The sequence below is a fragment of the Magallana gigas genome, chromosome 2, assembly GCF_963853765.1.
Source record: "Magallana gigas chromosome 2, xbMagGiga1.1, whole genome shotgun sequence".
NCBI classification, from domain to species: Eukaryota; Metazoa; Mollusca; class Bivalvia; order Ostreida; family Ostreidae; genus Magallana; species Magallana gigas.
Genome location: NC_088854.1, coordinates 45,197,108 through 45,483,210, shown reverse-complemented (window position 1 = coordinate 45,483,210; position 286,103 = coordinate 45,197,108). Strand labels below are relative to the sequence as shown.

The window sequence follows — 286,103 nt, the reverse complement described above, 5'->3', positions numbered from 1 at the left end:
TCAAAAATAAAACTCTTCTACATCATTTTGATGTAAAATTAACATAAATTCTCACATTTTGCTAGATTTGACAGTATATTAAAATCATTTTTTAAAAGATAATTGAAATCTTCTTTTGGGATATTATATATCCCAATGCATCAATTGACCAATCTTATTATCCTTGGCCTCAGCGTATCAAAGATTAAAAAAAATGGAAAATGAATAATGATGAAAAGTTAAAAGTAGATTATTGTGATCTACTTTTGAAACAAGATGTGATGATGCTGTAAGATACACAAACTAACAAAGTTTGATGACCATGCATAATTGCCATAATATCAAAGTTAAAGATTTGACTATAAATGATTAATATAAAAAGCACGGTAATTTACTGACCTTGATATGATGATATGAAGATGATGCGTTCATAGTTTGCTTAGATGTTATGATTTGAACAATTCAGAATCAAGGCTATATCTTGATCTAAACACATGGATCTTTGCATTGTAATAACGCAAATTGTAGCATTGCTATTCTTACAAAAACAAGAGGCCCAGGGGCCACATCGCTCACCTGAGCAACATTTGCCTTAATTCTGATCAAATTAGCATTACAGTATCAAAATATCTTGACAACTAAGTACAGTAGATCTTGCTAAAAAAAAATTGAAAATCTGCCAATTTTTATCCACCTCTTTCTTTTGGTAAATACCAAGCCCCTTTTGTTGTTGTACCTGTAAGATGATTTTTCTCTTTTCCTATATACCCCCCCCCCCATTTTGTTGCCCCACTTTTCTTTAGGGTATCATGGTTTCATCAAACTTATATCTGCATAACCTGTGCTTTCACACTAAGTACTGAGTTTTGGACCGAAAAACTTTCCCAGAATATTTTTAAAGATTTTTTCTATACATGTATATGTAAAAATTCAAACCGCCATCACGGCCCCGCCCTACCACTAGGAACTGTGATTTTGAATTAACACTACCCGAGGATGCCTCTACACAAGTTAAAGCTTTTCTGGCCAAAAGGTCTTTAAAAAGAAGATTTTTAAAGATTTTCTCTATATATTCCTATGTAAAACTTTATCCCCCAATTGTGGCCCCACCCTACCCCCAGGGATCATGATTTGAACAAACTTGAATCTACACTACCTGAGGATGCTTACATTTAAATTTGAGCTTTCTGGCCTAATAGTTTTTGATAAGGAGATTTTTAATATATATTCCTATGTAAAAATTGATCCCCCCATTGTGGCCCCGCCCTACCCCCAGGGATCATGATTTGAACAAACTTGAATCTACACTACCTGAGGATGCTTCCATTTTAATTTGATCTTTTCTGGCCTAATTGTTTTTAAGAAGAAGATTTTTAAAGATTTTCTCTATATATTCCTATGTAAAAATTCATCCCCCTATTGTGGCCCCACCCTACCCCCGGGGACCATGATTTGAACGAACTTGAATCTACACTATCTGAGGATGCTTCCACTCAAATTTGAGCTTTCCTGGCCTAATAGTTTTTGAGAAGAAGATTTTTAAAGATTTTCTCTATATATTCCTATGTAAAAATTCATCCCCCTATTGTGGCCCCACTCTACCCCCGGGGACCATGATTTGAACGAACTTGAATCTACACTACCTGTGGATGCTCCCATTTTAATTTGAGCTTTTGTGGCCCAATAGTTTTTGAAAAGAAGATTTTTAAAGATTTTCTCTATATATTCCTATGTAAAACTTTATCCCCCAATTGTGGCCCCACCCTACCCCCAGGGACCATGATTTGAACAAACTTGAATCTACACTACCTGTGGATGCTTCCATTTTAATTTGAGCTTTCCTGGCCCAATAGTTTTTGAGAAGAAGATTTTTAAAGATGTTCTCTATATATTCCTATGTAAAAATTCATCCCCCTATTGTGGCCCCACCCTACCCCAGGGATCATGATTTGAACGAACTTGAATCTACACTACCTGTGGATGCTCCCATTTTAATTTGAGCTTTTGTGGCCCAATAGTTTTTGAAAAGAAGATTTTTAAAGATTTTCTCTATATATTCCTATGTAAAACTTTATCCCCCAATTGTGGCCCCACCCTACCCCCAGGGACCATGATTTGAACAAACTTGAATCTACACTACCTGTGGATGCTTCCATTTTAATTTGAGCTTTCCTGGCCCAATAGTTTTTGAGAAGAAGATTTTTAAAGATTTTCTCTATATATTCCTATGTAAAAATTCATCCCCCTATTGTGGCCCCACCCTACCCCAGGGATCATGATTTGAACGAACTTGAATCTACACTACCTGTGGATGCTCCCATTTTAATTTGAGCTTTTGTGGCCCAATAGTTTTTGAAAAGAAGATTTTTAAAGATTTTCTCTATATATTCCTATGTAAAACTTTATCCCCCAATTGTGGCCCCATCCTACCCCCAGGGACCATGATTTGAACAAACTTGAATCTACACTACCTGAGGATGCCTCCATACAAGTTTTAGCTTTTCAGGCCAAATAGTTTTTGAGAAGAAGATTTTTGAAAAATACCAACAAATTTTCAATAATTCTCAATTATCTCCCCTTTAAAGAGGGCGTGGCCCTTCATTTGAACAAACTTGAATCCCCTTCACCTAGTGGTGCTTTGTGCCAAATTTGGTTGAAATCTGCCCAGTGGTTCTTGAGAAGAAGTTGAGAAGATGTGAAAAGTTAACGACAACGACAACGACAGACAACGGACAAATTGTGATCAGAAAAGCTCACTTGAGCCTTTGGCTCAGGTGAGCTAAAAATGGACAAATTTTAACCTGTTAAAAATAAATGTCTTTGTTTGAACCGCTCCAGTTTAAATAAATATAGGGGGTCACAGTTTTCACAAGTTATAATATACACTATATGATGATGTCTTCATGTTGTTATTATATAAATAGTGCCTGTTTGGGAGAGTAACTGTTGAAATTGACACCCCAAGAAAGCCATTTACAACAGACGCGAAGCGGAGGTTGACAGTGGTTTTCGAGGGGTGTCAATTTCATCTTTTTAATTTCAATTTCATCATTTTAAACAGGCACTATTTATATAATAACAACGTGAAGACATCATCATATAGTGTAGATTATAACTTGTTAAAACTGTGACCCCCTAGATTTATTTAAACTGGAGCGGTTCAAACAAAGAAATTTATTTTTATCAGGTTTAACAAGATTTTAAAGACACAACCTATTTTCACTGCCTCGTGATTATCCCCCCTTTGAAAAGGATTTAACCCTTTATTTTAGTATAAAAATGCCTTCCCCATAAAGATGTTTTTTTTTCAAGTTTCGTAAAATTTGACACAGTGTTTATAGAAAACAAGGTTAAAAATTTGATTCAGGTGATCTAAAATGAAGCAATTTCAATTAACAAAAGCTTGGAACCATCACCCATTTTCCATGGTGACTGGTAAACAGAGACCCTAACCATAAATCAAACGGGAAAGGTCTAATATCTGGTCTGGTGTCCCCTCTTTTTCAAAGTAATACGAGGTGATTATAACTTCATATTATTCAGAGTGATTCCTTATTACTTACTTTATATAACGTGTTCGGGTGTACGAAGTACCTGAATGCAGTGAAGCATGAATAGTGCTCTCTGCCTTTTATAGGGATGTGTAGCAGTAACGCAAGAATAGAAATCGACAAGTAATATGGCGGTAGTCGGAGATAAAAGGGAAATATTTATGTCAGCTTTAACATATACATGTACGTTATTAAAATTGCTGTATCCCTCCCCCACCACTGATAAGTATTTTGACGATTGGCCTTTTCTTTCTCTCTGGCTTGTAGAGATCTAGGGTACTAGCCCCCCTCGCCACCTTCATATCCCGCATTAATCACCAAAGAGAGCATTTTATTGTTTAAATATTACATCTAACGATTATTTTTCCCCCCATTTCTTAAAAAGTCCAGGAAAATGTAATATATTTTCATTTTTGGACTAAATTTGTAAATGACTCTTAAAATATTATTCCTGCCATACTCGTTTGAAATTCATTGCTCAAAGAAAATTTCACCAATTTGACCCTCAAGGCTATCAGTCGGATTTCGAACTATATAATCAATGATCCATACCTTAATGCGATATGTTCTACTATTTTGGAAAATAGCTATTCATTCAAAATACAAAATGTATTTTTAATACACGTAACATAAAACAATGGATAAAAAAAATGAAATGACTTTATTTACATACACTAAAACATATCACAGTACATCCTGTGTGAATTTACACCAACCAAAATACTACATCATAGTTAATGTCTCTTCATAGAAAGAGTTAACGTCTCTTTAGAGAAAAACAAGTTTCCTCAAGGTACAACTTCACAGCATGTTATTTGATACAAAATGAAATAAATGATGTCCCGAAAACGGAGACTAACTCCCACTTATAAAAGACAAGGCCTTTGCAAATTGTTCAAATTTCATGATTCTTCATTTTCCACAGATCAAGTCTCTTAGGTGTTCAACGTCCTTCAACTAAAATAAGGAGAAAAAAAATTAAATTTCATGAATAGAAATTCATCAAATCTTTCTTCATAAATCATGACATTATGTTTAAACAGACATGACTAAACTTACTGTACGAAGATATATCAATCTCATCTGGCAGCTCTGTGATGTTTACTTCAAATCTTTCTTGTACTTCATTTAGTACTTTAGCATCTGTTTCATCTGATACAAATGTTATAGCAAGACCCTTTGTTCCAAATCTACCTGCACGAGCCACCTAAATACAAACGAGAGTCCATAAACACTCAAGCCAACCCATTTATCCACATAAATGCCTAGAACAACAGCAATGAAAAACCACACACAATTTTTGTAAGCAAAAACTGCTACTCACTCTGTGCAAGTAAGTGTCAGAGTCTTCTGGCATGTCATAGTTAAATACGATGTTGACTCTTTCAATGTCCATTCCTCTACCAAACAGGTTTGTGGCCACCAGTATTCTCTTCTGGAAGTCTTTGAATTGCTGATACCGGGACAATCTAGGATTGAAAAAATATATTTATGTTGATATATATTTACCAACCAATAATCAGGAATAGGAACATAATAAATTCACGTAGTATCTAAAACTGAGCAAGAGTGTGTTTAAAGTTAATACAAAATCAAAATACCTTTCTTCCTGTGTCATTGCTCTGTGGATTGCAATTGCTGGGAAATTCTGCTCTACTAGCAGCTGTGCCAGAGCCATACATCTCTGCACTGACTTCACAAAGATAATGACCTATAACATACAATGCAATTTATAAAACCTGAACAAATGCTGTACAGTACATGTACATTATTCAAAGCTAATTTCACAACTTTTGTATATATATATTTTTATAATACCTGGTTGAATTCCAGAACATCCAACAGTTCAAACAGCTTTCTGTTTTTCTCATTGTCCTTCAGTTTGACATAGTGCTGTTGGAGACCATGGAGAGTCAGTTTGGAATCGTCATCCACGTAGACCTCCATTGGCTGAAAATAAAGCAAAGCATACCAACAACTGCAGCAATAGCTGCATAAATTATATCACAACACTTTTCTAAAATAGAGTGATACAGACCTAAACATTTGCACCTGTAAAATTTATGTTCATGTACTTTATACTTCTGCAATTCACATTTATGAAAATCAGACCTGCAATAACATTTTAGCAACTTGTTACATGTATGACTACCTGATCATTTATTTTATCAGCAACTAACCACTTAATTCTATGGCTACAGAGTATCCAACATTTAATCTTCTTTTTTTTTTTGATTAAGCCAAGTTTATATTTATGTTAATATACCTTTTGATATTTCATTTTAAGCATATCATTTAAATATTTTTAGACTCAGGCAGCTTTCTGCAGATACCAAATACATACTTGCTGGATTGGACAACTATAACCAGCTTAGAATGCAATGGTTCCCCTATGACCACACTGTAGGCCCATTCTCCCAATCCAGTGCCCGCTTCCAGATCTCTGGCCAACAGGTACAGGAGAAACACGACTCTTTCTTAATATTCAAAACATTCAGCGGACCAAGATTACATTACTGAATCCATCGATGTTTATCAACAGCACAACAGAGATGCAGCCTGCCCGCCACTTTCAGAGCAGCGAGACTTGTGCACCTCTGACACTGGTTTCAAGTCCATTAACATCCTTCTGGATTTAAATTGCTAATTTCATTTTCTGAATTTCTTTTCCACAAATAGGACCCCCCAATTTTAAATACTTTTAATATATTTTTTTTCCAACGATATTTTACAAATGGAGCTAATTTGAGATCAACTATTGACTTATTTCTGAGCGCGAACCCTTTACGGGTAACAAAGTTCATTCACAAAGTCAGTGCTCTACAACAAAAGGTTGCAAAGCGATCACTCGAAGGAGACACTGAACACGATATCAAACACAAAACACTGCCCATCAACAACTCCAGAAAAAATAACACTTCACGCAGCCATAGCTAGAAGAAAGGGTGTGCTAATTACATCTTGCATGAATCTCTTGCAGACTGCTCGAATTTCCTTGCTAAGTGTAGCACTGAACATCATCACTTGCTTTTCATGGGGGGTGTTGCGGAAGATTTCCTGGACGTCTCTCCTCATGTCTGAAACAAGTTTAAAGGATTATGATGCTTTCATATCACGTTGCCAAAATTAAGAATTTATATTTTTTCCAATGGTATAACAATTTAAGAATATGATTCAAATATCTTACCAAGAGCTGCCAACATTTTGTCACATTCATCAAGAACAAAGTGCTTGACATTCTTCAGGTTGAGGACTTTGGAATGGCAGAGGGCTAGAATTCTACCAGGTGTACCAACAATAATGTGGGGGCAATTCTTCTTCAGAACATCCTCGTCCTTCTTGATGGACATTCCTCCAAAGAAAACAGCAATCTTCACGTTGTTCATGTACTTGCTGAATCTCTCATACTCTTTGCTGATCTGGAAAGCTAATTCTCTGGTGTGTGCTAGAACCAACACTGATACCTGAATAAAACAAAAATTATGATTACTCTTTTTTCTCTCATTTAGCACAATATATAAAACACAATTGAATTAACATGCATATAGGCGGTATCAACATTTAAGACATTACTTCAATGACTAAAGGAATCACATTACTAGGTAAAAGACAAACATGTATTAGTAAATTCTGTTATAGAGTGACTGGCAACAAACATATAACATCTTTGCTGCTAATTATCTCTATTGTTATCTTGCATCAGATCTGCCTCTTTTGTAGCAAATTACTCCAACAGAAATGCAGTTCATGTGCAGACAATTTCACAACTATTATCCTAGAGTATGAAGCTTATAAACAAAACCTGAACTTATTTATCCTTAAATCTGGAGAAAAGGTATTCACATGCTATTTTTTTTTAAATCAAATATCTAGAACTATAGCCTAGACCCTTCATTTTTGCTTTCCTTAAATCTGGAGAAAATGTATTCACAATTTTTTTCAAAATCAAATTCCTAGGACTATAGCCTAAACCCAGGGTACCTCCTAATAAACCATCTCAACAAATCCCATCATGATAACCGCAGTACTGCTCTCTTGCAACTTAAATTGATATACTTTGTCAAAGTTTTAGCAAGTAGATAATATATTAAATGAAGTAAATGAAACAATTGAGGTTACATCATATTTCATCAAACAAAACTGGCATTTCGTCCTGCTAAACAGCAGTACCTCAGCCATCGTAAAGGGGTCTATATGCTATTAGAGAAAGCCTTGTATTTAATTTACAATGACAGACATTTTCTCCTTACCTGACCATCAACAGGTTCCAGTTGCTGCAGTGTTGCCAACACAAACACAGCTGTCTTTCCCATACCAGACTTGGCCTGACAAAGGACATCCATGGACAGAATAGCTTGAGGAATACACTCGTGCTGAACTAAAAACAAATGGAATAGTTTAAATAACCATGTAACAAACCTTAAAATGAAGTATCTAATTTTTTCTAATATCGGTTTTTTCATTGTTTACCTTCAGAAGGATGCTCAAATCCACAGTCTACAATGGCTCTGAGCAACTCTGGTTTCAGAAGAAAATCTCTGAATCCAGAACTGTGAATGGATACATATGTTCCCTTCACATCTTTCTTTACTGGTGCATCACCAGTCCCATCTGCAGTGGTTTCGGTTTCATCATCTTCGTAGTCTAAAAGTTCAGTTTCGTTCTCATTGTCTGCCATGTTGTCCTTAAACGAAAGTAAACAAACCATATCCCAATTTCACATCATTGAAATCATGACAAACATTTATCGTATCGTAAATTAAATAGTCATTCGCTTTTAATTTAGCTGCACACTGTGCTTTCCAAGAAATTTTGTTTACGTTTGCTGTATTTATGACTGCAAATTTCAATGGCGTCACTACAGGATGCCGGTTTGCAATTTTCATGAAAATAATCACATTTATTGGTAAATCATTAAAAAATACAGGTCCAAATTTACTTCATTGATAATTTCCTATAGTTTGAATTGATAATTAACATCAAACTAACGATGATTACAAAGGATTACTTGAGATTTTTTCTTTACCTTTCTTGTTGTCTAGTTCTTGATGGCGGCCACTTGATGACTGTGATTGGTCGAATATTGACCAATTGAATTGCCAGACGGTTCCTAAAAATTTGTCAACTCATTCTCAATTTCAGTCGATTAGTCGGTATTATATGATTTATATTAAAATATCATTACATTTGATCTCTTTTATTTTATTTAGAAAATAATACAACTCCGTTCAGCTTGAAACTTTCATTTTACATGGCACTGTACTTTACAGTGTAGGCTATCTGTAGGCTATATTAAAATTTTGTTTTTTCGTGATTGTAAACACTTGCATAATAATTATTAAAAAAAAGAAAAGAAATAAACCTATCTTAATTTCCCTTTTAATGATACGTGTGTTTTTTGCCAGTTAAGTGTACATGCATTTAAAGAGTTAATTTTTCCTCTCTATTTTCCCGTTCGATCAAAATTCAACAACAAAGAGCTAGGGGATGTAATGTCTACATGTATTTTTCATAACTTAATAACTTAATTAATGAATTTAGTTTAAATTTGATTTCATTTTGATTGTATGCCACATGGTGATATCAATAAACTGAACTGAATTGAATTAAATTTTCCGGATGATAAATTTAGGCCTTTTAGGGACTGCGTGGAGGATTTAATAAACTAAAGTCGGGAACATGTATGAGGGAATTTTAATTTGATTCATTTTCTTCTTTCGTGTGTGTGTTTTTTAAGGAGGGGGCCGAAAATTATCATATACGATGGGGGGGGGGGTCGATCAGGGGGTCCGGAACATATGATACATGTTAACAACATCAGAACCCCTGTATGAAAATCATATCCATCAAAACCCTGTAGCATTAACGGATCTTGTAACCGATGTTCCTTTTTAAGTGTAAAATAACATTATTCCGCCACACACAGCATTGTCCGACACATGAATGAATAATGTATATGTTGAAAATAGGGCACATGTATATTATGTGCGTCATGTGCACTTCTGCATGCATGTCATACATGCCATTAATTTAAGTAATAAAACTGCCACCTAATGCACTGTTTCAACGCTTCTACGTGGCTGTATAGAATTTCAGCGCATTAATTATATCATAATTTCACTTTAAGTACCATCTTCATATTTATCGTTTTTGGGATGATATCGTTTTGGTGCGTATATTAATAGTATATATGATTATTGGTTAATGAATGTGTATTGGCCATAAATAGCGAGATTCAGTATATACAGCTGAATTATATAGTGTGAACGTAGTTACCGAACTATATTTTCTATATTTACTATATATGTGTATTTGATTTTACTAAATAAATATTTTTATCCACCGAGTATTTTACACCAAATTGTTAAAAAATTGATGAAATGCGATTCGTATTAACAGCACATGAAAAAAAGAACCATATAGAGTGCCAGTAATAAATCATCTCATCATCGTGATATTTTTTTCCCTTTTTTGGGGGGTGGGGGGGGGGTGGGGGTGGGGGAGGGGTTGTTTCTTGTTTATTTTTCATACTTTTGAGGTTGTTGTTGACTTTGTGTAGGTGATTTTGTTATGATGAAACTTGAGCTACATTGATAGCACGGACTGCGCGGACTGCGCGGACTGAAGTCAGATTTCAACGCTCTCTGGTAATTAAATTTCACATAATAAGGAAAGAATGGACATTTCCTTTTTATATAAGGTGGCAGGCAATAATACGGATAAATTGTAAGATATCTGTAAATATTAATCATAAAAAAAAAATTTCTTTGGTGTTTTATACTGGCTATATGAAGGTAGCGATTATTGCAGGAAAATAAACATTTTTAGTCCATGCAACCACGCGAGTTCAATGTCCACTGCTCTCATATCGGTTTAAAACCAAAAAAAAGTACTCTTTTAAAACCGACTGTGTGTGACCCAACGTATTATATTTCAAAACTTAACATTCTAATTTGGCTATGGTAACATACATTTTATATCAGTTTTATATATTTACACATTTTATAGCTGTCCATTCGTTTCAAAGCTGTCTTTCATCATTCTATATTTGAGGTTTGATAGTTGTTAACAGAAAACAAAATATAGATCAGCAAGTTTAGCGGTGGAAGCTAAAATAGACAGTACAAAGTGTATATATAAACAGACAGCCGCAGTTATCAATAGAACCTTTGAAGCTGGTTTCAAATAGGAGACCAACTCACACATTCATACATGCGGCACGTGTAATGCCAGAATATTTAAATTCACAACTTGTACCTATTGTAGGTATATGATACAATATCGGACAACGTTCCAGTTCAGCTAGGCCACGTTTTTTTCTTCAGGCAAACTAGGGGACTGTCAGGCGCCTGTCTACTCCCTGATAAACCCATCACAGTGATTGATCTCTTTTGGTCAGTTTCGCTTTGGAGATCCTCGGTGTCAAGGTGTGTGCAAATCTAATATGCATTTTCACCAGGAACAAAGCGTGTCGAATTATCACATTTATGATGAACAGTTCATGACCAATATGTGGAAACAGGCCGACACAGGAGCCGGGGAAAATGTACAGCAGCATGTTTGGAATTATTCCATGTGTATTATTAGTAAGTACATCTTGTAAATGATCTTGTTAAACATGTCTTATTATTGAGAATGAAGAACAAACTAAATCTCGATGTTCGGGTGTTTTTTGTTCCGGTTTCAAAATCAAATTGATTTCCTTTTTAAAGGGTGTTGATTTTACTTTACCTTTTATTAATGTTCATTATCTTTATTTCTTGGTGATTTTCATATTGTATATTAAAATTAGTAATGATTAAATAAACTAAAAAAAAAGATGTAGTACACACTAAACGTTATTTATTCTCTCTAAATAAATAATATTTATTTATTTTATATCTATTAAATATTTAATCAATTCGTTTATTTTAAAAATGTTCCTGATCAGAAATATGTTCCACAAATTGACATACACGTGCGTGAATTGATTAAATTAAAACACTGTATATACAATTCCATCCAAAATGTTTTCAGCCATATTGACAATGAAAACGACAGATGTCGGTTGCGTTTGTAATTTGATTTTGAATTAGGTCAAATTAATATGAAATAACGTAAGATAGTTTATCTCATTATTTTCTCATCCTGATTTTTATTCATCTAGCCTGATTTTGATTTTTTTTGCCTTAAATTTAATTTATTTTAAAAGCAGTCATAGTGTTCAAATGTAATAAAACATACGGTATTTTAACCTAGATCTATATTATATTTTAGACAGTTGCTTATTTGAGTGGTGATTCCTTTTGTGGTCACGGGTCACTAAACACATTGGATAAACAATTATTAAGGATATTACAACATTATCCGAATGGTATTCCTCCGGCGATTAGTGAGCGCTTGCAAAAAGTCATAGAATCTAGAGTTCAACCATCGAACACGAATGCCACGGATATAACAAAATTAGAAACCAAAAGACCCAATCAAGTTATCAGCAACAACACTCGGAACACAAGGACAGCTGCAAAACTTCCAAATGGATCACTTTTAGGAAAGAGAAGGAATAAAGTGTCTGACAATATTACACAGGCGAGTGGCAAAAATAGGGAAGATGCTACCGGCGAAAACAGAAATGTTACAAAGGCCCTTCTTGTTAATATTAGCAGCGCCAAAAATGAGAATAAAATCAATGTCGTTAACAACACATCGAAGAGCAATGCTACACCTTTAAGAAACAAAACTAAAACGCATATCCAAGGAGAAAATAAGGAAATTCGTGATACGAATGCTATTAATGTTAATATCAACACAAGCGAAAACAGGAATGTTACAAAGACCCTTGCTGTTAATATTGGCAGCGCAAAAAATGACAACAAAATCAATGTTGTTAACAACACATCGAAAAACAATGTTACACAGTTAAGAAAAAAATCTAAAACTCATATCCAAGTGGAAAACAACAAGGAAATTCATGATCAGAATGCCATTAATGTGAACATCAACATTACGGAGATTGTCAACAAACTTATTGGCAGCAACTTGAAAATAAAGGCCACACCTACAAGAAACCCAATGACCACTTATACAAACCACAACAGCTTAAAAAAGGTTTCAAGAAAGGATGGCACGAACAAAACTGATCATTTAGTTGAAAGTTCTAAAAGGACCATCATAAACAACATTACAAAAACCACAGACAATTACGCATTGAAAGAAGGACACATAAAAAGCAAGCCTATGATGGCGATTTCTGTTGGCCGTAAACATCATAATCCTGACACAAATGCTACCGCTAATCGTGTTATTCAACAAAAACGTCCAGCCACGCGACAAGAAATCGACGCCAAGAAAATCACAACGGAGACAGGTAAAACCAGATCCATAATACCTAACCACATATCAAAGAAAACCAAGTCCGAAATACCGAACCACAAATCAAAGAAAACAAAATCAGAGATATTTAACCATAAAGCAAAGGCCACAGTACTGCAACCGCATACGAAAATAGGAAAGAACTACGCAAAAACCAAAAGGTCAAATATAGGAGTGCGGCCTGATTTAAGAAAGATTAAAATAAGAAACGGTTTATCATTGAAAGCCCATCATCCAAAGACGAAAAAGCACCAGCAATCGCCTAAAGAGCCAAGAAAGCATATCAACATACACCCTAAAACAACTGGACACGCTTACAAGCCTAATTATAAGACAACAAATCCAGGAAAAGGGACACAAAGTCAACATTTGAAATTTAATCGAAACTCTCACTCAAATCCGTTCTCCAATCTACACTCGTCACTACCGGAAACGAATGTGAGGCACGTAAAGACTATCCAAGAAGAAATGTCAACTAAAATATTTTCTTTTAGTTCACCAAGAACTATTCACCAAAATGTGCCCCAGTTACCACAAAAAATTGTAAATCCCGTCTTAACCCGCAATACCAAGAAAAAGTTTTCCTTAACGCCACCAGAGAACCAGTTAAATCCTTCCCGAAATTCTAGAAACATGAATACACAAAAACACTCTACTACCAAAACTCCATATTCATGGAAAAGGCCTGTTCCTGAAATTCAAATGATGTGGGAAAACAAACCCATTAAAAATGGACAATTTGCACCTCCTACGAACTCTTTAAATGACCAACGGAATCCATCGGGTTTCCCATCCAATCATTATTATTACGACAGCATTAACTTTCAAGACACCTTTCAAATTGATGGACCGTACCCACAATCTAATCCAACACAATCAGGTGGTTCACCTCCGATGTGGAAGCAACAGTCGCAACAAAATAAATGGACGTCTTCTAATAAAAACAATCAAATGCAATTCCAAAACCAACAGAATAACGAGCGATTAAAAATCAGCTTTCAAGGGTCTAACACATTTGATAAATCCAATGCACCAATGGAACCATTTCAGAATTACCCGGGACAATACATCAATAACAATGCAAGATCATTCGGCAACCATAATGCACCCTCGGTTTCGATGACAGATGTCACTCCTGGACCATGGTCGACGAACCAAGAATCCATGAATTTTAAAGCAAAAACACAATCTGCACCATTTTCTCCACAACAAAGCGTCGTATACTCTAATTTTAAGGATAACTCCCCTCAACAAGGCGCAACTAAAAACAACCAACATAGCTCAAATACCATTAATGGGAAGTTATCTAAGTCAGGTCGCCCCAGCGTTGTCTATTCGAAATTTGAAACAAATTCTAAGTCTAACTCTTGGAATACAATGAATCAACATTCTCAGAATAATCAAGGTCCTAATTTTCCTGGAGGATCGGGCAATAATTTATACACAACCACCATTTCTCCATATTTGTATCCTGCGCCCTCGCCATCAATGTTTGCACCACCAAACATACAGGGAAAGGAGTCGCTGTCATATGTACCAACATTTACGCAAGATACATTGAAAGGAAAACAAAACCTACCCGGTTGGAATGCGTTTACTACAACACCAGCGTATAAAAAACAGAACTCGGTTATATATTCTAAAACTCCACAAAATCCACAGATGAATAAAAAGAATTCTTTTACAGACATAACCATTGCTCCCAATTATTTATTTCACCAGGAACAAACATCACAATACCCAATTTTAAAAAGTAATTCCTTTTTTCAAGGAAACCAGATGACAAACAACGTACATAGCAATCAAGGGATCGGAAAGATTTTGCCATGGTCTTCTACAATATCACCTATTTCACCGACGACACCTAGTACCCTGTTTACACAACAAGGAACTTTGTCCACAAAAAGCCCCGACCAGTGGGTTATGGCATATTCAAAAGACCTAAATTCAATGGATAAAAATTCTCACATAATACAAACTACAATACCTCCTATCATTGCACCACTAAACCAAAGACAACAGTATCCACCTCAACAGCACCATCAATCAAATTTCAATGGCTTTGAACAACAACCAAGGAATAATTTCCAACAAAAACAATTTGCAGAGCCATTTCAGGTGCAACTCAATCAAAATTTTCAACAGCAACAGAACACACAAATACAAGTTAGTAAACAGCCACAACAAACGAATTTTTATAAAAACGGTGAAAATAGGCCGATACCACCAATAACAGACCAACAGCAACAACAGCCAGTCTATGGTATGCAAAATAACAAAATCAACAACCCCCAAGCAAGTCAATTTATGTCATCCGGTCAACAGCAAACCCAAAACCAACACTTCACAAGTCAGATGTATCCTTCAGATCAGAACCAGCAGCAGTTAATTATACCACAAAATAACCAACAGGGGTTTCAATTACAAAATGTGAATTATTTAGCACACGACCAAAACCCGAATTTAAATCAACAACAATTTAATCCCCAGCAGCAAAGTGAAAATACACAGATAATTAATCAAAATCAACAACAAAATCAACAGCTACAGCAGAATTTACAACTTAATGTACAAAACAAAGAACAGCAATGGACTAATCAAAATAAAAACAACCATCAATATCAAAATCAACAAAATTCAGCTCAAGGACAGTCTTATCCAAATCAACAAGCAAACGGATATAAACCAAATCAACCGTTCAACGTGCAAAATCAACAAGTAAACGGACAAATCAAATATCAAAATGCAAACGATCAATATTCAAATCAACCAGTAAACGGACCTTACTCCAATCAGCGAGCAAACGGACCCAACACAAATCAACAAGCAAACGGACCTAACTCCAATCAACCAGCAAATAGACAATACTCAAATCAACAAGCAAACGATCCATACTCAAATCAGTATGCAAATGGACCATACCCAAATCAACATGCAAATGGGCCAAACTCAAAACCAGCAAACGGACCACACTCGAGTCAGCAAACAAACGGACCATACCCAAATCAACGTGCAAATGGGAAGTATTTAGATCAACAACCAAATAGACCTAATTCAAATCAACCAGCAAATGGACCATACTCAAATCAACCACCGAACGGCCCATACCAAAATCAGCAAGCAAACGGACCATATCCAAACCAACCCACAAATGGATCAAACTCAAAACAACAAGCATTAGAGCCTAACTATAACCAACCAGCAAGCGGACAATACTCAAATCCACAAGCAAAGGGACCATACCCAAAACAACAAGCAAATGTGCCAAACTCAAACCAACAAGCAAACGGAGCAAACTCTAATCAACCAGCAAACGGGCCATACCCAAATCAACGAGCAAACGGGCCTAACTATAACCAACAAGCAAACGGGCCATACCCAAACCAACAAACAAACGGAGCAAACTCAAATCAACCAGTAAACGGGCCATATTCAAATCAACAAGCAAACGGACCATACCCTAATCAACAAGCAAATGTGCCAAAATCAAACCAACAAGCAAACGGAGCAAACTCAAATCAACCAGCAAACGGGCCATACCCAAATCAACAAGCCATGAAACCAAACCAAAACCAACAAGCCAATGGTCCAACATCAAACCAACAAGTAAATGAACCAAACCAAAATCAACAAATAAACTCACAAAACACAAATCAACAAGGAAACAGATCAATCACAACTCAACAAACCAAAGGGCAAAACTCTGATCAAAAAGCAAACGGGCCAAATCCAAATCAACCAGCAAATGGACCATACTCAAATCAACAAGCAAACGGACCAAACTTAAATCAACAAGCAAACAGACCAAACCTATATCAACCAGCAAATGGACCATACTCAAATCAACAAGCAAACGGACCAAACTTAAATCAACAAGCAAACAGACCAAACCTATATCAACAAGCAAACGGACAAAACTTTAATCAACAGGCCAACGGAATATTACCAAATCAACAAGCCAACGGATCATACCCAAATCAATATGCCAACGGCCCATACCAGAAACAACAAACAAACGGAGCTTACCCAAATCAACCAGGAAACGGACAAAACGCAAATCAACAATTATTTGGACCATACCAAAATCAACAAACAAATGCTCGATATCCAAATCAACAGCCGAACGGACAGAATTCGTTTAAGCAACCAACCGGACCATATCGAAATCAACTACCTAACGGACCATTCGGCCAGCAACCAAACGCGTTTGGCAATCAAAATCAACAACAAAACTCTCCTAACAACCAAATACAGCCAAGACAACCTTTACAGCAGCAACGATTTCCGCCACAGCAAAGACCTCAGTATCAACAGCCACAAAAGAACGGCAACAACAACAGAAACATGAAAATCTTCACGGTTAATCAAAATAAAAGACGCCAACGGCAATTGAGAATCCCTGCACCGGCTTACGTAAGTTGTACCCTGATACTTTATTTCAAATGATAATATCATGATTTATTTATGTGTGATCGCACGGTTGTTCCATAATAATTTCTTGATGTCAAAGAAATATTATTAATATTTTATGTTTCTCCTTTTAAACATATCTTTAACTAACGTATTACGAATTCTTAGTAAATCTGTTTTATGCAAAATGACAAAGTACAATCTTACCTGTTTTCATAAAGTTGACCTTTGGTGTTTATTACCCGGACGGGTCAACAACAGAGGAAGAGCACCAGCTAGCTGGGAAACATGTGCACACCATCACGAGATACAATGCAGACAAAGTGGACCACATTTCAGACTATTTGACCATGGATCACACATGGGTAAACTAGATCATTGTAATCTTTTTGAATCTCCATTATGGTGCTTATTAGAGTATCTTTCCATATTTACATATAAACCATAATGATGTTTTTTATTAATACAACTTATTTTTTAAATATACGTATAAATACAAATCATTCTTTAGAAACTATGGTTAATATTTTTCCTAAAAATACAAATCGTTGCAGAACACCTTAGGCTTGGTGTCACAAGGAAATAACCAAGACACGTGCTATGTTGGAAAGCTACAAAATGACATCATGAAATCTTATGAAATTATCGTGAACAAGACAAGGTTCTCAGATGTAAGTCATTTTGTCTATCTTAATTGTAAAATAGACAAGATTCTTTCATGTATCCGATTATTTTTCCTTTATCTTTAAACAAGACACATTTCTCAGAAGTAAGCCATTTTGTTTATTGCCTGTATCGTGAAAAAGACAATGCACTGTGATGTATCATGCTTGTCTATTTGATGTATGATCTTAACAAAACAATTTTTTACATCCATCTAATGATAACTCATGATTTTTAAGAATATAGCACGAGATAGTAAGTAAGCATTCTTATAATTGTATTTTGATTTCATCTCTATGAAGATTCCGTTTATCGAAGCAAACGACAAAGACATTTTGTACAATAATGTGAGACCAATCGACTACAATCAGGCGGTCAATGAAGTGGGTCAGTTCGTGGCCGACTCCTGTGGACACAGAGCCAACATATTCCTGGTGACAAGATCCCGCCACAGGCGTAAGTGCTTCAGTCAGAAATCAAAATGAAGACAACACATTGCAAGTTTAACAATTAAGATACGTGTATTGTCATCTGTTGGTGTAAATAGCTTGTGTAAATAATTGTAAGTGAAAAGCGCTCAACTTAAAAAATATTTTTACGAAGACATTTACTATCAACAATAAAACAGATTTTTACGATCGCAAACCAACAAACTTTTTTCTACAGAGTTTATGGCCGGAAGAACAGTTATTCCACCCACAGCATGCGCATATGGGCCTCCCCAACACAGCATGAAAAAGACTTTGGTGAAATGTTATAATGGATCTTGTCAAGGAAATTTTAAATGCAACGTCGAGCATGACGTTTGTTGTCCTAAACGTAAGTCCTAATAAAATTTTTACTAAATATGAAATCCATATAATAAATGTACTTATATTACTCACAATTTTTTTTAAATTTCTTATGTCTTTTTTTCAAGGACCTAATGGGATAAAATGTCGGAAGATGTCAATTGGGAACTTTTGTGTGATTCATCCTCAGTATGGTTATTATGCTGGATGAAAAGTTGTTGCTCTTAATGGTGTCCACAACGGCTGTCTCATAACATCCGATGTTCAAGAAAAAAAGTCCCTTATGTCTTCAAGGAGCGGGTTGCCGTGTAAGGCAACGTAGTAATGTTACGTGTGTGCCAAAGTCCGAGCGAACTTGTGAGAATCTGTTACTACTTTGTGTATATAAATCTACAACATGACTTTAATGTTCTGTGAATGTGTTGTGTTGTATAGGAATATTAATAAAAAAGGTTGTCATTTTGTGATGTTAGTGCATTTTTTTTGTGAGGTTTATTTTTTTTACACAATGTACAGAAATCTACTTAGAGAGAACAAGATTAAAGAACACATTTCTTCATATATAACATGTAAATTTAAGGCATCTGGGGCAAAAGACTCTCAACTTTCGGTTAAGAGGTCTTTGAAGCTGTTTGATGGTTACTTCCAGTTAACAGGTCTATACAACATTTTCAAAAACTCCTCGTTGTCAAATTTCGTCACCAATCTCACATTATTGGGTCTCTTTAACATCCTTCCCCAGTCGACGACCATCATCCCGTAAGTATATTCACCTTTGACCTCAACTGTTGCGTAAACTTCTTTGAACTCTGTGACAACTGCTGATTCGTTAATGACGACAGCCATGGCAAATTCGTCACAAGGGACATACTTCTCCCAGCCCATGTCTGTCCTTAATTTTTGGAAAAGTTTTTCTTCTATGCGCCTCAAGAAATCGTTAACCTTTGATTTTGTCTTTCGAAGCTTGTCATATTCTTTCTGATATAAAAAAAAAGAGCAATTATGGAAAACAAATTTTATTTCATACTTTGCGCAATTTCATTTTTCTGTTCTTTTATATACTTTTTGTACATGTATTTTAAAAAATGATCGGGGACAAAATAATTAAAGAAAAACAACTGATTGTCAAAATAATTAACTTGGGAATGATTATTGCATTGTCTACAGTACTTAAATCAAGTGACTGCATTAATTACCCAGGTGAGGGCGTTTTCGTAACAGGGGTCCATCCCAATCACTGTTATAGGACCCTCTAGTTGTGTCAGAACTATTTTTGCGGCCTCGGGATCGGAGAAGAAATTGAACTCACTACACACAGTCATATTTCCTTTCCCTGGAATTCAGATTATTTGAGAACATCTTAGATACTAGTAAATACTCGTAGTAGTAACTTTCTGGCTCAAGTGAGTAAATAAAACGTATTCATATACATAAGTAGTCCATAGGCGTCGGAACCAGGGGGGGGGGCATTTTTGCAAAGTCATACATAACCATGACCAAAAACCTTATTTTTTCTTTTTTTCTTATTTCTTTTTTTTTTTTGCTTGTCAAGATTTCTGATAAGTCTAGCCCTACCCCCCCCCCCCCCCTACACACACACACTTTCAATTTGCTTCCGACGCCAATGTAGGCTGAATATTTTAATTAAACATCCCCATCACCATCCCTCCACACACGCACAATCACAAAGTTCAACAGCAAGCATCAGTATCACTTGCTCTATATCACTATAAATGGTATATACCAGTATAAGGCAAAGCTTATGAAAAACTCAAGTATACATATAGTTCTGCGAATGAAAAAAACATGTCGAAACGAATATTACAAATTCTAAGATAGGTAAAGTTAGCTACTAGTAACTGGCTACTAGTAACTGGCTACGAGAAGTAAAAAAAGCTAGCTACTAGTAACTGGCTACGAGATAAAATAAAAGTTAGCTACTAGTAACATATCTATATATGCCTGACTTGCTAATATCAACATTCTGCCGAGTCATCCACATAATATTACCACACAATTACTCAGATATCGCTCTTTATGTAGTCAGCTACTTGTGCATTTCGTTACAAATATCTTTATTTTTTGGCTGTTTTGTTAATATATCTCAAGTAGCTGTATATATAGATTGAAGATATATGCCAGACATGCTAATATCAACATTCTGTCAAGTCATCCACATAATATTACGACACAATTACTCAGATATCTCTCTTTATGTAGTCAGCTACTTGTGCATTTCGTTATAAATATCTTTTTTTTTGCTTTTTTGTCTGTATATCTCAAATAGCTGTATATATAGATTGTAGATATATGCCAGACATGCTAATATCAACATTCTGTCAAGTCATCCACGTTATATAATCACACAATCACTCAGATATCTCTCTTTATGTAGTCAGCTACTTGTGCATTTTGTTACAAATATCTTTATTTTTTGTTGTTTTGTCTATATCTCTCAAGTAGCTGTATATATAGATTGTAGATATATGCCAGACATGCTAATATAAACATTCTGTCAAGTCATCCACATAATATGATCACACAATCACTCAGATATCTCTCTTTATGTAGTCATTTACTTGTGCATTTCGTTACAAATATCTTTATTTTTTGTTTGTTTTGTAAATATATCTCAAGTAGCTGTATATATAGACTGAAGATATATGCCAGACATGCTAATATCAACATTCTGTCAAGTCATCCATATAATATTACGACACAATTACTCAGATATCTCTCTTTATGTAGTCAGCTACTTGTGCATTTCGTTATAAATATCTTGATTTTTTGTCTGTTTTGTCTATATATCTCAAGTAGCTGTATATTTAAACTGAAGATATATGCCAGACATGCTATTATCAACATTCCTTCAAGTCATCTACATAATATTTCGACACAATTACTCAGATATCTCTCTTTATGTAGTCAGCTACTTGTGCATTTCGTTACAAATATCTTTATTTTTTGTTTGTTTTGTAAATATATCTCAAGTAGCTGTATATATAGACTGAAGATATATGCCAGACATGCTAATATCAACATTCTGTCAAGTCATCCACATAATATTACGACACAATTACTCAGATATCTCTCTTTATGTAGTCAGCTACTTGTGCATTTCGTTATAAATATCTTTTTTTTGCTGTTTTGTCTGTATATCTCAAATAGCTGTATATATAGATTGTAGATATATGCCAGACATGCTAATATCAACATTCTGTCAAGTCATCCACGTTATATAATCACACAATCACTCAGATATCTCTCTTTATGTAGTCAGTTACTTGTGCATTTTGTTTCAAATATCATTCTTTTTTTGGCGGTTTTGTCGATATATTTCAAGTAGCTGAATTAATAGGTTGCAGATATATGCCAGTCTTGCTAATATCAACATTTCTTCAAGTCATCCACATAATATTACAACACAATTACTCAGATATCTCTCTTGATGTAGTCAGCTACTTGTGCATTTCGTTATAAATATCTTTATTTTTGGCAGTTTTGTCAATATATCTCAAGTAGCTGAATATATAGATGTAAGATATATGCCAGTCTTGCTAAAATCAACATTCTGTCAAGTCATCCACATAATATTACGACACAATTACTCAGATATCTCTCTTTATGTAGTCAGCTACTTGTGCGTTCCGTTACAAATATCTTTATGTTTTGGCGGTTTTGTCAATATACCTCAAGTAGCTGAATATATAGATTGAAGATAGATGCCAGACATGCTAATATCAACATTCTGTTAAGTCATCCACATAATATTACGACACAATTACTCAGATATCTCTCTTGATGTAGTCAGCTACTTGTGCATTTTGTTACAAATATCTTTATTTTTTGTTGTTTTGTCTATATCTCTCAAGTAGCTGTATATATAGATTGTAGATATATGCCTGACATGCTAATATAGACATTCTGTCAAGTCATCCACATAATATGATCACACAATCACTCAGATATCTCTCTTTATGTAGTCAGCTACTTGTGCATTTCGTTACAAATATCTTTATTTTTTGTTTGTTTTGTAAATATATCTCAAGTAGCTGTATATATAGACTGAAGATATATGCCAGACATGCTAATATCAACATTCTGTCAAGTCATCCATATAATATTACGACACAATTACTCAGATATCTCTCTTTATGTAGTCAGCTACTTGTGCATTTCGTTATAAATATCTTGATTTTTTGTCTGTTTTGTCTATATATCTCAAGTAGCTGTATATTTAAACTGAAGATATATGCCAGACATGCTATTATCAACATTCCTTCAAGTCATCTACATAATATTTCGACACAATTACTCAGATATCTCTCTTTATGTAGTCAGCTACTTGTGCATTTCGTTACAAATATCTTTATTTTTTGTTTGTTTTGTAAATATATCTCAAGTAGCTGTATATATAGACTGAAGATATATGCCAGACATGCTAATATCAACATTCTGTCAAGTCATCCACATAATATTACGACACAATTACTCAGATATCTCTCTTTATGTAGTCAGCTTCTTGTGCATTTCGTTATAAATATCTTTAGCTTTTGTCTGTTTTGTCTATGTATCTCAAGTAGCTGTACATATGGATTAAAGATATATGCCAGACATGCTGATATCAACATTCTGTTAAGTCATCCACATAATATCACGGCACAATTACTCAGATATCTCTCTTTATGTAGTCAGCTACTTGTGCATTTCGTTACAAATATCTTCATTTTTTGTCTGTTTTGTCTATATATCTCAAGTAGCTGTACATATAGATTAAAGATATATGCCAGACATGCTGATATCAACATTCTGTCAAGTCATCCACATAATATTACGGCACAATTTCTCCGATATCTCTCTTTATGTCGTCAGCTACTTGTGCATTTTGTTACAAATATCTTTATCTGTTTGCTGTTTTGTCTATATATCTCAAGTAGCTGAATATATAGATTGAAGATATATGCCGGAATGCTAATATCAACATTCTGTCAAGTCATCCACATAATATTACAACACAATTACTCAGATATCTCTCTTTATGTAATCAGCTACTTGTGCATTTTGTTCAAAATATCTTTATCTTTTTGCTGTTTTGTCTATATATCTCAAGTAGCTGTACATATATATTGAAGATATATGCCAGACATGCTAATACCAACACTCTGTCAAGTCATCCACATAATATTACGATAGAATTACTCAGATATCTCTCTTTATATAGTAAGCTACTTGTGTATTTTGTTACAAATATCATTATTTTTTGGCGGTTTTATGAATATATCTTTAGTAGCTGAATATATAGATTGAAGATATATGCCAGACATGCTAATATCAACATGCTGTCAAGTCATCCACATAATATTACCACACAATTACTCAGATATCGCTCTTTATGTAGTCAGCTACTTGTGCATTTCGTTGCAAATATCTTTATTTTTTGGCTGTTTTGTTAATATATCTCAAGTAGCTGTATATATAGATTGAAGATATATGCCAGACATGCTAATATCAACATTCTGTCAAGTCATCCACATAATATTACGACACAATTACTCAGATATCTCTCTTTATGTAGTCAGCTACTTGTGCATTTCGTTATAAATATCTTTTTTTTTGCTTTTTTGTCTGTATATCTCAAATAGCTGTATATATAGATTGTAGATATATGCCAGACATGCTAATATCAACATTCTGTCAAGTCATCCACGTTATATAATCACACAATCACTCAGATATCTCTCTTTATGTAGTCAGCTACTTGTGCATTTTGTTACAAATATCTTTATTTTTTGTTGTTTTGTCTATATCTCTCAAGTAGCTGTATATATAGATTGTAGATATATGCCAGACATGCTAATATAAACATTCTGTCAAGTCATCCACATAATATGATCACACAATCACTCAGATATCTCTCTTTATGTAGTCATTTACTTGTGCATTTCGTTACAAATATCTTTATTTTTTGTTTGTTTTGTAAATATATCTCAAGTAGCTGTATATATAGACTGAAGATATATGCCAGACATGCTAATATCAACATTCTGTCAAGTCATCCATATAATATTACGACACAATTACTCAGATATCTCTCTTTATGTAGTCAGCTACTTGTGCATTTCGTTATAAATATCTTGATTTTTTGTCTGTTTTGTCTATATATCTCAAGTAGCTGTATATTTAAACTGAAGATATATGCCAGACATGCTATTATCAACATTCCTTCAAGTCATCTACATAATATTACGACACAATTACTCAGATATCTCTCTTTATGTAGTCAGCTACTTGTGCATTTCGTTACAAATATCTTTATTTTTTGTTTGTTTTGTAAATATATCTCAAGTAGCTGTATATATAGACTGAAGATATATGCCAGACATGCTAATATCAACATTCTGTCAAGTCATCCACATAATATTACGACACAATTACTCAGATATCTCTCTTTATGTAGTCAGCTTCTTGTGCATTTCGTTATAAATATCTTTAGCTTTTGTCTGTTTTGTCTATGTATCTCAAGTAGCTGTACATATAGATTAAAGATATATGCCAGACATGCTGATATCAACATTCTGTTAAGTCATCCACATAATATCACGGCACAATTACTCAGATATCTCTCTTTATGTAGTCAGCTACTTGTGCATTTCGTTACAAATATCTTTATTTTTTGTCTGTTTTGTAAATATATCTCAAGTAGCTGTATAAATGGACGATATATGCCAGACGTGCTATTATCAACATTTCTTTAAGTCATCTACATAATATTCCGACACAATTACTCAGATATCTCTCTTTATGTAGTCAGCTACTTGTGCATTTTGTTACAAATATCATCATTTTTGGCGGTTTTGTCTATATATCTCAAGTAGCTGTATATTTAAATTGAAGATATATGCCATACTTGCTAAATTAACATTCCTTCAAGTCATCCACATAATATTACGACACAGGTACTCAGATATCTCTTTTTATGTAGTCAGCTACTTGTGCATTTTGTTACAAATATCTTTATTTCTCCCCATACGTTTTTCGAGTGCACCTAAAAAGATGAAGTGAATGAAAGAAAATAACCAGTGAAATTTAAATAATAAGTAAATTTTGCCCCCCCCCCCATCCCCTTCCAGATAAGATTTTTACAATCTTTATGATTTTAATTTTTTTTGTTTGTTCTTCAATATTTAAATTAAAAACTAGATATTTTTAATCTTAAATCTTTATGTACAGAAACTTGAGTAACATGGAAAGTGTTAAAAATGAAGATATTTGTAAAGAAATGCAGTAGTAGCTTACGATATTATGAGTGATATCTGAGTAGTTGTGCCGTAATATCATGTGGATGACCTAATAGAATGTTGAAATAAGCAAGACTGGTTAATATGAGCAGTCTATACATAAAGCTACTCGAAAAATGTTGACAAAATCCTAAAAAAAAAAAGAAATATTTTTAACAAAATGTTTTAGAAGCCGATGAGATTTAAAGGGATATCTAAGTAATTGTGTCATAATATCATGTTAGTGACCTTATAGAATGTTTAAATCAACCACACTAGTAGATATCTTCATTTTTTTACACAGCTACTTGAGGTTTATCAACTAAACTGTTGAAAATGGAAGTTTTTATAACAAAATGCACTTGTAGCTGATGAGATTGAGAAAGATATATAAGTAATTATGTCGTAATATCATGTGAATGTCCTAATATAATATTAAAATGAACATGACTTGTATATATCAGCATTCTATATACAGCTACTTGAGATATATTGACAAAACCGCCAAAAAATAAAGATATTTGTAACAAAATGCACAAGTAGCTGACCACATAAAGGGAAATATCTGAGTAATTGTGTCGTAATATTATGTGGATGACTTGAAGCAATGTTGATAATAGCATGTCTGGCATATATCTTCAGTTTAAATATACAGCTACTTGCAATATATTGACAAAACCGTAAAAAAATAACGATATTTGTAACAAAATGCACAAGTAGCTGACTACATAAAGAGAGATATCTGAGTAATTGTGTCGTAATATTATGTAGATGACTTGAAGGAATGTTGATAATAGCATGTCTGGCATATATCTTCAGTTTAACTATACAGCTACTTGCAATATATTGACAAAACCGTCAAAATATAAGGATATTTGTAACAAAATGCACAAGTAGCTGACCACATAAAGAGCGATATCTGAGTAATTATGTCGTAATATTATGTGGATGACTTGAAGGAATGTTGATAATAGCATATCTGGCACATATCTTCAATCTAAATATACAGCTTCTTGCAATATATTGACAAAACCGTAAAAAAATAACGATATTTGTAACAAAATACACAAGTAGCTGACTACATAAAGAGGGATATCTGAGTAATTGTGTCGTAATATTATGAAGATGACTTGAAGGAATGTTGATAATAGCATGTCTGGCATATATCTTCAGTTTAAATATACAGCTACTTGAGATATATTGACAAAACCGTCAAAATATGAAGATATTTGTCACAAAATGCGCAAGTAGCTGACAACATAAAGAGCGATATCTGAGTAATTATGTCGTAATTTTATGTACATGACTTGAAGGAATGTTGATAATAGCATATCTGGCACATATCTTCAATCTAAATATACAGTTACTTGCAATATATTGACAAAACCGTAAAAAAATAACGATATTTGTAACAAAATGCACAAGTAGCTGACTACATAAAGAGAGATATCTGAGTAATTATGTCGTAATATTATGTGGATGACTTGAAGGACTGTTGATAATAGCATATCTGGCACGTATCTTCAATCTAAATACACAGCTACTTGCAATATATTGACAAAACCGTAAAAAAATAACGATAATTGTAACAAAATGCACAAGTAGCTGACTACATATAGAGAGATATCTGAGTAATTATGTCGTAATATTATGTGGATGACTTGAAGGAATGTTGATAATAGCATATATGGCACGTATCTTCAATCTAAATATACAGCTACTTGCAATATATTGACAAAACCGTAAAAAAATAACGATATTTGTAACAAAATGCACAAGTAGCTGACTACATAAAGAGAGATATCTGAGTAATTATGTCGTAATATTATGTGGATGACTTGAAGGAATGTTGATAATAGCATATCTGGCACGTATCTTCACTACATAAAGAGAGATATCTGAGTAATTATGTCGTAATATTATGTGGATGACTTGAAGGACTGTTGATAATAGCATATCTGGCACGTATCTTCAATCTAAATACACAGCTACTTGCAATATATTGACAAAACCGTAAAAAAATAACGATAATTGTAACAAAATGCACAAGTAGCTGACTACATATAGAGAGATATCTGAGTAATTATGTCGTAATATTATGTGGATGACTTGAAGGAATGTTGATAATAGCATATATGGCACGTATCTTCAATCTAAATATACAGCTACTTGCAATATATTGACAAAACCGTAAAAAAATAACGATATTTGTAACAAAATGCACAAGTAGCTGACTACATAAAGAGAGATATCTGAGTAATTATGTCGTAATATTATGTGGATGACTTGAAGGAATGTTGATAATAGCATATCTGGCACGTATCTTCAATCTAAATATACAGCTACTTGCAATATATTGACAAAACCGTAAAAAAATAACGATATTTGTCACAAAATGCACAAGTAGCTGACCACATAAAGAGCGATATCTGAGTAATTATGTCGTAATATTATGTGGATGACTTGAAGGAATGTTGATAATAGCATATCTGGCACATATCTGCAATCTAAATATACAGCTACTTGCAATATATTGACAAAACCGTAAAAAATAACGATATTTGTAACAAAATGCACAAGTAGCTGACTACATAAAGAGAGATATCTGAGTAATAATGTCGTAATATTATGTGGATGACTTGAAGGAATGTTGATAATAGCATATCTGGCACATATCTTCAATCTTAATATACAGCTACTTGCAATATATTGACAAAACCGTCAAAATGTAAGGATATTTGTAACAAAATGCGCAAGTAGCTGACCACATAAAGAGCGATATCTGAGCAATTGTGTTGTAATATTATGTGGATGACTTGAAGGAATGTTGATAATAGCATGTCAGGCATATATCTTCAGTTTAAATATACAGCTACTTGCAATATATTGACAACCCCGCCAAAAAATAAAGATATTTGTAACAAAATACACAAGTAGCTGACTACATAAAGAGAGATATCTGAGTAATTGTGTCGTAATATTAAGTGGGTGACTTGAATAAATGTTGATAATAGCATGTCTGGCATATCTCTATAATTTAAATATACAGCTACTTGAGATATATTGACAACCCCGCCACAAAATAAAGATATTTGTAACAAAATGCACAAATAGCTGACTACATAAAGAGAGATATCTGAGTAATTGTGTCGTAATATTATGTGGATGGCTTGAAGGAATGTTGATAATAGCATATCTGGCATATTTCTTCAATTTAAATATACAGCTACTTAAGATAAATTGACAAAACCGCCAAAATATACGGATATTTGTAACAAAATGCACAAGTAGCTGACTACATAAATAGAGATGTCTGAGTAATTGTGTCGTAATATTATGTGAATGACTTGATAAATGTTGATATTAGCATGTCTGGCATATATCTTCAATTTAAATATACAGCTACTTGAGATATATTGACAAAACCGCTAAAAAAAAGATAAAAAATAAAGATATTTGTAACGAAATTCAGAAGTAGCTGACTACATACAGAGGGATATCTGAGTAATTGTGTCGTAATTTTATGTGGATGACTTGACATAATGTTGATATTAGCAAATCTGGCATATATCTTCAATTTATATATACAGCTACTTGAGATATATTGACAATTGACAGTGATATAGTGCAATGTACATCTTAAGAACACAAATAAAAATCCTAGGTATGTGTTCTCACATGGACAGTAAGAAGTAACTAGAAGCCAAGTTTCTTTCATCTCGTAGCCAGTTACTAGTAGCTAGCTTCTCTTACTTCTCGAAGCCAGTTACTAGTAGCCAGTTACGAGCAGCCAACTTTGATTTTATCTCGTAGCCAGTTACTAGTAGCTAGGTTTTCTTACTTCTCGTAGCCAGTTACTAGTAGCCAGTTACTAGTAGCTAACTTTACCTATCTCAAATTCTACTCGAAGTTTTGAGCATGCACTGTTAAAAAAACAAGTTCGGCTTTAAGTGGAATTTTATCACCCACACTGTTCTGTACTTGTAATTCTATACCCGGAAATAGACAAACATTGGATGTTTGTTGCGTTATTCATGATAAGGGATTTCCCAGGCCACAGTTACTGTTTCGGTTGATTATGGCGTGGCTCGAACTGTTGAAGCCGTGGACACTTTTTCTATTTATTTCTCAACTAACAGGTATATATGTTGATATCTTTATATTTATAACGCTTTGTTTATATTGATAATAGATGATTTCAACAGTGTACTTTTGTTTCATCAAACATAGACCCTGGTATGTTAGGAGAGACATACCGGTATGCAATTATGAAGCAGGAGTGAATTATGATTTAACACATATAAATAATACTTATATATATGTGTCTATTAATTATTAAAATTTATTTTAAATCAACTACTCAGTCATTGATATAGGCCTACCGATAATTGAAAATCGTTAATTAGAAAAAGACAAGCCTGTAATTTATAGTCAAAAAGTATATTTATATCAACACTAGAAAATAATCAACATCATAAAAAAGTAACTAGGATCCTTAGATTATGGAATCTAACATCTGTCTACACATGTGCATGTAGCTAGTGTACTTTCATTTTGAACCAATGCGAATGGAACGATACCGTTATTTAGAATATGCTTCCATGTACAAAGACCCATGCACTAGTTGCAAACTACGGCCAATATGAAGGATTCTCTCCGAAAGAGCCCTGCTGACTCCTGACCGTGGCTTTAGACGATGTCCTCATCCTTACAATGTACGAGAATCCAGGTCCTCTCATGGCCGAGTGGACCCAGGGCCATGGCATTGTAAGGATGAAGGGATAAGTCCTTATACCATTTTCCTTTACAGCTATTTAGATTTTTTATTATAAAAATTTATTGTCATGTACAAAATTTCGTTATCAAGTGTTAGAATCTTTATATTTGTCCGGAAGTAAAATTCGTGTGATTTGATTCATTAATAACTATATTTCATTGTCATATTTCATTGGAGGGAGATACAGGCTACAGTGTCCTCTCAACTTGATCATCCATATACATTGCACATGTGTATTTTATCGTTTCTAGATTCTTGCTCTGATGATTCATGGCGTCTCATCAACAACGACTGTTTCAAAATCATGGACAGTCCAAGGCGTTTTGGTAACGCGTCCGTGCTTTGTTTGGAAACAGGGGGAGTACTCCTGTCCTACAAAAACCGGCAAGTACTAAGTGACCTCGATATCACCTCTCCCACGTGGCTAGAAAACTCCCAGGAAATGGACAATATTACCTATATATACGGATTACACCCTTCCCTGGAGCACAAAAATTTAACAACTGGCCAAAGATGTCCGAGCTTTTCCTCGAATTCCACTTTGATAACCTTCGACTGTGATGCTTTGTCTACCGTAGTTTGTCAGTTAAAACACTCGAACACTGAAAGAGGCAAAGGTCAGTTTGGCTGCTTTAGCTATATTGAAATTAAAATTAGATTTCATTTTTATTAATATAAAGTCATTTTATTGTCTCATTATTTCATTTTCAGGAATCCATCTGAAGTTGTTGGTTGCCATAGTGATATCAGGAGTCATATTTACCATTTTCCTTGCTCTTATAGTATATAGTGCAAAACGTCGTCTTGACGACGTAGATGAACGAGAGCCCAATACGGTAGTTTATGGAAAATACAAACATTTACATCAAACAGAGGTAGAGAAATGTAAAACTTTTACAGACAATGCAATTGTACTGAAAGACATTTCTACACCTGTGAATGGTGAACAGTGCAATGGTGTACCAGTTGAAGAGAGTGTTCAAATAAAACACGGAAAGTATGTTCAGTTTTCAGTGCCATCTACAGAATCTGAGCAAGCTACGTTTAATACGTAGAAATGCCATTCATCAGAAATTTTATATTGTTGTGTGAGTGTGGTACATGTATTTTTGTTAACCTTCCTTCAAGAGTTGCACTTTTATTTATATAAGGAGATTATTTTATACATCAATTCTTTATTGTCATTAAAATCATCTCATTTCACATAATTTTAGCATTTTTGTGTTGTCTTACCATAGTAATTACCGCCCATTATAACACAGTGTTGTAGATTCTTTCCGAGGGAGGGGTCCTGTCTTATTGCTGTGGCCACATTAGTTAACGGTCCCAAACACACAAGCGTCAAACTACCTAACGAGAAAACAACACAATTTCACTCAGGTCTACCTACAGAGGATGGATGTTAAATGTTACATTGTTGGATATCGAAACATATAATTACAAGAGTGAGACCTTTTCTGTAATAACAGGGTTTAAAATACTCCCGTGAGAGAAAATGAGTTATCACAATTTATTGTTTAATTCCGGTATTTCGTTGTTGAATATCTAATTAAGGGTTTTTTTTATAAACATTATACATTAAAAAGTTCTCAAAAAACCTTTATGTTCTCGACAAAGACGGACTATTGCGTTCGATGCCGTTTCTGCTTTGATGAGAGATTCGTCGACTGGTTCCGGATCCGGTGTATCTCCCAGTCCGTCCCTGCCGTGGTAGGGGTTGTCGTCGTGGGGTCGGTCGATGTCCAGTAAACTTTTATCGCTTCCGACATAGATAGGAATCTTTGTTTTCAGAATAAATATATTCGTAAGATATCGTTTCTTCGCTAGCCAAGGGGTTGTGATCCGCATCGCTCGTCACGAACGTGATGAGCGGTGCGGAAGACGTGAATTAGATCAGGTGCATGAATCTTACTAAATTTTTATACCTTAATATATTTGTTTACTTTAGATTTGAAAAAAAAATTAAAGAATAAAAAGAAGATACCAACACATGAAAGAAGTGAACACTACGTCTGTTTGCTGAGTGTTCGAGTATAAAATCTTGCAAAATTTATCGATAAAACTAAGTCCACGAGAAATAATGTTCTAAATTTAACAGTAAGGCATAAATAACCAAAAAAAAAACCCCATTGTCAACCTCCACTTCGCGTCGTTTGACAATGGTTTTCTTGGGGTGTCAATTTCAACAGTTACCCTCCCAAACCGGCACTCTTTATATAAGGAATAAGGAATCATTCTTTGAGTATTATGAGATGATAATTTCGGTCGAGGCGTGATCAAATCCAATAAAGCCCGAAGGGCTTTATGATAGATTTGATCACACCCCGACCGAAATTAACATCTCATAATATTCAAAGAATGATTCCTTATTACTTATATTTATATGATATTAAGCCATCGTACGATTATATATTTCAATATTAATAAGCAAACCCCGCTGGCACCTCGATTTGGAGTCATTTGTATTATGGGTTATATATTACAAAATCGATACGTAGTGTTATCACAGGCAAAGACACTGGAAAATGTAAATATATAATGGCATATCCACATATTGGAGTGCAATAGTAAGTCTATCAATTATACAGTGTTTTTATGATATCCACATACTTAGTTAAAAACTATTGGATTCTACTCACATCTAACCGGTCTGCCACACGGAGTATGCGCAGTACGTTGACTGACACTTGTTTAGGGAGGACATTTCCTTGGACGACGGTGATCGCTATCACATTGACTTCCGGTGAGCAGAGGGCCAAAAACAGTGCCTGGGCATCGTCAATTCCAGCATCGCAGTCAATTAAGATGGACTTGGACATTCTATTCTAAATGTCAAAGGAGTCAAGAGATTCACAAGAATATATAATTCTGTTCCTTTCTGTGGTCAATTCACTGAAAAAATTTGGGCTTTCACCCGTAAACGTACCGTAGTTTTGTGAAATATCTTATGTTATGTTATGCAGAACGTTTAACACTTATGACCCGGCGTCGCTTTCCTTTACGACCTCGTTACACTTTAACAGATGTTTTTAAAAAAATCTGATAACCAATTTTAGGTCACGCATGTTAGCATGAATAAAAAAACTCGAAACTGTATTAAATTTATATTATTCAGACAAATATGTATAAGTTCATATTTGTATTTATAGAGATCTATCGTAAAAAATCAAAATTAATGTTTGTTAAATGAAACACACCTACCCTTGATTCTTTGGGCATGCGCATATGTTCTCACGCAGATGAACTACCTTGAACATAATGTCCAAAAATATCTGAACTTACCTTATAATATATTTTATTATATGATTGATTAATCCTTAGCTCTGTTAATGGGGTCACATGGGCGTCTGAATCCAACTATCTGGGGGGAAAACCCCCAGAACATTATATTCACCTTCTAGTGATATAGGAGGTCAATAGCTTATGACATTTGATTTTCTCGACATTGGACTAAAATTAGATCGTCCCAATAAATGAGGTCTGCCCAGTGGCCCGAATGTTCATTAAATCGAAGTTCCAGTAGTTTGAAGGTTCATTAGTCAGTTCGGTTCATTTATTCGCTCAAAAACATTTCAAACATATTGTACATGAGGACAAAAATAACATTAAAATATACATATAAATTGGTCAGAGGTAAACATATATAAATATAAGGGTTATATATGGGCAGCGGAAAGGGCAAAAAATACATTTTTACAAAATCAACGATAAACTAAATTCAGCAATCTAAAATAATATTATCAATGACCATGAGTGCAAAACCAACAGTCTTCTCTGCAAAATAAATGTGCATAAAATCATTCAAAGATATCTAAATACAAATCAAACAAAACAAGAGGCCCATGGGCCACATCGCTCACCTGAACAGCAGTTCCTTGTAACATTACATTTCGTAGCATATGCTTTTTCTATTTTATAAACATTGAACCCCTTTCTTGGGACCCAGTTGTGGTCCGAGGTTTATGGTTGGCTTGAACAACATAAATAGTAGCATAGGAATGAAAACCGCACGTACACAACCTGAAAAACTGAACGTAGAAGAGTTCCACTTCAAGAGGAATAACTCTCAGACTGTACAGAACATCAAGAAAGATAACTCTTGGTTCCACTACATTAGAGTTTACACAATATGAGGATCCTTGCATAGTAATCTCACAAACTGTAGCATTATAGTTCTCGAGAAAAACTTTTTAAAAACATTTTCAATATATCTTTCTATGTTAAACTTTGAACCCCTCTTGGGGCCACAGTATTAGTCCAGTGCTAAAGTTTTAATTATTTGGAATCTACATTATTTAAGGATGCTTGCATAGTTATCTCACAAGCTGAAGCATTATAGTTCCCTAGAAAAAGATTTTTCAACATTTTCCCTCTATATTTCTATGCTAAACTTTGAACACCTCTTGGGGCCCCAGTATTAGATTGAGGTCACGGCTTTTATAATTTCGAATCTACACTATTTGAGGGTGCTTATGTAGTTATCTGACAAATTGATGCATTGTAGTTCTCGAAAAGAAGATTTTTAAACATTTTCCATATATACCGGTACTTCTACATTTAACTTTAAACCCATCTTGGGTCCCTAGTATTTGTCCAGGGGTCACTATTTTAAAACTGTAGAACCTTCATTATCCAAGGTTGTATGCATGATAGTAATCTCACAAATTGAAGCATTGTAGTTCTCGAGAAGAAGATTTTTTAACATGTTACCTTTATATTTCTATAATAAACTTTGACCCCATCTTGGGGCCCCAGTATTGGTCCCGGGGTCACGATTTTACCAATTAGGAATCTACATAAGCGAAGGATGCATGCATAGATATTCCACAAACTAAAACATTGTAGTTCTTGAGAAGAAAATTTTTTAACTTTTCCTTTATGTTTTTTAAAATGTTTAAATTTTGAACCCCTCTTGGTGCCCATCAATTGTCCGGGAGTTACAATTTTTTGAATCTACATTATTTAAGGATGTACATGTATGCATAGTAATATCCCAAACAGTTGCACTATAGTTCTTGAGACGATGATTTAAAAACATTTTCCTATATATGTTAAAATCTAAACCCCTACTGGGGCCCCACTTTTTGTTCGGGGGTCACGAGTTTTACAATCTTCACTATATATACAACCTTTTGTGTATGTATTGGCATTTTTGGTGAAGTGGTTCTTGAGAAGAACATTTTTTAAACATTTTTCATATGTAGTTCTATGTAAAACTTTGAACCCCGCCTGGGGCTGCAGTTTTGGTCTGAGGGTCACGATTTCTACAATTTAGAATCTTTATTATACATACAAGCTTTTGTGTAAATATTGGCATTTCTGGTGCAGTGGTTCTTGAGAAGAAGACTTTTTAGACCTTTTCCTATGTATTTCTATGTTAAACTTTGAACCCCGCCTGGGGCCCCAGTTTTGGTCCGAGGGTCACAAGTTTTTACAATTTAAAATCTTCACTATATATACAAGCTTTTGTGTAAATATTGGCATTTCTGGTGCAGTGGTTCTTGAGAAGAAGATTTTTTAAACATTTTCCTATGTATTTCTATGTTAAACTTTGAACCCCGCCTGGGGCCCCAGTTTTGGTCCGAGGGTCACGAATTTTACAATTTAGAATCTTCACTATGTATACAAGCTTTTGTGTATGTATTGGCATTTCTGGTGCAGTGGTTCTTGAGAAGAAGATTTTTTAAACATTTTCCTATGTATTTCTATGTTAAACTTTGAACCCCGCCTGGGGCCCCAGTTTTGGTCCGAGGGTCACGATTTTTACAATTTAAAATCTTCACTATATATACAAGCTTTTGTGTAAATATTGGCATTTCTGGTGCAGTGGTTCTTGAGAAGAAGATTTTTTAAACATTTTCCATAATGATTGTATTTCTATGTTAAACTTTGAACCCCGCCTGGGGCCCCAGTTTTGGTTCGATGGTCACGATTTTTACAATTTAGAATCTTCACTATATATACAAGCTTTTGTGTAAATATTGGCATTTCTGGTGCAGTGGTTCTTGAGAAGAAGATTTTTTAAACATTTTCCATTGTATTTCTATGTTAAACTTTGAACCCCGCCTGGGGCCCCAGTTTTAGTCCGAGGGTCACGATTTTTACAATTTAGAATCTTCACTATATATACAAGCTTTTGTGAAAATATTGGCATTTCTGGTGCAGTGGTTCTTGAGAAGAAGATTTTTAAAGACATGCACCCTATACTTACTGTTTTGCAATTATCTCCCTTTTGAAAAGGGCTGTGCCCTTTATTTTAACAATTTATAATTCCCTTTCCATAAGGATGCTTTGTACCAAATTTGGTTAAATTTGGCCCAGTGGTTTTTGAGAAGAAGTTGAAAATGTGAAAAGTTTACAGACGGACGGACAGACAGACGGACGGACGGACGGACGGACGACGGACAACGGGTGATCAGAAAAGCTCACTTGAACCTTCGGTTCAGGTGAGCTAAAAAGTAAAACCAACAGACATAAATGTAAAACGAACATACATCAACATGAAACAAGCGGACGCACAAATAAACGCCAGGTGCGTAAAAAATCGTGTATGTTTAAGAATAAGAATAGCAAAGGTTTTGAATGGATATAACCATGCAAAAAGTTTAACGATGAATATTTTACACGCCATATTTAAAGTACCTAATAAGTGCGAAACAAATTCATATTGAAACAAAACCTAATGGACTTATTCAATGAGTTTTACTTATTGATAACGTTTATATACCTGTATCTCCGGTAGGGGGTTGTAGTGCTTTATCAATCACTTGGAAATAAAAAATAAGTAGGGTTTAGGAATTTTTTTTATCAAAATGTTTGCTGTAAAATTTATAATTTATGATAACCGGAAATGCACAAACAGAATGACATACAGACGAACAAACGGATAGAGCTAAATTTATATTCTCAATTAAGAGTAAAAGCGGGGGATAATATATAACATGGAAACAAAACGAATCCTAAAGAATCTGCATGAACTCAAGTCGAATAAATATATAGAATTTAAAAGAAAGTGAAAAAGAAACGAATAAACAAGAGGCCCATGGGCCACATCGCTCACCTGAGGAACAATAGGTATGATAAAATCAGCTTAATGGAGTCATAATACAAACAATCTGGACAATGTACAATAATACATGTAGATCCTGTATAAATAAAATCCATCCCCCCCCCCTGGATATTCTTATGTTTATAATCATTAGTCCCTTTTCTAACAGGATGATTTCATAGTCATATCACATGTTGAGTATAGCAGTTCTCAAAAAGATCCTTAACAATTGTTTCTATATGTGATATAAAGCTACATCAAACTCTGAACCTTCTTGTGAGGCCGAAGAATTGTCCTGGAGCCAAAGTCTTAACAATTATAAAGAATCATCTGGCTGATTAGTTTCTGAGAAGAAGATTTTTAAAGATTTACTCTATATATTCCTATGTAAAACTTCGACCCTCCATTGTGCCCCACCCTATACCCCCGGGGATCACGATTTTCACAACTTTGAATCTATACTACCTGAGAATGCTTCCACACAAGTTTCAGCTTTCCTGGCTGATTAGTTTCTGAGAAGAAGATTTTTAAAGATTTACTCTATATATTCCTATGTAAAACTTCGACCCCCCCCCCCCCCATTGTGCCCCCACCCTACATCCAGGGGTCATGATTTTCACAACTTTGAATCTACACTACCTGAAGATGCTTCCACACAAGTTTCAGCTTTCCTGACTTTCTTGTTCTTAAGAAGGTTTTTGAAAATTTCTCGAAATTTTTCATTAATTTCTAATTATCTCCCCTTGAAAACGGGTGTGACCCTTAATTTTCACAACTTTGAATCCCCTTTGCCTAAGGATGATTTGTGCCAAGTTTGGTTGAAATTGGCCCAGTAGTTCTTGAGAAGATGTTGAAAATGTGAAAAGTTAACGGACAGACGGACGACACGGACAGACAAAATGTGATCAGAATAGCTCACTTGAGCTTTCAGCTCAGGTGAGCTAAAAACCAAAGGGCCAAATAATTATATACTATGTGAACTGTCAATTTCTTTTTGGATGTATAGTAGTTAGACTGGAATATAGTGAGCTAAAAACAAATAAAAAATGTACGAATATAATATACGTACATCGATTCCAGAGGTAACGTGGTAGTTTGTTTCATTTAAAGTAGAAAATACAGATTTTAAAGGAAGATGCAATTTTAAAAGGGGGGGGGGGGGCAAAACAAAGTGGTATTATTAAACAAATTAATTTAATATTAATTAACGTACTGCATGGTTTAATTTGAATCATTTTGTAAGCTACTTTTTTGAATTTGCTTAATATGACGAATTCTTACTTGAAAAACTGCTGCATGGAATGAATTCCGACCGGCGATGTGAATATTGTACTTCGATCCGAGGGCGATTCGTCGAGAGAAAAACCCCAGAATGATATATATATTCCATCATGACGTTAACGATAAAGTACCTTTACAACCGATAAGCTTATAGTTAGGATAAAAACAATCAACATACAATGATAAATGTATCTAAACTAAACTGTACGTAATATCGACAGAGAAAATAATCAACAACAGTCATATATGGTTCATCATGAATCCGCGCTTGTCCATAAATTATTTTCAGTGTGGTAAAAAAAATTTAGATTTCACAAATATATATAACTACATAACTGCCTGTGATATTAAAAAATTTGACAACAAAGGTACGATTTCATTGTCGTTTATTGTTTGCGCCTTTTTTTCTTCAAAAATAAAATTGAAACAGGTAAAAAAAAAAATGCATTCTTTGGGGTAAAAAGTCATACCAAGAGCAAAACGTAAACATCCGGTGAAATAAGCACGGTGCGAGTTTCCTTCCATGATCTTGACAACCACCTCACATTTATGTTAATTAGGAAAGCATATAATCGTTTATAACTAAATTAGGCACCGATGCAAAAGCTAAAACGATTTATCCAGGGTTAACTCCAATAATCCGAGGTTATCCAACCCTCAATAAACAAGAGGCCACATGTCCGGTACAAAGACCGGCATGTTTGTTGTTGCTCGCCAGATCAGGCGGACTTTGGACTTTGCAAAAGAAAGCATGACAGTGCTGAAGTGTGGTGCGTTTTTCGCCCTTGGGTGTTTTCTGTCGTACTACCTGGGTCTGTCGTGCACCGTGACCACCCTTGTCGTATTCGGGGTGTACCTTGCAACGGGGGGATGGCGATTTACCTGGGTCGTTATAAACACCCTCCCTAGAGACTTGAAGTAAGTGTTATTAAACTGAAAGCTTAACTATAACTTGATTTATGTAGTAGTACATGAATTTTGCAGGCAGATTGATCCCTAGGAGTTAAATTACAGCAAATTTCAACTATGTTTTTAGGATGATAGCAATTTAATTACTGAATAAAAATCCTCTGCTGTTGAAGATGATACATTTATATAATATTATTATATTTGCTGCTTTGCAGTATACTAGAATTTTATTATGCAAAGACAGATATTAGGTTTTAATTAAGTGAACAAACGTAAGCCATACAAAAAAATGAGTATCATGCCATCATATGTTTATATATGTTTCTGATAGTCGATTTCCGTCGCGTGTGTTTAAATACCCCCAATATGTTGTGATTTTTAAATTACTTACAACACTGGACTTATAGAATCTCCTTTTGTCTCTTTACATCAATACCACACAAGTTATATTATGCTGCTTGAAAAATATGGTAAAAATATTTGTGTCTTCTGCTCACTTTTATGGAAAATGCACTTTTGTATGACATCTTTAAATTACCCTTTATAAGTCTAATTATAGGTAACTATTTATAAATTTTTAGATATTCTTGTGTCAAGGATAATAATTGTTACATTTCAGTTTTTTGTGATATTTAAAAATCACTTTAAGGCTACACCAATATAATTTCTTGTTTGTCAAACCCTGCGTGCATCCAGGAAATTCTGCACTTTTGCTATAATTCTATTTCCGCTTTATTTTTTCGTATTTTTAATAGTTTTAATATATAAATCAGATACAAGTAGAAAAATAAAATCGTCTGCACAAATTTTTTTACATTCTGTCGCAAAATTTTGCATATAATACAAACAAAAATAATTTTATTATTTAATCGCGCGCCCGCTCCTTCCTTTTTTCATTGGATGTCCGACGAACAAGAAATTATATTGGTGTGGCCTAAAACAGGGCAAAATATTTATGGTTTTCGAAATCCATTACTGCAGCCGTTGCCCACAATGAAATTCGCATCATAACTTTATTGTGTGATATCACATAAAATTAAGAATATAATTAAATAATTTCCTCTTTAAGAAACTATTGGAAAATGTGTCAGTTTTAATAATTTTCAATGAATCATAATATCAGAGACATAACATGTTCATTTTCATTGGTCAAATGCTGCATCAAGTTTTCCAGTATTTGTACATAGAAACTGCTTTTGATGTCAACAGTTACTTTGCTTTGCTTTAGTATCAGCTTTTTTCAATGCTATGTCAAAGGTTAATCAAAGTACTGAAGTACTGAAAGCTGGGCTCTTTTTGGTGTGTCTTTATGCATATTGTGTAGTAAAGACTGAAAATCTCTCTCTCTCTCTCTCTCTCTCTCTCTCTCTCTCTCTCTCTCTCTCTCTCTCTCATGCTTTTAATGTCGGCAAAGCATCAGAGAGCGACCAAATTTTGTAAGCGGCTATAAACAAAAAATAAGTCTGTCTAGTAGAAGTTAAAAAGTTCAACAGTTGCTGCCTTGAATTTTGCAACAAGCATTATATATTTAATCCCCGTTTCTTCATCATGCAGCAAAGTAGTTCATGGAAATTCATGCGCATTGTATGTGTCCAAAATGCATAGTAATGTTTTAAAAACACGTTATTAATAAGAAAACTAAAAAAGATAGACAATTCATTCGAAATTAAAAAAAAGAAACAAAATGCCGACACTTTTGACAAAACATGGCTCTTTGTGTAACTATTTGGTATAGCGGAAGCTTTACCTTGACGCTGTTTGGTTTTTTGTTTATTTGTGCTATATATAGTAACATTGGCGATTGGCCTGCCTATAGCCAGGACTCTGCTTTCAGCAGAGCCCGGCTAAAAATTATATGGTTTCAACATTTTTGAATAAAGTTTTAGTCATTAGAGCCAGAGTTTAGTGTTAGACTATCAGAAACCCATGACACCAGGATATATGATTACTGACTATCACCATAAATACCCAACAGAGTTCAAAGGTTACAATTAAGGTTGGCAAAACATTTGGTTGGTTTATCTTTTTTAAAATCATTAATTCTTTGTTTTGTTTTGTTAAGTGCCTATGATATGTTCCAATTATTCCTTAATAGTAAATTTTGTTCTCCTTTTACAGGGCTCTGCAAGTTTTGATAAAACTCAAACTTCAAACAAAGAAATACATTGCCAATGAAACCACAATAGCTGATTTGTTCTCAAAGACAGCTGCCAAGTACCCAAATAAAGACTGCATATTGTTCGAGAAGCAAAAATGGACATACAGAGATGTGGAGATTTATGTGAATCGTGTCGCCAACTATTTTCAAGAGGAAGGCTACCAAAAGGGAGATGTGGTGGCATTGCTGATGGAGAATCGACCTGAATACGTATGTTTCTGGCTGGGTCTGTCCAAAATAGGAGCTGTAGCGGCTCTAATCAACTATAACCTCAGGAATCAGCCACTAGCTCACTCTGTCAAAGCGGCCGAGTCCAAAGGCATTGTGTTCGCAGGAGATATGTCACTTGGTAAATAAAATACGACCAAATATTGACAAGAACAGTAAAAGTTTGAATAAAGTAGTTCATGAACTATGAATTATCTTGACTACTTGTTTTAAATTTTTTTAAGCTTTGGAAGAAATAATGCCAAGTTTGTCCAGAGATTTAAAGCTTTATTGTATTGGAAGTATGGCTAGTTCAGGAATTTCACCTATTTATATGGATCCAATTCTACAAAAGAGTCCAGACTTCCCTCCTAGAAAAGTCAGGGTAAAGTTTACAGGTAAGGAAATGCTATAAAAAGCTATTTTACAAATTGGATGATATGTTAATAAAAAGGGGAGGGGGTAACTCTAGATCTGGATCTATAGTTGAAATTTCAACATACTGGGTGCAATAACTTGTTACAAACATTGCATTAAATGAAAAAATACCATTATAGTTTTTAATGATGGTGAAATTTACCCGATGTTTGCCCTTATGTTTCAGGGAATATAAACAAATGAATGTAAAAAATATTTAATACACTAAAAATACATCTGAATGGATTCTGCAGATAATCTATTTCTCAATATCTAAATTGTCATTTGATTTTAAATAAATTTTTTTCAGATAAGCTTTTTTATGTATTTACATCTGGAACAACAGGTCTTCCAAAGGCAGCTATTATAAGCCATTCAAGGTCAGTTAAAAATATATTAAAACGATTTTGCAAACAGTAAATTTTAATAAAAATTCTAGTCCAATTTATGCACATGTGCATCTTAATTTAATTTACATTTTAAAGACAAAAGTTCCCTAAATCATATTTTTGATACCCTTTCAATTACATTTTAAAAACTTTAGATTTTATCACTGTGTATTTCTGACAGTGGTATAGCAGTATTGATTTTCCCCCTTTCTATCTCTGTACAACACTCAGACTAACTAAGAGCCTATGTTTCCTGTTATGTAGTACATGTATCTTGCTTCAAATTGCACGTAAATGCCTGAAAGGTACAGAGTTCTACTTTTGTATAAAAAGATGAAATCACACAAGGAAATAAATGTTAAAAATTTTAAATCTCCTTTTCCACAAAACTTTTTATAGATTATGCATGTATTTGACGTGATTTGAAGATGAGAGAGAGAGAGAGAGAGAGAGAGAGAGAGAGAGAGAGAGAGAGAGAGAGAGCATCAATTTCATAAACTTTTTTTTACTATTGCACAATAATAAATCCTGTTTACTTAGCATATATGGCTGTTCATTTCCATCTTAAGCCTTTGCTCCACTGGCACTTGGTGTCAGATATGGTTAACCCTAACTGTTCTACCCATTTACAGAAGCTTTTCAGAACCATTATAAATTATTATACTTTTATATTAAATATTGAAATCTGATTGGTTAAGACGCAGTTGATAACCCTTTCTATTACCCTCAGCATAAGCAACACACTTAGCAATGGGTAACACAATGAATTGTTACACGCGCGTAAATTATGCGCGTACGGTTCATCATAGAATTCACGTCATTACTATATAAAAGCAGTAAAAAATTCTCAAAAATTTAGACATTCAGTATAATAAAATAAATAGTGCCTGTTAGGAAGGATAGCAGTGGAAATTGACACCCCAAGGAAACCATTGTCAACCAATGCAAAGCGGAGGTTGGCAATGGTTTCCTCGGGGTGTCAATTTCAACTGTTACCCTCCCAAACAGACACTATTTATATAAATAATGATGAGATTGTAGAGTAAAAAAGAACTATCTATATGTAGTAAGCCACCCTCCTTATATGATCTCTTTTATTTAAAGCTGTGTCTCATAGCATGCGCGGATCCAGAAATTTTTTCCTTTTCCAGGGGGGGTCCGAAGGATAATTGTGTTTGCCAGGGGGGGTCCGAGGCATATTTTCGCGATAATTTTACTATGTAAATTTAATAAATTTTCATTTTCCAGGGGGGGTCGGGACCCCCCCCGACCCCCCCTCTAGATCCGCGCATGTATAGTCATATATTCTTAACCAAATTTACAATGTGTTTTACTCTGTAACAGGTTCAACTACATGACAGTGGCTGTGAACCAGTTCATGAACCTCACTGACGAGGATGTACTCTATGATTGTCTGCCCCTGTACCACACAGCTGGGGGAGTGATTGGGGTTGGTCAGATGATCATAGCGGGGACAACCCTGGTAATTAAGAAGAAGTTTTCAGCCAGTCGATTCTGGGATGACTGTGTTGAGTACAAGTGCACTGTAAGTACATGTACATGCTACTTATTTAAAAAATGTTAACCAGTATTCCCCCTTTAAGAAGGTGACATTATTTCTTTGATCATATCAGCTTGTGGAGGTTTAATTGACGTTATGTTGTCCCACTATTAGTCTTAGGTTTTGACAGTAACAGCTGAATGTCATACTATTACCGATAAATTGCACATTGCCATTTTATAACTCATATAGATTGTTAATGTCAAATTTCACCAGTTTTATGAATGTACCCATGTCAAATATTTTCGTTCATATATCTTTGGAAAGGTAACAAACCGATGTGTTTCAAATTCTTGGTACATGTAGTATTACTTGTTAATGGCTGTTATATTGTAGGCTGGTCAGTACATCGGAGAAATCTGTCGATACCTCCTGGCCCAGCCCGTCAAACCAGCTGAGACCCAGCATAAGGTCAGGGTCATGTTTGGGAATGGCCTGAAACCTCAGATATGGGCGGAATTTCAGAAGAGATTCGGAGTGGCACAGATGGGAGAATTCTACGGAGCCACCGAGGGAAACTGTAACACTAGTAAGTCCCCTTAAGTCCCAAATTGTTGGAATATGTTATATTCATATCCATTCATTAACTGTTCATTATGAATTACTGCATATTTCAATTATTCAGTTATCTTTTATTTCATATGTGGCAATAAGGGCTATAAAGAATATTTCACAATATTTTTTTTATTTTAGTTAATCCTGACAACAGGGTTGGAGCAGTGGGTTTCACAACAATGATTGCGCCCGCTTTATACCCTATTACACTGATCAAAATAGATGAGAGAACAGGAGAGCATATAAGAGACCGGAACGGTGTGTGTATCAGGGCCAAACCAGGTGAGGCTAGTAAATTTACTGGTCCATAAATGGATGTAATTATTCCAAACCCGCATTAAATGTTTGTATGTGTAGGAATGGAGCTAATCACATGAAAAGAACTTATTTTCATTAAGTCGGGACCTTTATGAATACTACCGGGTATTAAACTGGACATGCAGAAAGCTACGTAAACAATTCTACTTTTAATATTTTGACCCATGTACATTACTGTCAATATTTTAAATGATATTGAAAATTGTCAAAGCTGATTTTTTTTTCAATCTGGAAGGTGAGCCTGGAGAACTGGTGGGTAAAATTGTAAAAGGCGATGCCCTGCGAGAATTTGACGGCTATGTCAATAAACAGGCAACTGATAAGAAAGTGTGCTCTGATGTTTTCAGAAAGGGAGACCAAGCTTTTCTAACAGGTGAAAATTCATTACAATCTGTGCCAAGTGGACTTTGCTGTTGAAATTTAGCAATACTTTTGAAATTAAGGTTAAAACATGCTTTGCATCTATTTGTACTATCTGTACTTTGATTCTCTTGTAGGTGACATACTGATGATGGACGAATTTGGATACTTTTATTTTCGTGACAGAACAGGGGATACGTTCCGCTGGAAGGGAGAGAATGTCTCGACCAATGAGGTGGAGGCTGTTATAAGCAACATCATCAAACTGAATGACGCTGTGGTGTATGGAGTAGAAATCCCAGGTAACCAAGAACAAGATGTTCTTATTTCTCTCTGTATTTTTTTTATGTATATGAAAAGTTCATTTTGGGGTTATTTTATACTTAATTATTATTAATACTGAATAATTATTAATGATTGAAATTATAGATTCATATATGATAGGACATTGGGGGAAAATAGTGTACTGTCCAAACATTAGTCAGTCATAAACATTATTTTTAATTAATTTCTTTTCAATGATGAAATAGGACTGGAAGGAAGAGCTGGAATGGCAACCATAGTGGATGAAACTAACTCCTTAGATCTGGACCACCTCCACTCGGCTCTACAAAAGTCACTACCTGCCTATGCGAAACCTCTTTTCATTAGAATAAAAAAATCTGTAGATACAACAGGTATGTTTTTCTTCAAACCAAAGTTCATGATTTAGAATCTTCAAGATTTTACTGTTAACCGTTTAGATTGATACCGTAATAGGTATTGCAAATTCAAAAATAAAAAAATGTGTCATATGAAGAAAAAAACAAGGTCTATTTTTTGAATTATTATTCTATACATCTGCAAATAAATGGACTGGTAACTGAACTATATATATTTTTCATTGTTTTCTTGGGTTTTTCAGGCACCTTTAAATTGAAAAAGGTAGATTTGCGGAAAGAAGGCTTCGATCCCAGCATTGTAAAAGACCCTCTATATTGTTTGATCTCTGGAAGATACCAACCAATCACAGAACAAGTGTATAATGATATATGCAGCGGGAAAATTCGACTATAGACTGGTCAAAAGGTTTATTTATTGAGAGACTAGCACAAGTTATGTTTATGAATAAATGATACTCAAAAAGGGCAGATACTATGTAAAGGTTCTTTATTTTCTGTCAATTATGGACGTGACAGTATGTAACATTATATCAGACATCAAAATAATGTGAATTTGAAAGATGATATTCTGACAAATATTTTCTGAAAATCAGAATTTTATCTAGATGTACACACTATCAAGTTTTGAGAAAGACTCGAAATCATTCAAATCTTTGTACAAGATATCTATATCGTGAATATTTATTGTTTTGGGTTGTACTGACTAGGGAATGGAATGTGATACTTAAAGTTCCTCCTCTTTTTACCTGACCATTCCTTGTTTTTATTCCAAATGCTGGTTAAATGTGTCCAAATGGAATTGTACATCCATGTATTTCAAGTTTACATGTATTAAATCATAACTATGAATTGATTTGGCAGCAGGCTAAAGCCTATATGAACTTGTCTATTTAATGTCTGAAATCAAATTACATGTATGACAAAACCATTGGATTTATTGATTGTTGTTGAAAATTCATTGATCTTTTAATTGGTACATCTGTAAATGAAAAATCAAATAAATTATTCAATGCCAGAATTTTTGCTTTAGAATTTTAATTTGAAGTTAAATTAAAGCCAATATCCAATATAAATGACTAATTTTGTCCTGTTATAAATTAATGATTTCATCTGTGTATTATTAGAAACTGTATATAGGGAAATATTTGCCACCGTTTTATTTTCGCCCCTTTTGCCCGTTGTCAGCATGCGAATTTAAGACTTGGCGATTTCCAATGTCTCAAATTATCTCTATTAAACACAGCTGTTTCTGGGTAAATGCAAAACGAGGCGAACCTGTTTGTAAGTGTAGAGGGACGAAAATTGCACGGGCGAAAATAACCCTGTATACAGTATATGAAAGCAGCCTGCAATAAATAACTGCATATATGTAGATATAGAATATTTAACCACAACTGGTCTTTATAAATGAACTTCAGTGCAACCTTCGTCGACAAATCAATCATTTTCTCTGTCGAGTTTAAAAGTATCCAAATCAATTGCACAATGAACATTGTCATAAATGCTCGTCTTAGAAGACGACATTGATATCTTATCAAAGGTTATAGGTCGTCTGGCGGACGGATAAACGAGAGGTGTTGGTTCGAATGTCTCGTCGAAAGAAGGTTTAGATCGAAGAGACCGCTGGTTTTCTATCATCAGTGGCATGGATTCTATTTGATTATCGTAATCTCTTTCTTCAAAGCTAGATCGGAATCCAGATTTGCTTTGCGGGATGTTATTTTGTTGCTGTTGTTGCAGTTGGTGGTGGTGGTGGTGGTGGTGGTGGTGTTGTGGGATTGGTGGTTTCTGGTTTTGCGGCTTCAGCGTGCTATAAGGCGTTGGTTGCGAAAAATCAGTTGAAAACGCAAACAAACGTTGCACAATGGGCGGCCCTTGTTGATAATCTTGATGTCTTGGGTTATATGTTGAATATATAGAATTAAATCTGTTATTTTCCCGAGCCGCAGTTCCATTTCCTGGAGTTGTCCTATCCTTGGCACTGAAATTTGCATTCTGCGATGCATAACCACCAAGGGTCACAAATTTCTTGGGCGCAGTACGACCGTTATGGACGCTTGATGGAGAGGGTGGCGGTTTTCTGTCAATACAAGCGTATGTTGGAATTGAACCGGAGTCTCGTTTGCTGTTTGAAGAGGTGGTGGCATCATTCTAGAATACAACGAAAGGCATTACAACATTAGTAAGCTGTTTATATGTTTACTTGCTTGAATGTTAAAATATTCACTAAAAAAAAGTAATAAATGTATATTAAGTAAAATATAATGTAATGTGCATGGGAATAAATATGTGCTTTAATTTTTGTTTGTCATACTTAAAATAGTTGAATAATCTTCTAGGTTTTGGATACATATAGCAATTGTATGCCTTGCTAAATTGTCAACGGAAAAAGTCAGCGCTTTTATAGTTCGCATTGGTTGAGGAAATTATACCCCAAGAGACGAACGTAAATGTGTACAAGTGTACAATGTATGTGCATGTATCTATGTCAAACCAACAAGTAAAAAATCTGTTGGTAGTACTTAATGCAAAAAAAAACAAAGATATTAAACTTTTGTGTAGTTATGTCATTTAAAAAAATCCTGCAATACTATGAAACTTGTACATTTTTAAGAACAATACATGTACTTGATATGGTCGTCTCCCCTACATTCATAGAACTCTATAACATGTATACTTGTATCTGAAAAAAAAAATCTGCTTTAATTTACCTTTTTTGCATGTGCAAGAATTCTATACCTCATGTAACATCATATTTTTTGAGAGGGGAATTTGAAATTTTCATTGCATGCGTAGATTCAGAAAAATTTTCCAGGGGGGGGGGGGTGTCAAAATTGAAAGTTGGGGGGGGGGGGCTACACTAATCATCAGAAATCTTGACACCAAATCATGAAATTCCTAATCAGTGTGTGTGTGTGGGGGGGGGGGGGGGGTCCGAGGCATATTTGCGATAATTTTACAATGTAAATTTAATAAATTTTCATTTTCGGGGGGGGGGGGGGGGGGTTCAGGACCTCCTCTAGATCCGAGCATGCTTTGGTTGAATATTAAACCTATTCCTCAAGTTGAAACTGACGCTTAATGATATGAATAGGATATCGTTTTTTAAATTAATTCTGTAGTTAATGAAATTGATCCCCAAGAACTTTTGGATCTTCCGAGGGATCACTCCCAAAAACAGACACTATGTTAACATTAATTATATCGACTGTATATATAGCTATTTCGTATTACACAATTGTATCTAAATTCAAATCAGAATCCCAATGCTCTCCCAACAGGCGCGTAGCTTTGGGGTTGGGGGGGGGGGCTGGTGTGTGTGTATGTTTTTTTTAGATCGTATTTTTCCTTTAGAAAAATAAACATACTAGACATGCACTTAGTTTAGTATAAATCGATGCGAACAGACGTGCCTGATATGATTAATGATATATTCCTGATTTAAAATGAACTTATTATTACATATCTTAATCGCAAGTAAGGCTAACTAGTATGTGTTATTTATAAGGGCCTATATCGTAAGTAACTTACATCGTGGGTTTGAGTGGATTCGTCTTTGACGTACATCACAAAACAGGCGTGTAAACATAGCAATAAACAGGACAGAATGAGAAGCAGACCAAAACCGAAAACTATCGCTCCACCTATGGTCAATGCAGGACTGAAAAAAATAAAAGACTGTTGATTACTCTCTCTCTCTCTCTCTCTCTCTCTCTCTCTCTCTTTCTCTCTCTCTCTCTCATAAACATATAAATACCTCCCAATAGCCAAGAGCACGATACCGACGAACACAGACACAGAGGCCAGAGCTAGGATCGCCACCACCGCTCTTGAGGGTATCAGCCATTGGTGGAAGTTCTTGTAAATCCGTGTTCCCCCCATGTCTATTACTACAGCGCAACACTCCGATAATTTCTTCAGGTCAAAGCATGAGCAACCACAAAAATGAATCGAGAAAAAAAAATCTTTGGAAAAAATTGTGATTAAAAACTCAGGTAAACATATACTCCCAATAATTATATAGAATAGTAGTAAGAGGTTGCATAACCCCAGTATTTACATTTTCAATGAGAGCATTCCACAAGGCACCCAACTAGACATTCTGCTAGTGAGCTGTTTTCACTGACACACCAAAAACCAGGCATCGCTCTTCTTTTGAAGATTACATATTGTGATGTGATATCATTGATGCGCTTTATCCCTCCATCCAACTCCAAGAATTTTTCTCTGGCACAAACACACGTGTACCATATAATAAAGTCTCGTGTGCTTGTCTACAAAGCTGATTATGAGGAGTTTTGCGAATGTTACACATTACACCGGTTAAAGGTACATGAGTATGAGTTTTTTGTTCAATATCATGAGTATACACTGATAGAAAATTAAAAAAAATAAAACATTCGCTTGCATGGTGTATTTTTGAGAAATGAGAAGCAAAAGGCAGTTGAAAGTAACATAAAGAAAAAGAAATGAAAGAATTTAGCTTAGACGCCATATCAAGTCGTTTTAACAAAGTGCAGCTGCTGTCTGAAAATAATATCAACGCAAATGACACAATGAGAAAAGAAATGGAATTTCACGTATATTTTGCCTCACAATATTGTTGATTTTTTTTTCTAAAAATGACCATTTTCATATTGAGTCAAACAAACAGAAGTTTTCTGGACCTAATTTAAACATTTGCAACCCTTTACTGGTTTTTCTATCTTTTTATCCAAAGTATAATTGAAGACTATAGCTAGTGGCACTAGTCAAGTGCTTATAACAGGTATAAGACGGAACGAACCTATTTACTTTTGAACATATGGTTTTTATATATTAAATACCTTTGGAAATCGTACAATACATGTAATCAGTTTTTCGAAACCATAATATTTACATTTTCCAGTGTTTTTGCCTGTGACAACACTACGTATCGATTTTGTACTATATAACCCATAACTTCAAATGACTCCAAATCGTAGCGCCAGCGGGGTTTGCTTATAAAATTTATATTTAAATATTTAATCGTACTATGGCTTAAAATTTTATCAATACAAGTAAAAAGGAATCATTCTTTGAATATTATGAGGGGATACTGTAATTTCGGTCGGGGCGTGATCAAATCTATCACAAAGCCCTTCGGGCTTTATTGGATTTGATCACGCTCCGACCGAAATTATCACCTCATAATACTCAAAGAATGATTACTTATTCCTTAATTGTTTATGCCATTGCCACTAAATCATTTATTCTTGCATCGTAAATTTATCAGTTTAATAGAAACTTATTTCTTATATTTATACCTACAATTTACAATACCATTATGTAGAAGTAAACAAACGAAAATAAAGGAAAAGGGACTATGTCAAAATGTTGATTTTAAAACAACCGAATCACTCTCTTTACGCGTAAAATGTTTGAATATACATTGTACTATACGTGCAATGTACATTCACAAGAAGATCAAACACCATAGATATATGTACAAATAATTTTAATCATTTTGAGTTACATCCATAAGAATATAAAAAGTACCTATATTACAATGTTATTTTAGGTGAGTCACCATTAAATGGGAACAACAAAATCAATAACTTCTGTTATATTATGCTGCAAACAGTATGTTTTTTTCATGCTTCTTACAGAGTTGAATTCCAAATTTGTGTGGACTTTTATATCATTGAAATATAACATCGAAAGACGTGTAGCAATACAAAATTCAAAACTGTCAATTTTCATTACCACTTTGGCAACATATTTTTTTTTCAACAAAACTAGTGGTGTAATACTTTATAATTTCTCTAATATCGAAAGCAGTGATCGATCCACTGATTCTTTTTATACCTTCCATTTACCTTTGTAATTACCAGCACATTACTTTATTGAATTTGGTGTGTATACATGTATGAATGGGTGATGAAAGGGGGAAAACAGAACAAAAAATTAACTGTAACAAATTTATATACCTTAAAATTCTTTTGAAATACAATGAATAAATATGAATAAAAAAAAATAAAATATATAGTACAGATAAATTATATCTAGACACTTATAAATCATAGTAAGTATGTGCAATAATACCTGCGAACCAGAAAAAAAACTATTGACGGCATCAAGCGGCTGGGTGGTCAAAAATTACTCATTAGTTTTACCTTATACTTTCAAATATGATCTTTTTAGCTATAAATTTTTATTTAGTAACAAAAAATCCATACATTTTGGCTCTAAAAATTTGAAATTTTTTAGATATCTTTGCACAGTCTAAATATGGCAAAGACCACCCAACCCTCATAATCATTGAAGAAATAAACAAGAAAAATTGCATTAATCTTCTGAAAGTTTGATGGGAGATAGATGTATCTATAGATTTATGAAATAAAGCGACATATTATTTATTTATTTTTTAAATACGACATATGGTGCATGTAAAAAAGATGAATCAGTTAAAACTGTAAATCGGCTTTTATTTGCGACGACTTCATTTTGCGATTTACAAGAGATTTATTAAACTGGTTCGCAGGCGGCGATTTATTTCACGATCAAGATCCGAAAAATAAAATACTGGATTCTAGCGATATACTAGTATATTTACATCTATCAAGTATTATTCCCTCTGTTTCTTAAGAAAACTAAAAGTTAATTCATAGCTCTATATAAACATCCAGACTGATATCTACACGCCCCATTTATCGATTGGTCGAAATCTACAGCGGCTGAAACTGAGAAGAATTGACAGGACTGAAATTGACACGCCCAGTTTATCCATTGGTCGAGACCTACATGTAAAACTACCTAAGAAATATCACGGACTGCACGAAATAATAATGATAATGTCAGACTCAGTCTCACAGGAGACGATTTGACTGTTTCTTTTAGCTAACGTACTTACGTACATTGACAGTAATTTAGTGAATTTTACTTACTTTTCATGATCAATTTACTAATTAGTTAAAAGAAAGATGTTAATATAAACAATAAAATGCTTTTTTGATTATTCATGCGGGTTATGAAGGTAGCGATCACTGCAGAAAAAATTTACATAACCGGCTAACGCGGGTTACGTATTTTTTCTGCAATGTCGCTACCTTCATATCCCGAACGAATCACCAAAGAAAGCATTTTATTGTTTAAATATTCGAAATGACTAAACTCTATAAACAAACTTCGCCAAAACTTCTCGCTAGCGAATAAAAGCTGGTTTACAGTATTAAAAGTATTTAGGAGGCTTAATTTTGGAAATATAGTGATGGGAAAGGCGGGAGAGTATAAATATTTGATTAATTTGTACAATCACTGGATATTATGCCTTGCAATAAGATTTTACAGTTAGCTTTTCATCTTCATTTTTATAAATTTGTAAAAAAAAATGTGTATGTCATCCACATTTTCTACACACAAAATGCAATTTTAAAAAAGTTGTCAGCTGACATTTTTGTGACACACTTCAAGAATTCTTTTGACAAATTGTCAGTTGACAAAGTTTTCTGTGATACAGCTGACACAGAATCAGTTTGTAACAGTATTTATCATTCATGTACTTAAATCACAGAAAAAAAAATTAATTTCACAAATCTTGAGCCATATAAAGTGCATTTGAATCAAGAGAAAACGAGACCAGTCTGCATACAGGTTTGATAGACATGATTATTGCTGATGTTTACATAATCATTATATTTTGTACAATTATTGTCAAACAATACATGTATTCCCACATATTGTTCATCAGGTAAAGAAAATATATACATGCAGTTATTTCTTTTTATCAGCCTTGATACTTTTCCTACAAATAGGACATTCAGCTTTTTTCTGCAAATAAAGAAACAATAGAATCTGATGTTATTAATTATATAATATCTATAATCATAAAATGATAACAGTGGTTTTTTTTTTACCAGCATTAGAAAAATAAGCAAAGACAAATTTGAACATTTAACATTCACAATGGTCATGGATGCTTATTTTCAGAATGACCTTGACTCACCATCAGCCAAGTTTCAATGCATTCTTTGTGATATCTGTGGCCACAGGGCAAAGTGGTGACCTTTTCTCCATCCACATAGTCTGTGATACATATTCGACAGTCAGTATGCTCATCGTCTTCAACACTCTTTGAATCAAATTTTGCTGTTTTTAAGGACTTGAGATCTCGCTTTTTCAATCCACTTCCTTTCGCCTCTCCGATTCTCTCTGCCAAATTCCATAAAGCCTGAAAATTATCAATAAAAATGACCAGAATTTCAAGTGTTTGTAAAATAACCCTTAGTGTGTAAAGCATGAAAATGAGGAAAAAAACTACGTTATTTTTCTATAATGTTCCTTGATATAAACCTATATGATTTGATATACACGTTGACGATTATTCTAAACTTCCTTACCTCATAGTCAGTTAAATCAATATCTCCCTGCATTAAATGGGGTGGCATGAATTGACCTTCCTGAAATATGGAACACTTATTAAGAATATTAAAAACCCATCACATATTTCCTTGAACATTCAAAGAAAACCAATATCTTATTACAGACAGATTCTTCATTTCACAACATCTAATCTTTATAGATGGACATACATAGATCAATAGTGTGGTACCGATATATTGTTAATATTTTTCAAATGTTTTTCTTGTGTTACTAAACATGCTTTACTTTTGTGTCAATAACAAATTATAGGCCAAAACTGATACATGTACAACCTATTAGCTATTACTATAGGTTTTGAGTTTTTAGTTATTGATACTCTGACTGTCCATTTCATTTTACTACAAAGTAATTCAATTTTCTCAGTCTGATACACTATTATGATAATCAATTCACTATATATAATCTTTAATTTTGCTTATACAATTACCATTCCAAGTATTGTCTGAAGCATATGAAGTCCTCCTGGTGCCTCTGCAAGACAAAAGTTTTTTTCAAACTATAAAATACATTGAAATTTAACAAACACACAATATTTTGAGAAACATATATACATGACTACATGTACTTATTACTTATTTTATATAAAGCTGAAGAATTAGATGAAATCTGCATAGCTCATTTATACAAATACAGAAGGAATATGTTTTTCCTGTAGACATTTAAGTACAAATAAAATTCTTATTTTAAAAAAATTAAGTGTCAATGATTGATTGATTAGATGAATTCAAAAGTTGGTAAATTATTGGTAATAACCATGTAAATGGAAAGGAGTCCTGTGTCGAATAACTCTATTAGCAAACGGATCATGCATCTGAAGATTGGGAATGTTTCTCTGAAAAAAAAAAATAGTAAATACCAACCCTTCAAAAGAACATCGAAAAATATCTGTTAGTCATACTGTCGACGCCATGTATAAGTACATGTCGGTATACAGGGTTGGCGAAAAACAAAACAAAACAAAACCCCGAAATATACTCATAGTCCTCAAAAAATTGAGAAATACTAATAAATCAACATATAAAGTATATCAAATAAACATTAATATTCAAAGGACCATATTTCATTTTAATCTTTTCATGATTCATGTTTGCTTTGAAAAAGTATTATTTTACATACCTGAAACTGTGGTCTTGGAGAGGACATTCTTTTAGCCCGTAATAAATTATTCTTTTCTTCATCTTGTAATCTTAACAAAGCATCAACCTAATTAACTTTCTGATCATTAATTAATACAGTATCTTCAAGCACATAATACCGGTACTCTCTAGTTGTGCATTTATTCACTTTATATGAATTATTTAGAAGAGATTCAAAGTTAGGTAGATACACACAGTAGATTAAAATGTAATTCAAAGTACATGTATTGAACCAATATTTTTTGACATTCATTGTATCAAAAGCAGGCTGCTAGAGTATGTAGACTTTCCTACATATGCCAACACGTGTTACTAAATTTGTCAGAACAGGCCATGCTATGATACATTTAATAAACATAAAAAATTTACAGATAGCAACAGTGTACACATGCAGTTATTATCATACAATAAATGTATTTTAATGACAAGAATACCTCTGAGCAAACTCCCTGTCCATCTCACACTGTGACTTGTTTAAATCCTGACCAAGTTGACACGCAATCCGTTCATCATCGCCTGTTGCTGAATCACTTTCATCATCTGTATTTTTAGCTGGGTTGAAATTTGTTTTCCTCTGTTTCGGATTATTATTGGATTTATAGAAACCATAAGAAGGATGTTTCTCCAGTGTTTCTTCATCACTGCTCGCCGAGTTATTTGTATTGTATGGAGAAGTAAACCATTCACTCTCATTTCTTTGTCTCGCTGTGTTGTAGTTTGGATATCTTCTATCTTGTCTTGATCCTTTTCCTCTTGGCTGATGATTAGAAGCTTTAGCATGATTTTGATAACCAAGATAACCACCAAATGGATGGATAGGTGATGAATATGGGCCATTTACATGACTGACTTGTGGTACAGAATTTCCCTCCATATCTTTACTGCAGGAAGAAGAGGAAGAATCTGTCAGTATTCTCCCTTGTCTAGATCCTCTAACTCTTTGTGCACTAGTAAAATCCTCTGGCCGTTTATGACATTGATTATCATTCCTTTGGTGGTCTATGGATGATCTTTTGGCAAACTTTCCTTTCCTTGAGTAGATTTCTGGACCCGTCGGTGAAGTAATAACCTCATCAAAATGAGAGACTTCGGGGACAGAATCTTCCTCCACGTCATCACTGTAGAATGTAAGGGTAAAAGGTGCGCTAGTGTTTCTGTCTTCACTCTGTGGCTGAGATAACACGGCTCCACTCTCTGTAACAGTATTTCTGGAAGATTTAATGGAATCTTGTATGTCTCTGATAATTCTGTTCTGGAATTTCAACTTAGGATTCTCTTCACTTCCTGAGTTGGTCTCTTCTGCTCTTTTGTCTTCCTCTTCAGATTTGCCATGTACAACTGAGGGAGGAGCATCACATTCTGTATCACTATCAATTATTGTAATAGAGCCATGTCCTTCCTCGGCGATTTTTCCCTTCTTTTTCTGATTTCTTTCCCTCCATGCACCTGGTGATGGTTCCGAACACAAACTCTCTAAAGGAATACTATCACTCCCTCTTCTTCCTTTGAATTCTTGATTTTGTAGCTGCCATGCCAAAAATGCGTCTGAATTTTCATTTATGCTCTCGGTTGGAAACTCCGATATCCCTCGTTGAATTTCGCTTTCAATATATCGATTATATAGATGTTTGGCATAATGCTCATCATATCCAGTGGCCATCTAAACTCTACCAAATGAATACATGATATTATTATATTTACATTATCCAGTGTCTTAGTGTGTGATAACACTAGGTATCGATTTTGTACTATATAACCCATAATACAAATGACGCCAAATTGAGGCGCTGGCGGGTTTGCTTATTTACATTTAAAGATTTAATCGTACGATGGCCTAAAATTATATAAATATAAGTAATAAGGAATCATTCTTTGAATATTATGAGATGATAATTTCGGTCGGTGTGTGATCAAATCGATCATAAAGCCCTTCGGGCTTTATTGGATTTGATCACACCCCGACCAAAATTATCACCTCATAATACTCAAAGAATGATTCGTTATTACTTATGTAAATCATATGATTTGGATTATATAATTAAAAAAATATTGCAATTGATAATGAACGTTTAGTATGTATGGTCATCAGTAGTAAGGCTTTGATAACATTACTTAAATCACAATTTTTTAATGGCTGGAGAACTATGGACCTGCAATTGTAAAGCATTTCTTTTCCTTGAAAAAAAAAGACCAAAATCAATAACTTCCATAACATGTACATGTATATATTTATCAGTACTTAAAAGAAGTTCATTTCTTTCCTTTATTCTAAAATGGGCAAAATTCTCAAAGAACTTTCAGAATTAAGCAAAACTCAAAATCTTTTGACCTTCCTTGTGGCTCTTCCTTAAAGGGGCATGGTCACGATTTTGGTCAAAATTATTTTTTCGATTTAAATGTTTATAATGCTTCAATAAGGATTTTTTAATAGCTTATAGGCAACCAAAATTTGAGTGTCATTTATTGAGTTATAAGCGAGTTATAGAGCTTACAATTCCTCGCTATGTAAACAAAGCTTTTGTTTACATTTTGAATTTTGAAGTGAAAATTCCAGTTTTAAACCTAAAATGAATGTGTTAATCATTAATAACTGTTTATTAATGCTTCAAAAGAATAAGAATATGGACAATCATCTTGAAAAAGATATTTTACTGGTATATTGAACCTATGTAAACAAAAACAGGGCACAAGCCTTGTTTACATGACGAAGAATTGTGAGCCCTGTATCTTGCTTAAAACTCATCGACGGGCACCCAAATTTCATTTGCTCACTTGAAATGCATTCATAAAGCATTGTAAATAATTAAAACAGAAAAAAAAAATTGACCAAAATCGTGACCATGTCCCTTTAAAGGGGCATGGTCACGATTTTGATCAAATTTATTTCTTTCGATTTTAATGTTTAAAATGTTTCAGTAAGGCATTTTTAATAGGCAACCAAAATTTGAGTGTCATTTGATGAGTTATAAGTAAGTTACAGAGCTTACAATTCTTCACTATGTAAACAAAGCGTTTGTTTACATTTTGAATGATGGACATTGTTGGAGTGAAAATTCCAGTTTTAGACCTAAAGTGAATGAGTTAATCGTTAGGAACTGTTTATTTATGCTTAAAATGAATAATAAGATAGACAAACCAGCTTTAAAAGATTTTTTTTTTTAATGGTATATTGAACCTTTGTAAACAAAAACAGGACACGAGCCTTGTTTACATGACGAAGAATTGTAAGCCCTGTATCTTGCTTAAAACTCAACGACTGGCACCCAAATTTTATTTGATCATTAGAAATGCATTCCTAAAGCATTGCAAATAATAAAAACAGAAAAATGAAATTTGACCAAAATCGTGACCATGCCCCTTTAAAACCTGTAGCTTGATTTTATATCTGGTTTTTATCATTTTACACTATCTTTATATATCAATATCAACCTCCTTAAAATAGGTCATTTTTACTAAGATACAGCCCCCCTACACACACACACAGTGACAGACACATCCTTCCTCTCTTCCTTAGTCTAACTGATAAAAGTGCTTGATTTCATGAATAGATGTTATTTTTAAAACATAAACATTAGACAAGGGAAAGTTTTGAGCGTAAAAGCTCAACTAATTAAAGTAAATACACAAAATTTGAACAAGCATCATTGGAAAGCATATAGGTATTTATATATATAGTATTTGACAACTCAAAACTAAACAAAGTCAATATACTCTACTGGCACTGTACCAGTTAACGGCTGAAATTTAACGTTTTCTTTTCGTATTTCCTTATTTCTTGATATTTTTGGATGAAACTTGACATACCAAAAATGCATGGTGATTGAACTCCTTGTTTATCCATCTGTTAGATTATATCATTATTTAGAACCAAAAAACATATTGTTTTGTGATTTATAGCATGCCCCGAATTTTCCAAGTTTTCACGATTTACTGTACCAGTTATCAGCTTCGTGATAATAACATAGTAAAATTCCTGTACATGTTGATTTTATACTTTGCAAAATGTAATTTGAATTATGCCCCTTGTGGGGTCAGACTAAAGGTCGTAGGGGTTATGATACATAAACAAACCTCATAAAATTATTCGTTTGTTATCATACAGTAATACACAAAATCGTAGACTATTCAATACATATTTGTGCAATCAAGCATTCAACTGCGCAATGAATCTCTCGGAATTTAGTGAACTCCCTTTGTTTATGCATTTTATATATGTATTGATATAATATGTCAAATCAAAGAAGGGATATAATAACGTATCACAAAGAGGTAATTTTTTTTTTTTAACTTATTACATCACATCCCCCACTGCTGAAAGTGCAAAGATGTAAATCAGCGGTAAACAAATATCGTTTAAGCTCATGTTTAAAACATATTCAAAAAAGTTTTCAAGCAAACTTACTTTTCTTAAGTTGAAACAGATGACTGAATTAAAACAATCTCGGATAGTTGCGTGCTATTAGAGTGAACTCTCAGTTTAGCCGATAACTGGTCCTAGCCGATAACTGGTCCTAGCCGATAACTGGTACAGTACCAGTAGTACATGTGCCAAACATATTTCATACTTTTTTTTTCCTGAACACTTTTTTGGGGCATTTTCCTTTATTCAGTTTTAATTTTTATATGTACCTTATTTTATGTACCATACATGACTGACAAGGATTAATTACGTGTTTTGCCAGATGATGATTATTTTTATAGGTTGTTCAAATATCATGAATGCAAACAGATTCAGAAAATAAACATGGTTTTGAGGATATATGCAGATCGACATATATTGAGATTGATATTTTTTAGAAAATGTTGATTCATGGGTCCTTTTTTTTTTTTTGGTGTTGAGATATACGTAACAAATAAAATTTCATCTTAATATATTTTGTCAAGAAACAAACTGATTCTGTAAAAATTCCATTCCTCTATTGTGTTTTTAGTGAGAGAATTTACTGGTGTAAAATCTTATAACTCGAAAATGTTTGAGACTGAAACAAAAGTATACATATATCAATGAAAACGAACACCGTAGGCATATTGTTGAAAGAAACAAATAAATAAATATAATGTTTACGTCATATCGTATTTAAAGTCACAAAGATACTGAAAACTATACTAATATAGATCAAAGCCTATAAATAATTGAGAAATAGTCTACAATACAAACCTAATTATGCCTCAGAAGATAATTTAATTATTCCATCGGGTTTCTACTCAATTTTTAAATCACCAGGAAAAGGAATTTTATCCATCAATGACTAACAAAATCCTACTTTCGGTTTGACGACTTAGGCTCTCAGCTAGAGAGTCTAATCACCGGAATGTTTAACAAATATCAAAATTAAGAGTTGTTACCCCATTTATTGATTTTAAAAAATCCAATTTTCAGTTAAACATCTATTAGATTGTTTATGAAATTCAGGGGATAAATTCTTTCAATGATACTTCATAACAATAGCTTTGTTTGATAAGATGAACCGGGGCTTAAAATTTTGGTAAACATTAAGTAAAATCATGTCAATTTCTATGTAGTATGCAGGAAATAAGTAACAAATATCGGAGTTTTGTCCATTTTTAACAAATAAAATATACATAGAATGACTAAAGAACCTAAAAAAAAACCGGTATTGAACAAGCTCTTGAACTCCTCCTAAAATTGATTGATTTGATTAATGTTTCCCCGGCCGTTCTTTATGACTTAAAATGAATTATGTAGAAAATGAAACAATTTCCTGACATTCTATAATATTTTTTCTATTTTATTATATTTTTTTCTATATAGAAAACAATCCTGATATTTAAAACACATAATACTTACTAGATATTAACCTCAACAGAATCAATTCAGAAAAAAATGTTTTAAATTAAAATGTATACTTACATGTATAAACTTAAGATAAAATGCATTTTCTTATGAGGGGTTTTCCGATTTTACTGTTATTTGTAGTTTTAGGAAGTTTTACATCGTGTTTAGTAGAGAAAAACACAGTGTAATGGTCTTAAGCTATGACATTAAGACAATGGCTACCATTGAAAAATGACATTTGTTTTAACACACACACACATATATATTTCTCTCTCTCTCTCTCTCTCTCTCTCTCTCTCTCTCTCTCTCTCTCACAGTGTTCTCCCCCTGTTTTCGACCTTCACATTTCAAAACATTACACATATCTTTATCTATAGCCGATGATCTACTTTTCTGTCGGTCTTTGTCGTCTATTTGATTGTGTTAAATTCCCCCACGCAGTATTGACTTTCGTATTCCTTAGTAGAATACCTTGCTTAAGTATGTCGGTCGTATTTCGCTGACTTGTAAAAAATCGATTGAAATAATACTGTCCTTTACTAAAAGTTGATTACTGAAAATCAAAATTTTAACATAACTAAATTTCGATTTTAAAAATCTAAATTTTCGTAAAGAACCCCCCCCCCCCCCATAAGATATCTAATTAAGAACCCCATCGATGATAATCTACATTAAGTGTATATTTTGACAAAACGTAAGTGAAAGGGTCCATGTCAATACTCACTAAAACCTAAATTGCCAGTTATTGTCAATTTTGAAGATAACGAACTCGATAAGTAAGATAAAAAAAAAACACTATTAAATGTAACAGGCAATGCCTTCTCTTCAGGATTATCTTGTATATTTAACTATTGGAGATCATGGTGCCAACTGGGATTTGTGTAATCTAAGAGAACATGTAGTCTATAGAGTTCATATTTCGTTAATCAGAAACAGGTCGCTTACCAGAAACCTTTACGTGCTAACTATGTATAATGTCACAGATTTTTACTTCACAAACACCTAGCAACATTGGGGACCTTGCCCTTTACTTTTTTAAAGTTCACTTTTCTTATATTTACTATGGACAGGCAAACGTATTAGCCAGTGGCCACCTCCATTATTGCCTGGCCCATTCAATTAAAACAAAACGGTTGTGTGCCTATTTCTTTACGTGTTTTATAAGTGGTTAGATGGTTTCAATAAGGAGCGTTTTCTCGATCTGTCCATTTGATAGTATACACTTGTACTTGTGTTTGGTCTGGTCGTATTAATCTCTCTCTCTCTCTCTCTCTCTCTCTCTCTCTCTCTCTCTCTCTCTCTTCATGTCAAAAACCTTTGTTGCTTTGGTCACTTTAAACATTTTTTTTTTTACATTTTAAGTCATAGCCCAAAACTCAAAAAGGTCGAGTTTGATATTCACTTTTTTAAAGGTTCAACCAGTTGTAAAGAAAACTATAATTAATATTAACATTGAATCCATTCTGGTCCAAATTTCTGTATCGTTTTATTCAAATTCTCGTGAAGAGCACTAGCATTTTGTGTCCAAGGCATGAAATAAATTGTCTGCAAGCCACAGCCTTTGTAACATCTCCTCGATTTCAGTTGAATGATCTTTACCCTACATTTTAACCTTTCACTATACAGGATAAGTTATCTAAACAATATAAACAAATGATTGTTTACTCTAGAAAGTCAACAGTTATACTGAATATTAATCCAAAGAGACAATCAAAAGAAATGCAAGTAAACATGATTTAGACAGCTTCAGACCTGTAACGTTCTAGTCAAATATGATACCCCAATCAAATTTTCTTAATTCTGCTGTTTTGACTTTGAAAATGCTTCTATTCTAAGCGGATATCTCATGCAAATCTTTTTTGTTTTGTTTTTTTTAACTTTCCAATTTTGGTAGGGAGGCAAACCGCTTTGATAATTCATTTCTTTTCAGAAAAAGTCAGAAATCACTGATCCAATAATCTGTACGCAAAACGTATTTAAAGTTAAGAGTTTAGTTCTTTTATTCTCTATCATAATGTACATGAATTTACTGTATTTTAAACTCTGCGTCACATCAATGACGCATGAAAGACAGAGAATAGTACATTACACATTGCTTTAAAAGTATACATTAAGCTAGTAACGAAAGAATTAAGGTCCGAACGCATACTGAATATTGACACCCCATTCCATATATATAAGATAACGGGTGTTATCAGTTTCATTTAATTCTGTTCTGGTCGCCACAATGTACCAAATGGAGGGAACACGGTCTTTTAAATTTGTTCTGAAATCGATAGTTTTCTTAACAATTTTCGGGTTTGCTTCTGGAAATAACTTGCGTTACCAGGAGTATATTATCAATCCTCTCGGAAATTTACAGAAGAAACTAGAGGCTCAAAGGGCTATTCAGCCTTTCCTCAATTCAAAGCCGTTTCTGGAATGGACGAATCAGCTGAGTAAACAATCGCTTCTCAAACGAGCTAATCAGGTGGATCTACGAAAATTCAACGATACAGCTCCTGTGACAGATTCCAACCCAATAAACACCTTTCTACAGAACATTTTAGGACAACTTAACAATAATACAACCAGGAACAATACTTCATCGAGTGGTATTGGAGATGCCTTCCAAAATCTGGTCAACGGTTTTCTTGGTTCTTTGTCGGCCGGTGGTGACCAGGCGAAAGCAAGCAACGGATCCCAAAATGGCTCTCCAGCAGGTTCATTTGGAAATTTCTTGCAAAATATCACCAAAAACACGAATGGTATTGGCAACTTGATCACTTCAATGTTAGGTGCAAGTGGTGGAAAAGGAGGTGCAACTTCTGGGATGAACTTGGGGAACATTCTACAGTTACTGAGCGGCGGTAATGTCGATCCGAGTACCATTGGTAACATACTGATGTCTTTCCTAAACGGAGCAGTGCAGGGAACGAACGCATCCACAGCCTGTCAGGGGGACTTCATTAAAGTGATAAAAGGTCTACAAAACATGGAGGCTTGGGCTCTGAAATGTAAGAGAGAGAGAGAGAGAGAGAGAGAGAGAGAGAGAGAGAGAGAGAGAGAGAGAGAGAGAGAGAGAGAGAGAGAGAGACAGACAGACAGACAGACAGACAGACAGACAGAGCAGTTGTTGATAAATTGCTTCAAACAATTATCGTGTATTGTTAAATGTCATGATTCTTTTCCTTTTCGACATTAAGTCCTAGATGCATCCGCTAAGATCCCCACTGATCTTCTGAACTTGAATTTGAACTGGTATGGTTCCTACGACGAGTGTTACAGCGACAGCACATTCCTTGAGTCGTTTGGGATTCTCCATAACACCCAGACCCCCGTTAAAGGACAGTATTGTAACACAAACCTGAATCTACCGCTTCCACCGGAAGTTAAAGGGGTAAATGTCACTGTCCAGTTTTTAACTCACCAAGACGAATTGAATCATGAAATTGTATGCCATGTTACTTTTGATACATGTGTTTCATATCTTATACAATCGTAGGAGTTTTTGCTAGGTGCTTAAAATGGCAATATGCCATGCAATTATGACAAAAGGGTTACTGCAATTAGAAATTAGCATGTATCCTTTTCGGTGCGAATTGCAGATTTTGACGGTGGCATTACAAAACTCTGGTTTCATCAAGGCCGGCATCTGCTTTCCTAAGTCATGTAGCACTGACGATCTGCTTCAAATTGTAAACGCTTGTAAGTATGCTGTAAATGTTTTCATCGAATTACTATAGACTTTAATAATAACTATAAGCCGAATATGACGTGAACATAAATTTACTTTCAATCAATAATAACGCATAATATATGAAACAATGGAACAAATTAAACCTTTCTTAATTTGTGCTTAGTTAAGAATAATTCAAATCAGACTGAAAGATATTCACAGGCGTTTGTTTGTAATTTAACGTTATTCTGGATAGAGTAAGAACAATTCCAACATGAGGAATATTTTTTAAAATCATAGCAACACGGCTCATTAAATTGTAATCGATGACAACACGATAAATTTCTCCTATACAGTTCTCTATAATATACCGTTGGGGGACAACAAGGTGACGGCATGGCCCATCACGTGTCCGGTGCCTGCCGAGGAGGACACACTGGAAACCGACACCATAGTAGTCGTGTGAGTAGCACTGTAGACCACGTGCATCATTCGACAGTTGTGTGAAACCCTAGTCGTTTTCTGGTCGTTTAAGAAAATTTAGGATTGCTTAATTGTGGGTATTTATGATTACTTTTGCAAAGGGACAACGATTTAATCAAACATGACAACATCTATTTTGATTGTAATATATAGTTTATTAAAAATGTGCCCGATAATCCAGTATTTACTGTAATTTCTCAGTTTTTTTCCTTTACCGCAGGATAATCTTAGCTATTTTTCTTGTAATCATCTTGGAGGGAACATTGTATGACGTCATCATCACGATCAAATCAAAAAGAAATAAAGAAAATGGAAAGCCGGTAGAAAATGGAGAAGTGGCAGAAAATGGAAAACCGATAGAGAATGGAAACACTTTTCCAGAAAACAGCTATAAATTGAGAGCTGAGAACGGCAACGTCCAGCATATCGAACCCGAGAAAAAACATGTACAAAGACCGGGTAATGCAAGCTTACGAAATTGTAGATTCTAAATGATATGAAACGTTTTCTGTGGAGCTCACTATTAATCTTAAAACACAATGCATTATATGAAGCAAAAGTGCATCATTTGCAGTTTATAGGTCAAAGATTTAGAGATTGGAACACATAGTAGGTTGTATAGAAACCATAAAGAATTTAAGGACTTAAAATCTATCATAATTAATTATATAATAAATAAAAATTTATATCTCATGTGTATATACATGTGAATAAACGTATAGCATTCTATTTACATACCAAGGTAAGGAAATTTTATTGCAGATGCCATTTGTAACCTGCGCAATTCTAAAGAAGTAGCCATTATCTAAATGGAGATAAAAATGTACCGAGCTTCTTAAGTTCTTGTAATGTTCTAAACATCAGTCTAATGACAAATAAACATAAAACTTGCCATCTTTATGTACAATGTAGTTTTAAATTTTAATGACACAGAGGTATCATGTAATACCGGTATATGTATGAATATGAAACCCAACAAACAAGTTAAAGTAACGCTGACTCGGGACTGATAATTTTGTTGATTTATCTTAAAACTATTACAACCATAAGTTTACCCAAAGCTTGTTGAATTGTCCATTTATTTTTTTTCTTACGCGCATGTTCGTACAATAGTGAAACAATCACTTAAGTAAAACATTAATGAAATGAATAAACCTCATCCCCAAAACAAGAAACTGTAAAGTATAAACATGTATCTAAAGAATGTTCACTAAAGTTCATTTAGCTGTTTTTATAATAACTTTACGCACTCTTGTTTTACATTGCAGGTATCTTTGGTCGACTGGTTCTGTGTTTCAGTGCCTATACCAACGGTAAGAAGATACTGGGTACTTCTCAGCCCAAGGGCAGTCTGACGGCCGTCAACGGGATCCGATTCCTCAGCATGAGCTGGGTCATTTTGGGGCACACCCTCGCTTTCGTCTTGGGATCTACGTGTAAGTTGTTATTATCGTTTTCGTACAATGTTAATTTTGTTGTCATTCCTGATTGTAGCGTTGTTGTCATTGCTTTCGTTTTTGTCGTCGTTATTCTTATTGTTATCGATGCAGTTTGACTGGTCGTTGTTGTTGTTGTTGTATTTTCAAGTTGTCTTGTCGTTGTTGTTATTACTATTTATTTCATAGTCACACCTTTACTTTCATCTGAGGAAATGAGCGTAAGTTGTTGTCGAAGTTGTTCTTTTTGTTGTCATTTCAGATTGTCGTTTCTTGATTACAAAATGTCCGGCGTCCAATTGTCTGTCTGTTTTTAAAATTTTGCAACTTTACTTCTTCTCTAAAACCACTTTATTGGCCAAAGAACTATATATGATATGAGTTGAATTTTGCCCCCATAATTCGCCATTTTTAAAGTGTTTCGGGAATATTAAAATGTTATGTTATTTTTTAGAGGAGTTGATATAAAATATATTTTTCACCTATTTATTTGATTTATTTGCACTCACTTGCAGTATGTAACGTCAGAAGTGACGCTATTTCTATAATTCAATCAAAATCATTCAAAAATTGACATTTTTCTTACCTTTAAACGAATGGGAAATATAGAGCGCATGCTTGAACAAGGAAACATTTTTTGTCAGTTATTAGTCTTGGCTAGTTACATCTCTGATTAAAATATGTTGTTTGTTCAAGCGTGTGCTCTATGTTTTTTGAAAGAAAAACTGCTTGAAAACAAGCTGTTTTATGCTAAAAATGCAAAAATGGCGGGAAAAGACTGTATTCATGATATCATATTTCTAAATTGTGGGCACTTGAATCAAAATGAACATAATGTATAAACATCACATATATATCTGTACAAAGAAAACAAAGATTTACAGTAAAATGATGTTCATTTTAGGGGGCCATTTTAGGCCCTTATCATATATAGTCCTTTTGAATAGAAATTTTACTCCAGCAGAAACTGGGAAAAAAATTGTGCTTTATGTTTAATTATGTATATGCAGCCCTCCCCCCCCCCTTGATCTTATTTCTTGTGCCGAAAAAAGTGTGTACTATTCATAAGACTTTACAGTAGCTTGGTACATAGCATACTTAAAGGAAGGGAATTTAAAACTGTTATCACAAGAGACACACATACATGTACCTTCACGGTCTATTGCGTACCATAGTCTTAGATGAACCTGTATGGTAGTTTCGTGTCTGCCTTTTAAGGGGGTGCACGGCCATCTTGTACACATGTGGACCACAATGTAAACATTTCATGAACTAAAATGTTTGTACCAAAAACATGCCAAAACTGTTTGCAAAATATAACAAAGCAATAAATATGAGGTTTTACATGTTGTTTTTCATGCATATTGCGCGACCAGTACATAATAATGCCTTTTTCATTACTTAGAACCTCTTTTGAACTGCCCAGTTGCAGACTTATCATTAAAATTTTAAAAATCTGAAAAAATGAAAGGGGCTCATTGGTGACCACTCCAGAGTCATTTGGTGAGAATAAAGGTTGAATCTTGCACATTTATGTTGTGGCTTGTCTCAAATTGGTGTACCCTAATTTTATCAGTCGGCATTGGATCTATTTTTTGAACAAGAAAAACTCCGATGTCTATGGAGGGACATTGACGTTACATTTTAATAATAATAATACTGAGGCCCCAAACAGGGTTCAAAGTTTAACATAGGATTATACTAGTATTGGGAAAATGTTTAAAAATCTTCTCAAAAACAACCATGCTACAATTATAAATAAAATTATCATGCAGGTATCCTCAGAATGTAGACCCATGGTTCAATTCTGGGGTCCAAAGATAGTTTCGAAGTTTAATATTTTGGGTAATGTTCAAAATTCTTCTCAAGAACTACATTACTGCAATTTTTGAGTTCAAAAATACTATGCAAGCATCCTTAGAGAGTGTAGATTTTTTTATTGTAAAAACTGTGAATGACCCTTGGACTTAAACTGGGTCCCAAGAGGGGTTCAATGTTTTACATAGGATAATAAAGGTTTGAAAATCTTTTTCTTGGGAACTGCAATGCTACAATTTTAATATAACTTTGTAAGCATCCACAGAGAGTGAAGATTTTAAATTGTACAAACCATGGGCTCATGACCCTGATACTGGGCCCCAAGGTGGGGTTAATGATCAATATAGAAATGCATGTAAATAGGGAAATGTTTAAACATGTTAATAAGAACTAGATTGCTACAATATATTGCTTCAATATATGAGATTAAAATGCAAGCATCGTCAGATTTTGTTGATTTTAAATTGTATCAACCAAGACCCCTGAACAATACATGGACCCGAACTAATAACGGGGCTCCAAAAGAGGTTAAACGTTAGACAAAGTAAAAAATACGAAAATGTTTAGAGCAAATTTTGGAAGAGATACAATACTACATTTTGTGATATTAGTGTGTAAATATTTTCATGTCTTCGTATCCTCATAACATGGGGAGGGTGACCTTCTTTTATTGTATTTATGATAAGTTTTAGTTCTTTTTCAAATTTTGTTATCTTAAATATGGTGATCCTAGGGTATTAAAATTTATCGTTTGATGCATTTTTTAGGTCGCAAGGCTTCGTTTTTGAACTGTATAAACGTATTATCAAATCTTGAAATATATTAGTTTTTTTTTATTTTTACAACATTTAAAAACATTCATAATTCAAAAATTTCGAAAGAGATACAAGAACAGTTGTTCAGGTTAGCGATGTGGCCCATGAGTCTCTCTATTGTCTACGTTGTTGTTCCTGTTGTTTTCGTTTTTATTGTTGCTGTCGTTTTTGTTGAAGTTTGTCTTGTTAATGGTTGTTATAATGTTTATTTATTTAAAATTGTTTGCTATTGTATTTGTATTGTTGTTGTGTCTTTGTTGTTCCTGTGTTTGTTGATGTTGTTATCTTCTTTTTGATGATGTTGTTTTTGTTGTTGATACAGTTGTTTATCAGATATAATAGAACTTCTTTACACACATATTCGAACAAAAGAAAATTAGTTAATGAGGTTAATGTTCAACACGAACCTCACTATGAGTGTAAAGTCTTTAACCAATGAACATTTTGTATACTTTTAGCCAACATGCTCCAATATTACAACAAGTTTGTCAACCGTGCAGCCTCTGAAGCTATCGTCAATGCTCTTTTTTCAGTGGATACTTTCTTCGTTCTGAGGTTGGTAACTTCACATTAATCATGAAATGTCATTGCTATGGATTAAACAATATTTTTGAATTCGTGTTTCCTTGTTCGTACTTTTAAGACATTGGCAACCTTCACACAGTAATGGGTATTTCTGATTCAAAGACACTAAAAACAAAGCTGAATTATTAAATAAAAAATGAAAAAGAGAAATAACGTCATCTGCTCTTTGGCAGCTTAAAAGCATTAACTGGAAAGCTATAATAATTTCTTATTATTTGTTTTTGTTTTGCAGTGGTCTGCTGACGTCGTATCTGCTGTTGAAACAAATGAAAAAAACAAAGGGAAGGATCAACTGGGGTTTATATTATTTCCATCGCTACTGGAGGTAATAAAAACCCTTTTACTGTTAATGAAAAGATCAAAGGTTAAACTCGTTTAACTCTATCTCTCTATTAGAACTACACAGTCATCTTACTATAATTGAGAGTTTTCTCCCTTCTGCAGACTGACCCCAGTGTACATGATTGTCATAGGAATGTACGTTACTATTTACCCCCACTTGATCTTTGGACCCAACAAAGGAAAACCCGACGAGATCTGCAGGGAATCATGGTGGAAAAATCTTCTCTACATTGACAATTTTTTTGGATATAAAGACCTGGTGAATATATATATAAATATATATATATATATATATATATATATATATATATATATATATATATATATATATATATATATATATATATATAAATATATAATGCCAAATGTCTATAAATATATTTTTACTTATGTAATATGTTGTTCATAATGCCACAAGATTATTGTATATTGAACAAATAAAGAATTACTCTTGTATATATAGTCATTGAATTTGAACATGATACTGAACATGAACCTGTATATATGTTAAAGAGTGTTTTATATTTGAAACATTTGCAAAAATTCTTTATTAGCTTTACTTTTTTAAAACAAAGTAATGGTAATGGTAATGCATTACTTAACTCATGTAATGGTAATGTTATGCATTACTTCAAGAAAATCAAGTAATGGTAATGGTAATTTAATGCCCAAATGCATGAAGTAATGGTAATGTAATGCATTACTTTACAATGTAATTCGCCCCAACCCTGATATATATATATATATATATATATATATATATATATATATATATATATATATATATATATATATATATATATGAGACAAGAAGATGAGCTCAATATACGCGCTTGTGTACATATTAAACATAAGTGTTATGCGGTCTTTACTAAATAACTCCCTTGAGCTCATCTTCTTGTGTTATATATATATATATATATATATATATATATATATATATATATATATATATATATATATATATATTTATTTTTGACAAGAAGATGACCTCAATATACGCGCTTGTGTACATATTTAACATAAGTGTTATGCGGTCTTTACTAAATAACTCCCTTCTGTCTTCATTTACAGTGCCTTGGCTGGTCATGGTACCTAAACAATGACATGCAGTTCTACATCTTAAGCCCACTTCTTATTGTACCATTTTTCTTGTTAGTACCATTTCCATTTGATCTACTATTAGAATAATTACAAATTTAGTGAAGTAATACCTGAAAAATATTTCAGTTTTTGTGTATTGAAAACAAGCTCCATACACTTCTTTCAGCAACCAGATCGTTGGAATTATAGTCAGCGTATGTTTCTTGTTGGCTGCGACCATTACTCCAGGAGTGCTTAGTTACGTCAAGAATCTCCCAGTCCACACCATTGGTGGAGGTCCAAAGGACGCTGAGTAAGCCAGAAGTAGTATGCACATGTACTAGAATTTCTGTGTCTCATAGTAATAGCATCACTAAGGTCGGAGACTTCCGAATTACAAGAACTTTATTAACTTTAACAATTCATTAAAAACCGCTGCATGTATAGAAACGGATGGTCAATTACGTTAATGGCGCCAAAACCCTAGTTAGTTTTCGAGTGCCTTAAACGATTTCATAATAGGCATATCAACAAAGAGGTGTGTTATATCATGTAACCATATGAATACTTTAAAATACTTTTCCAGCCGAGCTGCTTATTTTGAGGATTATTACATTGTTCCTTATTGTCGAATGGGACCGTACATCTGTGGAGTGATCACCGGCTACATACTGTACAAGACGAAATGCAAATGCCGTATGAATATTGTGAGTAAACGTTAATCACGTTACTTACTAACCGTAGGCAAGCTCATCAACTGAACTTTTCTCGTTTATTGATATTTTCAGTTTCATTTTTCCGTACATGACATGATTTGATTGCTATTACAGTATCAAATAATTTTCCATATACGAGCCAATTATCTAAGAAAATGCCAAAAACATTACAGTAATTCATATTTAGACTCTATTTAAACCGATGCTGAAGTCTTAATACAATTATCCCCGCCTTGACGTAAAAGGCGAGTTTTTATATATCATGTGAAATAACACGATACTCTTTTTATGTCGTTTGTTTTGTAAAAAACATCAGTTTTTTTCATTAAAATATGGCTTAAGTGACCGGGAAAACTACTGCATTGTCTATTATTATACATATACTTAGCATAATCATCTTTTATATTGACACAAAATTTGATATTAAATCGGACCAAGCAGGTTTAACAAAACTGTAAAGAAACCAATCGGATGAGTAAATGAAATATTCATTAGCAAAATTGGGCTTGTTATCATATGTTTAATTCCCTAATTAGGCTTGGGTAATGAAATGGTAATGCATTTCAATGCATTGTGCAGATGTTTTTTATGCCTGTAATGTGCAATGCCACAGATTTAGCATTACAAGTAATGGTAATGTTTTGTACATAACACATACTTTCCAAAATCGAGTGTAATACTGGCATTTTATGGCATTACTTTGCATTACTATGCTTATTTATGCATGTTCATTTTTTTTTTAAATTGTGACGAATTCAACAACTGAAATCAAAAATTACTTGAAATAATTACATAATAATACTTGGGATAAAAATATTTTATCAAAGAAATATAAAACCCATTTTTAAATTGTCAATATTTTTAGCTATAACAGCACAATTAATAACATTTTTAAAAGTGTTGTTAAAAAGAGTTTGAGATCATTTGAAAAATTTACTCCAAATAACAGCATATTCAATTAATATTTACTCTGATGAATGTGTCAACAGCACTCAATTCAATGCCCTCAGGATAATCTTAATATTAAAACAATCTGTGCTAAACACCTCTACCATCTTCTCTTGCCTGTACCTACTTAGATAGAGAACTGACCTTTAAAAGCTAAAATGAATGTGATGTCCAACCATGATTTCTGGAAGCTTAAAAATCAATTCCATTATTATAACCCATTTGAAAATAATCTCTCTCTCTCTCTCTCTCTCTCTCTCTCTCTCTCTCTCTCTCTCTCTCTCTCTCTCTCTCTCAGGATGCAGTTAAAAGATGAAACCTTTGAAACTTTCATGATCAAAAAGTGCAACAGTTATCTTGTTGAAGTCATTTAATTTGAACCTGATAGTGAACAAGACCTTTAGAGATGTTAAACTATGTTTTATATTTGAAACATTTGCTAATCTCTTAAACTTTACTTTTTTCAAGCTTATTGTCTTTTCACAAAGTAATGGTAATGTATTACTTTACTCAAGTAATTGTAATGTAATGCATTACTTTAAGAAAATTAAGTAATGTAATGGTAAATTAATACCCAAATCCTTGAAGTAATGGTAATGTAATGCATTACATTTTAATGTTATTCGCCCCAAGTCTGTCCCTAACGAATATCTATGTTTTTCTAATAAAATAAATATATAAAGTGAGATAACCTTTGTAGAAAAAGAGTATTGTTAGACTTACATGCATATTTACATTTCAAATAAATCTGCTGGTTTAATAATGTTTAGAATACTTCTCGCCATTTAGTTTGTGAACCTGTTGGGATGGGCTGTTGCCACAGCCATGGCGTGTGGCTGTCTGTATGGTTTACACAATACTTTAAGGCCAGACAACCCTGTCTACCTCTCGAAAGAAGTCACGGCACTATATAATGGAGTCAGTCGCACTGCATGGGGAGCAGCCGTATGCTGGGTCATCTTTGCTTGCTCCACTGGCAATGGCGGTAAACAGCCGCTGTTAATGTTTTCTTCCATATTTTGCTGAATACTATTCACATATATAAATACTGCCTAGATTTTGTAGGGAACAATTAAAATGCTTTTAATGAATGAATCCTGTAATGATTTTAGGGTTCATTAACACTTTGTTGTCGTGGAAGGCGTTTGTACCTCTGTCCAGACTGACATACTGTGCCTATTTGGTACATCCTCTGGTTATGTATGTCTATTATTTCAACTGGAACTTCCCTCTGTACATGACCGATCTGGACTTTGTAAGTATCGAGATATGAATGAGTGTGCATATTCAAGGAATAATAAATCATTCGTTAAGTATGATAAGTTGAGAAAATAGGGTGGGGGTAATTTTTGATCATCACCTTATATTAAAAACTGAATCCTTATCATTTATATTTATATGATTTTCGGCAATTGTACGATTAGATATTAGAATAGTCATTAATGAAGTGTATTTGTCTTCAATACATAATCATAGAGTTATCACAGACATACAAAAACGTAGTGTTATCGCAGACAAAGCCACTGAAAATTGTTAATATGTTTTAAAATCTTCACAATGTTCCGTATGGCCCTGTTGCAAATTTTATGATCCTTTCTTGATGAAGAAGAAGAAAAATATACTGTGAGTCGTGTATTTTGATACAATTGACTGTGTTTAATAATTTTTGATAAATATTGAGATAAAAACTGATTTACAAGTGTGCAATAGATTACATCCTTGGTGTATATATATATATATATATATATATATATATATATATATATATATATATATATATATATTCAATTTGTTCTCTGAGTATGAATTCTGATTTTAATATTACTTTTATTACAGGTATACATCTTCCTTGGCAATCTAATGGTGTCTTATGGAATCGCTTTTATTGTTTCGATCGCGTTTGAATCGCCTTTTATGGGTCTTGAGAAAATCATGTTTGGTGGTCTTGGTAAAAAAAAGAAGTGACGTAGAACATACACTGGTTTATGACGTGTTGTATTGTATTCCGGTGACTGATATGCATTTTTGATAATCTGTTAGTATTCAACAAAAGTGCATCGAAATGGAGACATAAAGTATTTGAACAAAATATTATTAATAAATGTAATCTCTATAGTCTGACCGCATGCAAATAACATAACTTGTAAAAATATGTGATTGTTTTTAATTTCAAAAACAAAACTTGTATAATTGGGCTACGGACGTCAGAACAAGTAGGATAATTATATTTAAGATGGACAAGATTTCTATCATAATCTAAGCTGTATACATCATTGCCTATTCTTGAAAAGATTGTTAAAAATAGAACTATTTTTAAAAGTTCAAGAAAAGATAAATGAAACGAATAACCCATTCTACCCAAATTAAATCATAGCATTGCAATTATCTAAATAAGAAATATTTTCAATTTATAAATATATCATTTAATATTTACATTTCATATAGTTTTGCATGTTAAGTGTGTGGAAAGCTACTGCAGATGTACATGTATCACAATAATGGTCAAGACCTAGTAAATGAAAGGTGCCTACAGGTTCATGAAATTTAAGTTAAAATTCTTTCAATTGATGCTTCATATAAAAAGCTTTGTTCGATAGGGTGTACCGGGGCTAAAAGTTTTAGTAAACACAATGAAAATTCATGTTTTAAATTGTCATTTTCTTTAAAATATGAAGAAATTGAGGAATAAATTTCGAGGTTTTGTCCATTTTGACTTATGAAATATATCTAGAATGGCTACAGTCTCTCCAAAAACAGATTTAAACAAATTCTTGACCTCTTCTTTAAAATGATGCCAAATAGAATATAGGTATCGGAATTACTTTTCCCATGATTTAACAAAGAATGTCAAGAAATTGTTTATGAAATGGTTCTAGCACCAAAAAGACACCCTTGAATCATTTACTAGATCTTTACCATCACACAGAGAGGGTACTAAAATCAAAGTTTTAATCGTGAGATTACAAACGTTGAATGCCGTTAAGTGCAACGTCACAAGGAAAATAAAAGATCACGCTTGGAGCTGTTACGCTGGCTATTGCATTCATCTATAAATATTTGCATTTCCATTGTTCTTTCCCACTGTAAGACCATACGGAGGAGCTGCAATTATTTCTCTATAATCGCAATTGCTCTGTCAGTATACTATGACGTCATAAAGGTGTAACGTTATATATACTTTTCCATGACGTTATAGATTTAAACCACTATACGACACATCATGTGTTTTTCTCCAACTCGATTAAAATTGACGTATTTACATGTAGTATTAAAACATGTTTTTGATAACATTATAAAGGAATTAATGTTATAACATGTCATTGATTCTGTTAACAAATCTATGTGAATTAAAAAGATACATTACAGTCTGAATGTTTACTTTTGATGTAATAGCTAAATGTCAAGGCCTAGGCTAATACGGGGTATTTGCGAGTGGTAAAATGCAAATATAAGTAATAAACAACGATTATTTAGTGAACATGGCGTTATGAATAGCAACTGCTCTGCTGGCATATTTTCCATGATGCGCTAGCGCGCATCATGGAATATGCCAACAGAGCAATTGCTATTCATAACGCCATGTTCACTAAATAACGTTGTTTATTTCTAAATTAACCATACGATAATACAGTAATTTTTAGGTATAATTCACATTTGAAGACAAGGCAAGAAAACAAACAAGTGAAAAGCTGTTAATGTGACAGCAAACCGGGTTTTCATTTATGTGAACTGTATTCATAATCCATGTCAACCCGTATCAAGTGAAGTGGAGTACCCTAAATGCAATATTTTGCCAAAAAAATTCAAAAGCTGGTTTTTTTTCATAAATTATCGGAAATCAAAATCCTACAATTGATTTGCAAAAGAACAACTTCTTATCTTGAAAACTGTAGGAGGAGTTATCCGTACAATGAGGGTATTATTTAGTTTGTTTGCATTCACCGTTGCAGTTATGAGACTAAAATATCAAATTTACATGTGAAGTTTAGATGAAACCTACCAGTGCATGATTCATTCTTAAACTTTTTATAAAATGCAGGCTCCACGATCATGAAAGATCTTAGGCTTAAGTCTAAATTCATTCACCTAAAACTTATTAACCATAGATTTTTACTTGAGGTATGTATATAGCAACACGATAGGAATACAATCCTAAATCATGTTTCGAATTTTGTTTGTATGTTATTATAAAACTTATAGAATGCATACAAATTCTGACTTAAGTCTAAGATAACTTCATGATACTGGGGCCAAGTCGATAGCAGGTCTATAGCTCCCGGTCTGAAAAAAAATTGATGGGCAACTTCTGAGCCATAGTACATGAATAACGCGCATTATGAAAATTTGTTTGCATATACTCAGTACCGTTAAAGGTATCTTACCTAACGTGTTTAAAAAATATTGTAATTTACGGCACACACAAAAATGTGCTAGAATTGCACTGAATAACCTTATTTTCACATAAACTGTGCCATTAAATTCTTCCGAGTTCAGACAAAGTTCTTTACTTATTTCGTTTCTTGAAATGCCACAGTCTTTCTCTGTCAATTTTAATTCAATTCAGTTCATTTATTCTCTGAAAACCATACCAGTATAAATGATACAAGAGGTACAATATATATTTATAAACATATTAACATAAAATCAGTCTGGATGAGCAGAGCTGGACCGTTTTGTTTGTTGAGAACAGATCTTATATTTTTTGGTTATAAAAATACATAATTTTAAACAGATTTTAGATTCTTTCGAGCCGTGTAAATTATTTCAGCGACCAGCCTCTATAGAAAGACGGTGATTACTTTTTCTAGGTTATGCTTTTTAGAGTTCTTCATAAACAAACTTTCTTTTAAAAATTCTTAACCGATTCCTTTTCTAGAGTTGCTGATATCACTGTTCCTTTTTTTTCCTTTTTTTAAAATTGATTTTTAAACTTTTGATTAATTGAAGCACTTATCCACTTGACACTGTATAATTTCATCGCTTTTAATATTACTTATCCCTGCTGTTTTAAAAGTATTATCTTTACATGATAGCCATGGATTGGTGGACTGTTATTTGGGTATTCTGGTATCTATTATACAGGTACAGACAATCCTATATATATACACACAATAAAACTCGGTTATATCGAAGTTACTGGGACCTAAGAAATTACTTCCTTATATCCGTAATTCGTTATAACCGTATAAGAACTTCATTAAATTTACATAGCTGGGGATCCAAGATGACTTCGCTACATCCGTGAATTCGCAATATCTGTGTTCGTACTTAACGAGTTAAAATATATATATATATATATATATATATATATATATATATATATATATATATATATATATATATATATATATATATATATATACACACACACACACACACACACACACACACATTTCCGAATATCTTCCCAAACATGTAAAAATACATTGTCATATAAAAAGGGATAACGTCCAGGTTTTTCTATATACCATAAAAGTGGGAGTACTACATAAAAGATTAAAACATATTTCAAAAAACATAAATGTAAACGTTCAATTAAAGAAACATTTGCGAGACCTCATATTTTACATCCATATAACAGGACATGAGTTACAACTGTGTAGAATAAATCAAGTTGACAGTCAAAAGGTAAATTATCGCATTTTTCTAATAAAATCGTAAACATATATCGCTTTTTGTGCTTGGCCGGTTTTTTTTTGTTTTTTGTTTTGTTTTGTTTTTGCCTTGCAAAACGATTCCGATCTTGAGAGTAAAATACCAGGTATTTATATTCTTTGACAATGTTTATAATTTTGTTATTAAATGAAAATGAAAGCTTTGAAACATTACCTTGTATCTTGAACCCTTCACTGAATTTATGGAGTAAACATCTAAACAATAACAACAAATGGTTGTTTACTCTTGAATGTCATGAGTAATACTGTTTTCTCTGGAGAAAAAGTTATTGCATTTGCTCACGATGGATATAATGGAATAAATATTTTTTTTAAAAACATATGTAATACTGGTGTCGGTGACTCGAAACCTTTAACGTTCAGTGTATATTCAGTAGATCTCCGTAAATCCACTAAGCTAAGCATTTTGTAGGAAAATACTACACATTATATAATACTAACACTAGAAAACTAATTGAATTTTCTATAAAAAATGCAAATTTATGGTACTAATAAAAAAATCCTGATAATTTAGAGTTGGAACATGACTGAAGATCGGAGAATTTAAAATCATTTATAATACTGGTGTCTGAAATGCTCGAACAGAGAGCGGATATTCTATGGAAATCAATCTTTTGAGTTTTGTTTAAAGACAAAATTCTTATCTACTCTAAATTCTTAGTTTGAGGCAAACTATCTTGATAAATTTTTAATGTCAATGATAATACATTAGTGTAACAAACTTATTCTGAGCCTTGAAACATAATCTCTAAAACTTTTTGAAACCGAAATTGCTTAGTTATTTTACCCTCTATTACATGAGAACAAGATATTCACAAAACTTTATTCGCCACGCCAACGACACGTGAAAAGAAAGACAAAGACTGTGAAAGTTAAATCGTGCTTACACACTGATATAAAAATATACACAAAGCTAGCAACGAAAATATTCTCATTATTGAAACCCCATTCCATATAAGATGAAGGGTGTTATTAGTTTCATACAGTTTGTTTGGTTGTTCACTCACATCACAATGTACCAAATAAAAGGGACCCGGTTCTTAAAATTTGCTCTGAAATCGGCCCGGTAGTTTTCTTAACAATTTTCGGGTTTGCTTCTGTAAATAACTTGCGTTACCATGAGTATATGATTAACCTCTCGGAAACTTAATTCTGCTGTTTTGTATTGTTTGTATTCTAAGCGGATATCTTATGCAAATCTTTTTTGCTTTGTTCTTTTCACTTTTCAATCTTCAATTCTTCTTAAAGAGGCAAACCGCTTTGATAATTCATTTATTTTCAAAAAAGGTCAGAAATTACTGATCCAATAATCTTTACGCAAAAGTATTCAAAGTTAAGATGTAAAGTCCTTTTCTTCTGTATTATAATGTACACAAATTTACTGTATTTTTAACTATGCGTCACATCAATGACACATGAAAGGCAGAGATTGCGTTAATTCGAATAGTAAATTACACATTGATATAAAAATATATATTAGGCTAGCAACGAAAGAATTAGTACGAATGCATACTGAATATTGACACCCCATTCCATTAGATAACGGGTGTTATCTGTTTCGTTCAGTTTCGTTCAATTTGTTTTGATCACCACTCATTTGGTATCAAATGGAGGGAACACGGTCCTTTAAATTTGTTCTAAAATCAATAGTTTTCTTAACAGTTTTCGGTTTTACTTCTGGAAATAACTTGCGTTACTATGAGTATATGATTAACCCTCTCGGAAATTTGCAAAGGAAACTAGAAGCTCAAAGGGCTATTCAGCCTTTCCTTAGTTCAAAGCCGTTTCTGGAATGGACGAGTCAGTTGAGTAAACAATCGCTCCTCAAACGAGCTAATCAGGTGGATCTACGGATATTAAACGATACAGCTCCTGTGACAGATTCCAACCCAATCAACACCTTTCTACAGAACTTTTTTGGACAACTTACTAATACCTCTCAGAACAATACTTCATCGAGTGGTGTTGGAGATGCCTTCCAAAATCTTCTTAACGGTGTTCTTGGTTCTTTGTCGGCCGGTGGTGACCAGGCGAAAGCAAGCAACGGATCCCAAAATGGCTCTCCAGCAGGTTCATTTGGAAATTTCTTGCAAAATATCACCAAAAACACGAATGGTATTGGCAACTTGATCACTTCAATGTTAGGTGCAAGTGGTGGAAAAGGAGGCGCAACTTCTGGGATGAACTTGGGGAACATTCTACAGTTACTGAGCGGCGGTAATGTCGATCCGAGTACCATTGGTAACATACTGATGTCTTTCCTAAACGGAGCAGTGCAGGGAACGAACGCATCCACAGCCTGTCAGGGGGACTTCATTAAAGTGATAAAAGGTCTACAAAACATGGAGGCTTGGGCTCTGAAATGTAAGAGAGAGAGAGAGAGAGAGAGAGAGAGACAGACAGACAGACAGACAGACAGAGCAGTTGTTGATAAATTGCTTCAAACAATTTCCGTGTATTGTTAAATGACATGATTCTTTTCTTTTTCGACATTAAGTCCTAGATGCATCTGCTAAGATCCCCACTGATCTCCTGAACTTGAATTTGAACTGGTACGGCTCTTACGACGAGTGTTACAGCGACAGCACATTCTTAGAGTCGTTTGGGATTCTCCATAACACCCAGACCCCCGTTAAAGGACAGTATTGTAACACAAACCTGAATCTACCGCTTCCACCGGAAGTTAAAGGGGTAAATGTCACTGTCAAGTTCTTAACTCACCGAGACAAATTGGATCATGAAATTCTATGCCATGTTACTTTCGATACATGTGTTTCATACCTTATACAATTGAAGGATTTTTTGCTAGGTGCTTAAAATGGCAATATGCCATGCAATTATGACAAAAGGGTTACTGCAATTAGAAATTAGCATATCATTTTCGGTGCGATTTGCAGATTTTGATGGTGGCATTACAAAACTCTGGTTTTATCAAGGCCGGCATCTGCTTTCCTAAGTCATGTAGCACTGACGATCTGCTTCAAATTGTAAACGCTTGTAAGTATGCTGTCAATGTTTTCATCGAATTACTATAGATTTTAATATTATAATAACTATAAGCCGACTCTGACGTGAACATAAATTTACTTTCATACAATCAATAATAACACATAATATATGAAACAATGGAACCAATTAAACCTTTCTTAATTTGTTTTTAGTTAAGAATAATTCAAATCAGACTGAAAGATATTCACAAGCGTAATCTCTCAGTCTGTATGTTTGTCATTAGAGTAAGAACAATTCCAACATGAGGAATATTTTTTACAATCATAGCAACACGGCTCATTAAATTGTAATCGATGACAATACGACAAATTTTTCCTATACAGTTCTCTATAGTATACCGTTGGGGGACAACAAGGTGACGGCATGGCCCATTACGTGTCCGGTGCCTGCCGAGGAGGACACACTGGAAACCGACACCATAGTAGTCGTGTGAGTAGCACTGTAGACCACGTGCATCATTCGATAGTTATGTTAAACCCTCGTTTTTAAGGGATAGGTTTCGTTGTGAATATTTATTATTACAAAAAGAGTACGATTATATCAAAGACGACAGCGACATTCACTGATAGTAAATGTATGCGCGTCTGATAGTTTATTAAATATATCTTCTCGATAGTATTTATTGTATTTTGTAATAATTTGTTCATTTTTTCGTTTACTGCAGGATATTTTTGGCCATTGTTCTTTTAATCATCTTGGAGGGAACTTTGTATGACGTCACTGTTAGGGTTAGGGTTAGGGTTAGGTATCAGTCGACAGTTGTGTGAAATCCTAGTCGTTTTCTGATCGTTTCAAGAAAAGTTAGGATTGCTTAATCATGGGTATTATGTGGTTTCTTTTGCAAATGGCCAACGATTTAATCAAAGATGACAACAACATTATTAAAAATATGCCAGATAATCCAGTATTTACTGCAATTTCTCATTTTTTCCTTTACCGCAGGATAATCTTAGCTATTTTTCTTGTAATCATCTTGGAGGGAACATTGTATGACGTCGTCAACACGATCAGATCAAAAAGAAATAAAGAAAATGAAAAGCCGACAGAAAATGGAGAAGTGGCAGAAAATGGAAAACCGATAGAGAATGGAAACAGTTTTCCAGAAAACAGCTATAAATTGAGAGCTGAGAACGGCAACGTCCAGCATATCGAACCCGAGAAAAAACATGTACAAAAACCGGGTAATGCAAGCTTACGAAATTGTAGATTCTAAATGATATGAAACGTTTTCTGTGGAGCTCACTATTAATCTTAAAACACAATGCATTATATGAAGCAACAGTGCATCATTTGCAGTTTATAGGTCAAAGATTTAGAGATTGGAACACATAGTAGGTTGTATAGAAACCATAAAGAATTTAAGGACTTAAAATCTATCATAATTAATGATATAATAAATAAAAATTTATATCTCATGTGTATATACATGTGAATAAACGTATAGCATTCTATTCACATACCAAGGTAAGGAAATTTTATTGCAGATGCCATTTGTAACCTGCGCAATTCTAAAGAAGTAGCCATTATCTAAATGGAGATAAAAAATGTACCGAGCTTCTTAAGTTCTTGTAATGTTCTAAACATCAGTCTAATGACAAATAAACATAAAACTTGCCATCTTTATATACAATGTAGTTTTAAATTTTAATGACACAGAGATACTATGTAATAACGGTATATGTATGAATATGAAACTCAACAAACAAGTTAAAGTAACGCTGACTCGGGACTGATCATTTTGTTGATTTAATTATCTTAAAACTATTACAACCATAAGTTTACCCAAAGCTTGTTGCATTGTCCATTTATTTTTTTTCTTGCGCCCATGTTCGTACAAAAGTGAAACAATCACTTAAGTAAAACATTAATGAAATGAATAAACCTCATCCCCAAAACAAGAAACTGTAAAGTATAAACATGTATCTAAAGAATGTTCACTAAAGTTCATTTAGCTGTTTTTATAATAGCTTTACACACTCTTGTTTCATCATTACAGGTATCGTTGGCCGACTGGTTCTGTGTTTCAGTGCCTATACCAACGGCAAGAAGATACTGGGTACCTCTCAGCCCAAGGGCAGTCTGACGGCCGTCAACGGGATCCGATTCCTCAGCATGAGCTGGGTCATTTTGGGACACACCCTCGCTTTCGTCTTGGGATCTACGTGTAAGTTGTTATTATTATTTTCGTTCAATGTTAATTTTGTTGTTATTCCTGATTGTCGCGTTGTTGTCATTGCTTTCGTTTTTGTCGTCGTTGTTCTTATTGTTATCGATGCAGTTTGATTGGTTGTTGTTGTTGTATTTTCAAGTTGTCTTGTCGTTGTTGTTATTACTATTTATTTCATAGTCACACCTTTACTTTCATCTTAGGAAATGAGCGTAAGTTGTTGTCGACGTTATTCTTTTTGTTGTCATTTCAGATTGTCGTTTCTTGATTACAAAATGTCCGGCGTCCAATTGTCTGTCTGTTTTTAAAATTTTGCAATTTTACTTCTTCTCTAAAACCACTTTATTGGCCAAAGAACTATATATGATATGAGTTGAATTCGCCATTTTTAAAGTGTTTCGGGAATATTAAAATGTTATGTTATTTTTTAGAGGAGTTGATATAAAATATATTTTTCACCTATTTATTTGATTTATTTGCACTCACTTGCAGTATGTGACGTCAGAAGTGACGCTATTTCTATAATTCAATCAAAATCAGTCAAAAATTGACATTTTTCTTACCTTTAAACGAATAGGAAATATAGAGCGCATGCTTGAACAAGGAAAATTTTTTTGTCAGTTATTAGTCTTGGCTAGTTACATCTCTGATTAAAATATGTTGTTTGTTCAAGCGTGCGCTCTATGTTTTTTGAAAGAAAAACTGCTTGAAAACAAGCTGTTTTATGCTAAAAATGCAAAAATGGCGGGAAAAGACTGTCTTCATGATACCATATTTCTAAATTGTGGGCACTTGAATCAAAATGAACATAATCTATAAACATCACATATATATCTGTACAAAGAAAACAAAGATTTACAGTAAACTGATGTTCATTTTAGGGGGCCATTTTAGGCCCTTATCATATATAGTCCTTTTGAATAGAAATTTTACTCCAGCAGAAACTGGGAAAAAATTTTGTTTTATGTTTAATTATGTATAGGCACCCACCCCCCCCCCCCCTTTGATCTAATTTCTTTGGCCGAAAAAAGTGTGTACTATTTATAAGACTCTACAGTAGCTTGGTACATAGCATACTAAAAGGAAGGGAATTTAAAACTGTTATCACAAGAGACCCACATACATGTACCTTCACGGTCTATTGCGTACCATAGTCTTAGATGAACCTGTTTAATTGGTAGTTTCGTGTCTGCCTTTTAGGGGGGTGTGTCACATATTGTAAATCCAAGAACAATAACTCTTTATAATTACATGTATTAGACTGAATAGAGTTGTCTTTCTTTGAATATGCTGCACGTGTTTACAAATAAACTGGTTCTCATCGCCATCTTGATTGTGATTGTACTACATGGTGTCAGAAGAAACAATTTTTACGAATGGATCGCCTACCACCGCCGCCTGGACTTACCCTGACTGGTAATTTAGCAGAGAATTGGAGGAGATTTGAACAGCAGTACGATGTTTACGCTGTAGCGAGCGGAGTGGCAAGTAAAGGAGATAAAATTCAAGGGATGACCCTACTCCACGTGTTAGGACCGGACGCCATTGATGTTTATAACACTTTCACGTGGACCGAAGATGAAGATAAAACAAAGTTGGCAGATATCAAGAAGAAATTTAAGGAATACTGCAACCCGAGAAAAAACGTGACTTACGAGAGACACGGGTTTAATACGAGAACTCAGAAGGAAGGGGAACCTGTCGACGCTTTTGTCACAGAACTTCGACAAAAGGCAAGTGTATGTGAATTCGGTGAACTGAAAGATTCTTTTATTAGAGATCGAATAGTTTGTGGCATCCAAAGTGATACCGTGCGTGCTAGACTACTAAGAGAGCGTGAACTCACACTACAGAGCGCCATAGACATTTGCAGAGCAGCGGAAGTCTCTGAAACTCAACTCAGAGAAATGGGAGACGAGAAAAACGTACATGCATTGAAAGACAAGAAACAGAACAACAAGCAAAGAGTAGCAAAGCCCGAGCCAGTAATTCGATGTAAGTACTGCGGAAAAGACCACATTAAGGGAGCTGATCATTGTCCAGCTTACGGCCGATTTTGCAGTAAATGTAATCAGAAAAATCATTATGCAACAGTGTGCAAGAATGGGATGCAGCCAGCAAAACATTATTCCAAACATAGGAAACCAAGAAATCGTCAGATTCATCAGATCGAAGAAAGTAAAGAAGACAGTGATGACAACTTTTTCATGTACTCACTTGACTCGGGAAAAGAAGATGACTGGACGGTGCAATTACTAGTCAATGATGCAAAACCCATTAACTTTAAAATTGATACTGGTGCTCAGTGCAACGTTATGAGTTTAAAAGCCTGTCAAGATGCCAACATCAAAATGAAACAATTGACGCGGAGTAATAGCAAACTAGTCTCGTATTCAGGCCATGCAATGAAAGCCTGTGGAAAAGTTCAAACCTTGGTGAGACACAAGGACCAATATTTTCTCATGGAAATTCAGATAGTTGATGACAACGTTCAGCCCATACTCGGATTGAAATCCAGCTTAGATATGAACTTAGTGAATCGTGTGTACACAGTGAACAGAAATCAAAGTACTGAAAGTGTAGAAGGACTACTCAATGAATATGATCATTTGTTCCACGGAATCGGATGTTTACCTGGAAAGTACGACATCAAAGTTGATCACCGTGTTAAACCAGTAGTAGCACCACCCAGAAGAATACCTCACACTTTGAAAGACAAAGTACGTGAAGAACTCCAAAGAATGGAATCCATGAAAATTATCTCAAAAGTGGAAACTCCAACTCGTTGGGTTAGCCCCATAGTAGTAGTGAAGAAACCTAGCGACAAAGTTAGAATTTGTCTGGATCCTAGAGAACTGAATAAAGCTATATTAAGAGAACATTACCCTCTAAAGACTGTCGAAGAAGTTGCTGCAAGCTTGAAACAAGCGAAACACTTCACAACAATGGATGCAGCCTCAGGATTCTACCAAATACAGCTGACCGAGGAGAGTTCTTGGCTCACAACGTTTAATACCCCCTTTGGCAGATACAAGTTTGAAAGACTTCCTTTCGGGATATCTTCAGCACCGGAAGTGTTTCAGAGGGCGATGTCTCAAGTGTTTGAAAATCAGCCATGTGAAGTCATAGTAGATGACATTTTGATATGGGCAGATAGTGAACAAGAGCACTTGGAGAAACTACGGCAAATACTGAAGAGAGCTAATGATGTTGGATTACGCTTCAATAAGGACAAGTGTAAAGTCAACAAGAAAGAAGTTGAATATGTTGGACATATTTTCAGTGCAGAAGGTGTAAAGCCCAGTGACGACAAGATCAAAGCAATTTTGACAATTCCAACACCAGAAAATAAGAAGGAGTTGCAGCGATTCATGGGAATGATAAACTATTTGGGCAAGTTCATTCCAAATCTGTCAGCACGAAATCAACCACTGAGACAGTTGTTGGAAAATGAAGTAGACTGGCACTGGGACGAGGCCCAAGAGAGAGCCTTCAATGACTTAAAGGAAGTAATCACCTCAGCTCCTACACTGAAATACTTTGATGTCAGTGATGACATCACATTATCCGTAGATGCATCATCTTTTGGATTAGGTGCTTGCATCATGCAAAGAGAGCAACCGGTGGCTTACGCATCTAGAGCCTTGAATACAGCGGAGAGAAATTATGCACAAATTGAAAAAGAGATGCTTGGAATTGTGTATGGACTACAGAAGTTCAATGAATATGTGTATGGAAAAACTGTTTTGGTCGAAACCGATCACAAACCACTAGAGAGCCTATTCAAGAAACCCTTATCCAGTGCACCACCTCGACTACAACGGATGATGTTAAAAGTCCAGCAACATGACATAGTAGTGAAATACAAAGCTGGCAAGGAACTTTATATTGCGGACACATTGTCTAGATCTAAAGGATTGGAACAAGTTGGTAACCTTGAGGAGCAATTTGAAATACATGTCATTGACACTATTCCAGTAAGCCATGAAAAAGTGACACTTTTTCAGAGTGAAACTAAAAAAGACCCGCTTCTCATGAAACTAAAGGATACAGTTCTACAGGGATGGCCGACAAACAAGAGAGACTTGGTTAGGGAACTTACTCCCTATTGGAATTTTAGAGATGAAATCAGCATTGTAGATGGCTTATTGTTGAAAGGAGACCGCATTATTACACCAGAGAAGCTTCGACCAGAGATGTTGAAAATCCTACACTGCAGTCACCTGGGACAAGAGAAATGCATACAAAGAGCGAAGTCAACACCGTTTTGGCCAGGGATTACCACACAGCTGAAAGACTTGATAGAACAGTGTAATATCTGCAACCGATACCGAAACTGTCAACAGAAAGAGCCAGTGATATCACATGAGATCCCAGGATATCCATGGCAGAAAGTGGCAGCAGACATTATGTTTTTCGGAAACGCAAGATATCTCATAACAGTTGATTACTTCTCAAAGTTCATTGAAGTGAATCGCTTACCAGATGGGAAAGCTGCTACAATTATTAACATACTGAAACAGCATTTCGCACGACAAGGAATCCCTGAGGAGTTCATCAGCGACAATGGACCTGAGTTTGCAAACCATGAATTCCGACAATTTGCTAAGGAATATGACTTCCAACATACAACATAATCGCCGAGATACCCACAGAGCAATGGTATGGCTGAAAGAGCTGTTCAGACAATCAAAAACATTTTCAGAAAAGCCCAGGATGACAACAAGGATCCTTATCTCGCACTCATGGAGTTAAGGAACTCGAAAATTTCAGGAGTGAAATTTTCCCCTGCACAACTTCTACTTGGACGGAACACGAGAACTCTTATACCAACCGTGAAATCCAGCCTGCGACCAATGGGATATATCACAGAGAAAGTTCTCGAAGAGCTCCAGAACCTCAAAGACACGCAAAAGTCTTTCTATGATCGCAACTCCAAACCACTCAAACCGCTTGAAATTGGAGACACTGTACGCTTAAGAAATCCAGGACAGTCCATCAAAACACCAGGAAAAGTGGTTAGACCTGCAGAAACGCCAAGATCATATTTCGTATCGCATGGAAATTCAACATTGAGGAGAAACCGCAGAGACCTCATCAAAACAAAGGAACGAAACACAGAACAACAGGAAGACGCTGAGGAATCAACCCAAAGTGAAAATTGTTCATTTCCAAATAACCTGCCTAATGATTCTAGCGCTCATTCTGGAAAACTTGACGTGCCAAGTAGTTTTACCACATCTAGTGGTCGCGTGATCAAACCACCTAGCAGACTGGTTACTGAGTGCTAATTTCTATTGCATATTTTAATAGTTTACTAGTTGTGTTTTTTGTAGTTGATAGTTAAAAAAAAAAAAAAAAAAAAAGAAGAAAAAAGACATTATTGAGATCTGTTTATATAGCCTGTACTGTGAATTTATTTCCAAACATATTTTGAGTGCAGAATTTACTTAAAAGGGGAGATGTCACATATTGTAAATCCAAGAACAATAACTCTTTATAATTACATGTATTAGACTGAATAGAGTTGTCTTTCTTTGAATATGCTGCACGTGTTTACAAATAAACTGGTTCTCATCGCCATCTTGATTGTGATTGTACTACAGGGTGCACGGCCATCTTGTATACATGTGGACCACAATGTTAACATTTCTTGAACTATCATATTTGTACCAAAAACATACCCAAACTGTTTGCAAAATATAACAAAGCAATAAATATGAGGTTTTACATGTTGTTTTTCATGCATATTGCGCGACCAGTACATAATAATGCCTTTTTAATTACTTAGAACCTCTTTTGAACTGCCCAGTTGCAGACTTATCATTAAAATTTAAAAAATCTGAAAAAATGAAAGGGGCTCATTGGTGACCACTCCACAGCCATTTGGTGAGAATAAAGGTTGAATCTTGCACATTTATGTTGTGGCTTGTCTCAAATTAGTGTACCCTAATTTTATCAGTCGGCATTGGATCTATTTTTTGAACAAGAAAAACTCCGATGTCTATGGAGGGACATTGACGTTACATTTTAATAATAATAATACTGAGGCCCCAAACAGGGTTCAAAGTTTAACATAGGATTATACTAGTATTGGGAAAATGTTTAAAAATCTTCTCAAAAACAACCATGCTACAATTATAAATAAAATTATCATGCAGGTATCCTCAGAATGTAGACCCATGGTTCAATTCTGGGGTCCAGAGATAGTTTCGAAGTTTAATATTTTGGGTAATGTTCAAAATTCTTCTCAAGAACTACATTACTGCAATTTTTGAGTTCAAAAATACTATGCAAGCATCCTTAGAGAGTGTAGATTTTTTTATTGTAAAAACTGTGAATGATCCTTGGACTTATACTGGGTCCCAAGAGGTGTTCAATGTTTTACATAGGATAATAAAGGTTTGAAAATCTTTTTCTTGGGAACTGCAATGCTACAATTTTAATATAACTTTGCAAGCATCCACAGAGAGTGAAGATTTTAAATTGTACAAACCATGGGCTCATGACCCTGATACTGGGCCCCAAGGAGGGGTTAATGATCAATATAGAAATGCATGTAAATAGGGAAATGTTTAAACATGTTAATAAGAACTAGATTGCTACAATATATTGCTTCAATATATGAGATTAAAATGCAAGCATCGTCAGATTTTGTTGATTTTAAATTGTATCAACCAAGACCCCTGAACAATACTTGGACCCGAACTAATATCGGGGCTCCAAAAGATGTTAAACGTTAAACAAAGTAAAAAATACGAAAATGTTTAGAGCAAATTTTGGAAGAGATACAATGCTACATTTTGTGATATTAGTGTGTAAATATTTTCATGTCTTCGTATCCTCATAACATGGGGAGGGTGACCTTCTTTTATTGTATTTATGATAAGTTTTAGTTCTTTTTCAAATTTTGTTATCTTAAATATGGTGAGGCCTAGGGTAATAAAATTGATCATTTGATGCATTTTTTAGGTCCCAAGGCTTCGTTTTTGAACTGTATAAACGTATTATCAAATCTTGAAATATATTAGTTTTTTTTAATTTTTAGAACATTTAAAAACAATCATAATTCAAAAATTTTGAAAGAGATACAAGAACAGTTGTTCAGGTTAGCGATGTGGCCCATGAGTCTCTCGATTGTCTTCGTTGTTGTTCCTGTTGTTTTCGTTTTTATTGTTGCTATCGTTTTTGTTGAAGTTTGTCTTGTTAATGGTTGTTATAATGTTTATTTATTTAAAATTGTTTTGCTATTGTATTTGTATTGTTGTTCTGTCTTTGTTGTTCCTGTGTTTGTTGATGTTGTTATCTTCTTTTTGTTGAGACAGTTGTTTATCAGATATAATAGAACTTCTTTACACACATATTCGAACAAAAGAAAATTAGTTAATGAGGTTGATGTTCAACACGAACCTCACTATGAGTGTAAAGTCTTTAACCAATGAACATTTTGTATACTTTTAGCCAACATGCTCCAATATTACAACAAGTTTGTCAACCGTGCAGCCTCTGAAGCTATCGTCAATGCTCTTTTTTCAGTGGATACTTTCTTCGTTCTGAGGTTGGTAACTTCACATTAATCATGAAATGTCATTGCTATGGATTAAACAATATTTTTGAATTCGTGTTTCCTTGTTCGTACTTTTAAGACATTGGCAACCTTTACACAGTAATGGGTATTTCTGATTCAAAGACACTAAAAACAAAGCTCAATTAATAAATAAAAAATGAAAAAGAGAATTAACGTCATCTGCTCTTTGGCAGCTTAAAAGCATTAACTGGAAAGCCATAATAATTTCTTATTATTTGTTTTTGTTTTGCAGTGGTCTGCTGACGTCGTATCTGCTATTGAAACAAATGAAAAAATCTAAGGGATGGATCAACTGGGGTTTATTTTATTTCCACCGCTACTGGAGGTAATAAAAACCCTTTTACTGTTAATGAAAAGATCAAAGGTTAAACTCGTTTAACTCCATCTCTCTATTAGAACTACACAGTCATCTTACTATAATTGAGAATTTCCTCCCTTCTGCAGACTGACCCCAGTGTACATGATTGTCATAGGAATGTACGTTACTATTTACCCCCACTTGATCTTTGGACCAAACAAAGGAAAACCCGACGAGGTCTGCAGGGAATCATGGTGGAAAAACCTTCTCTACATTGACAATTTTTTTGGACTTTAAGACCTGGTGAATATATATATATATATATATATATATATATATATATATATATATATATATATATATAACACAAGAAGATGAGCTCAATATAGTGATAACGCGCTTGTGTAACATAAGTGTTATGCAGTCTTTACTAAATAACTCCCTTGAGCTCATTTTCTTGTACACAAGCACGTATATTGAGCTCATCTTCTTGTCATATATATATATATATATATATATATATATATATATATATATATATATATATATATATATATATATGACAAGAAGATGAGCTCAATATACGTGCTTGTGTACATATTTAACATTAGTGTTATGCAGTCTTTACTAAATAACTCCCTTCTGTCTTCATTTACAGTGCCTTGGCTGGTCATGGTACCTAAACAATGACATGCAGTTCTACATCTTAAGCCCACTTCTTATTATACCATTTTTCTTGTTAGTACCATTTCCATTTGATCTACTATTAGAATAATTACAAATTTTGTGAAGTAATACCTGAAAAATATTTCAGTTTTTGTGTATTGAAAACAAGCTCCATACACTTCTTTCAGCAACCAGATCGTTGGGATTATAGTCAGCGTATGTTTCTTGTTGGCTGCGACCATTACTCCAGGAGTGCTTAGTTACGTCAAGAATCTCCCAGCCCACACCATTGGTGGAGGTCCAAAGGACGCTGAGTAAGCCAGAAGTAGTATGCACATGTAGTATTTCTGTGTCTCATAGTAGTACCATCACTAAGGTCGGAGACTTCCGAATTAGAAGAACTTTATTAACTTTAATAATTCATTAAAAACCGATGCATGTATAGAAACGGATGGTCAATTACGTTAATGGCGCCAAAACCCTAGTTAGTTTTCGAGTGCCTTAAACGATTTCATAATAGGCATATCAACAAAGAGGTGTGTTATATCATGTAACCATATCAATACTTTAAAATACTTTTCCAGCCGAGCTGCTTATTTTGAGGATTATTACATTGTTCCTTATTGTCGAATGGGACCGTACATCTGTGGAGTGATCACCGGCTACATACTGTACAAGACGAAATGCAAATGCCGGATGAATATTGTGAGTAAACGTTAATCACGTTACTTACTAACCGTAGGCAAGCTCATCAACTGAACTTTTCTCGTTCATTGATATTTCAGTTTCATTTTTCCGTACATGACATATAATTTGTATGCTATTACAGTATCAAATAATTTTCCATATACGAGTCAATTATCTAAGAAAATGCCAAAACATTACTCATATTTAGACTCTATTTAAACCGATGTTGAAGTCTTAATACAATTATCCCCGCCTCAACGTCAAAGGCGAGTTTTGATATGATCGTGAAATAACACGATACCCTTTTTATGTCGTTTGTTTTGTAAAAAAAAAACACATCATTTTTTCATTAAAATATGGCTCAAGTGACCGGGAAAACTACTGCAATGTCTATTATTATACACATACTTAGCATAATCATCTTTTATATTGACACAAAATTTGATATTAAATCGGACCAAGCAGGTTTAACAAAACTGTAAAGAAACCAATCGGATGAGTAAATGAAATATTCATTAGCAAAATTGGCTTGTTATCATATGTTTAATTCCCTCATTAGGCTTGGGTAATGAAATGGTAATGCATTTCAATGCATTGTGCAGATGTTTTCAAAGTAATGCTTGTAATGTGCAATGCCACAGATTTAGCATTACAAGTAATGGTAATGTAACACATACTTTCCAAAATCGAGTGTAATACTGGCATTTTATGGCATTACTTTGCATTACTATGCATGTTCATTTCTTAAAATTGTGACGAATTTAACAACTAAAATCAAAAATTACTTGAAATAAATACATAATAATACTTGGGATAAAAATATTTTATCAAAGAAATATAAAACCCATATTTAAATTGTCAATATTTTAGCTATAACAGCACAATTAATAACATTTTTTAAAAGTGTTGTTAAAAAGAGTTAGAAATCATTTGAAAAATTTACTCCAAATAATTGCTTATTCAATTAATATTTACTATGATGAATGTGTCAACAGCACTCAATTCAATGCCCTCGGGATAATCTTAATATTAAAACAATCTGTGCTAAACACCTCTACCATCTTCTCTTGCCTGTACCTACTTAGATAGAGGACTGACATGCACCTTTAAAAGCTAAAATGAATGTGATGTCCAACCATGATTTCTGGAAGCATAAAAATCAATTCCTTTATTATAACACATTTGAAAATAATCTCTCTCTCTCTCTCTCTCTCTCTCTCTCTCTCTCTCAGGATGCAGTTAAAAGATGAAACATTTGAAACTTTCATGATCAAAAAGTGCAATGATCAGTTATCTTGTTGAAGTCATGTAATTTGAACCTGATAGTGAACAAGACCTTTAGAGATGTTAAACTATGTTTTATATTTGACACATTTGCTAATCTCTTAAACTTTACTTTTTTCAAGCTTATTGTCTTTTCACAAAGTAATGGTAATGTATTACTCTACTCAAGTAATTGTAATGTAGTGCATTACTTTTAGAAAATTAAGTAATGTAATGGTAATTTAATGCCAAAATCCATGAAGTAATGGTATTGTAATGTATTACATTTTAATGTTATTCGCCCCAAGTCTGTCCCTAACGAATATCTATGTTTTTCTTATAAAAAAAATATATAAAGTGAGATAACTTTTGTAGAAAAAGAAGTATTGTTAGGCTTACATGCATATTTACATTTCAAATAATTCTGCTGGTTAAATAATGTTTAGAATACTTCTCGCCATTTAGTTTGTGAACCTGTTGGGATGGGCTGTTGCCACAGCCATGGCGTGTGGCTGTCTGTATGGTTTACACAATACTATAAGGCCAGACAACCCTGTCTACCTCTCGAAAGAAGTCACGGCACTATATAATGGAGTCAGTCGCACTGCATGGGGAGCAGCCGTATGCTGGGTCATCTTTGCTTGCTCCACTGGCAATGGCGGTAAACAGCCGCTGTTTATGTTTTCTTCCATATTTTGCTGAATACTATTCAAAAATATAAATACTTCTAGATTTTGTAGGGAACAATTAAAATGCTTTAAAAAATGAATCCTGTAATGATTTTAGGGTTCATTAACACTTTGTTGTCCTGGAAGGCGTTTGTACCTCTGTCCAGACTGACATACTGTGCCTATTTGGTACATCCTCTGGTTATGTATGTCTATTATTACAACTGGAACTTCCCTCTGTATATGACCGATTTGGACTTTGTAAGTATCGAGATATGAATGAGTGTGCATATTCAAGGAATAATGAATCATTCGTTAAGTATGATAAGTTGAGAAAATAGGGTGGGGGTAATTTTGATCATCACCTTATATTAAAAACTGATCCCTTTATATCATTTATATTTATATAATTTTCGGCAAATGTACGATTAGATATTAAAATAGTCATTAATGAAGTGTATTTGTCTTCAATACAAAATCATAGAGTTATCACAGACATACAAAAACGTAGTGTTATCGCAGACAAAGACACTGAAAATTTTTAATATGTTTTAAAATCTTCACAATGTTCCGTATGGTCCTGTTGCAAATTTTCTGATACTTTCTTGATGAAGAAAAAATATATACTGTGTGTCGTGTATTTTGATACAATTGACTGTGGTTAATATTTTTTGATAAACATTGAGATAAAAACTGATTTACAAGTGTGCAATAGTTTGCATCCTTGGTGTGTGTGTATATATATATATATATATATATATATATATATATATATATATATATATATATATATATATATATATATATAATCAATTTGTTCCCTGAGTATGAATCTTGATTTTAATATTACTTTTTTTTTACAGGTATACCTCTTCCTCGGCAATCTAATGGTGTCTTATGGAATCGCTTTTATTGTTTCGATCGCGTTTGAATCGCCTTTTATGGGTCTTGAGAAAATCATGTTTGGTGGTCTTGGTAAAAAAAAGAAGTGACGTAGAACATACACTGGTTTATGACGTGTCGTATTTTATTCCGGTGACTGATATGCATTTTTGATAATCTGTTAGTATTCAACAAAGTGCATTGAAACGGAGACATAACGTATTTGAACAAAATATTGTTAATAAAAGTAGTCTCTATAGTCTGACCGCATCCAAATAACATAACTTGTAAAAATATGTGATTGTTTTTAATTTCAAAAACAAAACTTGTATAATAAAATAAAATCACGAAACCTCTGAGTGCAGTATTAATGTATTGATATCTGATATTAATTATGACTGACAACCAAAAAAAAAACCTTCCATTGGGCTACGGACGTCAGAACAAATAGAATAATTATATCTAAGATGGACAAGATTTTTATTATAATCTAAGCTGTATACATCCTTGCCTATTCTTGAAAAGATTGTTAAAAATAGAATTATTTTTTTAAAAGTTCAAGAAAAGATGAATGAAACGAATAACCCATTCTACCCAAATTTAATCATAGCATTGCAATTATCTAAATAAGAAATGTTAATGGATTTGTCTCGAAATATTTTTAATTTAGAAAAGATATCATTTAATATTTACATTTCATATAGTTTTGCATGTTAAGTGTGTGGAAAGCTACTGCAGATGTACATGTATCACAATAATGGTCAAGACCTAGTAAATGAAAGGTGCCTACAGGTTCATGAAATTTAAGTTAAAATTCTTTCAATTGATGCTTCATATAAAAAGCTTTGTTCGATAGGGTGTACCGGGGCTAAAGGTTTTAGTAAACACAATGAAAATTCATGTTTTAAACTGTCATTTTCTTTGAAATATGAAGAAATTGAGGAACAAATTTCGAGGTTTTGTCCATTTTGACTAATGAAATATATCTAGAATGGCTACAGTCTCTCCAAAAACAGATTTAAACAAATTCTTGACCTCTTCTTTAAAATGATGTCAAATAGAATATAGGTATCGGAATTACTTTTCCCATGATTTAACAAAGAATGTCAAGAAATTGTTTATGAAATGGTTCTAGCACCAAAAAGACACCCTGGAATCATTTACTAGATCTTGACCATCACACAGAGATGATACTGAAATCAAAGTTTTAATCGTGAGATTACAAACGTTGAATGCCGTTAAGTGCAACGTCACAAGGAAAATAAAAGATCACGCTTGGAGCTGTTACGCTGGCTATTGCATTCATCTATAAATATTTGCATTTCCATTGTTCTTTCCCACTGCAAGACCATACGGAGGAGCTGCAATTATTTCTCTATAATCGCAATTGCTCTGTCAGTATACTATGACGTCATAAAGGTGTAACGTTATATATACTTTTCCATGACGTTATAGAACCACTATACGATACATCATGTGTTTTTCTCCAACTCGATTAAAATTGACGTATTTACATGTAATATTGAAACATGTTTTTGATAACATTATAAAGGAATTACTGTTATAACATATCATTGATTCTGTTAACAAATCTATGTGAATTAAAAAGATACATTACAGTCTGAATGTTTACTTTTGATGTAATAGCTAAATGTCAAGGCCTAGGCTAATACGGGGTATTTGCGAGTGGTAAAATGCAAATATAAGTAATAAACAACGATTATTTAGTGAACATGGCGTTATGAATAGCAACTGCTCTGCTGGCATATTTTCCATGATGCGCTAGCGCGCATCATGGAATATGCCAACAGAGCAATTGCTTTTCATAACGCCATGCATATATGTTCACTAAATAACGTTGTTTATTTCTAAATTAACCATACAATAATACAGTAATTTTTAGGTATAATTCACATTTGAAGACAAGGCAAGAAAACAAACAAGTGAAAAGCTGTTAATGTGACAGCAAACCGGGTTTTCATTTATGTGAACTGTATTCATAATCCATGTCAACCCGTATCAAGTGAAGTGGAGTACCCTAAATGCAATATTTTGCCAAAAAATTTCAAAAGCTGGTTTTTTTTCATAAATTACCGGAAATCAAAATCCTACAATTGATTTGCAAAAGAACAACTTCTTATCTTGAAAACTGTAGGAGGAGTTATCCGTACAATGAGGGTATTATTTAGTTTGTTTGCACTCACCGTTGCAGTTATGAGACTAAAATATCAAATTTACATGTGAAGTTTAGATGAAACCTACCAGTGCATGATTCATTCTTAAACTTTTTATAAAATGAAGGCTCCACGATCATGAAAGATCTTAGGCTTAAGTCTAAATTCATTCACCTAAAACTTATTAACCATAGATTTTTACTTGAGGTATGTATATAGCAACACGATAAGAATACAATCCTAAATCATGTTTCGAATTTTGTTTGTATGTTATTATTAAACTTATAGAATGCATACAAATTCTGACTTAAGTCTAAGATAACTTCATGATACTGGGGCCAAGTCGATAACAGGTCTATAGCTCCCGGTCTGAAAAAAAATTGATGGGCAACTTGTGAGCCATAGTACATGAATAACGCGCATTATGAAAATTTGTTTGCATATACTCAGTACCGTTAAAGGTATCTTACCTAACGTGTTTAAAAAAAATTGTAATTTACGGCACACAAAAAAAATGTGCTAGAATTACACTGAATAACCTTATTTTCACATAAACTGTGCCATTAAATTCTTCCGAGTTCAGACAATGTACTTTACTTATTTCGTTTCTTGAAATGCCACAGTCTTTCTCTGTCAATTTTAATTCAATTCAGTTCATTTATTCTATGAAAACCATACCAGTTTAAATGATACAAGAGGTACAATATATATTTATAAACATATTAACATAAAATCAGTCTGGATGAGCAGAGCTGGACCATTTTGTTTGTTGAGAACAGATCTTATATTTTTTGGTTATAAAAATACATAATTTTAAACAGATTTTAGATTCTTTCGTGCCGTGTAAATTATTTCAGCGACCAGCCTCTATAGAAAGACGGTGATTACTTTTTCTAGGTTATGCTTTTTAGAATTCTTCATAAACAAACTTTGTTTTAAAAATTCTTAACCGATTCCTTTTCTAGAGTTGCTGATATCACTGTTCCTTTTTTATTCCTTTTTTTAAAATTGATTTTTAAACTTTTGATTAATTGAAGCACTTATCCACTTGACACTGTATAAATTTTCATCGCTTTTAATATTACTTATCCCTGCTGTTTTAAAAGTATTATCTTTACATGATAGCCATGGATTGGTGGACTGTTATTTGGGTATTCTGGTATCTATTATACAGGTACAGACAATCCTATATATATATACACACAATAAAACTCGGTTATATCGAAGTTACTGGGACCTAAGAAATTACTTCCTTATATCCGTAATTCGTTATAACCGTATAAGAACTTCATTAAATTTACATAGCTGGGGATCCAAGATGACTTCGCTACATCCGTGAATTCGCAATATCTGTGTTCGTACTAAACGAGTTTTAATATATATATATATATATATATATATATATATATATATATATATATATATATATATATATATATATATATATATATATATATATATACACACACACACACACACACACACACATATTTCCGAATATCTTCCCAAACATGTAAAAATACATTGTCATATAAAAAGGGATAACGTCCAGTTTTTCTATATACCATAAAAGTGGGAGTACTACATAAAAGATTAAAACATATTTCAAAAAACATAAATGTAAACGTTCAATTAAAGAAACATTTGCGAGACCTCATATTTTACATCCATATAACAGGACATGAGTTACAACTTTGTAGAATAAATCAAGTTGACAGTCAAAAGGTAAATTATCGCATTTTTCTAATAAAATCGTAAACATATATCGCTTTTTGTGCTTGGCCGGTTTTTTTTTTTTTTTTTTTTTTTTGCCTTGCAAAACGATTCCGATCTTGAGAGTAAAATACCAGGTATTTATATTCTTTGACAATGTTTATAATTTTGTTATTAAATGAAAATGAAAGCTTTGAAACATTACCTTGTATCTTGAACCCTTCACTGAATTTATGGAGTAAACATCTAAACAATAACAACAAATGGTTGTTTACTCTTGAATGTCATGAGTAATACTGTTTTCTCTGGAGAAAAAAAGTTATTGCATTTGCTCACGATGGATATAATGGAATAAATTTTTTTTTTAAAAACCTATGTAATACTGGTGTCGATGACTCGAAACCTTTAAAGTTCAGTGTATATTCAGTAGATCTTCGTAAATCCACTAAGCTAAGCATTTTGTAGAAAAATACTACACATTATATAATACTAACACTAGAAAACTAATTGAACTTTCTATAAAAAATGCAAATTTATGGTACTAATAAAAAAATCCTGATAATTTAGAGTTGGAACATGACTGAAGATCGGAGAATTTAAAATCATTTATAATACTGGTGTCTGAAATGCTCGAACAGAGAGCGGATATTCTATGGAAATCAATCTTTTGAGTTTTGTTTAAAGACAAAATTCTTATCTACTCTAAATTCTTAGTTTGGAGGCAAACTATCTTGATAAATTTTTAATATCAATGATAATACATTAGTGTAACAAACTTATTCTGAGCCTTGAAACATAATCTCTAAAACTTTTTGAAACCGAAATTGCTTAGTTATTTTACCCTCTATCATATGAGAACAAGAGTTCACAAAACTTTATTCGCCACGCCAACGACACGTGAAAAGTAAGACAAAGACTGCGAAGGTTAAATCGTGCTTATACACTGATATAAAAAATATACACAAAGCTAGCAACGAAAATATTCTCATTATTGAAACCCCATTCTATATAAGATGAATGGTGTTATTAGTTTCACACAATTTGTTTTGGTTGTTCACTCACATCACACTGTACCAAATAAAAGAAACCCGGTTCTTAAAATTTGCTCTGAAATCGGTAGTTTTCTTAACAATTTTCGGGTTTGCTTCTAGAAATAACTTGCGTTACCATGAGTATAATTATGATTAACCTCTCGGAAACTTAATTCTGCTGTTTTGTATTGTTTCTATTCTAAGCGGATATCTTATGCAAATCTTTTTTGTTTCGTTCTTAAAACTCTCCAACCTTCAATTCTTGGTAGGGGGGCAAACCCCTTTGATAATTCATTTATTTTCAAAAAAGTCAGAAATTACTGATCCAATAATCTGTACGCAAAAGTTTTCAAAGTTAAGATGTTAAATCCTTTTCTTCTCTAACATAATGTACAAAATTTTTCTGTATTTTAAAATCTGCGTCACATCAATGACGCATGAAAGACAGAGATTGCAATAAGTGGAATAGTACATTACACATTGCTATGAAAGTATACATTAAGCTAGCAACGAAAGAATTAAGGTCCGAACGCATACTGAATATTGACACCCCATTCCATATTAGATAACGGGTGTTATCAGTTTCGTTCAGTTTCATTCAATTTGTTTTGATCACCACTCATTTGGTATCAAATGGAGGGAACACGGTCCTTTAAATTTGTTCTAAACTCAATAGTTTTCTTAACAGTTTTCGGTTTTGCTTGTGGAAATAACTTGCGTTACCATGACTATATGATTAACCCTCTCGGAAATTTACAAAGGAAACTAGAGGCTCAAAAGGCAATTCAGCCTTTTCTTAGTTCAAAGCCGTTTCTGGAATGGACGAGTCAGTTGAGTAAACAATCGCTTCTCAAACGAGCTAATCAGGTGGATCTACGAAAATTAAACGATACAGCTCCTGTGACAGATTCCAACCCAATCAACACCTTTCTACAGAACGTTTTAGGACAACTAACCAATACTTTTCAGAACAATACTTCATCGAATGGTGTTGGAGATGCCTTCCAAAATCTTTTTAACGGTGTTCTTGGTTCTTTGTCGGCCGGTGGTGACCAGGCGAAAGCAAGCAACGGGTCCCAAAATGGATCTCCAGCAGGTTCATTTGGAAATTTCTTGCAAAATATCACCCAAAACACGAATGGCATTGGCAACTTGATCACTTCAATGTTAGGAGCAAATGGTGGAAAAGGAGGCGCAACTTCTGGGATGAACTTGGGGAACATTCTACAGTTACTGAGCGGCGGTAATGTCGATCCGAGTACCATTGGTAACATACTGATGTCTTTCCTAAATGGAGCAGTGCAGGGAACGAACGCATCCACAGCCTGTCAGGGGGACTTCATTAAAGTGATCAAAGGTCTACAAAACATGGAGGCTTGGGCTCTGAAATGTAAGAGAGAGAGAGAGAGACAGAGACAGACAGACCAGTTGTTGATAAATTGCTTCAAACAATTATCGTGTATTGTTAAATGTCATGATTCTTTTCCTTTTCGACATTAAGTCCTAGATGCATCCGCTAAGATCCCCACTGATCTCCTGAACTTGAATTTGAACTGGTACGGTTCCTACGACGAGTGTTACAGCGACAGCACATTCCTTGAGTCGTTTGGGATTCTCCATAACACCCAGACCCCCGTTAAAGGACAGTATTGTAACACAAACCTAAATCTACCGCTTCCACCGGAAGTTAAAGGGGTAAGTGCCATACTTCTGGTCATTCATTCACCAAAACTAATTGAATTATGAAATCGTATGCAAAAGTACTTTTCATACATAAATTTTATACTACCAGATGTTAAAAATAGAAATATGCCATGCAATTATGACAAATCGGATATTTCAATGTTGCATCTCTTTTTCTGTGTGTAAATTGCAGATTTTGATGGTTGCATTACAAAACTCCGGTTATATCAAGGCTGGGATTTGTTTTCCTAAGTCATGTAGCACTGATGATCTCCTCCAAATTGTAAACGCTTGTAAGTAAGCTATGGGCACTTGTATCACTATTTTTTAATGTTTTCATTACATTTCTTGTATTTGTTATAACTAATCTATATGCTAGTTATGATGTTATGTTTTTATCTTATTTGCAAACAATATAAATACCTGCGCCAAATAATGAAGACAATTCAGGGTCATCTTATTTTCTTATTAGTTTGATTTTCACTGTCGTGTTAGGTCAATCTGTAATTTTTGTCATACGTTATTATACCTTGTAGAGTAAGAAAAATTCCAACATGTGACATTTCTAAGCTTAGCAACACGGTACATTAAAATTGTAAATGTTGAAAACATGGTAATTTTTTTCATACACAGTTCTAAATAGTATCCCGTTGGGGGACAACAAGGTGACGGCATGGCCCATCACGTGTCCGGTGCCTGCCGATGAGGACACACTGGAAACCGACACCATAGTAGTCGTGTGAGTAACACTCTAGATCACGTGCATCATTCAATAGTTATGGGGAACCCTCGTTTTTAAAGGATAGGTTTCCTCGTGAATATTTATTATTAATACAAAACGACTACGATTTTATCGAAGATGACAGAAGCATTCACTGATAGTAAATGTATATGCATCTTATAGTTTATTAAATATATCTGCCCGATAGTATTTATTGTGATAATTTCTTCATTACTTCGTTTACTGCAGGATATTTTTGGCTATTGTTCTTTTAATCATCTTGGAGGGAACTTTGTATGACGTCATCGTCAACATCAGATCAAAAAGAAATCAAGAAAATGTTGAAGAAAATGGAAAGCCGGCAGAAAATGGAAAACCGACAGAAAATGAAAAACCGATGGAGAATGGGAACAGTTACCCCGAAAATAAGTATAAGCTGAGAGCTGAGAACGGCGACATCCAGCACACCCAACCTACGGACAAACATGCACAAAAACCGGGTAATGCAAGCTTATCAGTATGTAGATTATAAAATAATAGTGTACGTGTTGTGTAGAATTTAAATGCAATAGTTGAATTATATTCTGTTAAATTTTCATGATTATGAGGCGGAGGGAGCGAAGCGACAAAGCACCTCCCTAATTGCTAGAAATGTATGATTTAAATTACTTAAAAAAAATAACTGATCATTTTTATCGGCTGGTCAAACATTTGTGCCCTCAATTATTAATATATATTTTTTTGTTCAGTTAAGCAGTTTTTATGCTGTCAATTGAAAATGTGACGTCGCTAATTTTAAAGGATTAAAAGCATCACTTGCTTAAGTATTTAGCGACCGTTGATTGAATTTTAAAAAAGTGGATTATGTTCTTGATCTTACAAGACAATAGGTCTTAGAAAGCGGAAAAGCGTAATTTGTAATTCAATGGTCTAACCATGATTTACCGATTAACCTGCATACCCTTGATAGGATGTGCTGATACCAACTGCATTAAAAATTTCAGGTCTTAATTAAAATTCTATTATACTGCATTTGTACACATAGTGAATATACAGTCATGTAAATTGATGTATAGCACTCCATTCATATAGATGATACAGGACATTTTCATACAAGATGCTATTCGTAATTTGCCCTATAATGAAGATGTCATTATTTTATTTGAATAAAAGAAAAATATAACTAAAATACTACAGCATTACTTAATGTTTTAAAATGTGCAAAGTATCGGTCAACTTGACATTTGTCTTCTACATTTAATTAATTGTAATGTTACATGGTTCTCATAGATATTATGCATGTATATGATATAAAACAGGTTAAACTAACGCCAATTTAGCCATGGGATAATGATTGATTGATCAATTTAAAGCTATAGCGACTACCTATTTTTAAGAGTTTTCCAAAATTAGTTGAATTTTTATCTTTTCTAACACATATATTCGTGCAATAGTAAAATCAGTTACTTCAAGAAAACATCATCCGAAAGAAGTTTATTTAAGAGGATTTAGCTGTTTTTACAATAGCTTAACACACTCTTGTTTCATCATTACAGGTATCGTTGGCCGACTGGTTCTGTGTTTCAGTGCCTATACTAACGGTAAGAAGATACTTGGTACCTCTCAACCCAAGGGCAGTCTGACGGCCGTCAACGGGATCCGATTCCTCAGCATGAGCTGGGTTATCCTAGGTCACACCCTCGTTTTCGTCTTGGGAAATACATGTAAGTTGGTTTTTGTTAATTGTTGTTACTGCTATTGTCATCATTGTTGATGCTGTTGTCAGTGTTGTCGTTGTTGTCGTCAATTTTGTTGTCATCGTCGTTGTTGTTATTGTCGCCGTTGTTTTGTTGTTGTCGTGATTGTTGGTGTCACAATTTTTGTTGTCGTTGCTGCTGTTGTTTGCCTATTGCAATTTGTCTTGTCTATTTTTGTTGTTGTTGGTTATATAATTGTTTCTCTTAATTTTTCAGACATATTGTAACCTATAAAAAAGTATTTATTCCTTTACTAAGTTTTCAGATGACTGGGTGCTCTCTCTTAGAATTTGCTACACCATATACTGCTATGCAAAAAATCGTCTTTCTAGAGTTGATTTTGAGTCATAGTACTTTTTAAGGATCAATTCGATGTAATGTATTTAGACGCATTGTTTTTCTAATTAATACTGGTATTCTATAACAAAGTCCTATTTTACACATAAATGATACGAACAATTAGCTAATTTAGATATCGTTTAGACGTATAAATTCCTTCGCCAGAGTTCAATATGTTATTTTCAAAAAAGATTTCGTACAGATAACTTTTTTATATGCATTTCTTTTTTTCATATTTTATTTTATTATCTTTAAAGATTCTCCAGCAATGTTTTGTATCTGTTTACTAAGTTATTGATCATTTTTTGGTTAATTGTTTAATCACGTTTATCTGCATACAATTATTGGTGCATTCTAATAATAAAAGTTATTGAAATCTGTGTTTAATCACACTCTCCAATATCAAGTGAAAATCAAAGCAAGGGGGAGGGATGACAGTGTTTAATGTTTCGCAGCCATTTAAGCATTGAATCATTATTTTTTGAAAGATGTGGTCTCATAACTGCAACGGTGTGTGCATACAAATTGAAATAAGCGCGCTAGCGCGTTATGATAATTTGTTTGCACACACCGTTGCAGTTATGAGACCACATCTTTCAAAAAATAATGATTCAATGCTTATATTTACGTTTTTAAACATTTATTTCCTTCCCGAAAATATGCTTTGGTTTTAAAAAGCTCTGACTTATTCAACGAGTAATGCGAAATTAATGGAAGAGCCATTGGAGCAGCCGAATTATGCTGACAAAAATAGTGCGCAGCGTTTTAAATTCTAATAACACAATTTTATTTTTCTTTCTGTGATTTAATGAATTTACTTTTGGTACACTAAGAAACTAATCAATTGAATTCATTTAATCGTCAAAATATATTTACATCAATTAAATATTAATCAGCGTAAGTATTATATCAGGTCGTGATCCGGTTTGAAGTCGATAGAAGAGTCAGTTCATGTTCTTCGAGAAATACTGAAGGAATACTGAATGTATTCCTACGCACCAGATTTGGTGATTGGGTCTTCTGTGTTATGCGTAAATATCACTCAAATCAACCAATGCAATTTAATAGAGGGAAAGAAAGTAAATGTAAATATAATATTTTGAACCCCCTGTCCCATCCGTACAGAAGGGGTCAATATGTTGCAGCCATTTTACATTTTTTTTTTTAACCTTTCTCGCTTAGCTACTAAATATCAGAGGGGAGATCAATATTTCCGGCAATAATATCTTAATTCCGGGATAAATATTTTAAGGAGAAGAGAGGGAGAGGTTGTTGCATTTTTGCAGCGATATTCAGAATATGGGTTTACTTTTTCGCGGGGTTGAAAATACACATGTATTATACTAACTGAATGGTTAAATATTTTTTGTCCATCTTAACTTCCTTTTTTGAAATCGAGGAAATATCTGTATCACTTTACATTGTATGCAGTTCTGAATTGCACTGTGGTATAAAGTACTGTGGAATCATTATATTTCGTGGTGGCTGAAATTTTCGTGGAAGTCGTGGTTACCTCTCATCCACGAATAACCATCCCCCACGAATTATAAATTAAGGCTTTTAAGTCATATTCCTTTTGTATGTATACAAAAATACACGAAATTATGTCCCAACGAATCTGTAAAATTTAAGCAATCCACGAAAATTGGCCCCCACGAGTCTTAATGATTCTACAGTAGTTTAATTTGAAGTTTCCCAAAACAAATGATTTAGCTTTAATGGCTTAAAGAAAGTGTCTCTTAATACAATTTCTTTATATAAGTAAGAAATCCTAGAAAAAATTACTTTATGACATTTAAGTTTTTGTTTCAAATTTAAGAAAATTATTTGGACATACAACTGATATACATGTAACTATATACAATATCACAAACATTCTATAGTTTGTAGGGTATACAGATTTCTTAATTCGATGTTGTGTCCTCATTACCTTGGATACATTTAATCCTTAACTATGAGTCACTTTATCTGAACAATGGGTGTATAGCTGTATCCATTTCTTGGATGAAAAGTAGGTTCGCTGAACAGATACCTGCATTGCTTTCTCTGTGTCATACCTAATGATGTTAGAAGTCTATCATACATTCCTTATTCCGTTAATTCTTTTTAGTTATGACATCATTAATTAATATGTATACATTAATATGTATTTAAACATGAAGCTCGTTGTGTGAATAATTCGCCTTTTCATCTACTGATTATTTAAAACCGGTACTTTTAGCCAACATGCTCCAATATTACAACGAGTTCGGCAGTCGTGCAGCCTCTCAATCTATCTTCAATGCTCCTTTCTCAGTGGATTCTTTCTTTGTTCTAAGGTTGGTGAATAATCGGAGAATCATTTTTTCATTGCGTGAATTTGATACCGATTTTTAACTTCTCGGGGTTTTTGTTTGCTCGGACTTATTTTGACTGGTGATGGTCAACTTGTCAACTGTAACATTAAGGTAGCTAGTCCATCCATAACTATTATATTTCATATCTAATAGATTGCAAGTTTGATCACTAAATTCTTAGAATGATTTTAAGGAGTTTATTAAATCACAAGGATTTATCTCTGAAATCTTTCAAAAAAATTAATATTAATAACTTTATCATATGTTGAAGTTAACATTGAAGTCTATGGGAAAAATGCATTTTAAAATATATTTCTTTTGTTAGTTTTATTTTCTCACATTTCTCTTGGTAAAAAGTTGTGAAAGCTTTCCCTTTCTTCTAATATGCTAAAACATTTCATAGTTTAATTACCATACATAATTTCAGAAAATGATTTTTTTTAAAATTTTCTTAAAGGGCGGACAACTCTTTTAAAAAGTTTTTTAAAAGTGCAAAAAATTCATTTAATTGACTACATGCATACAACCAAGTTTGGTTTATGTCAGCCTCATAATAGCTTTAAAATACGTATTTGATGTAGTATAGATCAATCAAAAGCGTTAAGTTTGCTTTAGTTATGGGTGGACTACCTTAATAGGAATTTCCGGTTCAAGGGTATAAGCAAAAAAGTCCGATAAATGAGTAGACAAATATTGTTTGTTAAAAAGTAATTGAAAAGAGGAATACAACATAAAAAATAATATACATATTGTAACTTAAAATAATAACGTTATGTACTTGAATGCCACAATTTTGCAGTGGTCTTCTGACGTCATATCTGCTGTTGAAACAAATGAAAAAAACAAAGGGAAGCGTCAACTGGGGTTTATATTATTTTCACCGCTACTGGAGGTAACAAAGAATTCGTTATATTTACATTCTTCAGTGTCTTTGCCTGTGATAACGTATCGATTTTGAACTATATAACTCATAAAGCCATACTGAGGCGCCAGCAGGGTTTGCTTATTTATATTTAAATATTTAACTGTACGATGGTTTAAAATTATATAAATATAGGTAATAAGGAATCATTCTTTGAATGTTATGAGGTGATATTTTCGGTCGGGCGTGATCAAATCTATCATAAAGCCCTTTGGGCCTTATTGGATTTGATCACGCCCCGACCAAAATTATCGCCTCATAATACTCAAAGAATGATTCCTTATTCCTTATATAATATTGTATGTTGAACGATAAAAGGCTAAACACTTTAGTTGTATTCAGCTTTACTGTGATCGAGAGTTCTTTCCCTTCTGCAGACTGACCCCAGTGTACATGATTGTCATAGGAATGTACGTTACTATTTACCCCCACTTGATCTATGGACCAAACAAACAAACATCGGACCAGATATGCAAGGATTTTTGGTGGAAAAACCTTCTTTACATAGACAACTTTTTTGGAATCAAAGACCTGGTGAATTTCTCCGCGCTACTATGAACTTAGGATGATATGAGTGTGTTTTTATTCATTAACATAAAAGTGTATTGTCTTTACTAACTAACCCCCTTCTGTCTTCATTTGCAGTGCCTTGGTTGGTCATGGTACCTAAACAATGATATGCAGTTCTACATTTTAAGCCCACTTCTTATTGTACCATTTTTCTTGTTAGTACCATTTTTAGCAGTTAATCTTCTAGTAGAATAAAAACAAATTTTGTGAATTTACAAACCGGAAAATATTTCAGTTTGTTTGTATTGAAAGCAATCTTCACACACTTCTTTCAGTAACCAGATTATTGGGATCACAGTGAGTGTCGTTTTCTTGTTGGCTGCTACTATTACTCCAGGGGTGCTTAGTTACGTCAAGGATTTCCCCGTCCACTTCCTTGGTGGAGGGCCAAAGGACACTGAGTAAGTAACCATTAAAAACCATTACATGCATAGTAAAAACGTGTGGTCAAATGCAACAATACCGCCAAAAGGACACTGAGTAAGTCAAAAGTGGATCGTGTTTGTGATTTTCTTGTTGGCAGGCACGTAACATCAGGGAGGGAGGGGGGGCCTGCCCCCCCCCCCCCCCCCCACTTTTTCTCGCAGCAACAAATTTCTTTAAAATTTACATATAAAAAAGTTGCCCCCCCCCCCCACTTTTTTTGGAGGATGTAAAAAATTGATATGAAAATAAGAAAATTAGGATTGAAAATGAAGTTTTATACTACGCCAGCCCCCCCCCCCCCCTCCCCCCCCCCCCCCCCCCCCCGGATTTTGAAGATTTTTGGAAAGTCTTTTTTCCTTTTTTCCTTTTTTTTTTTGGATGAGTCTGGCCCCCACTTTCAAAAACGATGCTACGTACGTGCCTGGTTGGTAGCTTCACGGACGTTGAAGACTTCCTTTTTAGTTTTGATTAACCATTAAAAACGAATACATGCATAGAAGCGAGTGGTCAAATGCAACAATGACGTCAAAAACCCTTTTAAATGCTCAAGGCCAAATTTATAGGACCTTCCTTGATATTAATAATATAAACTTATTATATATTGAGAGAGAGAGAGAGAGAAAGAGAGAGAAATGTGCTACATTGTAGACATATAAATACATAGTTCTTTTTCAGCCGAGCTGCTTATTTTGAGGATTATTACATTGTTCCTTATTGTCGAATGGGACCGTACATCTGTGGAGTGATCACTGGCTACATACTGTACAAGACAAAATGCAAATGCCGGATGAATATTGTGAGTAAAAGTAAAGCACTATCGTGATTAAACCTATATACACAAACTATTGTAAATGATAACAGTAAAACCATCTCGCCATTTAGTTTGTGAACCTGTTGGGGTGGGCTGTTGCCACAGCCACGGCGTGTGGCTGTCTATATGGTATATACAACACTGTGAGGCCTGACAACCCTGTCTACCTCTCTAGAGAAGTCACGGCACTATATAATGGAGTCAGTCGCACTGCATGGGGAGCAGCCGTATGCTGGGTCATCTTCGCCTGCTCCACTGGCAATGGCGGTAAACAACTGCTGTTTATGTTTTATTCCATATTTTGCCGAATACTATTCAAAAATATAAATACTGCCTATATTTCGTAGGGAAAAATTAAAATACTTTTATTGAATGAATCCTGTAATGATTTTAGGGTTCATTAACACTTTGTTGTCGTGGAAGGCGTTTGTACCTCTGTCCAGACTGACATACTGTGCCTATTTGGTACATCCTCTGGTTATGTATGTCTATTATTTCAACTGGAACTTCCCTCTGTACATGACCGATCTGGACTTAGTAAGTATCGAGATATTATTGAGTGTACATACACATGTATACATTTACATCCTCGTAGTATGATTCCCTCTATTTCATACGGAAATTGACTGTAATTTATAGCTCTCTAGAAACTGACAGGACTGAAATATACGCGCCCCATTTATCGATTGGTTGAAACCTTCATCAACCTAAGAAAAATCACGGAATGCTCGAAATGATCATATCTGATAAAAAACGATTTGGCTGTTTCTTTTAGCTAACGTAGGTTAGCAATAATTTAGTTAATTTTATATATACTCACTTTTTACAATCAATATACTAATTTGTTAAAAGAAAGATATAAATGTAGAAAATAAAATACTTTCTTGTTGATTCATGCGGGTAATAAAAGTAGAGATCATTGCAGAACAAAAATTAGATAATCCACTTATGCGGGTTATATACTTTTTCTGCAATATTGTTTGAATATATACAGTTGATCAAATATCTACGAAAGCCGAATAGGGCCACATAAAGAAATATTTTTATCTCGTAATTACGAGAAAAGATCTCGTTATTACGAGTTATTTATCTCGTTATTACGAGAAAAGATCTCGTAATTACGAGAAAAGATCTCGTTATTACGAGATAATTTTCTCGTTATTACGAGAAAAGATCTCGTTATTACGAGATAATTTTCTCGTTATTACGAGTTAATTTTCTCGTTATTACGAGAAAAGATCTCGTTATTACGAGTAAAGATCTCGTTATTACGAGAAAAGATCTATATAAGATGGTGCGTTTCTGAAAAAGAATTCGACTGGATCACACTTTAAATTAGTTACAGATCACTTTAATGGCTATATAGTTTCAGTCATGGATATGGATACACAGGATTTACCCGAATTTGTTTTTTTATGTTCATACACAACCTACATGTATATTGAAAATAATTGATTTTATATAAACATTTTTGAGTCTGAAAAAAAATAACACGTAACCTTCTTAATTATTGGCATATAGTTCAATGAATTTTTTAATCAATTTGCTTTGCTAATTCTTCTAAAATTTCTTTAAAATTGCTTGGTCCGATTTTATATCAAATTATGCGTTTTAAACGATGATCACATGTGCTAAGTAAGTGTATATTAATAGACATTGCAGTAGTTCATACACTTTATATAAAAAGAATAGAATAATGAAACGCGCCATTTCAAAAATAGATCTTTTCTCGTAATTACGAGATAATTAACTCGTAATAACGAGATCTTTTCTCGTAATAACGAGATCTTTTCTCGTAATAACGAGATCTTTTCTCGTAATAACGAGATCTTTTCTCGTAATTACGAGATAATTAACTCGTATTAACTCATAATAACGAGATCTTTTCTCGTAATTACGAGATCTTTTCTCGTAATTACGAGATAATTAACTCGTATTAACTCGTAATAACGAGATAATTTACTCGTTATAACGAGATCTTTTCTCGTAATTACGAGATCTTTTCTCATAATAACGAGATAATTAACTCGTAATAACGAGATCTTTTCTCGTAATTACGAGATCTTTTCTCGTAATAACGAGATAATTAACTCGTAATAACGAGATCTTTTCTCGTAATTACGAGATAAAAATATTTTTTTAAGTGGCCCTATTCGTCTTTCGTAAATATCCTTTTAAGCGATGGTCAATGTTAATTTGTTTACAGAGTATGACTAGTTATTCTTAATAACAATGTTTAATTTATTTTGCAGGTATACCTCTTCCTCGGCAATCTAGTGGTGTCTTATGGAATCGCTTTTATTGTTTCGATCGCGTTTGAATCGCCTTTTATGGGTCTTGAGAAAATCATGTTTGGTGGTCTTGGTAAAAAAAAGAAGTGACGTAGAACATACGCTGGTTTATGGCGTGTCGTATTTTATAAATGTGGTCTAAAATATTTGATTTTCAGCAAAGTACATAAAAAAACAATTGAACAAAATTAATGTTGATTTTTATCTACGTATTATGACCACATTGAATTAATTTGTTAATATATGTGATTGCTTTATGCCTCAAAAATATTACATGTATGATAGAATCAAAATCATGAAACCACTGAGTAAATTGTTAATTGTGTTGACATCTTTTGATACTATGATTGACATGAAAAACAAGACATTCCTTTGAGTTTCCTTGTCGACGCCATACGAGTATCAAAAACATGACAAGGGTGGTCGAAGAAGCACTCTTATTTAGTTTTTCTGTCATCGTATGATGAATGCACTGCATTATCTACGGTATATTATCTGTGATTGATACATGTATGAACTGTTTGAATGACTTTATGTTCAACAGTTCAACAGTTCTTTAATTTTAAACAGAAACTTTATTAATATTCTTAAATAAAGGCTAGCAGTGCATTGTTAAATGAATTTACTCTTTTTTATAAACCTGTTTCGAGGTTGATTTCAATTTCCTAATTCAACCAGCAATAAAGATAAGATAAAGTACAACTTAAGCAGTTTTTTGCAAGTATTCAGTTATAAACTTTAAAAAAAAACCCACGTCGACTGAATAAACGGTTTACGTAGGGCATAATTTATGACTCCTAAATTATTGCATTTATTCCCTAAAAGAAAAAGAAGAATTACCCGTATCATAGGTAAGTATGTTTGCTATGGGAGGTTATTTGCATAAAGTGTTCTAAAAAAAGGGTTATTAAATAATTTAATTCGTGCTGTAATTTAACCCAGAATTCCAAAATCTGTGTTATCTCTAGACTTCAACATGATGATCAATACCAAGATATTTCAGTCGTTACGTTATGAAATAAATGTGAAATACAATGGTTAGTTGTACTAATCCGCTTCTTCTGCTATCTTTCCAACCTAAACATTTTTTAGAAAAATATTTATTTAAACATGAGTCATTTTCATTTGAGAGATAACTTAAAAATCGCACATTAAACATCGAATTGATAAACAGTCAAACATTGGCTGGCACCGCGTGAGAGCATTCTGGATATTGACACCATGTGATATGCTGCAACAGTTTTAAATGGCCTCGATGAGATTTTTGGACTCTTTCAACTATCTGGAAAGTTAGGGTTCGGTATAATAATATAGAAATCACATTTATTTTCTAAACTAGAACATTTTGATTTTTCCTCACTAAAAAGCATTATATAATTATAACATCATACATTCCGGTGTGTCCTGCCTCTCAATTAAAGAAAAAACAGGAAATTGTGGTGAAAAAAGGGGAACAAAATTCAGTGCCCTGTTATAAAACGTGCGATGTTTATTATGACAATTATTTGTTTTGCAAATGCCGCATTTATTTGGACCCAAGGTGTCATGACGCGTCACATACATGTATGTATATCATGATTTGATCACGCCCCAACGAAATCATCACCTAATGATATTCAAAGAATGATTTCTTATTACTACATGTAGTAACCTATATTTAATTTATTTAATTTTCAGCAACTGTTGAAAATAGGAGAGCCCATAAAAGCCATACTATCTTTAGGGAATAGTTGTCATTTGTAAGTCATGACATTGTAATCTATACACCACAGGTGCTTGTGGACTGGACCGTGCACTACCACCCCCCCCCCCCCCCTTTCTATTTTTTTTCAAATTTTTTTTTTTTTATTTCTTTTATTAATTATCGTTAACAACCCCTTTTATATGTCTCCAGTCGAAAAATAAAAGAAATATCACGACTCGGTAGCATTTTATAATCACACTCGTTTCCCCTATATATATATAAAGAGAGAAGGTAAGCAACTCCCGTTTGTTTACATTGAGGTACCACCTGGGAAATTCAAACGATTACTATATCAAAAATCGCTATACCTTTGGTGTCATCTATTTTTCTCACTTCCACACATATCCTTCTATCTGAAAACTTATATAAATTAGCACGCTGAACCGTAATCTATCCAATTAATAAACATTTGTCACTCGCGACCACGATATTTTGAAACGTTCCAAGTAGAAGCTACGGAAGTTAGCTGCACAGCGACATCTATGCTAAGAACGATAACTCGTTCCGTGTTCCGAATGTCATTGACTTAACGGTAACGCACGAGAGGCCCGAAAAAAAGTTCGGGAAAAGTTTTGGCGCAATATACAAATCGGCAAAAATTCAATTCAGAAGATTTCGGCGAAAAGACATCCGATATGAGCTCCACAGAACACACACCAATAATGATATATTTAATTAACAATTTAGAATATGGAACAGCAGCTGATTTCGTTGATTTGCAGGAAATCAAAGAGAAATATTCCGGTGAGGCCTCAAGTATTTGTATTGGGAATTTTGTAAGTAAATTTTTTAAAAATGTTACGATAAAAAATGGGCGCTGCAAAGACAACTGGACGAAAATGACTAAGCGTTACTATGGCATCAAATGGAAAATTGTGGCAAAAACCGATAGTGACATTCAAAGTTCATTTCCACCGCAAATCCCTGATGATTTTTTTGTATTGTCAAAGTTTCCGAATGCTTTAACATTAGGACATTTCAGTGGTGTGATGATAAATAAAATGAAGTTGCTCACGGAAATTTGTGTGCATTCCAATAATACTTGGGGCTTACAGGTAAAGGAAAAGAAAATTGACCCAGTTATTTTGGGTTTACGTAATACATTTTGTGCTGACACCACATTTAATTTTGTTAGACAATTATGTTATTGTGATGGTGTGAATATGGTTTATAATGACAAAGCTGACTACTTTACAGAACATGTTTTGAATGGAAATTCTGAAAAGCTTAAATACCGATCCAAGCTTTGTGACATGGTCCTTCCTTTTAAAACCTCAAATAAGGCGAGTTCATCTTGTTTAAAATGCAAAAACCTAGAAAAGAAGACAAAGCAACATGAACGAGAGTCTGCAGACAAAGAAAATATTAATGTAGATGTTTTAAAACAACCCCACAATTTCCAAGAAAATGTTCCGAATGATATTACAAATAATCATGGTAATCAAACATTGTTATTATGTCAAGGAGACAATGAAGATATGTCAAAAGTGTTATTATCTGTTTTTCCCAACTGCAGTGAAAAAATAAAAACATTTCTTCTTTCTCAAAAAATGGCTCTCGACAGAAATCCCCATGGTAGACGGTGGGATAGAGATATCATCCGCCTTTGCCTGACACTATGGTGCAGGAGTCCAAGGGGCTACGGTGAATTAAGAAATAGTAAATTTCTAATTCTACCATCCGAAAAACTGCTTCAAAACTTTAAAAATTCAATTAAACAAGAAGCAGGCATCAATAAAGACATTCTTCATTGGATGTCAAATGAAGCAAAAGTTAAAAATGTTTCACCTGAAGGTCTTGAAGGGGGGTTAATAATTGATGAAATGTCAATTCAACCAGATTTGCAATTTAAAAAGAGAGACAAAGAAATTGAACTAATTGGATTTACAGAACTGTTACCAGAATCAGTCATTTTTCAAAAACTAAAATCAAACAAAAATGAAAGAATTCTGGCTACTCATGTCCTTCAGCTTGTGTTCTTAGGCTCAACTGGATTCAGATTCCCATTTGCTCATTTTGCAACTGACACTGCATCTGGTCATGAACTGTATTTATTAATGTGGCAATCTGTTAATATGTTATTAAATTTCGGCTTTAAAATTCAGTACATCAGCACAGATGGAGCACAGACAAACAGAGATCTCTTTAAACTTTTATTGCCAGAGTTTAAGTCTATTAATCCAAAAACTTGCTCATTTAGAAACCTTTATAATCCTGAAGAAGAAGTTGTTTTTATAATGGATTTTTCTCATGTTGTAAAAAAAGTAAGAAACAACATCTCAAAAAGTGGAAAAGAAGCTCATTGCAAACGTCATCTGAAATTAGCAGACCAGTTTATTGAATGGAACCATTTTACAAGCGCATATTTGTGGGACATCTCCTCTCACCCTTTCCCCATTCACCATAAACTGTCTCAAGAACATCTATTCTTAACATCCGAAGCAAAAATGCGCAATCATCTGGCGGAAGAGGTACTGAATGCTGACATGCTTAATTCATCTTATGGGGATGTACCAAAAGAGTCTTGGTGGAGCAGGAGCTGAGTTGACTGCCACTATGGAACTGTTGAAAAACACAAGTGTTTTAATTAAAAATTTCAGAGACAAAAGACCAATTGTTGATTCTAGTGATGATAGACTTAAACAGAATCATGATGCAATGGACTTTTTCATAAACTGGGAGAAGCAAATTAAGGCAGATCAAAGTGTAAAAAAGAAGGAAACATGTTTGATATCACACCAGACAAGACAAGACATAATTTCCAGTATTCTGGGATTTGAGGAGTTATGTATGCATAAACTGAAAAAGCAAAGTGCTTCTATTATTCCATGCAGATTAAACAGTGATGTTATAGAAAACATATTTTGTCAACAAAGAACACTACATAATGGTGCAAATACCAATCCAACATACCTTGGCTATTGCTACTCCATGAATTCTGTTATACTAGGACAAGCAACAATTTCAAGAAAATCAAACACTGGTGGAGAGGCTGCACAGATTGCAGGTGATCATCATCATCAATTTCCACAAAAGGTATATTTTTTTTCTTAAATTTACTGTAATAAGAAAGATGATTATATGTTTCTAAGTGATTTCATTTAGAAAATCATAATATCACAGAAATTGTAATTATATTCAAACTCAAAATATCATCTTATTATAAAATATAGTATCACTAGGTCACTGCATGGTTTATTAGTGATCATATTATTCAATCTAAAGACAAAATTACTGTACCTAAAAAAATTAAATGCACATAGGACAGGAAAAGGGATCTCCTGATTCTGTAAGTCTCAACCACTCCTGTTCATCTTGTAGATGTACACAATCTCTATGATACCATAGGGAACAATAATCACAACATATCCAAAATTCCCCTTCCAAAGCTGATCTATTGCACACTGAACATTTATCATCAGAATCTTCTGAAGTCTTTCTTTTTTTCCCTCTTCCCTTTCCTTTTCCTTTTCTTTTTGATTGCCTTTTTTCAGTTCTTATTTCTTTTTTAGGCTGTCCTGAAGGAACGGACACGGAATACAAAGGCCTTGTAGTCGTCCCACTTGGTCCAGGTTCTTCAGCGTCAAGTGTATTTGATTCCTCAGGTATGTAAGCAATATCACTACTCAAGATTGTTTTTGAAATCAAGCCAGCTATTTCATCTTTTCTCTTCTGTGCAGAAATCTTAATTTTAAAGTCTTTGCATAGCAATAACAGTTCTTTTTTTGTAAAAGACAGTCATTCAAATACTTATCATTCTGCACAAGTTCACTTTTTAATCTTAAAATAGATCCTTGTTTATTAACTGATTTGTCCTCATTGTAGAATTTCATGTTGAAACTTTTCACTACCTTTTTTGATTTTTCCATTACCTTTTTTCGCAAGGCTTTTCCCTTTTCGTTTTTCAAAAATGCAAGATAATCTCTTCTAAATTGACTAAAGCTCACTTTCAGAAACAGATTGACTACTGATTTAAATAAGTCTAAAACATTTTCACTTGCCATCACCAGGAAAAACATTAGTTCTTCAATGCAATCTCTCTGTTCACTCTGTGGTGCAGTTTTGAAAGAGTTTGAAACACACTCCAGCCATGATTGATATAAGTCAGGATCACTGAGAAGTTCCTCTTTAACTACTGTAAACATGGTTTTTCCAACAGTTACTAAGTTTTCATGTGTCAGCTTTTTGCGACAAAGAATTTCAAGTTTTTGGAAGAAATTAAACGCCAAATCAGATATGTTTGTTAGTCCTTCTCTTTGATTTTGTTTCCGTTTTATCTCATGGAGAGTGTCTGGATCACAAGAGGAAATTTGTAACTCATCATATAATGCACATAAGGAATTCAATATATCCATTTGATTCTGATGGTACTTCAACTGTTGCTGTTTTCCTTTCACATATAAAGAGTTCTTTATTTTTCCAGACAGGCTGTGCTTTAATTTAGCTATGACATATCCACTAACATATCTTATTTTACCTTTGCCTGCAGTGTCCAAGGTTTTATCAGTAGCAGGTTTTGTCAGAGGTTCTGGGGAAGTTAACTGAAGATGAGTACACAAAGTCTGGAAGAAGCTTCTTTCAAGGTAAAATAAAACTGATGTCAATAATCGCAAAGCAGGTCCCTTCACATCCTGGTTATATGAGTTCAATAGGTTCATAGTGCCATTTTTAAATTCTTTTGAGTTCATGTACTTATTGAATTTGATAAAAAATTCATTTCTGTGCTTCTGTGAAAATTTTTTCTCTTCTTCAGGAAAACATAGCAGTCCGATGTCATCTATAAGTGAAGACTGCTTTGCAAACCAGTCATCAAAACACTTGTAATTACTGATGATGCTTTGCTTAAAGTCAGTTATTTGTTTTTCAAATGGAGTATCCATAAATTCCAAAGAAACATTTTCCAATGCAGTAAGTGATTGCAACTGAAACACTCTGCAGCCTGAATTGTCAACAATGTTTTCCAAATATTCAAGTTTATCAATTTCAGAATCTGAAAAATCAGAATCCTCATCAATAAATTTAACATCATGAGCAGAATTATCTGTATTCTCAATTTCAGACCCTGTGTCAGTATCTGAATTTTCTTGAATTCTGTTGTCAATTTCATTTTTATTTCTGCAGCATGATAAATCAAACTTTAATTCACCAGGTGTGAAATCTGTATAAAATTGGTTTACACTGTTTGAATGTTTTCTGCAAAGACTTTTCTTGAAATTCACAATTTTTAATCCAGCAACAGAAACAGCTCGCCCTACTGCAACACCTAGTTGTCCTGGTTGAAAGCAAGACTGACAGTTAACAATGACATTTTTCAATGTCATGCCCTGTGACTTGTGTATTGTGAAAGCATAAGCCACCTTTATTGGAAGCTGTATTCGTGTAGCAAGCACAATCTTATCAACAGGATCATAAGTGGTAAATGTTGCAGGTACAATATTGACAGTATGCATCATGTCTTTTATTTCGAATTTTACATCGACAGAGTCCTCATTCAAGTTAGTTATAGTTCCACGGATCCCATTGACTAAGTGTTCATTTAAATTCTTAGTTATCATTACTGGACAGCCAATCTTAAGTCCCAAATTTTTGGAGACAGGAAACCGGTTCAAATAGTATTCAGAGCCTTCATCTTTTGATTTATAGATCTTTAATTCACCTGGAATTTGTTGCAGTTTTGTATAATTAAACATGTCCACATCAAAATTTCTTGCAAATTAATGTACACAGTCATCTTCATTTTCCAAAGGTCTGTCTAAAGAGTTCAAAAACGCCACTGTTTCATCTGATGGAGTACCAATTTCTAATTCATTTACACATTTTATAAGATTTGGTTCGTCTTGGCGATGGATGATATTTAAATTAATTTTATGGGTAAAAAATTCATCAAACCATGGCAGCATAAAACAATGTTTGCCTGGATCGCCATATAATTCATTTGAAACAGGTGAAAGTTGATAAAAATCGCCTACTAAAATTATTTGTATGCCGCCAAAAATTTTGTTTGATTTTCGCACATTTTTACATAAGTATTGGACCTGTTGTAAAATTTTGGAACTGATCATGGAAACTTCATCTATAATAAGTGTTTCTACTGATTGAATGTTTTTCTTAGCTGTTTGAAATCTTTCATCATGATTAATTAAATGCAAAATTTCAGCATTTGAATATCTGCCGTCTTCAATGCCAGCCCACCTATGAAGTGTCTGGGCTTTCAAATCCTGGTAATGTGTTGCTGCAATGCCTGCATGTAGAGCATACTATTGATACTTCTTTTTTTTTGAGTATACCTAATGTGTTTTGCAATTTCTTTTGTTATGTGTGTTTTTCCTGTCCCAGCTTGGCCAGTGATGACCAAGTTATGGCCATTAATTGCTGCTTGAAAAGTAAACAATTGATCTACATCCATTTTTCTTAAATATTGCGCTAAAACTTTTCCCGAACTTTTTTTTCGGGCCTCTCGTGCGTTACCGTTAAGTCAATGACATTCGGAACACGGAACGAGTTATCGTTCTTAGCATAGATGTCGCTGTGCAGCTAACTTCCGTAGCTTCTACTTGGAACGTTTCAAAATATCGTGGTCGCGAGTGACAAATGTTTATTAATTGGATAGATTACGGTTCAGCGTGCTAATTTATATAAGTTTTCAGATAGAAGGATATGTGTGGAAGTGAGAAAAATAGATGACACCAAAGGTATAGCGATTTTTGATATAGTAATCGTTTGAATTTCCCAGGTGGTACCTCAATGTAAACAAACGGGAGTTGCTTACCTTCTCTCTTTATATATATATAGGGGAAACGAGTGTGATTATAAAATGCTACCGAGTCGTGATATTTCTTTTATTTTTCGACTGGAGACATATAAAAGGGGTTGTTAACGATAATTAATAAAAGAAATAAAAAAAAAAAATTTGAAAAAAAATAGAAAGGGGGGGGGGGTGGTAGTGCACGGTCCAGTCCACAAGCACCTGTGCTATACACCTATAATAACAATATTGAACATATTGATTTTTTATGAAGTTGCATAGTGCTGTGATAATGTCTGTTTTTGATTTGATATATTTTTTATGTGTAATCACCGCATTCTGTGATATATTTACTATATACCCGGTATTTAAATACGGTTAGGGTGATCAAACCCCGTAATTGATCACCTCATATTATTCAAAGAATGATTCTTTATTACTTATTATATTATTAATAATATAATTTTCTGTAATTGTACGATCAAATATTAAATAGTCAATTATGAAAGGTATTGGACTAAATATTTCAAATCGATTTCCAGTGTTATCATAATCATAGAAACTTAAAATTGTAAATATGAGAGTATAAATATCATTAAAGACACACATTGCGTTTGTTGTTTTATTGGCCGCATGATCAGTTATACAGAATAATTAATATTTGACAAATAAACAAGTGATATATATAACTGTCTCCAAGCCACATAAAACAGAGTCTATCTGATGCAAAACTTGTAAAAGCATAAAGAATGATTATCAGCAGGATTATGATACACATAAATTATTGTAATGACATCATCACTGACATTGATGATGCAATTACACTGTACAATGATTCATTGTACACAGAATTGTATTTACAAGCAAAATCCCCTTTTTTCGACAGATGCACCAGGGATATTAAACTTCGGTAGTACACAGTACTTTCTAAGCCAATATTTTCAACCCATAGAATTATTGAATTATTTTCCCCTTAAGTTCTGTCAGTAAACAAATATAAAAAATAAGCAATAGTAACAGAAGATGAAATAAAATACCCTATTAACAACATGGATTGAAAGTATTCTCAACTTAGATTTAAAACAATTAATACTGCTGGCTCAATCTGAATTTGATTCATTGACATACATTTAGTTCAAATCTAGGAGAGCCAAATTTAGACAGGACAGAAAAACGAACCAAAAGCAAATTACCAGGGTCATGATTGCATAAAAACAAATACATAGCAAAATAATGAAGGATTTAAAATAGCATATTTAAAATCCACAAGTTTATACATGTGCTATATATTAAATGAAAAGGGCAATGTTGATTTGTGGTAGGCTAACAACCTGAAAATGTTTAATACCAAGACTGAAAACTAATTAATGCACAAACATCTTTCTTCAGCATTGACAATATTTTTTGCAAACAAAATCAATAAATTTCATTAATTAGCATGCACCATCATAAATCATCCATATCTAAAAGGTACAGTAAGAAAATAGGTATTTCTCCAAAAAGTTGACATTGATCATGTGGAGAAAATTGACCAAAAGTTTGTTATATGGTGATAACGTGTTCATTAACAGAAACATGTTTAGCAATAATAAAAATTATTATACAAATGCCAAATAAATGAACAGCTCGATCACAAAACAGGTGTGTAAAATATCATCACATATATGTTGACAATGCAACAATAGAACATAATAGTAAAAATGTCATGGCAAAAGTGGCTTAGCTTTATGTTTATGCACATAAAAGAACTATATGTACAGTTCCCTTTTTTCATTGCATATATTAATTGTAAAAGTAAGCAGTTAACCCAACATTGTTCAAGTCCTCACAGTAGCTACATTTCTTTCAGTCCCTGGTCCTAATTAAGAATGGGGTGTCTGTCCGAGTTTGTGTTACATTGATTAACATCTACAAGATCATCTTCTGGCTGCAAAATATAAAATAATAGCGTAAGGATTTTTTTAATCAAGCATTAAAACCATTGCTTTGTTACCTTTTTAGCCTTGGAAAGCTTTTAATTCTTGTGTTCTACAAGTGTTTTCAATACGTTTTTGCTGCTTCTAAGGCCATCTAAAAGTATAAGTTTTATGAAATGTCTACTGCTAGACAAACTCAAAAATTCCGAAATTATGAAGATGTTAGCTATCATAAACACAGCTCTAACCAATAGGAGGTATCCTCATTAGAGTCTAATTTATTAAATTGAAAAGGTGAGTAATGTTTTGGTGTGACACATTAGTTTTAACCTTTAATAAATATTTAAAGATTTCATTAAAAGCACTATTTTTTTTAAATTTTAGTTTTTAAATATTATATAGCACTACTGTAATTATTTTAAAGAGCTGTGATAATATAAACGAATAAGCATGCTGATTGGCTTTTTTTGTAGTTAATTTTTTTGTTTATTGTTCTTTTATGTTTATTTTTAATTTTTGTAAGCAAGTACTGTTCTTATCGGGATAACCACGACGCCCAACCAGGGCCCAGACTCAATTTACCTAAAAAAAATAATATCTTACAAGCATTAATATTAAAATTAAGGCACAGTATCTGTAATCTTTATTCTCTAATTATGTGAATTATTGTAATGAAAAGCAACATTAATATAACATAAACTAGACTCTTGTTGCTATAGCAACAAAAAGGTCTTCCGTTCTTCATGTATTTATCTGTACAAAAAATCCATTTCTCTTGTAAACAGAAAATTGATATAATATATACTGTAAAGGATTTCCCCCAAAATACAAATACAGAAAGACAATATGTCAATTTTTGAGTACTTTCTGTGACGACCGGAAATTACGCCTGATCATACAGAATATAGTTAACATATCTTAAAATATTGCCTTGTCTTCCCTCAAAGTTTGGATGTTCAAGATTTTGTTAGTTATAATATCTCGTTGACAAATGGTTTTTGTCTCGGGATCGGAAACGAACAAATGGAAGTGATTTAAGAAATTGAAAAAACATATTTTAGTATATTTACCTACGATACGTTACTGTTCATCACATTGAGTAAAAAGTTTTTAAAAAATCTAAATTAAAAAAAAAAAATTCTATTGCTTGAACGCTTCGAGTAAGAACCGGAAGTGACGTACGACCAAATGAAACCCGTTAAACACATGTTCAATCAAATGTCCATTATCCGTAAAAGTTTTGTGTTTTGATCTATCACAGTTTCTGAGATCTTGTGGGTACTTTGTTTTTAAAAAAGAAGGCTACCTGAGATATTTGAGATGTCTCACCGTAAGTAGAACTTTTTTTGTACCATGTGTAGATGACCTTTTATATTTCTATAGCTAAAATGTTACTTCCATGCTAAATAACCAAAATATTTTTAAAAAATCAAAATTGGGTGTACTTCCTGTGACGACCGGAAGTTACGCCTGATAAAACAAAATAGAGTTAACACATGGACATACATAGGTCTATCATCCCACAAAGTTTGGTTGTTCTAGTCGTTACCGTATTTGAGATCGTGTCAATGCTGATTTTCGAACTTGACCAAAGTATTAGTGGCATAAACATTTGGTATAAATTTAATGAAAATCCGTCAAAATTTGTAGGCATGAGAGCGCTTACAAAAAAGTGTGACGGACGGAGACACGGACGCATGGACGGACGCCCGGCATTTCTATGTCCCCGCTCCGCGTTGCGGCGGGGGACAAAAATATCGATCTGCCCCGGCTTTTATTTTGCCCCGGCCCGGGTTTGCCTACCCATTTTACCAAGACTCCGTTGATCTGGGTCATTGACGTGCTACTATTTTGATGCCATATTTTCAAACGCATAAACGATAAGGATTTTGATATTAACTAGCTCTAGCCTAGTACCTGAGACCTCGGGTACTAGGCTAATCAAGCTCCTATGGGAGAATATCGGCAGAATTTTTTAAAGACGGAAATCTCGGCCGGAAAATTTTATTATACAGGCGGTCAATTTTGCCGGTTGCCGGCTCTTATTGAAAACACTGTAATAAAATAAATTTCATTTTTAGAAAGAGTCTTACACCAGAGCACCAGAGCCAAGAAATATGTACAGACCCTTGTTTGAAATGGGCATTACTGAATTTTGGAGTTAAGAGCTTTGGCAAAAAATAAACAAAACTTTACCCTGCAAATAACTGGGATGTATATTTTTGGATATGGGCCCAATATATTGACAAGGTGTGCCACTTTGATGCAACACAGTTATTTGTAAACTGCACAGATAATTATCAAGTTACAAAAACAGCTAACTTTGAATGAAAAATAAATAATATTTTAATATTAGTAGTATCAAAACACTATTAACAGCACAATGCTTTCTGGTGCTAAACAAGTTATGAAAATAAGTATTTTATAGTTTCACATAAAACCATAAAGAACATATAGAACTTTACTGACACCCCTTGTCAGTACAATGTATTTGTAAAAATGTCTCTGACTGCACTTAAAATGTTGTATGTCATCTAAAAAGAAGTTTAAATTTAAATTAAAAAAAACATTAAGTCCCTCATATCACAACTCACCTTGCTCGAAACTTTTTGTTTGATAAACAGTGCTGCAGTACAGATCAGCATAAAGGCTCCCAGTACAATAAGTCCATACTCTGCAGCTTTTGTTAACTTGATGGGCATCAGTAGTTGATTTTTGAACTTGTTAGCACTTTTATCATCAATTAACGCACTCTGTTGAACGAAAACATTATTTAGGAATAGCATCTGATTGGCATCAAATGAATTAAAATTTATATTTTTAATCAATTTACTATAAGTTTGCTGTATTTGATTCTTGACATGAATTTAAGTATAAATCAAAGGTTTTGGTCCTAGTACCTCATTCAACCAGATAACAGGATAATATATGTGATCAATGTTAGCTGTATCCCTGAAAAATTAATGTCATATGGTTCATATGCCGGCACAATAAAATCTGCACACAAAGATAATACTGCTGAATCAGAATTACCAGTTTAGAAAAAGTAGAACATACATTGTATTTGTATATTTGCAATAAATGTTATATAAATCAAAAATAAGATCATAATTTTTTATAACAAATAAAACAATTTTTGTCTGCAACAATGGACTTGTTTATCAGTAACTACAACTAATACAAGTATTTAAATTTTCCAACACTCAGAAACCCCAAAACCAAAAGATGTGTCTATTCACTCTGTTGAAATTTATTTTTTATCATTTACTTGTTCAAAAAAAAATTAAGAATTCATGCAGTTATTGACAAAACTGAAGACATGAATGAACTTTCAAGTTAAGAATGCAACTGAATGCAAAATCTATCAAGGTATGGTTTTACACGAATCTGACAAAGTCCTACCTAATATGAGATACGTTCCTGATGTAAACATTTAGTTGTAATCTCTTCTGGGCATTCATTACCACCCCAGTTTTCTAATAATAAAAACAATGAATGATAAACATACATCCTGCATCATATTCTTATAACAACAGAACAATGCACATGTACTATAGCTTCACTAATTCTTTTTAATCAGAGTAATGTGTAGGGTAGCCAGAAAGCTTACAGGTTCTACATCCAGAATGGTCCCATGTTGTTCTGGATCAGGAACCAATCCGATCACTCTATCTTGCACCATCTCTTTATCTGCGGCCAGGAAGTGGGGCTGTGACATAATGACAGGTGCTCCTGGAACAGGTATATAGTACGTTGATATCAAATTTTTCACACACATATAAGCAAAGGCATCTGAATTTACCAAATGGATTTTTTTTTTACCGTAATCCATGTATGTTATACATGCAATGTCAGCAGAAAAAAAATTAAATTTGGTTTTAACTCAGGGTTGGGGTGGTGTTTTTTACCCAAGTCACAAACTTGTCATAAAAAATGAAATTGGTAGATGCTGATCAATCCTAGAAAAATCCAATACAGTTGATTACCATAAAAGTTTGCTACAGTACAGGAAGTTGCGAGGTAACATACAGGTAAATGTATTTATAAACATCAAGTACTTATCTACACAGGTGAGTTGCTTTGCTATATTACATGTACTATGTTCATTGAATGGTTTTCAATGTAGCTATGATCACAAGATAGGTATACATGCACTGATTAGGTACACATGTACTGACTGAGCATTGAAGGTAATGATACAGAACATCACACACATTTTCGATTAACATAGGTATACATCATGTAATTGGAATGGCTGGGTATAGATGAGGGGAAGCTGACCCGCACTTAAACAAACAAAAGGCCCATGGCCATATCGCTTACCTGAACAACACTTCCTTATAACATTCTATTTCATAGCATATGCTATTTCTATTTTAAACTTCGGATCCCTTTCTGGGGCCCCAGTATTGGTCCTTTAACAATTTCGAATCTACACTATTTTACGATGCTTGCATAGTAATCTCACAAACTGTAGCTTTGTAGTGCTTGAAAAGAACATTTTTAAACATTTTCCATAATATATATTCCCATGTTAAACTTTGAACACCTCTTGAGGCCCCAATATTAGTCCAGTGGTCACAGCTTTATTGATTTAGAATCTACAATATTTAAGGATGCTTGCATAGTAATCTCACAAATTGAAGCATTGTATTTCTTGAGAAGATTTTTAAACATTTTTTCTATATATTTTAAACTTTAACTCCATCTTGGACCCCATTTTCATCCGGGGACCACCATATTTTCATTTTTATACTAGCTAGCTGTTGGGTAAATATTAGTGTTTCTGGTGTAGTGGTTCTCGAGAAGAAGATTTTTATACATTTTTCCCATGTATTTCTGTGTTACATTTTGAACCCCCGTCTGGGGCCCCAGTTTTGGTCCGAGGGTCACGATTTTTACAATTTACAATCTTCACTATATATACAAGTTTGGGTGTCAATATTGGCATATCTGGTGCAGTGGTTCTTGAGAAGAAGATTTTTAAAGACACACACCTTATACTCCCTGTTTAACAATTACATGTGTATGTCCCTTTTAAAAAGGGTTACACCCTTTATCTTAACAATGTAGAATCCCCTTCCCATAAGGATGCTTTGTACTACATTTGGTTAAATTTGGCTCTGGGGTTTTAGAGAAGAAGTCAAAAATGTGAAAAATGGAAGCTTCTGTTAAGGTGAGCTAAAAATGTATTCTTACATTTGTTGACTACATACCTTGTCTACAAGAGCTGACGTTCAGGAGTCCAGAAGGAAGACAGACACCCCTAGGGGTACAGAACCCTAGGTTGTCTGGGTTCAGGGTGTGGTTCAAGAACACCTTCGGGGGGACAGCATACCTCATCAAATCAATGCCCTTCAAGGTCACCGGTTTCTGATACACAGTGTATATAGATCTACAACAAAGTGATATAAGTGATAAAAACAGTTAGTTCTCTTGAATGTTTATTTTAAATTCAACCAAAATATTTTTTCATGTACATGTACTAAGTTTTCTTTGCTACAAAATGTATAAAACAAAGTTTAATCTAAGTGAAAAGGGCATCTCAAACAATTGCTAGTTACAACTTTGCAGTACCATAAATGTTAAGTTACTTAACTTAAGTACCATTTTTACAATCATCATACTAAAGCTTTGGCTTGGCTTTGATAATAAATACCAGTATGCTTTATTTTTCATAAATAATATCCAGGCATGTTTGTTTTCTTAGGCATGTTTTGTCCTTGGAATAGAACTGCACATTACATGATAACTATTCTTTAACATCACATTTATTACCTGCAAATGTCAGATGAAAATATATACAATGTTCTTCCTTTATCCTCAAAAGGTGGAAATATTGTCCCATCTGAAATTATCAAATGTCATTGAAAGTATTGTAAGGGTTTAAACATTAAAAATACAAGCAAGTACAGAGGTACTATACATAATGAGTGGGGCATCTACCTGATCCATTTATCATATTGCACTGCGGTGTGGTCCAGAACTTTAAAGTACTACAATGTAAAATGATTCCATTTTTTTTTTAAATATGAAACTGCTACAATACATCCTTTTAGAAAGTCTAACAGTTTTACTGCACATCATTAATTAAATAACAGCATCATTTACCTTTTTTTATTCCACAGCTGTATCATTCCAAAGTTTTCCCAAGACTTTATTCCTGAATAAATTGTATACAACCCATCATCTGAACCATTTTGCTGCAAAAAAAAACCCAGGTATATGTCAAAGAGTAAATTACATGTAGCCCGGCCTTCTGAACATACAGTGTTGCCCGCTAAGCTTAGACGCAGTTAAGGTTGTATGGGACACCTCCATATTACGACGCAAAAATAAGTAATGAAATTATTAAGCGTTACTAAACAATCAAATTTTTAAAACTAATTTTTTTGTCAAATATTGCAAAATTGAAAAATTCTATGTCAAACATATTTTGGTTATTGTCTACATGTATTTTTATCCATATTAATGTCGACAAGTGGCCCATACAACTTAAATATCCTTTCCCATATCTAAATATAATATTATCATTTTCATGGAGAATTTCAGATTTTGTTAGATTTGGACAGGGCTGCATAACAATACATTAGTGAAAGTTTACAACATATCCTTACATTGTAAAACAAACCAAATTTGTCATCAAATGTGGTTGTATTGACATATTTCTGCAATATGGCCTTGACTTTCTTCAGTAACGGATCTTCGTATCCCCACATGATTTCTTTGACAGACAGCTTCATAAAGAGGTTACTGTCGTCCCCCCAGTCTAACACCAGCTCCACCAGCTCTTGAATCCATGAATATTCTCTTCTGATGATTTCAGCAATGGTCTGGAATCAACAAATTCTTTTTAGATTACTGTGTCTTGCTATAATAAATAGGGTAACACAGAAGGCTGACACTGATGATGTTAGGTTACATAGGTATCATATACCAGTACAGTGAAACATGTCTACAATGTACAAAGGAATTCATTATATAAGCGCGGTAGTTCATTATGTCCGTCAAGCGTCAATTCATTATAAGTGTGTTTGATATAACTGTGTTTTACTGTACTATATTGAGGATGCAACGGACCTAAATAGGCAATGCTTTAATATATTGTCCCATTTTACAAGTTTACAAAGAATATCTTTTACCGAACAGATTCTGAAAATTGATAATAACACATCTGAATTTTGTAAACAAATTCTTATATGCTTGCGTTGATTCATCTGTGAAATTACATGCATTGTATATATTGGCAGTACACTGGTGCAAAGAATAAAGAATTGATCTTTATTCAGAAAGTTTGTGCATATCACTTATCAGATTTCAGGTATTTATCCAAATTTCAGATCATATGTTATTTGTATGCCCATTTTTAATATACATGTAAGTAAATTACAGTCAAAATTCGTTATCTCGAACTAGATGGGACTGTTTAAAAACTTATCCAAGCATTCAAAATATCGGGAGTAAAATACTTAAAAAAGAAAAGAAGTGGTTGGGACTTACAAATCACTTTGACATATACATAGTATTCGAGATATCAGTGTTTGAGATATTGAAGTTCAACTGTATATACAATCATTATTGAATCCTATAATGTGTCACATAGTGCACACTCACCACCATGATGAGATTGACAGTGGTAAATTTTTCTTCGTGAGATCCTGAAGATTTCTCCCTCTCAAAGACAAAGCTCCTGTTCTCTCTGTAGGAGAGTGTTCCATTCTCAAAATGGGAAATCTGCCACTTCTGTCTATGTTCTCGGTAAGTGTAGGGACCTTTTTCTGTGAACGCTGGCTTGGCCCCGTGTTTCACCACCTCAATTGGATTCTGTAGATCTAAAACATAGATCTGGAAGTAGATTGGGACCGGTGGATTCAGCCAGGTGTTGTACGTATCCGATCCCTCCTTTAGAGGAATGGTCTTTTAAGGAAAAACATAATTTTATTAGTTAAAAAGAAAGTAAGTAAGGACTAAATGCAATATATAAAGAAAATAACAAACAAAGTGTTCATGCTTTTTTAAGGAGACTGACAATGATAAACTTGCTTCAATAGATATCAGCTTAAAACTACGAAGCTTTTACACAATATGTATAAAAGAAATTTTTCAGTTTTAGAATATGCCCCCCCCCCAATAATTTATCTTGAATTCATTGCTAAGCCTGTGTCAAAATCTTGTGTTTACGTAATACTGTACGATTGAGCAACCCACCTCTTTGATCTGCGAATCTATATAGTTGTTAAGTACTGGTATAAGAACACAACCCGTGATTAGGAATATGAAACCGAACACGCCAAGGCATATCACACACTTTGTCATCCGCTGAACCATCGTATACAGATACTACAGTCGTACTTTGTCATCTGCTTTTAGTGCATTCTATTTCTTCATGATGCAGTCACGTGAAAACTCCTAAGCATCTTTGTGCCCGACCAAATAATACAGTCCAACACCGATCCCGATTTTAATTCATGTCCTCTTTACATGTGTAATGGAACACACAAAAAGGTGACAAATAACTCAGATTTTACGATGCATTGATCTTATCAGTGACTTATACGCCCCTGATCTTATGCTCCAAAAATTCATAATCCTAAAATTACTGTGAGCTAAACGTTTACTACATTATTGTTTCTCTTTTCAATAATACTTTTCTAGAGTTGTGAAATCGAAAAAAAATAAAAACATCTAACTTTGAAAAGTCAACATGTAGCATTTTAAGATAATATGTATTGATCGTATGCTCCGATAGTTCATATTTAAATATTCATTGTGAGCTAAACGTGACCTAAAGTTTATCCATTTTTAAAAAAAAAATTTGTTTTTTTTGGTTGTGTGTTTTTTTTTTTGTTTTTTTTTTGTTTCTAGGGGTTTTTTTTTGTTTTTTTTTTTGGACGATAAAATGTCGGATTCGGACGATCAATGCAACTTAAGTTCAAATAATTAGTTTACCGTGACTCAATATTGTTTCAACAAATTAAAATAAAAATAAAAATAAAATTAAAAATGTATCTACTATGATGTAGTTTATGCATATCTATATATATACATATATAGTACATCATACGTATATGTATCTGTTATAGCTTCATTTTTTTCAGTTTCTAGACTTAAATTCCTTGTTATACAATTTAAGGGTTTTATTTCCTATTTGTCATTTTTCTAGCGTACGTACTCATGAGTCACGTTGTTTTAAAGGATAAAAACTTGAATTGTTTCATAATTAAATAAATACAAACTCTTTTTATCCCAAGTGTTTGTTTTTAGGTGAAGCATTATATATATACTTAATTAAACTATTCATTCTAGCCATTTACACTAGAAAAAATGTGATCAAAATATTCTGGTGCTCAAATACAACCGTGACCATGCTTTTAAAAACGACAGCCGACTACGTTTTGCATTTCAGCTAGGAATTACCCCCCCCCCCCCCCCAAAAAAAAAGAAAAGATTTCTACATTTCATTTTTGACCCCCCCCCCCCCCCCCGTCTCTGGCAAATAATATTGGATATACTCGAGCTAATAGTATTTTCTCCAATGAAATCGATGTTGTGGATCGTACCATGCATGAACATATGTCAAAGCAAGCGTCTTCAATTAGAATAAAAAAGAAGCGACTTGAACTTTTGTAGCTTTTAAACAATTTAGTGAATATTCACGAAGAAGAAAAAGAAGAAGAAGAGATCGACATGAGTATATGTGTCTTTTACTAATTAACAATTTTTAATTGCCAATGAGTCCATGACTAATTATAGTCATTGACTCATTGGCAATTAAAAATTGTTAATTAGTAAAAGACATATGTAGTGATTCAAGTAAATAACCACTGATCAGGAAAATTTGCTTGTCTTACGTACTTTAAAAAACCTCGAACTTTGATCGGATACATCATTATGAATTTGTCGGAGTGTGGGATATGTACATGATTGTATTTATTTTAATGCATTTCTGGCGCTGAAGAGTAGGATTTCACCAAAAGCCAGCATAATTTACCCAAGAAACTCTACTTCATAACTGAACTCTCAAAGCAATGATCTATTCCCTAATTTCCGTCACGGCTTAGTAAATAACCAAGGTTATATTCCGCTTTCAAATAGACTGACTTTCAAAAATACATTTGGTAAATAGAAGGCACGCTCGTATATGTTAATTTGTGATATGAGAAGAAAGGGAAAATAATACACGTCGTTTTTTTTAAATGGGAGGAAATTTGTCTCTGTATGGGGGAAATCACACTGACTAATAAATACACAAGGATATCCCCCCTCCACCCCGAAAACTGAGTCAGGTGGAAGATTTCCGTGGGGAAATCCTACTCTATTATCATTTCTATGTTGGAAAATCACACTCTTAAGGTCATGATCTAGTAAATGAAAGATGCCTACAGGTTTATGAAATTCAGCATATACGGTAAATTCTTTCAATGATGCTTCACAACAATAGCTTTGTTTGATAGAGTGTACCATGGCTTAAATTTCTGGTAAACTGAACGAAAGATCATGTTTTTAACAGTCAATTTCTATGTAATATGAAGGAAATACATGTATGTAACAAATCTCGAAGCTTTGTCCATTGAGATATATCAATGAAATATATCTAGAAGCCTCCAGTCTCTCCAAAAACGACATTAAACAAGCTCTGGCGGACCTCCTCTCTAAAATGATGTCAAATTTAATATAAGTATCGGGATTACATTTTTCGTGATTTGATGAAAATGTGAAGAAATAGTTTCATTTTCTGTCGTAAAGTACAGGGGAAAAAAATCATCAAATCAATTACATGTATGAGTCATTATGGTTCTGGCCCCAAAAAGACACTCTGGAATCATTTACTAGATCTTGACCTGTAGGCATTCTAGATATATTTTTTAGTAAAAAATGAACAAAGCTGAAAAAAAAAATCAAAAAAAAAAATTGTTCCTTATTTGTTTCCATTTTTCATTGAAAATATCAAAGCTATTGTTATGAAGCATCATCTTAAATTTTATAAACCTGTAGGCACCTTTCATTTACTAGATCTTGACCTTAAGTCAAACATCCCTACCATTTTAGCGCCAATTTTCCGCATGCGGAGGGGGTGGGCGTTACTTAATGCATTAGTTATGAATATAAATCACTTACGAATATTTAAATTGTCTAGCATTTAGGTGAAGCGACAGCAAAGTACGAGAGAAAGCCAACAGTTGCAAACATATGAAGACCAAAGCCATCTTTTTAATTTCATCTTGCATTTATTTTTAATAGTTTGAAAATTCAAATTCAATATAACAAACAATACAATAATATAAAGCATGAGATAGTCGACACAACTCTTGCGTGTACACAATAACTATATTAAATAAGCTGTAATTGTTTTCTTTAAATTTTATTAAAGCACAATTATAAATTGTAATATAATTTACCCTTCGTAACAAACTTACATGTTATATTATGCATAAAGTTTATTTGTGTCTTTTTCAATGATCGCTGATAGGCTGATAGCAATAGCGTACATATACTAGAAAACTTATTACAGAAGATCTAGGTGATATTTGTCAAGATCCAAACATATAAATTACTCACGACCTTACCGTCTATAATATAATCAATAATTAATATTCCTGATTTATCACAGCGTATGACAACAGTTACTACATTGTTATATACCGGAATGCGTTTTGGTTTTGAAGTAATCACAAGCAAAAAACACAAGCGAATACGCGTACTGTTCAACAACGAATTGCACTTAATATGGAAATTTAAAAAAAGCACAACTTCCAATCGAATGTTGTTCTTAAACACGTCACATCAGCCTTTTTGGAACCTTGAGAAGGAATAAAGGCTTTATGTCATTATAAGTACATAATATAGAAATGTTGGAAAATTGTTAATACGCATTCGTTCGCATAAGAAACAAAGAAGAGATCCAGACAGATTAGTAGCAATCAAAGCATGGCTTATACTGTATGGTTCTCATTTGGTATTTCTCTGCAAGTACTAGTACTGGTTTTCGTAACGTCAGAAGTATTTTGAAAACGGATCAATATAATTATCAGATGGGCGTGGCACACGATGGGTGAATGGGCGGGGTGAAGCACGTAATGTTCTCTACGGCGTTCTCCGGTAGTTCACTGGCATATAAGTATTTCTTGAAGATGTCAAATATCTGTGTATTGAGAACCTGGAACCATCTAATTCGTCCCACCAGGCTGGATAGTTGCTGAATTCAAAACATGAGGAACGCTTCAGAATAAAACCTCATTGACTTCATGATTAATAAGTATTATTTTATGAACATAGGTATTGTTATACTTACGTGGCCCATTATGGTACCCTGTTTCTGGTCCACCCTGTTGACCTTGAGAACGTGGTAACAGAAATCCAGCGCCTCAAACCTCCGTTGCTGTGACAAGAGGACAATGAGGGCGCAACCTGCCCAGTTCAGGCCCTCCCCGAACAATTCTCTGGGTAAACAATAACTTAGAGTTACCATCAAGACATGCCCATGATGTAAAATACTGGTACTTTTATTAAAATAATTGCGGCGAAAGTAATCTATTAAGTCCACTAACACATTTACAAGAATATATACAATGCATTAATCTGTCATGTCTCCATAAATGCTTTTTAACTTTGAAATAAAAATCTTTTTGTATTTTTGCTTAATTAAAACATTCATTTGAAATTTAATCAGGCAAGGAAAACACGACATAACGATCACAGAGTTTCATGTTGCAGAATTAAAATGATCAAGGGGATGAACAAAATCGAAACATGTCTAACAAACTCGGATATAATTGAGCTACTTCATGTAGTAAGTGCTTAGTTGTCAACCTACTCAATGGAATATTCATTTTCCCGGATTGGCATACAGTACACAAACTGCAGGGCGCTCCACAGTCGGTGGAATTCAGTACACTCGTCAATGTTGATGACGTCATTTTTGGGATGTTGACCATGCCACGTCTTATCCTCCAGAAATGTTTTGATCTTGTTGAGGACGACTTCAAACATTGATAAGCCACAGCACAACCGTTCTCTGGTCAGCAGATCACACGAAGCCACCAAATCCGATTGCTGGATGAATATCAATTTTAAAACACTTTAAACTTGACTTCTAAAGTATATGTACAAAATAAAAATTAATTGCTTCAAGATATTCTCATAACTTCATAAGAAAAGGTATCTTTATTAAAAGCTTTGAGAAGACTTCAAGTTTTTTTCTTGTTAACTCTTTACAACCTAAATACTGTAAACCAACTTTTATTCCCGGGCGAGAAATTTTCACGACGTTAGCGAGAGCCTTGTCGTCGCGAATTTTCCTCGCCGCGAACCGATCCTTTGTCTTTAGTTTTTATAATAATACAGGTCTGGATAAGGGTTGGTCGCGAACATTAGTCGTCGTGAACCAGTTTATCGGCAGTTAATCGCGAAATAAAGTCGCCGCGAATAAAGATTGGTTTACAGTATACAGTATCGTTTACAGTTGACTGATTTTAAGTCGAAATATAATGAACAGAAGCTTCAAATTGACATCTACTAGTATGCAAACAGATTCATATGTGATACTCGTGTATCAAGGTTTCCATATTTAATGTATTAAGTGCTTTTCAAAAATCATTTACGCCCTTTTAAAGAAGTAAAAATTTCTGAATATGAAAGGGTTACCGTTAGCTACTGACAAATCCAATGGTGAAACACTTGCACTTTATCTAAGTTGTTAAGGCGCTTGTCTGAAGTGTAGGAGATACCTGCCCTTGTTGCATAAGACAATTTAGGAAGTTACATTAATTGGGCAGTGTATAAGACACAGATTAACCTGTATTTTGGACCAACCTGAGTTCTTGCATTAGTTTGAGACTGCATCTCATGATTTATACAAGCCATCTGTGAACATTGCCAGAGGGACCTAGTTTGGGTTGTAAGAAACACTCTTTTGGTTTGCATATTATTCTAACATGAGTTATGCGAGTGATCTGTCTGATTTATGTATCTAATTTACACGAGTTAATTGACTTACCCGAGTTACATGACACCTGTATAAATTGTATACTAGTATCAGACTAAGTTGATAATTTGACATCTGTCTTAACTGTAAATCAGACTTATCCGAGTTATATGGGACACCTGTCTAAGTTGTATATTTATTTGGACTTATCTTAGTTACATAAAAAACCTGTCTGATCCGTATATCAGACTTATCTGAGTTACCTCGGTATATAGGACGCCTGTCTGACCTGTATAACGGACTTACCTGGGCATTACCACAACGGCCGATGACCGGAACGATTTGCTGTGAGGCATACTTGGTCTCTAGCGCTTGTAAGGCCTCACGTAGCTCCTTTTCCTTTTGCTTTCTGTCGTCACCCTCTTTACAACAAAACAATTCACATCTCATTTCAAACTACAACTACGTTTATATTCATTGTACGTGGAAGAATTTTCAGGTTAATTAAATTACTTTACATGACATTTTTAGGTTTGTTAAATATGAAGACAAAAAAAATCGAGCCGAACAAAATAATTCTTTTTTTATTGATGCACGAAAATTAAAAATGTCTAACCAATCATTTTGTTCAAGTGACTTTCTGACCTTTAATTGGGATGAATGGTTTTGGAATCACGTTCTGGAACGGGGCAGCTTGTTTTAAGTCGCACATCTCTTCCTGTGTCTTAATTAAGATACAAGAGATAAATGAAATCACATGAAAGCTAGATAAAAGTGGGTTTTTAATAATTATAGAATTCATACGTGCATATGTTTATTTCATCCAAATTATTACCAATGCCTGTTCCATCAGTAATGTTAAAAGTATGGCGTTGCCGATTTCGCGGAAACTTTGAAAGACGTCGGTGCGAAGATCCGGATATTGAATTATGTCGCTCAACATTTCGCTGTAAAACTGTGCGATACCTACAAACAGACTCCTTATATGTGAACTCAGATCAAAATTCATTTAAATGACTGGGTTGTTTGTGTATGTTGAATTATTTACCTGGGGATCCATAATCATATCTTGGCAGTTTACATTTCTCCGGCATCAAAGTCATTAGAGCCTGGACGTAATCCAACAAAGTACCCTTCAGCTAGAGCAATTACAAGAAAATCTCCATAATTCATCACCTCAAGATCATTCAATCAACTATTTGAATAAAATACTACAATACTTATTTATAAGCACGCCTACAATATTTTCCACAACTTTGAGTAATTCCTCAACAACCAGAGCTATTCCATGGTAACCGATCAGACGACATAGAGACCGGAAGTGAGGTGGTCCTATGAATCCATGGAACGGCTTAAAGATGCTGCTATACGCTGTTGTCAAAGCCTGCAGAAAATAACACGACATTATATAACTTCTTTATTTGTATTCTTAATTTCTTATTGATTTTCAAGATACTTTTAAGAGTACATAAACTATTCGGAAAATGTTCTAAAATATAAATACATGGTATATTGGTTGACTCACAAAATCAACAGCAACCAAAAATTTTTCCCTTAGACCCCCTAAACATTTCGGGATCCGCGCATATATACTCAGGGGGTTAAACAAAAAAACTTATATATAAGTATGAACAATCAGGTACCTTTGTCCCCCACAAAAAGGCATGCGATGGACTAGGTGCCTTCTCTCGATCACACTGTTCAGGCGCAATCAAAAACGTTGCTTTGATAAACCTTAATTAAAGAAAATGGAGAGAAATGAATAGTGAAGTGATTGATTACATTCATATCATTATGATAATGTACGCACATAAAGTTATACATATCACTACATTATAATATAACTGGTACCTAATCGAGACATATAAAAGACGCCTGAGATATTTTTGGATACATCTCTTAGATTACGCAATAGATGTCTGAATCACAACAAATTCCAAATTATGGAAGCCATCGTTGCATAAATGCAATTTGGGAATCTTATAATTTGACCAAACATGTGACCAAAAACTTTGCCGTCATAGAAACATAAGATACGTATGATTTACCAAACTCGACGTTACAAATTAATATTATATCACATGTATCTACATGAATTTGTCGTTTTACTTTTTGACCACCTCTATTATAAAGTATCACGGTGGTTATCAAGGATGAAAACAAATAAATTATGATCATGACGAGCCCAATGGGTCGTATCAAAGAATTCCGACACTTAATCGATACATGTAAAAAATGATATTTTAAAATCGCCAGGTATACATGTACCACTCCGGACTAAAAAAATGTAATATGTGGACATATAATTTGACGTTTACATGTTATAACTCTGTTTTGTGGACAAAATACAGATATAACATAACTGGCGATTTGACATGTTCGCTATATATGCTTATACATGTAGAAATTTGATAGAGAATTCTTTTGCATGTTTCCTGACTTATATATAATGTCCCACTTTCAGGGAATACATGTATATCTATAAATTGATTATCAATTTATTTTTTGTTGATTGAGCTATATACTTTAAATATTGAAAGGCTTTATGTAGTTGCATTATTAATTTATAGTGCATCTAATTGTGGGTTGGGCGATTGTTATTTCGATACGAACAGGGCGGTAACAGAAAAAAAAAATATTTTACACGATTTCCGCATATTTTATTCAAAATATAAATAATTTGAGTTTTAGTCAAAAATAGTCAATGGAAAACACAGATCAAAACAAACACAAGAAGAAGATTTATTATCAAAAAAAGTCTAAAAAATTTAGTCGTTGACGTCATAACGAGTTCTTTCAAATAGTTTAACCTTTATAAGACGAAACAACGTCTAAAATTTATTAGTAAAATAAAATGAAAAATCTTTTGCAACGTCTAGATTCCCTACCTGTTGGTGGCAGCATTGTAACAGTAATGCTGTAAGAAATCATAGTTGATTTCCCAGAACACGTGAAGAGTGATACGTCCAAACGGACCAGTCACCTTGTTGTTTGCTTCGTTCAACATGCTGTCAAAATCATCCAATGGAAGCAAGTCTTTCATCAGTTTATACGTCAACTTGTTGACTTCAATGAGTTTTTCAAGTTCCTAATTAGTGCAGAAAATCAAACTTTAATGGTTATGATAGCAATTCTATAACGATAATCGATCAGTTCTGTCACTGTCTTCACACTGCTATAATAATTTTTAATTTACCACAATGCCTGTCAAATCACCAGCCTCGAACCTCGATATGGCGATGTCCAAAGATTTCAGTAGGGAAGCGTTGATTCGCTGACCAATTAGGTGTTTCAAGTCAATGGATCGACCGAGTACCTTTAAAAGATGATACATATTTAAATGAGAGAGAGAGAGAGAGAGAGAGAGAGAGAGAGAGAGAGAATTATTCATCATTACCTGTACATGCTGTTGTTTTAATAAGGTATGATACCGATTTGCAACTGGATATGGAATCTTGTGTCCCTTTTTTGCACACTCTGCACGAAAGCTCTTGTCCAGCATAATGCTTTAATATATAAAGATAAAAAAAATTGATACCTTTGAAACCAACCAATCAAGTACGTTTTACCAAAGTTCATCCTCATCTAAGCGGCCAACAAAGCACTTACCTGCCCGCAAGGTGTTTATAATAGGCAAACATTTGTTCACTTAGTTTGTACACGAATTGGTCAAAACACAAATTCACCTGAAAACAGAGCAAGCAAAAATGGTATAATCTCAGCATAATCTGAATAAAAAATACAACAAAAAATAGATGCATGTAGCTGATAAAATAGAGTGCAAACCTCTGCTTCCACCTCGTCATAAAGGAACTGTCTGTGGAATTTCATGATGGCGTATTGGGCGCTATCGTTGTACAGATCCAGGGGATACAGTATGTACCTACAAACCGACACTGTGTCAATCGTAACTTCTCGAGCCTTTCCGGCAAGCTCGGAAAAACAACAAGCCTGCCGGAAATGCCCGAGAAGTTGCGATTGACCCCTTGAACCTTTCCGGCAAGCACGGTAAAGCACCGAGTTTGCCGGAAAGGCCCGAGAAGTTGCAATTGACACTGAGTTTAACTGCTGGATAGAAAAAAGAGGGAAAATTCTAAGAATTAAAGCTCTTGCGAATATTTTTTTTTCTTTTTCATACAAAATTATCATACTCCATCATTGAAGGCTCTTTGGTATTTAGAACATGGTCAGTCAGAATCCAGGGCATGGACATTTCGATCGGAAACTAAAAAAAAGAGGAAAACGTCTTTTATCAAGACTGAAATAGATTTTATTTTAAAAAGAATAAAAGTGTTGTTGACTAATTGATCGTCTTTACAGTTTCCTGGTATATATAACCTGTATTCGCTTTCCCATTGTCATCTCCAAGAAGTATTCTCTGAACCACAGTTGTGAGAGATCACCGCAGGCATGAAGCGACTCTACAAAAATTAAGGTATAGACCTAGCGATTTATTATATATGTAAATAAATATTAATAATGAACTTAAGAAATCACAGAATACTGTTGAATAATTCGATTTTAATAGTTTTTGACAATTTGTGTGGATGTTCTTTTCGTTTTTTTTTTTTGCTTTAATGTATAACGAATAAAGACCGTGTTTCAAAATTTCTTTGGAAAATGGAAATGTAACATCGTGGGTAAGGGGTACACACCAAATCCATGAAAAGTCCTTGCAAAAATATGTTCATATTAAAGTGGGAATCTGGAAACAAACTCCAACACCTACTATTGAAGTTGAGGAGGTAGTTCCAGTAGAAGGACTGCTTCAGGAACTGGTTGATGGCGGTCACTTGTTGACTCTCCAGTTCCTTCTTGACTGACCTCTTCACCCCCACAGTACTTCGGTCTGTGATGGACTCCAGCATTGTTCTCACCATGTACAGCTGGTAAGATTATGAAAATTCATTGTTATGCGTATTGCCACACCCACAACCATCACGAACATGAGGAAATAAGTTCGCGTGCTTTTTAATTTCAACTTTTGTATCGTCTGTAGAAAAGGTTGCATCAACTTTCTTTTTATCTTTATGCGGCCAATAAAAGGCTAGTTATTGCAGATTATGTGAACATGCATATGTTCAATTGCAACTTCTCAGGCCTTTCAGGCCAGCTTTCCGATTTTACCGGAAAGGCCCAAAAACTTGCGATTGCATGCATATTACTTTGTTAACTAATTGAAGACCACGTGATCCCAAAATACAAAATGGTACCCATCATATGCTAGTTAACTACAATTTTTTCCGTTCTTTAGTTCTAGTGGACATGACTTTTCTCTGTACCTGGGTCGCGGATGGGGCCACACATTTCCTTGGTACGGATATCGGGAATCCAGTTTCCGGGTCCTTCTTTCCTTTGATCGCCGGATCCGACTCGGGTTCTACGCCGTCCTTCCAATCTATACACGAATCCCGGACAGACAATATTACCCTTAAAGGAGCAAAAACAAGGTTGATACACAAAGTCTACAGAATACTTTAATCAAGATCAATTATTTTCAATCGGGTTTTAATAATTGTGCTCGTGTAAAAAAGTTCAAGTTAATATAAGTTTTTATTTCATGGTATTACACAAGCCAGTGTTACATTTTAAGGAGATCATTCTTCTTTTTCGCTGCTCGTCGTAAAGGCTCTCGTAGAAATATCTGGGCGAAATCTTGGAGTGAGGAGTATATGTGTCGTCTGATTGCAGGGAGAAACTCGGGCTCCATCCTAGCCATCAAGAGTTGTAGCCCCTTAATCATGGCGATCACTTCCACCACAGCAAACTTCTCCTCACTGCTGTAGTTGTAACGGGTGGACTGTAAAACAACAGATCTGGTATGTTTTACACTACCGTAATTAATGACATAAACCTGTATAGGTAACTGACCAAATGCTTGCAAATTTCAAATTTACCCTTTCATATTCCTCAGCATCCTTTGGACAATCAGGAGTGGTGTGTGTGTCCGTGGGATTCAACAACTTCCAGCAGTACTGTTTGCAATAAAAACTGATACTACAGTGCACTGTTGATACCGGTAATTATACACATGTCGTATTGCTGGGATTTCTTTTCGCGGTGTGCTTATTTTGGCTTCTTTAAGGACTTGGTAGCAGCTCGCTAAAATTTGAATCGCTAATTTGCACTTTATGTTCAATGTACTGATTTGCAACGTACGTCGTGAAACTCTTTGTTCGCAAAACAAAAATTATGCCATGATAATACATTAAAATAAGCCATTCGCCAACTTTTACACCCACCAAAAAAATTGCCATAAGGATTGTGATCTTCAAGTATATCTGCAGTTGCATGCAAGCTCATCTTTTTATTTTCAATGCATTCTCTTAGTGAATTGTGAACAGACAGATTAATGGAATGACCTTAAAACAATAAGTCTACTTGTTGTTCTACTGACCAGTTCCATGACCCTTTGAGTCCAGGAGGACAGCAGGGTCAATCCGCGCAGTGCCAGGTCATACATCTCCTTGTTTTCTGCGTCGGTGACTGGGCTTTTGTCAGAGGACGTCATTTTCTAGCAAGAAACGTATAATGTGTCTTATTATGATTTTGTACATTAGATACGTTTTTTTTTGTTCGTTCCAATTTTGGACCAAGAAGACAATTTAAACGTCCCATATAAACAGTAAACAAAATACAAATTGATGTACATGTATTGTACTCGTATATACATATTAACATGCCTTTTTGCATTGAGTAATACAACAGGCCTGTCGATTTCTTATTATATACTGTATACAGGGTTGTGTTCGCCCTGTGTAATTTTCGCCCTTCTACAGTTCTACAGCGGTTTCGCCTCGTCTTGAATACGCCCAAACAAAGTTGTGTTAAAAGGGATATAATTTGAGACATTAGAATTCGCCTAGTCTTAAATCTGCCCACTATATACAAGGGCGAAAGGGACAAAAATAAAACGGAAGCGAAAATTTCCCTATATACAGTAATAATACTATATACATGGATTGATGATAGACCAATACACTTTCATTATTCTATTCGTTCATCTTCTACATTGGATACACAAATGGAATTCTTGGAATTCTACCAGTCTAAATCAAAGATTATATTATATGCATTTAGATTTGTTACTAATATATACAGTGTATGTAAAGTAAAGCGATTACTTCATTGCTCCGCCGCGCTAATTCTGACACATATTCCGTGTGACTTTCCCTGAGTGATTCCAAACTGGACAGGATTTGGGACTGGGGGCTCGGCTGGGATGATTCACAATGACTCCACCTCGAGGAGTCAAAGTTCAGACTCTTTGTTATATAGAAATACGGCTTCATTTGCATATCACCGTACAGGGGCACAACGTCCATTTGCTGAAATTAAAACAATCGGAGTTCGAACAAAGATAAATAAATGATGAATTTTACTTTATAAGAGCATGTTGTGTTAATCTGACCTTTAATACTGCATGTTTATAACAATTGCTAATAATGTTTATACTGTGCAGAACGAAGTATGTTTAACCTTGAGTATCTTGTCTATCTTAGACAGGTTGAGTCGTTTTTTGCTCTCCATTTTGTAGATACTATTTTCTTTGTTGTCCATTAGAAAAAGACCAAAAGCCATCACCTGCAAAATTCAAATCTAAGCTTTCTTCACTGAAAAAACACAGTTTAAATCGTACATACATTTAAATCCTGTATCCCTTGTATTCCTTTGTCATATTCACTTTATTATTTGCAATTTTATTTTTATTTCATAATTTACTGTTAAAACCTTCTAATGCGGTTGTGTCTTTTTTTCTGTATAGTCCGCAACTAAATAAGAATTTTTTTTTATCTTAACAACAGAAAAAGTATTTATTATAATATAAACATCAAATACCGGGTACTATAAATTAATTCATTAATCCATGAAGTAAAATGTGATATTTTCAATCGAACACTCACAGGTATACTGGAGTAAATTAATCAACAGAAAATATGCACACCTTAATTAACATGTTTTTCTCGCCTGGCTCCAGGAACAGCTTGTTTTCGTACATGTGTAACGAAATGTTGACCACGTCCGCCAACAGTTCCTCGTACCCCGGGGTCGTCTCCAACGCCTGCTTCAGCAGATCCCGGATTTTGTTTTGAGTTGCCAGGAACAAGGACAGATTCTGAGACTCGGCTAGAGCCTGCGGGTCCAACATAAGTCTTAAAAACTGAGTAGCTCTGTAAAATTTGTTTGGCATTGCATTTTATGATATTATCATTGCCAGTGTACAAGTTTTGCTTTTTTTTTCATTCATTAGACGTCAGCGTTATCCGGTAAAATTTAACCATGCCGTTACGTGACTATCAATCGAACAAACTTTGTAAAATATTTTGCATTGAAAAGCCAAAGTGGCCCTTTTAAGGAGGGTCTGAATTACTCAAGGGAGACAAGAAACCACGTACCGTCTGTACGCAGCATAATCATTTTGGACGCTAGCCTTCATGTTGGTTAGTTCATTCAGCTCTGCAAAAGTGTTAATGAACTTTCCAATGGTCAGCAAATATGCCTCCGATATAAAATCATTTTTCCTGGCGGGGTGGCAGAGTCGTTTGATTTCCTCCCCAAACTTGTGTATGCTGTTCGTCTTTTGTTGATGCAAAGGTAATTGATTATGTAATGCATTAAAATATATTAATTTTGCATTGTAGGTATCCAAAAATTGGGTCCAGCAATTGACAATAAAATTTTATTTTTATATTTACTCTGAGTATAAAGCAAAGGCGAAATTATACGATCAGATTTATCATCCATTTGTTTTCCCTTTTGCTACAATACAGTTTCCTGGTTTACTTTAACCATAAGTATCACTTATTGGTAAGTGGTAGATGCGCTGTTGTATTTACTTTAGGAATAATGTACTTTTATTTGTTTTCAAAAAAGTTTTTTTAACTTGAAATTATGATAATTCAAATTACTGTAAACTTCATGAAGTCCTTTAGCTTGGACATCATTGGCTCGAGGACCTCCACTATTTTTGTGTAAATCTCTTCCCTGTTTGGCTGGTTGTTGCTTTGTATCTGTAAATGGACACCCAATACTCACACTGAGTCATAGTTTGTCACGATTTACACTCGGGGGAACAACCCAACTTTGTAGGTCGTCGAAATATAATCATGGGTCGCACTTAGCTTGGACTCCAATTCAAAATATATACGATACGATTAAATAATTTTTATACAAAGTGTGTCTAAGTGTTCACCTAGTATAATGTGAAACCATTATGAAATAAGCAAATTTTGAACCCAAATTATACACACGCATTTCTTGAAAATTAATTGGTGGTACATTGTAATAAGGGTTCAGTGATCCTTGTGAATTTTGGTACTTCAATCTAGATAATATTTCTTCGCTATCTGTAATCGTTTTAGACAAAAAATTGCAACCTTATACAAGCTAAATATAAATCCAAACACAATAATGACGTTGACTGATTGTCTTTGACGTGCATTTCTGCAACGAGGGGTCATATTTGACGTCATAGTCAGCGCACTGTTAGTGCTTTGCAAAGAAGACTGGGGCGAGGTCGAGTTGTGAAATGTTAGCACACAGAGTGATCAAGATGAGAATTCGAAGATCATTTGTTTACATCAGTTTTGATTGTTATCATGTGACCTGCTGTTCTCTGTGGGAATTGTTTGAAATAGACAATGGTTGAGGATACATACCTGTGGTAAACCCCTCGAACAAGATCTCCACGTGTACAACATGACAGCATACTCTTGTGCTTCCTCTATTAACTTGTTCTAGATCCCAAAAATTAGCAAAAAAAAAATCAAATCAAAATCCACATGCAGTTTAATCTATAGCGCGTATAAGGTACGAGTGGTACTGTATTGCAAACAGATAATTACACAAATGGGAACAGGCGAACAAATTCAATTTACTATTCAATTTCAATAGAAACAAGTGTTTTCTATAAAAATTTCTCTTCAGATTAAAGGTTTGGGCCATACAGTGACAGTGTGATTCAAATAATAAGTGGAAAAGTCATATGGAATTTATATACGATGTACAACTTTTCGAACCTGTTGTCTGTTGCAAATAATTCAATATGTGAAATTATTTTCTAAAACATGTATGTGTCTTTCCTTAAAAGTCATTTGTAATTTGGTGTTGTATGTGGTGAGACAGTATTAAAGTCAATAACTGTTATTTCATTCTTGAGTTTATGTTTCATGCACGTTTTACGATAAATACACTGGGTCAGCAAAACAGGGCTGCGTTCAATATCGTAGCTGCTACGTAGGGCTACGTAGTTGAACGGAACGCTAGCCTAGCCACTAGGTAGATATCCGTAGCCTAAATATTTTATGCTAAGCATCAAATTCAAGATGGCCACCTTAGTTACCACTTTGTAACAAACATGAAATCTATTTATTTAGTGATATTTAATTCATCCTCAAAGTTATAATGAATTTTAACATGTATATTTCCGCTTGAAGTTAACAAATTATGTCAATATAATAAGTCTTTAGTTGAATATTTCCAACTTCAAATCTGAGACCGAGCGGCTAACCTAGCGGTCCGTCCAGTAGACCTAGATATCTACGACCTAGCGGCTAGGCTAGCTGCTACGATCTTGAACGCAGCCCAGTAGGACGTACTTGATATGCCGTTCAAATACAAAAACATTCGGTTCCAAGCTATTAAAACATGCGGAAATACTTCACAAAAAACAAAAGCCATTGACAGACTACCAATTTGAAATAATTTACACTTTCCTTGAATAAGGTAAACAAAGTCATTGAATGTTTTAAGGGTCCTTTTAGTTTCTGGTGGCGAACCTCTTTACCCAAATATCATATTGCAAATAAAGCTATCAAATTGCATTGTTTCATAAAAAGGAAGATCAAATTTGATATCGATTTGCTCATAATAAATTCATTTCTTGGAATAGAAAATTTTATAATAGGCACACGACTTTAAAAAAAAAAGTTAGTTTCCTTATGATAATAATCACAAGGGTAATCAATGTAATAGGAAAATTGTCTACCCATAAAAGACATTATACAGTCATACCCTGTGTACTAGTATGTAAGAGGATGATTATTATAAAAAAAAAGGGGGGGGGGGGTTAAACATTTTTGTGTTTGATATAAATGTGGGATTTAAAAAAAAACAAGAAAACTTTCCTCGTTGTGCTTAGCTCCATTTGGGTCTAAAGGAAACGGTATATCGGACATTTCAGCTTCAATGAGATAATTTTCAATTATCGTCATTTATTAGCATCGTCATTAATTAGCAATACTCACCATGTCAGCGTGTACAGTCGCTTCTTCGATATACCTGGCCACACCTGTGACGTAAGCATTCCTGTCTTCAAAGTTGGTATCAAAATTCACCTGATACTGTACGGTCAGTGACATGCCCTCAATGCTGGGGGAACTCCCACAGTGGAGGAGACCCCCCAGGGAATTCACCTTCCCGAGGGCCTCCGAAAGCTCCACTTTCTCTACAGCGGGTACCGACATAGTCTGGGAATATGATGAGAATGGAAAATTACTCTCCTCGATTCCCTCTAGTTTTATAAGGATTTATCACCATATGTAGATACATTTACCATAAGTAGTTTGTGCTTGATTTTGTGTCGAGAGCCTAACACTTTGTACCGAGAATTCATTTCTGGTTGAAAAAATGTTACAAATGTCACTTGCTTCGTTCAATGGGTTATTGAATCACACATGCATTCTATATGTGACTTCTAAAGATCATTGTTGGGCTAATGCAATTGTAAAATGTTTTGTTAAAAATGGCCGTTATGTTTGCATTTTGTAAAAGGAGACATAAAAAAGATTTAAATCTCGAATCCCTAAATAATTCAATCAAATCATGTTGAAATAACCACTTATAAATAAAAACTAGTTTCTTGTGATGCATATATATACAGAATATGAAGATCTGTCAGATTCACTCAAGCACGCGTATACTATTCAAAATGAATTCGTGTTTAAAGCCCATAACACGGAAGAGATTTTGACAGGTACACATAAACACAGAACAATTTGTCTGCAATGTCCAATTTTTTTTTCTGAAAAGACATTTTTTTAAGACATGGGATTTGACAACAAAAACGACAGACTACGTACCGTCTTTGCTGTGGAGACGAGCAGATCTCACGACACAGTCTCACCAACGAGATCCATACGACACGAGGAAGTCAGCATAGACCTTTTTTACTTATATCTTATCTGTCCAGCGGAGCGAGACGAGGAACTAGATCCGTTCGTAGGTAACCCCGCCCTCCTCCGGAGAATACTTACCTGGTCTGGCCTCGTCAAGCGAGCTCGCAATGTCCCCCTTTTCCTGCGTGGAGTTTTAATGTTTTTGTAATTTTGTATGTAAATACCTCGCTCGGCCAGGGTCATCTCCAAACCCAGTAACCATAACGCACACGACCTTTGGACCCCGAGGAAATTTGACAACCACGGTGTATATTCTAATCCCGGCTCTCTTATCGTGTTGTTTTCACTCTGCTGAATGTTCGGGTACCCGTATTTGATGTGCCCACGAAAGTTTCAGCTAAAGGACGTATATGAACAATTTACTCACTTGAAAGCGATTTCACGCAACTTTATTTCCGTTTAAAAAAAAATTCTTCCAATTGAAATTGTTTAGGATCTGTGACACACCATCCACTTTGTCGATCCTCTAACATGCTGGACAAGTTCAGTGGAGATCATTGGTTTAAAACCTATTAACTGGGAATAAAACACATGATTACTTTTTTTTATTAGTAAAAATTGCCGCGAACATTTATATGGCAGGAAATATTTTTAAATTCAATCAATAAAATTTGCTATGCGTCTACAATGAAAAAAAAACCCTTGAATTCATAAGGAAAAGACAGTATATTTATGATTTTATTTCGTTATCATATATCATTACACATGGTTGATTACCGGTTGTCTAGTTTGTATAAAAATTGTACACGTTTACAGAGCATGCAATACACAAATTGTATATCACTTTATTACGTCACTTGGTGTCAAGTTATACATATATCATAATCACAAAATCCTTCAATTGTTCAGCACTTTTTTTTTGTAAGGATAGAAGACTTTTATATAGGGAAGACGACACAACTATTTCTCTGCACGCTGTTGGGTTTATCCTGTAAACTGGTACCCCCTCTGTTGACTTGTGCTCACTTTGCTGCCTTCTTCAATGGTCTTTTTTTAAATAAAATGTCCGACAGGTCAAACGACAGACACATTTAAGAATACTATTGAAAACTAGTATCTTATTTCAGTGGTTAATTGCGGTTGATATAAATCCCGATGTTGCCATTATATGGTTGTTGCTAGCGACTGGTGTATGGGCGGCTGGAAGCAGCGCACGTGTTCCACTGGGATACTGTCAGAGTCACTTGTTTTTAAGTATTTGTTCAAAACTGCGAAGATTTGATTGTTCAGAATCTGAAATTTTCTTATACGATCCACCATCTTCTTTAATTGCTGAAAGGAGAAAAATACACGAGACTTATTGCACATTCACACAATACGAAAGGCAATATCCTATTTGCAATTTAAACAAAATTTGATGCAAATGCAAATACATGTAGATTAACAATGATCGCAGACTTACAATGCCTTTGACATTTTCGTCCTTCATATCCACCCTGTTGACCTTGAGAACGTGGTAACAGAAATCCAACGCCTCAAACCTCCGTTGCTGTGACAACAGGACAATAAGAGCGCAACCTGCCCAGTTCAGTCCTTCCCCATACAGCTCTCTGAAAAGAAGAAAAAATACAGAAATAATTTCAACAACGTTCTAGTCAGATCCATTTTAACAAGACCTTAGACTTTCGGGTAGTTGTGTCGAACAGCAATGTTACGTAGGCCTGTCTATTTCATTGCTAGCCACTCAACCACGACTCTTTGAAGTCAAAAAGATTTGTCTGGCTTTTGAGCAAAGACTACGCAATTGGCGCATATTTTGCTTGAAACCGCGTCATTTTTAATTTTTTTGACGCAGGGAATAGATAGCTACGTCCTATATACTGAAAGTCTAAGGTTTTGTCCAAATGGTTCTAAAATTCAAGAGATTCGGCTCAACTGAAAGCATTACACTTACTCGATGGAATACTCGTTTTCCCTGACCGGCATACAGAACACAAACTGAATCGCGCTCCACAGACGATGGAACTCAGAGCATTCGTCAATATTCATGACGCCATTGCCGGGAGGCTGGCCCTGCCAGATCGGGTCCTCCACGAACGTCTTAATCCGGCTCAGCACAATCTCAAACATGGACAGGCCGCAGCACAGCCTCTCCCTGGTAAGTAGGTCACCCTCGGCAGCTATGTCTGCTTGCTATGGACAAAATAAAGCATCAGAATCAAATTTATGACTTTCATCGTTAGGAGTACGGGTTTGAACAGTACTAATACTATCAGATACTGAAAATGTACTATGTTTAGCGGATACTAGTAGGATATTTCATAAAATAATCTGCATTGCATTTAGTGATTGAATTAATATAGCAGAAGCTGCTTTTCTTCCAAAACGTGAAATAGAATACACAGCCAAATGTAATAGTTTTACAGTACTGGTGGATTAAGCACACACAGCGCCCCTACCTGTGGACTGCCGAGCTTGCTGATGACGGGGACCACTTGGAGCGCGGCGTACTTGGCCTCCAGCCTCTTCATCAACGTCTTCAGTTCCTGTTCTTTCTCCTTCCGGTTATCGCCCTCTGTCGGGAGAATCATGCATGATAAAAAGGGTTTTTATGATAGACCGTGCATCGCCTATTTTTTGTTTTTGCTTTTTTATTGCCTTTTGACATTTTTGTGGGGTTTTTTTTGTTGCCTTTTTGTTAAGAAGTCTTAGTAGTTGATACAGTACATTTACATGTATCTGCAAGTATATTTATCATAGAATGTACAAAAACCAAAGACTCTGCGTCAAAAATACTAATCTTTCAAAGTGGTCAATATAAACTACTTATTAAATCATTCTATATGATTTTTTTTCACGCACATGTGTTTTTTTTTTCGTTAGAAACTTCTTGTTCGTTTACAAACGCATAAGGCCTACATCTTATGTTGCAAAGAGTGTATCTGCATACGAGACTATAAACATTGGTTCCAGAGATTCACATTTTTTAAATAAATCATATCTGCCTTTTTAGTTTGTAATGAGGTTGGACCGTTTGTTTGTTTACACTACCAACCTTAATACAATTCAGATTCAAATAGTCGTTAAGTCTTATTTAAAAAACATACATTCGAAACACGATAATAGTATTCATCTACAAGAAACATATTTAATAAATGTCTTATTTGTTTGTTTAAAAGGTGAATAAATTAATCAATTTTAATCAATATCTTATAAGATCCCTTAGAAAGAAGCTGTACCTTTTATTGGTATGAAGGGCTTGGGGATGATGTTCTGGAACGGCGCCGCGTGTTTCAAGTCACACACCTCCTCTTGGGTCTGTAAAAGATAAACAGGAAGTGGTAACTGAATGAACCTTCAATAACAGAGATCGACTCTTTCCTGACCGACCTTTTACATGAACGAAAGATTCAATCAAACACTATAGCAAACTTAATTTTATCGACTGACTTGTGAATTATTTTTTTGAAGTTTTTTTTAAAAATAATTTTTGACGCAAGTGTCGCCTGATCAAAACGAAGCAGTAAACAACCACTGCATTACGTTAATTTTTCAAGTCAATGAACTTACTTAATAAAAACTAAGATGTTTGATATCAGATCATTTTGGCGAGTTTTCTTTTAAACTGAAACAAACCCCTTCATTTCAAAGATAGCGAGAATATATTTCTCTTGCAGCAGATATCGGCGCTGGGCGGGATATCAGTTGGTGATTGGGCCTGACAAGCTGTCAATGTGCTTTCTAGAAGACGCATTGGATGTTTAAACATCGTGCACTCCTAATGCTATCGACTGTTTATTTAGCTGGATAACAATCCATCTCCCATCACTGAGCCCTAATGACTAATTCTATAACCTATACAAATATCCGATTGAGATTCACAAATCATAAAGTCAATAGATATCCAATTGTGTTTTGTCGGGTTGTGCAAGGGTGACATACACCTATAGTATTCCTTTTCTTGATACACAACATTTGCAATGGTTATTTCGAAATGATACGTGCAGCACGATATTGCAATTGTCATTAAGGATAACAAGCAATTAAATTACCTCTGGATGATTAAATAAAAATCTATAGAACTAGCGTAAAAAATATCTGACTCCCATTACACAAGCAATGCACGTAATTTGTTTACCTCCCTTTTTTAAAATTTGGTCCTTAAGATACATTTGTTAAATTTCCCAAACTTGAAATACTCGTGATTTAAAACTAGAGCAATGTAATATTTTCGTTATTTTAAACCAGATGTGTTCCTTTACTTAAAAAGAGTAAAGGGGATAAAAAACGGAACTAAAATTAACTACCACAAGGTATGTTCTCGTACAGTCAGAAAACATCGAAAGAATGACGAAAACTAAAAGATAATAGCGTAACAAAGAATCGAAGCAAAGAATCCTTTTCATTATCACTTCGTCTCCATTTCAAGATGTAATAAATCTATAAACTTAGGCATCAACCCAACAGATGTTGATATTATACAATCAAGATTTATCTACACAAATTTTCCATCAAAGATTCGCGGTTTGCCAAGTTCTTTGAAGAACCCAGTATACTGAGTGACAAAAAAGTGAACCACACGGCGAGGAGATGCTGGGGGTTCTTGGGGGCTGGGATATACCGACACCACGCGATATACATATAAAAACCTTACGTAGAGCAAAAACAGCCAATTCCTCCAAGAAATGCATTCATTTCCGGGTCATTCTCAACAGGTGGACGTTTTGTGACAATAGATAAGAGAATTCCCGTTTTAGTCTGTTAGTCCCCTCGCGCGTGTTCCAAGCTAATTAGCCGGTAATTACGGTTATTTCCAGGGCCCGGACGAGGAGAGAGTCGGTACCCCCCAGTGAAATTTTGACGAATCATATCTGGAATAAACAAATATTCGTGTGCAGTGATGACAAGAATAATCTGTTACAAGAATTCCTGAAGGGTCCGGGCATGATAAGATCTCTATTGCTCACACGATATAGAAAACCCCGAAAGGTGACTCCGGAGAGCGACGAGGGACAATAGGACTAAGAAACCCACTGAAACTCACAAGGACTATAGCTCTTATCAAACCGGATTATAGATTTCACAGGTAATAATCCTTTTTTAAAGTCAAATGTTATTCAAGTACAAAAATAAATAATAATAAAATTTAACAATCAATTAAGAATTGAAACTGTTTCGTATTGGCAATTATTTTAAAAGTAAATGTTATTATTGTAATTATATACACTAAAATCCTAACAATTTGTTTAAACGTGAATACTAATTTTATTCATAGAATTATTAAAGTACTTTTGAAAGATAATGATACATAACAAACAAAATGAGAACATTCCTTTATAAAAAAGTTTTACGAGTATAAAACAGAGTTGTGAACCTTCTATTTATTTTTAACTTAAACGTCGCAATACCTAATGCAGTTTATCTCTGCAATTTAAAAATAATACATGTAATTTAAATATTGATAAAACGAGTAATACATTGCTGTAACGATAGACACTTTTGTCCGTAAAAAAAACCAGATGTCCGAAAAGTAAAATCATGATCACTTAACTGTAGTCTACTATTGAATACCTTTGGATTTTGATCTTGACTGAATTTTCACCATCATATCAAATCCAACAATAATCAATACATGTATAATGAAACAAATTTCCATGATTTAATGTTTCGCGAAAAATACTATAAGCATAACAAAAATCTCCACTACATGTATATACGCCATTGCGGCATGTATAAAAGAGAGCTAGTATCTAAATCATCAAAGAAAATTATTTTTTTTTATTCAAGTTCACTTTCTTTAACTTGACAGTAAGTAGTAAGAAATTTCTAACGCACAAATACTCTTGAATATACAATTATTTCTTTGATACGTTCTGAGGAAAATCTAACCGTAAATAAAAAAAAAGAAAGTAGCGAAGTCAACGCCAAGGAAAAGTCAAGGCCAGAGAATAATGACATAGTTAAATTCCTCAAACCAAAAGGTAGCTCTGTATACAGTTTGATAAAGACTCTAAGACACCTTTAACTGTCTCTGTTACATAAACTCAAAACAGTGTGACGAACCGACTGAAGGACTGACATGACCTGAACATCTTAAAATGAACATTATTACAAATCAAGTAACTTAATAAAAATTCATTTTTTAGTCTTTCTTATTCATCTTCTAACATATGAACACATTTTTCATGCCATTTCAGATCATTTGAAAATGACCGTCTGCAACTTCAGCTCCACTAACGTCGACTTCCTTCACGCAACCTCCGAACTTGAAAGTGTCACAAGATGGCTTCAATTTTGCAAGGCCGCTTACGTCGACGAATGCGACATGTACACCCTTCGTCCAAAACTCACCAACCTTTCCGTGTTCTTCAGCGAAGCAACTGAAGAGGATTGTCTGAACACCAAACAGTTAACGGTTTACTGCATTTCTCTGATTCTAAGTGTTCTGATCATTCTTGCAAACAGCGTCATTCTCGCAGCCTTTGTGTATGGCCGCAATCGTCTGCTGAAAAGTTCCAACATCCCTGTCATCAGTTTGGCGCTCTCGGATCTTCTGACCGGAATCACCTTCCTGTACAGCGCCACCTGGAATCTCATTCTTTTGGACGCCGGGTATGACTTTGATCTAACGAAGATCCAACACTATGCAAGCTTGCGTTCCAACTACTATCTCTGTTTGACTCTGGATGGACCAGGCTTCGTGTTCGCTTGCATGATGTCCTCTGTCCTCAGTTTGGCCGTTATCGCATCAGACCGATACCTGGCAATATTTCACTCTTATCGCTACCACTTTTGGATCACAACACCAAGAATGGTATTTGCAATAATCGTGATTTGGTTGATTTCCTTAATTGTCAGCATTCTCCCTCTAGTGGGATGGAACAACTGGAATGGAACGTGCCAATTAACCGATGTTATGCACTATGACTATCTGGTACTGTGGAGTTCCATCTGCTTCATATGTGGTTTCCTAATTCTTTTCATATATCTACGGATATTTATTGTTGCTCGAAAACACAGCCGTCAGATTGAGGCACAGGTGACATCAACATCCAGCAACAGTGAAACCGTTCCACCAGAACCAAGGGTAAGCAAAGATTTCACGGCCATGAAATCACGAAATGAAACATCCGGTTCTCTACGGAGTTCAAAATCCACGGTCGACTATCTGGAGGACAGTGGTTGTCATGACGTCACAGAAATGAATACGCTGTCCACACAAGAATCAAATACAACTGAGCCACAGAACAAAGAAAAAACTTGCGAAAAAGATCAAAGAAACGGGGAAACCTCGGATACAAACGAGGTAGTGTCAGAGTCAGGGGAAACCGACCAAAATCCAGGCAAAGACAAAGACGATGAGAAAGATCTGTCAGCAAAACCTGAAAACAAACCCAAATCTGCTGAACAGATTCCATCCATGATGAAGCAGAAGGACAGAAAAAGATCAAGTGGAGCCACCGTAGTCTTCGTCAAAGAAGAAAAGACTAAAAAGGCCAAAGCAGAAAAGAAAGCAGAAAAGAAGCGGTTTCAGAAGCCCACAATGAAGGCTGTACGGACCACGGCCATGATTCTGGGCGCCTTCTACATCTGCTGGACGCCATTGTTGGTGTACCTTCTGTTGAAGGTACAGGACCAGAATCACAACCTCACCGTCTACTACTTGTTTGTTGGGACACAGCTGAACTCTCTCTTTAACCCTCTTGTGTACGGATTCCGACAGACTGATATCAAGAACACACTCCACAGAATGAGGACTTGCCAAAAGGCATATTAAGTTTCCTTATTGCAAGCATCTGCATTCATGATTTTTTTTTTTTGAGGATTTGAAAGTGTAGAAAATTTTAAATATTGATGTCACCTCCAAAACCATGTATGTGGCACAAGTGAATGTGAATGAATATTGGACTTAACACTGCCTGCGATTATACAGGGTCTACTGAATCTCAACTTTAGATCTGAAGGTTTTTTTTTCTTATTTTTTTTTAAATTCTACAAAATCATGCATTCAAAAAAGAAATCATTCAATTTAATACTGGTAGCATTGATACTATAAAATCAATGTCTGTCAATTTCTCTTTATATGCATGGATGTTGTCAAAAATAGTAATAACAATAATCTAAGCTCTTTTTATGTGATGTAATTTGATGTTGTTAATATTAATATGAATGATGATTGATATATATAAATGTACCAAGAATTTTGAAAATTCTAGCTTTATTAGCAGATGTCTGTTATTCTAGTGAATAAAATTATTCAGGATTTATATTAAGCTATGATATTTTCCATGTAAAATGTTTGACTGGGCTGCCTTGTAAAGAAATACGACCAGGATTGCCATTCTATCAACACATGGAAACAAGTCCTTGTCAGAATACTCTCTTGACTCTTAAGAGTATGTCATTTAGTTTTAGATGGAGCTAAGACAGCCAATATTTAATCACCTGTTCTACCTACATACGAAATGCAAAGCGGACTTCAGACATGATTGTCTGGTAGACAATATTCATCTATTCTTGTTTCATTAGCATTCAGTATCAAAATTAAAATCCATTTAAATCTGCTTGTATACATGTATATGTACAAAAATGAATGTAGCAAGTATGCCAGCGTAAGCTATATACATTTTAATTAGATTGCCAGCATTTGGCACTGAATGACATTTGTCAGTTTTAGCATGAAGACATCAAATCCATTGGAAGTATTGCAAATGCTTACAGACTGTGGGCAAACTCACTAAGGGTCCACTCAATCAGAACAGGGCATGAATAAACCTGTATTCATGGAACAGAGCAAATTCAAGTTAGTCTGCCAACAGTCAGTAAGCATATGCAAGACTGGCTGTGGAATTCTGGTGATGACAGCATAAAGATTTTATACAGAATACTCACTTATTTACCAGCAATTGTCCTACCAGAATAAGATGCAGTTAACCATATTACATGTATAGCAAGTTGGTTAATAGAATGGGATTTTCACATACAAGATACCAGCCTTTTACCACAAGTTACAAATCAGGAAAATGTTTGATATCAATTTTTTTTACATGAGTGAATTAAAATGAAAAATTTAGCACACAATACTTACCAGTGCTTGTTCCACCAACATACAGAAAAGGATGGCATTTCCTACTTCTCTGAAGCTTTGGAAGACCTCTGTCCTCAAATCAGGGTACTGAATCAGTTCAGCAAGCTGAGCCTGATAGTAGCCCATAACACCTGTGATAACAAAATAAACTTAGTGAATACATTCACTAGCAGGAAAAATGGATTTTATTTCACTTTTCTCTTCTAACATTTATAATGGAGGAGTCACATTACAAGAAAATTTGAGCTCAATCCAAAATTTCTACTCAAAATTATTTGCACATATATTGAAAATTTCATGTATAAACATTTGACTAAGCAAAAAACATGAATCCTACAAAAGAATGGACCATCAATGATTGCAATGGGTATTACCTGGGGAACCATAATCGTATCTGAGAAGACGACACACATTGGGCATCACCGTCATCAATGTCTTCACATAGTCCATTAGAGTTCCTTTCAACTGTAATACAAAGACATACATGAACAACTTAGTGCTGAGGCAGTCTTATACTTATCAATGAACTGGTTTTCCACCGAAAATTTCAGAAAGAAAAAAATCTATACTAAATTCAAAAATGAGATTCTCTCAATTCCTGAACATTGGAAATGATTTCACATTAAAAACAGAAAACAAATCTCATATACAATTCTTTTTCTTTTTTTCATTTTAATAAGCTCCAACAGAACAGCAATAACGGTAAATAATTTAATTCTGATTGTAACACCTCATTTGATTGGCTAAACAAATTCATATATATCGTATAACATAACTTGCCTACGTCACAATAAGACGCGCTAGCGAAACATATTAATCCGCTTGACGTTACGTTTAAATTTTGTACAAATTAACATATTTTAACTAATTAATGGGCTTTATTATCTTATTTAAATAGTAGAAAATTATATTATAAGAAATAAATTTAATTTCTACCTATGTTATACGAGTATAACATAACTTGGAACAGTTTACGCTTTTTTATAAACCGCTTCGCGGTTTTATAAAGCATAAACTGCCCCAAGTTATGTTATATCGTATAACATAGGTAGAAATTAAATTCATTCCTTAAATGTATTAAAAACACAATTGATCCCTGATAGTTACCAAAGCTTGAACAATTTTGAGCAGCTCCTCTATGACAACTGCTATTCCCTGATATCCAAGCAGACGACACATGGATCTGAAGTGAGGGACTCCGACAAAGCTGTGGTAGAGCCCGTATATTGCACTGAATGATGTGGTCAAAGCCTGAAACATACACCAAACACACAGAATCAGACGTCTATCATTTGAATACTGTACATTCCTTATCTTATTTATTCCACTGTTTTGTATCACATCATGAGAATATAAAAACGCGTGCACCATTTTTGGGTTATAATTTCATACAGTTCAAAAATGTCTGGAAAATAAAAGCAGCCTTTTAAAATCTGAAAGGATAGCTTCTTGCGACTTTACACGGATATTAATTCCTCGCAATTAATAAGAAATCTAAAGTTATCGTTATAGCATTGTCAGAGAGTAAATGACAGTCTAAATGCACAATGAGAATAAAAAAATCAAAAATATATGTAAGACTGGCCATATAGAAGAAGGTGAAACCGGTTTACATATTGTACATTTTAAATTTTTTAACATCTATTTTTACCTTTGTGCCCCAAATATAAGAGTAAGATGGATTGGGTTGTTTCTCTCTCTGACTAGCTGGGGCGAATGGCAAAACCGTCTTGACAAATCTAAGTGAAAGTAAAATACAGTTTCAATGCACTTAGCACACATTCAGGTATAGATATATCATAACTGTAAGGAACTTTATGAAATGATTGGAGAGAAACTACAGTAAGATTCAGAGCCAGTCATGTAATGAGACCCAAATGAATGAGAATCTCATATAACATAGTTATGTATTATCAGTTGAGATTTCAGCTAAACTTACTAATCCAATGAACTGTACTAAAATGGACCACAAGACAAAGCACTCAAAGCTATTTATCCAATAACTAAATTTATGGAAAGCAAAATTTTAACATTCAGTGAAGTTAATATATTCAAGGTGTTCACCAAGCTCTGCTGGAGAGGCCCTACAAATCCTGACTGGTTATGAGTGATTTTGTTGAGACATACCTGTTGGTGGCAGCATTGTAGCAGTAGTTGGGCAGGAAGTCGTAGTTGACCTCCCAGAACACATGGAGGGTGATTCGACCATAGGGCGCCGAGACGTTGTGGTTGGCCTCCCTCATCATGGCATCAAAATCGTTCAGCGAGATGAACTTGTTCATCAGTTTGTGGGCCAGCCGGTTACACTCTACCAGACCTTCCAGCTCCTTTAATTAAAAAAAACCAAACTTTGTTAAGGATGTTTGATGCCAGCTATTTTGTTCAAGTAGCATCTTTTTTAAAAATTAGATACATTTATCTTGAGACAAACAGCATGAAAATAAGAGTTTTATTTCATGTATTCACTCTGAATTTCATACAGCAGTTATATATATAAAAGTTTCCCCTTTATTATATACATATATATATATATATATATATATATATATATATGTGTCAATCTCAGTTCTGCTGGAACTTTAATGAATTAGTGCATGTGCATTTAGAGGTTGGGAGGATTTTTTCAATACATGTACTTACAACAATGCCTGTCAACTCTCCTCCTTCAAACCTGGATATAGCAACATCTAGAGCCTTTTGTAGGGACGCGTTGACCCTCTGTCCAATCAGACGATTCAGATCTATGGAACGACCCAGAATCTGAAATATATGAAATATTGAAAAACATTCAGTGCTCAAAGTACATAGAACAAGTACATGTAATGATAGAGGACATAACTGAACTGGATCTGACAATGTTTAGAATAAGTAGTTACTGCATACCTGAACATGCCTCTGTTTCAGAAGGGTCTGGTATCTATTGGCAACTGGATAAAGGATTTTTGTTCCAAAGCTGGCACATTCAGCTCGAAATCGTTTGTCAAGCATAATACTACAATACATTTAAAATGAAATGGTTATTAATTCATTTATCAAATTTAATTAAGGTGATATAAAAAATACCTTAAGTTTGAGAAAAATCTACCAACCTGCCCGCTAAGTGTTTGTAGTAAGCAAAGATTTGATCACTGAGTTTGTACACAAACTGATCAAAGCAGAGGTTCACCTGTCAACAGACAATTTAATATTCACAATAACGAACACTGATTGATTAAAACAAACTATTTACATGTATTAGCATCTATGACCAGAAAGATGAACTTTTTCCATATCCTTACCTCTGCTTCCACCTCATCGTAGAGGAATTGTTTATGAAATTTGGTCAAAGCATAATGGCCGCTGTCATTATACAGATCCAAGGGATAAAGGATGTATCTGAAATTCACAAGACAAATGGAGTCGAGTTATCTTTCTTTCAGCATTACAATTACAGAAACATTGAGAATCAAAAACAAAAGTACTGTCTAAATCAATTGTGTATCATGCAATTTGTAAAAAAAACAACAACTCATTTACACCTATTGAACAGTCATGTACTTTATTTATCAGATATACATGTACTTACTCCATCATGGAAGCATCTTTTGTTTCTAAAACATGGTCTGTGAGAATCCAGGGCATGGACATTTCAATGGGAAACTATAACCATCAAATGGTACGAAGTAAGGCATAGATCAAAGGTATTGTAATGACTTTTACTTCAATTCAGTTCAACACTCTCAATAACCACTAAAATGCAATGCATACATACACAAGCATGTGCCTTAAAGGGGCATGGTCACGATTTTGGTCAAATTTTTTTTTTTTGATTTTAATGTTTACAATGCTTCAGTAAGGCATTTTTAATAGGCAACCAAAATTTGAGTGTCCTTTGTTGAGTTATAAGCGAGATACAGAGCTTACAATTCTTCGCTATGTAAACAAAGCGTTTGTTTACATTTTGAATGTTGAAGTGAAAATTCCAGTTTTAGACCTCAAATAAATGTGTTAATCGTTAGGAACTGTTTATTTATGCTTAAAATGAATAAGAATATAGACAAATTAGCTTGAAAAAGATTTTTTACTGGTATATTGAACCTATGTAAACAAAAACAAGGCACAAGCCTTGTTTACATGAAGAAGAATTCTGAGCCATGTATCTTGCTTATAACTCTACGACTGGCACCCAAATTTCATTTGATCATTAGAAATTCATTCCTAAAGCATTGTAAAAAAAAAAGCAGAAAAATAAAATTTGACCAAAATCGTGACCATGCCCCTTTAAACAACTTACCTGTATTCTTTTTCCCATGGTCATTTCCAAGAAGAATTCTCTGTACCAAAGCTGAGATAGGTCACAACATCTGTGCAGCGAATCTGAAATCAAAGCAGCATGTTGTAACAATATAAGTATTGACATGTACCAGTAAATGTACTGGTTTTACATTATCAATATGTATACAAGGGTCTAAGTTAAATAATTGGTGTTTTTTTTAAAAAAACTTATTCATGATGCAAAACATACTGTAGAAGCAGAAATATTCGTTGTGGATTTAATTTCGTTATTTTCGTTGGCCATATAATTCAACGAAATTAAATCCATGACAAATTTTTAACCCAAGTATCCATGAATGCAAAGAGATTACGATATGACGAAATTAAATGCCAACGAAATCTTATTTGGTTTAAAAACAACGAAATTTTGACCCAACGAAAATATATGTTTCTACAGTAGATCCATGTTTGATGAAATTTAGTAGACATTAGAATTTAAGATTTAATTTTAAAACTCCGAAACAAAATTGAATTTGGAAGAATAATAAATAAATAAAACAATATACAGTTTTGAGAAGTCTATCAATAACGCAGCAAAACACTTTAGGACTAAGGGCGTTACACAGGATACAGACCATTGAAGTTGAGGAGGTAGTTCCAGTAGAACGAGTCCTTATGAAACTGGTCAATGGCCATCAAATGCTGTCCATCAATGTCTTTCCTCAGGGTCTTCTTGCCGCTACCCCCACTCTTGTCTGCAATCAGGGACTCCAGCATGGTTCTCACCATATACAGCTGGTAAAAAAAAATGACAGAAGTTTGGACTTACACATTGTTAAAATTTTTTTTTTTACAGATTTACCTCTATCTGATCAATGAAAACATGTGAGGTTTATTCCACGCAGATTTACTTTTATCACTGAACATTGAAAGAATAAGTAATTCCCATTTGAATATCACAAAATCCAGCCCAAGAAATTGCCTTTTGACATCTTTTGACCCTCAAGAAACTATTTCTAAATAATTCAGATTTTTATAAGTTCATGTAACACCACATGCCCGAATACATGTACATGTACTGGTATAACAATATGATTAAAGGACAGACAACTTACCTGTGTAGTTGAAGGACCAACATTTCTGCGCGGGACTTTGATGGTGAATCCCTCATCTGGATCTTTTTTACCCTTCATGGCTGGGTCATCATGAGGCTCTACTCCTCTCATCCAATCAACACAGGTGTCTCGCACTGAGAGAATCAATCTGTGGGTATGCAGCAAACAATTAATGTAAACCAATCAAAAGCAACGCTCAAAACTTACAATGCTATATACAAAACTTTAAGCAACTACCACCAAATAAAGGAGGCATTGTTCTTTACACCATGAATATGCTTGTGAATTTATATACTCAACATTCTGGTAACAGTTAGGTATTTACTACCTTCAAATAATGAAAGTGTAAAAATAATAACATTTTACAGCACTGATGTGATTGGGCACAATCATGTATTCGTATTCCATATGACTCAAACTTACACTTTGATGACATCATTTTTCTTTCTAATGGCTTTCCTGAGAGGATCTCTTAAACCAAGTTGAACGAAGTCTTGTAAGGCTGCATAAATATGTCTCCTAATGGCGTCCAGAAATACTGATTCCATTCTGGCCATCAAGAGTTGTAGCCCCTTAATCATGGCTATTACTTCAACAATGGCAAATTTTTCGTCACTGCTGTAGTTGTATCGAGTGGACTGTAAAAAAAGAACTGATTTTACTAGCACAATAAAACATGTAAAATGTAATGTATATCAGGCTTTGTGGATTCATTAAAAACTATGTATAAAAGACAAGACATCACAGTTGATTAAAGTTTTGAGATTCGATCTACTTACTCTTTCATACTCCTCGGCATCTTGTGGACATTCTGGATTCTGGTGGGTGTCAGTGGGATGCAGCAATTTCCACGAGTACTGAAACATACCAAAACTAATCCATTAATCAAGTACAGAAACAACAATTGTCCACTGCAAGTCTTCGTCACATATTGTTCTCCTAAAAAATTCATGTACTACCAGTATGTACATTTAGATTTTTTGAAGTGCTTTAAATCTAATACTAAATTTTTCTTTTAACATGCAATCATATTGCATATCATTTTAATTTCTAATGACAAAATCCCTTTCTACTTGGTAATTGCTATATGTGTTCAGATTTCAATCAATAACTTTAAAACAATACCATTCTAATTGCATTATGTGTTAAAAACTCGACCAGTACAGACAAGACATGATATAAGGGAGACTTTGATGTTGTGTACTGACCAGTTCCATGACCTGCTGGGTCCAGGCCGACATCAGATGAAGTCCCCGCAGGGCCAGGTCACTCAGCTCCTTGTTCTCACTGTCGGTCCGCGGGCACTCGCGCGTAGTCGTGATGGCCTATATACAAAATTCCTTATATGGTGTATCATAATACATGGCGACTACAAATTCATGGCTTTGATGGATACCCCTCTCCCAGGAATTGGGTTTCTCAATGAATTATAAAATAAACTTATCTTTATTATATACTGGTATACATACAAATAAATAACAATCTCATACACCTAAAACAATCTGCAAAATTGCCCCAAAGAAATTTATTCTACATTAATGTTGAATGATGGTACTGTAATATGAGACCAAAATAGGAGCTGATATAAATCTAAATGACTGTATAGAATTACTTGTAAATACTATTCATTTTAAATTGAATTTCACTGCATTTTACATTTCTATCCTTTTTAGGAAATACATGTACATGTATGACTATATAGATATTTCGATATTGTTACTCCTGTTGGCTTTTACTGTTTTCTTTACCTCATTGCTATGTCTTGCCAACTGGCTGATGTATGCCATATGGTCCTCTCTTATGGCCTCAAGATTTGCCAACAGATTAGACTGGGGGCTAAGTTGGCTGGACTCACAAAATGTCCATCTGGAGGGGTCAAAGTTCAAGCTCTTCTGAATGTAATGGTAAGGTTTGATCTGCATGTCTCCATAAAGGGGGACAACTTCTAGTTGCTGAAACATGACATATACATGTGAGTACCGTACATGCAACACAAAAACTTCAATTAATTCTTAACATACATTATGGACATTGATCAATTTACTTACCTTTAATATTCTATCTATTTTAGTCAAATTCACTCTCTTTTTGCCATCCATTTTGTAAATACTGTTTTCTTTATTGTCCATCAGGAATAATCCAAAGGCCATGACCTAAAACAAAATACACAACGAGGTTTAAAAAGAATGGAATTCATGTCCATATTTCAGATCATTTACATAAACAGGTCCATATACTAGGATATACTGAACATCTGTACCTTAACCAGCATGTGTTTTTCGGAGGGTTCCAAGAAGAGCCTATTTTCGTACATATGTACGGAGATGTTCACAACATCAGCCAGGAGTTCCTCGTACCCCGGTGTGATTTCTAGACTCTCCTTCAGCATATCACGGATTTTGTTCTGGGTAGCCAGAAACATAGAGAGATTCTGAGATTCTTGAAGAGACTGGGGGTCTGCCATTACTTTTAAAAACTGGGCAGCTCTGAAAACAAAATTACAGATTCATTTAGCCCATTATAAATTATCTCTTTTTTTGATAAAATATTCTTATCCCATTCATATAGAAAATCAACTTTTATTAAGTTGATGTAAAAAATTAAATTTGTTTATTTTATCAATCGATTCAAAAATCAAACATTAAGACTATTTCATACACAGGTAAATAAATTTGGCATTTTCAAGCCTTGCTTCAACATTTATAAATTGAGAAGATATTCAATTCACCCCTTTGATTCAATTTCTAGAATTTAAGCAGAAAAAAAAGTGATTTTTCTTTAGTAATGACAGTACCAGAGTACCAGTACTTATCTGTGAAAAATTTAATGAAATGTCAAACGGAATAATATCTTTCCGACAGATATTTTGACTCAGATAACCTAGTTCACACAAAATGTATATAACACAGCTCTTCTCCAATCAAAAAGCATGTTAGAACCAGAATAAAATTAAATATTAATACAAACCTTCTATATGCTGAATAATCATTCTTGACACTAGCTTTCATGTTTTTAAGTTCATCCAACTCAGCAAATGTGTTGATGAATTTCCCTAATGTTAGCAGATAAGCTTCAGAGACAAAATCATTTCTTTTTTCCCTGTGACAAAGCCTTTTCACTTCATTTCCAAATCTTTCTATTGCTCTTTTCTGTTGAGAAAAATCAGATACAGGAAATTATGATCTGAGATAATCTCCATAATATCATAATTATGATTACAATACATATATACAAGCAGAACAACTTCAATGCTTAGACATACTGTGAAATACATGAGGTCCATTAACTTTGAGACTTGTGGGTCTAGAACCTCTACAATCTTGTTGTAAATCTCCACCCGGTTCGGCTGCTCATTACTTTTAACCTGTAAAATGTCAAAAACATACAGTATGTGTGCAAATTAAAATTTTCTCATTTTCGTCCGTTTCATTAAAAGTTCCACTAATACCTCATCTGTAAAGTGTATAAACATTTTGGAGATTACTTATATAATTATCCAAAGAAAACTTGACAGAATACAGCCAAAATTTCCAACTTCCCAGTCGACTACAAGGATCCTATCAATAGGTCAATACCTATACGATGGATAGGATACAATGGTCAATAGGGAAAGCTGTGGCTGAACAGCACTGACCTGTGGCAGGGCTCTAGAACAGCACCTCCATGTGTACAGCATAGCAGCATACTCCTGTCCCTCCTCCAGCAACTTGTTCTATACAAAACAAAGTTTATTTGAGACTAACAAACTACCAACCAATAAATAATACAAAGATTTTATTATCGATAATGAAAATTATTTCAACAGAGTTTTTTGGTTTCATCAATTTAACTCTATAGATTTAAACATAATAAATTTATGAGAAATGCTAGTTGTTTATGCTTCAAAATCCCCTAAAATCTTAAATTGAATTTATTTCCTGCTTCCTTACCATTTCTATTTTTAGCTCATAAAAGTGCTTGTGATTTAGATGGTGCACTTCTTTAATAACACTATTTAAACTAAGTGTATACAATCATAATTTTTTCAATTACACTGTCATTAAATGCTTCATTACAGAAGACACTTGTGTCACAATTTATATGTACCAGTACAACTCAAACTTTCCAACTTACAAGGTCTGCATGGACAGTTGCCTCTTCTATGTATTTTGCCACTCCTGTCACATATGCACTTCGGTCTTCAAAGTTTGTGTCGAAATTGGCCTGGTACTGTATGGAGAGGGACATTCCCTCGATGCATGGCTGCTGATCAGGGAGGGGAAGCTCATCCAAGACGTCAACATTCTGAAGAGCATCCGTCAGCGTGATCTTCTCACCTATTCCGTGATCCCCCTGTAGATGACCAAATGAAATTAAATTATGGGTACATGTATTAGCACTTGGTTTATATGTATCAATATCATTAGCATTATATTTAGATGTTCTTAAAAACACAATATATGTCATATGTACATTCCACTGTAAGGTATTCTTTGATTCTTAAAACCTAAAACATACGGTCATCCATTATGTGTAGAACCTGTACATGTCACAACATGGTATTCTTTGTAACTCAAATCTTAGGATGCATGTACAGTCAAACCAATTTAAACCTTTTGAAATCAATAATGGATTTTTACACATATATGTACTTCAACGAATAAATTACCTAAAATCAACCTAAATATGTTATAAATCTTTGTTTTGTCACATCATTAATGTTATTGAATTTGTTAAATTGTTAGGAAGGTTTCACTCTTCTTTTCCCTTCTTTTTGCCAATGCAGTTTGGAATCTACCAAACCACAAAATCTTTGTTTTTAAGATGTATCAATTTTATCATGGTACATCAAATTGAATTCCATATAAACATTTATATGAAATGATTTTAGTAAAGAAATGAAATGTTTTAATTCTAAAATAAGATACAATATACATATTAATTTATTTCCTCTTAAAGGGACCTCGAGGTTTTAAGTTTGTCAATCTTAGAAGTAGAGTAGATGGAAATAGATTAATTGTTCATATCTTACCAATGACATACAAAGCTACAACAATAAAAATTAAGTTGTGGATTATAAAATGCATTTTTTGTATGTACATACTGGGCTACTGGTAGTATGTATTACAGTATTTGGTTTTGTACATAATTACACAAAATATTAACACTACATGGAGTACAATGTACTGGTACTGTGGTCTCATTAATATTTGTTGAGCAAAAATTTTCGTTGATTTCAATGTTGAGTCAATCTGTAATATTAATTAAACATTTACTATGAAATATAATATCTAATAACAATTATAACATATATCTACAGTCTACGAATTTATGTATCCTGGAAACTGAATTTCATAAAATTTTACAGAGTTTTGTTTACTGACTCTACTATACATCCCGTGATTTTTGCGATGATCTAATTTTCGCCTTTTTCATGATCACTTTTACATCACAAAATGGTCAATAAGCAAAAATCATATCCAGTAATGTTTGGTTTAAGATACATTTTGAATCGTAAAAATGACTGATGCAAATAAAAAAGTTACGCATTTTCTCCATTTTCGCAAATGTTTTGACATGCGGAAAACAACCTAAATAAATGGTATATTAATAAAACCACAGAACTTGAAAACCAGAAAACATTTTCATAAAACATGCAAAACATGCAAAATGAGTAATCAAGGACAAATATACGGACAGGATATGTAGCCATTGCATTTACTGCAATAAATAAAAAAAAATTCACTTTTCAATTTTAATTTTCAATTTCTATTCTGTTATTATAATGAACAAGACAAAACCTTGTACCTATATTACTTTATGACAGGTGATTACTTATAAACAAATCAGAGATACCAAAGAGTTTTATCAAAACAATATACTTTACTGGGATTAGAGAGAGAGAGAGAGAGAGAGAGAGAGAGAGAGAGAGAGACCTTCTATTACAAAGGAACCAATAAGTTATTTCAATTATGAAATCAAAATATTTAAATAAAATGTTAAAACTTCACAATGTAAAATAGCTTTCCACAAAAGAGCTATTAAAATTACTTAAACTTTAAGTTACAATTAAGGTACAGATCTGAAGCATCAATAAACAAATGTCAAATTGAAATTATTTAAAAGGACTTTGCACAAGTAATAATGACGATCGACATTCCTTGTTTGATAAACAGGAATTTTCGAAATATGTCATACAACCATAACATTAACATGATAAAAATCCGGCTTAATCTTAGCTCTGAAATAGGATCTAGCGCACATAGAGCAAAACGCAGAGAATATTTATGCATATTTCAGAACTTCCTGAAAACGGGATCAAATCCTTTAATATCTACGAATCATGAAAGGCAAACTAGACATTCTTACCATTCTTAAAACCTTCAATTACGGATCAAATCATTAAGTAGGTCTGTATTTCCTATCTCGTACCCTGCCCATTATTGTTTGCGGAAGTGACATTTATCAGTCAATAGAGGGCGCATCTTGACTATGTAATTTTAGAACTGGAAAGAAATTTTAATCCGGAAAGCTGAAAATCAAAGTCCAATCGCCTATTATTTACATCTATTTAAGGTAAGGAGGTAATACAATACAAATGATGTTAGGTCAGTCTACAGATTCATTACTCTGAGGAAAATAACAAAAGAATTGCATGAAAAAAATGTTTGGTAGATGACAGAGAACAGTGCGAGGATATTCAATACAAGTTCCTCTGAATACATCGCTATGACGGATAAAAAATCTCTCGTAGATAACATGGTAAGCATAAAAACATATGCAAAAAATCTAACAAGTAAACAATTTGTTTTCGATCGAACCTGAAACCTATGATAATTTTTTGGATTTGTTTTAAAGAAAAAAAATATTATATAGTCTCTTATAAACGCGCATAATTAACTTGGTTTTTTGGTATTTTTATCAGTAGTAGAAAACAAAGTAACCGTGTTATATCAACGAAATAGGTCAGTTACTTAATAACAGATTATCATATACACAGATATATTGCAGTCATGAGTATTTATCTTTACAGTCTGTATACCCAGCGGAGGTCACAGTGACTACAACAGATAATGAGATTCGAACCACCATCCAACAGTCACTCATAGATCCCGACACCGAGACGCATGTGTACAAGCGTCGCTGGTACATACTGCTGGCCTACAGTCTCCTAGCGTGCACACAGGGGGGCTACTGGAACACCTGGGGTCCTATTGCCGCGTCATCAGAAGATGCGTTCGGTTGGTCTGACGCGGACATCGCCCTACTGTCAAACTGGGGACCCATTTCATACGTCTTAGCGACATTCGTGATGTCTTGGGTGGTTGATGTCAAAGGTCTCTGATGACGTTTTCGATCTATAATTTTTAAAACATATGATTTCAATCTCAGATAAATGATTTTGGGTCATAATTATAATTAAACGTCGGTATTCTTAGGACTCAGATGGGCCTGTTTAAGTACCGCGATCATGGTAGCCGCTGGTGCTGGTGCAAGATGTATAACAGACCAACCTCCATATGTAAAATGGTACGTAGCATTTTTATCGGATGATATCAAACCTATTTAGATTCCTAGATACGTGCAACTTAGTTACACATGTATTTAAAAAATATCGAAGTAGCTATTCGAACACGTTGTAGCAATATGCATAATATGTCAACCAAACACATCAAATTTCCTAAATACACTCATAGTCGCACATTTAGTATGGTTCTTCTTCCTGCTTATATATTGCAATATGGATATTGCATTTCCTATTGAATTGTGCGCTATATAAAAAAAACCCTCTTAATTATATTCATGTAGAATAGAATATCGAATTTATTCCAAAATTAAGGCCTCCAGAGACGTGTATGATGACTTTATTTTAATTAACATAGAACAGAGAAGTACTGGTCACATTAAGTTATTATCTTAGTGTTCTGTTAAAATATAAAGAGGTCTGTCTTATTTTAAAGCGTTTTACATTTATTTTAAAGTTTGCAATCGCCTACCCTGTCAATATGTAGATCTTCAGCTGAAATACTTTTCTAGGACAGTGAATTTGGGTCAGTTTCTCAATGGCTTAGCTGGCCCCGTTGCTATGGCGGTGCCACCAGTGCTTTCAATTCTTTGGTTTCCCGTGCAACAACGAACAAGCGCTACAGCTTTGGCCGCCTTCCCTAATGGCGTCGGCGTTGCTATGTCCTTTTTATCAGGTAGGATCGCTTTTCTTCCAGGACGGTTAACATTGGTCAGTTCCTGAACGGTCTGGCGGGCCCTGTTGCCATGGGTGTGCCGCCTGCTTTATCAGCGCTCTGGTTTCCGGTCAAAGAGCGCACAACCGCCACAGCTATCGCCACCATTCTAAATGGCATAGGCGTTGGGATCTCGTTTGCGTTGGGTACGTCTTGACTTGTGCAGCATATATGGCAAGAAACACCCAAGAACACTTACAACCTTCAGCCAATGCATATCACCTGCTAGGCTTGAAAATCAAATTAAGAGCACTTGCAACTTATATCAAACAAACCATACACGTGCTTTAATAAATGCAATTCACTGGACAGATGATCACAACAAAATTTCATTTTAACATAATCAGTGAATTCCTCTGCAGGAGCATGAACGTAGGACAAATGTTGAATGGTCTGGCTGGACCGGTCAGCGCCATTCCTCCCGTACTTTCTTGTGGCTGGTTCCCCGCCAGGCAGAGAGTGACTGCCACCAGCATCACTACGTCTGCAGCTTTTGTCGGTATCGCAGCATCCATGGTCTTAGGTACATGTACCTTAACTGTGGTTTTCACTTTAGTTGCACGGCTAGACATTTAGAGCTTATTGAGTGGTTGGGAGTGAGGGAACATATCGAGTCATGGTAAAGTACATTGTACGCATTTCGAAAACCAACACTATTGGTCTTCAATTGGTGATGCCGTGAATGAAAAAATTAAGTTAAATTTCCGTTACAATTATATGCCACTATCTAAAGATATTTCACATCTAACAAAATTATAAAGATTGTCAACAAAGATTTTTTCATACACAGTACAATGATCGTAAAAGTAACATCTATATAAATAATTTATCAATAGGGCATAGCATTGTAACACTGATAAACTATGTTTAACAACACACTGAATGAAACACAAACTTAAACAATCTAAAGACACAATTACAACAGTTTTTCCAAAGTTTTCAATTCCTTAGTTATTGTCTCAAACACTGCTCTACATATCTTTTGCATGACAGTTATTTATTATATACTATAGTATACTTAGTCTATAGTAGTATATGTAACATTGTGAGTGTGATTATAGGGACGTCAGTAGAAAAAAGTAATTTAGACAATTACTGTGTATTTTTGTTCCAGGGTATTGAAATATTAATTCCTATAACCAACATGTCAAGATTCAATATACATGTACATAAGGCACGAAATCACATTGACCTGACATTTTGAAGAGTCATTATTCCACAACCAAACCTTCCTTAATTATTCAGAATCTTTATGCATTTTCCAAGAAACGTCATCAGATTCTTACACTGATTTTGATATACGTTTCAGGTCCTTATATGGTACAAGATCGAATTTCCAATCAAAATATTACAGCGAGGTAAACATATACTGTATTTTGTTTACTCAGAATCCTTGTTCTTTTTTTTTTTTTTATCTTAAATCAATGAGATATTTACTCATATTGTTTCTGATGAATTCTGTTTTCAGTAACTACTCGTCCGCAAATACAACAGGTAAGAGACACAGTCTATAATAAGACCGTTCTTTATTCAAACAATAAAATATCTTCTGTGATTCATGCGGGGTTTGAAGGTAGCGACACTGCAGAACAAATACACATGGGAATTTGAGTCAATCTTGCATCATCATGATTACATGTATTTCGTGCAGTCCGTGATTTTCCTTAGGTTGCTGAAGCTACATGTAAGGTTTCGACCGATCAATAAACTATTTATAGAACTGAATCTGTAGATTTCAGTCCTGTCAGTTTCTAACAGCTGTGAAATTCAATCCATTTTCGTAAGAAGTAGAGGGAATTTTACTAAGTGGATGAAAATTTAATGCGATGAACTTAACCGCGTTGAATAGGATAAGATTTTTAATATATATTTTGAGTTATGAACAATTTTTGCAGAGAGAATATCTCAAGAGAGACACGATATCATGATCTACATGTATGTCGGTAAGTTCATGAATTTAGTTTTTCCGATCATAGAGCTATTACAGAGCCAGAATTTGTCGTTATCAAATTTTGTATAAACGAATTTTGCATTAACTTTAATGCAAAATGTAATAACTCAAAATATAATAACTGAATGTTGACCACAAATGTAGTCAAGGTTCTGGTGTTGTAGAGGCGGCATGGGCTGTCTTTGTCCTGTTACTCATAGTGGTGTACTTCCCGGCAAAACCGCCCAAACCCCCGACACTGTCCGCCTCCGTGGAGAGGATGGACTTCATGACTGGAGCCAAAACCCTCATCAGGTGATTACACTTACAGAATTCCCACCCCCTCCTATTGATATAATAATTGATATAATATAAACGAAAACTTAATCCCCAATATTATGAATACACTGTAGGTCAATGTAATATTACGGTACATGTACAGTATTGTTGTATTTTTCTCTCCCAGAAACGCGAGGTTCTGGGTGATTTGTGCCACGTATGGTATATCCCTGGGAGTGTTTAACTGCTGGCAAAGTGTCCTTGACGTTATCCTGAAGCCACATAAGATTGACGAGGTCTGTAGAAGAGGTTAAAATATATACAAAAGCAATTTATCTTATAAAAAGGAAATAATTAATAGTAAATTCTTGTAATTACTGACTAATAAGAGCTAAGGTCCATCGGTACTAATATTTCATTGACTGATTTCAGCTAAGATCCATCGACGTATACTAAATAAATATGTTATTTCAGAGCGAAGCAGGGTGGCTAGGATTTTATTCCATTTTAGCCGGATGTGTTGGATCTGTAATTTTGGCAAGGTTCGCGCGTTTAATTAATTTTTTTGACCGTTGTTACAAATATAGCAATTGTTTTAAAAAATTATTTTTGATATGGAACTAATGAATAACATCAACATATTTTATACCTCTGTTTTTTCATTTGATATTCAGATTTGCCGACGTGTTTTCGCGCCACATGAAGATGTTCCTATTGTTACTATACATTAGCGGAACCGGATGTTTCGTCTGGTTTACTCTTCTCATCAGTGGAACAATTCCAGAATCCACATGTAAATCAAATAAGTCACATTCAAAAGGAAGCATCGTCTAAGAATAACCATCCTCCCTTTAATTTAATCTCAGCAAGATTCGTCGAGACTGAAAAAATTTCGTCCGTCAATTTTTTTTGTCTCGACGAATCTCGCTGAGATTATCATACTTTAGCGCTGCCTTGTTGAAATAAAACTTATCCGTATTTTTTTTACGCTCTAAGACTGTACACAGCGTGAATTGTGGTCTTTTTTTTTTCAAGATTCATTGTATGCAGCTATCATACTAGCCACACTCCTGCTGAATGCTAGCGTACCGCTGTACTTTGAAATGGCGTGCGAGGCGACGTACCCCGTAGCAGAGGGAATCACCAACTTTGTCCTGACCCTCGTCAATAACATTGGGGGCCTGGTGTTTCTTCTCATCAATATGATCCCCAATATAGGTATAATATTATATTAAAACAATGATGTGATGTCATTCACATGCTCTTGTAATATTTAAAACATTCAACTTTTGCAGTCTGGTGTTGGTGAGAGTAGCATCAGCCTGATATCGATATTACACTACATTAAACTGAGCCGATTCTTTTTATACAGAACTTTATTCCAATGCATATACTATTTTTATATCAATTAAGCAACATGCATGTACAATGGGGTTCAGGTATCCGCGGACATTAGTTGTACAAGAGCTGCACTTGTCCAAAACGAAAGCGTCCGGATGAACGAGGCTCCACTATCTATACATGTACATGTATCATGAATACATCAGGCACGTAGCATCAGGGGGGCCGGGGCCCACTTTTTCTCACCGCAACCAATTTTCTTAAATTTACATATAAAAAATTGAATCATCATAGAGTTGCTCCCCCCCCCCCCTTTTTTGGGAGTATGTAAAAAAAATTGATATGAAAATATAGAAATAAGGAGTGAAATTGAAGCTATAGATATACTACCCCCCCCCCCCCCCCCCTCCAACGGATTAGGATTTAGAAGATTTTGGAAAATTCAAAATCCCCCCCCCCCCTTTTTTTTGCTGGTCAAGATTTTTTGGATGAGTTTGCCCTCCCCCCTCCACTTTCAAAAACAATGCTACGTGCCTGTACATGTATAATTATGTACACATATTGTTGTTTTAAAAGGGACAGCCTGGGAGAACTGGACCTGCCTTGGGGCCATCGCTTCCTGTATCCCCGTCCTGTTCTTCATCAAAGAGAATTATAACCGATTAGAGGTGGACGAAATCAAAAAAGTGTGATCACTTGAGACTGATGCTAGCACAGATGCAATAAGTCATATAATTATGTATTTATGATCGATGTTAAAATTTGTTGTAAAATTGTACACAGTGTAAATTAACAATGCTGTGATTCCCTCAAGAAAACTTGCGGAGGGGACTCTTAACATCAGAGTCACTTGCTTTTAAAAGTTGCGAATTTTTTGTATGAATGGGACTAGAAGCTCGCAATCTAAACTTCCAACGTGATTTAGAGTCTAACTGCCACGGTGCATCAATTTGTATATTTTTATGTGTACTTGTATACCACAGGTGCTTGAGGACAGGATCGACCCCCCTTCCACTCCCCCCCCCCCCGCCCCAATATATAGACCCCCGGGACTTAATTTTTCTTGTATTATATATGTAGAGGGTCTGATTTTTTTAAAAATATTTGTTTTAGGTAATTTGGGGCAATGAATGTATAAATTAGATTATAAATATGTCATAAAATGATAATTTAATAAAAAATAATAATAATAAAGTCCCGGGGGTCTATAATCTTGGGGTGATGGGGGGTCGATCCTGTTCTCAAGCACTTGTGATGTATACCACACTATTTCAATACCCAATCGTTTATGATGCGATACAAGTGTTATTTTGAATTATTATGACATGACATGGTCCTCAACCAAAAGAAATAAAGTTTCACATAATGAAAGAAACAAAAATTTCTTTTATGCGTTTTCTCCAAAATCTTTTTAGATTTAGAAAATGCAATCATCATGCAACACTTCTCTAATATTTTTTTAGGTCACCTGAGTCACTCAGGTGACCTATTGCAATTGGTCTTCGTCCGTCGTCGTGCGTCGTGCGTCGTGCGTTAACAATTTTACATTTTTAACTTCTTCTTGAAAACTACTAGGCCAATCGTTACCATTTTTGGTGTGAAGCATCTCTATGGTAAGAAGAATCTAAATTGTGAAATTTATGGCTCTACCACCCCTGGGGTGCCACGGGTGGGGCCAAATATACAAAAAAAGCCAAATTTTCAAAAATCTTCTTCTCTAATTCAACACATGTGAGGAAAAAACTGAATGCATGGTTATGATGTCCATGAGGCCCTCTACCAAAATTGTGAAATTTATGGCCCCTGGGTCAGGGGTTCAGGCTCTAGGGTGGGGCCAATATGGCCATATAGTAAAAATGTATTAAATCTAAGAAAATCTTCTTCTCTACTACCATATATATTTGTTAAAAACTAAATGCATGATTATGATGTCCATGAAGCCCTCTTCCTAAATTGTGAAATTCTTGACCCCTGGGTCAGGGGTTCAGGCTCTAGGGTGGGGCCAATATGGCCAAATAGTAAAAATGTATTAAATCTTGGAAAATCTTCTTCTCTACTATCATATATATTTGTTAAAAACTAAATGCATGATAATGATGTCCATGAAGCCCTCAACCTAAATTGTGAAATTCATGACCACTCGGTCAGGGGTTCAGGCTCTAGGGTGGGGCCAATATGGCCATATAGTAAAAATGTATTAAATCTTAGAAAATCTTCTTCTCTACTCTCATATATATTTGTTAAATACTAAATGCATGGTTATGATGTCCATGAAGCCTTCTACCTTAATTGTGAAATTCATGACCCCTCGGTCAGGGGTTCAGGCTCTAGGGTGGGGCCGATATGGCCATATAGTAAAAATGTATTAAATCTTAGAAAATCTTCTTCTCTACTCCCATATATATTTGTTAAAAACTAAATGCATGATTATGATGTCCATGAGACTCTCTACTAAAATTGTGAAATTCATGACCCCTTTGTTAGGTGTTCATGCTCTAGGGTGGGGCCAATATGGCCATATAGTAAAAATGATTTAAATCTTAAAAAATCATCTTCTCTACTCCCACACATGTGGGCAAAAAACTGAATACATGGTTATGATATCCACAATCTCCTTTACCTAAATTGTGAAATTCATGGCCCCTGGGTCAGGGGTTCAGGACATGAGGGGGGGGGGCAATATGGCAATAAAGTGTTAATGCATATAATGTTTAAAAATCTTCTTCTCTATTCTCACACATCTGTATAAAAAAAACCGACTAATAATTATGTTTACCAGGAAGTCCTCTACTGAAATTTTAATTTTCATGTCCCCTGGGGTATGGGTTTTGACTCTAGGGCAGGGCCAAAATGGATGTATAGATGTTAATGCATATAACGTTAAAAAATTATCTTCTTTACTCCCACACACCTGAAAGGAAAACTGAATTCATTATTTTGTAGACCAGATCTTTTAGTTTTTCACCAAAATTATAGGTTTCACAGTTCTTTTTGAATTAAATGTGGTTGTCATTACAAATTTATAATTTTTCTACTCCAGTATGAAACCTAATTAAGTATAGATGCATATATGAGACTCCATGACAAGTTTTTGTATTGGATATATGCTACTCAGGTGACCGTTAAGGCCAATTGGCCTCTTGTTTACATTTAATTTGACAATATACGTTTACAATGAAAATTGAGAAGAGACCACTCTCGTTAATAACATGTTTTATATAATGACAGATAAAAATATTAATGATTTAAAAATTAATGCTGAATTAAGGTTCATTTCTGTACAAAACTGTGATGTTTAACATCCACTGTAAGATATTGGATTAGATGAACTGAAATGGACGATCCGTCACGATATTTCACAAATATCGGTCCCAACTCGATTTACTATCAAGACTCGATGAATCCAGACTCCATAGAATATCCAGATTCGATGAATCCAGATTCCTTTTACTATATATTTTTTATATTGACAATATACGTTTTACGATGATAATTTGGAAGAGACTTACAATCGACCACTCTCGTTTATAAAATATTCGTACGTGAGTATCTGTCAACTCAAAGCCACCATTTAGGATTATCCATACCGGAAATGGCCGATCTGTCACGACAGTGCACCAATATCAGTCCAAACTCGATTTACTATCTAAAATCGGTAAATACAGACTCCATATAATATCAAGATCCGGTAAATGAATATTCCAAATAATATCCAGATTCGGTGAATCCAGACTAATAATATACATACTTCACGAATCCAGACTCCGTGATTATAATATATCTAGATTCGATGAATCCAAACTCCTTATACTATACCAGACTAGTTAGTTTAAACTCCATATACTATCCAGACGCGGTAAACCCCATCTCCGAATACTATCGAAACTCATTAAATGTACTCTTTGTCAACTTATCTATCAGTTTAAATGATTGATAGTCTATGGCTTTTAAGACATTCCAAAGTAGTTTAATGTTGGATATAGCTGTTACATGTAATTTACAACATAAAACTGCTTTTTGGGTCTTGTTGAGTATCTGCAACTTTTGTTGAAAACATTTTTTTTCAATATAAATAAACTGATTGAATGAATATCGATTTATTCATAACAAAACCATTAACAATTAGATGGCCAAGTCTACAATTGTAATTAAAAAAGTTACTGTAGATGTATGAACATTGGTAGGGGAATGTTAAAGATTTATTAACAAACCATATACATGCAAGATAATATCAGCCTGTGTACTGAATGTAAACTTTTGCTTTTGTAATAAAAATAACTCACAAAAAGATATCTTATTTACAAATCTCAATTTGAGCCTGCCTTGCATGACAAATTTCTTTTTAAAATTGTATTTAGGAACAACAGTTCATATTTCTAGTAAAGTTTATCTTTTTTACTGCATATTTTACCATTCAAATATATGTACCTTAAATAACTGCACGCTATAATGGACATTAATGCACAGTTTTAATACGAGTTTCTCTTTATATGAATTTAAATTTCACTTGTCACATTGATCAGTAATCATGTATGACTACAAACACATCTACCAGATATAAAAAAGAATAATAGCACTAAGTATGGCAATCAATACATGTACGACTATTTCTTATCGAATGCTTTATAAAATCACCTGAGATTCACAGATATACTAGATACTGAATCAACACATTAATAGATGTTCTGTAAGTGAAATACAAAATCCTATGGAAAGGTCTACTAGAAATTATGCATCACACAATTAAATTACTGGTATCTAAAACTTAAAAAGAATCTATTCACACATAATTACTTGTACATATACTGATTAAGCATATAAAATACATAGATGTTAATGATCAAAACAGACAACTCTGTAAAGCAGACAGTTCACATTTATGTCGATCTCGGGGTAAAGCCAAACTTCTCGGGTTGGTAGAAGTATTTAATGATGCACTGGACAATGTCATCCAACTCTTTCTGGGCTCCTTGTCTATCCAGTCTGCAGAAAAGAAAACAGATATAAACAAAGAAGACTTTAGTGGTACTAACTAACTCAGACATGCACAAAACAGTATGTACATGTACATTATTAATGCATTGTATATACATGTATGTCATTTTCATACTGCATGTAAGAGAAACTGCAATACATATACAGTACTATGCTAAGATTAAAGATTACTTGTATACTAAAAGGATATCAATCTAACAATTCTCGTGCTTATCCTCAGTTCCACTCATTAAGCCTAACAGTTTAACAACCATCTTAAAGCAATATTTATTGAGAACCTGATTGATTTCAACTACGGTACATTACTCTTAAAATAATTACAAATACAATTCTATACCTACACTTGTACTTGTCGCCTTTTAAGTTTTAGGGATCAAGTTAGACCTGTGTGAACATTTTTATAAAATCATTCTACACCAACCTTTTTTTTGCCTTTGAGAAGTTACCTATTGATTCTAAATGTACACTGTAGATGTATATCTGTTTTGGGAAAACATGTATATAGAACTTTTCTGTGTTAGATCCACACTTCATATGAATTGACCTTATTTTTGACACTTTCATGTAGTAAATAATTTATTTCACAAATACCCATTTTGAAGATTGGGCTCTACTCTATACAGGGAAATATCTCCCCCAGTTTCATTTTTTCCCCTTTTGCCCTTGCTGTAAGCGGGCAAGATTAAGACTGGGCAAATTCCATTGTCTCAAATTATCTCTCTTTAAGCACAGCTATATTAGGGCGAATTAAATATGGGTTGAAAATGTTTGCAAGTGTAAAATTGCCAAAATTACACAGGGCACAATAACCCTGTTAACAGTATTTTAACGTGTGGTTCATGTATCCAATAAACTGTACACCTACCTACCCTTTTTGAGGATCTGCCTCTATTTTTTGCATAGTACATGTATGGTAAATACCAGAAGGTAATCAATTGTACACCTACCCTTTTTGAGGATCTGGCTTAACCTCTGTGTAGTATTTAATTTTAGGTTCTGTTCCACTGGTTCTTAACGTAGCGACACAACCATTCTCAAAAGTAAAGGTGATCATCTGGCTAGATTTACTGACTGGCAGAACCTACACAAAATGGAAACATAATGACAATTTCAGGAAATCACAAGTATATGTCAGAAACTACACATACCTGTACTTCACACATTTTTTCCAAGACAAACTAAAAGTACATGTCCTTTATTATATTTCAATATGCTCTACTTACCGGCTTACAGTCTGGTTTGCTGTTATCATATCCGACTGTTAAATCCCTGATATATTTTATTTTGTATGGCCCACAGGCTTCTGGGTACTGGAGTACAAAAAAATCTTACATAGAATGCTTGACAAGGAAAGTCTATTAATTGACTGTTTATACAAAGTGTAGTAAACATGCATCTAAGGTAGCACAAAGGTCTTACTTTTCCACTGTTGTTATAATTTCTGATTTCTTCAAACATTTTCTTGATTTTGTCTTGCTCATGGCAAATGAAGTATGAGTTACTGGAGAGATGATAACCGTACCTGTAAAGAAACAAAAAGGGTACTGAAAAAGTGGTTATTTACGCGTTTTCTATGGTCAAACAAGATGAGTGGGCATTAAATATGCGGATGCGTGATATAACACTCTAAAATGTTGAGTTTTACACCATACACGCGGGGGTATTTAACAAGGTTTTAAGCCTACCGCGTAACTAGTGTAAATTTCCCCCACGCATAAATAACCACTTTTACAGTACACCTATAGCAATTAACACAAAGATTTTCAAAAACTTTACAAGCAACCATGAAACTGTCATTGAAACAAACGTTTTATAGATCTCGTCCAGCTTGTTGTGTAGGGTGGTGTTGCTGCCGTACAGGTATGTAGCTAGTTCAGACAGCACCATAGCAGCAGAGATTCCGTCCTTGTCCAGGACATTGGTTCCACACATGAACCCTGGAAAATAACTTGCACGTGGTAGAGGGTACATATTAACCCGTATTCTTGCTAGTCTTTAATGTATTAACTTGCTTCGTGTCGGTTGACGATGGTTTTCTTGAGGGTTTCAATATCAACTGTTACCCTCCCAAACTGGCATTAATTATATCGTATTACATGTTACTATTTCACTTATGAAAATGCAAGTTGGCAACAAGAATTAAAAAGTACCGGCATATTTCTATCACTTTCTTACCAATTGCTTCTTCAAAGGCAAACAACACTTTTTTGCCCTGCTTTTGTAGAGTTGTAGCCAAATTTCCCATCCATTTGAATCCTGTCAAAGTTTCCTGAAATTTCCAGGTATATTTTTTACAATTTGAATAAACTAATATACAGGTTAAAAGGATCAGCAGAAATTATTACTCCACAGTGCCTACATGATATCAAGTTTACTTGTAGCAAAGAGAAGATAACCACAGTTCCAATACAACTGACACGCATAGCAGATGATGTAACTTCCATTACCTCAAATTGGAATCCCTCCTTGTTGCCAATGGTCAGTAGTATTTTAGAAGACACAGTACTGGCAAGCATGTACAATTCACCAACTACAAGATACACATATCCATATATATGTGGTGTCACATCTCTCCATTATATTGTTGTTAACAATACCCATTTTAAAATCATATTTTGATAAAACCCTAGCTGCTTTGAATGAGTTTTCAAATTCCCATTTTAGTATATAATAATTATATGAAAATCCATGTAAACTTTCAAAATACAGTTGAACTTCGGTATCTGGAACACTGATATTTTAAATACAATTGATACGTCAAAGTGATTTGTAATTCCCAACCACTTATACTTTCAGTACTTTACCCTTGATATCTCAAATACTTGGATATCTCGAAATTTTTAATTAGTCCCATCTAGTTCGAGTTAACGAGCTTTGACGGCATAATATATGAACCTGTATAACCCATTAACCTTAAAGCAATTTGAGCGGCAATTTTCATACTGAAATTTTTTTCTATGAAAATATTATTTTCTACTAAAATGACAAAAAATATCATGGTTTTTAAATTTCCATTAGCCAAATTTCTGTGGGAAAAGCTGTAAAGAAGCCTTAATTGAAGCAAAATTGAATTATTGTCGTCCTGTACAAAAATTGATCTGCTTTATATTCCTTACGCAGTACAGTTAAGGCGGTCAATAAAAATATGGGCAAATTTTTGTGATGAAAACACGTATACTTTAGTTAAACTGGCATGTCCTTTTTAAAACCAATAACAGTCACTCAAATGCAATATATTTCTAAAATATATATATAACAGTACAATATTTTATGTTCATAGTGGTCACGTGATATGGCATTCGCATGGTACAAGCAGATGTATTTGTGGTTTTGAGGTCATTTAAAAAATTCAATATTGCAAGGGCATAATCATGTCAAAATTCACAACTGAATTATGAAATAACTTGATGTTATATCGTAGATTTTGAAAAACGGTGCGAACTTTTTAAGATAAGAATATTTGTTAGTAGAAACCGTAATTTATAATGCATATGTTGAATAATTTTGAAGGTCACAGGGTTAATTTCATTAAAAAATAATTAATTTGTAAGATTTTACAAGGATCGTAGAAGTTTTTGAATAGCATATTTCAAATTCACATGTAAAAGTTTGTAGGGATCAGGTAAGTGTATGCCCTTGCAATTAAGTGATTTATTTAGGTACTCAGATTTTAGATATACGATATTTTATACAAAACCGAGGTGGCTTCTTTGTACGATGCATACTTTTAACAAAATGAAAATAAGACTATATAGGTAGCATTCTACTTATAATAATTCTAAACAAAATATTCATTTATACTTTTCCGTTAATGTATGACATTTATTTTTCTTCACTATAAAACTGCACGATAGCCTTCAATGATTTAACTTAATGCGTCATTTTGAAGCATATGACATCATATTTTGTAGTACAGCGAGAACGACATCTCGCTTATTTTTCAGTGTGTACGATATAACGGACATCAAAATTGTAAGTAATAGCATTTGTTGATTTTAATTAAAAGATTAGTATAAGTTTATTTTACTAATAAATAGATTAATAAGTACTTTCGAGGTTTGTAATATATTGTGATGTCATAATGCACATTTCCCGTACTTTTTGTCTGAACGGAGTTTATTGACAGCCTTAACTGTGCTGCGTAGAAGAGAAATCTTTCTTCTGTGAAAAATTAATGATTTTTTAAAATCTTATTTATCATAAAATTTTAAGTTACATGCAGCCTTATCATTCTAGCAGGTTTTTGCAGCAAAATAAAATTCTAAAAAATACAGCTCATATTGCTTTAATAGGTTATGGGAGACCAATTTCATACCTGGATAATCAGGGTACCTCTGGACAAATGAGAACCAGCTCCACCAGCCAAGGAGGGCACCAATCTCATTCCCCGAGAAAATGTGCCAGTGTCCACTAAAACATTAAGCATCAAATCCGTATGTACTAAACAATAATCAACCTTTTGGGCTCCAAAAAAGATCTTATAATTAGCCTCATTATCATTTACTGCACCCACTTTGTAAGCTTCTCTGCCACAGCCAGTCTATCGGCGTCAGGGTCATTGGCCAGAATAACGTTACTGTTGTTCTCATCAGCTGTCTTCATGGCAAGCAACTACAAAATATTGTACAGTGATAAAACAAGTAAATTGAACAGGTTTTGGCTTATATGCATATTTACTACGGTACTTATCAAAGGTATATTATGTAAACACAATTTTATTTGAAATAAATGGATTTGAAGGATTATCTTGATAATGCTAAAATGACAGGATGTATCAAAGTATCGGTACAAAAAAACACATTACACATACTTCAACATTCCTTGCCTTTATGTGTACAGAAGATTTTTAAAGATTTACTCTACATATTCCTATGTAAAACTTTGACACCCCCCCCCCCCCATTGTGGCCAAACCCTACTCCCGGGGGTTTGTCAGGAATGTACATAGAGACTTACTAGAGCTCCCTCCCCTTCCTCAGGGTTTGGGTATTTGACTGTGGGGAATTCAGGATCTGGTTCAACCTGGATGAAAAAAATAAACAACTCTTGTCACATCTTCTTTCAAACCCAGAGAAAGCTTTGAGCCAGAACAATGGAAGAAAACTTAAAATGAGAATCACTTGCCTGTTCCTTCACTGGTATTGGTTCTACAAATCCAAAACTCTGGCAGGCTTTCTTCACATACTCATAGCCCACCCCATGCATCCCTGTGTAGGTAAACTTCACCGGACTACTCTGATTCTTCTCTCTGTATTCAACGTATAATTTCAAAAGTTATACAGTTTGGCAAGAGGTCAATAGTATTTTACATCTTTTAATTCCAAAAAAACACATGTATTTTTATTTGTGAACATAATATTTCATGGCGGCATATTTGTGTATTTAAATCAATCTCTCTAAACAAAACCAACATCAATATATGTAGTTGCTCATTCAAATACTGAATGTTTATTCATCATTTATGACACATGGATAAAATTTGCTTCAAAAGAGTAAGTTGCAATCTGCATTCACTGACCTCATATTAAAATTTTAGCAGTTAACAGAAATAGTTGTAAAATCATTTATAATTGTTGGTGTACATACTAAAGCATGCTACACAACAAGTATGACCCTTCTCTTTTTCTCTCCCAACTGTGTATATGTACCGTAGATAGATAGACTTAACTTTTCACACATACATATATGACAACTTTCTTACTTGAAGTAACACAAGGAACACAGATCACTGTTGTAAGCTTCCAGTATGGTGTTTAATGGATCCTTACACAGAGGGGAGGATCTAATGGTGGCATGATCCCAAGAGGAATCTGGGATCTCCAGGTTCTGTAGAATGGACTCTGCTATTCCTTTGTCAATTGGTGAAATGATCTGTTAACCACAAAGACATGGATTTATATGCATTTTTATTTGTAATGCATCGTTTTGGTTGAATCGGTTGTAGGCTAAGGTGTTGAAGCACTGATCGGAAGACGAAGAGGAATGCTAAATAATTTTACCAAAGCAAAAATTTCTCCTGATGTGACATTTTGAAATAAATCCAAGATGGCTACGATGGGTACCTTGTGTACATGTATTATAATGTATAGGGTATTTATTTTTATTATTAGAAAAAATTATTATGTCAGGTGCCTGTGGTAAATTGGTATCATTGAACCATACATCTTTCATACGATATATGTACATGTATTTTACACAAATTCTTATAAATGTACCATTTACACAAGATAAATGCATCCATATCTTCAGAGTATAAAAATAAAAGCATTGTAAACATAGAGAGGCTTGCACATATATACAATGTACTTAACTTTAGTTGCATTTGCAAATGAATGCTTCATCAATACACAATAAAACCTGACAAAAAAAATTGAGTGAACTTTTGAATATATTGACGATTACCTGAGCCCCATTTCCCCAGTACACTTTGTAGCCATTGTCATTCTTAGGATTGTGTGAGGCTGTCACCATTATTCCACATTCAGTCTTGTAATGTAGTACAGAGTAGGGCTAAAACAAAACAACAGAGTGTAAAATTGTTGAAAGCAAAGCGCTATAGAGAAAAGACCAGTATCAGTTAAGGTACCTCACTATACATGTATTAAGACTTATATTTTTAAGCCACTACGTCAAAAGATGTCAATTAATTTAAATGTTTTGTTAAATTGATTGTATCAATCGATTAGGTTGAATATCACCATAGCTCAGTGGTTGAAGTATCGCTCTTGTGAACAGCAGATCATGAGTTCAAATCCAACTGGAGCTTTTGTTCATATTTACCGAATTAAATTTTTCATAATCATAATTTAATATTATCCAAAATTGCATATTTTATTTTTGTCTATTTGACTTAAATACTTTTATTCATCATGCTATCTATCACAATCAAGAAATTTTCTGCTGATTTGAGGAACTACTTCAAAGTGTAGTGAGAGACCTTAAATTATTAAATGATATTTTGAATTTTGTTTTCAAAGAATTTACTTACAACATATGGTGTTGGGCAAAGCGTTGAGAAAAGGTAGACAGGAATTTCATCATTAATAAGAACTCTGGCAGCCAGTGAGGCAAACCTATGTAATAAAAAACATTCTGTAATACAATAGATCATACATATATATATATATATATGTATACCTGTATTACAGAGTGTAAAATTTATGTACCTGCAAATAAAGTAACCTATATCTAGTGTCTAAATTTCAAAAACTGTGAAAGCAGAACTTTCTTCGGGATAAAATATTTCTTTAATTTGTGATCTAAATTCTAAAATGGTTTTAATGGGGAGTACTTGTGAAAAATAAAGGAATCTACAGCACACAGACAGTAATCCACTTGAAATACTTTATTAAAAATCCCCAACAAAATGTTCTGCTTATATAGTATTAGAACACCTGCACAAGAAATAAGAATCCACTGAATTTTGAGTTTTAAAACAAATTATTTTCATGTGGAACCTGTGACTGTTGTGTCTCCCATCATATCCAATGACCACACCTCTTTTCTTCACATCTGGACATGTTTTCAGTAAATATTTACTGAGTCCCTGAAATATATACACATATTCATTTACACCTTACGAAGATTATTTCAATTTTTGAAAATTAGCAGATTTACCTGGCAGAGACAAATTGGTGATTCTAGTAACCCAATCATATAAGCTTTATTTATGGGGATGCATACAGATAATAAATCAAACCATTAAAGATTATGACCATATTTAAAAAACTGCTAAAGGTACAAATGAAAAACTAAATGTTGCACAGACAAAAAAAAGAGCACAACAGTTCATGCATATATAAATTACTAACCTGCGAAGTTTGTATAATTGTTACATCATTCATTTGGGAGAAGCCTGTTCCCATGCCAGATCTCAGACCTACAACAAATACATTGTACTAATAGTGACAGAATTGTTACAAATTACATGTTGTTTATTTTAAATTTATATGACTTTTTGCTTTGAATCAAATAAGAGGAAAGAAATAATTTGCTTTAGATACTGGTTAATTGAGTTTTGGAGCAATATTTGTAAAGACTCCCATTTTTCATCAGCTGTAATTGCATGTTTTTCACCTTCTCAGAATGGTAAGAAGATCGAGGTTAAACAAATGAGGCAATGTTAAATTGTAAATAAATAATATTTTTATAATAAATTATGAATGTACAAGAATTCAAAACTTTGAATTTTCTTTGACCTGCTGTTCCAAATTCCATTCTTTTCAGCAATAACTTCCTGAGTTGGTCTACATTCCCATTTTCTGCTAGCTTTTGCATTTCTGCCCTTGTGCTCTCATTCTACAAAAGGTAAAATTGTAAACATACATTGCTCTTCTATGTCTATGAATGAAATGTGGATTGTATGTTCTGTTTTTCACGTTAAATCCAAAATTGATAATAACATGAATAATGTGGCCTAGTTTCTGCAATCAAAGATTTATTAGGCCTACAGTATAGTATTTCTTACCCTATCAATTTTCATCCATTCCTGTAATTTACCATCAACTTCATCATCTCCAGTTCCTGTCATATTTTTGGTGTTTTAAAAATGCTAACTTGAGAAAAAAGAACGAAAGAATAGTCATTGTAAAACTGGTAAAATCCGCAATTACCGTTTAAAATAAAAGCCTTATCTAGTTTCACCTGGATTTACTTGCTGCCAAAATGATTAGACCTGATCTTGTTAACATCACGACAAATTATATATTCCAACTCTAAATAAAGACATTGACCTTGTGATAATGATAAATGATACTGAAAAGAAATGACATTTTATCATTTTTGCATGTGTTTAGGCCTTCTAAATAGTGAATACTGTTTCGTTTTCTATCTGCGATGTAAATATGACAACTGCAGATGATAAATAAAATTACAATAAATCAGCTATTCTCATGAGAAAACTCACCTAGTTATCAGTTATCACTGCTAATTAATGCAAGGCCAGCATCCACTGCGACTTTGGCAGTAGTCCGAAAATCAAAACTGGATACAAATAATGCTATCTAAAATAAAAGTTGATAACGATAAGGAATGTTTTTCCCGGAAGTGGACTACGACTTCAATAATTTTTGGGTTTTTTTTATTCTTGCAGTCCTTTCTTTACACTCTTGTCTAGCCTACAAAAAAAACACCCCCCCCCCCCCCAAAAAAAAACCCCTTCCTTACACGTACGCGTGTACCTTAAAAAATGTAGGCAAAGAAAAAGATCATTTTCTTAAGAAATAAACAACGTTATTTAGTGAACATGGCGTTATGAATAGCAATTGCTCTGTTGGCATATTCCATGATGCGCGCTAGCGCATCATGGAAAATATGCCAGCAGAGCAGTTGCTATCCATAACGCCATGTTCACTAAATAATCGTTGTTTATTACTTATATTTGCATTTTACCAATCGCAAATACCCTGTATTAGCCTAGACTTTGACATTTAGCTATTACATCAAAAGTAAACATTCAGACTTTCTAATGTATCTTTTTAATTCACATAGATTTGTTAACAGAATCAATGATATGTTATAACAGTAATTCCTTTAAAATGTTATCAAAAAACATGTTTTAATATTAAATACGTCAATTTTAATGGAGTTGGAGAAAAACACATGATGTATCGTATAGTGGTTTAATCTAAACGTCATGGAAAGTATATAACGTTACACCTTTATGACGTCATAGTATATAGACAGAGCAATTGCGATTATAGAGAAATAATTGCAGCTCCTCCGTATGGGCTTACAGTGGGAAAGAACAATGGAAATGCAAATATATGACTATAGATCTGATGTAATGCGCAGATCCAGATTTTTTTTTAAAAAGGGGGATGGGGGTGTCTGGTGTGGGATACTTTTGCTTGCTGTGGGGAAGGGGGGGGGGGGGGGTCGCTCACGGAAGATATAACAACCAATGATGTTTAAAGAGCTTCAGTAATTTCTGACATCGGTACTCTCATTCCCTTTTTTATCAATATTGCTTACTTCTAGTGTGTGAATTTCACCAAATTGATTTACCAGATGGGGAAAGGGGGGCCCAGGCCCACCGACTCACACCCCCTCAAAACCCGCACACGGATGCTTGTATGATTCATAGTCAATGCAATTCGGGACAAGTATGAAATCAAAAGTCACAGTATTATTATTTTAGAGTGTGAAATGTTTTAAACTGTTTAATGTGATGTACAACGAAAAGAGCACTTTAGACTACAAACATTCTAAAACTGTTGAACAGGAAACCAAATAACACGCAACCTGACCTAATCTATTTTGTCTTTCAAGTACCTCGTCAAAGAAAAAATAATAATATACAAGTATATATTGAACCGGCGTAGCACAACGCATTCGAAAATCAACTCTTTGAAACTACGCTTACGGAATGTGAATTGTAATTTTGATAAAACTAAGTCAACGAAGATTAAGATTTACTTTAGACGCAAAAACAAATATCCAACTGGCAAAAATCAAATTGGGACAGATAGTGTAACCAGGCAGATTGAATACATTTCTGTACACTCAAATATTTATCTTTTGTGAAATTGATTTTTTAAAACCAAGCCAAATATACATCAAAGACGTGATTTAAACATTGCGCTGTCGTCTTTTTGTCGGTTTCTTTGTGAATTGACTTATGTCACGATGATGCATATAGACTATATCTGTGAAAGTTATCAGAAAATGTATGCAAAGAAACAGCATTGTTTACTACATTAACGTTTTTAACATTTCAGGTGTTGTTCCTAAATCTAGATCTACTGTTATAATAATCCCAGTCTTAGGTTTGATTCGCATCGTAATTCTGAGTTTATCCCCGAAAAAAAGTTTGCCCTAGTGAAAAAAAAGATAAAAATGGTGTAATTAACATCCTCTTTTTTTGATTTTCCGTAACATAGATTTAATTTTTATTTTTATCTTTTTCTCCAACAAACTAAACCTCTTATAATATTCAATATAAAGGTTTCAAATATTGCGAACATGTAATTATATGTTTATATTAAATATATCAAATAATGCTGACATTTAATGAAGTTCATGCAAAAATTAAGCATTTTTTATTAGAGCGTGCTTTGATTAATGTCATACATCTTTCGCAACTTGAAGTTTGCAAATCAAAGATTAGCACACATCGCAACCTTTATCATTTGCTGTATAAATTCACACAAATTTGACATTTGTGTTTCACCAGGTATACGGTATCATAAATGAAATCTAATATTACCTGAACTTCAGTGTCATTACCGACACTTTTCCAGTTTTAGACCATTGATATATATAACCCCCTCAGCGATTGGTTCAAATACATTCGAAAGTAATTACTTACACAACGTGAACAATAAAGTCCCAAAGAAAGTTACATACTGTGCATTTGGAGCCTAATAACCAAACTCCACATAAATTTTTAAATTCAAATTGTTAAATGATTTCTGACAAATTACGAATATTCCAAGAGGCAACGATATTTCAATGCATATAAGTGCATGCAGACATGAATAAATTGATAACTTGCATTGTTTTTGTTTATCTATAATCTAAAAATTCTATTGTCATAAGTTATGATATCTGTAATAACTTCGTCTTATAAGACGTATACGCAATTCGTCCATTAATTCGTTCAGGGTAAAAAAAAAATATAGAGGATATAGTGAATAAAATCACAGTATTTATTTAAAAAAAAAACTTAAAATTCCCTCAAGCGCCTGATATTGAACTTTTTAGAACCATTTTAACAAGAGCTTGGACTTTGGGTAGTTAGTGTCAAGCAGCATTGTGACGTAGGCCTGTCTATTTCATTGTAGACCACCCAGCCTTGGTTCTTTGAAATCAACAAGATTTGTCTGGCTTTTGAGCTATGACTACGCAATCGGTGTATAAGCGTCATTTTAACTTCTTTTGACGCAAGAAATAGATAGATACGTCCTGCTGAAAGTCCAAGGCCTTGTTAAAATGGTTCTAATTTAATCTTACGTTGCAGAAAGGTCACGCATAAAAAGACTGTGTATAGCGCCTGAAAGATGAAAGATTTTGTATTGATTTTGAGTTAAGCTGTGTGTATATTAGTACGTATAACCCCACCAAAAATTGTTTCTTAAGACATTTGATTTAGAGGACAACTACCTTAATTACAGGTGTATTCATGGATATCGGGTGCAAAAATCCTTGCACAGAGGTGATCAGTTAATCTAACCTTGAACGTCTCTCGCTCTAGATAATCAGTTTTGCAATTTTACTCTATTCTGCTGAGAAGCATTAAGAAAAACTGGTGTGTCATGCTTTTATTTTCTAAACAGACAAAAAAGCTTAAGGAATATGAATAATTCTCTGGCGTATTGGTGTAACTGATTTTGATATCTAGTTAGGAAACATTTAATTTATCTCCGGGCAATTACCACTTCAAACTACAAGTTGTAATTGAATCAGAAGGACTGAATGAGCAACGAGAAGATTGGGTTGTTGAGAAGTCTGATTATATCAATATCACTGAGAAGTGCATGTTTTTCGCTGGATTATCCCCTTTCTATTTTTAAGCCACGATACACGCCATAAATTAGAACGAGAATTGCTCACTTGAAGCTTTCAAAATGCAAGAGGAATAGTTGCATGTAGTTTAAATCTGTTCAAATATCAAACACTTTTAATTCGTATTCGATTGAACAGGAACTTTTATTCGTTTAAGATATTTTCCCGCGCGATGTCAGCTGGTAATTTTTTTTCCCATTTTTTTGGTGGTACATGTAGAGATAGGTTTGGGGAGGGGGGGGGGGGGGATTTTACAGTTGTCAGTCAACACCTACGTGTAGCGAATGCCCTATATATGTACAGGTATTTTCAAAATTATTTGTGTACAACTTATTTATTTTGCATTAGCCGCTGACCAACAATTTTTAAACCGGTTTTGCATTTACCATACCTATTGAATATAGTCTAATTAATAAAAATCTATTGTTGGTATCAAACGATTATGTATATATGAACTTCGTGTGACACCGTGTCATAACAAAAGTATTCATATATACACAATACTGTTATTCCATTAAGGCTAATGAATGTAATCTTTTCAGCAAACAGTCTTGATGTTTCTTTGTACATATACATTTAATAACTGTTTTATATTACACCACGATATTCGAACCGTCTAGTCCAGCTAAGCCACTAAGTCAACATAACAGGATATTAAAAATTTGGTCTGGGTCAAATTTTACACGAGTTATCGCTCTTCCTTCAAGTTTTTCATTCGCCAGCGCCAGCACGTGCAAGCCTTCATATTAAAAATCGATTTTTTGACGAAGATTAAAAATATAAGACTTTGTTTGTTAGATTATTGAAGCGCTCTTCGTATGAAGTTACAAAGAAATCGTTCTGATGTCAGACATTTCTTTGCGGAGGTTTCGGGGCTAGGTTAAGTTCGTGCAGAAAATACAGACGTCAAAAATGTGTTTTATTAAAGCCAAGTAAAATCACTCCGGATACATTGATTTTGGTTCTTTTTTGAAAAGTATGGGGTTTGTTCTGATTGATTTTATATTTCAGTTCATTGTTTGGGGCGAGGTGAAAGTAATTGTTAGGTCCAGCTCTGTTTACAAAAGAACACAAATAGTTCCGGAGCCGCTGAACTGTTCGGTTAATGGACTGTTATGGAGAGTCCCTGTAGGTTCCGTTTGTATAAATCTTGATTTCTCTACAATCTCAAATCTACAGCTACTAATTCAGACTGCCAGATCGATCTATCGCAGTTATGGTTTCTTTCAATACGTCCCACAAAAGACGTTTTGAATTTGTGTAGAAGTCTTTTCAATATCCGAATTCACCAATCATAAAAGAAGAGTAATTGATGAATTTAAAAGTGAATTTAAAATAACTTGAAATCTTTAGATGAATTTCAATCGAATTCCAAACGTATTGAGACGAAGTTTTCCAAAAAAGAATAAAAATCGATATGATGAATTTATTCCTCACAGAATTTCCGAAGAGAAAAATTAAATACACATTTTAAAGTCTTTTGTTATAGTAAAAAGACCTTATGATTTCTAAACACAAAGAGCATGGAAATAGAGGGCATTGTGTTGAACAGCAATGATAATGGTTTGGTGTGAGATATTAACAAATCCTTTTACGTGCTATTACAGTGCAGCGTTCCAGGCCGGAAATTCGAAAGAAGGGGTCCGCTCGTCTGGTGTGCTGGTCATGGATCTTTAAACAATATTTTCACTTCTCGCTAACGACAGAAAATATCCTTAGAATCGGGGAAATATTAATAAGCAATTTTATTGTGTAAATAGATAAAAAAAAATTCAGAAGTTAAATTTCTTGCTCTCTCGATCTACAATCAACGATTAAAAAGGGACTTCCAGCGGTTTGAGTGTTGCGCGGGATTAATTTGTTGTTGGTTCAAGGAAGGTGCATGTTTTTACTGCCTGCAATGTAGCGGGATCGTGATGTTGGGGGCACGGATTATCCATCGGTGAAAGCAGAAATGGGACTGTTCGGATTCTCTGCACTATGTCTATTTCTCACCCTCTGTGTTCAACCCGGGGGTAAGTTGTTTTTGTTCTGATTCAATAGTAAGTGTCATACATTATGTAATATCTATCGTATTAAAAATATAGATTGATAACCTTAAAGATCTTTAACAGCATTTGATATGATCTAGGTATTTAATAATAAAAAGTGAATGCATTGATAATAATGAAAAAATGAAATGTGATACACAATTAAACAATCATTCACAAAGCGTATTGAAAAAATAAAATTTAATTCTTGCAGATCTGTAGCAAAGAGTAAACCTTGTCGCTCCTCTTATAACACATACAAAATCAGGTGACAGGAACTTTGACACTTCAGGATCACTTAATAGTCCTTAAAAAATAATTCATAATTAATTTTAATTACATTCATTATATTTTTTGATCGAGATTTTATATATCTTTGTGCATCATTTTACTTAGAATCATCATTTGACAGCGCCACACTTTTTCTTGTTTCTTTTGAAACATTAACAACTTGGGTATGTAGAGAAATAGGATATCCGATGGACGTGTTTTGAAATCATGCAATATTAGATCATTGGTAAAGCACTTTATTGATGAGCAGCGTGCCGAGTTTAGGGCGCCTTCTGTCCAGAGTAAATCATCTAAGTGCCTTTCTTATACACAAAATCTCAAATGTCAAACATTCTAGCTAAGTTATTTCTGAAAATGACAATTTGATTAGGTCGATTAAGAGGGCAAAAGAAGTCGGATTAAAAAAGCTTTTCAGTTTGGAGAAGTTTATCATTTTCAAAGTGGACACGAAGATGGCTGTAATATATACTACGATAAGTGGCTCGGTGTCTTAATTGATCTGTGAAATCAACGTAACAAGGTCATAGGCCAGACCAGTTCCTGATAATCACAAGATCTTGCGTTACCCAGCAAATCATGTACAGGCGAATTCCTGATAGAGACAGCGACAGAAGTTTTGATTAATATTTCGAGGAAGTGTAAGACAGAGAGTCTTTTGATATGACTGTTATAAAGCAAGGTGCACCCAATAAAATCAGGTAGTTTTGGCTGGTATTTTATTTAACTGTTGTCATCTTTCCAATTCTTTTGACTTCATTTATAAAGTCTCCCGCTGAAAACGAACTTGGTTATAAAATGGCTTCTATAATCTCCCGTCAAATTCTAATTCCAAACGAAATAAATTATCCCGAAATATTTTTTCTCCCTCCCGAATCGACAAAACCTTTCAATCATACAAAAAATGAATTTACTCGAGGATTACGTAATTTTCACTTGCAGTGCCTTTCTTTCATGGAGTGCTTTACGCGGATGCGTAATATTATGTGTACTTTACCCGTATTTATTCGCTTGACCTATGAATCCCTGTGATTAAAGTTAAACAATCGACAGAGCTCAATCTTTACTTAACTTGTCCATAGTCTGTCGTGTTTATGTTATGTCATCATAAAATTATGCAAACTTTTTCTATACTAATGCACCAGCATTTCAGAGTGGCAAACAACCAACCAGAAACGTCTGGCATTGCGCTAATCCTTTTTTTTTTGGTGTCCATGTCGTGCATAATAATTTGTAATTTTTCATTACGTCATTCTAAGAGCATTGACTTTTGTACCACTCTATCAATCAAGTGTTGAAAAAATCAAGGTAGTCGAAAAATCAAACATTTTCTTAATACGAAATGCACATGGTTTATGTTTTTTTCTTTTCTTCGTTTTGTCTAAAAAAGAAAACTTGTCTGAACTAAAATTAATAAATAAACCTGACTGTACAAACCTGAATGTACAAGAGTCATAGGATTAAAAGAAATATCATATTCTGAATAGAATCTAGACTGCAAATAAACGAGGCTAGATCACAACAGTTTTAAAAGGATATCCAAACCGAACGTATTAAGGAGTTATGAATTTTAATATTTATTCCACATAATACCGAAGCAAACGAATACCATAAATTATGGTTTATGTTGAAAAAGAACATTGAAAGCTAAATGTATAGCAATGTTGATATAAATGCCAAACGCTCCGTTGCTTTTATGGCGCACAATATTTAAATGTATTATAAGGAATTTCTTATCAATGTTCTGAAAGGCAGCATTTTCCCCTTTATGGTTTGTCCATTGGAACGATTGCAAAGATTGCAAAAACCTTTAGTGTGAAAGAATTGTTGATGTACCCGGTTTGTAGTCGTTTGCCAAGAATTAACAATAGAATCTGGTCAGGGGCTTGTTATTAAACACTGAAGACCTTACTCTCACTTTAAAGTTCTCTGTCGTGTTGACGGTTCTCCATTTTGAAGAGAAAACGTCCATGCTCACAAATGCGTAACTTTTTTTCGTTGCAACTCTACAGCGCACTTAATTCATTCAAATAATCAAAGAAGTAACCGTATGTCAATAATATTTTAAGGTCAGCTATGAAATAAAAAATAATTCACATGATTACCGAAGGCGTTGAAATGTTCTTCACCATCTTTTTATAGTGTCTGGCAAATCGGCATTGCAACCAAGCGAGCCTCAATAATATTTTCTTTACATATATGCAATGGAAAATGCAAGGTGGTACGATTGAACTGATCAGGAAAAATTTCTCAAAAGCAAAACACCAAGTGAATCTCACAAGATACAGCCCGATCTTTAAGAAAGCTGGATACAGTCTTAGCAATTTTAGGCCATATTTACCTCTTTTTGACAAAGAGCTATGTATATAGATAATGGAAAATATTTGGATTTATTCTGTAATAAATATTGATTTACGGCCGAAAATATCATATTTAAAAGCTTACAAAAGATTTCTAACTTGTTGAAAATTTAGCCTCCTTGATAAAAGGTCGAACAGAGATTACAAAAAGACAATGATATATTTTAAAACAAATTCGTGATGTTGTTTATAAATCAAGTAAACGAAGGACTGATACTTTTCAGAATTCTGCAGATGTAAATACATAAGTTTATAATAGGATCAACGTAAGTTTTATATATTTGGTCATCTTTAAGTACAATATAGGTTTTTTTAACTTCCGGTTTATGATATTAAGGTGAATATTTCAGAAATGTTTTATCTACAAAGTCATGAACAATATATTAGTGTCAATGGCACATGTACTGCAATTTATTTTATAAAAATACATTTTTTTTTTCAAATGTTAATGTGTAAAATAAATTGTTTATATATTTAGTTTCAATTTTATTACTGAATGAATTCATAAGAAATTCTAAAATTGCTCTACAAATCATATCTGTACTATGTCCAAAGATATTTATGCAGCACATTTTCTTAAATTATTTGATAATTATAAATACCCCAGGTTCAAAGGATGTTTATTCAATAGTATAAAAAAACCTCCAACATTTCTCCTTTGAAACGCCTTCTCTAGCTTGCCAGATTCAAAACGAAGTTAAAAATACAAAAAAAAATCTACGGGTATTTTGCATTGCAACAGACATGAAAGTACTCCATTGATAACGTTGAAAAATTTGTTGAAAAATTGTTCGAGGCATTCCGAGTGACAGGCGAATGGAGAAAAGATGTCAACATATCCCATTATAAATCTCCGTAAGAAATCTGTTTTCCTTCCTGTGAATTTTTCTGAGTGAAAAATGCAAAAGGACAGTGATGATATATTGGATATATATCTTGGATATTTTCACTTTCATCGATTTCAATATTGTACTTCTTTCACAGTTTCTTGTATGTGTATTTTAATTAAAAATTGTCCAAACATGGTGCATAAATTTCTTGGGATAGACTATAGAATATTATCTGAAATGATTTACAAACTTTCCTCGCAAATAATTCCCAAAACTATTGCCTCTAATATCCAAAACTTATACCTTTTCATATCAAATTTACACTACAGATATTGGCGATGACATCGATATCATTTATCTGAAAGATATGCACTTACCGGTAATTAAAAAAAAGCAATAAGGCAAAGATCTACAAGGCAACTTTCATTTTTAACAATTTGAGTATCAATATTTCGAAAGTACACATGCAATTGCATGTTTATCTCTCTCTCTCTCTCTCTCTCTCTCTCTCTCTCTCTCTCTCTCTCTCTCTCTCTCTCTCTCAAATTATCTGGTAATACAATCCAATGATTAAAAAAAATGAAATGAACCACCATCATCTAGATTATTCAAATAACTGTTAAAAAGTTACTCTTTGGTGATGCTTCTACATGTACTTCCATTCAAAGTCGATGCTTAATTTTAAGTTTGTTTGGTGCTCGTACTTAATGAATTGAAGTACCTGGTAACATACGGAGTAGAAACATTATGTGTAGTACTTTAAATCTTTGTGCATGTGTCTTGTAATACTGAAAGTGTAAGCGAATAATAAGTGTTTTATAACAAAATGCCAGCCCATTGTTGTCGCCACTTTGAGTGCCTTTGTGCCTAAATAAATGTTCTACTTTTCTTTGTTGAGTTTGCCTGAAATCAAATATTTGCGTCATTTTTGTTACATACGTATATGCATGTAGTGTACCATTTGTAACAATTTCATTTTCATCTGTATTAAATTTCTATTGTGTCACATCTAACAGATATTCAAATGAGACAAATTTAAATCTTGTTATTACATGTTTATCAAATTGTCAAAATGTTGTGGTAAAAACATGAGGGAAATTCGAAAACGTACATTTATATGTAGAGATGCCATAATATTATGGCTTCGCACTGCTCCATAAACCATGGACAATGACATTTCCAAAATAACATTATTTATCTTAATTAATGATTAATGACACAATCTAAATTACAGATCTAGCATGCACTTTCCCATTCACCGGAACTTGGGTGACCAGCAACCGCGGAACATGGACCGTCACAAGCAGTTCCATACAGAACTTCAAACTGCGTGTAAATGTAGCGGCTGCCAGTTTGTATACCATGGAGTGTTTCTCTTCAGACGGAACGTACTATGTACTCAAGTAAGTACCTCTATAAATATGCAATCACTAGTACATGTACTTATCATGCGTGCAAAATACTTCAGAAAAAATCTCCATCAATATAACGCCTTTTGAATAAGTATGCGTCTTAATGTGATCATTAGTAAAGGTTTTTGAAAACAGATTTTACGTGCTTTTTCTCGACAGATATAAGTACAATCTATCATACACAATTCTATATAACAATATTATCAATAATTATATTTTTAAAGAATAATATGATACAATATTCTTCTGAACACCTCCTCAATTATATCTTTTTATGCACAAAATAAAAAAAATCTTCCTCAATTATCAAATGTTCCAATACTCCTGCGCAGTATAATTATATATATCTTGTTTCGTGTTCCCAACGTCAATAAACACCAAACATGCGCAAAATAGGTTTGAATCTCTGAAAAAACTAGATCTGTGACCACCACCCCCTACAATAATCACATAATCCCTCCTCCTAGGGAAAAAAATCTGGATCTGCACATGCATCTAAGAATATAATAATGTGCGTAAAAATTTGTCCCTATGAGCTGTATTTATACCCCCCGCAAACGAAGTTTCGGGGGGTATATAGTATCACCTTGTCCGTCCGTCCGTCCGTCCGTCTGTCCGTCTGTCTGTTCGATTCGTGTCTGGTCCATATCTTTCTTATGGAGAAACATTAGAAGTTCTTACTTCACACAAAGATTGCTTATGACCTAAGGGTGTGTCATGACCTTGAACCAAGGTCATTCGGGCAAGGTCAAGGTCACTGGCAGAAAAAATGCACAATTCGTGTCCGGTCCATATCTTTCTTATGGAGAAACATTAGAAGTTCTTACTTCACACAAAGAATGCTTATGACCTAAGGGTGTGTCATGACCTTGAACCAAGGTCATTCGGGCAAGGTCAAGGTCACTGGCAGAAAAAGTGCAAAATTCGTGTCCGGTCCATATCTTTCTTATGGAGAAACATTGGAAGTTTTAACTTCACACAAAGATTGCTTATGACCTAAGGGTGTGTCATGACCTTAACCCAAGGTCATTTGGGCAAGGTCAATGTCACTGACAGAAAAAATTGCAAAATTCGTGTCCGGTCCATATCTTTTTAATGGAGAAACATTGGAAGTTCTTACTTCACACAAAGATTGCTTATGACCTAAGGGTGTGTCATGACCTTGACCCAAGGTCATTTGGACAAGGTCAAGGTCAATGGCAGAAAAAAGTGCAAAATTCTTGTCCGGTCCATATCTTTCTTATGGAGAAACATTGGAAGTTCTCAGTTCACACAAAGATTGCTTATAAGCTAAGGGTTTGTCATGACCTTGACCCAAGTTATTTGGGCAACGCCAAGGTCACTTGCAGAAAAGTATAAAACTCGTGTCCAGTCCATATCTTTCTAATGGACAAATATTGGAAGTTCTTAATTCACATCTAGAATGCTTATAACCTGAGAGTATGTCATGACCTTGACCAAAGGTCAATTGAGGAAGTTCAAGGTCATTGTTTAAAAAAAATCGGGCTCAGTATACCAATAATTCAAAATGTTTATATTAAGTGGCTGCTTGACATAAGGATGCAAATGTCCTCATGCATTAACAGTTAACTTGAACTAAAATGGAATTTAAAGAATAGAAATTGGTTTGTGTACTCATATAAGCATTAACAGTTTTAAAAAATAGAGCAGTTGTTATTTATAGAAAATGGACGATGAAATAGATTCATTCAATATTTTCTATAATAGAAAAAATACATGAGTTATGATTTTTCCTAGCGGGGGGTATCAATTGTGAGCTTGCTCACAGTACCTCTAGTTTTTATTTATTTTGCTGGAAAAACCTGCTAGTTTGATAAATCTGCATGTGACTTAAAGTTTTATGATTAATGTGATTCTAAAAAATCATGAATGTTTGTCAGAAGAAAGATTTTCCTGCTAAGGAATACTAGTATATAGGAGATAAATTTTTGTACAGGACGACAATAATTCAGTTTTGTTCCAATCAAGGCTTCTTAACAGCTTTTCCCACAGACATTGACTTACAGATATTTAAAAACCATGATAATTTTTGTCATTTTAGTAGAATAACATTTTCTTGGAAAAAAATCTGCATGAAAATTGGAGCTTATATTGCTTTAACAAATATCCATTTCTTAACACGATTAAAAAAAAGTAGAAAATTGATAAAATATAAAATTTGGAATTTTTAAAATATTATTGATTATTTGTACAATTTTCAACAAACATAACAAACATTAATCTATAATTTATTCACATTGTAGACTTCACTCATCGTACTACAATCCCAATACAATACTAAGTCACTCAGGTGACCTATTGCAATTAGTCTTCGTCTGTCTTCGTGCGTTGTTTGTTAACCATTTTGCAATTTTAAAAACTACAAAACCAATTGTTTCCATTTTTGGTGTGAAGCATCTCTATGGTAAAGTGAATCAAAATTTATGGCTCTACCACCCCCGGGGAGCCATAGGCGGGACCAAATATGCAAAATTTAAAACACCTCCATAATTGTAATAATTTCCATGAAGCCCTCTACCAGAATTGTGAAATTCATGGTCCCTGGGTCAGATGTTCAGGCCCTATGGTGGGACCAATACGGCCATATAGTAAAGTGTATTAAATCTTGGAAAATCTTTTTCTCTACTCCCATATAAATTTAAGAATAACTAAATGCTTGGTAATGATGTTCATGAAGCCCTCTACCAAAATTGTGAAATTTATGGTTCCTGTGTAAGCGGTTTAGGCCCTAGAGGTGGCCAATGTGAAATTAACAAAAGTAATGCATTGTTATTATGTTCATAATATCCTTGTGTTAAATGGTGAGATTTGTGGTCCCCAGGCCATGGGACAGAAGTTGAGGCCGGGGGGGGGGGGGTAATATGACCATATCTTGAACATGTATTTATACTTAGGGTAATTGCTTTTTGTCATCTATTACAATTTTAACATCATCTTAAAAACTACATGGTAAATTGTCACTTGGCAATATTGAAATGTTATGAGTTCTAATTTAGGTAATCTACTTTACTTTCAAAAACCTTCTTCTCTACTCCAACACATCTGTAAGGAAAACTGAATTCATAATTATGTCGACCAGGAAGCCCTTTATCAAAATTGTAAATTCTATGTCCCCCCTGGAAAGGGGTTTTGACTGAAGAATGGGGCCAAAATAGTCATATAGTGTTAAATTAATCCATATAATGGGTGTGTGTGGGCTGCATATTATGTTAAGAATTTAATTATTTTATTCAGCTCTTCAATTTTAATGAAAGAAATGAGTAAATGTTTAGAAAAGAGAATGGATGAAGCTGTCTATCAAAATTAAAGATATCATGAAAGCCTTTGGCAAGGGTTTTGGTACGGGAATGTAACAGGTAATGGAGTTGTCTTCCCATGCTTGTTCATATTTAATAATTAATCATTTTAAAGTAATGTAATTCAAAAATTAAAATATTGAAAGAGTTAAACAAGTTTTTTTTATTTATTTAAAACGAAACAACCAAAACAGTCTTTAAGTTTTTAAATAAAATGTAGACTTGTTTATAGTAAAGTTAAAATTGGCTGGCCAAAAATAAGGGGGGGGGGGTGTCTGTCTGGCCCCTGGGGATGAGAGGGGGTTGTTGTTTTTATTAAAACATGTATACCAGCAATCTTTAGTTTATCTATAAAAACATGTAAACATAAAAGCTGTCTTGAAAGTTAACAAATACTGAACAATTATTTCCTATCAATGTCCTTGTTGCAAGGTTTCAGGTAGGAAGGTGGTGGTCTTTACCACATTTTTGATTTTTTTTACTCCAGAATTAAGCTTACAATAATTAAATGCATGTAAGAGAATTATCAAAAGGTCTGTGTATAGTCTATGTTACTCAGGTGACCGTTAAGGCCTGTTGGCCTCTTGCTAATATTCCAGAGGTATTTAACAATTCATGTGTTATAAATCGGGAGTTTGAAAAACAGTGGTATCTACATTGTAACATTGCAACTGGTTGTGAAGCCTTTACAGAAAGAGGAAAATAGCTTTTCAAACCGTTATTTACTGTTCCTCATTTTTTTACAATGTACATGTAGATACATTTTCAATCTATGAATCTCAGTATTAATGTGGCATGTAACACTTTAAGATATCAGTATAAATGACGGTTCCTCGACACACCAAAATTTTATTTGATGAATCGATAAAGAATCTTTTTGAAATGCGATTTCACAAAACAGAGGCTAATATCGGCTTGAAATTTTTTATGATTTTTTTTTGGAATTTTTCAGTGAAAATGGAAAACTTATTCTTATGGCAAACAGAATATTTTAGAACTTAAATCTTGGTGTCAATAAATGTGTAATATAATTATGAATCAATACATGCCAAACATTGTCTGGTACATTTAAAGTTTTTTAAAATATTTGAATAAAAATTTCTGAAAATTAAAATTGTTATTATTTTATATCTTTTGAATTTATGGATAAAATATAAAGAATAGCAAATAGTCACATAAAGTACTCGTCAAACAATGATATTTTACAATGAATTTGAAACGAAAATGCGAAATTTTAGAAAAATTGCAATTTATCCAATTTGAACCGATCCCGATTGTCAAACTGATCCCGATCAGATTATTATTAAAAAATTGAAATTTTACAAATATACTGCAGTTTATTTTGAGTAAATGATATGCATTTATTTATATATTCAGTATATGACCAAACGATTTTACAATTAAACAACCTGGAATTTGTACAAAATTGTCAAACATTCAAACTTTGTATGAAAATCATTGTTTGAGAATAGTTTAATTACAATCGGGATCGGTTTGATTTAAGATTTTCCAATTTTTCTTTAATTTAACTATTTAGTTTCAATTTCTTGGTGAAATATAATTGTAAAACAATTGTTTAATGGAAATGACAGTTTATTTGTAGTTTTTACTCATACGTTTTAAAAAAAATGTTCAGTTCTTGATTTTCATTTTCATAATTTTTTTTAAAAAATATAATAAACTTTGACATGTATTTATAGACAGCTGTATTGTGCATTAATTAATACCAAATTTTTAATTCTAAAATATCCTGTTAGCAGTTAAAACGATGTTTTCGGTTTTTATTAAAAAAAAAATACAAAAAATTCATATAAAATTATTGGTAGCTGATATCGTTTTCAATTTTATGTCATCATTTTTCAAAAACGATTCTTCATCGATCCATTAAATAATGCATTTGTGTGTCGAACCACCTTAATCTCGAAAAATGATCGCTGTTTAAAAAATTTGAATTGTTTAATTCTTGAAAATGAAATTAATTGCATAAAAATTCTTATTAAGAAACTGCTCAAATTTTGAAGCTTAAATATATGGAGTCCACTCACATGTTATATTAAGTATATGCTATTTCTATAATACCGGTATATAATTACATCTATGACTATTTTTTGTAGGTCAACAGAGATCTTTTACCCATTTACAACTGCGCCAACGTACATCTACACCTGTATGACATTTTCGAAGCAATCGGACAACAAATATCTCTATACTATGAATACAGGTAAATGTAATTATTAACTAACATACCGAGATAACTTAATATACGTGTTCATACGACAAAATCATTATTTCTTTAAGCATTGCAACAATGCTGATATGGAATATGTTTTATGCCCCCCCCCCCCCCCCCAAGTAATAAACAACAAAAACACTTGTATTTGACGACTTGACATATAAGATAGCTCACTACTAGTATTTAAAATACTCAAACCTGGATAATATTTTTACATTGCAATGAAGTGGAAAATATCAATTTTTTTTTAATAACGCTCGTACATTTGAATAATGTATTTACTAGAAGTTCACAGTTTAAACATTAAAGATTTATATTGCAAGCATTTTTTAAGTTGAATGCAGTTTAATCAGATTTGATCAGAATTTGAATTTGTAAAAAACTTTTGCCTTGTTTTTTATCAATTTATATAATTAGGGTTAAAATGAACATAAGAAGCATAAAATGTAGACAAAATGTCTTGCGAATTAACAAAAATTAGGAAAATTCGAACAAGTAAAAAATAGTCTTTTTTATTTTATTTTGAAATATATAGTGCACACGTTTTCACGATGTTGACCTATACATTGTAGACATTAAATGTTTACAAAGTGGGTTTATATTATTTACTTAAAAAAACCCAAATTGCATGTAGATATCATTATTATGTTTTAGAGTAGGGAAAACCACAGGCACTTGTTTCTAAGAAAAAAATTTACCCTTTAGTATGATAATAACACATTATTATACTATAGGGTAAATTTTTTTCTCAGAAACAAGTGCCTGTGCAATATACCAAGGGAAATCGTCCTCAACCACATTGTTTATCTATCTGAGTGTTTTAAAAGAAGTATGTGCATCTGTTTATTAACATTTTATTACAGCATTGCGGTAGATAAAAGTAAACGTATAGGTACTTTATATTTGTGTTTTTTAAAACAGACAGATTTGAAGTCACGACAAACGTTGTAGAGCGATTAATTTTGCGTCATATATTGGTAACATCTGTGACGTCATCTGATGTCTGTCATAGTTCTACTTCAGAACCTTATAGAATACACGTTGCGTTACAATCAAGTAAATTTTATTTTGGTTAATCATACGCTTATTCTGTTGGTTACGGGTTTGTCTTGAAAAATGCACCCACATTGTTGGCATTGCTTCTTTACATTTGACATGTGCGGATGGGGGTTGGGTGGCGGTTGACTATTTTTAGTGAAAGGAAGTATACAGTTCAAAAAAAAAATTAAATTACATTTGAAAAAATATACGTACATTGAACAAAAATAGTGATTGTAGCTAATTTGCTTGGGTTTTTTTTGCTTAATAATTGTGCAATGTTTGTACACGCATCACATTTATTTAAAGAGGAATCTACTGTGGTATCATTGGTTTTTGAACGAGTTATTGCATTATCCACATCTGCACCTGCTCCTGCGCAAAGTGCCGTGTGTACAGATACAACAAACCTAGGGAAAGAGCGAGATCATGTAGCACTTCAGTCTGGTATTGGTCAAGTACTATTAATAAATAAGAATATACGGAGAAATTTTAGTGCTATTTTTTTTAATATTCCCTTCTCTGTTACTCATATTATTCCTTATTATTTTTTTAAAAACTTCAAGTAAAAATATTACGTCTTAAACTTTTGTGATATGTATCTTGAATAAAAGAAACTTTATTTTGCAAATCATTGAAAGAAAATATGTTAAATATACTATTATTCTTAATATTAAAAAAGTTTACCGAATTACGTAGGTTTTGAGGTAGCAGCGGCAGTCACGTGTCCTACAAGTATCCACGGGACGTGGTCCTACTCCTACTCAGGACTGACGTGTTCCTCTACCACTCTAGAAACGTGCTCCGACAAAACCAAGTTCGCCTACAACAATACAGAATGTGCAGAGAATCCGATGTTTTCCGGTATTAGTTTTGATAAACAAACGTTTGATTGAAAAATAAAAACCACTTTTAACTCAGCTGAAAAATGAAATGTAAACTAAAAGGTAAAACTTAATATTATCAAGTATATATATTTTTTGCAGCTGCTGGCACGTTATACTGTGTGTACTCAGCGACCAGTGGAGATAGTACTTACGTGACCCTCTACAATGTGGACGGCTCAGTTACAAGTCCAACCACGTTCCAGTTTTCATGCATGGTGCGACTTTATTTTAATCTTATTGGCTGTATCTTTGTTTACCTACGATTTGAATATTTCCAACAGTAAATGTGTATATTCTAGAAGACTATTCTGGACTATATATTATATAATATTCCAAAAGATGAAAGAAATTTTCAAGATAAACTAATGTGTAACCAAACTGTATTTCTAAGCCTTTTGAAACAAATACTCCGCAGACTCGTTAATCTCTGATCTTAAATTCAGGTGTACACTACTTCCGGTAGCTCAATTTCCGCTTCCGTTAATCCTGAAGCATGCGCCACGGGCCAGACATCTACGTCCATAAGTACTGAATACGGAAGGACTGTCACATTCGCCGATATAGCAACGAGTAGGTATCTCTTTGATAGTGTACGGATGAAATTATTAGATAACGCTACAAGTCAGATTTCACAAATTAAATGCATTTTTTTTTCTTCATTTCAGCTGCCTGTTGTAAGTATCACTTTTCAATTTCTAAAAAACTTTAAATAATTTTATTAACGACGGTAAAATGAGTAAATGTAAACCGGTGTATTAAATTGGTCCGCAATTAAGGAGTTATCCATACACGGATGCTAATAAAGTATTTAGGAAAAACAATTCCATGTATCAACTGTAAGAAATCAATTAAAACACTAAACAATACAGCAGTTGGTCTTTTTTAGAATTCTGATAAGGGTAATGTAAAAAAAAACAATGTATGCTTTATGAAATATGATAAAACATGATAAAATGATAATAGCAATAATTACATGTATAAATCAAAGTATTTACTGTCATAGACAGAATGTCACACGTTAATATTGAATTGTTTATCCCTATTTTTTTTAACTACATTTGTGACATTCCCCTAACCACCCATTTTTACGCATTATTTTTCTTCATTCAAAGATCCAATGTGATACCGGGTGAATGTAAATTATTAAGACTACTTGTAAAATGCTGTAAGATTTGCCTTAATAACTTTGCAGTTGTACGCAAAAAGTCGCTACATTTAACAGCTTTGTAATAATTCAGAGAAGATGAACATTTTACACAGAACTGCGATATTGAAGAATGGGAACACGTTTAACACGATCAGCTGCATACCGATACAATGAAGCAAACTATATACAAACTATATTAAAAAGCAAAATTTTGAAGCACAAACTGTAAAGATTTTCTGGCAAACCAAGAAGATTCTGTTACATAATAGAAATTTGGCGTCAAGAAAGTTTTGGATAAAAGAACACACCGTGTACGCGTTTACGTGTTTGTCCATGCTTTGAGTATGCAACGTGACGCATTTTCCTGTACCTATAATAGGGAACCGTGGTATCGAATGATTGAATCGAAGTAAATTATCGGGAAATTCGTAACTCTCTCTCTCTCTCTCTCTCTCTCTCTCTCTCTCTCTCTCTCTCTCTCATAGCATCATACCTTTGCATGTTTATCAACAAAAGCTTGAAATATCAATGCTGTGCTTCAATTCGTGGATAAGACGAAACACTAGCTATATTGACAGCATAAATTTGCGTTAGGCTTCAATATATACTGCTATGCTATACTCGTGTATGGAGGAATTGCCATTCCTTCCACGTTACGTACTAATCGCATTACGTATAATTTTCAATGCTCGCTATATATTTTAAACCAGTCCTTTACTTAGGTGAGCAAAGCGGCCCATTATATATAGGCCATATGCCTCTTTTTAAAAATACACTGAAAAAAGTCAGACCACTGAATGCGAATATTAAAGGCCAAAGACATGTTATATTGAGACAGTCTGAGCCTTTAAATAATTTTATGTATAGAAATATCTATTCAGTAATACATGGATAACCTGAACTGTATGCAAAGGAATAAAAAAAAAACAATCTTTTTTCTTTCTAACATAGAGAGAAACTAAATACCTATTATATTATTTTTCATATTTGAAAAAAATATAATTCAGGAGCATTTAAATGATGTTTCGTTTCAAGCTATAATACATACGTATGTTGCACAAGCTTCAAATAATCTATATAACTTGCACATATTTAATGAACTTTAAGTATTTATCTGTTTTACATGTATTATCGGATATTTTTGAGTTGATTTTATAAATATTCAGAAGACTGTTACTCTGTTTACGTATTTGGATAGAACGCATTTAAGAATCATGGCAGAGCGTGCTGTTTTAAAAGTTTGTAATTCAAGGTTTAAAAAATAACTTTTTAAGTTTGGTTTAAAAAGTTCGCATAAAAGTTTTCTAAAATTTAATTTGATTAATTTATAAACATCAAAATGATTTTAAATTCACTCTAACAATAAATATGAATGAAAGTTCACATAGTTTAGAATTCACTCTAATATACAATACGTAGTTTATACCGAGAAATAACTAAAAAAACCATAGTAAAATACCCCTTTATACGAGATTTTTCATTACACAGCACATGCATATATTTTCCACTTCTTTCTTATAGACCCAACAGCTCCAACATCAGAAACAGATTTAACCTGGCTCTATATTCTCTTAGGAGTTCTTGTGTTTATTATAATTGTGTTAATCATCATCATTATTCTGTGTATCGTCTGCCGTCGCCGGAAACGCACCCAAATTGATGACGAAGAACGCAACATCACAGAAGAGTCAGATGATGACAAGAGCACAAAGAGCGAGGAACAGGCACAGAACGAAGAAAATGAACCGGAAGAGTTAAGACACGAAGAAGAGAAAGAACCCCCGTCGGAGGAGACGAAGCAAGACGAAGAGGAAGACGAGGACGATCGAGCATCGCAAGATTCCGGCTTTATTCCGGATAAACTTGACAAAGAAGAAGAGCAGAAGGAGAATGAGGAAAAAAAGGAAGAGGAGATCCGAGTAGAGGTTGACGGACAAACGAAGGAAGATCAAGAGAGACCCGATACAGTTATTGTAAGTCTTTGAACTTTAAACTCTATCACTTTGATTAATTAAAGTATATATTTATATTTATTTTCAAATGATCACGTGTCTTCACATAGTTCTATGTCAATGTTACAATCTATTTATTTTTTTTGTTCTTTCCTTGGTAATGGTATGGTGTGTGACCCTATGCTCTAGCTTTAGACATATGTACCTTAATACCATTTTCAGAAGAAAACAAGGAGAAAACGCTAGATTATATGTACATGTATGCATGAAGCTAGGATAGGATCCCTAAACCGTATTGCCTGTAGAGCTTATACAAATAAATAAACATTTTCCTGGATATAGAAATTCAAAAGGCGGCGACAATGAAAGAAAAAATTCTAATGATAGAGCCATGCATGAATTATATTTGAGAATATGATGCAATTTTAGTGTAGAATATATGCCGTTATCACAAAGTAAACTCCATCTGTATTCTTAGTTACATAATTTTGTTGGTACACATGAAGAGATAGAAGCATTAGCAACACAAGTTATTATGACTATCAATAACGCTTTCAGTCAATATGACTTAGCCATCGATTTAAAGGGAAATCTAATAGCGTTTTGAATCCCACGACAAAATAATTTAGACCTTGTAAAGAAATGCAAACAAACGAGTAAAAAGTTTCAAAAGCATTATGGGTCGATGAAAGGCCGTAACTTTGGTAAAGTGTCATGGCGAATTCCACCATTGATCCAAATTTGTGCTATTATTCGGAAGGAAACATATTGTAATTCTTTGTGGAACATTCATAAAGTTTTCAAAGAACTTGTACCAAAGTTATAATGTGAATGGGAAGAATTCAACAATAGTTAATGGACCATCAGTACCAACTATCAAGGAAGCAAAAAACTGTAAATCAAAAACTTGATCGAAACAGTAGTTAGCCTATGATCACCAACAGGTTTGTCGAGATTTGTTATGGTCCACGGACGAGCAATAAAAAGGGTCATTTTTAGCACTCCATCATACCATGCACAACTGTAACGCACAACTTAATCTTCACAGAGTAAAATGTCGGATCTCGGTAGCACTATAGCACCCTCAGAACAGGTAGATGGGGCTACGCCCTTACCGAGCCAGGTATGTAGAGATAATCCTAAGCTTGCGACCAGACCTCTCAAACTGTCGACTCTGACTGAATCTCATTGCTTGATCAGGCGTATTGTCTATCTTAATGTTTTTTTCTTTGTATATTTAATGCCAATGTGAAATATATATACTTTGGTATTAGGTTCAGTAAGACACCTCACCTATCTTATAGATTGTACATGCATATTTTATGTCAATATGAAATACCGGTATAATTGGGTAATACTATGAGGTTCAGTTGGAGAAGATGTTTTGAAATCGTACAGGATACCTGTCAATTAGATGCTAGCTTCCTCCAGATTTACCTGCTTCCATACCACCAGGGACATATATACTACATGTTTATTAGTATACACGTCCCTGATACCACCTATCAGCTTCAAGGTTGGTTTGCACGTTATGGAATCGTGTAAATCCACTGCTAATGTACCTTACATTAATAGTATTTCTATACGACATTCGTCTCTCACTGCGGGCTTTTTTGGCTGCTATCTAACTTATCATGTACACACAAATCAGTAATTTGATGTTCACCAGTTGCTGTGCATATCCACTATCAAAGTGGAAAAACTGATGTTGTATCATTGCCATATATATGTGTAACCTAAATGTGAATCTTTAAGTTTCTAATAATATCAGCGGTCTAAATGTTGGTGTTGCTTCTTTTTACCAAAACCTTTGACACCAATCGCTCTGTTACCTTTCCCCCCACCTCTGTTTTCTTGAAAGTGTGTTTTGTGTCACTTCTTTCTTATTTTTCACATTTGTTTTTTGATTTGATGTGCATTTCACGAGTAGCCTATGAATTTTATACCACTAAGCAGCTTCAAATGTCTATTTTGGACTGAAGGTTATTGTTGACGGGGAGAGAGATGAACAGAAGGTAAAATTTGGTTTGAGGGAAAACCAGACTACACGGCAACACCGAAAGGGATTGTGGGAATTTCTTTGAAATCTCTTTATACACACTTACGTGCAATAACAAGAATAAAGGATTTAAATCATAGTTAGAAAACTCAGGTTATACGACTTGTAGTTGTGATTATCTTTTCTAAAGATAAGTTTCTTTCAAAAAGTTTCTTTCAAATTAAGGAAAACCGAAACCTTAGGACACCTTTAATTCGAAATCAATGCTTACTAGTATTAACCTGTCATTATACCGTTAAGCTTGCATTCAAATATTGTTCTCTAAATGAAAGTTTCAAAAAAATTTTTTTAATCTTTTCAAATTTCATGTGCAACTTCAATCAAGTGACCCCCACGCTTCAATGGACGTGAATATATATTTTTTCAAGACCTCTTGGAAGGACTCAATCCATTTTTTTGAGATGACAAAATAGATGCATGTTAATCTTGAAATACGCTTCAAGAAAAATAAATTATCTATGATTATATCGATTTTTTAAAAACTTGAATAAATATATCGAGTGCTAAACCAGGTCAGCAAAGATACTTATCTGGTATTGGGCGTTGCACTGTCTTCGTTACGCACTGGAAACAAGCTAACTGTCTATGATTTTCGACATTGGTGATAGCTTTTGTTTTTCACGTTTAAAGTAGCAAGTTTCTTTCACAACTGTTTATATTTACTTTCCGCAAATGTTTGGGAAAACAATCAATTAAGTAAAGTTTGAATAAAAAATTAAAATCTAGGTAAATCCGCGTGTTGAATTGTTGAAAAAGCAATCAATATTTCTTGTTTATCATTGTACAGATTCATGTTCATCCCACTAAAATATTACTTGTTTATCTTATAAGGTGTGAAAATAATCATAAAAACTATTTGAAGCTGTACACAAGAGTCTTAAGGAAATTCGATTATGTTTTATGGTGATTTATAATAAATTATTAATAATCAAAAAGAGAATTACTACATGACAACAAAATGTTGCATCTACAATGTACACGATATAATAGCAGAAATCCAAGTATAGAAATGTCGAACTGCAAAACATCGATAATACCAGGGTATTAGTTTTAAATTTTGTTTTCTTTGATTTTGACTACGCCATATATTAGAAACACACCACAGAAGGAGGGAGTCCTATGGCGAGAATCAATATGCAAACCCAACGATTTCTTGACTTAATAGATCTTTCTGTACAACTTGCAGACTTTAAATTTGTAAATCTTGACGTTAACAAAAGCGCTTATATCTGCAATGAGACTCAATAAAGCTCTAATAGTCTTGTTCTCCTATAGAAACAATCTTAATATTACTGTAAACAAATGACATGCTGAACAAGTTTTATACCGATTATTCCATCGAGGCAGAAGATGTGGTTAGCAGATGTATTAAATATCTGTAGTTTGACCCAATAGCCTTAAGACAAATAGGTTTAATCCTGATTTTAAGTCTGAAGAATCAGAAAGAAAGGAAAACAGCTTAAACTAAAGTAGAAAGGAAGATCTAGAAATGAAAAACAATGATTTCATGTAAGGTTTCACGTCTTTCACCAACAGGTGTGTTGGTTCTTGCTTTGCTTGTAAGATGTTTCTTTATGACAATAAGGGTTTTTGTCAAATCTCAAAAGTTGCCTCATTTAACTAGAATCTATTTGCAAGTTTTTTTTATACAATACTGTTTACCCAAGGATTCAATTTGGTAAGATTGGAATAATAACCATGCAATGAATTAAATGTTCTTTTATTGTTTACTTCTTTAATGCAACAGGATCCTACCCCAAGAGATCTAGAAGAGGAAGAAAACAATGAGCAAGTAAGAAACCCCATCATCCATTTTATAAATTCTATTTGATAATCGTCATATAAACCTATTGAAAGAAAATTTAGGTCTGTATTGAGAATTAATGTCATGCAGTTGTCAAGATAAAGTGAAGAAGTAGACAATAAAAGTAACGTATCATACAGTGAAACTTTTCCTACTGTAATTGATTTTCTTTCATTTCTGAGACACGAGAGCCAGAGCTCTGTAAGTTATGTCATCTCTTTTAATGCGCGTGCATTTCTATGTTGTGTTTGATGTTGAGTCCATTGATGGTCTTTGAATTTTTTTGTTTCTAGGAGAGCTCTGAGGACGAAGAAGAAGTACAAAGGAGAATTAGGGAAATTGGCGGGAGAAAGCAAGAACACGGATATGTTGTAAATATATTTTAACAAATTTAGACAAAAATTCAAGTCTGTTGTTTATTGATTTAGAAGTGGACTATGATAACAAATTTATTTATTGCAGCCGGAAGGACAGCTGAGCAAAGTTCTGATCACAAGGGATATGCACGAGAAAAAGAGGAACAAGAAACAGAGGAAACTCGGTCGCTTCGCTCGGGGGAAATCGAAACCAAAGCACGACAAGCGTAAGGATGGTGGCGGTTCCCCCGATTCGTTGGAGGAAGAGGAGCTCCGAAAGAATGGGGATGGTAAGAAAGCCGAGTTCATGGAACAGTACCTCAACAAGAAGCGCATCGAAACCAAGCTTGACGAAGAACACTACTGGAGTGAGGAAGACGACCACGCCGAGTTCAAAATGGAGGATTATGATGACGTAAGAATATTATCTGGTTTATTTTTGTCTGCGTAGAACTGTATGAGATGCATGATGCCACTGGCTTCAATTGTATGATATGGTTTAAGATACCGCAAGTACTATAAAAAGATGCCCTTTTTGATTGACCATGACAATCCGAAAAGATCCTTCAGTGAATCAGTGAATGGTATACAGTTTATATTACTTGCTTGCATTCTTGATGATACAGGATTTAATAGTACAAATCATAGAACCATTTTAACAAGACCTTGGTTGGACGTAGCTATCTATTTTTTGCGTCAAAACAAGTTTAAAATGACGCGGTTTCAGGCGAAATATGCACCGATTGCGTATTCTTAGCTCAGAAGCCAGACAAATCTTGTTGATTTCAAAGAGCCAGGGCTGAGTGGCCAGCAGTGAAATAGACAGGGCTACGTCACATTGCTGTTTTACACAACATCCCAAAGTCCAAGCTCTTGTTAAAATGGTTATAATTTTAAAGTATAATCGTAAGTGTTTCCCAATTCTTTGACGTATGATTACTCATAGGATCGTCTTGCAAACGTGTATTTAATTTTCAAAGAGATAATCAGGTAATGAATTTACACAAACGAGAAGTGTTGAGGCATAGAAAAGTGGTTTTGAAAGTCCTTACTCGTAAAGATTTGAAATTGATATACATGTAATTTTGGTTATACAATCTGAAAGTTGAGGATAAGTTGCGAAATTTTGTAAAACTCTACACTGCTGGTAATCTTTATCGATGTCATTTAATTCCTGTTGATTGGTGTTAATAATTTGTCCTTATGCTCGTCTCTCAATGAGTAGATAATAGATAAAAGGTAAAAATGCGACATCAGCGCGTCTTTTCAGAACCTGCCTTTCAATTGACGCTCTGCTGAGACCTTTAAATGAAAGTTTCAGATCTGTCTGATTATTTTAAAGCTATACAGATATCTGCGGACATTTACATTTGTTACAGACCACCAAAAGATATCAAATTACCGCGTAGTCCCGTTCAATTACACGTGAAAATGATTTATGGGTTGTCAAACTAGAACAGTTTAAACAGTTTAAAACTTTGAGACAAAACGGTAACTGTACGGTGTCCTAAAACCTCAACAAACTATCGTGGTTTTCATTTGAAATATATTAGTACCTGTCTCTTAATAGAGGACATATCGTGGATAATTAACATTTCTTATAGTTGTCTCAATTTGGTTAAACCTTAACATGTCTGGCATAAAGTTACGGATCAACGAAAAAGGGGTGTCTGAACAAATAGAAAATCAAAGACACCTTTGTCTTGCATGCATGTTCGAATTAAAAGCAATCAAATGCTCCCTAGGCAAACAGACAGTCAAACAAAAACTCTCAGGGAAATGTTGGCTTTCTTTAAACAATAAAATGCTGTCTTTGGTGATTCACTCGGAATATGAAGGTAGCGATATTGCAGCCAAAGTACATAGCCCGCCTTAGCAGTTAACGCGGGTTATGTATATTTTCTGCAAAGATCGCTACCTTCATAACCTGCATAAATCATCAAAGAAAGTATTCTACTGTTTGTATTTACATCTTTCAAATGAAAAATTTATAAATAAAAATAACTAAATCGTTTAATGTACATCATTACATTTAATAAAAGAAACAGCAAAGACGTCTTATATGGAAATTAGAGACCGACATCATCGTGTTTATTTCGTGCAGTTCGTGATAAATCTTAGGTTGCTGAAGGTTTCGACCAACCAATCGACAAACTCCATGGTCAGAACTGGATCGTGTAGATTTCAATCCTGTCAGTTTCTAAAGACCCGTGAATTTCGAACAATTTTTGTAAGAAATAAAGCGATAATACTTAATGGATGTAAATAATTATACTATTTACATGTATGTACTTAAATGCTAACCGTGTTTTACTTTTATTGTTTTAAACATGAATTTTTACATTTTCCAGGGTCTTTGCTTGTGATAACACTAGGTATCGATTGTGTACTATATAACCCATAACTACAAATGACGCCAAACCGAGGCGCCAGCGGGGTTTACTTATTTATATTTGAATATTTAATCGTACGATGGCTTAAAATTATATAAATATAAGTAATAAGGAATCATTCTTTGAATATTATGAGGTGATAATTTCGGTCGGGGCGTGATCAAATCTATCATAAAGCCCTTCGGGCTTTATTGGATTAATTTTGATCATTCTCCGACTGAAATTATCACCTCATAATACTCAAAGAATGATTCCTTATTCCTTAAATAAATCAACTTTATTATATGCTGTGAAAATCAGAAATCAGTTTTTCCTTTCAACTTGAAAACCCCCATCATTCCCCGTAACCCCCCCCCCTCCCCAAGAAAAAAAAAACAATTGAAAGAATAATATATTCTTTGAAATATCTGTATAAAACAGATGGATTTTTTTTATATTGTTTTTTCAACTAAAAGGATTTCGAAGAGTCTTTCCCGAAGGAAAACAACAAAGCAGAAGAGGAAATGGTAGTAGAAAATGTGGACGAACCAGACGACACAGGCAAGCCAAAAGCAGACGGCACCGAAAAGGAGTGCGAGAAGGACAGCGGAACGGACAGTCCTGGATTTCGGGTCACGGCCCCTGGGAGTGAGGACGATAAAAATGGCGGGAACATAGACAGTGACCAAGACCTTCGTGATGTCGAAGAAGACGAAGTATTCGATGAGGAATACGTCAAGGGGATCTCGAAATTACCTCCAGGATTCGTTCGGGACTCACAGGGACGAATCATTGTAAGAGGTTATCAAATTGGTTTAAAACGTAGGTAATTGCAAAAATCGTATCTAATTTGCAATAATTTTAATATCACCATTTATTTCGATTTTAGCGCGTCTCAGATGGTCAGATAATATCGGAGGAAGAAATGGCTCGCTATTTCAAGAAAGCGAGAATCCGAGGGTTGTTCAAAATCCAGCGTTTAAAACGGAACAAAAAGGGACGTCCAACTGGGGTATGATAGCAGCTGAATGTTCATTACATTCATTTCACATGTATTATATTTCTAATTATAACAAATGACATGTAATTAACAAACAATGGATTTCCAATGAAGGGAAAATGATACACCAAAATTACATCCGCTAAAGTTATTGGTATACCTTATACATATGTAGACTCAGATCCACCAGATTTTGTGTCCCGCCAAAACAAAAAACGGCTGTACGGTATAATTTTTATTGAAGGGATATATTGCCGACGAGTTTGGTCCAGAGATAACGCAAACTCAGAAGGAAGAGTCCAAGGATGGTGACGGGGAGGATGGTCCTAGACCCAAACAACCGAGGTCTTCAGCCGATAGGATTGGTACTTCTGAGGTAGGGATACTTGGTAGAATCTTAGTAATCAAAATACAAAGCAAACCTCCCAGTAATTTACTATACTAGCAGCCCCTTAGAAGTATCTGTAACCTATTGGCTTGCTTAGCAGCTCTGTAATTGTGCATGTTTAGTATGAGTCTCAGTGAAATGATAATTTCTTATGCTCTCACCAGATACCACTCAATTGAATGATAGTTTTAGTACTTTACATACATTTAATTACTACACCCTATTAAAACTGTTCGTCAATATATGTTAGAATTGGTGTATTTTCAGCGAAAGCAGAGGCCGTCTTTGACAAAGGTTGACAACACGGGGGGTAAGTCCGTGGCCTTCAATGTCGGACAACACCAGGAGGAAGAGGAAGTGATAACGTTTGGTGATGATGACGATGACGTCAAAAGAAAAGTAAAATTAATCATCTTTTATATGTTTACTTACCTTGCCATCAAATATCCGTCTTTCAATGAAAATTTTATAAAATTGATAAAATGGATGCTCATTTGTTTAACAGGGACGGCGAGATGTTGGAACACCTAGCCGTGAACTTTTAAAGAAACGCCTGTTTAAGTCTCGCAAAAAGCGCGATCCTCAGGTAGGAAAAGCTCATAAAAATGAATAATTTATTGGTACTTAGTCCATTGTCTTGAACTTCTTACCTTCATGGGACCAAGTTACCTTAATGAAACTGCCTCCTTTTACAGATGATATACGTGTCAGAATCTGAAAAGCCCCGAGAACTGAACGATCTGGTGAAGGTTTACGGGAGGGGCGGGGGAGGGGCTCCATTGGGCGGGCCCGGTGGCAGACCCCCACTACCACCCTCTTCTTTACAAAGGAACGACAGTACGCGGAACTCCCTCAACCCAGAACAACTCCGACAATTTAGGCTGGGTCTTGCTAATGACCAGAAGTTCTTGGATCAAAGAAAAGGTAAAAAAATACATATGTATGTTATATATATAAACAATAAAATATGTTCAAATCAAATCAAAAGGTTAATATATATAGTTTAATGTAATTATTGCTATAACTTTGATCATTTTATTTCTTTATATGTTCAAAACATTATTTCCAAAAGAAAACTGTACTGCAGATGTTTAATTTTTTCTTTACACTTTTTGTGTCAAGGCGGTGGAGATAGGCATGTCCGGGAAGCATTCGCAACGCCCAATGACCTTGAAATCGAGGAAATTCAGATGGACGATGAGGTATTTAATTTCTATTATTAAATAGAATAAACATTTCTAATAAATCATAAACTCTGCAGAATTTTTTTTTAAAAAATGTTAACTAATTCTTTTTAATATGAGTTTGAAATATCAAAGCTATTGTATTGACTCCAGTGCATTTCTGTGTGTGATGAAATATTGTGTTGAATATTTCTCCGATTGCTATCTTTTTGGGTTGTGTCATTTGGTTTTAAACGGTTTTTAACGTTTTATAATTCATTTTTCAGGAGAGGGGGTCTATTGATATTGGAGATGAGGATGAGTTTGTCCTCGTGGGGAACAGAACACAGGCCCGCCCTGAAGGATATGTAAGTTGTTTATTTCTGTTTTAATTGACAGGCACGTGCCACTGGGTATTTTAGATTCAAGTATCATGTAATAGATATTTCCCATTTTACAGCAAAACTCACCTGAACCCTTCTTTACGATCGTGCGACGAAGTGGAGAGAGAATTAATCAAGAACAAACGCCACCATGGTGCACACGTCACGAATTACGTCATACCATTCCATGGTCTCTCAGAGAACCCTCGAGTATGACTAGGGCAAACACAATGGTCAATGATTCCGGGGAGAGTATGCGCTCCCTTGGTGCTTCGAAGTCGGCTGACGCTAAAAAGCGAAATATGGACGATTGGCGCCTCCGAATACTTCTGGAGGAACTATATAAAGACAAGAAATACTTTGACCATGTGATTGACTCAACAGGTAAGGCAACCACTCTGCTTGTCAAAACCAAAGTCTTGGAGTAAAATAGATTGTTTCCTTTATGTATAATTACTAATAAACTTTTTTTTTCACTCTTGTTATAGATCGAGAAAAGGACCCAATACTGGACGAAAGAGATCTTGCTGAACATGGCCGCGGGTATCTTTTGAATAGGGCCGAATATTGGGATCAACAAATGAGGGACAATCCCATGCCCATACCACCATGGTGTGTCCCTTCTCGGGTTAACACTTCTATGAAACTAAACTCGGGGCGTGGATCTCAAACGTCTACAGTCACGCCTCCAATTTATGGATCCCCGCCCCCCTCCTTGAACGTGCCAAATGAGCCTCAAGACACTCCATAGCACTCAACTCCGAAATTTAATTCAGAAGTTCTTCCGCATACATTCGATACCTCTTGAGAGTTTTACATATGGCGCGTGGTATTTGTTCCGATTGATTGAGCTGCTGGTTTGAAGGATATTCAAAAATTCGTCTTGGATGACGAAATTAGCGTTGAAAAATAATGTCTCAAATTATCTGTTGACGAAACGGAATGTAAATATTTATTTATTTTGTATTGTGTCATGTTATCAACGTCTATTGTAGCCAAAATAGTCTACAAGGCGAGTTTTACGGTATATAATAATGACACGCCATCCGAGTGCTCCATGGTCTGTGATAGTTAACTGTAATGGATCGGAATACATTACAGTATCCCTTCAGTATTATTTAAGTTTATCTATTTTGTTTATGATGCTCATTGTTCCTTATTTGTAATCATGTAGTATGTGTTATATACAGTACTTCTGTTTTGTCTCTTGAGTTGAGTATCCAATGTGCCTCATTCAAATACTACGCAAAGAATATGGCAATGGAACTCGGAGCTTCAAATGCAATGTTTTGTTATATGACATCACTATGTAAAGCAATAAATATTATTTTTAATTGTTTTGCTATTGTTTTAATTTTTCCAAGTTCGATAATATTCTCTCTCTCCCCCTCTCTCTCTCTCTCATTTTATTTTATTGGTTTCGGAACGAAAACATTGTTTTCATATTTTTTGTATAGAAGAATTTACTACATTGAAAATACTCAAAGAATTACAAATTAAATTCTTGTACAAAAGCAGTCCGAAATTGAGACCAATTAATTAATGTATCATACATTTTCTTCTGACATTCATCTTTTAAAATTCATATGAGTATGTCCTGAATACGAGATAAAATGGTATTTGTCGGGGCAAAATCGCAAAATATAGTTTCTACAGAATTCATAATCTGGTCAAATGAGGTCAAGGTTTTTTCTCTTTAGATGCTATGTATGACAAGCATTTTAAAAAATTCTCTTGATCCCTAATAGGTATCGCATATTAATAAATATCGTCTTCGGCCTAGCAAGCCATTAACATTCTAATATTTCTATAAAGATATCATGGCTATGCGGACAATGTTTACTTGGATATAGTGAAAAGGTCTAATTAGAAACCTTTCTTGAACTTTGATAGGTTTACTTAGCGACATACCCATTTAACAATAGAGGAATGATATGGATTTCAATGCTTGAATTAAATTTAAATCGCCTTATCAGCGCGCACCACAATATAGAATATACGTGTCTGGGTTCGGGCATTAATAGCATACACACCTTCATTATAATTCAGAATTTGTTGACGTCATATTATGCAAACTTGACATTTGGAACTCATCTGGAATGAAAGACAAATTTCTTTTACCAATTTTTAATGGTGCCGGAATTTAGTGTGGCTCCGATAAAGAAAAAGTCCTAATAAAATGAAAAACTTTATTACCTTGCAGTTAGTTTTTAACCTAGCAATCACATTGCCAGGTTTCATTTGATTGCTTTCAAAATCGATCGTTTGCATATATATGTTAACCAGTTTCTCTTTCTTTCTCTCTTATTCTCTCAAAAAAGAAGAAAATTGTGATTTGCTCCTCTTTTACTCGAATATGCTTGTTTTTCTTTCTTTCCTGTACTCAGAAAACTAACTAAAGTATAAACAACTTAAACAACTTTATTAAAATACCACTGTAACACAGAAATGGGAATCCCAAGATGTACATGAAAGTTGGAAACCATCTGGGGATTATGTGTTTTAAACACATTAATATATCTATTAATGAACGACCTTCTCGAAGTGCATTCAATACCTCTATTCAATTACGTATAACAATGATGAGATCGATCAATGCCAAGTCATTTGCAAATATAGAATCTTGATTGATTCAAGTCTAAACGCTAATTGTCTGTATGTTCTTTCTCATATTACAAGGGAAAATCGTTTAACAGCTGAATAAAATATCATCAAAGTTCACAAATTGCTGTTAAAAATATATCTATGTTGGATCTAATGATTACATTACTTGGTATAAATCAAATAGAGACGAATTCTCAGTCAATTAACAAGATGATAATAAAAAATAAAAGAAAACAGCAGCAACAACCCGGCTGAACGACACGCAATCAATGGAATCTTATTTGAGTTGATGATGTCTTTAGAAATAAATGAAGAGTTCAATTCAGTGTCTAATTGGCGGTAGTGGCGGGTTGCCGGAAGTGCTGGTTTCAACTCCGTTTGCAACAGGCACGCTGATTGGTTCTAATTGTTTCTTCTCTGGAATGTCAATTGCCGTAGCATCACGTGGTGATAATTCTTCCAGGCTGACTTTTTCTATATAAAAAATAGCAATGCCCTTTTTACACAAATTTTCACTTTAGTTTGTTAATATAAACATTCATCACACCATTAATGGAAAGAGTATCATACATTAATTTATTATCATTTATTATGACGTGCTCATCATTTTGTCTAAATGTTTTACATCTGACTCGATTTTAATTTCTAATTAAACTACAATGCCAGATATAAAAACCTCAATTTGCTGTGAATGGACGTTTAAGACACGCACATTGGCCTTTTATTTTTGTGTAGAGAGTGCCGTTAACTGCAAATCGGTTTAGAGAAACTATATGAATGTAGGTCACTGGTTAGGTATTTCGCAAACAGCAATCGTATTATAAGGAGTTATGGATCTTACGGCGGTTTAATTCAAAGATAGTTAGACGTCATCGTACTAATGGGAGGGAGAGGCGCCGGGGCCTCTGGGTCCTCGGGTTTAGGCAGATTTGAGGAGGGCGTAATGGGTGGTAAGCGCCCGTCTTCTGTAGGGCTTATACTTAAGGCGTCCCTGTAAGTCTCTAATGCCATGCCAGCTGTATTGGAAAAAGGAAATATAAAGCTCATACTGCTTTTCGGAGGCTGGATGGTCAACAATTTTCTCATCAGATTTATTTTAAACTTTTAAATAAGACATTTTAGCCATTAACTTTTATCTAGTACTGAATAAATACAATTGATTTGGCTTTTTAATCTAAACACTTTTCTATATCTTTATACGATGCTCTTTATCTGAAGGAGGTAAATATATGTATCTCGTAAACATGACTACGACCACCCAGCCTTCTTAAGAAAAACGACGACTGTAGAGAACACATTTTATGGGAATTAAAAAATAATGAAGTTGAAACCAGTCTGCAAACATGCGCTTTAGCTATAGAAACCATGACAAAAAGCTTGAAGGCCTTGTAAGGTCAAAAAGGGAAGTCTAGTTTAAACTGGGCGTCAAAAGGTTTTCAGAACTTACGTGATGGAAATACTATTATGGAGAAATGATAATATTTTATACATAATAGCATTACTTTTGTACAGAACTAGTCTAAAAGTATCTTATCGGAAAATCCAACCGTGATTTGTGTCCCATTAGCGTTTGTGATCTTTGTAAGGTGAGAGGCTTACACGCTGCTAGGCATGTCCAATTACCTTGGTTTTCTCTGAGAGTTTGGTGCATTGTTTTGTGTTGTCCCTTGAATTTCTTGTAAAGGATAAATCCGACGATCACGGCTATGATTAGAAGCAGGAGAACGACCACGATCGCAATAATCAAACCCAGAGAGGACGCTGACGCTAAATATATAGAAAAAAATTAAAAAAAATTATATCCGAAACTAAAAAAATAGAAGTTAACTTTATAATTTCATTTTAAATAATTTTAGAAATGGTCTATTACCTGGTTCATCAGTAGTAAACGGACATGTCACTGAAAACGAATAAAGAACAATATGAAAAAACGTACGGATAAACGGTGTTTCATTCAAAGACTATGTTTGTATGAAGTGACATATCTAAGAATTAATATTATACTTTTTTCTACACATACCATAGGGGGTGAACACCAATGTTCCCGTCCCATCGGACTGTTTGGTTGTAGGGGACTGGGACCTCTCACACTGACCTTTACTATCACTGGCGTACACTGTTGAACCTGATGACGTCACAGCCTAATCAAATCAACCACGGGAGAACAATATAAAGGACATGTAAACTTTAAAAAAAGAATTGATTTTTTTAACACTTTTATTTTTAAAAAAAAAGTATTGTGCCTTACGTAGCATGTAAAACGGTAGGTGGTTGAAAAATCCACCGTGGAATCGGTATTCAGAACGGTCGTGTAGTAGGTACTTCCGCTTGATGTGTAGTAGACACAATATGACTCTCCACCAGCTGAAATGAACAATGGACACTTGCTCATCCTCAATAGAATAAACATTTACTGATTTTCATAGAGCTGTATACAGATGTAATTATCAAATATTGAGTAGCATATTTTAGCGATGATATTGGTTGACGGTAGTTGAGGTACTGTTGTTTCATCAATTGTCGTGGAAAATATCGAACATAACACTTTCAATGACAGGTAAATTCGTGGCCACTGATACTGTCAATACAATATGATATTTTATAAATAGTGCCTGTTTGGGAGGGTAACAGTTGAAATTGAAACCCTGAGGAAACCATTGTCAACCGACAAGGTTGACAATGGTTTTCGAGGGGTGTCAATTTCAACTGTTATCCTCCTCAACAGGCACTATTTATTTTATTATACCGAATGTCTTAATTTTAGAGATTTTTTTTACTGATTTTATATAGAAATGACGTAATTTCCATGACGAACCGTACGCGCATAATTTACGCGCATGTAACAATTCGTTGTGTTACCCGTCGCTAAGTGTGTTGCTAACGCTGAGGGTAATAGAACGGATTATCAACTGCGTCTAACCAATCAGATTTCAGTATTTAACATAAAAGTATAATAATAGATAATGCACGAGGGCATTCAATCAAGTTGATCAAGTCAACTAAAAACTAATTAAATTTAAACTGGTATTTGATATATATAGCGACGAAACTACAGTTTGAGAGCATCAAGATGAAGACTTACTGGAGAAGAATTGCTTGGTGGCGCACTGTGTGTAGTTGACGGTCATGATTTGCCTGTCTGTGCACACGTCCCATACAGACCCCGACCCACAGGTCGTGGAGCTACCGTCGTTGTGGGTGTAGGCAAACGTTCCAAGGAAAGGGGTGGGGAAGTAGACTTTGGCAGCAGACGTTTGACCTTAAAAGACAATTTTGGTCACCTCGTCAGACGTTTAGATGTCGATAAAATATACTATATGTCTTGTCTGGATTACAGAGCTCATGGAAATTCTTATGCAAATGAAGTTAAATTTTTCTGTTATGAAAATATTATCATTACCAAAAAAGACTTACTTGCTTGGACAAGAACCGCGTACTCCTCTGTGCTGAGGTCAGAGGGGTTACAGTATGTCGAAGATATGGTATATGTCGTCACAGACGGGTCATGGCTCTCTATATGCACTCGTGCATTGTTTGCGTTGACTTGAATATCTGTTAATTGATAAGAACCATCTTAATGCAGGTGTCTCCGACCATGCAATTTTATTATGCAAATTACACTGAAAAATGTCGGCTACTCACCAGCATACACATAGTAAATATATTTGCCGTCGCTCATTTTTGTATATTTCAGACATCTAAAGGCGTTTTGAAGTGAGCTAAACAGGTTGACATGTTGATCACCTCTGTAACATAAATAAAAAATACAAAAGTACAAATATAATGCCAAAATGTAGTCATGCAGGGCCTTATAAATACGAAAATAAGTACTGACTTGAAGAGTATCAAATTACTGCTTGAATCATGGTCTACGCATGTCCATGTCGACACAGTTGAGGAGTAGGCAGTGATGGTCCAACCGGAAGTGACTTGGAGACTAGCTTTGTTGAATGTTACATCCGCGGCGGTCAGACTGCTGTCGTACCATGTACCATCCCACGTGGTCGGAAACGTACATGCGCCCTCTATTGGTGACCGAATTAGAAAATAGCAATTTTCATGTTATTCAGAGGCACAGAACTTCAATAAACATTTCTCTTTGGGACATGAAAATCGTCAGCATTACAATGTTGATCTCATATGAATTATGTATGTTCAAATATATTTTATCGGCTAGTGCTTAAATGTCTATTGTGTACATATGATGCTCTGAAAATCATAATTCAATATCTATTTTTTAAAAACTCCCAAAATACATATATATGTCAAAGGACTTTATAAGTATTTCGGAGGAACATGCGTAAATTAATATAGCCTATAAAGTTCTGTTTCTTAGGAGGTTTTATTTGTGATTTTTATATAAATGGCTACAAGCTTGCCAAATTATATATTCCAAGGAAACTTGAAATATGTATTTAATATATTCCGAGGATATAGACGCCTCAAACTGCTGACTGTAGAATTTATGTGGATTAAAACGTAACACTTTTAAAATACACACTCACCGAAGAGCGAGTCCGATTTAAAGGGTAATGTATTCTTGAACCGATTAAGCTGATTATTTCACACCAACCCTCATTTAATTAAGTATGTAAATGCATTTACAGTGGTGTTTGTTAATGATTTATTAAGTGTATATGATATTGACGACATAAAAAATTATCCTGCAAACATTAATTAAAATTGCGTAGCAAAAAACAAATTTCGCTATAAAATTGTTTTCTTGTAAAAGCAGAGGGAGGTTTGATATAGACTTAATCAATATAATAACACGGTTAATTGTTGTATGAATTATAGGTCTTCCAACCTTTAATTCGATCTTGTTGCTTTTTCACCTAAGTACTTCTTTCTTCATATCATTAGAGTAAATATTGAACTATTGTTTGAAATTAAATCTAAACACACACAGGTGCATTTTCCCTTATTGAAAATAAATTTGAACACATATAATGTAAACGTATTTTGAAATAAAATAAACTATAATTGATTTTATTCATATTCCCCTGTGCATTTTTCTATAATCAATATCCACTTCGAGTACGCAAAATTAATTAAAGCAAATATACAGAGAGAGAGAGAGAGAGAGAGAGAGAGAGAGAGAGAGAGAGAGAGAGAGAGAGAGAGAGAGAGAGATTTGTACACCCCTTCCAAAAAAAAATACATTTACAAAAATTACATTAACAATATATTTACTTTCTTAATGAAAGAGCGTAGAAAATAGAACTGATAAAATGTACCGACATAAATGATGTGACATATAGAGTTATGCGCAAAACAATGGCTGATTGTTAACGATGATAGATAATATTTTATTTAACAAAGCCTTGGCATGTAATGGGTAACTTACAATAATATTTGATAAATGAAACATTGAATAACTTATTATTTGAAAAAATTGCAATGTCGGCCAGAGGGTGTATCAAGATTAAAAGAAAAACTTACCAATTCTCTCGAATCCATTCCAGAATACAGATAAAATGACTAGGTAATTATAACAGGTATTCATTGTTATAAGATTTCACAGATTTGCAACTGTATCTTTAATCGATCTACCTTTACTTTCACGAGATATTTATGTTCTTTCTTGGGAACATGATTCATGTTCAATTGTAAATTAAAAAGTCGTTGTGCATGGAAACTTGCATTCGTCTTTTTTTTTTATCCGATTATCAGTGTAACAAAGATTTATATAATCCCGTTTTTAAGCGGTCTTTGTTTCCACAATGTACAGGGACAGAGTTAATTCCCTTGTCCTAAACGCCGTGACGTTGTGTTTATCTAAACAAAAAAAAAGGTCTTATGATCAAATTTGTAAATGACGACTAGAGAACAACATGATGAGGGTGTAGTGAAATATAGCGTGGTATAAGGTGACTAACTAAATAACAATACTGCAGGGTAAATACCAGTAATGAAGAGAGGACTGCGTTCACACCTTAGGAAAACACAATTCTTAAACAAGTCACTGTGAAATAGACCCAACTTAAATACATAAACTTTTTAGCATTGTTGATTTAAATATCTAGAAAAATAATAAGCAGATGTTTGAAAGATCAATTTACATATGTAATCCTTTTGAAATTGTTGTTTGATAGCTTGGTAGACAGAAGCCCTTAATATAAGCTCATGTCATCTCATGAATTACAAAATGTAATGAATCATAATTTCTACTGAAAATAAAAAAATGCATGAATACACACGGAAAATCATGAAAGTGCAAATGTCTGTATTCATTTTGTTTGGATTTTCTCCTTAATCCGTATATATCATTTGTATGACGCTGAGAGAAAACTACTATTCTTCACTACTCGGCTTTGAATAGATCTATTAGGTCTTATTCATACAAATGATCTTTAAGGTTCTCTCTCTCTCTCTCTCTCTCTCTCTCTCTCTCTCTCTCTCTCTCTCTCTCTCTCTCTCTCTCTCTCTCAATTATAGCTTCCCGCACTTTAGATTTCAATACTTTTATAGTTTTGATGCTTTTCAGACATTGACGATAAAATTTTAATTTCCTTTCATTTCACTCGTATTTGTAATGCAGTGTTTTAGTGACATCTATAAAGCCTTTTCAATTTCGAACAATCAGTGAAGGTAGCTACTTGACATCTACTTGGGTGAAAGTACATGACGTAAGTCCATCTTTATCATCATCATGAAATTTTAAAAGAAATCAGCATGGGGCTGCAGTGTTAAATGCATTTTAAAGGGCAGACTTTTGATTTATATACAATGACTCTTGAAAGGTAGCGTTTAGTAAATTAATTCTATATTCCATTGGAATAATGATTTCGTGGTAAATTTTTTTGCTGAGTTCTTCCCTTGCTTCTTTTTACATTGAAAGCAATTATGGATTATAACTTTGAACGTCTCAGGATAGTTTAAAAGCAGAAATGCTGCATGTATTGATTTAAGAAATTGATAATTTTTAGTTTGATTTTTGGCGATTTAAAAATAATGTTGTTAAAATATATTCGTAAAATTTTGTGTTATATCAGATTCTTAAGTTTATTTAGTAGAATCATTAGTCATCATGATATATTCAATGAAATTTATTTTTGTCCCAAGAATTACAGTTAATACTAAAAATGCAATTGATACAAAACTTTTTTTCAATCATCGTTTTGTTATATCAGGTAAGACGAAAGGAAATTAGTCTATCTGAGCAACAAATCCAAACACCAAAATTTGTTTTCCGTGGCAACAGGATACTCTTTACGACAACACCAACCTGATATGAGGCTTTAATCCCATATGTCCTATCTTGTTTACCTCGTACATAAACCGGTATATACGTCTAGCTCTAAAAACATGGTTGACCTTTTCTCTTTTCAGAGAAAAAAATTCCAGACATTTGAAGAGAGACATTACATCTTTATCACTCTATAGCAATGTTTCGCTTTCTGAACACGATGAGCACTTGAGATTAATGGCATCTCAGCCACACTCTCAAGCCAACATTGAAAAAGCGATTTTATTTCAGCTTAACCTGAATTGAATTCAGCTTGAAAAAGACATGTATCATAATTGAGAATTTGTTGAATAAACTTGTTTGATAGCATTCTGTCACAATGTTGAAAATTGAACAAGACGTTCTCTGCTCTGCGCATTTCACAGTTCGTTATTATACCTGGGAAGGTTTAATATATACATGCGATTTTGTTTCAAATATATTGCTCTCATATACAGCATTACCTTTTCCCAACTTATAAAGAACATTCAGGTGTGGTGAATGTAATGAATAATGATATGGCGATAAAAAAATTGACCCAGGGGTTCTCCGCTCTCCGCACATTTAACAATGTGTTATCATTGTTGGGGGTATTTAACATGTATAATTGATTTTGTTTCAAATATATTGCTCTCAATTATAACATAACTGAAATATAATGGTATGGCGATAAAATACTCCACACCAGTTTAAAACACTATGAAGCAGCGAATTCATTTTCAACGTTCCATAATATCGTTTAATCTGTCGTGATTTACGAACCTGCAGATTTCAGTTTATAAATTAAAATACGTCAGAGATGACATGATGTTTGTATAAACTGCAATTCAAGTGATTCTGTAACGTTTATAAGACCCAACACTGCCGATCTAATCCCCCACAAACTGTAGAACTGTATTTGTTTAGACTGACGCGGTGTCTTGGTCAACAGAGTGAAGAACTGAGACCCTGCTGGGATGCTCTTTTTTGAAGAGTTGCAAGATCTTTGAACAAAGGACAACATACTGTTTGGTTTGTATAATTTTTTGCTTATCAATTTGACAAAGTGCATTCAAGAATTATTCGACTTAACATATTTTGACGTTTTGTCAAGCAAATTGCAACAACTAAGATATGAAATCGTAAAATAATCTTCATAAAATAATTATATAACAAGACTTAATGAAAGACGATCATGGCAAAAATAACCCATGAAAAAACAACGATATACAATAGAAATACATTAATATTAATACTGAGACTAGCAATCTCATTTGATGTTCAAAATTCAATTAACAATGTACATGTATAACAAAATACCACACACACACTTAAATTATTACAAACTAATTCGTCGGCCTTCAAACTTAAATGAATAAATTTAGGTCAATCGCTGTCAAAGTATGAATGCGCAGGAGACTTCTGGAATCTGTCATCAAAAATATCACAGATATGGGCATCAGAAACATTTGTTGCTAGAATCTCACTTCTTTTGAAAGTGTGACGAGGTCCAATAGGAAACCTTTATGTCATGACATATCCTACGTTATTTGGCTAAAGGAGGAAGTCTGCTTGAATGTTCCTTTGGAGGCTCTATCACAGTGGCATCTCTTGGGGTTACCGAAGGTTCTGCTGGAAAAAGAGAATATTTGGGTAGTTGATAACTTATTATATTTACATTTCTTATTATCTGACGAATAACTTTCCATAAATTCTTTCTTTCTCTCCTTAATTAGAACATCAAAATGACCGGTTACCATGATATAGTATTAAAGAATTTTTTGTAGTCATTATGTGTACACTTTTTTTGCACAAGACATTAACACCACCTTTATTATATTTCAGAAATGAACTTTGTTGACCCCCCCCCCCCCCCCCATCAATATTTTTTATCGATATGTATAAATAAGTACTTTTATTAACTGCTTCAAAGAAATATTTTTAAAATCTAAAAAGGAAAATAACAGGACCTTTGGGTTTCTTATATCAAAACTAACGGAGTACTGTATTTGACCGTAGATAGAACATCCGAAATACAATACATAATACTTTTGTGACACGACATGATATTCTTTCGTTTAAAGATGATAGTTTACTCGTAGTTTGAGTTGACAAACTATTGTTGTGAAGTATTTAAAAATACAAATCAACAGTGCTAATGATAAACTTTGATATCAGCACATTAATTTTGTTTATAATTTTTTTTAAAGAAAAATGGCAACTAAAAAAGTAGACTGTCTGAGTTTAATTTTATCATAATATAATTTTCTCTATTGTGAGTAATTTAAGTAAAATTACAAATTTACAGAAAACCGTAATTTTTATTAAATAATGGGATAATATAGAAATTCGGATTTAATTACCGAAAAAATAATGTCTATTTAAAATTTTTATTTATCTTTGTTATATAATATTATTCTAATTATACCACTATTCTTTTTTTCATTTAATAATTTTGGATATAGTGTAAGCTTTTGAGAGCTGTTTTGATAGATATTCAGAAGCAATAAGCATAAAAAGTAGGTCTTTGACCAAGTGTTTGAAAATGAATACTAGTATTAGGCATTACAACTATTATAGGTCTACAATAATCTTTAGATGAATTTTCATTCTTATTCGTAAAATCTGTTTGCTATCTGAATAAACGTAGTTTTTAAACATAAATTTTGTAAAATTTTCCATAAAAAAACCAAAGTATTTCTCAGACTTTAAGGCTGAATCAAACATATCAAGTGCACTGTTTTATGAAAAAGAATATGCTTTTCAAGGACGACACAAATTAAACTGTTCCATAAGCTTCGTAATATACAAGAATCTTTACACTAAAGATATACGATATTAGAATTAATTCATAACTGAAACACTGAAAATCTGTGAAATGGAATATCCAACGTAAAATGTGACTTTTGTTATGTCTTTTTGCATTGGTTTGGGTGATTTTAACAGGACAAACCTCTGTCATTCAGTCAACTGAATGTTAACTGAAAGGTCTGGAAAGGTGACTGAATGGCACAGCTATGCCATTCAGTCACCTAACAGTTACCGTTCAGTCACATTTCAGTTAACTGAATGGCAGAGATTCATCCTGTGTTAATTTACTTCAAACTACCGTAAAGCTTGCTACTGAATATACCAATGTCAAGGAGAGAAGAAGTAAAACGAAGGACTGGAAAGGCCATTAGTGAAAATAGGAGACATTTGACTTTTATCATTCTAACACTAGTACTGTACTTGGCCTATATTTTATAATTCTAAAGAAATTCTAGATTTGAGCGACTAATGTATGCTGGTCTGTTAGTATCGTCGAAATTGATATAAAAATGCAAATTGAAATCATTTACGATATCCATCAGGATATGCTTGACATTACACTTTCTTTCAATTTAGTTTTTAAATGTCGTAAAGATAATGAGTTAAAATACTCAAAACACAGTGAAAAGGTTATCATAAACCACTAAAGTGTGCATTTTATCTACAGGTAATGAATTTTAATAAGAGTAGAACCTTTCAATCTTTCACAAAAATGATTAAGGTATCCACAGAAAGCGTGATGCATGCTTGCAATAAAAGGCAGCATTGATATACATGTACAATACATCGCACAGTTTGTGAGGGAAAATAATGTCAGATAGTTTGAGACCAGACTTCATCGTCACCAACTCTCCTCAAGTCAATACTCAGCCTACAAGTCTGAGTATTGACCTCAAATTCCTACACTTAATATAGGATTTCAGTTGAGAACCGAGTTGAGAGATCTGAAAGTTTTGGTGATGGCTTGGCTAAACATCATCAATCTAATCCGATATTTTACCACACAGAACATAGTTTCCTACTTAATAATGTGATTAACATTGTGTCATGTAAATGATCGTCACAGAAAGTTGCTTAGTATTCTTTGCTAAAGGGAATGTTAACAGTAACAGAGGGCAAAAATATTAAGTGAATAGGAAAATTACCACAATATTATAATTCTAATTTTAAAAAGGAATAATCTGAATGATGAAATTATTTTCATGTCCAATATCTAGCTACACTAAGGTTACCTTTTTCGTTTTGCCAAACTTGTTGAACACCATTTTGATCAAATAAAACTGTTCCAAAATGGTATTAGATTAGTCATTTACCAAAGAAATAAAATATAATCTAACGACAATACTTAACGACTTTTAAAAAGAGAAGAAATGCATTTTATGATATCATCATAATTATTAAACCATGAGTTGGTCGATTCGGTCTTCTTGTACCTTTTCTCATGTGATTTTAAAAGTCAATAAAATCAACAATGCAATGTACAGAACCATTTAAAAATGATTATTTGTTCAAACGACCAGCAATTGCGAGTCCTGTAAACACCTGGATGAATCTAAATTGAATGTTTTATCCCTGTTTAATAAATAGAGACCTTTAACCATTGACGTTCATACCTGGGGGTTGGACTTTTTCTTCATCGCTGTGTTCGTTTGGTTTTATCCTTGCTTTATGTTTCTTGTATAACACAATCCCTACCGCCACAGCCACTGCTATAACAAGGACACCTGCTACAGCACCAGCGATCAGACCTATATTACTTGAACTCTCTGGAGCTGAATCTGACGTAAAGGCTAAGGGAACATAAGAACAAAAAAGCATGAAATAATCTTAACTCCTTTTTGTAAATGAAATGGTACTGAATTTATAAGAACAAGTTAATAGCAAGATTCTAAATACACCTTACCGTCTTTAGTGATAGCATGAAGAAATGAGAAAAAAAAACGTTGCGAACATGAATACATTATGTATATCTACTTATCATTTTTGTAAATTTTGATACATGTCAGCAATTTCAAGCTGCTATGAAAAAATTTAATAATCATATCATACTTACGACATGTTTCTGAAAAACAATGAAAGACATTGAATGTAGTTATGAATTCTAAATGAACTATTATACAGTTTTCACAAGACATTGTTAAACAAAGGTTCAATACTTAGATTAAGTACATACCATAAGCAGAAAAGGTCAGCGTTCCTGTTCCTGTCACCGATTTGGTTTGTGGGTCCTGATCCGATAGACACGCCCCTTTATTGTCACTAGCATAAACAAGTCCACCAGAACTCTTCACAGCCTGTAAACCAATATATAAAGATCAAAACTATGTTACTTATCCATGATCAAGAAAATCGAGTCTTGGAGCCCATGTTCTTACATAACAAGTGAATCGGAACGTGGTAGAAAAATCCACAGTACTGTCAGCATTGACCACTGTGACGTAGTAGTTACTTCCTACAGGCGTCGAAAAGGCGCAATATGCAACACCATTGTCTAAAATGGAGAACAGTGTGTGTGTATGCATATACATGGTTTTTTTTCACGACAAACCAAGAGCAGTATTGCAGTAATTAAATCAAGTGACCTACTTGAGTAAAATTGTTTCGTTGAACACAAGGTATAGTTAACGACCATTTGTGTTCGATCGGAACAGACATCCCAAACACTTGTACCATCACAGTTCGTATTAGTACCATCATTAAAAGAATAGTTGAAACTGCCTAGGAAAGGGGTCGGGCAATTCTGTGTAGCATTAGCAATGTATCCTGATAAAAAGAAAGTTAATACCTGGTCACAAGAATTAAAAGTTTCATTTAACCAAGTTGTTACAGTATTTATTTTTAACCGATTTGAGTTTTAAGTTTATTTTATGTTTACCCTTTTTGATTAACACAACGGTTTCGATTGCAGAAGGTATACCAATACTTGGATTGCAGCCTGAACTAGTGTCAACGACAGTAGTATTCGGCAAAACGAGTACTCGCTTGTCCTGCGCATTGCTTTCGTTATCTATAAATTAAAATCCAAACAATACTATTTCATAGTCTTACTCGAATATAAGTATTTGAAAATATACTTAATGGCAAATTAAAAATAAATAAAGATTCAAAGTAACATACTTGCGTATATTAAATACGAAAAAGAATAGTCCGTCAATTTTTCCCATTTGATGCAACGATATAAATCATGTGCGGCACTGAATATATCTGCTACTTGATTTGACCTTAAACGAAAAAGAGGAGGAAACAGTTTAGTTTAAAAAATGTTTGATATTACTAAAATAATTTTACACAGTGTACATCTAAGAATATATTTTAAATAAGAATAATTGCAAAAAGAAAATTTACTTAAAAAGGAGAAGATTGTTTGACGTGTCATCGTCTACACAAGTCCAAGAAGTAACCTGTGTTGAGTACGCCCTAACGCTCCATCCAACAACGACGTTGCTAGACCGAGTGATTGTTATGTCTTGAGTTGTATCACTACTATCATGAAATTCTCCGTCCCAGGATGATGGAAGGCTACAACCTAATACACCTGTATCAAACAAATGGTATTTTTATAAAATGTAGGTACAATTAAATAATCGATTGGTTATATATAATATTTCTATTAAAACAATTATTTATGTATTGTTAGCAAATTATTACCAATATTCACACCCTCTCCCTCTTTCTCTCTCATTTTCAGCTTTATTGTTATAGTAGTTTGTAAAAAAGACATAACTATATTTTGTCCGATTAAAACACCCAGGTATTTTTTTTTATTTTTGATAACATTTAAATGCAGACAAATTTATCGATGTCATATATTCTGGGGCATATTTTGTTTTAATTATAATTTGTCCATTAGATATTCTGTGTAACGATTTATATTGTGAATTATATCGAGTTGTTCAGATTATGTTTGCGTTTTCATGTTACATTTTTTTGCAGCACTAATGTCGAGTTATAGATTTTCTGATTTTTCTTTTATGTCAATAAAATATTCAAGCGTTTAAAAGAGAGCAGGACAAAGTCAGAAACCATGCAGTAGAAAACCAGAAATGGATATATTGTTGACCTCAGAATGCACTCCAACAATGAAGTATTGTTCCCTTTCCGAGGAAGCATTGGATTTTTCTTATTCATAATGTACCGAAGGCAGGAAATGTAAACGGTTACAGCATTTTACTGTGTTAGTTGATTTATCAAGATTATACAAAGTACTGTACTGGAAAAGTGAAGCTCCCAGAGACCGAAGATAACAAACAAAGCAATATGTTTGGAGAAAACATGGCGAATAAAATAGCCATTGGATCACTGAACACATTCAGACCAGGCTTCGCTGTGTAAACCAACTATAAAGCGCCTTTTAATTCCTGATAACGAATATTTAGCTCTAAAAGTAGAGTCATTGTAAATTTTGACTTCAGAAATGTTTATGAGTATAGATTAATTCTTGAATATTTAAATTAACATGAAATCAATGCATAATTATATATCATTTTCTTACAGGAGTATTTGCATCGAACCACTTACATGTATATACATTTGATTTCAGAAATGTTTATGAATCAGTTTCATTCGCCAAAAATTAGTACAGATATAATTATACACCTCTTTTCCTAAGTAGTAAGATGCAGTTGTATATGACCCACGACGTGTTTACAATTCAAACGAGTTTTCTAATTAGGATATCATATTGAGTACTATATAAATAAACGAACGGTACATTTTAAATGTTTATTCAATATGACATGAAATATAATTTACAAAAGTTCAACATTGTGGAGATATATCTCAAGACAAAGAATATTTTGCTTTCGATCAGCTTCCAGATCTAAATCTAAAAACTGCCTACCATATCTAAATATAATAAAAAAAACAACCCACAATTTTCATTACTTCATATTCGGTTATCAATTTTTAAATCACACAAAAGTCTTTGTTGGGTATATGTACAATGTTGATAGAGGAAGAATATATTCATTAACCTAGTTGCCATATAGTATGTATTGTATCTATACACACACATCACTTTAGCCTGTCTTCTTTCTACATCTGTGGGACATATAAGACAAACTGGTGATATATTATCGATAAGTTTGATTTGTACTTGAGTTTATACCTTTTGTATTTCAATATGTTAATCTATTACAATCAGAATATAGACAATTTAACGAACTTATAGATAGAAGACACTCTCTTTTCATGACCCTTTCTCTATTGCTCTAATTCGCATTGTAATGTTTTCACTGTGTTACGTAAAGTTTTAAAACACCTTGGCTAAATTAAAGAATTTTTTTTTTCATTTCTTAAATGTCATTACTTTTTGTCCAACCAGACTAGCCTATTATAACGTTTCAGCGCAAAATTTTTGATGGGACATAAAGAGTTCCTTCGTAAAATGATATTAAAATTTCTTACCTAATATAGTATTTGTTGTCCACAAAGATAGGAACAAGCAAAATGTCACTTTCCACATAGCGGACGAGCTCTATCGTCTCTCTCTCTCGTACTACATTTTATTTGAAAGTGAGCATTGTCCATCACAGAACTTTAAAAAACAAGACGTCGCACGCATGCACATATTCCAATTGATCGATTAGGTTTTCAGTTTAGCTTCTTGCATAATAATATTTTGAGAGCTAAAATAAAATAAGTCCTAATAAATGCACGACGTGAATATCAAATTGACGGATTTTAAATAACTGGACTGTTTCAAATGTCCCTGTGATTAATCAATACGGCCCGATCGACCTAAAAATTTTCTCTCCTAGTTTTGTCTAAAACATCTAATCTGTTGTATGAATTTGATAAAAAAAAAAAAAAGCACATTTACGAGTTTAAGAAATTAATATATCAATTTTAATTTTAAAAAAATTGATTTTGGAATTTTGATAACTTTTGTTTTCTTGAAAGAATTGTCTGAGCAAAGAAAGATAAGCAGAAATCTGAAATTCTTAGTTTGTATCAACAGTTATCTTTTCCTTGGCCATAATATATAAAGACATTCATAATGAAGTAGGTAGTGTCATTGAATAATTAAAATAGTTAATGAAACATTACACGAACATAAACAATTATACGTTTTTGATATGAAAAGCATAACTATATGGAATAACGATATCAATTTATTTTTTTATTCCAAAGAAATATTTTAACTACTAAGATTTTAAAGCTGAAATGAAGGTAGAAATTTAAACATAATTTAAACAACAAACTACTTTCTTTGATTATGCAAGTTCTGATTATAGCGACATTGCAGAAAAATCGGAATCTGTAATCTTTTTCTGCAATGTTCGTTATTTTCAAAATCCTCACAAACCGACAACGATTGCATTTTATTGTTTGTGACATCTTTGTAATAACTTATTGAATTAATCATAAAAAGTATACTAGGTAAAAGTAACTTTAAGTCAATTATTATTAATTACAATTGATTTGCTTACAAATGTAGAAGACATTACACAGTGACTGTACATATCATTTATTTGATTAAAAGTTAAAAAGAAGCTACAATAAAAAAGGAGCTAAAAAATAAAACAATTTTTGAACTAATGAAAACTATTTTTGTCTGAACACATCCATTATGGCAATTATTTTTTTTTTTTAATTAATCAGGAAAAAAGTAGTCAAACTGAATTTTAAAAAAAAATGCTTATCGTTAAACATTAGCTATATTTTATTAACGGTATTCATAGCTGAAAGTAAAAAGACAGAAATCAGTTTTATAACTACATTTTACCTATTGTTTATTATTTGTTGAATAGGTATTTTAGATGTGCAATTTTAGTCTTAATTCATACGCTTTATCCATTGCTTATTAGTTGTTTCTGTTAGAGAACTTATGAAAATCAATTGCTAAATAAAGGCTTTTTTCAAACTTATAACAAAAATTCTTTATCTCAATGCGACAAGTGATTTGATAGGAACAAAATTACATTTTTATCCCTAAAATTGAACCCTTATTTACCATACAACTGAACACAATAAAAATAATAAACATCAATTCATTCTTTATTTCTTTAAGCTTTGCAACTTATCAGAGTACACAATTACAACATTTAAATATGCAGAAGTAGATGTTTACAGGAGATCCAAAAGTATAATAATTACTGAGGAAATTTGTAATCTCATTTTTTATTCATTTGCATTAAATTTTGCTAAAGGAAAACAATTCAAAACTGCAATAATTTAATGTCAGGTGAAATGAGTATCAATCGAATTTCTGCATTTTATTCAATATTAAAAATAAAAAGAATCAAAGTAAATACAAAATATTTTTATCTTTCGTATTAAAACAATTCGTTTAACAATGGTTCTGCGAACTTGATAATAAACAAGCATAGAACTAGCTTCAAGTTGATGGGTCCTCTTTTTTTAAACAAATTTTTTGTTGCAAGAATGTATATAGAAACTGAAGTTTGATACTTTGTGCAAGTACCATACTAATAATAACAGGGTGGCTTTTCTGGTTTGTCATTCTTGTGAGGCTTCACCACATTAAAATATCAACATGTTAAAAATAGTTAATTCTTTATTGAATGAGTTGTCTAACAAAATTTTGAAATGTATCCCTGACAGACTCTGAGATTGGAATGTTTCGCAAATACCGCTTAAAACACTTCACGGATTTATCTTTTAAGGGGTTCTTTATGAATTATATTCATTATTTAAGAAGAGAATTAAATGCAATGATTATTGATATCAAGCCTTTACATACAATGTAAATAAAATTCACGACAAACTGTATTAATTCTTTCTAGTTTAAATTCATATCGAAAGTCTCTTCAAATATACACCATAGAGCTACACATTTAATCAAATGAGAAAAAACTGTTTTAAATTTCTTAATAACTTTGAAAGAAATACCTACTGTTCTATGCAATTTTAATCCTTTATCATGAACAAGTTCATCATTATTTCACTACTGCCTTAGTTTGAATGCCTTTTATCTTTTTTATAAATCAAAATCCCTGCAGAATTCTAGGAAGTGTTTCAATTAACAGAGAGAGAGAGAGAGAGAGAGAGAGAGAGAGAGAGAGAGAGAGGTTAGATACAGGCGATTGCACAGACGGACATACACACATAAAAATAATCAGAAAGGGAATCTAACGAAAGCTACAATCTAAAAATTGCGGTCTAACACTTAAATGGTTGAAACATGCTATAGGGGAAATGTCAGTCTGAGATAAGTAGCTTAAAAAGTACATAAAAATAACTTGAAAAATCGACTTATTTTGAAAATTATTAACAAATGTGGTAGGAGTTATTATAAAAGTGTCAGAAGGCTGTTTTGCATTTGCCGTTAACGTCTATGTATTCGCCATATCACATAATTGATTACAGCATCTGTTTTTGATGTTGTCTATGACAATACATGTGGAATACTTCGATAAAGTGGTAACTTTGCTCAACCCACCCCTGGTACTTTCTGCCCTGATTGGATTTGGCCGAATATAAGTTATTTATATGTAGTAGTATAAGTACACAGATGTCTAATTTGCAGTGAATGTGTACATTATCAGAGTAACATACGAAGTAAATTAAAAATGTAGGCGGGAGTTTAGGGGATTGGATCATTAACACTTAATGATCTCTATACGAAACAATCGGCCTTTATACATATTCGTAATTATTTGTAGTATATATATATATATATATATATATATATATATATATATATATATATATATATATATATATATATATAGAACACTCGTGCATATGTCTTCTAAGCATAATGTTTCCATGTTTATACTGTTAGGACAATCAAAGGAAGAAACTATCTGTTATGTAATATGGAAATACTCAGTACCCGCAGAGGCTTAAAAGCGAGAAAGCAGATGAAATAGTAACTGAGTTAGTTACATTAGTATATTATACCGGTTGTCTACGAGTCTGTATAGTATGTACAAATCCTCTGCATTTATCAGACCGTCCGAGCTGGTAAGATATGATTTTAATTTGCAGAATTTCAAATGAAAGTAAATACTAGTAGCAGATATACACAAAGTGGTATAATACATAATGGTCGCAAGGCTTCATTCTGATGACATCAAATTTCGCTTGACTTCTTGTAGTATAACACTTCTGCCTGCAAGAATCTTTTAAAATTGAAAGTATTCATTGATAACTCCTTCAATTCAACTTATTTATTTTCTTAAAACCATTAAATGTAAGTACATAATTATTATTTTAAAATAAAGAGATGGAATTCGACAATAGACTACAAAACTTTTTAATTTGTTGGACAAGTATTTTCTTGCAAACAAAAAATATTTTCTAATTGAAGATTATACGTTGCATTCAAACAGATAATGACATTCGTCCACAATTTGGTTATTGTACACATATATTGGACCATTCAAAGTGTTTAATCATAGGTCATTTTAAAATTAACAGTCATTTTCATATTAATCCAGTTATTCCGATCTCAATATAATTATACGATGATATAAAGAGATTATTTTCACTCGAAATAATAAGTACATACATATAAACATCATATGCACGAGACAAAAAATGCGATAAACTCTGAATCGCTCATACAAATGTGAAGTATACAAAGATCTTTCCATTTAATTTTCCTTATAAAATAGAATCATTAAAACACAAAATCAAAACACAAAATTACAAACAATAAATTTAAACAAAGACTAAAACAAAACTTAAAAACAACTCCCAACCATGTCTTTGTTCTAGACATCATTTACTAAAAAATGATAGCAATTTTAGCTGGACTTTGCTGAAACCAGTTCCACCACAATTACTTGAATCTTTGCCAATTTTAGCGTAATCTATATAAATTTTATTTAAGTTTAAAACAATATCTTCTACATGATATCATCTGTAATATTATCCATACCATATTTAGGATTCCATGATTTGATTTTTATTACACAGTCCACTTTTGATTACATTGATTGAGGAAAAGCATTTGTTTTTTGTTGTGAATCTAATTTGATACAAAATGTGTATTAACATCATTAAAACAGTTTGTTCGGTTCTAATTTATAGGAACAATAATCAAAGAGGAAGTAATCTACTGTGCTTGAATATTTACATGTTAACATCCCTGATAAACTAACACCAAATCGCTTATTTACAACTAGAATCTTTTTTGTATACAACTTTTTATAGGAAGAAATTTCTAATGGTTTTCTTTATTGTTTCTTTCTAGTTTGTGGCAAAAACTGTCATCTCATCTTCAAAGCTCACCAATTGATTATTTCCTTAATTTTCAATATAAAGTTAGTCTAAACCAGCTCCAGATCGAGCATTGAAATAACCTGTTAATATTACATGTTGATGGGGCTCTTTCTCGATTTTTTGGAGTGTGTTATGAATTTTTTTATTATCTATTTCAACAATATCAAAGAAACAAAAACCATTGCTTGACAATTTTTGCAATTATATATTTGCTATTATCTTCGAACAGTGTAATTGTTTATCTAATTACAGTCCCTACTATTCTCACCATAATGAATCTTATAATTTATGCAAGAATCAAAGATCATGCGACAATATGCATATGATTGATACACAGTTGCCTTAGGCCTCTAGATTAGTCTAGATTTGTTTTGGTTTTTTAGATGCTGGAGTATAGATGTCTTTGGATAATATATACATGAATTGTGTTAATCAGACTGCGTTATTCTAACGACAAAGTCATAAAAATATTTTTAGTTACATTGAATGCTCTTTGATGCTATCGTATACATAGATCACACCATTTACTTACAACTTTAACAGTAATATATTCTACTGCCAGTTGAAAACAACATTGAGTAGTTTGTATTTAATAAGCATTAACTTATTTGGTTGTAAGTCATACTTACGCAGCCCGGCTTCGTTATGCGTTGATATTTACAAGTCAATTAAAAATCAAGAGATAACCCTATTCATTTCGTGAAACACGTCTACATAAAAATCGTTTTTGTTTTGCATAATTTGCGAACTTCATACTTGTGAACAAAAGTAATCTTTGATGTAACATAATTTGATATTTTTTTCGTACAATGACTATGAATAGATACAAAAAGTTAGATTAAAAATTCATCAATTCATTATAAATAACTATGAATAATTGCACATGATTTATTATTCAAATATGTCCCATGAAAGTCTATGTATGGCACTGATATATTTACATGTTTTATCATATCTATTATACCCATCTTTTCCATGATTATTGGGTGTTTTATTTAAAAAAAAAAGTAAGCATACATGTAATTACTCAATGGGTTTGCTGACATTTTTTATAAATCAAAACTACCGCCACCACTGCCGCTACAAGAACAACTACCCCAGCTAAAGAGCCAACAATTACACCAATGTTGTCATCTGAAGTCTCTGTGGTAACGTCTGAAATAGATGCTGAAAAAGCAGAGCAGACTTTTATATCATTATTTTTTAAACAAAGATATGCCCTTTCTAAATTGTCCATTGGATGTCTTTGCACGAATCAGAAATTTAAAGAATAAATCGATGCATACTTACAACGTGTCTCTGAAAAACAAATTTAAAAACATGTAATTAAAAACAAAGGTATAATAAACAAACGACATTCAAAATCCATTATGAACATTGGTTCTAATACCAATGATATACACATACTATAAGCAGAGAGGACCAATGTTCCTGTTCCTGTCACCGATTTGTTATATGGGGACTGGTTCTGTACACATGCTCCTATATTGTCACTCGCATATACATATCCACCGGAACTCGTTACAGCCTGTTGTTGATAAAAAAAAATACAAAAACAAAACTTGATATGTATGTCCTTACTTTAAAGAAGACCAAGTCTTAAAGGAAGTGTACTTGCATAACAAGTGAATCGGAACGTGGTCGTGAAATCCACAGTACTGTCAGCATTGACCACTGTGACGTAGTAGTTACTTCCTACAGACGTCGAATAAGCGCAATATGCAACACCGCCGTCTAAATTGCAGAAGAACGTTATATAAGCACTCTCATATTTTAACAAACATATACACGTACAATATGATAAATAAATTAAGCGAGACAAGTAAATTTAAGGATAGTTAGAATTAAAATGTTACCTACTTGAGAAAAATTGTTTCTTTGAACACAAAGTATAGTTAACAACCATTTGGGTTCGATCGGAACATACATCCCAAACACTTGTTCCATCACAGTATGTAGTGGACCCATCATTCAAAGAATAGTTGTAACACCCTAAGAAAGTCGACGGACAACTCTGAGCAGCCTTTGCAATGTATCCTATAAAAGATCAAGTTTGGAAACAGAACAGGAAATTTACATATTTCAGTTGTTTCAACATTCTTTTACATCGAATTTAATTTAGTTTTTTTATGATTACCTTTTTTAACTAATACAATGGTTTCGACTGCAGAGGGTAAACCGTTACTTTGATTGCAGGCTGAACGAATATCAGCGACGGTATTTGTAGGCATAAAAAGTACTCGTTTGTTTCCCGCATTGATTTGAATGTCTGTTGATTAAAGCAATAGTGGTTTTTATGGTATCGTATCGATAAAATGTATCGAAACTTCGATAAGTTGCAAAATAAAATAAATTTCATTTAAGATTCAATACGACGTACTTGCAAGAATTAGATACGAATAAGAATGAATTGTCAACATTCCATATTTGATGCAACGATATGCGTCATATGGGGCGCCGAATGCATCTATTGTTTGATTTGACCTAAAACGAATTAGAGAAGGCCATTGTTAAGTTAGCAAAAGAGAATGCTGATATCACTAATATAGCACGTAGCTTTATATAAAGAATATATTCTTATTGCAAACAAATAATATAACAACTTTACTTGAAAAGCAGTAGGTTGTTGGACTTGTCTTCATCTACACACGTCCAAGAACTAACAGTGCTGATGAACACAGTTAAGCTCCATCCAACAACGTAGTTGTTGTACCGAGTGATAGTGATGTCTTGTGTTGAATCACTACTATCATGAAATTCTCCGTCCCAATCTACTGGAAGGCTACAACCAGTATCACCTGTGACCCAAAATTGACATGTTCATAAACTGTAGATCTAATAAAAGGACGTTATTTACTTCTTGGTAGGTTAATATTAATTTGTACAATTGTATGGGAAACAAACAAGAATTTACAACTAGTAAATAAGTGATTAAAAATTTTTTTTGACTGTATGAAAAGGTACATTGTAACAGAAATTGAAGTCATAAATAAAGATGATTCTATTAAAATAATGATTTACGTAAAATGAATGTTATGTTATGTAAAACCCCTGTCACATCGGAACTGCGCCCTCATGGCGATCCCGCTGCGTCCTTAAATAATGTAAAACGCCAAGGTAAACGTAGTAAAGTCTCCTACAGCGCCGTAACAACGTAACGGCATCTTTTTTCATCGCAGTGGGATCGCCTTGAACGTTTTAAAGCGCCATGCGACGGCGCGCACTTTTAACATGCACAAAGTACGCGCCGTGGCTCTGCGTTCTGATAAACACGCCATAGAAGCGTAGTGAGGTCGCCGTGACAGCGCCGTAAGATCTCCAGCAGCGCCATGAGAGCTCCGTCGGCGGGCTCAAGGAACGCAGCTAATCGCAGTGTAGACGCAGTGATAAGTCAATTGCACTTGCACGGAGACCTCACAGAGTCCTTTGGGATCTCACTGCGTCTCTATCGCGCTCTCACTGCGCTTTTACCGCGCATCCACAGGGTTTGAACAAGTTGTTTCATTTGGCTGTGTTTACACAGACCCCAAAGAGCTGATGCTGCGTTCATTGCGCCCTCGTGACGTTTCTTCTGCGTTTATACCACGCTCCCACGGCGTTTCTAGTGCGTTGTCATCAAGACCACGAAAACTTGAACAATGGCTGTTGTACAATAGCAAGCGATGTAATAATTATCAAACTGGTTGTAGATGACTATGTAAAAAGTAGCATTTGCTAATATTACAAGACCTATCAATGGACGTAGATGGAATTCATGCCATTTGGTTTTGATGTTTTCACATCTTTTCTATGCTTTCTAACAACTAATAGTGGATCTTTTTTGTATACCTAGTTTTGTCCTAGTCCTTCACAAATTGTTTAAAAGTAGTTATGTTTTAATTACAATGTACCTTTTCATAAAATCAAAACAATTTTTTAATAATTAATTTACTTGTTGTAACTTCTTGTTTGTTCCCCATACAATTGTACAAATTAATATTAACCAACCAAGAAGTAAAGAACGTCTTGGGCACGCAGTCAGCGCGCAGAGCACGCCGTGGAAGCGCGGTAAAAACTCCTAGCATGTCATGGGCGCTCGGTGGAGACTCAGCGAGAGCGCAGTTAATTGCCAAGTAGAACTCCGTGGAAACGCAATTACACGCCGTGGGAGCTCCGTAAGAACGCATCGGTTGCTGTCAGGACGCCATGACATCTCCACTTGTAAAATTTTCAAATAAAACTGTACATTTTTTCTGAATTTTCCTTGCAATCCTACGGCGATTCCATGAATTTTAGAACGCCGTTAACACGCCGTGGGGACGCAGCTTGGTGTGACAGGGCCTTTAAGGTAAAAGAAGTCCATAGATAAAGAAAAAAAGACAAATGTCGTCGTTCGACATCCTTACATGTATTGCCTTTTCGATGGCACACACCGCGTGTACAACACAGTTCACAGCCGCACGCTGTATTCTGTTTTCTTTTTCACACTAGTGTGTAGACACGATTTTCAGTTTTTGTTTTGCTACGTTATATGTAATAATGTAAAAATAATTAAGCATTCAAAAAGGAGGAGGGCAAAGTCAGAAATCTAGTCCATAGATAACGAATAAAGCAATATGTTTGAGAAAAAAAAACCACACGGCGAATAAAATATCTTTTAGATCCCTGGACACAGTCAGACCTGGTTCCGCTTTGTAAACTAACCATAAAGCAGCTTTTAATTCTTGATAGCGAATATTTTAATTTGAAAGAAGTTCATTGTAAATTTTGACATCAGAAATGTATACAAGTCCTCGACTATTTGATATAACTACAATTTAAACATAAACGTTTAAAAACATAAAAAAAAATCTATAGGGGTATTTGCATTGAATAATGTGTCTTTACAAACCATAGAATTTTCCAATTGATGATTTTAAATCAGAAATATTTACATGCTTATATTCTTTGTACAACTTATAGAGCATGTATTCCCCATTTCGCTCAGTCAACTTGCCGATGGGAAATCTACATTAACTAATGAGTGAATTAGTTTGTATATTTTGAAACGTCTTTTTTAAGCGATGGCCCTATGATAACAAAAGTTTTTGTGTTAAAAAAAATGTGTGAACAGTAAACGTTTATAAATGTACTACAATGCATTTAGAAGTAACGTATTTTGAAGCGTGTAGTGATTAAAGATTAAACCCTTCAAAAACATATACAGGAAGAAAAAGCCACATCCGTCTGATACTAATGCAATATTACTAAGTCAAGGTCTTTACAATAATTTTGTACCCAGTAAGTAGTGATAATTTCAAATTTGCAATACAGTGTATAAAGATTTATCAATGATGAAGTCACTCAAATAGGGACCCATCGCGATTTCAAATTTTAAAAGCTGACACTGTTCTCGCCCAGAAAAACGTTGCATTCGATAAAATATTACATAGTTGTCCCATTGCGTAAACAACATTAGACGCGAACGTAACTTGCCAAATTCATTTCAATAGCAGTTCTATGTACTTTTTGCTGGGAGACATATAAGACAGTTGGGTGATGAACGATTGCAATGATTATAAAAAGTTCTGATTTATACTTCCATTTATGAGCATTTCATTACATTAACTTTAACTTTTGATTTTGAACATTGTTCGTAATCACAACATGTCATTTTGAATAAGTTAATCTACATGTATCATATGAAGAATATACACCATTGAACAGAGTTGTAAATGGGAGATTCCTCACGTGTATCACATCATCTTTGTTTTTATAATTCTGATTTGTTTTACATTTTTTCTGTGCTTTGTGTAGTTTTAAAACAACCTGACTAATATAAATGCAAAGAAAATTATGCAAAGTTTATAAATTTCATTACTATTTTCGTATAAAACTATCCTATCGTGACGATTCAGTGCGTATAATATGGTCGAATGTAAAATGTTCTTTCGTTAATGATTAAAGCATCTTACCTAACTTGGTACGTGATATCAACAGTGAGAGAAACAAGCAAATTGTCGCTTTCTTCATTACGGACGAACTTTCACATCTCCCTCTCTCGTACTACATTCTATCTGAAACTGAGTATTGCTCATCACAGAGCTTTAAAAAATAACAACGCATCGCACGCATGTACATTTATTCAAATCGATCAATTAGGATATAGGATTAGCTTCTTCATTAAGATATATATACTTTGACAGCTAAAATGAAACAAGTCCAAATAAATGCAAGACTTGAACAGATGTACATGTAATTTAAATGGAATAGTTTATGTAAGTTGTATTTTATTTTCGGACTACTTTATTATGCGTAGTTATACAAGTAGTAGCTAGGTAGTAGTATATAAAGAGCCGTTTAGACATAAAGAGATCATCGGAGAGCAATGAACCATTTTAAAATATTTTTTTAAACTGGTCTTTCTTAAGACTGAAACGAGATTAAGCCAGGTGGAAGAAGACCGAACTTTCCATGCAGCACATAGAGGGTAACATTCAGGATCCATTCAGGATTCCGCGGAAGATTTCACTAAAACATTTTATTATGTTCCAAGTTTCTGTTTTAACTACGTTTTGTTCAAAATCTAAGTAATTATAAATACATTTGTGCCAAAATTTAGTTTATCCAATAGAGCGATAAAAACTCCAGATTTTCCGTTTTGAAACGCCCCCTCTAGCGCTTCTGGGAACATGTTCCTCATACTTTCCCTCTAATTCCATAGTTTTTAAATCATACTCAACGTCATCGGGAGATTTTAAGAGGCCATCGTCTCCAAAAATGTCATTAAGAATGGAGCGAAAATTTACATCCTTTTCTCCAATCATTTGTCGCAATTGCCTCTTGAAATTTTCCTCAATATGTCTGTTGCATAAAACATGGCAGGATTCCGGAAAACATTTTCTAATGGCTTTTGTCATTGCCTTCTCCTCATCTGAACCAAAAATCAAGTTCTTGCCGCTTATTTCCGTACCAGATAAATCATCAAGTTGACATTGTAAATGGCTGAAAAATAATTTGTACCATATTTCATATTGTTAAAATTATCTTTAAATCAATTTATAATAAATTATATTTACCTCTATCTGTCATTCCACATCGCCTCAGTATAGCTTCGGAAACGAAGTCTTTAGTACAAGCTAAAAGTTGGTCATCCGAGGCACGATGGCGGATTTCAATTTTAGGTAGAATTTCCAGTTCTCTCCTGCATACAAACTTTAAGTTGTCTAGACTCCCCCTTGAAGCCTGAATTACAATAAATGCATTAAGATAGGAGTCAAGTCGTTAAAAATAGAGAAAAAATAAAGTTAGCTATAATTCGTTTAATTCTAACGTGCATATAATAAATGTTAAATTTTACTTGATGGATCGATAAAGAACCGTTTTTGATGTATGGTTTCACAAAAAGAGAGTCCGATGTCGGCTTTGTTTATATTACATTTTTTTTTTGGGGGGGGGGGGGGGGTATTTTAAAGAGATTTAAAAAATTAAACAATTATTTATTTTCATTTTTATCAAATTTTTTTTTCGAAACAATTATAAAGTTTATTTGCCATGTATTTTTACATGTTACCGCGCTGATTTAGACTTCAGAATTTTAAATGATATTTACTGTAAAAGATAACTTATCATAAATAGTTTTGTACATACCTCATCCAGTCTCAACAAAGCTGCTGTAAAAGAATATGGGTCGTTTTCTCCGGAAAAACAGCCAGTGCACGTATATCTAAGGGAATTTGAAATTTTAAACATCTCAAATTCTTGCAGGTTCAAACTCTCGCAATGAGGATGATACCAAACGTTGCAAATGTCGCAACAAATGCAAGCTTTCTGGCAATTTTTCCTGCATATTCCGCACGGACAAAATAAAGTGGCTTTTGAAGAAGCCTTAATTTTACGCCTTTTTAGAGCAGGCATTCTTCTGTCAATAATTTGATAAAGTAATTGATCGTATGATTTGCAAATAGGAAATGATTTTGTGTTTGCAGACTTGATTATTTATGAAAAAATTTGGAGAATTAACAAACTGACAACACATCCTTGTACATAGACGATTGGGATAAATTTGACAATTTTAGAACTAACAAGGTTGACAGGTAATGTTTGAAATATCGTGACATGCTATATGAGACGATGGAGAGGGGATGTTATTTGACAGCTTTGTGTATTTCTTTATCCTGTATCCTGCTAGTCCGCACCACAGGTAACTAACGGACTCAGCTGTGATACCGCTACCTGTCAGGTAAATAATTGGATTATGACACGCGATTTTACAATTTAGAGTTGTCTTTCTTGTTTATTGCATTATTACAATTCCCCGGATTTTTATTCTAGTGTATGCATACATATTAACAATAAAAGTTTTTAAGACCAATCTTAGAAGAATCTATGATCCCGGGCGCCTATATTTGCTTCTCGGGCGCTCCCGGGCGCTATAATATAATCCCGGGCGCTCTCGGGCGCTCCCGGGCGCTTTTTAGTGCGACCGAAATGAACAAGTATTCCTTTTTAAGGAACGATCGGCAATAATGATGTATTGATAGCAAGAAGCAATTAACATGATCAGTTTGATGTAAAATAACAATAATGTTAATTTAAAAAGTATTGTTTTAAAAAAAAATATAGAATATTTTGAATCTGTACACCATAATTTCATCATTATAAACCGTCAACAAATTTAATTTTGAAATAAATTTGGGGAAAGCCGTTTGTAAACTCCTTGTCTAGTTTAATATTTATAACGTAATTATTAAATGTTAACGTATCTTCTTCTTCAGAATACTGAGTAGGGCTCTAAAAGAGCATTAGCACGTATACAAAGAGTTGTATTAAAATAATTTAAAAAACATTGAATGCCATCATAACTTGCTATTGAGGTCGCATTATAACGTAACCTTGTTTATAAATCAAGCCGTCTTCCTAGCTACTATTATGTAACATCAATAGATCGAGGTCAGTTCATGGAGCATCTTCTTATGATTGAGGTCAGTTCATCGAGGTCAAACTGCATTACTGAATGAACCTTTCGATCGAAATTCTTACGCGTGAGACAAAATGTGCATTCTTGAATTAACAGGTCAAACTGTATGTTATGTATGTTTACATCTCTTAAGGTAAATGAATTGAATTAAAACTGAGTAAAATGTTATATAAATACTAAACCAAACTTCAAGTTTTTATAAGAACTACTTATGCAAGCGGAATGTGTGCGCACGTGGAAGCATTTGCCGGATGCCTCATATGGACACAATAGTAAATACCCTGGTGATAACGTTGAAAAATTGCGCGAGACGTCCCAAGTATTTCCAAGTGAACAAAAGATGTAGAAATTTTTCTATTATACACCTCCGTAAGAAAATTGTTTTTGTTCATGGTAATATCTATGGCTAAAAATAGATGAAATATCAATGAAATCTTAGGTTTCTTTTCTTTCATCTATTTCAGTTCTACTGCATTGATAGGTACGTGTATTCTCGTTAAAATTCATCAAAAAGTAAAGGAAACAGAGATAGAAACAGAAAAATCTCGGCGAATAAAAATTGGCTTAAAAACAACAGACAAAAAGGTATCAGACCAAAGTTTCAAAGAAAAGAGAAAAGAGAAAATGACATTCTTAAAGCAGTAAACTTGTCAAAAAGTAACAATAATGAGTCTACCATTGACACTTTAAACTCTGTTTTAAAAAATTTAAACAAAAGAAATAAAATTATACGTATTGCCGAGGAGTACGCTTAAGATGTTGTGTAAGAATATCATAATGATCCTATTATAATGATTTGCTACATGTAACGCCACTAGGCTTAGGTAAGGTATTTTCAGTATCAAGAAAAGAAACAATAGGTAGCCTTTCGGGAGTACGATACGTTCCAATTTTGGACAGGAGTTACGTGGATTTCTGGGATATGATAATGAAAGTGCTGATGCTTTCAGTAAGGTTTTTTAAAACTTATTTTGTATTTTAATTGTTTAACAGGAAATAGGTTCTTAAGATTACGATTTAATTGCAGATTATCATGACAATAAATTGATAAAAAATTCCAGATTTATGAAACCAAATGAAGGAGGAGTAGGTTGTGGGTTTGACTAGTCAGTCGGTATTCACTGGTTTGTAACCTCAGTCTATTTGATTGCTAGAGTAATCAAACAGTTGGTTTTTGTGAAGACAGTCTAATTGTTCCGAAGTGATAGAATGCAACATATGGTCTAACTATGTTAAAACAAATTTTTAACATAGTTTCAAGATTTTGTAAAAAAAATTCGCGTTGAATATTTTAAGCCTAATTAATTTTATCGGAAAAGTCTTATGATGAGTGTGTTTGCTGAGCCACGTTTTCATAGTAGTAACGTGATAGAACTTTATATTTTGACTGTGCAGATTTTTAAATGTTTTGCTAAATATTATTATCAGTTGCGCTTCATTTTATTAATTGTTGATGGGGGAAATGGCTGTTTTAGCCTTGATGGGAAACAACAATTTAATATCAGCGGCGGATTTAAAATTGTCAAAACGAAGTTAAATCACTTGTTCTGCCAAAAATGTACAATTGCAAGTCTTAACTATCCTCTTTTTGGAAATAAAAAAGATTTCTCTACATTGGACCGATTTCAACGATGTAGTATGAACATAACACGTGTCTGCAGTGGTGTGACGTACATAGAAAACCCATTTTAGTTACGTTCTTTTAAATGTAACAAGTTACCTTCCTTTAAGTAATTGGTTATAGTGTTTTAAAACTTCATTTACATCGTCCCATTGAACTTGATTTTTTTTACAGCCATTTGTAAGAAAAATTCTAATATCTCTGCAAGGCAGAGGGTTTTGATGGGATCACTGCAGGTTTCAAAAATACAAACAATTAAAAACTTGAAAATAATTTTATTACTTTTAAGTACAATCACAAGAAGTACAAAAGTTTATGTTTTAAGACTTCATTTTTACCCTACAAAATCTATGCAATCAATGAATTTCCGGGGGCTTTGCTCCTGGGCCCCCATAAAAATAAAAGAAAATGTTATTATATATCTGCAAGACAGAAGGTATTGATGAGATAACTACATGTTTCAAATATAAAAAACCTTTAAAATTCATAAATAATTTTATTACTTTTAAGAGCAATCACGAGAAGAAATATCACAAAAGTCAAAATTGGAAGACTATTTTTATCCTTCAAATTCTCTAGAATCAAGGAGCTTCCATCCAAAGAATCCAGGCTTTGCCCCCCTGGGCTCCCACCAGAGCTTTGCACTGGACCCACAATTAAAAAAAACACCCAACCGACATTGTCGATATTGGACTTCTTACCGTGTCAAAGTACAATGTACGTCATTTCTATAAGTTTATTAACTATATACTTGGATCATGTACTTAAAATATACTAGCAATAGTTAATTAATCACTGCTTTTGAATAGATCTAGATGCGCTGATATTTTTATATATCAAAATTCCTGCCCCTACTGCTGCAGCCACTAGGAGAACTACCCCCGTCACAGAGCCAACAATAACTCCGATGTTGTCACCAGAAGTCTCTACCGTCGTACCTGAAGTAAATGCTAGAAAAACAAAGCATAATGTCGAAAAACAATTTTAATGAGACTGGAGGTAATAAAATAATCTATCAGCTTAAACTTAAACTTTCATATATGATATCTCAGTCATAAACTATAATTAAACAAAGGAAACATGTTTATCTGTAAAGTCTGTTGAAAATCTTATCTTACTACAAAGGTATATATATGTATATAGCATTAAATGATCCTGACCACCCAGCCCTTCTTCTACCAAAAACGAAATTTTTCATCTAGGAAACCGATAATTTAAATGTATTACGTTTTCGAGTAAAAAATTGATTCATACATACGACATGTTTCTGAAAAACAATAATGAAAAAAATGCATTTTTAACATTCAAAATAATCTGACATCAAATAAAAACAAAATAAAGAATAGATGACGATTTCAATATCATATACATACTGTAAGCAGAGAAGGTCAGTGTTCCGGTTCCTGTCGCCGATTTGGTTTGTGGGCCCTGATTCGGTAGACACACCCCTCTATTGTCACTAGCAAATACAAGTCCACCAAAACTCCTCACAGCCTATGTATGAAAAAAGGCCAGATTACTTTGGACTTTTGATACATGAACTATCTATTGAAAAATATGAATCTCAGGTGCATTGTACATACATAACAAGTGAATCGGAATGAGTAAGAGAAATCCACAGTTCTGTCAGCATTGACCACTGTGACGTAGTAAGTACTTCCTACAGATGTCGAATAGGCGCAATATGCAATACCACCGTCTGAAATATAATGCAATGTTACATTATATCATTATATTTTAACAGGTTTAAACAACAATTTAGTGGTAAAATCTGATAATAACCTACTTGAGTAAAATTGTGTTTCTGAACATAGGGTATAGTTTACGACCATTCGTGTTCGATCGGAACAGACATCCCAAACACTTGTTCCATTACAGTATGTAGTAGACCCATCATTAAAAGTATAGTTGAAACGCCCTAATAAAAGCGTTGGGCAATTCTGTGTAGCATTTGCAATGTATCCTAATAAGAGAATGTGCATTTCTTGAAACAAGAGTGAATGTTACATATTCCAGTTGTTTCATTATTCATTTATAAGTAATTTATAAGTTTGGTATATTTTAAATGTACCTTTTTTGACTAACACAACGGTTTCGACTGTAGAAGGTATACCGTTACTTGGATTGCAGCCTGAACTAGTGTCAACGACGGTATTATTCGGCAAAACAAGTACTCGTTTGCCCTGCGCATTGATTTCGATATCTTTAAATTAAATTCAAATCAATGTTTGTTTTTACAGTATGAAATGAATAAAAGTTATTAAAATATAATGATTGGCAAAAAAAAATAATAATAAAACGATTCAATGCGACCTACTTGCATATATTAAATACGAATAAGAATAATCTGTCAATTTTTCCCATTTCATGCAACGATATGTGTCATGTGGAGCCCCAAATATATCTGCTGTTTGATTTGACCTTCAACAAAAGGGAGGAAACGGATAATTTGCCTGTAGCTTGAATAGAGCTAATAACAATGCAATCATATAACTATAATATCCCACCAAAATGGTGAGATAATGTATATAAAAGTGATAAGCAATGTTGCTGCTTATTTATACTAAAAAACGATGTAGTTAATTTTAGAGATGGATCCTTCTCTTATGTAAATCAATTTTTTCCATTCGTAATTAAAAAATCAATTTTTTCCATTCGTAAATAAAATTGATATACTAATTTTATTTGTTTTTTAAATAAATGTGCTGATGTAACTTGCTTAAAAAGCAGAAAGTTGTTAGACGTGTCTTCGTCTACACAGGTCCAAGAAGTAAAAGCGCTGGAGTACACAGTCAGGCCCCAGCCTACAACGTAACTGCTGGACCGTGTAATCGTAATGTCTTGTGTTGTATCACTACTGTCATGCCACTCCCCATCCCAATCCGCTGGTAAAGTACAACTATACACACCTGTAACATAAATTTACTCTGCATGCATTCATCTTATTTGTTAGTAGACATATGAGATCACAAACTGTGCAAATTGCCGTGTGTATAGATTAATTAATCAGCCATAGAGGACTCTGCACTTATGATAAGTTTTATAACACGGCACCATAAGAAAGCTGATTAAAATGCATTTCGGTAATTGCATTATTCTCTTGATTCTGGTATCGTTTTATATTATTTATATTTTTTATGTAGTCGAGTATCGCACAACGCTACAATACGAATTTTACAACATTTGTTTAATATATACTGAACAAAAACAGAAAGGTATAGCATAAATAATTTGTGGTCAATTTATTAAAAATCAAAGGATCAGAACAGTGTCTTGTTATGATAACAAGACACCAATGTTTGACAATATTCTTTTGTAAAAAGTCACTTTTAGAAACACGCGGGCTTAGAACACTCTTCTGATCTACCCTGGGGTCAGAATGGAATTTCACAAGTCAGTACCGTGTGTGGCCACCACCTGCATTCAATAGTGCGACACACCTTCTACGCATAGAGGATACATATCGTAAAATTAAATGCCCCGGAATATTATTCCATTTCTCCTCTAGTTCTGTTGCTAGTTGCAAGAGATTCTGAGGCATGGGTCTGCGCATCCTTACTCTCCTACCAAACTCGTCCAAAACGTGTTCGATTGGCGAGAGATCCGGAGATTTTGAGGGCCAGTCTAGCATGTCAACGTTGTTCTGGTTTAGGATTTCTCTTGTTGCTCGAGCCGTGTGAGCTGTTGCGTTGTCCTGTTAGAATGTTAGACAAGGGTCATTGGTGCGCAGATATGGCAGTACAACGGGGGAGAGAATTTCCTCTCTATATCTTTCGGATCGAATGTTAAGGTACCGTTCACTACAACAAGTCTTGTTCGGTTTCCACCACAAAATACTCCCCAAACCCTTACACTACCACTACCAAATATGTCTACTTCTGTCACAAAGTAACCAGCAAAACGGTCTCCACATCTCCTCCAGACACGGGTTCTTCCATCGGCAAAGTTCAAACTAAAACGAGACTCGTCACTAAAGAGAACTCTAGACCAGTCTTGCACCCGAAAGCACAAATGGTGCCGCGCCCAGTTCCGTCGGGAGGTCTTGTGTCGATCTGTCAGCTCTGTTCCTTTGTACTGTCTACGGGCTTTCAAACCGCAACGCTTCAGTCTGTTCCTTACCGTCTGAGAGCTTATCCTCCTCCCGAAAGCATTTTGAGCTGAATCTACCGCCGTTAAAAATCCGTTTTTCAGATGGAGCAACCGGATTTGACGGTCCTCCCTAGGGGTGGTTATTCTAGGTCTTCCACTGCGGGGCCGGTAATGGGTAGATCTAGTGGTCTGGAAACGTCTCCAAAGAAGGCTGATCGTCTTCTGAGACGTTCCGACTGTGGCTGCTACAGCGTTTTGGGACATGCCTGCTTGAAGTATCCCAACGCAGCGTTCACGGTTTTCTTTAGACAATCGGGGCATTTCAAAAATCGCATGAACTAAATTTTTGATTTTCTCTTTTTGACAGACAGCAAAGATTTTCTTTGCAAAGAATTTTGCAGATACACGTGGTCAAACTGTGTGTAGCACGGGCTTCTACCCATTGTACTCATCGTCAGTTAAAGGGCGTTACGGTTGAATAATCAGGATTTTTCCATCACAATAGAATGTAGTTTAACTCTGTTATATAGGACATTTATTGTCAAACATTTTGTTCGAACGAAAGTAAAACTAAATTGTACACTTACATATATTCCTTTCTTTTTTTTTGTTCAGTATATGTATAGCATTTCAAACGTCTGACGCTTAATTTGTAAACAATGTCAAATAAGATATTAGGACGAGGACGAATTAGTGCTCAAAACTGATTGGTTTTCGATGATATAAAAAGAAAAAACGAAGCCGTAAAGACTATGGGATATACGATCGGAATATTCCGTTCCTGTGGAAATAAGAAATTATTTAGAATTTGTTTATTGTGACTACATGTACAGCTATTGAAGATAAAAAGGGTATATACTGTAGTAGCGGGCAATCAGTCATTAATTGTTTTCCTCCTACAATTTATATCATTGTTTTTTCTACTTCAACACTACGAGTTTTGCTTATAAAAAGTTTTATCACAATATCGCTTAAAGTTTACATATGACGGGTTATTGTTTTTTCCCTTAAGATAATTCTCTCAGATGGAAGTATGTACACATTGAAAGTAATGTCATTTACATTGATACTGATTGTAACGGTTATCAACCGTGAATTTGATTATCATATATGATGACGAAAATGCTTAAGGACGCAAGAGACGTTCCGCAATTTCATATAATATTCCTTGATATTTTATTCCTTATTTATTAACATTTAAACCTGTTAATTCCCAAAAATTCATGGTACATAACCAGGCTCTTTTCGGGGAAATGGAAATCTTTACATTGTGGAGATAAGAAAATATGGAAGATAGGTCGCGTCTGACCTAAAACTATATTCATTTAATATGATTTATATAATAAAATGAATAATCTAAATTTTAAATGATTTATATGATATTTTTCATGGTGTAATATAAGTGATATGATCTACACCCACTTACTTATTTCTTTCAACGGTCTCAGGTCCTAAGCCTTACATGTAAATGCTTACCAGTTTCAAACTTAATCATAAAAGTTAAAGACGTCATGAGAATAATAAAGTTTAATTTGATGAAAAAGTGCGTCAAAAACTCAAGTTGTTTTCAAACATTTGTTTTATTCTTTAAAATATCCAGTTACGGATTTCGTAACAAGTTACCATAGTTTCGGCAAGAATACCGGTTAGTCGTTTAGCAATTGTCATTCTTAAATCATATTTTCACATTTTACCTTATATGTTTCTTACCCATGATCAACAGTTTCCATGATAATACAAAGGAATGAATCATTTTTGTCCAAAGGACAGGTCCGCTCTTCAATATACTTGTACTTTCTAGTACTTGCCAGTTTTCTAACTAAAAACGAACATGTTAAACTCGGTGTAATAATCTCACATAACTTCCCCATAGTCATACAGAAATTGATTTTGTAAGATATAGATACAAATATCAATTTTAAATAAAACCAATCATTGTTATATAAGCAAAAAATGTACATATTGTGCTTAAAAATATTACCTGGTATATGATAAATAGCACTCCTTATTTACACAACGTAACAATGAATAAAGAAAAATTATGTACAAGGAATATTAAGACGAAATTAGGGAAAAAATTCAACACAGACAGAAAACAGTTACTTCACTAGCCCGGATAAATCTGGTTAACAATGATCTCAAACCATAACATTTTGAGACTGGTAGTGTTCATTTTACACATTAATACGCGAATTTGATTTTGTCGTATTAAATTGAACTGTCAATTTTAATACAAATTTAATACATTGTATGTAAACCATGTAAACTAAAAAATTTTTCAAAACTAGATATTTGGAACAATGTCACATGAAACACGGTGTCATTATTCGTTTTTTTGTAAGATTTTCTTCAATCTATAATTGTTGGGATACAGTGTTTTGATTAACATATAAATATAATCCAGTTGTCCACGGTGTGGACGTTAAATAACGTATGTTTGGAGCTTGGAAAATGCGCTAAAATACATTTTTCATACGTACTTAGTGGGGTTTTTTTTTGCATTGAATCTTTTACAGTAATGAACTCGTATTCTTATATTTATCATATATTTAGTACATCTCTTGTATATGACTTTGCAAAACAGAGCCGTTTTTAAGCCAATATCATTTATAAAACAATTTTTTAATTTCATAATTCATTTTCAACGATCAGTCATAGTACATTAAAAATTTATGTCATGCAAATTAAAGGAGTTGATCTTCATTGAATCAATAAAAGTTGTGGGCATCGCAATACTAAGTAACATGTAAAAGTAGTACATGTATAAACAGTAAAATGACTGTCGTAATTTGACAAAGTTGATTTAAAAGACGTTGCCTCGCTTATAGTTTCTAATATGGGATGAACGATTAATCATAGTTAATATAAATATAAATGTCTATTGGTAGTATATAAACAAAATCTTTCGAACATGTAATACGTACTTTGCAGATATCTTTCAGCATCTACCTTCTTTGAATGGTAATTTTCTTTAATTCTTATTTCATTTCATAGAAAATCTGTGACAATTTGGAATTCGATTAATACTTTCATTTTTCTACCACATTCCTAAAAGTTTTAAAATGAACAGTATCCTAAAAACAGATATATCATTTATTTTTTTAATTATACAATGCACCATCAAATAGTTGATGATATTTATTTATTTAAGCGTGGATTCAAAGTTTGATACAACCAACAATACCTGAACCTATTGTTACTGATAATCTGTATCGAGATCTAACCAGTTTAAAACAATACATGTATGTCTGCGTATGAATATAGATATTCCTTACACTGCTTCGAACGTATTATATCTCTTTAAAGATTAATTCAATTAGCTATAAGCATTAATATTGACTTTTTAAATTATGGCTTATTTTGTGATGCATAAATATCATCCTATCATACATGTACTTTTATTGTTCAGTAAATAATAAAATTTCTTTATGTAACGTTCTGATCGATAGTGAAGATTATATCCACCCTTCTTCTCATTTTTTGACTTATTTACGGGTAATTTGAGAGACTAGTTAATAGATAGAACAAAATACTTTATTTATAGTAATTAAATAATCCGAGTTAAATCAATTTACAAATGCAATTACTATCAACATTTTGTAGATTTCACAAATACGTTTTTCTATATATAAAAAAAACTCTCAACGGAAATTCTGAGCTGTTAGTAGAATAAAAATAAAGTTATCGTGGATACTGTAGAATAACCTCCTGGTCTCAAAATGTTCTTTAAGTATTAAAGCATTATCTAACGCCTGTTTTTATTTTAATTTCAAAACAACATTTCTCGACCTCGAAAGTTATTCTACAGCATTAAACGTTGTATTACATTTCTCTTACAACTTTAGACACCACTCTGTTAGATAATGGAGTTGAGATGAGGGGGGGGGGGGGATTTCTCTATGTTGTAGAAATACCAATAAACTACAATAAAAATTCTGTTGAAAATAAATAGAAATCAAATTTCAAAATTGTATTTGAAAAAGCCTATTTAATCAGTTTGTTTTTGTAATGTATTGATTTTAACTTTGTGTGAGCAAAAAAATATTATTTGATACATAGCAAAAAGATAAATCATTAATCGCTCTTTAAGTTAAATCATTTTCAGTTAAGGTCAGACGCGACCTATCTTCCATTTTTTCTATTTTTTCCTATCTGCACAATGTGAAGATTTCCACTTAGTAATTTTATAGTTCTATTTTTATGTTATATGATTGGGTTTTTTTTTATTTAGATGTAAAGTGTCCAATTAAAAATATAAAGTATGACTTTATTTATAAGCATTCAAATGCATTTTGCATGTTATTTTAAGGAACATTCTAAATATTCTAGCTCCAAAAAGAGCCTGGTGATCTACCCTGAATTTTTTTGGAAACTAACAGGTTTAAATGTTAATAATTAAGGAATAAAATATCAAGGAAAATTATATAAAATTGAGGAACGTCTCGTGTGTCCTCAAAAAACCGGAAATACTCGTACGTTCTAAAAATCTCAAAGTGCTTAAACTTTATAATGAAAATCTAACTCTTATCCCGTTTACCATCAATCCACCGGAAGCTTGTATCATTTTAATTTATTCTAAACATCACAAATGTTTTGAATAGTATCTGGTGTGTACGAAAGAAACTATGATTTTATTTCTAACAGCTTATCTGACAACTTTATACGGCAATATTTCTAGATATATAAGGGTTTTGGGGAGTTGAATTTAAGCAACTCTCCTATGCAGTTGGACCTAAGCACAAATCAACACCGCTGACAACATTTAGTTCTAATCAATAAATTCGATGTAATGAGTTCTTAAGCATTGTTCTTCAAGGAAACTCATTTATAAGTACCTTGTAAATAGTCAGATTTTAAATGGTACGAACAATTTAGATATTTTTTGAAGTCGTACATTTTATGTATTCCTACGCCAGAGTTCAATAAAGTATCGTTCAACCAGACGCGCGACTGTCTCCATAAATCTCCGACAAGCATAGAGTCTCTCCTGCTTGTCGGAGATTAACTGATACAGCTGAGAGTCTGGTTGAACGAGAGCAGAGTTCAATTTTGCTTGGATCCATACAATTTCTCATAACTATTTCGATTACTAATACGTAATTTGATGGAATAATTCTTTGAATATTACACAACATGATTGATATTGGATTTTCACAAAATTCCTGTAGGATTCATATTATAAAAATGTGCGTTGTTACAACGCACTTTGAAAAATTACGCACTTTGAAAATTTTTGGCAAAGTGCGTTAATTTTGGGACCAAGTCAACGCACTTTGAAAACAAAAATTCAAAGTGCGTTGATAACGTCGATATTAACGCACTTTGAAAAAAAATGTTCATGGTTTAGTGAAAATAGTTGATAGTTTTATATACAATAAATGATTGTTTTAACCTTGTTTAACTTAATATGATATATTTAAAAAAGAACTCATTGCATTCCCAGCTAACTTGATAAACAGTTTCTAGATGAGAATTTTTTTTCTCATGAGACAATATCGACAATTTACACACAAAGAACAATTCGGGAGATTTAAATTATCCAAATATGATATAAACTTTATCGCTTAGCAACTGCATTTTCCTATTTTGAGTGTGCAGCAAATTTACTTACATTTGTATTATCTGAGATATTGGGCTATGCAAGAACGAATATAATTTGTATATATTGATAATGGAGATCAATATATAACATATTTTAACTAGCTTATTGCAGGTGCTAGTAGACAAATATAATGTGATAAAAGGATACGTTAGTTATGTTTATCAAAAACAATATGATTTTAAAGAAGATCAATGCGAGAAAATTAACCCACATTCTAATGTTTGTTTTTAAGTTTATGATAATTTAATGTTCGTTGATGTTAATGTTAATATTCTTTTATTGAAATGATTTATTTGATTGAATACGAGAAGAGGGTTTTTTCAAAGTGCGTTCATTTTGTCCAAATTTTAACGCACATTGAAAAAAGAATTCAAAGCGCCTTGATTTTGTCCAAAATTTTACGCATTTTGAAAAAAAAATTCATAGTCCGTTGATCTTGTCCTAAATTTAACGCACTTTGAAAAAAATTTCAAAGTGTGTAATTTTTCCAAAGTGCGTTGCCACAGTGCGTATTTCAAATACTTATAGGAGTTTTTTGCCATGCAAAATAACGTTGATTTCAAAATAAATAACAATCGATAAAATCCCATCAGTACTTCAGTACTTTGATTTCATACTAGGCTTCCTTAAATATATTCGCTCAGAATGAAAGTTTTGTTTTTTAGATTAAACTGTTTTTATGGAAATGAAGGAACATATAATATGGTCTTGGCATTTGATGCGCATCAAAACATGATCGTGGGAAAAAAAACCGGAATGTATTTTTTTTAATAAGCATCTTACCTGAAATAAATGATGATATTTATAGAAATAGAAATATGTGACATATTTTCGATTTCAATACGGAAAAGTTTCAACTTTCTTTCACTACAGATAATTGTTACTAAACTTCAAAAGCACTCATGTACATTGGGCATTCTGATTTCGCATTAATATTCATAATTGAACGTAAATCAGCACTTCCTTTAGTTTAGGAAAAGCTTTTGTTCAAATCACACAATGTCATTCATCAGATAAATAATTATGCAAACAATCAATGACAAAGGATTCAATGTAATCGGAATGAAATGAAAATTTTAATATATAGAGTATATTGATTTCTCATTGGTATTCCTACAATGAACGTAATTCATATCCTTTCTGCTAAGAGACATATTTTGTTCATTTCACCTAATCTAAAATACGAGGATATTTATTCAATACTATACTGTATGTAAAACGTAAACAAATAAATAATAAAGTAAAAACATATGGCACAAATTACAATTCAGATGTGGAATCCTTCCTCCCAGAGTCAACTGGTCGTTATCGAAATGATCCTCTACAAGAACGTTGTTGTGTTTTGTGTAAAGACGGACCATTTAAGGATGAAAAACATTTCTTTTTAATTGCAAATGTTACGAAACAATAAAAATTCTCTTCCTTTTATAACGTTTAAAAATTCAAATGAAACTTCCAGCTTTAATCAAGGATAAAAAGGACGAAGAAAAAACTAAAGACAAACTCCAAAATATCTCTATTTAATTTACTTAGTAAGACAAAATTATCTGTACAAATCAAATTCATCAACTCAATCTACTCTATCTACTATATTTGCATATTATATATTCAATAATTTCAAAGAGACACATAGGCCCAATGTGGTGGGTGTAATTTAAGTGATGTAAAATAGCTTAATGTACAATACTTTTGGCATACACATGTCACTATACTGAAATTTTAAGTAACTTTATAATAAATTTCAGACTAACAAAAATAATCAAATGAAAAGCATTAGTAAATTGACACAAATTGTTTGAAATGATATCTATTATATATTTCATGATATATAAATCTTTTATCACTAGACCAATTTATTCATTTCTGTGTCCGATTGGTCGTACTCGTGCTTTACATTTTTTATAAATCAAAATTACTGCCACTACTGCTGCTACAAGGATAACTACTCCGGCTACAGAGCCAGCAATTATACCGATCATGTCGTCGGAACTCTTTTTGGCAGAGTCTGAAGAGGGTGCTAGAGAAACAAAGCAAAATTTAAAATAATTAACCTCTTTTTGCCGAAAAAAAAAGTTTTTCATTCAAAATATGTATGTCTTTGCACAGTCCAGAATTTTGGAAACAAAACTGATAAATCAATAACCATACTTACAACATGATTCTGGAAAACAATTAGGAAAATGTATTTGTAATTTTAAAATAATCATCAAAATAACAAAAATTAGGTATACACGTTGATTTTAAAATGAATACACATACTATAAGCAGATAAGGTCAATGTTCCAGTTCCTGTGGCCGTTTTGGTCAGTGGGTCCTGATTCTGTACACACGCTCCTTTATTGTCACTAGCATAAACATATCCACCGGAACTATTCACAGCCTATTGAAATGTAAAAGATCAAAGTTATGTGATTTTTCGTAAAATTAACGAAGCGAAGTTCCAATCTCAGAAGTATTGTACTTACATAACAAGTGAATCGGAATGTGGTAGTAAAATCCACAGTACTGTCAGCATTGACCACTGTGACGTAGTAAGTACTTCCTACAGATGTTGAATAGGCACAGTATGCAGCACCACCGTCTGAATTATGTCAGAAAATCATATATAGTTTGATACAGCCTACTTTGTCACAAGATATTCATGCAGCAAATTTTGAAAATTTTGAATAAAAATACGAAGGTTGTCCAAGCAGGTCGTGGACGCATATGATTTAATTCAAAATAACGGCATAATTTTCAGGAAAGTGTAAAGATATTTTAATACTGATTATAATAATGTATATGCATAAAAATCAGAGCAATGAACATTTTTTATTGGAATTATCATTATATATACAATGCCTATACGGGCCGTATGGCCAATTCTGACGTTGAGTTATAACGCCGTTTCTATAGGGTCGTAGTCTTGGGTTTACCCGATAGTGATATACTGCCTTAAACGACTGGCCAGAGGGTAAAATCGAACGCTTTATTTAAAAAAATGGCTTGTATTACTTGTAGATAAGTAAACTCGAACTATTTTGATGTTTTTCCTGTTTCCTCCATCTTTTGTTTTGATTCTATCGTTATTCTACCTCAGTCGACATAGAATTTTACGATCTTATGGAAACATTCAAACCTACATTAATTTGATTTGAGATTTTATGACAGATATTTCGATACACAATATGTATATATAAACCCATTTTAAAAATGACAAAAAAACACGATTGTCCACAATGTCGTGGACAACCCTTGTACAAATATCTAGAAAAGAAGTGCAGTTAAATAGATTAAAGAGAAATTGTCCAAGATAATTTCATTCACACAATATTATTTCTCGATCGGAAAGAATTCCCAGGAACAAAATCTGACATTATTTTGAGATTTATAATGATGATATTGACACCTTTTCTACATTTTGAAGTCACTGGGCACAATTGTCAATGTTATCAATCATGTCTGTTGCAGTACAAAATTCAACCGTGTTTTGAAACCTAATTAGCGAAGAGAATCGTTTTCAAGGAGAAATCTTTGAACAATTTTTACACTTTTGAATGAACATCGCTTAACTCCTCGGGTAATTATTAAGACAAAAATGGGAACCGATGATATCTTGGGACTTGGGATAAGTTAGAATTGGTTTGTTGTACATGAGGTATAGCTGATTTGATATATAGGAAATCAAATCTAATTAAAAAGAACCTACCTGAGTAAAATTGTTGTTTTGGACACAAGGTATAGTTTACAACAATTTCGGTTTGATCTATACAGACATCCCAAACGCTTGTACTACCACAAAATGTTGTAGATCCATCATTAAGAGAATAATTGAAGCTTCCTAAGAAAGGAGTTGGGCAACTACGTTTAGCACTCTGAATGTAACCTAATAAAAGAACAAATTCTACCAGGAAACACGGTAACAAAAAGTTACATACCCATGTTAGTTTAGTTTTCCAAGATTTATATTTCATTTACATGTACTGTTTTTGGGATTTGGTGGTTTAATTTACATGTACCTTTTTTGATTAAAACAACGGTTTCAATTGCGGAGGGTATACCGTTACTTGGATTGCAGCCTGAACTAGTGTCAATAACCGTATTGGTTGGCACCACAAGTACTCGTTTGCTTCGCGCATTGCCTTCAATATCTGTCATACAACAAAACAACATTAATATCTTTAAATAGTGTTTGGATTTAATTTGACAACATCAAAATGGAACTTTATGATATTTAAAAAAGTCAAAATCACGTACCTGCATATATCAAATATGAATAAGAATAATCTGACAACTTTTTCCATTTGATGCAACGATATATATCATGCAGGGCTCCAAATACATCTGCGGTTTGATTTGACCTACAAACAAATTAAAAAAACAACATTATATTACTTTATATTACAATGTAATCAAAACCTTCTTAATCCTAGTAAATAGGGTGAGTTGATGTATACAGAGGTCAGTGGCGTCGGAATCGAATTAAAAAAAAAGGAGGGGGGGGGGGGGGCTAGACTGATAAAAAATCTTAACAAGCAGAAAAAAGGTCTTTGTTATGGTTGTGTAATGATTACGTATAAATTTGCAAAAAAGTGACACCCCCTCCCCCGTTACGACGCCTATGCAGGTAATTAAAAAGATTAAGTAATTGTGCTGCTAATTGAATTATCAACATGCATCAATGAGAGCTTATTTTAGAAAGGAAACGATCCCCTAAATAAGACTTTGCCGACATTTTTGTTATTTTTTTGCAAACAAAGTTAATACATTTAATTGTTTTATTGAAAAAAAATGTACAGGTTAATTTACTTGAAAAGCAGAAGGTTGTTGGACGTGTCTTCATCCACACAAGTCCAAGAAGTAAAAGTGCTGGAGTACACAGTCAGGCCCCATCCTACTACGTAACTACTGGACCGTGTGAACGTGATGTCTTGTGTTGTATCACTACTGTCGTGCCACTCCCCGTCCCAATCCGCTGGTAAAGTACAGCTATTAACCACTATAACCAACATATTTGCAAATGTAAAAATTTAGAATTCAAACTTGTAGATAGATAGTGGTGATAACTTCCAGTATTGTTTCGTTATACTATGTTCTACCCATATGGGAACAAGTACCGAATGACAAGAATATAAGATCCTATACTTTACGATCATGAGTCGATAATGGCAAAACTATTAAAGTATTCAGCTTTCAGAACAAATTTTATTACAATGTATGTTAAAAAATTCATTCTTTAAATTACTAAAGTGCAAAGTTTGATGAAAAGGCTTTTCGGTAAAAGCATTATTTTCAAAATTCTGGTGCCGAACTTAGAATGCAACCAAACATTTGAATCGAGAAAATATTATTTTTGACATAATTTACTATTTCTTCAGCCTTCAGACACAAACATTAAGAGCAATTTTATATATAAATCTAAACCTATCATTAAACAGTCTTGAGAATTTTGCTATAATCGGCAAAAATATTTACATTTAACTCTTATTCTATCCAAAGTCTCTTTAGATGATACCATTAACTTCAAACCACATATGAAGTTTTTATAATCCATTTTTAATGCACCTCTGTACTCCTAAAGAGGAGTATCCCTCGTACACTGAAAAAACTAGAGTGGAACGGAAGTGAAAACAGTGTCAAGATAACAATTTGTTCATTAAAGGAAATTGGACTTTTGATCTTGCAATATTTTTTTTTTACATCGGATAATATTTCATGCATATAAACACCTTTTGTAACACATTCTGTCTTTTTGGTAGGAATCAGAGCAACTATACCATATAATTTAAAGAAACTTCCGTAAAGGACCTTTATTGTTGCTTTCCAGCGGTTGATAATTGTAGGTGGTTTGCTTTGTCCCAGTTTTCCTTCAGGTTCATAAAAATGGAAGCAATTATCAACACTTGTAATCATTTAATGCAGACCATGTTTTTTTTTACACTTTTTAAAAAGTATCCCCCACTCCCCCCGAAATTAAGAATTGCTTTCGACTTTGTTCACCATTCAATATATGAAAGATGGTTCCCTCTTCGTTGAAACATTCCTGGCACCTCAGTTTCCTTTTGTAATCTTAAAAACGCCACCCGATGAAACGCTCACTATTTTTTCAATTTGATTTAGAGTTATTATTTCATATCTGTCAATGATGATTTTAGCCGCTGCGTTTGATTTATCATTGATGACTGATTTGGCTTTTAAGACTGTTTGATGATATCAACTGAATTTCTGCATAGTTTTAATATGCTTTACCATCGGTAAACGCGGTATGGTTTAAAAATTACAAATTAGTTCTAAACAATTAAAGACAAAAGTTCCCATACACGAATTATTAACAACGGGGATGAGGTGATAATTTCGGTCGGGGCGTGATCAAATCTATCATAAAGCCCTTCGGGCTCTATTGGATTTGATCACCCCCTGACCAAACTTATCACCTCATAATACTCAAAGAATGATTCATTATTCCTTATTTCAAAGTAAATGACTCCAACCCTGATTGACAACTTGCATATCGAGAACAAAACACAACGAAATCTATGACAAAACGGATTGTTTTTGGTTAAAAAAAAAAGACCGCCATACAGTTTAGTGGTGGCCGCCAAATAATGTCTTGCGGTCGGCACATGAATATCTGGCGGCCGCCAGATGAAAAGTCGGTCTATCTTCAGCTTGCGCGTGCGTTTAATGTAAGCATATGTCAGATACATTGTAGGATCCCAACTGATACCGGCTAAAGACAATTCTTATCATATATATACTTTGTTGTCTTCCAAATCTCTCTTTCTCATTTTTTTTCATCGTGGTTTTTTTTTTTTTTTGGGGGGGGGGGGGGGGCTTTTTTATCAGGTTCGACAAAGTGAATGTTAAATCGCTTAGTTATTTGCATTCTGATATTTGTTTCATTTCTCTGTTGTCTTATGAGTATTTTAGCTATGATTAGTATTATTTAGGAAAATCTGCTTTACAATATTCTTACATTTTAAACAATATCTAATGCACGTCTTTTTCAGTAAAACTCAGATAAAGACTAAATGGCATAATCTATTATTACGTAATGATGAACTTATGAAAACATCGAAATTGACCTGATGTACAAAAAATGACCACTACACTCTCCATGGAAATAAACCCTTATGCATAACAGAATCCAGATTTTACAAGATTTAGCCAATTATTTATACCCTGATGCATAACAAAATCCAGATTTCATCAGATTAAAGTAATTACTTATTATTCTGAAATAATTAAAGACAAATAATTGTATTTCACTTTTTGATTATTGAAAAAGAGAAGAATATTAAAATTGTCATTTTTTAAAAATAATTCAACACAAAGACTTACAAAATGGACAATTTAGATGTAATTATATTATACAATTATTATAGATAATGATTAATTCAATATAAAGAGAACTATTTTGGGGTGAATGGGTAGGGGTATTTATATTGTAGATATATAATCTAATGAAAGAAATTAGTAGTCAAGAATTGATAACTAAGGATAATTTGACTCGAATTCGAATACATTATTATACTTGTTTTAATCAGTCACATAAAGAATAAAAAGTGATTGTTTTCAACAATTTAAGAGACCACTCTTGAATATTTGTAAAAAGTATATTTTGAGAATATACATACGTTATATATTCAAGTCAGGAATCTATAAACATAGAATCTTGTTATAATAATCGTTTACTTTAATATTTTTTAAAAACTTCAAATAAGGAGTCTCTGCACATTTAATCTTATTTTTGAATTACATATATCTAATTAATAACGCAAAACAAATCAAAATTATTTCTGTTACAAACCCGTACGCAAATCAAGTACGTACCTAAAATGATAGATAATATCCATGAAAATAATAACATATGATATATATTTGAATTCATCTTCATAACGAACATATTACCGATATATTTATGCTTCAGAAAAGTGTTCGACAACTTTTCCCACAAAAATTAATGAACTCTTATATGGATGGGTCGTATTGAATTTGCATAATTATTCCAATCGTTAAACTTAATTTAGCAATTTTTTTCTGCTTTGAAAAAAATAAGTGTTCATTTTACAGATAGTGAACCATTACGTTGTGAATATTGGTACATTTAACTCAATAAAATAACCTTGTATGTAAAAAAAAAAAAATCAACAGATAAATAATTATGCAAACAATCTAATGACAAAGGATTAACTGTGTCGGGGATATAATGAAATACCTTACAAAACATCATTTTACCACGCACATGCTATCTAACATCTTCTATTTAAATAGCTAGCATACAATGAATTCACACTTCGTCATATAAGATAGAGGCAATATTAGTTTTACACAGTAATAATTGTATAAGATTGAGATTTTAATATGAGTACATACATTGTGTCACTCTTGAAACTGTAATTACCTGTATTGCTACTGAACATTGTGTCCTCTTTGGGGGATATTCCTCTACAAAAACTTGGTCCAATTTCATTTATTTAGTGAAACGGCAAGAATTCAAGAAACGACATGAAATCAGGCACACAATAAAATTGACAATGTGTATTTTATTACCGGTACAATTGCAAGAGATGTTATTTGCAGTTGATTTTCTTCATACTGCAAGTACTGTTTTGCAGGATAAATTGAAATAAATTTATGAATACGGCGCATCAATCGTTGTGTGCACATTTTATTATCTAACACCTCTGATTTTTCTAAACTACTTTTTCTTTTGAGCAGTACCGCAGTTACAATAAAGGACCAAAATATAATATAAACTACTTTTTCTTTTGAGCAGTACCGCAGTTACAATAAATTACCAAAATATAATTTACCTGACCCTTATTTAAAAAAAGAATTTCTTTGAGGATACATTGTATTTCACATTTATTGAGACGTTTCACAGCATAGAGATAATCTTTAAGGTGGTATAACACATCATCACGAAATGGCTGACATCTGATCCAAACGACATTTTGTTTTATTAAATCGATTTTATTGCCGGCAACCGATCGGGTAAAGTGTTGGGTTTGTGATCCGTACATCGAAGTTCGAATCCCGCAGGAGCTTTTGTTGTTACTTACTGAATTGTATTTTTTAGATATTCATTTTTTGCTCCCCAAACTAAAAATTTTTTGCTTATTTGACATGTGTTCAGTTTATTTATCATTATATCTTTCATAATCAAATAATTTACTGTTAATTTGAGTGTATTTTTCTAGGTGTGTTAAAGCTGATATAAATTCATAAAAGCATTTGGTCGCCATATTTGTAATGATCGCTCATCATCTGGCACTAGGGTATATATACCAGTGGAGAAAGTTACAGTCGGTTGCTTTCTGATCGAAGCATTCAGGCGGCTGCACGGACTTCTAAATGCATGAACTTAACATTGTAGTAAACAATGTGTACAAATGAATAAAGGAAACTATCAATCAATAAAACATATTTATTTATTCTTTGATAGAATGAAATAATTTTCAATGTATCCGTAATATATTGCACAGATAGTGTTGCCTTCGCATGCACATCGAACACGTGTGTCGATCGTACAGAGTACAGAACGTCTGCATCCTTGGTGGCAATTCATCCAACACAGCAGATAAATGATAGTAAATCCAAGAAAGTAATAACGTAACATCGTTTTTATCGGTTTCAACACTTTCGTATCCTAAATCTACATGCCAAGACTTTGTTGGCTGCATTTGCAAAGTACAGACATCTTGCTGTACATTCATGATATATTCTACCCATTGACCAGAATAAACAATGATTCTTACCAAGATATCGAAAGCTTTATTTATACAATGACGCACATGTAGTAGTATTCAAAAGTACAATGACAAAATATTCACCGAGAATATTTCAATGTAGCTTATTATAGTAAGTTTTCGTCCATAGTTTTTTAAAGCAAATATTACTAGTTGGCATTCTAGCTCATTTACTTTGTTGATAATAATTGGTGGTTCAATGTGTTTATAGAGTTTTACAAGTCATCTTCTCTGTGTTCATCTGGAAAGATCCGTGCTTTATATTTTTTGCACAACAATGTCCCCAACACAAGTACTGCTGCTAAGACAAGTGCCCCAGCTATAGCGCCAATCACGATACCAATGTAGCTATTCGAATTCTTCTGAGAAGAAGCTGATTTAAATGCTAAAAATTAACATAAAAATAAAAATGATTGGATGCATATATGTCCAATATTAAAAATTAATGTGCTATCGTTTTATACTGAATTAGGGAACATGTATGTGTTTTGCATGCATTTAGCTTTCCAATGGAAAAAAGAAAACTTATTATACTTACAGCATGTTTCTGAAATAAAAAGAACAGAATTATAAAAAGAAAAAAAATTGAAATTTATTAATCTAATATTTTTTTAAAAATAAAATTGGATTTTAAAAAGTATCTATAAAAAGATAACTGCCATACCATGAGCAGATAAGATCAGTGTTCCAGTTCCTGTTGCTAACTTGGTTTGTGGATCCTGTTCCGGTACACACGCTCCTTTATTGTCACTTGCATAAACAAACCCATCAGAACTTTTCACAGCCTGTGGATAAATAAAAGATAAAAAAAATAAACTGATGATACATGAAGTACTATATATATAGATATAGATATATAGATATAGATATAGATATATATATATATATATATATATATATATATATATATAACACTTGGATTCAGATTCGTTTTACTCACAAAACAAGTGAATCGAAACGTGGTCGTGAAATCCACAGTAATGTCAGCATTGACCACTGTGACGTAGTAAGTACTTCCTACAGATGTCGAATAGACGCAATATGCAATACCATTGTCTAAAATAAAGGTCGTATATCTATGTTCGTGTGTTCTTCAATTAAGACAAGTAAATTAAATCTAATGAGTATTGTAATTGGATGAGTGACTTACTTGAGAAAAATTGTGTCGTTGAACATAAGGTATAGTTGATTACCATTTGTGTTGGATTGGAACAAACATCCCATTTACTTGTACTATCACAGTATGTTGTAGAACCATCATTAAACACATAGTTAAAACTTCCCATGAAAGGGGTTGGGCAATTCTGGGCAGCATACTCAATGTATCCTGATACACATAAAAGAAAATCTTAATTTGATATGATTTGATTTTGAAAATTTTGGTATATTTTGATATCACAATTTACGAATCTCGTATACCTTTCTTGACTAACACAATGGTTCCAATTGCTGTTGGTTTGAAGGCATCATCGACATTGCAATAAGAAGTGATGTTAGCTGGGGCAGTATGTATTAACAAAAATGAGACTAAAAAAGAGCCCAGCATTAGAGTCAACAGGTTGTCAAAACAAATTGTCCATTATCTTCAAAATAAAATTAACAACAAAGATTTTTAAAATTCATACCCTCATATATTAAGTACGTATATGTAAACTCCGTTAGTTTTTCCCATTTCAGGCAACGACTGATGTATGTTGACACAGAAGTAAATGGGTAAACGATTTGATCTGACCTTAAAAGGGAGTACAATTAGAGAAAATGAGATTCGGAGAAAAAAATAGTATACTCATTGCAGTCAAGATATTGGATTAAATTATGTGAACATGAAAGTTTGAATTAAAAAAAAAAATTATGTGAACAATAGTTTTGTTTTTTGTACAATTTGACTAACAAGGTGTGCAGAACCGTTCGTCTTAAGGCATTTCATATCATCCTTCAGTTTCTATTGGTTACCTATAATTTGTTGTACGAAACTAAATGGTTTTTGAGTTTTTTCTGAATATTTGATCTAAATTCGTTAAAGAAAAGTTTGTAATAATAATAACCAGTCAAAACAAATACTATGCCACAGATTGCTAGAAAGACAAAATTAAAAAATTGCAAGAATAAAATAAGCTAAAATATTTTAGTGTAATTCAAACGCTATGCCAAGTATCACTTAATACCAGCTGATGACGAAAATATGAAGTAAAAGACTTTAGTTCTTATCTGAATTATTAAACTCTATGTTTAAACAAAAACATTTATCTTTGCTTTGCGTTGCGCAATATTTCGTACCTTGGGGCCCATATATGGTCATATTTAAACGATCTGCTAAGTATTTGAATATAAATTTTCAGACATTTGGCAATGCCTTGATATTTGATATATGACGCTGTTTATATTTTAAAAAAGTGAACGGAATAAATTTGTTTGCTGAACTTGCGTTACTTTTCAGCGAATAAACGGCGCACTTATTAAGTATCGCACATATTTTAATAATTGTTCTCTTTAAAAATGAAATTGCCCATTATTAAATCATTACAATCTTCAATTTCAAGTATTTTATATAGATCACACAATTTAATTTATTCTCTTCTGCTACCAAAAGTGCGTGTCTTACATTTCATTTGTGAAATCATTTTTTTTTATTTTTTCCGAAATCAAATACGAAAATGTATAATAAGAAAATATAAATGAAAAATGTGTTTACTGAAAGAGAAGAAGGTTTTTGTTGGGGTCGTCGTCTACACAAGTCCACGAAGTGACGCCGCTAATAAATTGAGATACAGTAGTACTCCATCCAATAACGTTATTGGTTGACCGTGTAAACGTGATGTCTTTTGTTGTATCACTGCTATCGTGCCATTCGCCGTCCCAATCCGTTGGCAGGATGCAACCATACGCACCTGTAATACAATTATTTTAGTCAAAGAGTCATGCAACATACACAATGCAGAGTTTTTGGTTTCTTCTATTAAATTAAAGTTAGGCAGTTAAATAAATATCTAAAAGTTAATGAGTTTCCTTGTTTCTCAATATTTTGATAAATTCATTAAGTGTGAAAAAAAATCAAGCTGTCAAGAAAAATTATGTTTGATTTATCATCAAACTCCTACAGGTACGTATCGCAATATAATAGTTTAAATCTTCACCTCATAAAAGCAAATGACATTATCTGGTGGTCAATATAATTCAATAGATCTGTACTATCCTGAACTAAATTTAATTTATATTTTATTTAATGAATCAGCTTACAAAAATGAAACCACTGGTATTAATTCATTAATTATAACATTTCTAAGTTATTCGCTAAAATTGCGACAAGCTGGACAACTTTGTAAATTCACATTTCTCATGAACTCATCTTGAGGATGGGAGCCGGTGGTTAACATATTTAATTTCATATTAAAGTAATCAAATGTATGCCTCGGACCCACCCTCCCCTCCCACAAACAAATATGTCTGACACCCCCACCCCGAAAAATAGAATTGATCAATAATTGTTGCTGAATTCAATATTTTGTCATACTTATGTATAACGTGGATTATTATCATTTCAGAGCCCATTTCAGTGGAGTGATTTTACTTTATATGATGCACTTTGAAATGAAAAGGTCTATTTAATGAAAAAATCTAATATGTTGCACTGCGCATAAACTGGCGTATTTTGTGGTTGAGCAAAGAAAACTTTCATGAAAAAAATATTTGCACGTCTTATTGGATTATCTTACCTTCGATAGATAAAACCCATGAAAATACAATGGTATAAAACACTTCAACTTTCATGATCTGAAATCTGAAAATGTCTAATACTTTGCCTGTTTAGCGTTAAACAGTTTTCCTTACAAAATACCTTTAATTCTCATGTAGATTATTTCACAAAATTATTTTTATAATATGCGAAAGGAATCATGCAAGCTTATAATTAAAAAAGAAAATGGCTGTTAATGTTACACAAAGTGAATCGTTATGTATTGAATGTACTTAACTTGATAAAATGGACCTGCGTCTGAAAAATGAATACACTGTTATATTTATATAAAAAATAAAATACTGGAATGTAACACAAAAATACTTGTTGACTTAAAATTCCTATATTAAAAGCCCGAACACAATGACATCGAGTAAAAGCATAATAGAGCCGGAGAAAAACGGAACCAGTGTTCTTTTTTTACAAATGATTATATACATGGGGTTAATATATTGAAACGTTTAAAACTATTTGAATACATACTTTCTGAAATTCATACCCATCAACACCTTACTCTATTATTAACTTGCGTCAGTAGATATAATGAACAGAGCTGCTGTTGAGTTTTAATACAAAAAGATTTATCGCTTCAAATACTTTCTTGAATTTACAATCGTTCGATGAAATACAAACATAACGATTTAAAACGAATTAAGTTCCGAATTTTAGATGAAGTGTCCCATTTTAGTTCATAACAATGATTAAGGAAGACTTTTGTCTACAGTTATTTATTTTTTTTTTACTTTATTTTTTATACTGCTAGTGAGTATAGTGTTGAAAATTTAGTTCACATGGAATTGTGCTATTAATTATAAAATATTTTGTTTCAGGAAAAACTTGATATTTGGTTTCAGTAACAACTTGATTGTTGTCATTTTTGCTCTAGATCTTACTCTTTTTTCTTATACGAGTATATTCCCTTCTTCTGCGTTGCAACTAACAAAAATAGGCTTTCAATAAATAGGATACAGTATATATTGAACTGCATGCTGAATTCTTCAATTCTACATAAGTATAAACTTAACATTAGTTCATAAAATGATATTTTTAACGCATACTATAGCATGTATTATTGATTGACGTGGACTTATATTCTAAATACTAGTACTCAAATGAAATATGTAACATAATTAATCCATATGTATACAAGGTATGTTGCTTACATGTACATTAAGTTTTGGAAGTGGATCAATTTGTAATCCTATACCAATAAAGTGGTCTCTGAAGAAAAAGTTTGATCAAAATTGCGACTGTGCTCCTTTAAGGAAGGAGTCTTCTTGTTATCAAACATAATTCATTCTTATAATAAGGAATTCATGTAATTTTGACACAGTCAAACAGATTATATAACCAAATGATCCTTTCTGTTGAATCAAATTTGACCTTCTTGTTTTCGCATAAAGGTCATGTCAAGGTCACTACCTTTTCCTCAACTTAAAGGATGATAAAAATAAATGTAGTTCTTTGCAGTTATGTAGACATCTGTTAAAGATATGAAAATTCTATTCTTCAATGAATTCATAGAATATCAGAATGTCTATCAGCATATACTACTAAATTGGAATAAATATTTAAACTAAACTTGATATTGCTTAGCCCGCATTTTCTTTAATTTTCCAAAATTTTGAAGATAATTTTTTTTTTTAATCTTTCGAACATTAAAATATTTCTGATTTTTACGTATCATCAAGAATTTATTTAAAGATATAAATTGACAGAAAGCATATATATTGACCATTTAAAAAGAGAGAAAAACTGATTTTATGCTTTTTTTCACAGAAACCAATGTGTAGAATGGGCGCTTTAAAAAGCTTATAAAATGTCATTTGATAGGCAAATCATATCTTAGAAGATATTCTGAAACCCAAGTATCATATCATTAGTTCACATAAGTTACAAAACCCAACATTAATGTTACTTGTTTAAAAAGGCTAAAACAGACTCAATAATCTGCAGCAATTCTGAATTGCGAAACATGTGATATTTTCCTACGCCAATATTCCGGTAAAAATATAGTCCTTGTTAGATTCTAAACATTGATTACCATTATTAAGCCAAGTTGTATAAAAGAAAAAAAAAGAAAAATAGACTATTTTAATTTCCTTTCATCTTGATTTAATGAACAATTAATCAAACTTACGTTTGAAAAGTCGAAAACCAGAAAAGACTCCTTCCTTAAAAGAAGTATGAAATGACAAGTGAGGTATTTTTTTTTAGGTGAAGGCAATTTCGGCATTTTAGGAATACATTTTAATAAAAAAATAATTAAATATCTATTCATTTTTAGTAATCTTAATAAATATTTGATTCCAAAAAAATTGCTTTCTTTGGGGCCTTTGTTTAAGATTATAAGGATTCATTTATAATGTTCATGGTTTGCAGTTTGTTTTAGGAAGTTGCATAACTGATACCAATTACAAATAACTTAAACTGAGAGTATTTAACAAATTTCACAATAGTTTAATTTGCTATAGAGACATGATTTATTTACAAACCGCAATGCAATGAAACAAAGTTGAATGACAAACATTAACGCAACCCCTGTTAGGTTGAAACAAACACATGGTCGAAAAGGAAGATAAAGTAGATGTAAAAAATGACCAAAGAATAATATTTGAAGAAATATTGACTGAACATGCCTCAACATCTGGCCTTCTTCTGTAGTCTTCTTCCTTGACTACTCATTACTGATAGCCTGAATACCGCTTAACATTCCTGAACATCATTGTGAACACTCATCTTTGACTCATTCTCTTTTATTGCATGCCAGCGGTGGTCAGGAACACACCTTTACCTTCTGAACCTTTTCTTCCAAAAATTACCTGGTTCTTTTTATCACCATGGAAGCCTATCCCTTTGTTTGCAAATCGGAATTTTCATTAAAGGCGAAACGTTGTTCTTTTTCACCCCACTAACATTGCTAATTAATGCTGTAGAGCATGTTTACTAACTGTTTAGTCTGAGTCGTTCCATTAAAGCTAAGAAACGAAGTGTTCAAATAACTTTCTTCAGTGAAGAGGTCCTTGAGATTTAGACAATGATGTAATAAAGAACACGAAAATCGATGTCATATACACAACCACAATATATATTAAGAGATTGTTCGTTCAAGTGGATTAATATTGGCATTTTATTAATACTTTTAGTTTATTTAGTTAATCATTTGAAAATAGAGAAAAACAATGCTACATAACATATTTGATTCAAAGTTTTAATTAGGACAGGCGCCCTTAAGGCTTTAGGGATCAGTATGTCCGTCCGTCCGTCTTTCTGTCCTTCCGTCCGTCTGTCTGTCCGAGATCGCTTGTCCAGAGCATACCCTCTCTCCCCATGGCTTAATCTGGCTCATAGTTCACCCACAGAGTGCCTTTGGGGAAAGAGTGTGCAGTGACTTTCAACCAAGTTATGAGGTCTAAAGTAACGGTCATAGCAGAATCACGTATAGAATTGTTGTTAGAGACAAATCTTCTCTCTTTTTTCGTGAGTCAAAATATTCAGTAAATATTCGCAGCACCAGTAGTTATCAAAAGGATGTACGTAACACCTGCTTAGCCTCGGTTATCTTAATTTCATTCGACCTTACCGAGGATACTGCATAACACGTTAGTCTAAATTTTTCAAATGTGGTACTATAAACTTTGTTTTCCCTCCTTTATGCGTAGTAGAATAAGAATGTGATAATCATATAAATGTGACTTAATAATACAGATGCATCTACTTTTGTCCCCGATTTGCAACCATATCTAGAAGATATGCACTCTTAAGATCAATTTCGCTTCAGCTGACATTGCACCTCGATAGATAACCACTGTTCAACTAAAAGACCTACTGTCGGCAAGTCGATATGTACACACGTGAGTACGTACTTATACCTGCATTCATATGCAAACTTACAACGTCCCTTGCTATCTTGCGGTCATGGGTCCTGCTAATCACTGGGGTTTAAACCCTATTCACATCTTTTCAAAATGAGATTTCGTGTTGGAAAATATGGGGTTCCCTTCTTCCTTGTTCTATATTGAATGGAAAATGTGAACTCAAGGATTTAATTGTCCTTATCAAAGACAAAACGAATCCGTATGGCGACTGCTGAAAAGATCTGCGAGAAGAATGTAGTGCCATTGTTAAGGATTTTACATCATAATGTTAATAAGACCTGGCAAAACGCGAACAAAACAACCCCCACGATTCAATCATTTTGACAAATACAAATAGATTTTACATCTACGATAAAACGATTTGATTGTTATGAGATCAATAATTGATCAACAAGTATCAACAAATTATCCATAAGATCTGTTAAAAATTTTCAGATATAATTTGGGAAACTTTGAAATGTTATTCAGCAAAGAAAATGTGTATTCGTTTTTTATTCTAAATGTGAGTATTATTCTGTATATCTTTGTCTTTAAGATATCAATACATTTGTACAGTCTAAAAATGGCCTCTATCATTCAGCTCTCTTTATTCAGCATGGGATGTACTTGTACACACCATTTCTTTGTCGTTTTTTGTCGATTCCAGTACTATGATCATCTGTGATATAAATAGATTTATTTGAAAAGTTGTAACGATATCACTACTTTTTAACAGCATTATACTGGACGTTTTCTCTTGCTTTTTAATGTTTGGACAAAAATCTTTACATCTGATTCTGTCTTTCCAAATGCCACAATACCTGCACTATATTGATATTCAGTTTTATACATAAACACATTAAGGCAAGTCGTTAGCCCATAAAGCATGTAGAGAAAATAACATGTATTGTAAGATAGTTATAATATAACAAAGAAACATAAAATATAAATATTATAAATAAAGAATCGATTGCGTTTGTGACAAGTTTAGTATTTTTACTAAACTTATGCAAAAAGTACATGAATATACTACCATTATCTTACAAATACAAAATTTTGAAGCATATAGTAGTTAAAGATCAAAACCCTCTTCACGTGCAAAATAATATATTTTCAATACAGTTTATACAATAACATCAGTAATAATATCACTAGAATAGATAGGGACTTTACTTAAGAAAAACCCATTTTTATTTTAAATATGATTTTTTTTTTACATATTTTTTAATTTCTTGTCGAAACTACACTCTTTAATAATGTAGAGGTATAACTATTATTTTTGTGAACATATAACATTATAAGTTATCACATGCAGGTTCTTGATGTTATTGTTTTTATATCTGACAGCACTAATCGACAAAACAAAAAAACAGTCTAAATACACCTTGAACACGTTATTTTGCTAAAGTCGAAAATGAATAAAAATCTATTATTCAAAATTTTGCTTCATTTAAGTTTATGGCCTTTACTACCTGCATCTATCGCATTTACTTGCATAATTTGAAGTGGCGTGGAATTTTCATGCTACAAAATTGAATTATGCATGTAGCTGTATTTTATTTAATTTCAACTTCCTCATAATAATGAGTTATCTCAATGTATTTGACTGATTTTATGTGTGAATTTTAGCACTCGTAATTATCAAAAATAATTACATCCGGATAATATGATAGTATACTTACACCTGGTTAGTCTCTGCTATCTCAATCGCATTTCCACCTTACCGAGATAATAGTATGAAACGTTTGGATGATTGAGAGTAACACCTGCTTAGTCTCGGCTATCTCAATCACATTTCGACCTTGTCGAGATTATAGTATGAAACGATCGGATAATTGAGAGTAACACCTGCTTAGCCATGAATATCTCAATTGCATTTCGACCTTACCGAGGTTACAGCATAAATCCTTAATCTATATCTTTCGAATGTGAACTTTGTCTTCCTCTTAAATGCGTAGTAAAATAAGAATGTGTTAATCATTGTAAGTTATTTTTATAATACAAGTACTTCTATAATTTTATCTCTGATTCCAACAATATCTAGACGATATGCACTCTTAAGATCAATTTCGTGTCAGCTGACACTGCACCTAGATTGTTACAACTGCATAACGAGAAGACCTACTGTCGAAAAGTCGATATGTACACACGTGAGTACGTACTTACACCTACATGCATATGCAAAGTTACAACGCACCTTGTTATCTTGCAGTCATTGTTCTCGTTATTCACTGGGGGTTTTAACCCTATTCACATCTTTTCAAAATGAGATTTCGTGTTGAAAATATGGGGTTTCCCTTTTACTTTGTTCTATATTGAAAGGAAAATGTGAACTCGGAGATTTAATAGACCTTATCAAAGACAAAATGATTCCATGTGGCGACTGCTAAAAAGATCGTGAGGAGAACGTAATGTCATTTTTCATGATTTTACATCATATTAATATTATCAATAAGAGCTGGCAAATAGAGAAAAAATTTCAACAATTCAATCATATTTACAAATAGATTTTACATGTGATAAAACGATTTGATTTCGGTGAGATCGTTCATTGATCTACAAATATTAACAAAATAACCATCAGATATACTTTAAAAATTCAGATATAATTTGTAAAGTTGTAAAGTGTTATTAAGCAAAGAAAATTTCCATAATTTTTATTTTAAAATTTTAGTATTTTGTATATCTTTATGCCATGCTCTTCATCTTAAAGAGATCAATACAGTCTGTATAAAAATAGACACGGTCATTCCCCGCTCTTTATTCGGCATGGAGAGTTCTTGTTCACACCATTTCTTTGTCGGTTTTCGATCATGATCAGCTATGAAATATAGATTTGTTTTAAAAGTTATAACAATATCATTATCTTTTGACATCATCCTTTCTTTCCTTTTCTCTTGTTTTTTTTAATGTTTGAACAAAACCTATACATCTGATTCTGTCTTTCCAACACTCACAAAACCCGTAATATATTGTTATTCAGTTTATTCATGAATGCATTAAGGCAGCAAGCATGGAGCAAAAATGACATGTATTGTAAGAAAGTTATTATATAACAAAGTCATATAAAATATAGATATTATAATTAAAGTATCGATTGCGTTTGAAATGTGATCAAATCAATAGATGTAGTTATACTTATTTGATCACTTAAGAACTGCATGTCACATCACAAAATGAATTATTATTATGATATAATAGTCTTAAAATTTAAAAGCGTGATAAGAAAGAATTTGAGCATCAATTTTCTAGATAAGCTCACTGTCCACAAATTATTTGTCATTTTAAAGTTCCACTTGAAACCTATGTGCAAATTGGCAAAACAAATACAATTTTTTCCTATTTTTTAAAATGAATTCCTACTTAACTAGGAAACTATCAGATCCATACATAAACAATGATTATTTGAAGTGAAATAGATTAAAGCTATACACGCTATAATTTGCGTCAATTTTGAATAAAGGGGAAAATGTATGTGTTTGATTACTATTAAAAGTTACCTTTATTCTGTTAATTATAATGCTCAATTCGATCACGTAACAAATATATCAAATATTAAACAATAAAAAATATTTATTTTCCTGCCAGGAAAGTAATGCCTCCTCGTGAATATCAATCTATCACGTGATATCGACAGCTAAATTTAGCCTATCATACCAAAACTGGTGAAGGGTCAACATCTTCATAATTGTGATAGTTTCACAAAGGAAAGGATATTTTCAGTAAAGCATAAATTTGTCCGATATACGAGTACAAACAAAAGGAAAAAATACAAGCCTGTGAGTAGATATGAATACTTCCTTTAAAAAAATGACGTAGACCTGTGTTTTTCCCCTATGTGCTATTTATAGATCCTATAAGTGTTAATGCAGAAGTAAGGGTATCGTGAATGGCAAGCGTATTTTACTCATTATACATGTATGTATTTCAAATTAACAACTGTTAAGCATATTAAAAATCAAGTTGGATATTTAATTAGGCAAACAATAACGACCACCTAGTTCTCCGCGGACATGCGCAATGAGGTCGGTTTGCTCTTCCTTCATCAATATTCATGAAAAGGTATATTTTCCTGGCAGGAAAATAAACAATTAAAAATCTATATCTTTGTAACGAGATGAAAATCACCCTTGTAATTTACAGATTAAGGATAACTTTTATAAGTAGACAAACACATGCGTTTTCACTGTCATTCAAAATTGACGCAAATTATAGCGTGTATAGCTTTAAATGTATTTGCTCTAAAGACACATAGAATTCAATAAATCGTTGTTTGAATTACTAAATCCAGTGCAAAAAGATATCTGTACGCTTACTTTGTCTGCAGTACAACAGCTAGTAGGTTAATTTAAATATGAATGAATGTAAAACTCGAAGAAGCTGAACTGTAAAAGAAATTAACAAGCAGTCACCTACTACTGACACTTAGCAAAACATCTTGATATATAGAATAATTTCAAAATCATGAAAATACAGTTATGTGAAAATTTGAATATTTTGTAAGTGATTTGTTATCTAAATAATAGCACAGATAAAAAAAAAGACAATATAGATTGTACCTAACCACCGTCAAAACAAGAAATTGGTATATTTCGACGAACATAACAAACACGGTTTTCATAAATGCAATTTCAAGTTTAATGATGCATTAAGTGAGGAAAAATGTATGGTTGTCACGATGCAATCTTATATCGTATCAATATACCGTATATCTGGTAATTTTCGCGATAATCTAGTTATCGCTTTTTCGCGATCTCTTTTTAATCACAAATCAATGAATACGCAGAAATTTCCCGTATCATTTTCAATAACAAACTTTTCAAATCGCAAAATATGACTGATGCAAATTAAAAATGTTACAGATTTTCCCAATTTTCGCAAATTTTGTGACATGCCAAATAAAGGATATAACGTACAATGTGTTATAAAGGAAAAACTGCACCTTTTAACTACTTAAGAGTGTTTTAGCC

General features: G+C 33.6%; 21 protein-coding genes, 3 long non-coding RNA genes and 1 pseudogene across 38 annotated transcripts; 10 read left to right on the top strand and 15 right to left on the bottom strand.

Moving 5' to 3' along the window:
• Positions 1 to 4,172: 4,172 nt before the first annotated feature.
• Positions 4,173 to 8,656, bottom strand: LOC105319209 (spliceosome RNA helicase DDX39B). The gene is made up of 10 exons (XM_011416637.4): positions 8,557 to 8,656; positions 8,001 to 8,214; positions 7,781 to 7,908; positions 6,718 to 6,994; positions 6,489 to 6,607; positions 5,349 to 5,480; positions 5,132 to 5,241; positions 4,855 to 4,999; positions 4,590 to 4,737; positions 4,173 to 4,487 (listed from the first exon to the last, which is right to left on the bottom strand). Exons 2-10 carry the CDS (start codon positions 8,206 to 8,208, stop codon positions 4,474 to 4,476), a joined length of 1,281 nt encoding a protein of 426 aa, XP_011414939.1. The 5' UTR covers positions 8,209 to 8,214; positions 8,557 to 8,656; the 3' UTR covers positions 4,173 to 4,473.
• Positions 8,657 to 10,885: 2,229 nt separating this feature from the next.
• LOC105319214 (probable WRKY transcription factor protein 1) lies at positions 10,886 to 19,142 on the top strand. The gene is made up of 7 exons (XM_066076808.1): positions 10,886 to 11,116; positions 11,787 to 17,294; positions 17,513 to 17,656; positions 17,846 to 17,962; positions 18,257 to 18,410; positions 18,621 to 18,773; positions 18,874 to 19,142. The coding sequence occupies exons 1-7, from the start codon at positions 11,075 to 11,077 to the stop codon at positions 18,954 to 18,956; spliced, it is 6,201 nt and encodes a 2,066-aa protein (XP_065932880.1). The 5' UTR covers positions 10,886 to 11,074; the 3' UTR covers positions 18,957 to 19,142.
• Positions 19,143 to 19,256: 114 nt separating this feature from the next.
• On the bottom strand, positions 19,257 to 39,734 carry LOC105319213 (nucleoside hydrolase). Of its 5 annotated transcripts, XM_034445491.2 has the most exons (8): positions 39,599 to 39,734; positions 39,129 to 39,259; positions 37,527 to 37,565; positions 33,439 to 33,624; positions 32,398 to 32,578; positions 32,033 to 32,149; positions 19,942 to 20,078; positions 19,257 to 19,723 (listed from the first exon to the last, which is right to left on the bottom strand). In XM_034445491.2, exons 4-8 carry the CDS (start codon positions 33,616 to 33,618, stop codon positions 19,385 to 19,387), a joined length of 954 nt encoding a protein of 317 aa, XP_034301382.2. In that variant the 5' UTR covers positions 33,619 to 33,624; positions 37,527 to 37,565; positions 39,129 to 39,259; positions 39,599 to 39,734; the 3' UTR covers positions 19,257 to 19,384. The 5 variants fall into 5 exon arrangements, with proteins under 5 accessions (XP_034301382.2, XP_065932883.1, XP_034301383.2 ...); XM_066076811.1 differs by lacking the exons at positions 37,527 to 37,565; positions 39,129 to 39,259 and having other exon boundaries at positions 39,599 to 39,713; XM_034445492.2 differs by lacking the exons at positions 37,527 to 37,565; positions 39,599 to 39,734 and having other exon boundaries at positions 39,129 to 39,487.
• On the top strand, positions 29,989 to 32,007 carry LOC105319212 (uncharacterized). Its single transcript, XR_010711166.1, has 3 exons — positions 29,989 to 30,161; positions 31,051 to 31,416; positions 31,511 to 32,007. It is a non-coding gene; the product is annotated as an uncharacterized lncRNA (long non-coding RNA).
• Positions 39,735 to 39,804: 70 nt separating the features above from the next.
• On the top strand, positions 39,805 to 47,682 carry LOC105319211 (long-chain fatty acid transport protein 4). The gene is made up of 11 exons (XM_011416638.4): positions 39,805 to 40,046; positions 42,156 to 42,544; positions 42,648 to 42,800; positions 43,130 to 43,199; positions 44,553 to 44,754; positions 45,106 to 45,298; positions 45,463 to 45,606; positions 45,878 to 46,015; positions 46,140 to 46,304; positions 46,533 to 46,679; positions 46,907 to 47,682. Exons 1-11 carry the CDS (start codon positions 39,805 to 39,807, stop codon positions 47,056 to 47,058), a joined length of 1,995 nt encoding a protein of 664 aa, XP_011414940.3. The 3' UTR covers positions 47,059 to 47,682.
• LOC105319215 (uncharacterized) lies at positions 47,317 to 51,001 on the bottom strand. 2 transcript variants are annotated; one of them, XM_011416646.4, is made up of 4 exons: positions 50,725 to 51,001; positions 50,422 to 50,579; positions 50,196 to 50,325; positions 47,317 to 48,815 (listed from the first exon to the last, which is right to left on the bottom strand). In XM_011416646.4, the coding sequence occupies exons 2-4, from the start codon at positions 50,544 to 50,546 to the stop codon at positions 48,102 to 48,104; spliced, it is 969 nt and encodes a 322-aa protein (XP_011414948.3). In that variant the 5' UTR covers positions 50,547 to 50,579; positions 50,725 to 51,001; the 3' UTR covers positions 47,317 to 48,101. The 2 variants fall into 2 exon arrangements, with proteins under 2 accessions (XP_011414948.3, XP_034301384.2); XM_034445493.2 differs by having other exon boundaries at positions 50,422 to 51,001.
• A 1,122-nt stretch (positions 51,002 to 52,123) lies between these two features.
• Positions 52,124 to 61,499, bottom strand: LOC105319216 (uncharacterized). The gene is made up of 8 exons (XM_011416647.4): positions 61,359 to 61,499; positions 56,635 to 57,867; positions 56,181 to 56,250; positions 55,818 to 55,896; positions 55,492 to 55,535; positions 55,022 to 55,081; positions 54,628 to 54,852; positions 52,124 to 54,452 (listed from the first exon to the last, which is right to left on the bottom strand). Exons 2-8 carry the CDS (start codon positions 57,858 to 57,860, stop codon positions 54,396 to 54,398), a joined length of 1,761 nt encoding a protein of 586 aa, XP_011414949.3. The 5' UTR covers positions 57,861 to 57,867; positions 61,359 to 61,499; the 3' UTR covers positions 52,124 to 54,395.
• Positions 61,500 to 64,141: 2,642 nt separating this feature from the next.
• Positions 64,142 to 77,177, top strand: LOC105319217 (nose resistant to fluoxetine protein 6). Its single transcript, XM_034445484.2, has 15 exons — positions 64,142 to 64,993; positions 65,183 to 65,376; positions 65,585 to 65,684; positions 66,012 to 66,117; positions 66,359 to 66,597; positions 67,407 to 67,574; positions 70,666 to 70,762; positions 71,025 to 71,117; positions 71,237 to 71,393; positions 72,209 to 72,288; positions 72,405 to 72,530; positions 72,804 to 72,924; positions 74,671 to 74,866; positions 74,994 to 75,136; positions 75,718 to 77,177. The coding sequence occupies exons 1-15, from the start codon at positions 64,225 to 64,227 to the stop codon at positions 75,844 to 75,846; spliced, it is 2,718 nt and encodes a 905-aa protein (XP_034301375.2). The 5' UTR covers positions 64,142 to 64,224; the 3' UTR covers positions 75,847 to 77,177.
• A 3,942-nt stretch (positions 77,178 to 81,119) lies between these two features.
• On the top strand, positions 81,120 to 98,403 carry LOC117681355 (nose resistant to fluoxetine protein 6). Its single transcript, XM_066071955.1, has 15 exons — positions 81,120 to 81,920; positions 82,054 to 82,247; positions 82,454 to 82,553; positions 82,889 to 82,994; positions 83,508 to 83,746; positions 84,562 to 84,729; positions 92,194 to 92,290; positions 92,553 to 92,645; positions 92,765 to 92,912; positions 93,277 to 93,356; positions 93,473 to 93,598; positions 93,869 to 93,989; positions 95,700 to 95,895; positions 96,021 to 96,163; positions 96,766 to 98,403. Exons 1-15 carry the CDS (start codon positions 81,164 to 81,166, stop codon positions 96,892 to 96,894), a joined length of 2,697 nt encoding a protein of 898 aa, XP_065928027.1. The 5' UTR covers positions 81,120 to 81,163; the 3' UTR covers positions 96,895 to 98,403.
• A 3,802-nt stretch (positions 98,404 to 102,205) lies between these two features.
• On the top strand, positions 102,206 to 113,883 carry LOC105329415 (nose resistant to fluoxetine protein 6). Its single transcript, XM_011430662.4, has 15 exons — positions 102,206 to 103,092; positions 103,204 to 103,397; positions 103,579 to 103,678; positions 104,019 to 104,124; positions 104,356 to 104,606; positions 105,663 to 105,830; positions 108,424 to 108,520; positions 109,338 to 109,430; positions 109,838 to 109,994; positions 110,106 to 110,185; positions 110,306 to 110,431; positions 111,132 to 111,252; positions 111,339 to 111,534; positions 111,662 to 111,804; positions 113,520 to 113,883. Exons 1-15 carry the CDS (start codon positions 102,336 to 102,338, stop codon positions 113,646 to 113,648), a joined length of 2,718 nt encoding a protein of 905 aa, XP_011428964.3. The 5' UTR covers positions 102,206 to 102,335; the 3' UTR covers positions 113,649 to 113,883.
• A 4,715-nt stretch (positions 113,884 to 118,598) lies between these two features.
• LOC136271610 (uncharacterized) lies at positions 118,599 to 121,708 on the bottom strand (annotated as a pseudogene).
• Positions 121,709 to 123,738: 2,030 nt separating this feature from the next.
• On the bottom strand, positions 123,739 to 132,394 carry LOC105329422 (lysosome membrane protein 2). Its single transcript, XM_011430672.4, has 12 exons — positions 132,172 to 132,394; positions 131,578 to 131,880; positions 130,581 to 130,796; positions 130,075 to 130,166; positions 129,910 to 129,959; positions 129,742 to 129,811; positions 129,180 to 129,358; positions 127,574 to 127,695; positions 127,366 to 127,439; positions 126,864 to 126,915; positions 126,558 to 126,716; positions 123,739 to 123,974 (listed from the first exon to the last, which is right to left on the bottom strand). The coding sequence occupies exons 1-12, from the start codon at positions 132,289 to 132,291 to the stop codon at positions 123,906 to 123,908; spliced, it is 1,506 nt and encodes a 501-aa protein (XP_011428974.3). The 5' UTR covers positions 132,292 to 132,394; the 3' UTR covers positions 123,739 to 123,905.
• A 3,567-nt stretch (positions 132,395 to 135,961) lies between these two features.
• LOC105329452 (cytoplasmic FMR1-interacting protein) lies at positions 135,962 to 150,556 on the bottom strand. Of its 3 annotated transcripts, none has more exons than XM_066076807.1 (29): positions 149,968 to 150,556; positions 149,134 to 149,397; positions 147,547 to 147,624; positions 146,797 to 146,898; positions 146,284 to 146,465; positions 145,833 to 146,058; positions 145,367 to 145,471; positions 145,012 to 145,215; positions 144,285 to 144,401; positions 143,785 to 143,862; positions 143,473 to 143,687; positions 143,170 to 143,317; positions 142,617 to 142,773; positions 142,226 to 142,308; positions 142,039 to 142,112; positions 141,674 to 141,770; positions 141,497 to 141,573; positions 141,285 to 141,393; positions 141,084 to 141,203; positions 140,776 to 140,975; positions 139,531 to 139,621; positions 139,128 to 139,271; positions 138,936 to 139,026; positions 138,723 to 138,853; positions 138,533 to 138,611; positions 138,194 to 138,309; positions 136,778 to 137,016; positions 136,256 to 136,403; positions 135,962 to 136,159 (listed from the first exon to the last, which is right to left on the bottom strand). In XM_066076807.1, the coding sequence occupies exons 2-29, from the start codon at positions 149,350 to 149,352 to the stop codon at positions 135,992 to 135,994; spliced, it is 3,798 nt and encodes a 1,265-aa protein (XP_065932879.1). In that variant the 5' UTR covers positions 149,353 to 149,397; positions 149,968 to 150,556; the 3' UTR covers positions 135,962 to 135,991. The 3 variants fall into 3 exon arrangements, with proteins under 3 accessions (XP_065932879.1, XP_011429009.3, XP_011429018.3); XM_011430707.4 differs by having other exon boundaries at positions 149,134 to 149,355; XM_011430716.4 differs by having other exon boundaries at positions 149,134 to 149,355; positions 150,228 to 150,556.
• Positions 150,557 to 150,723: 167 nt separating this feature from the next.
• Positions 150,724 to 170,959, bottom strand: LOC105325321 (cytoplasmic FMR1-interacting protein). 2 transcript variants are annotated; one of them, XM_034445473.2, is made up of 30 exons: positions 170,809 to 170,908; positions 169,472 to 169,486; positions 168,574 to 168,792; positions 168,095 to 168,172; positions 167,723 to 167,824; positions 167,428 to 167,609; positions 166,721 to 166,946; positions 166,509 to 166,613; positions 166,209 to 166,412; positions 165,669 to 165,785; positions 165,240 to 165,317; positions 164,884 to 165,098; positions 164,461 to 164,608; positions 163,981 to 164,140; positions 163,365 to 163,447; positions 162,657 to 162,730; positions 162,370 to 162,466; positions 162,181 to 162,257; positions 161,975 to 162,083; positions 161,732 to 161,851; positions 161,219 to 161,418; positions 160,743 to 160,830; positions 160,199 to 160,342; positions 159,466 to 159,556; positions 159,092 to 159,222; positions 153,243 to 153,321; positions 152,463 to 152,578; positions 151,958 to 152,196; positions 151,466 to 151,613; positions 150,724 to 151,335 (listed from the first exon to the last, which is right to left on the bottom strand). In XM_034445473.2, exons 1-30 carry the CDS (start codon positions 170,809 to 170,811, stop codon positions 151,168 to 151,170), a joined length of 3,816 nt encoding a protein of 1,271 aa, XP_034301364.2. In that variant the 5' UTR covers positions 170,812 to 170,908; the 3' UTR covers positions 150,724 to 151,167. The 2 variants fall into 2 exon arrangements, with proteins under 2 accessions (XP_034301364.2, XP_034301365.2); XM_034445474.2 differs by lacking the exon at positions 169,472 to 169,486 and having other exon boundaries at positions 170,809 to 170,959.
• On the top strand, positions 154,570 to 157,994 carry LOC105329434 (D(2) dopamine receptor A). Its single transcript, XM_011430684.4, has 2 exons — positions 154,570 to 155,089; positions 156,201 to 157,994. The coding sequence occupies exon 2, from the start codon at positions 156,212 to 156,214 to the stop codon at positions 157,778 to 157,780; it is 1,569 nt and encodes a 522-aa protein (XP_011428986.3). The 5' UTR covers positions 154,570 to 155,089; positions 156,201 to 156,211; the 3' UTR covers positions 157,781 to 157,994.
• A 3-nt stretch (positions 170,960 to 170,962) lies between the features above and the next one.
• Positions 170,963 to 177,655, top strand: LOC105325320 (solute carrier family 49 member 4 homolog). 3 transcript variants are annotated; one of them, XM_034445481.2, is made up of 14 exons: positions 170,963 to 171,015; positions 171,115 to 171,201; positions 171,473 to 171,776; positions 171,879 to 171,969; positions 172,662 to 172,825; positions 173,989 to 174,037; positions 174,148 to 174,173; positions 174,575 to 174,622; positions 174,795 to 174,924; positions 175,076 to 175,184; positions 175,363 to 175,430; positions 175,563 to 175,681; positions 175,924 to 176,106; positions 176,806 to 177,652. In XM_034445481.2, exons 2-14 carry the CDS (start codon positions 171,115 to 171,117, stop codon positions 176,919 to 176,921), a joined length of 1,494 nt encoding a protein of 497 aa, XP_034301372.2. In that variant the 5' UTR covers positions 170,963 to 171,015; the 3' UTR covers positions 176,922 to 177,652. The 3 variants fall into 3 exon arrangements, with proteins under 3 accessions (XP_034301372.2, XP_034301374.2, XP_034301373.2); XM_034445483.2 differs by lacking the exons at positions 170,963 to 171,015; positions 172,662 to 172,825 and adding an exon at positions 173,042 to 173,202 and having other exon boundaries at positions 171,026 to 171,201; positions 176,806 to 177,655; XM_034445482.2 differs by lacking the exons at positions 170,963 to 171,015; positions 172,662 to 172,825 and adding an exon at positions 172,477 to 172,640 and having other exon boundaries at positions 171,026 to 171,201; positions 176,806 to 177,654.
• A 2,655-nt stretch (positions 177,656 to 180,310) lies between these two features.
• LOC105325277 (phosphopentomutase) lies at positions 180,311 to 190,284 on the bottom strand. 3 transcript variants are annotated; one of them, XR_010711165.1, is made up of 19 exons: positions 190,129 to 190,284; positions 189,691 to 189,778; positions 189,422 to 189,521; positions 189,035 to 189,102; positions 188,681 to 188,769; positions 188,212 to 188,296; positions 187,626 to 187,733; positions 186,925 to 187,094; positions 186,348 to 186,471; positions 186,180 to 186,245; positions 185,738 to 185,835; positions 185,540 to 185,634; positions 183,672 to 183,754; positions 183,400 to 183,493; positions 183,032 to 183,161; positions 182,644 to 182,746; positions 182,448 to 182,534; positions 182,094 to 182,305; positions 180,311 to 181,212 (listed from the first exon to the last, which is right to left on the bottom strand). XR_010711165.1 is itself a non-coding variant. In XM_034445478.2 (19 exons), exons 2-19 carry the CDS (start codon positions 189,751 to 189,753, stop codon positions 181,107 to 181,109), a joined length of 1,803 nt encoding a protein of 600 aa, XP_034301369.2. In that variant the 5' UTR covers positions 189,754 to 189,778; positions 190,129 to 190,284; the 3' UTR covers positions 180,311 to 181,106. The 3 variants fall into 3 exon arrangements, 2 of the variants coding, with proteins under 2 accessions (XP_034301369.2, XP_034301371.2); XM_034445478.2 differs by having other exon boundaries at positions 182,172 to 182,305; XM_034445480.2 differs by having other exon boundaries at positions 182,172 to 182,305; positions 189,691 to 189,774; positions 190,129 to 190,207.
• Positions 190,285 to 195,098: 4,814 nt separating this feature from the next.
• On the top strand, positions 195,099 to 208,406 carry LOC136271606 (uncharacterized). The gene is made up of 6 exons (XM_066071945.1): positions 195,099 to 195,742; positions 200,470 to 200,638; positions 206,079 to 206,185; positions 207,545 to 207,682; positions 207,935 to 208,099; positions 208,222 to 208,406. The coding sequence occupies exons 1-6, from the start codon at positions 195,682 to 195,684 to the stop codon at positions 208,404 to 208,406; spliced, it is 825 nt and encodes a 274-aa protein (XP_065928017.1). The 5' UTR covers positions 195,099 to 195,681.
• Positions 208,407 to 210,483: 2,077 nt separating this feature from the next.
• Positions 210,484 to 222,085, top strand: LOC105325275 (ABC transporter F family member 4). Its single transcript, XM_066071941.1, has 17 exons — positions 210,484 to 210,511; positions 210,758 to 211,242; positions 212,270 to 212,344; positions 215,028 to 215,072; positions 215,265 to 215,285; positions 215,378 to 215,455; positions 215,547 to 215,855; positions 218,289 to 218,606; positions 218,702 to 218,824; positions 219,057 to 219,188; positions 219,468 to 219,599; positions 219,706 to 219,786; positions 219,896 to 220,124; positions 220,323 to 220,402; positions 220,651 to 220,731; positions 220,824 to 221,130; positions 221,235 to 222,085. The coding sequence occupies exons 1-17, from the start codon at positions 210,484 to 210,486 to the stop codon at positions 221,495 to 221,497; spliced, it is 2,787 nt and encodes a 928-aa protein (XP_065928013.1). The 3' UTR covers positions 221,498 to 222,085.
• Positions 222,086 to 223,151: 1,066 nt separating this feature from the next.
• On the bottom strand, positions 223,152 to 229,010 carry LOC105325274 (uncharacterized). Of its 3 annotated transcripts, none has more exons than XM_034445471.2 (11): positions 228,793 to 229,010; positions 227,186 to 227,375; positions 226,993 to 227,096; positions 226,765 to 226,902; positions 226,433 to 226,609; positions 225,599 to 225,714; positions 225,371 to 225,491; positions 225,221 to 225,250; positions 224,974 to 225,117; positions 224,229 to 224,366; positions 223,152 to 223,824 (listed from the first exon to the last, which is right to left on the bottom strand). In XM_034445471.2, the coding sequence occupies exons 1-11, from the start codon at positions 228,854 to 228,856 to the stop codon at positions 223,673 to 223,675; spliced, it is 1,374 nt and encodes a 457-aa protein (XP_034301362.2). In that variant the 5' UTR covers positions 228,857 to 229,010; the 3' UTR covers positions 223,152 to 223,672. The 3 variants fall into 3 exon arrangements, with proteins under 3 accessions (XP_034301362.2, XP_011423069.3, XP_011423070.3); XM_011424767.4 differs by lacking the exon at positions 224,229 to 224,366 and adding an exon at positions 224,798 to 224,809 and having other exon boundaries at positions 228,793 to 229,008; XM_011424768.4 differs by lacking the exon at positions 224,229 to 224,366 and having other exon boundaries at positions 228,793 to 229,002.
• Positions 229,011 to 231,181: 2,171 nt separating this feature from the next.
• LOC136273041 (uncharacterized) lies at positions 231,182 to 235,515 on the bottom strand. Its single transcript, XM_066076805.1, has 3 exons — positions 235,422 to 235,515; positions 234,982 to 235,158; positions 231,182 to 232,189 (listed from the first exon to the last, which is right to left on the bottom strand). Exons 1-3 carry the CDS (start codon positions 235,501 to 235,503, stop codon positions 232,104 to 232,106), a joined length of 345 nt encoding a protein of 114 aa, XP_065932877.1. The 5' UTR covers positions 235,504 to 235,515; the 3' UTR covers positions 231,182 to 232,103.
• Positions 235,516 to 235,524: 9 nt separating this feature from the next.
• On the bottom strand, positions 235,525 to 239,037 carry LOC105324560 (uncharacterized). Its single transcript, XM_066071930.1, has 7 exons — positions 238,775 to 239,037; positions 236,714 to 236,903; positions 236,486 to 236,589; positions 236,244 to 236,375; positions 235,955 to 236,131; positions 235,744 to 235,859; positions 235,525 to 235,662 (listed from the first exon to the last, which is right to left on the bottom strand). Exons 1-7 carry the CDS (start codon positions 238,830 to 238,832, stop codon positions 235,525 to 235,527), a joined length of 915 nt encoding a protein of 304 aa, XP_065928002.1. The 5' UTR covers positions 238,833 to 239,037.
• A 5,525-nt stretch (positions 239,038 to 244,562) lies between these two features.
• On the bottom strand, positions 244,563 to 249,613 carry LOC105324561 (uncharacterized). The gene is made up of 7 exons (XM_066076804.1): positions 249,496 to 249,613; positions 246,171 to 246,360; positions 245,943 to 246,046; positions 245,700 to 245,831; positions 245,423 to 245,599; positions 245,181 to 245,296; positions 244,563 to 245,090 (listed from the first exon to the last, which is right to left on the bottom strand). Exons 1-7 carry the CDS (start codon positions 249,551 to 249,553, stop codon positions 244,875 to 244,877), a joined length of 993 nt encoding a protein of 330 aa, XP_065932876.1. The 5' UTR covers positions 249,554 to 249,613; the 3' UTR covers positions 244,563 to 244,874.
• Positions 249,614 to 255,494: 5,881 nt separating this feature from the next.
• LOC105339857 (uncharacterized) lies at positions 255,495 to 256,657 on the bottom strand. Its single transcript, XR_010711164.1, has 5 exons — positions 256,439 to 256,657; positions 256,193 to 256,324; positions 255,908 to 256,084; positions 255,705 to 255,820; positions 255,495 to 255,615 (listed from the first exon to the last, which is right to left on the bottom strand). It is a non-coding gene; the product is annotated as an uncharacterized lncRNA (long non-coding RNA).
• A 17,843-nt stretch (positions 256,658 to 274,500) lies between these two features.
• Positions 274,501 to 276,416, bottom strand: LOC136272076 (uncharacterized). Its single transcript, XR_010709967.1, has 5 exons — positions 276,236 to 276,416; positions 275,169 to 275,275; positions 274,963 to 275,070; positions 274,694 to 274,870; positions 274,501 to 274,599 (listed from the first exon to the last, which is right to left on the bottom strand). It is a non-coding gene; the product is annotated as an uncharacterized lncRNA (long non-coding RNA).
• Between the last annotated feature and the right edge of the window lie 9,687 nt (positions 276,417 to 286,103).

Bases quoted from the DNA above. Each gene is read 5' to 3' on its own strand.
- LOC105319216 (XM_011416647.4), bottom strand. From the start codon at position 57,860: ATGGCCACTGGATATGATGAGCATTATGCCAAACATCTATATAATCGA. The intron at 55,897-56,180 runs GTATGTAAAATA...TTTTTTTTTCAG, and splicing joins CTCCAAGACCACAGTTTCAG to AGAAACATTCCCAATCTTCA. The intron at 54,853-55,021 runs GTAAGGAAGTTT...GATAATTTTCAG, and splicing joins TTGATTTAACTGACTATGAG to GCTTTATGGAATTTGGCAGA.
- LOC105324561 (XM_066076804.1), bottom strand. From the start codon at position 249,553: ATGAAGAAAGCGACAATTTGCTTGTTTCTCTCACTGTTGATATCACGT. The intron at 246,361-249,495 runs GTAAGATGCTTT...TTTGGGTCACAG, and splicing joins GATATCACGTACCAAGTTAG to GTGATACTGGTTGTAGCCTT. The intron at 245,297-245,422 runs GTAGGTAACATT...TCTGCAATTTAG, and splicing joins AAAGAAACAATTTTTCTCAA to ACGGCGGTGTTGCATATTGC.
- LOC136271606 (XM_066071945.1), top strand. From the start codon at position 195,682: ATGGGACTGTTCGGATTCTCTGCACTATGTCTATTTCTCACCCTCTGT. The intron at 195,743-200,469 runs GTAAGTTGTTTT...TCTAAATTACAG, and splicing joins CCTCTGTGTTCAACCCGGGG to ATCTAGCATGCACTTTCCCA. The intron at 200,639-206,078 runs GTAAGTACCTCT...TATTTTTTGTAG, and splicing joins GGAACGTACTATGTACTCAA to GTCAACAGAGATCTTTTACC.
- LOC105325274 (XM_034445471.2), bottom strand. From the start codon at position 228,856: ATGAATACCTGTTATAATTACCTAGTCATTTTATCTGTATTCTGGAAT. The intron at 225,492-225,598 runs GTAAGGCACAAT...TGATTTGATTAG, and splicing joins CCTACCGTTTTACATGCTAC to GCTGTGACGTCATCAGGTTC. The intron at 225,251-225,370 runs GTATGTGTAGAA...ATTCGTTTTCAG, and splicing joins ATTGGTGTTCACCCCCTATG to TGACATGTCCGTTTACTACT.
- LOC105319217 (XM_034445484.2), top strand. From the start codon at position 64,225: ATGTACCAAATGGAGGGAACACGGTCTTTTAAATTTGTTCTGAAATCG. The intron at 65,377-65,584 runs GTAAATGTCACT...TGCGAATTGCAG, and splicing joins TTCCACCGGAAGTTAAAGGG to ATTTTGACGGTGGCATTACA. The intron at 66,598-67,406 runs GTAATGCAAGCT...TTTACATTGCAG, and splicing joins AAAACATGTACAAAGACCGG to GTATCTTTGGTCGACTGGTT.
- LOC105325321 (XM_034445473.2), bottom strand. The intron at 161,852-161,974 runs GTATGCAGTAAC...CATATATTTCAG, and splicing joins TGAAACAGAGGCATGTTCAG to ATTCTGGGTCGTTCCATAGA. The intron at 159,557-160,198 runs GTAACTATCAGG...TTTGTATTACAG, and splicing joins TCAAAATTGTTCAAGCTTTG to TTGAAAGGAACTCTAATGGA.
- LOC105319211 (XM_011416638.4), top strand. From the start codon at position 39,805: ATGTCCGGTACAAAGACCGGCATGTTTGTTGTTGCTCGCCAGATCAGG. The intron at 42,545-42,647 runs GTAAATAAAATA...AATTTTTTTAAG, and splicing joins CGCAGGAGATATGTCACTTG to CTTTGGAAGAAATAATGCCA. The intron at 42,801-43,129 runs GTAAGGAAATGC...AATTTTTTTCAG, and splicing joins AGTCAGGGTAAAGTTTACAG to ATAAGCTTTTTTATGTATTT.
- LOC136273041 (XM_066076805.1), bottom strand. From the start codon at position 235,503: ATGTCTTGTGAAAACTGTATAATAGTTCATTTAGAATTCATAACTACA. The intron at 235,159-235,421 runs GTAAGTATGATA...ATGTTCCCTTAG, and splicing joins TTGTTTTTCAGAAACATGTC to CCTTTACGTCAGATTCAGCT. The intron at 232,190-234,981 runs GTATGAACGTCA...CTCTTTTTCCAG, and splicing joins AGAAAAAGTCCAACCCCCAG to CAGAACCTTCGGTAACCCCA.
- LOC105319214 (XM_066076808.1), top strand. From the start codon at position 11,075: ATGTACAGCAGCATGTTTGGAATTATTCCATGTGTATTATTA. The intron at 17,295-17,512 runs GTAAGTTGTACC...GTTTTCATAAAG, and splicing joins GAATCCCTGCACCGGCTTAC to TTGACCTTTGGTGTTTATTA. The intron at 17,657-17,845 runs GTAAACTAGATC...AAATCGTTGCAG, and splicing joins TGACCATGGATCACACATGG to AACACCTTAGGCTTGGTGTC.
- LOC105325277 (XM_034445478.2), bottom strand. From the start codon at position 189,753: ATGACAGGAACTGGAGATGATGAAGTTGATGGTAAATTACAGGAATGG. The intron at 183,494-183,671 runs GTAATGGAAGTT...TGGAAATTTCAG, and splicing joins AGGAGGGATTCCAATTTGAG to GAAACTTTGACAGGATTCAA. The intron at 182,747-183,031 runs GTTTGTTTCAAT...GTTTCTTTACAG, and splicing joins CTGGACGAGATCTATAAAAC to GTACGGTTATCATCTCTCCA.
- LOC105319215 (XM_034445493.2), bottom strand. From the start codon at position 50,546: ATGGGGGGAACACGGATTTACAAGAACTTCCACCAATGGCTGATACCC. The intron at 50,326-50,421 runs GTATTTATATGT...TATTTTTTTCAG, and splicing joins GTGCTCTTGGCTATTGGGAG to TCCTGCATTGACCATAGGTG. The intron at 48,816-50,195 runs GTAAGTTACTTA...GTTGTATTCTAG, and splicing joins AATCCACTCAAACCCACGAT to AATGATGCCACCACCTCTTC.
- LOC105329434 (XM_011430684.4), top strand. From the start codon at position 156,212: ATGACCGTCTGCAACTTCAGCTCCACTAACGTCGACTTCCTTCACGCA.
- LOC105319209 (XM_011416637.4), bottom strand. From the start codon at position 8,208: ATGGCAGACAATGAGAACGAAACTGAACTTTTAGACTACGAAGATGAT. The intron at 5,242-5,348 runs GTATTATAAAAA...TGTATGTTATAG, and splicing joins ATGTTCTGGAATTCAACCAG to GTCATTATCTTTGTGAAGTC. The intron at 4,738-4,854 runs GTGAGTAGCAGT...GTTTGTATTTAG, and splicing joins CTGACACTTACTTGCACAGA to GTGGCTCGTGCAGGTAGATT.
- LOC105325275 (XM_066071941.1), top strand. From the start codon at position 210,484: ATGGCAGAGCGTGCTGTTTTAAAAGTTT. The intron at 219,189-219,467 runs GTAGGGATACTT...GTGTATTTTCAG, and splicing joins ATAGGATTGGTACTTCTGAG to CGAAAGCAGAGGCCGTCTTT. The intron at 219,600-219,705 runs GTAAAATTAATC...TTTGTTTAACAG, and splicing joins ACGATGACGTCAAAAGAAAA to GGACGGCGAGATGTTGGAAC.
- LOC105325320 (XM_034445482.2), top strand. From the start codon at position 171,115: ATGACAGAGAACAGTGCGAGGATATTCAATACAAGTTCCTCTGAATAC. The intron at 172,641-173,988 runs GTAGGATCGCTT...TATACGTTTCAG, and splicing joins TGCTATGTCCTTTTTATCAG to GTCCTTATATGGTACAAGAT. The intron at 174,174-174,574 runs GTAAGAGACACA...CAATTTTTGCAG, and splicing joins CTCGTCCGCAAATACAACAG to AGAGAATATCTCAAGAGAGA.
- LOC105329415 (XM_011430662.4), top strand. From the start codon at position 102,336: ATGGAGGGAACACGGTCCTTTAAATTTGTTCTAAACTCAATAGTTTTC. The intron at 103,093-103,203 runs GTAAGAGAGAGA...TTCGACATTAAG, and splicing joins GGAGGCTTGGGCTCTGAAAT to TCCTAGATGCATCCGCTAAG. The intron at 104,607-105,662 runs GTAATGCAAGCT...TCATCATTACAG, and splicing joins CAAACATGCACAAAAACCGG to GTATCGTTGGCCGACTGGTT.
- LOC105319213 (XM_034445491.2), bottom strand. From the start codon at position 33,618: ATGTCCAAGTCCATCTTAATTGACTGCGATGCTGGAATTGACGATGCC. The intron at 20,079-32,032 runs GTAAGACAACAC...TCTGAATTCCAG, and splicing joins AATGGGCGGTAATTACTATG to GGAAAGGAAATATGACTGTG. The intron at 19,724-19,941 runs GTAATTAATGCA...TTTTTATATCAG, and splicing joins ACGAAAACGCCCTCACCTGG to AAAGAATATGACAAGCTTCG.
- LOC105329452 (XM_066076807.1), bottom strand. From the start codon at position 149,352: ATGTCGGTACCCGCTGTAGAGAAAGTGGAGCTTTCGGAGGCCCTCGGG. The intron at 147,625-149,133 runs GTGAGTATTGCT...TTTGGGATCTAG, and splicing joins CGACTGTACACGCTGACATG to AACAAGTTAATAGAGGAAGC. The intron at 143,688-143,784 runs GTAAATTTGAAA...GTTGTTTTACAG, and splicing joins ATGCTGAGGAATATGAAAGG to TCCACCCGTTACAACTACAG.
- LOC105329422 (XM_011430672.4), bottom strand. From the start codon at position 132,291: ATGGTTCAGCGGATGACAAAGTGTGTGATATGCCTTGGCGTGTTCGGT. The intron at 129,960-130,074 runs GTAAATGATGCT...TTTACATTGTAG, and splicing joins CAGCTGTGGAATAAAAAAAG to TACTTTAAAGTTCTGGACCA. The intron at 129,359-129,741 runs GTAATAAATGTG...ACTTTGTTGTAG, and splicing joins TTTTCATCTGACATTTGCAG to ATCTATATACACTGTGTATC.
- LOC117681355 (XM_066071955.1), top strand. From the start codon at position 81,164: ATGGAGGGAACACGGTCCTTTAAATTTGTTCTAAAATCAATAGTTTTC. The intron at 82,554-82,888 runs GTAAGTATGCTG...TTTCCTATACAG, and splicing joins GCTTCAAATTGTAAACGCTT to TTCTCTATAGTATACCGTTG. The intron at 93,599-93,868 runs GTAAGCCAGAAG...ATACTTTTCCAG, and splicing joins GGAGGTCCAAAGGACGCTGA to CCGAGCTGCTTATTTTGAGG.
- LOC105324560 (XM_066071930.1), bottom strand. From the start codon at position 238,832: ATGTGGAAAGTGACATTTTGCTTGTTCCTATCTTTGTGGACAACAAAT. The intron at 236,376-236,485 runs GTATGTTACTTT...TTTAATTTATAG, and splicing joins TTCGTATTTAATATACGCAA to ATAACGAAAGCAATGCGCAG. The intron at 235,860-235,954 runs GTAGGTCACTTG...TCTCCATTTTAG, and splicing joins AACGAAACAATTTTACTCAA to ACAATGGTGTTGCATATTGC.